The sequence below is a fragment of the Microcaecilia unicolor genome, chromosome 13 (genome assembly GCF_901765095.1).
Source record: "Microcaecilia unicolor chromosome 13, aMicUni1.1, whole genome shotgun sequence".
Classification (NCBI taxonomy): Eukaryota; Metazoa; Chordata; class Amphibia; order Gymnophiona; family Siphonopidae; genus Microcaecilia; species Microcaecilia unicolor.
The window spans coordinates 65,981,439-66,269,796 of NC_044043.1; the positions used below are offsets into that span (position 1 = coordinate 65,981,439).

A 288,358-nucleotide genomic window follows, 5' to 3' on the forward strand; every position below is an offset into this window, starting at 1 on the left:
CTCCAGCATGAATCATTTTTCCAAGCACTTGTCATGTTCACAGTCTATTCTTAGGAAACTGAACAGAAAGTGTGGGGGAATGTTCCCTAAGAGAGGAAGCAGCACCAGGCCTACACACCCTTCCACAGACTAACAGAATGATTTTAAATTTCAAGCTTTCCATCATATAACAGGAAGAATCCTGATTTTAAACAACTGTAATCCATTCTAATCCCCAAATCAGCAGCTCTGAAACATAAGTGCATAAGTGAAGACAGCTCAAGGATTAAACCAGTGCATTTGGAATAGCCACTGTAGCTCACTCATGAAAGCACACTCCAACTCAGTTAGTGGGGGCTTTGCAAGGGACTAATCCAAATGCCAACTGCACTGATGAGCAAAATCTTTCCAGTACTACCAAAATCAAATCAAGTCTATCTTACAGACATGAGGTTCTAAGGACACTTCAACAAAACCCAGAGATCACCCAGTACCCCACTTCCCCTACCCATAAATCCATTCCTCACCACTGGTTTTATGAACCTGCTACCTAGACGCTCCAGCCACCTATCAGTAGTCATTTTTGAAAAAAAAAACAAAGTTTAAAAGGGCCAAATCCATGTTCCTAAAAATAAACATTTTTTTTAAGTACAGCCCAAGACGGTAACATGTAAGGATATGCATACACTTAGCCCCCATTTAATTTCTTTAAGACATTTATACCCCACATTATCCCAAGTTATACTCATGTCAATGTGGCTAACAACTGAGATTAAGTAGGCAATAATAAGTGTACAACAATCATCTTACAATACAGTCAATATTTGAAGTATAGACAAATAAGAGAAGATACAGCATTCATAAGTGACATGCAATATAACATACAAGTTAATTAATCCTGGAATTCTTAAATCATTGATAAGAAACTGTGAAAAGAAATGTTTTTAACATCTTACAAAACTGCGAGTAATTATATGATGTCTAGTAGATTTCAGGAGAGAGCTCCACACATTTAGTGCCCTGATAAGTGAAATATGCTGAAAGAACTGATTTGTAAACAACATTTTTATAATTTGGAAAGCAGAGTTTTAGGTAATCCCTGGCTCCAAGGAAAGTGTTATGCAGAGGAAATTCAACAAGATGGTGCATGTAATCTGAGGCCAAGCCATGTAAAATTTGGAAAATGAAAACATAGAGCTTGAAGGTGACCCTAGATTTGATGGGGAGCAAATGCAACTTAATTAATAAAGGCAAGACTCTTTCAAAGCGTGAGACTCTATAAATAAATCCGGCCACTGTAGTTTGTGCTGTTTGGAGTCTCCACAGAACAGGCAACATGAACATGGAAAGGACACATCCAGCTGAAACAGCAGCTAAGAAAGCAATGAAAGCCCCACCAGCTTCTCTTCCAAATTTAAAAACAAAAAGAAAGAAAGAGCATAAACATCACAAACCCATCACAATTAACCAGATCCCTTTGTATACAAGTGCAAAAAACAGAGAAGTTGATGCGGTGTGGACAACAGACTTGTTTACTTACCTTGGCTACCACATGTGGCTAATGAACAAAACCAAATCTTGTCTATCACAATGGAACAAAAACCTCTGTTGACCAAATTAGTCAACACAAAGCTATATGTGTATTAATAATCTGCTTATGTAGCTTAAGGGGGGGGGGGGGGGGAGAAGACCTCAGAGCTTATCAAGCCTTTAAGCACACTGGTAGTATGTACAGGCATCAAGGATCATTTAAAAAATAACTCCTTAATTCCCTAGTTTCTATTCTTTACTAAATATGTCATTTGTATATCTGTTACTTTCTGTGTAAATTAATGTGAAGACCACTGTCTATTTTAGTTAACTGAAGCGTGGGTTAACCCCTGTCAAAAGCCTTTGCCTCACTCATCACAAAGGAGCCCATTTACTAAGTTGCGGTAAATAGGGCCCTGCGCTAGTGGTGGCAGACATTTTCGCTGCAACAGGTAAAAATAGCCAAAAATTAAATAGCCGTGCAGTAAGTTACATAAGTACAGTGTTGACATATTGGGACAGACTGAAGGTCTATCAAGCCCAGTATCCTGTTACTAACAATGGCCAATCCAGGTCACAAGTACCTGGCAAGATCCCAAAACAGTACAATACATTTTATGCTGCTTATCCCAGAAATAAGCAGTGGATTTTCCTAAATCCATTTTAATAATGGCTTATGGACTTTTCTTTTAGGAAGCTGTCCAAACTTTTTTTAAACCCTGCTAAGCTAACTGCTTTTATTACATTCTCTGGCAATGAATTCCAGAGTTTAATTACACGTTGAATGAAGAAATATTTCTTTGAATTGTTTTAAATTTACTACTGGCTTCATTGCATGCCCCCTAGCCCTAGTATTTCTGGAAAAGTAAACAAGTGATTCACATCTACCCGTTCCACTATACTCAGCATTTTATATACCTCTATCCTATCTCCCCTCAGCCGTCTTTTCTCCAAGCTGAAGAGCCCAAGCCATTAAAGCTTTTCTTCATAGGGAAGTTGTCCCATCCCCTTTATCATTTTCATTGCCCTTTTCAGGTGGGAGCACTTATTGCCACCCACTAAGGTGGAAGTAAGGGCTCCCACGCTAACCTGGCAGTAACCGGGCAGGGCGCAATGCTGCCCGATTACCGCCGGGTAATCCCCTGTGGAAATATTTTTTTAGTGTTTCCACTAGCACCGGAAATGGCACATGCTGGGGCAGAACTACTGCTGGCACCTGTGTTGGACAAGCGGTAGTTCCAGGTTGCCGCACAGCAACCCTTTAATTAAAGGGCTCCTTAGTTTCTTCAGAGGTACTACCTCTGTGGATATACAAAAACACAGATATAGTTTTCATTGATATATCTCTGTTTCTGTATTGGTCTAGTATCAAGCATCAGGCTATGGTGACTTTCACGGCACACCTCATCAAGTCTAACAACAGATGACGTTGAGAAACACTAAATGAAAAGTGAACTGGACATGTTGTTTAAGGAAAAATATTGGTGGTCAAGTAACACAGCTACACAGGAAGGAAGAATGCTAATCTATCCCTCCAGAGATAAAATACTATGGTTGGGGTGGGCAAGGATTTTCTTTCCCAACTCTGCAAAACTGGCTACAATCACATAGTGTGTTTCACCGTTCCATGGACCATCATGTTGAGAGCACCTTCAAGGCAGTGTACCCTCATTGACACTAACTGTGGTTCCCTCCCCTCTCCCCAGGCTTTCTGCTAGCAATCTCCTGAAGAACTGCTCAGTTCTCTGCTTCAGGACTGTGGAGCTCTCAGTGAGTCCAAATTATACAGCATACAAACTTCCACACTATTCTGGCAAGACTGTGCAAACAGTGAAGAAGTTCTGATATCAAACGGACCAAGATTAACAAGAGGCACATGATGTTGGAAAAAAAGAGAACAGCTATCCCAGAGGCAGTGCTTATGGTAACACTCTGTGAAAGATCAGAGGCATTAGAAAAATGGAGGAGACAACCCTTGGAGGGACTGGGAACAAGACAATGGCAGCTGACTGGGAGGAGTGGCTGGTGGGATAGAGTTGGGGGGGGGGGGGGGGAGAGTGTATATTGGAGAAGAGAGCGTTAGGGAAAATCTGGGTTGAGAAAGACAAGTGGAGGAGTGGCCTAGTGGTTAGGGTGGTGGACTTTGGTCCTGAGGAACTGAGTTCGATTCCCACTTCAGGCACAGGCAGCTCATTGTGACTCTGGGCAAGTCACTTAACCCTCCATTACCCCATGTAAGCCGCATTGAGCCTGCCATGAGTGGGAAAACGCGGAGTACAAATGTCACCAAAAAAAAAAAAAAAAGCTGGGCTGATGGTGAGTGTCCAGAGAATCAAACTTTGTTTTATTTACTCATATTGCCCTGAGTGCACCCAAGCAGCTGGACTGCTTACATCATTGAAGAGGGACACCTCCCCTCCCCTTATCACTCAGGGCTCCAGGCACCATCCACTTTATCCAGCACTGGTCCTGGCTCTCATATTCAAGTCTTCTTGCCAATGTTGCCCCTACTTCAAAAATAATAAAGAACACTGCTCTAGGGAGACAGAAGAACAGTCTTGATGGGGCTCGGACCACTTCAACCTAACCATCAATGTGCTTTTGCACCAAGTACAGTCCAGTCCCTTATCCTGAGACAGTGCTGTGTTGGTCAGCTGCAGAATATTACCCTATGTTTTTGCCATACCCTTTCTCCCTTCTGTGTTAAATTCATTGTAAGTAAATTTTTCAGTTCCTTTTGTGTTCTCCTCTTGTCATCAATCTGCTCTACACTAGCCATGTATTGTGTATTTCTCCTTCCTTTTTTTTTTTTTTTTTTTTTTTTACTGTAAACCACTTAACACTTACTTTTATGGTTTTCTGTATATCAAGAAAAGAATTTGAAAGATAACAGAAAACGGGCAGACTGCAGAGTTTATACCTGAACATATAACAGAGCTGGAATAATGCAAAACCAGTGCTCACAGCTCCAGGGAGGGATTTTGATCACTGAATGAGAAAGATCACTAAATGGTCAGTTAGGGTCTATGATTTTAAGGATCCAAACGGAGCCAAGCAACATGGTCTCCTTGACTAGGATTATCTAAGTACTTTGGAGGAAGGAAGTAAAATAAGAACTAAAAAATCCCTGAATAGTATGACTATAAGTTTTCTGTGAGAAATGGCTTCTGAGAGATAAGGAATGCTTAGATTTCTCCAGAGATAAAACCATGAACTGGAATTATTAGAATTGGGGGACAGCTTGATAAAACTCACCAATGGAGAAACCAAGTCTACCAAAAAATGAAAAGACTATTTTCCTGTCTGCCTTAGCAAAGATGACAGACGATTGACTAAAGATCTACTTCCAACCAGCACTATCAATATACTGGAAATCAACATATAAAGTTGGATGATCTAGGTTCTTGATCCCTGTCAACTGGCGTGCAAAGAAATAGTGGGGCCATTTTACTTAGGCGTGTCTTAAAGTGGCCTGTGCTGGTGTAGGCGTGTGTTTTGGACGCATGCAGGTCATTTTTTCACCGCGTCTGGAAAAAAGGCTTTTTTTTTGTGGCAGAAAATGGATGTGCGGCAAAATTAAAACCAGTGGTCATCCATTTTCAGCCTGAGACCTTACCACCACCCATTGGCGGTAAGGTTTCACGCGCTAACCAGATGGTAAGCAGCCAGCACACGTAAACTGACAATTACTGCTGGGAAAGCGCCATATGGTAGAAAATAGAAAATATTTTCCACCACGTGTTTTGGACATGCGTCACAAATGGAATTACCACTCAGGGCATGCAGTAGCCAGGCGGTAGTTCCAATTTGGAGCAAGTTGGACATGCATAAGTGCTTACACACCTTAGTAAAAAGGCCCTAGTGTGTTTTAAGGAGTAGCCTAGTGGTTAGTGCAGTGGACTTTGATCCTGGGGAACTGAGTTCAACTCCCACTGCAGCTCCTTGTGACTCTGGGCAAGTCACTTAACCCTCCATTGCCCCTGGTACAAAATAAGTACCTGAATATATGTAAACCGCTTTGAATGTATTTGCAAAAACCTCAGAAAGGCGGTATATCAAGTCCCATTTCCCCTTCCCTTTAAGCCTTTAAAATGTATTGGCTATTTCCCTGTTTTAATTATGTCTGAACTGTATTTCTCCTATTTGACCAGCAGATGGTGCATGTTTATGCTTAAAGCTATTACAGGGACCTGAATGTTCTTTTTCTTTAGAACAAGCAGGAAGCAAGCAAGCAGCAATATATTTTCAAATCTTGTTTACTGGGCTCTGGTTGTCCAAGGAGCTCATTTCCTTTAGAGTGTACTGATTTTGCCTTCAGTCTTAGCCTGGAAGAAGAGGGAGACAGATCTCTTTGCTAAGGCTCTGTGAACAATTATATGTCCTGATCTTCCCAGGTACTCTTTAGAGAGTATATACTACTACTACTACTTAACATAGATGTTTTTATTTCGTTTTCTAATTGATCCATTTTTCAGTTACTTGCTACTGTTTGCTATCTGCACATGTTTGTTCAGTGATCAATTTTTATGAGAATAAACAAAATTCTTCGCTCTGTTTGTCTGGACTGATAAAGAATCCTGGTGGTTTGTGTGTTGGGTCTGTAAGTGCTCTCTGGGAACTGTGGGACCACTGGGAGTGTGGCCCCAGTAACTTAGAAATCACTGGGGATAATTTGAGAGCAGGAGACTCGCCCAAAGGTGATTGTGACCCAGTTGGTGGGAGGAGTATACTAGTGCAGAGCACAAGCGGCAGGTGCAGGCAGAACTGAGCTGTGCTGGGGATAGACTCTCTGTGGCCATGGGGTAACCCCAGGCGGGTGGCTAGGCATTTTGTGACAATCAAAGAATTAATCATCTAACTGATAGTTCATCTCCTCTTCAACTGGAAGGAATATCGGGAACAGCATTTGGCTCGATCCCTATATTAACCTCGACAGTGTCTGTGATTAATTCTTTACTAAGAACTAACACTTGTTACGTAGTCATAGAGCAATTGATAGATTATGCTGATAATTCTTTTAGAAGTTTCTAAGATATTTATTACACTGACCTTTATTGAAGCAATTCTGTCCACCTCAACCACTTTACAACCTAATGCGAATGAGTTGGCAGACTATTTTCATACTAAAGTTAATAATATTAGATTTTCTCTCACCTCCATGTCTATCTCTTCCAATCCAGATGTAAATTTGTTTAACAATTGTATTGATATTCCAGAAGATAGGCTTTCGAGTCAATTTGGGTCTGTTAAAGCAGAACCAGTGGTGTGGAGGAGTGGCCTAATGGTTAGTGCAGTGCACTTTGATCCTGGCATCTTGGGTTTGATTCCCACTGCAGCTCCTTGTGACCTTGGGCAAGTAACTTAACCCCCTATTGCCTCAGGTACAAAAATCAAGATTGTGAGTCCTCTAGGGACAGAGAAAGTACCTGCTTATTACATGTGACTAGCTGTTAAGCCCGTTTAAACGGGCAAGATTTTTGTTTGGCAAAATTCCTCTGTCCCTGCCCTCTCTCCTCCCCTCCATCCATGTGCATCTCCTTCCTGTCTTCCCTCTCCTCCATCCATGTCCAGCATTTCACCTGCCCTCCCCTCCATCCATCTATGTCCATTAGCTCTCCTCTCTCCCCTGTCCTCCCCACCCATGGCCAGCGATTCTATTTTACCCCATGTCCTCCCCTCTCGTTCTTACCCCCTGTCCTCCCCTGTCATTCACATCCAGTTATTTTCCTCTATCCCCTTCCCTCTCCTCTGTCCCCTCCCCTCCATCCATGTGCATCTTCCTGTCTTCCCTCACCTCCATTCCCAGCATTTCTCCTTCCCTCACCTGCATCCATGTCCAGCATTTCTCCTGCCCCCTCCCGAGGTCGCCGCTGGCCCCCCTCCACCTGTGCCAGGTGCTCTCCTCTCCTCTGCATTGAGCTTACAGCGCCTCACCTCCGAAACCGCAGCAGGCAGATCGCCTCCCATTGGCCTTCCTTCCCTGCCTGTGTCCCGCCCTCGTGTGACATAACGTCGACGAGGGCGGGACACAGGCAGGGAAGGAAGGCCGATGGGAGGCGATCTGCCTGCTGAGGTTTCGGCACTGTAAGTTCAATGGAGAGGAGAGGGCCTGGCCCGGGTGGAGGGGGAGCGGTGGCGACCTCGGGGGGGGGGGAGTGGTAGTGACCTCGGCAGTTCCCTCCCTCCCCTTCCGTGTTCCAGGTCCACTCCTCAGCGCAGCGTTTCTTTCCCTCTCTGTTCCGTCCTCTGACATCATCACGTCTTGACGCGGGGGCGGGACAGAGAGGGAAGCCTCTACTGCGCATTTGAGGGTGAGTCGGTCACTTGCCATTTATATGTTTGATTGTCCTCCACCTTGAACTTGATGGTTAAGCAGATTAAAAATTTCAGAATTAAATTAAATGCAAAAAAAATCTTACTCTTTGGACATTTGTCTATCTTATTTGCCCATCAAGTCTAATCTATTGGATAACTTGTTTTGTAGATGCTGTGTTTGAGCAAGTAATCTATCCAGAAGATTTGTCGCATATTGTTTACACCTCCATCCTTAAATTAATTGAGGCTAATTCTTCTAAAATTGAAAATTATAGGCCTGTTGCCAGTACTTCATGGATAGCCAAACTCCTTGAATTTCTGGTTAATATTCAGCTTACTATACAGATTCTCCTCCTTATCCGTCCTCCCTATCAGATCCCTTGACTCCCACTGCCTGATTATCCCTTCCCCCACATTGCACATTGGGAATCCACAAGGTACTCAGCTTTTTTCTTTCTTGCACCTTTTCTTTAGCTTCGCTCGGAACTGTATTTTCTACATTTAAAACTTGATTGAAAACTCTTTTCAAGCTTTCCTTCAACCATGTCTGAAAGTATATCCCTTGCCATCAGCCACTGTTCTGTGAGTGTATTTAATACCTTCCCCCATTTCCTTACTCTGTGTGATTGTTTCTTTTCTATACTGAAATGTTGTTTCTTTTCTAGAGAAACTCTATTTACATTGTTTTATTGTAAAATGCTTAGGCCTACATGCCAGAAAAAGCGGTATATCAAATTTACCAATAAATATAAACAAACATTCAAATGCTTTACAACTCAACCCACTTGGTTTAAGGTTACAATATAGTACAGAAACCTTGTTACTGGAATTGATCTCCAGAAATTAGGCCATTGTTAATAAGGGGAACAACTTATACTTTAGAATTTGACATATCCACTGCATTTGATGCAGTGGACCATTCTAAGTTTTATTAACATATAGCTGGATAAGAGGGGGGGAAATAAGGCCACAGAAGCCTTTGCAGAGATTAACACTAAAATATCTCAGCAGATTAGGCTGAACATTTCTTTCACTGGTCATAAAACAACCTCCCAGACCCATTTGAGTGAAGGAGTGGCCTAATGGCTAGTACAGTGGGTTTTGATTCTGGAACCTGGGTTCGATTCCTACTGTAGTTCCTTATGACCTTGGGCAAATCCATTGTCCCTAGAGGGCTCACAATCTAAGGGGCCCTTTTACTAAGCCGCGAATTTTGAACTACCACCCGGCTACCATGTGACCCTGGTGGTAATTTCATTTTGTATGCTTGACCAGTATGCATCCAGTACACTGCGCTAATGAGGCAATAATAGGCACTGTACGCACACTGACGATTATTGCCCGGTTAACATGTGAGACCTACTGCTAAGTCAATGGGTGGCGGTAAAGTATCAGCCCAAAATGGACACATGCCAATTTTCATTTTGCTGCACGTCCATTTTCAGCTAAAAAAAAAAAAAAGGCTCTTTTTTGCAGGTGCGCTGAAAAATGGACCTGCGCATGCCAATATATGTGTCTACACTAGCGCAGCCCACTTTTCGGCGCACCTGCAAAAATGGACCCCTAAGTTTTGGGGTTTTTTTGTTGTACCTGGGGCAGAGAAACTACCTGCATATAATATGTACAGCGCTGTGGACGTTCTAGTAGCGCTATAGAAATAATTGATAGTAGTACTAGTAGTTTTATACAGAATGAGTGAGTTGGGTGTCTATGGTAGATTCCTGAACTGGTTTGGGGAATTTTAGGAAAGAGAACAGTATTTCAGAATTATAATGCTGTCCCACTGAGGTGTCCACCAAGGCTTGCCACTTTCGCCTCTATTGTTTAATATTTATTTAAGAACTTTGGGAGCTGACTTATTTGGGTTGGGTGCCTGTATTTTCTCATATGCTTAGATATTTTTCTTCTTTGTCCTGCTTTAGATACATTTGAAGATACATTAACATCTTTAAAGCAAATTATTGCTAAAACAGATTTGTGAGCCCAGAAAATTTTCTTAACGTTAAACAAGCTCAAGACAAAGACAGTCTGCTTTGATGAATATGAACTCCTTCCTGTTAAGGATTTTACACTGGCTTCCAGTGAGAATTTGAAATTTGATGAAAAATCTACAATTCTTGGAGTCTTAATTGATTCTAATCTAACTTTTGAACCTCAAATTAGTGCTCTGGTGAAAAAAAATCTTCTTTAGACTAAGAGTTGAGGGCAATTCAATTAGTGTTGAGTCCTCTGGGTTTCAGGAGAATTGCTCAGACTATACTGCTTCTATATACTGTAACTCGCTATACTGTGGACCTTCGGATAAATCATGAAGGAGGCTGCAATTATTGCAGAATACTGTTGCTAGACTTATTTTTGATCTGGAAAGATTGAGGGAGCTTCCCCAAATAGAGCAAGACAAACATTTAAAGTGGCATGCCTTATTGTTAAGACGTAATATGGCCTGACCTCTGAGAAACTGGTATATAGTTTGAATATTCCAAGATCTTTACATCTACTCGGCTGACTCATCGTATATTCATGATGAGAAATGTTCATCATAACATCTCTTAGAGCTTACTTTTGTCTATCAGAGTATGTCAATTTGGAATCAGCTACCTCTGTGGAGGAGTAGCCTAGTGGTTAGAGCAGTGGACTTTGATCCTGGGGAACTGAGTTCAATTCTCACTGCAGCTCCTTGTGACTCTGGGCAAGTCACTTAACCCTCCATTGCCCCTGGTACAAAATAAGTACCTGAATATATGTAAACCGCTTTGACTGTAGTTGCAAAAACCTCAGAAAGGCGGTATATCAAGTCCCATTTCCCGTTCCCTCTTCAAATAAGGCAAATTGATTCATATTCTCTGTTCAGTAAGGCCTTGAAAACTCATCTATTTGAAGCTGAAACTTGTTGATTTTAATTACTGACTTGTATGAACTCTTAATTGTTGTGTTATGTTATATTCCCCTCAACACCTTTACATAGGCTCAGAGTGGATTACAATATAAGATAAAACCAGTCAAAAAGGCTGGGAGCTTACAATATCAAGAAAAATAACTGCACAATATCTAATTAGAAAGTACGTACCTTCTAAATACATTTGTTTTCAACATGTCATGAAAAAAAAAGTAATATGGTTGGCATTTCACCAACATAGGTAAAGAATTCCAAATTTGAGATGGCTGGTAAGAGAATAAAGCTTTAAAATATTTCTTAAAACGGAATCCTTTGAGAGAGGAAGCAGATATAATTAGGTTATTGCGAATATCATACTTTAAAGAATGTATATTAATCAGGGAAAACATGTAACTTGGTACCAATACCTACCAATATTTTATAAACTAGACAGCAAAGCTTATAGAAAAAACTCTAGCCTATATCGGTAGCCAATGGAACCTTTCATAACATATAGAAACTCTATTAAATTTGTTCAAACCACATATAAGATGAATTGCAGTATTCTGAATTATTCTAAGCCGCCTCGTTAAATATTTTTGTACTGCCGAGATATATAATATTACAATAGTCAAATTTTGTAAGAATTAATGCTTGTACTAACAATTGAAAAGACTCTAAGGTAAAATATTTTCGAATCTTTCTTAAATTAGTCATCATCCAACAGCATTTTTTAACAAGACTATTCACCTGGGATTCCCAACACATATTATGGTCTAATCAATTCTTAAGATTTCAAAGAGTTTTCTAATTTATAGGTTAGACCATTCAATATTAAAGAAGATGGCTTTCATGAAATGTCTTGAACTTAGTTTTCTCACTATTAAGTTTGAGCTGATTTTCAAACATCCATGTTGATATCGTAACCATGCATTTTTCAATTTGTGGAATTACCATTATAACATCTGAATCTATTGAAATCAGTATAGTGATATCATCTGCATATATAGACTCTACAGCCCGCAGCTTGTAGTTGATAACCAAATTATGCCATAAGTACACTGAACAAGACCGGGGACAAAGGGACCCCCACGAGTTGCATTCCATCTTTCAATAATTCTCCCTCCGTTTTACTGCATAAGATCTTGTTACCACAAATCCTCTGAACAATTTCCAAACATTCCCTATTATACCTATGTTACTCAAAATATTTAATAAGGTATGATCCACAAGATCAAATGCACTTGATAAATCAAGCTGCATTATAAGTGCTTTTTTACCCACTCAACAGGGTATAAATATCAGACACTAATATGCATAGTAGTGTGTCTGTACTAAAATTAGATTGAAAACCCAACTATGGAATGCATTACCAAAAGCCGTGAAAACAACCTATGATCACCTAAACTTCCGGAAATCATTAAAAGCTAACCTGTTCAAAAAGGCATACCCCACCGACCCAACTTAATGCCTGTACCCTGCAACACACAAAACCAAAGCTCGTAATGGATACATAATAACTCTTCCTCTCTACGATTCCCTAATGTGTCTGTTACATATGAACCTTATTCTACCACAACATTACTGTATTTGTTCATAAGAGAATTGGCGAACGCCTCTACGGTACTATGTAAGCCACACTGAGCCTGCAAATAGGTGGGAAAATGTGGGATACAAATGTAACAAATAAATAATGTAATATATTAATATTTGTCCCAAGGATAGTGTTAACTGAATGGTAACTATACTTTCCATAAGCTTAATAAAGAACCAGATACAAACAACTGGTCTATAATTATTAATTAATGCTCGAGATTCTGATTTCTTTTAATGATGGAAAAGGAAAAGAACCTTGTGATAACAAAGTTGAAAGCCACTCATAAATCTTAAGCTTAAATTGTAAAGAAGCCGTTTTCATATAACCCGAAGGGCAAGAGTCCAACTGACAATGAGATCTAGCAAGTTTGTAGATGAGTTGGTTTGTATCTTTCCAACTAAATAAAAAATCATTCCAAATCATATCCACCAGGATCCCATCAGCATTAAAGTTAAAATTCAGAAACTCCACTAAGTTGCTACTAGTAAATTGTGATCTGACATTTAATATATTTTCCCTAAAAACTGAGCCAATTGATCTACCGAAGGAACATGATCAGAAGGTGTAGTATTCACTTGTTCAACATCAAATAGGCATGAACTATTTTAAAAAGTTGTTAGTACTTATGTTGTCATGACCAATTAATTTTGAAAAGTACATTTTCTTAGTTTGAGTTAAAGTCCTTTTGTATAAATTTACTGCTTGCCTCCATGTAGTTCTATCGGCAATTGGCCCTGTTTTTTTCCATTCTCTTTCCAATCTTCTACAACTTTTCTTTAAAGATAAAAGTTCCAAATTAAACCATTTTTGCATTTCTACAAATAGATTTCTTTTTGGTCTGCTGAGGAGCTATATCATGTAAATATTCTTACTCACTGTGTTCCAAATTAATTAACCCATCTAATTTGATTTGGTCATTTTATAGTACTTATCTACTCTCTCCCAAAAAAGCTTAGTATCAACTTTACCCCTAGTCACATAGTATAATGTGTTTTTAACATGGAGATTATTTTGCGGACTCTTTTTAGCACCAGTGCACCATCTTAAATGTAAAATCCAATAAGTAATGGTCCAATTTTAAAGACGGTGACCTATCTCAATGCCAAGCTATTAAATACATTTGTAGTATAAGCTATCATATCCAATTGATGACCCTTAACTTGTGTAAGTTGAGATGGAGGTAATATTATTATATGTATTTTCCAGATGTAGATTTATATCACCAAGTAGAATGGTTTTAAGTACAGTATTGGTTTAACCAGCAACAAAATCATAAAACTCATTGTGAGACTGCTGCCATTTTCCAGGAAGATTATACAGCAATAAACATGTTAAAGAGTCATTCAATGCAGAATCCTCAGTCCTACGCCAGAAGAAATAAAGAAATCCAGAAGAGATACCTTAATATTAGAATTATACAATAATCCCAAGCTGCCTCCTTTTTTTTTTAATACTTTTCTTGAGACAGACAAAAATTTATAGCCGGTGGGCAAATCTCATTCAATAATGGATCGTCATCTGACTTCAGCCTGATTAAATTGGAATAAATGAAGATTTAACATAAAGTTCACAAACTATCCTTTTTAAAAATCTCTCACTATTTTGCAATGAATTTGGCTTGTGTTTATATCTACTAGATTTCTTCCAATGACCTGTTACTACTTCAATACTATGTTGCACATAGTCCTCACATTTTAATAGATATCTCATCAAACGACAATTAAGGTGAACAGAAGGGAATGAAGTACTTGTATATGAAAATAAGGTGACATCAATTGCAAATACAGAGCTATATAAAAGCCCTATAAGAAGTCAAAATATAAAAAGAGACTAAGTACCCATCCTAAATTAAAATTAAAAACCTTAAAAGATTACTATAAAATTAAGTACAATATGCATGTAGAGTGCATGCAAAGGGACAAGTTGTGCCCCTTTGGCTCGCCCCTTCAGTGCAATGCCTTTGGAGTCGGCATCTCTAAATGCTCTGGGCAGGTGATGTCATCTGATGATGCCCTCCAGTCTTGGACATCAGCTCTTCCCACATGCTGCATGAGCAACTCAATATACTGTCAAAAAAGCACACTTTGCAAGTGCTTAAAACAGCTCTGATACTTGCACAAGTCTTGATGTTCCTTGCCTCAGAAGTCGGCGTCTCTAAATGCTGTGGATGGGTGATGTCAGCTGATGATGCCCTCCAGTCTTGAACGTTAGCTCCTCCTACTTGCTGCATGAGCAGCTCAAGAAATTAAAAGTCAAAAAAGCACACTTTGTAGGCTTAAAATAGCTCTGTAGTGATGTTCCATAACTCAGGAGTTGCTGTCTCTAAATGTCATTAAATGTTATTCTCCTTCACTAGAGGACTTCTTTATTATGTCATCCACATTGAACCTTTGGGATAATTGCAGAATAGAAGAACAGAAATAGAATAGAACAGAAGCAAAGAAGAGTAGACATCCATAGTGCTTCTTGAGTCAAAGGCTTTCATAAACTCAAAAGAAACCATGTGGAGAGTTTTATGTTGGTCCTGACATTTTTACTGTAGTAAAGATCATATTAGTTCTGCTTCTGATGACATAAAACCATACTGATATTTCAAGAAGACCTCTTTACCAAACAGAAAGAAGACAGTGCAGGAGGGTTCCTGCATACATCTTTCCTATCATAAGCAACAAGGCAAGTTCTTTAAAAATTTCCACAGTCATAGTAGACTCCTTTTTTTTTTTTTAAGACAAGCACGATCATGGATCCCTGAAGTCAATAGAGACTGGTCATTCCAGATCTTCAAGATGGCAAGGAGATATAATGTTGATTTAATTTGCTAACCGCTTTGCATTCATTGAAAGACAGTATATCAAGTACTAAATAAACAAACATATGTCTCCCTCTACTTGAAGATTTCAGCCAAGATTCCATTAGCTCCAGGTGCTCCGTTCTTCACCTGCTTGCTGGCCTTCTTCATCTAGTCAATGGATAGAGGGATTCCAAATATAGGTCTCATTATCCTTTCCCATTTGTTAATCTGTCTTACACAAAGATCTGTTTTCTTCCCAATGTTTCCTTCCCCTGCTGCTCACAATTCCTCTGTACCCATCAGATCTTGAATTCTTTATGGTAATAGTGCTCAGAAAGTCCTCTCTCAAAATCATCCCTCCTGAATTCCAGGGCCATAAACCTAACATGCTAAGATTACGCAATACTGAACAACGTGACATGATGTTCCTTTACTATGATATCTGTGACCTACTCAAGACAACAAAAAAAATCAAAAAGGAAGACAACAAAATTTAACCTGGAAAAAAAAAAGCAATATCCTTTGTATCTGATGTTCTATAGCTGGACAAGAATAACTAGGAAAGCTGAATGAACTAAAGTGACAAGGTGGTGGCTGTAGCCAGAGGATGCTAGGCTGCATAGAGAGAGAGATAACCAGCTGAAGAAAAGAGGTATTAATGCCCTTATACAAGTCACTGGTGATGCCCCACTTGGTATTGTGTTCAGTTTTGGAGGCCTTATCTAGCTAAGGACATAGAAAGACCTGAAGTAATCCAGACACAAATGACAAAAATGGTGTTGAGTTTGACCCAAAAGACATATGAGAAGAGACTTGAGGATCTGAACATGTATACCCTAGAGAAAAGGAGGAATAGGGACAATATGATACAGACATTTAAATTCTTAAAAGATATTAACATAGAAATCTCTTTGAAGCAGCAGAACTAGAGAATGTGAATTGAGACTACAGAGTGGTAGATTTGGAGTAACATCAGAAAGTACTTTTTCACGGAGAGAGTGGTGGATGCCTGGAATGCCCTCCCAGGGGAGGTGGTGTAGATGTAAATGGTGACTGAATTCAAAAATGCATGTGACAAACACAAAGGATTCTTATATGGAAAAAGGATGGAATGAAAAACAAAACAAAACTTCATGTTACTTAGACAGTAATGCCAGTAGTTGTTAAAGAAGACTAGTGCTGGGTGGATTTCTAAGGTCTGTGTCCCAAATATTTATTTATTTATTTGTTACATTTGTACCCCACATTTTCCCACCAATGGCAAATATGGCAAAACTGGGCAGACTTCTACAGCATGTGTCCTAATTATGGAAAAACAGATTTGGATAGGCTACAGTGGGCTTTGACAGCAACTCCAGTGGTTGGGAAGGCCAGTGCCAGCAGACTTCTACAATTTGTGACCCAAGAATAGCAAGGACAGATCAAGAACAAAGAATAAAGTATGTGTATTTTATATCAAGAATAAAGTATGCTTATTTTATATCATATTCATATCATATATGAGTGTAACTCGGAGGAGGAGGGGAAAACACCTTAAAGGTGATAGAAACTAGCATGTCAGTTTACAACATTTTTTTTGGATTCCTGATTTAATCAGGTATTGACAATGAACTGTGAATATGCTGCAACCAAAATTATAAAACCACTCTTCCATTGTGTCAAACATAACTGATTGATACTGTAGCATGGTGTTAACTGCCCTATTTGTGATGCCAGAATTTGATCATGAAGGAATGTAACCTACACAGAGTGGCAGGTGCAGATTGGATGGATAATGCAGGTCTTTATCTGCCAATATATACTATGTTACAACTTTGTGTCTCAGATGGATAATGGAGGAAGTTCAGTTCTAGGCTGCCTGGCGAGTACATGGATAGGGGGGTTCCCAGGGCTATCTGAGGTGTACATTGGGGGTGGGGAGTGGAATTGATCCTCTATTACTGACTAGGGGAGGGGGGTCAGTTCCCCTCCTACCAGCTGTTTAGGGTATATATTGATGGGGGGGGGGGGTTGTCTGGGGTTTATATTAATGGGTGGGGTCAGTTCCTCCTCAGATGTTTACAAGTATATTGATCTGGGGGTCTGTACAGTCTATATATTAAGACGTATACTGATTGAAGAGAAGGTGAGGGCTATTGATGGGGAGGGGGAACTGGGGTCCGTCTCAATTGGCTGTTCATATGTATATTGTTGGGGGGGGGGGAGTCAGTGCAGCTCCCCCCCCCGTCTGTCTGGGCATATTCTGATAATCAACTCCCCTCCCTTAGGCTATAGTAGTTACATACTAATTACAGGCGGGGTGGGGGAGGGGGGGATCGGTTCTCCAAGGGCTGTTTAGGTACATGCTGCCCGGGGGTTGGATCCGCCCTTTAAGCTGTCCGGGTCTACACTGCTGGGGAATCAGTTTTCCTCCTCAGGTTATCTGGGTATATATTGAGGAGGGGGAGTCATCATCCCCTCGGCCATCTAAGTGTATTGATGGGCTCCGCCCGCTACGGACAAACCTCGTCTCCCAGACAGCAGAAAACAAAGAGGCCCCACCCCGAGCGCTGTCTAAATAGAGCTCCACTGCTGTGTTACTAAGTGACTGTCGCTTCTTACCTTGCTCCGGACACAGGGCGCGGACGGAAGGGCGGACAGGCCGCAGTCAGCCGGTCACTGTCATCCCCGCCATGAGCGACTGGAAACACAGACGCCCACTCCGGGGAACGGGGGCCCGGACATGGACCCCCACCAAATACACAGGAAGAGCAGGAGAAGGAGGGGGAACAGGCACCACCAGAAACCGCACCGGCAGACACTCAACTCCGCTCCCTCTGCGGTTCCCCTCACCCCACGCGCGTCACTGCATCCTATGACCGACGCCGACACCCTCCAATCACGGCAAAGAGACCCAGCGAGGATCCAATCACAAGCACCCATGCGGCAGCGGGGCGGAACTTGGACTGCGAGAAGCGACCGGGGTTTTGATGTCCTGAAGTTGCGGAGGGAGGGATGTGGCCGAGTGCCCCCTGGCGTCCACAAGACGGTGCGGCACCGCAGCATCAGCACCGCCAGCATCCTCCTAGGCCCCACCGTCCCTGTAATACATGCTAGGAGCCAAGCCAATTTCATGAGCGTATTCTCTTTCCCAAGCTCAAAGACCTCTGGATTTCAGTTGTGCTCGGGTTATGCCCTTTATGTTTTATTCATAGCTCATTGCTGTCTCTTCTTCTCTTTCCTGTGTTCCTGCCCAGTTCTTCCATCTTTTCAAAACCACATACCGAGTAAGGGATGGGACTGTTGATAATATGGAAAGAAAGTAAGGGATGGGATTTCGATTATGTATTTTGGGATGGGGAAATATTTAATATTATCTACTTTGTATGTCTATGCTTCCACACCCCCCCCCCCCCCCCCCATCTCTATGTCACTTGACCATTGTCTCACTTAGTCTTTCTTTCACCCGTTGCTGTCTCTCCCACAATAGTCTTCTGCCCTAAACAATTTTTCCTCAAATTACAATCTCTTCTTCATCACTCAACTGAAAATCATTTCTCCCCTCTCTACTTCTTCAACTTGCTACAATACTCATGGTGAACTTGTCCTTGCTTCTGCTATATGTATTATTTTCCTTCCGGTGGGAGGAGAAGCGTAAGTCAAAGGGAGAAAATAAGAATAGCCATACTGGGTCAGACCAATGGTCAATCTAGCCCAGTATCCTGCTTCCAACAGTGGCCAATCCAAATCACAAGTACCTAGCAGAAACTCAATTAGTAGGAACATTCCATGCTACCAATCCCGGGGCAAGCAGTGACTTACCCCATGTCCATCTCAATAACAGACTATGGACTTTTCCTCCTTGAACTTCTCCAAACCTTTTTTTAACTCAGATACACTAACCATTGTCACCACAACCTCCAGCAGTGAGTTCCAGAGCTTAACTATTCTTTGAGTGACAAAATATTTCCTCCTATTTGTTTTAAAAGTATTTCAATTTAATTTAATTGAGTGTCCCCTAGTCTTTGTACTTCTTGAAAGAGTGAAAATTTGATTTAACTTCTACCCATTCTACACCACTCAGGATTTTATAGACCTCAATCATATCCCCCTTCAGCTGTCTCTTTTACAGACTGAAGAGCCCTAACCGTTATAGCCTTTCCTCACATGGGAGGAGTCAGTGCCATAGCAAGGGCGGCTGACACCTGGGGCAGTTCGCCGCTGTGCACCCCCCCCCCCCCCGGTGCAGCACGGTGCACCCCCCCTCGGTGCACGCATGCACCCCCCCCCCCCCCCCCCCGAGTGTATTCTTACCAAAGGGGACGGGCAGGAGGGCCGCTCCACCCCGAGTGCACGTCGCTGGGAGCTGCATCGGCTCCGCCTGTTCCCGCTCTCTGTGCCCCAGAACAGGAAGTAACCTGCTCCGGGGCAGAGAGAGCAGGGAACCAGCGGAGCCGACACCCCCCCCCCCCCCCCAGCGGCGTGCACCCGGGGCAGACTGCCCCACCTTCCTACGCCACTGGGAGGAGTTCCATCCCCTTTATCATGTTGCGCACTCTTTTTCTAACCTTTTCTAATTCTGCTTTAATTTTTTTGAGATACGGTAAAGAGAACTTAATGCAATACTCAAGGTGAGGTCGCACCATGGAGAGACTGGGAGAGAGCAGCATTCAGAGTCCCAAGCACTACTGCTCCCATCCCCCTTCAGATATTTCCATTAATACGTGAATTGGACCAATTAAGACACCCGAGCTACTGCAAGAACAGAGGACACAGCTTGAACTTAAGAAATAAAACACTAGGGGACATCAGTTTTTCCATTGAGACAGTATGCTCTCTTTCATCATGTCCAATTCTGATCACCTGAAATTAGACAGATCATCATCTCTCTTTTCCTCATTCCCATACATGCCTAGTTAATAAGTATTTAGGAACATGTTCTGCAGAAACTTGCTCAAACTTACAAAAAAATAAATCAATGCTCTTCATTTTGACTGCATTCTCCAGCAACAAATTCCATGACTTATTGTGCATTGATAGAAAGGATACTTTCTCAAATCCAGTACCTGGTACTATTTGAAAGGGAAAGTATCTGTTCCCTATACACTTGTTTCGTTCCACTCATCATTTTATAGTTCTCTCAAATCTCCTTCTCCATGGTGAGGAGTCTATTTTCAGGGTCTAAGTTCAGTCTACTGGTTCCTGTTGCTATAGAACTGAAAAGGAACCAAACACAGTCAGCACAGCACAGCCAATGACATGAGAAACCACCTTGTTTTGGTTGATCAGCTATAAGGCTAACAAACCATTGAGAAATAGTATAGAGGTTAGTGCAGCAGGCTGAGAACTACTGAAGCCATAGTTCAACTCACTTTAACTTCCATTAAAGAAGGTGAGAACTTAAGCCCTCTGGGAAACGGAAAATACCTATTGTATTTGAATACAAGTCACCTTGAACTACAAAAGAAAATATGAGGTAAAAATTTATTTTATTTTTATTACATTTGTACCCCACACTTTCCCACTCATAAAACAAGCGGAGACACAGTCAAAGAGCTAGGTGCTGAGTTTGAGACTCACAAAGCTCGCTGAGGGTAAATTCCTCAACTATAAGTTACACTTTAATAGTGGTATTATATCAGCATTTAAGTTAAAAGATAGATGCCAATAACATGATTATTCAGAGCACCATTTGCAGTACTTCATTGTCCTAAGGGTCTAACTTGCTAGGAATGTATTATTGATGCATTGAGAATTTTATTATTGAAAAACATTTCTAATTCGCCATTCACTGGGAGGATTAAAATACATGAAATAACAACATACAAATTAATAGCCCAATCTCTACAACCCTTCTCCCTCAAAAATCCTTAGTGCTTCTGCCACTGTAGCGTGGTGGCAGTGGAATGAGAGAGAGGAGAAGCAGGAAAACAGGCACTAGAGAAGGAGACATGCTGTACTATGGGAGGTGGGGAGAGGTAATTGTCCAGATATGTTGGCATTTGATATTGTAAGCCATAATATCTTGCTGTCTTGGTTTCAGATGATAGATGTGTGTGTGTGGAGGGGGGCGAGTCATCCAGTGGGTCACCTCATTCTTCTCATATAAGACCCAATTAGTTTAATGGGATAAGGGATGGTCTTTGCCCTGAACCCCCAGATCTGGGGTTCCATAAGGCTTGGTATTATCTCCTTTGCTCTTAAATATCTATGTAGTGACTATAGTGGAAATGGTCACGATCATTGGGGGTGGACCTTTCAGCAGTTGCCTCCACTAAAAAAAAAAAAGTTGCATAAGTTTTAAACATATTCTAAAAATTTGTTTTATAAAGCTTTGCTCATACAAACATGTGTCAAGGATTTCTTATATTGGATGTATTATGTTTTTATTCTTAAAATACCCCCCCCCCCCCCCAAGCCCAACATGGGCTTACTGCTCACTTTTTCAGGACTATCTCTGGACCAATGCAGCTGCCGGTGGTAGTTTCGCCCTGAGTGTGAGCCATTTCTGGGGGAAAAAGAAAACTCCCAGAAATGGTAGCACAGTGGTAACTCAGTGTTAATCGGGAACCGCTGTGCGCTGCCCAGTTACTGCTGGGTTAGAGCTGGAGTCCTTATCGCCACCTCAATGGATCACAGTAAGGGCTCCCCACCACCTGGCCACACAGTGAGTGTTATCTCACTGCATGGCCATTCTTTTGTGTGTTATACTGGCTGCAGGAAAAACAGCCCCGACCACCAGCACAGGGTCCTTTTTCCTGCAGCTTGATAAAATGACCCCATAATTTTTTTTTATGTTAAAGCTATTTCTAGATGCAAAATGTTATTACAAAAGCATATTAAAAAAAAAAAAAAAAAAAAAAAAAGAAAGAAAGGTTGCATCCAGCATGCAAAAACGACAAAAAAATGTTGACTGCATCTGCTGTGATTTTCACCTATATACTTCTGGTTCAGAACAAAGTATCCAACAGTGCCCAACCCAGGTCACAAGATAAGATTCCAACAGATTTTATGCTGCTTATTCTAGAAATAAGCAGTGGATTTTTCCAAGTCCATTTTGGATTATGATATGGTGGCATTCGCTATTTTAATAGCAGTTGTGAGTTATGGTATTAAGTATTCTGTATGCCTCAATATTGTGTTGTACTCTGTTCTCAGTAAATATTATTACACTAAATTTTGGCTTATGGACTTTTCTTTTAGGAATTTATCCAACCCTTTTTTAAAACCCTGCTAAGTGCTTTTACCACACTCTCTGGCAATGAATTTCAGAGTTTAACTACACATTGAGTGAAGCAATATTTTCTCCAAGTAGTTTTAAATTTACTACATAGCTTCATTGTTGTAGTCCATCTTCCCTCTCTCTCTCCATCCTCATACTCTTGCAGCCCAACATCGTCCCTCTCTCTCCTTTACTCCACCCCCACCCTTAGAGCCCATATTCTCTCTCTCTCCTCCCCTACTCTTGTAACCAAACATCTTCCCCCTCTTCCCTCCAAACATCTGTAGCCTATCATCTCCCTGTATCTTCATTCCCTACCCCAACAGTGCAGCTTCCCTCCATTCTAGCCAAAAATGTAGCTTCTGCCTTTCTTTCTTTTCTTCCCCCAAAGTCAGCATCTCCCTCTCTATCCCTTTCTTCTTCTGTCCCCATTAATCAGCATATCCTGTTTCCCACTTCATATCTAGAATACCACTGTCTCTTCTCCCCCCCCCCCCCTTGTCCTCATTATGCCCTCTCCTCCGTGAACAGCATTTCCAGTGTAGTTCAGAGTACTAGGTCAAAGTACTTAAGAAAATGCAAAAATAAATGTAAAATTTAATAGTTAAGTAAAAGTACGATCTGGGGTGGCCCAACCATTAGAAAATAATGGAAAGGAAGCCCTGGAAACAGAGTTAAGAGAACTGATAGAGAGCAGCATAATCAAAAACTGGGACCAACATGATCAGAAAAACAAAGTCACCAGACAACAAAGGTAGAAAAAAATCATTTTATTTTAATTGCAGTGTTCAGAATATGTCCAATTTGAGAATTTACATCTGCTGTCATATTAAAAAATCAAGTTATTTTTTTTCTCCTATACTGGTATAATAATTTCAATGATGCCTGTTTATATGCACATGGCTGGCATAAGGGGCGTGGCTAATATGGGTGTGGCTATCATAGGGGCACAGCCATAGGTGGTGACCCTGCCCATGAGTACTGGTACCTTTTTCCTACTAAAAAAGCACTGCTAATTAGATATGTTTCACATCCCCAACTACTTTGAATTTATTAATCTTTTTCATTTTGTTTCTAATCAGACATGATTTGAGTCTTTGACTAGTTTATGAATAATTATTCAATTGAGTTGTTAGAATTGTAATTATTTCTCCAAAGACAAGCAGGCCAATATTCTCACTGATGGGTGACGTCACGTCGGCCCGGAGGACTTTCCAGCAAAGTCCATGACAAAACTAAAAATGTCCCCCGTCGCGCGGGCGGATGCAGTGCGCATGCGCGCGTCCACTTTCCCGCCCGCCGAGCGGGCACATTCCTCAGTTTTTTCTTCTCCGCGTCTGAGGTGACACGGAGCTCGACTGTTCGTCTTCGTGTTCCTCCTGTGCCCGGAGGTGAAGAAAGAAGAAAAAAGCGAAGTATCCTTTTTTTGTTATCTTAGATTGTTTTCGTTTATTAAGTTTCCTTTATTTTAGTCTGCGATTTTATTTAAATCGCTCGGTCGGGTATTTTTCCCGTCTTTTTCTTTTGTTTTTCTGTGTCATCTTTTTCTAGACACAATCGCGTCTTTTGATTTGGCAGGGACAATTTTTCCCGAGATGTCAACGAAGACGCCCAGCGGCTTCAAGCCTTGTGCCCGCTGCCATCGGGCCATCTCTGGCACTGATACACACTCGTGGTGTATTCAGTGCCTTGGGCCGGATCATCGCTCGGAGAGTTGTAAATTGTGTCTCGCCATGAAGAAGCGGACACTCCTCTCTCGAGACGCCCAGAGAGAAAAGATTTTTGGGCCCGGTGCTTCGGCGTCGGCGCCATCGACGTCGTCTAAGTCGGCGCCCTCCAAACCGGCGCCGGGCAAGTCGGTGCCGGTGAAGTCGGTGCCGTCGAGGATGATGTCTTCGAGGCCGGCGTCGTCGAGGTCGACGTCGAAGGAGGCGTCGGCACCGGGAGACAGGGGACAGGCTGCCATTAGACCCATGCACGCTGGGAGCAGTGATGCATCGAGTGGGTCTCCACCCGCCTCGGCGCCTCCTGCTGTGCAGGCCCCCCGGGACCGTCCTGCGTCGGACCCGGCCCCGAGGAGACGTGTGGATTCCACGTCCTCCTCTCCGGTGCCGAGGAGTCTCGATGACATGCGTCGGGCGAAGGCCAAGAAGCATCGTCGTCGATCTCCTTCGAGACACGGCGCCGGGAGCTCCGGGTCATCGATACACTCGATACCCGAGAAGCGTCGGTGCCGAGAGGATCGCTCTCCCTCTATTACTGAGGTTCCGACGCGTGGGGTCGCTGGCAGCCGAGTCCCCACTCCCCAACCTCAGCAGACTTTGCCTCCGACACCTCAACCGACCCCGCAGCCTTTTCCGACACCAGCTCTGGATGAGAGTATGCAGGCCATGTTCCCATTTTTCATGAACATGATGCAGCAGTGGTAGTCGGCATCGAGGTTGTCGGTGCCGACGGCGTCGACGGGGCCGGTGTCGATGCTTTCAGAGGCACCGGTGCCGACGACGTCGAAGGTGTCGACATTGCCGATGCCGGATGTTCCTGCATCAGGCCTTCAGCCTGTGGTGAGGTCTGTCTCACCGGTGCCGTCTCCGGTGCCAGTGTCTTTGGCTTCCCGAGTTGACTCTCCCGAGGCATCGGAGCAGGAAGCTTCCCCGGAGCCTCAGGGACCATCAACTTCTCGGCACCATCATAGAGGCCATCAAGCCTCTTCGTCGAGACGGGCTCAGATTCGGGCGGCTCTGTCTGAGCTTTTAGCCCCATCTGATGATACCTCATCCGAGGATGATGAAGGAGTGCATGGGGAGTTCTCTGGCGAGGATTCTCAAGGCATTCCATCTGACTCCACTCCCTCGCCACAAAGGCAGCTGTCTCCTCCCGAGAGCTTGTCTTTTCCATCTTTTGTTCGGGAGATGTCTGAGGCCATCCCCTTCCCCGTGGAAATTGTGGACGAGCCCAGAGCCAAAATGCTTGAGGTTCTGGACTATCCATCTCCACCTTCATCTTCTGCCACAGTTCCTTTTCATGAGACTCTTAAGGAACTTATGCTGAGGAACTGGGAGAAGCCTTTTTCTAGTCCAACCGTCCCTAAAAAAGTCGAGTCCCAATATCGGATCCACGGGGAACCCAGTCTCATGCAGACCCAATTGCCTCATGATTCAGCGGTGGTGGATTCTGCCCTCAGAAGAGCCAAGAGTTCCAGGAATTTCTCCTCGGCGCCCCCGGGGCGAGAATTTGCAACTCTGGACTCTTTTGGGAGGAAGGCGTATCAGGCTGGTCTGCTCGCTTCCAAAATCCAGTCTTACCAACTCTTCACGAGTGTGCATTTACGGAACTCTGTGAGGCAACTTGAGAGTTTAGTAGATACACTCCCTGAGGAGAAAGCTGAACCCTTTCGCCAAGTGATCAGGCAGCAGAAGGCGTGTCGCAAGTTCCTGTCCAGGGGCATTTTTGACACTTGCGATGTGACATCTCGCTTTTCCGCTCAAGGTATAGCGATGCGCAGGCTCTCATGGCTGCGTGCCTCTAACCTGGAGGAACGAACTCAGCGGAAGATAGCAGATATCCCATGCCGGGGGATCACCTTTTTGGAGAGAAGGTTGAAGAGATGATTGATCATCTCTACCAGCGTGATAACGCTATGGACTCTCTCTCCCGCCGGGCACCTTCTGCAACCACTTCCACGGCTAGGAAGGTTTTTAAGGGGAAAAGAAGTGCTCCCTACGCTTCTAGAAATCGTAGGTACACTCCTTATTCCCGTCAGCCGGTTCAGGCTCGACCCCAGCCCGCTCGCTCTCGTCAGCAGCGGGCACCGAAGCAGCCCCCTGCAGCTCCCCAGCAAAAACCAGGGACGGGTTTTTGACTGGCTCCAGCAGAGCATAGCCGAAGTCAAAGTGCTTGTACCGAACGATCTGCCGGTCGGAGGGAGGTTAAAATTTTTTCACCAAAGGTGGCCTCTCTTAACCTCCGATCGGTGGGTTCTTCAAATAGTCCGGTGCGGGTACACCCTCAATTTGATTTCCAAACCTCCAAATTGCCCACCAAGAGCTCAATTTTTCAGCTCCTGCCACAGGCAGGTACTTGCAGAGGAACTCTCCGCCCTTCTCAGCGCCAATGCGGTCGAGCCCGTACCACCAGGGCAAGAAGGGCTGGGATTCTATTCCAAGTACTTCCTTGTGGAAAAGAAAACAGGGGGGATGCGTCCCATCCTAGACCTAAGGGCCCTGAACAAATATCTGGTCAAAGAAAAGTTCAGGATGCTTTCCCTGGGCACTCTTCTTCCCATGATTCAGAAAAACGATTGGCTATGCTCTCTGGACTTGAAGGATGCTTACACTCACATATCGATACTTCCAGCCCACAGGAAGTATCTTCGATTTCGGCTGGGATCACAGCACTTTCAGTACTGTGTTTTGCCTTTTGGCTTGGCGTCTGCACCCAGGGTTTTTACAAAGTGCCTGGCAGTTGTGGCAGCGTCGCTACGCAGACTGGGAGTGCATGTGTTCCCTTATCTGGACGATTGGCTGGTGAAGAACACCTCCCCGCAAGAAACTTTGCAGTCCATGCGGATGACTATTCAGGTGCTAGAGATGCTGGGCTTTGTCATCAATTACCCCAAGTCCCATCTCGTCCCAGTTCAACAATTGGAATTCATAGGAGCTCTGTTGTGCACACAGACAGCTTGTGCTTATCTCCCAGGACCCAGAGCAGACAGACTTCTGTCTCTGGTTTCCAAAGTACAAGCATCTCAGCAGATCACAGCTCGGCAGATGTTGAGATTGCTTGGCCACATGGCCTCCACAGTTCATGTGACACCCATGGCACGTCTACACATGAGATCGGCTCAATGGACCCTAGCTTCTCAGTGGTTTCAGGCCACAGGGAATCTAGAGGATGTTGTCCGGCTGTCCACCAATTTTCGCAATTCCCTCACTTGGTGGACCATTCGATGCAATCTGGTCTTGGGGCGCCCATTCCAAATTCCTCAGCCTCAAAAAGTGCTGACGACAGATGCATCCCTCCTCGGGTGGGGAGCGCATGTAGATGGGCTTCACACTCAAGGAGCTTGGTCTCTTCAGGAGAAGCATCTCCAGATCAATCTCCTGGAATTGCGAGCGATCTGGAACGCTCTGAGGGCCTTCAGAGATCGGCTAGCCAACAAAATTGTTCTCATTCAGACAGACAATCAAGTGGCAATGTATTATACCAACAAGCAAGGTGGGACCGGATCTCGTCCTCTGTGCCAGGAGGCCGTGCAGATGTGGCTATGGGCCTATCAAAACGGAATGTTTCTCCAAGCCACTTATCTAGCCGGTGTAAACAACGGTCTGGCCGACAGGCTGAGCAGAGTTATGCGGCCTCACGAGTGGTCCTTGAACATGACTATTGCCAAAAAGATCTTTCGAGTTTGGGGAACTCCATCGATAGATCTTTTTGCTTCCCAGGACACTCACAAGGTTCCTCAATTCTGTTCCAGACTCCAGGCCCACGGCAGACTAGCGTCGGATGCCTTCCTCCTTTTTTGGGGGACAGGAATCCTGTATGCTTATCCTCCCATCCCTTTAGTGGGGAAGACTCTCCTGAAACTCAAGCAGGACCACGGAACCATGATTCTGATAGCGCCTTTTTGGCCCCGCCAGATATGGTTTCCCCTTCTTCTGGAACTTTCGTCAGAAGAGCCTTGGAGATTGGACTGTTTTCCGACCCTCATTACTCAGAACGAGGGGGCGCTTCTGCATCCCAACCTCCGGTCTCTAGCTCTCACGGCCTGGATGTTGCGAGCATAGAGGTTGCCTCCTTTGGTCTCTCTGAGGGTGTCTCCAGAGTTCTGTTTGCTTCCAGGAAAGATTCCACCCATAAGTGTTACTCTTTTAAATGGAGGAGGTTTGCCGTCTGGTGTGACAGCAACGGTCTAGATCCTTTCTCTTGTCCTGCACAGACCTTGCTTGAATACCTTCTGCATTTATCCGAGTCTGGTCTTAAGACTAACTCGGTCAAGGTTCATCTTAGCGCAATCAGTGCTTATCATTCACATATTGATGGCTTGCCGATTTCTGGACAGCCTTTAGTCATGCGTTTCATGAGAGGTTTGTTTTTGTCAAAGCCCCCTATCAAACCTCCTCCAGTGCCATGGGATCTCAATGTCGTTCTCACCCAGCTGATGACAACTCCTTTTGAGCCACTGGATTCCTGTCATCTGAAGTACTTGACCTTGAAGGTCATTTTCTTGGTGGCTGTTACTTCAGCTCGTAGGGTCAGTGAGCTTCAAGCCCTGGTAGTTCATACACCATTCCTTGTCTTTCATCATGACAGAGTAGTCCTCCGCACGCACCCAAAGTTTCTACCGAAGGTGGTGTCGGAGTTCCATCTGAACCAGTCAATTGTCTTGCCAACATTTTTTCCCCCTCCTCACATGAGCCCGGGCGAAAGCAAGTTGCACACTTTGGACTGTAAAAGAGCACTGGCCTGTTACGTGGAGCGGACGCGCCCCTTCAGAAAGTCCGCCCATCTGTTTGTTTCTTTTAATCCCAACAAGAGGGGAGTTGCTGTCGGAAAACGCACCATCTCTAATTGGCTAGCAGATTGCATTTCCTTCTCTTACGCCCAAGCCGGGCTGACTTTGGACGGTCATGTCACGGCTCATAATGTTAGAGCCATGGCGGCGTCACTGGCTCATCTAAAGTCAGCCACCATAGAAGAGATTTGCAAAGCTGCGACGTGGGCTTCGATCCACACATTCACATCACATTACTGCCTTCAGCAGCATAGCCGACGCGACAGTCGGTTTGGGCAGTCGGTGCTGCAGAGTCTGTTTGGGGTTTAGAATCCAACTCCACCCCCCTAGGCCCATTTTATTCTGTTCCAGGCTGCACTCTCAGTTAGTTGAATTTGGTTTCAGGTCAATTTTGTTTTTGTCCTCGCCGTTGCGGGACCCAATTGACCATTCTTTGTTGTGTTGAGTGAGCCTGGGGGAGAATATTGGCCTGCTTGTCTTTGGAGAAAGAGTAGTTACTCACCTGTAACAGGTGTTCTCCGAAGACAGCAGGCAATATATTCTCACAACCCTCCCACCTCCCCTTTGGAGTTGTATTCCTCTAATTCTTGTAATTAACTGAGGAATGTGCCCGCGCGGCGGGCGGGAAAGTGGACGCGCGCATGCGCACTGCATCCACCCGCGCGACGGGGGACATTTTTAGTTTTGTCATGGACTTTGCTGGAAAGTCCTCCGGGCCGACGTGACGTCACCCATCAGTGAGAATATATTGCCTGCTGTCTTCGGAGAACACCTGTTACAGGTGAGTAACTACTCTTTATTAGATGTACCATATTAATTTAGTTCAGTTTTTATGATTTAAATTATGTATTTGTTAATAGCCTCTGCCCAACGCAGCTCTTGCATGGGTGAAACACGGCCATGTCAGGCTTATAGGTTTTTAAACTGAAAGTTACGGTGAATAAACAATTTTATGGACTTTCCTTGGTGATCTCTTTGTTCGCTTCATTGTGGGGAAAGAACATACAACCCCCCCCCCCCCCCCCCCTCACACAGATGGGGGAGCTTACTATTGAGGTGGGCTGCAGGATGCTACAGAGAGGGTTGCTAGTGCAGGAGATGGAGGAGTGCCATATGGGAGGGGGGGGGGGGGATTTGATCACAGCCTGTTGTAGGGGGGAGGCCCCTGACATAGCAATTTACAGCTGCCCCACAGCAGGCACATAGATGTGCTTTAGAAAAGATATAGATTCCCTGTATGAAATAGGGAAATGCATTTCTTTATTTTAGGCCCACACAGACCACTTCCTCTCCCTGCCCTCCCAACACTCCCCACCCCTTTGCCATTTGTACATAATGAGCTTCCCCTCATCAGAATGGTCCCCAGTTTTAGATAGTATTTAAACTTCTCAGCCTCTCCACACTAAAATTTAAAAGTTGCCATTTAGATGTAGGCTTCTAAAATAACTAACTCAATACATTTTATTTTGTTTGCTCGAATGTATTATTTTATGAATGTAGAGTTGTAGCCCATTTAGAATTTTCTAGTGTATGGGCTAGAAATTGTTTAAACAAAATAAGAATAAATCTGTACAACTGGACAAAAATATTGCAATTTGGCATCTAGTCCTAAACTAGAACAGAAAAACCTGCAAGATTCACAAGGATGAAGCTTTTTCTGTTCTAGTTTAGGACTAGATGCCAAATTGCAAAACTGGAAAGGATAGGGATTATAGTCTTATTAACCCTTTCTAATCTGTATTATTTTGTATATGTTATCTGCTTTGAGCTGCTTGTGTAATAAGAGTGGAATATCAAAAATAATAACTGAAATCACATTTATTCTGGCAAAAATTAGTCCTGCTACACAAACGTTCTGTGAAAACACAAATCTGAGATATTCCCAATGAACAGTTCACTCTAAAGACACCAGTACAACACAATCACAAAGATTAGCTCATGTAGCCATGACTACAGTATTCCTTTTTGCATGTTAATTTATTTTTTTTTATTCCATATAAATAGCAGATATAGAATCATAAATTTTATAAACGACAAACTGCAAATGTTAACAACTGTGTGGAATTTTGGTATAAAAAAAAAATTAAAACTGTTTTAAAATGCAGGGTTGAGATTTGGATTGTTTGTTCCTAAGAAAGTTCAATTTATCATGGTCACTATGACCTGTATCACAGTGCAGATAACAGCTTCATTATAGATAAGTGCTGTGTCTTATTCTAGAAGGTTTCCTTGGATTTCTTTTTCTTGCAGATGGATAGTGAAAAGGTTCTTTCAGGACTCTTCTGTATTCAATTACTTGTACGTGTTGCTTCCATCACTCCTTATGATATGAGTTTCTCATGCAGAGAATAAATATCTAATTCATGTTTTATACCTATTAGACATGTTATTTCTCTGGCTTGAATTCTGCTAGCATCTGTATTATGTATAACACAAGTTTTGGATTTATTTTTAAAAAGTATTGGTACTAGTACAGCTTTAGAATCTCTTAAGTTCGTTTCTCTACTCTATGGTTTCTTTTACAAAGTCGCACTACCGATTCTCGGTGCAGCAAATGAGAGGAAGGCAATTAAATTCCTATGGACTTCCTCATTTGCCGCACGGGAATCACTAGCACGGCTTTGTAAAAGAAGCCCTATATGCACAACTTTGTGTATACATTTGCTAACAGAACTTGGTGTACATGTTATAAATACATGCCTACGTGCTGTTCTTGCCCATTCTTCCAACCCTCCTCCCAAAACAACTGCACACATATTATGAGCTTGATTTTATAACAAGATGCCTTTGTGGAAATATAAAATGCACTCAAAACTAGCTCAAATAGCACACAAACATTCATGTACAAATTTACATATAATCCCAAAAGTATAAATGTGTATATACACTGTTGTAATTTATGAAATAAGTGCAAACTCTGCCCCTGCTCCAGAGGCATAATTTGGATGGAAACAACAGTGCACCATCTTGGCAATGCACATATTTTGCACAGTTTGATAAAAGCTCTTCTCCATATGTAAAACCAGTTTACAAGCTTGCATAAAAGGGAAATGGGACTTGATATACCGCCTTTCTGAGGTTTTTATAACTACATTCAAAGTGGTTTACATATATTCAGGTACTTATTTTGTATCAGGGGCAATGGAAGGTTAAGTGACTTGCCCAGAGTCACAAGGACATGCTGTTTTCTCAGCACCTAACTTTATGTCCACAGAAAGCAGAAAACCATACAATTCCTACACAACACAAAAAGAAGCAGAAAACACAGTGGGAATGACCAAATGTAAAAAAAAACCTGATGATCCAAGATCTTCCAACATAAAAACATTTATTGTTTAACACCTTATGATATAAAATGTGTGAAAGATATGGACTCGACACAAGCTGTGTTTTGGCACAATTGCCTTCGTCAGGAGTCCAGTCATCAACCAATGAAGGTGATAAAGCCAAGGAGGACAGCTATGAAAGCAATCTTCTGCTATATCACAAAAGTGTTTAGGAGTAATGAATCTCTCTAGCGGCTGTGGAAGTGAGCCTCTGGGAGGCTGTCTTGCAGTGCTGCGGGTAATTTGGTTGATTGGTTGATCATTGGATTCCTGCCAAAGGCATTGGGCTGAAACACGGCCTGTGTCGAGTTCATACCTTTCAACCATTGTACATCATAAGGTGTATAACAATAAAAGTTTTCATCTTGGAATATCTTGAAGAATCAGTTTTCTCATTGTGTTTTCTGCCACCTATTTTTATGCACATATATTCCTAACTAATTGTATAAGTGTCTTCTTAGGTGTGTAAAATGCTGTTCTACATGCTCAAATTCCTTACTAAATGATTCCCTGAGAGGGAACTCTTCTGAACAATGTATCTGGATGAAAAGTCTGAATTTTTACCTAGAGATTTTCCCTTAATGTTTACACTACTACTACTACTATTTACTACTATTTAGCATTTCTATAGCGCTACAAGGCGTACGCAGCGCTGCACAAACATAGAAGAAAGTCAGTCCCTGCTCAAAGAGCTTACAATCTAATAGACAAAAAAATAAAGTAAGCAAATCAAATCAATTAATGTGAACGTGAAGGAAGAGAGGAGGGTAGGTGGAGGCGAGTGGTTATAAGTGGTTACGAGTCAAAAGCAATGTTAAAGAGGTGGGCTTTCAGTCTAGATTTAAAGATGGCCAAGGATGGGGCAAGACGTAGGGGCTCAGGAAGTTTATTCCAGGCGTAGGGTGCAGCGAGACAGAAGGCGCGAAGTCTTGAGTTGGCAGTAGTGGAGAAGGGAATACATGCATGTACTTTCCTTGGGAACTGCTTAGATTACCTACACATTTACATCTGGTTTTTTTTTTCTGCATGCACTTTTTCTATGAAAAATATCACACGTAATTTTATATGATAGCTTTCCCTGCCCTTAACCCTGTTCCCAATGTCTCCTCTTCTCTGCCCTTAACCCTGTTCCTAAAGACTCCTCCACTGAATATAAATAAAAAGAAAAATATGCATGCTGTCCCATAATAAACATACTTTACCTGCAAACACAGTGAACATTTTTTTAAAGTCTGCGTAAATGATTTTTGAAAGTTGCCCTCCACAAGTACACAAAGTCTAGATGATATCTTGAATATTATAGGCATGTGCTGATAAGACGTGAAACTACTTTTCTGTCTTCATTGTATGCCATGCTTCTGGCTTTGTAACTTTCTTGTACAATGTTTGCCTTCTTGTGAACAGCCAGATGTAATGCAGCTAAATGATGCAGAAAAAGACCACAGTTCTCCAGTCTGCTCAATTATTCCTGTTCGCACTGAGGATATATTCCACCTGCCAGCCCTAGAGTGCAATTATCTGCAATATTTCTTCTTATACAGGACAGTCTTATTGTCTTTCTTCTTAGAACATCATCATCTTGAGTAAATGAGCATACAAGACCCCCACTTAATTCCCTCTAGCACACACCTTTCCCATGTTTATATACAAACCTCTATAATAATCTAAGTGGACAATATTAGTATGGATGTTGCCCAACACTCAGTTTCCTAGATCCCCTGCAAAGTCTGTCAGATAAACTCAGCTACATGACTGCCTGCATTCCCACTAGGCCTTCAAGCCTATTAGACAGGCCCAGCTGTTAACTGATTCTAGCCACCTGGATGTCTATGTTACCACAATAACTTTTAACATTTCATAATAACCCCTTTGGACTGCAAAAGTTTTCCTGTGGGTCAATTTTTACAATTGAAGTGCATCTGTACTACCCAGCAGGAATTTATTAATCAATCTAAGTTCATGAAAGTGTTTCATGGAAAATGGGTAACCACTGACAGTTGTAAATAGGGCACATAAAAGAGCTATGCTTGTTAATAGGGAATTATAGTTGGGATATTCTGAATTTAAAAGTAAGCCTGATAGGTATGTGTTTTACCATATTCCCCTGAAGCTTTTAAGATTAAAAGCATTATCCCCCGGATTCTATGAAGTTGTAAGTCCAAATTTCTGATTAGAATGCAAATTTGGGTGCATAAGTTCTAGAACAGTGCCAGTGGTCAGCCTATTGTTAAATTAGGTGCCAGTTGGCTCTAATACCACCTAAGGGCTATTGGTATTTAACTGGTGCTTACTGGCATTAATTTATAGTTACACACATAACTGCATACAGCTGAGTTTCAAGCATCTGTGAAGACAAAGTGGCTGACTCTCCCACACTTTTTTTCTGCAGCCACGTGGGACTAGCGAGAAGAAGCGGTCACCCCCATCAAGCCCTGATGCTCCCCGGGTTCCAACCCCAAGGTTGAAGCTACTGAAGCTTTTAGAGACCGACCTGCTCCTCCTCGTTAACCATGTAGGAACATGTGCTGTTTCTGCATTCTCTACACTGGGAGTAACATTTTGCATGCTCCGTAGATGCCTCCATATGTCCCCCACATTTTCCAGCTGCAGCTGCCTGATTGGGTTCAACTGCCATAGTAATGTGATATGCTGTACAAACTAGTTTTTCTCTCTGGTGCCACGACCTGAACTACATCTGTCTACTGGTAGCTTCTTCAAGCTAAGTTACCTGATGCGAAGGCAGGGGGAGCAGAGAAGCAAAAGAGTCACTGAGGGAATGTTCCTTTCATCACCGCTGTTTGCAGCTTAAAGCAAATCTGCCCCTTCTTGTAGTTGCACAGCTCCCAGTGCCAACCTACCCATAAGCCACTATCCTAGGGGTCTGCTACTTGAGTTGCTCCTGTCACAAGACTGCCTGGTAGTGCAAGTTAGAACAAGCGGCTTATAGAACTCTCTCCTGCTGTTGACTTTCTTGGGTGTCTGGTACTGGTGTTAAATCCTGGCAACTGCAACCAATAAGAGGACATGGAGCGGGGGGGGGGGGGGGGGGGAGGGGGTGTGTGCAGGGAGAGGGAACTCAAACCTGGTGTTCTCTACCTGTATATGGGCAGGACCTGAACACCTTGAGGTGTAGTAGTAGTAGGTTTTTCCCAGGTGCAGCTCATCCTTGGCAGGACCTAGGATCCCCTCCACTAGCCCCAGCTCAATTGGGTGACCAGTTCTCTAACTGAGCCCAGAAGCTCCTTCACCACACCAGCCCTCTGGTGCAAAGAATGCCTATCACCATCTGCTGGAGACATACAGAGAGCTGGTGCTGCATGATACCTCATAAAGCAGAGCTTGCAGCTCTTAAGTCTATCTCCACATGCTGGCTAAGGGGTCTAATCCATGCGTTCTGGACTGGTCTGATGGACAAAACGGAAATACATGTTGCTAGGTTGTGCTTTCTGCTTTCTCCACTTTTGATAACTAAGCATCCTCTGGGTTTATCCCATGCCCTCTCAAACATAATTATTGTTTTAGCCGCCCAATTCCTTCTGTGGTAGACTTTCTAAGGGAAGAAGCTGCTAGCAGTGTTAGGATACAGTGAGTGTGGACTACCAATGGGGTGGAATATATCCTTATACAAAAACAGAGGCTTTATGAGACAAAGCACTCCCAGGGTGGGCTGTAGATAGGAGGAGTTTTGAGTTACTCAATAGACAGGAGGTCCAACTGACACTCCATTTCAGCAGTGCTGATAATATTCCATTGCTGTTTTGGAAATTCAGCTGCTTATTAAGTTGGGACTATACTATACTGTATGTTTTCTTCAGCATAATGACATAACCCCCACCCCCACCCCCAGTGCTTGAGAAGTTAAAATTTTGCCGTTTCTGTGAGCAGATTCTCAATAAATAAAGTTTCTTTTTCATCTACTGTGCACCTTTGCTCTTTCTAGTCTAAAAGCTGGTGATTTAGATCTCATACCAAGGGGTGACTTGTCACATGGTACTACTGTTTATACCTGTAGGCTATTGATCCCAATGTGAAAAGCAGCCCACTCCCATTCCCCTGCCATCAGATCAAAGACTCAGCACAGGCAGCTTCTGAAATCTTTATCACCATTTATTGTAGTTGAAGAGTCTGGAACTAAACAGAGGACACGATCAGCAAGGAAAAAAAGAAAACAAAAACAAAAAACCCCAACCATTTTTACAGGCTTAATTTTTTAAAACACTGTCCTGGTTTCAGATCCTTAAAAGGACAATTTAGCAATTTAGAATTCAAGTATCCCAAGTAATACAAAACAATTCACTTTTTTTTTTATTATATATATTTTTTAAAAGGCTCCTTCCTAGATTTCATGTACCTGCACTTTGGTAAGGCCAAGCCATGTATTGAATATATTATTCCGTGAACAGCAGCCACATATGGACACATCAATCATAGCTCAGAGCATGGCACCAAAAACTATGACAGGGTTTAAAAAAAAAAAAAAAGGGCATCCAATCTGCACAAGACCTAACTTTCCACCAACACCCCCACAGCCCTGGGCCTGCACTTATAACCAGCTCCAGTTTAGACGCTTCACTAAAATACTGGGCCAACAAGATTCTGTGTAGTGAACTTAGACAGGACGTTATAGACGTTCTCAGTCACTGGTAAAAGCAGTTTGCTTTTCATCCTTGTGTTAATACCACATTAAATTAAAAAAAAAAAAAAATCCACTAAAGGACTATGTACATATGGGGGCTACACACCCCTGCCTGGAGTCACTCTTGGTTACAGACACTATCAGATCACAGAATGCAGGCTCAGTTCTGTATTTGTAACTGGAGGTAGGGATGCAGAGGACTGGGGTAGGTGGCTATTCTTAAAACTCATACGTCCATCATTAAAATACAATTAGGTGCAAAAGTCCAATAGTTGACTGTGTGAGACAAACAGAAAATAAGGAGCTGAGAGTCCCCAGGAATTAGCGCTGTTCTCCGCTGTGCAAGAAGGGGAGGACCTGCTGCTCCGAGTTGTCTATCTTCAGAGGAAGAGATGACTGTCAAACCTGCACCCCTTCTCACCTGTACCTCAACCAGCTAAGCGGCGGAGCATATACACCCCTCTAATCTGTTCACTGACCTTCATAGCACCTGCTTCCCTTCTAAATTCATCTTCCAACTTTTTGAGTTAATATTTAAATATGTACACATCAGCATTGTGTCCTCTGTCCTATCTCCAAGTTTACAGCCCCAACGCATGTTTGACTCCTGCAGCCTTCTGGCCATTGCAAACCTCACATGTCTTGCCTGCCCCTTGACTATGCTGGTAGAAGACCATTACTGGTCACTGTTGTGCTTGTCCCTCATCCAGGCATGGATCCTTTCCTTAAGTTCAGGTACTGAGGACAAAAGACAAATATTATAAAATGTCACAAATAAAAAAAACCAAACAAACATACTTATTACAGAAATATAATGCAAAGGTACAATATATCAGAATAGAAAGCTGGTGCAGAGAATTTCTAATTTATAGTATCAGCAAACACACTATAAGCAACAGTACATTCTTTACCCCCACATACTGTCCCGCCACAGAATGGACACTACCTGAACAGCAGCAGGACAAGCTTTCCTCACACACACACATGCACAAAACCCCAGAGCAGCAGTGCAAACCTCTTTCAAATAAACACATACATACATATAGCCCCACCACAGAACAGATGAATCTTCCCTCATGCAGTGCACCCATTCTGCTGACCTGGCATATTGCAAAGGTGGTAGCATTACCTGGCTCCAGCATACTTTCAGTGAGGGTCTGTCGGTTGAAGGGGTCTGTAGATGAGTTCAGCAGGTGCCGTAGGATAATGGAACGATCCATAATAGTTCCAGATGGAAGCCTCACAGGGTCAGACATCAGTGTGTCCATCAATGGATCTGAAAAAGATAGTTTGCCATAAAAGCAAGGGAAGATGCTGGGGAAGTGTAACTGGGAGTTTCCATAGCTTTTTGGCTTTGCTCTTTTAGTAACTTGCCTCTGAACTCATCAGGCGCATCACTGTAATCCATATCTGCCCGTGCATTCTTTGCTACTATTTCCTCCACCTTCTCAGCTAGTAGCTGGAACTTTTCTATCGCTATTGTAGACTTAATACCTGCTTTGCGCATCTTAGAAATAACTTCCTCAAAGAGCTCTTTGCTGTACGAGCGCTGCAAAGAAAAAGCAGAAGACACAGATAGGCCATCTGAACTCCAAATGATAATTTCTTCAGTGCTTGTAGGCTGGGAGATGTTATACTACCAAGTTTTAGGATCACATGGTACGTCTTCAGAAGACATTCTGAACAAAGAAGCTGTCAAGGGCCTTCCCATGCATCAAAGAGCACTGCAAACAGATGGTTCATGCTACCAATATAGCACAGTCACAAAGCAGAGTGAACAGAACATGGCCTCCACAGCCCTGTGTAGGGTGGAAAGACACCACAGGTATCTGCCAGCACACCCTGAGCTCTCATGAGATTAAGGGGGCAAATTTCAAAAAGGGATTTCAACAGGTAAAATGGGCATTTACTTGTGGAAAAGTCACTTATACCAGGAGTAGGCAATTCCGATCCTCAAGAGCCCCAGGCAGGCCAGGTTTTTCAAGATATCCACAATGAATATGCAGGAGATAGATATGCATACCAAGAAGGCAGTGCATGCAAATCTCTCTCCTGCTTATTAATTGTGGATATCCTGAAAACCTGTCCTACCTAGGGCTCTTGAGGAACAGAATTGCCTGCACCTGCCTTATAATATTCTCCTTGGCCCTCCACAATGAAGAGAGGCAGCACTGGGGCAGGGCTGAACGGGACTAAAGAAGCCCAGGGGTTTTAATTTGAAACCCACACCCCTGCTTTTCACTGCTTTAGTCTGCATAAGTTGCACCAGCAAAGGATCTAGGTTAAACATTCTCCATGGTACTGACACTCTGGTGGATTTTTTACATATTTAAATATATTTTATTGATGTCACCAAACAGAACACAAAACAGTCAAAACATTGTCATAAGCTACGGTATCACACAATATACAGGCCCATCCGTGTGACAATACAATGCTATATAACCCCCACCCCCCCCCCCCCCCCCACACACACCAATCCCATCATCCCTAGTATACCTCACTCAGTGATGGATTTTTTTTAAAGAGAAATTTTGCAGCAAGATTCCCTTTGAAAATCAGCAGCTTACGGGCCCATAAGCTGTTCATCTGGTAGCATAGTCAGGAACTTTTTACAGGGGGTGCGTCTTCCTCCTAGCCCCCTTCGCCACTCCCACCCCCACTTTAAAATCCTCTCAGCATCTTTCATCATGACTTCTACCTCCTAGTATCATCCATTGTCCTTTCCTCAATGTTTTTAGTAACACTATTTGCTGTTCTCACCTAGATGTAAACCGCACTGAACCCCGGAAAGGAGATATCAGTGGTATACAAGAATTGATCTGAATTGAACTGAATCCAGCAGCGACACTCATAGGTTGCCTGTGGCCTTTGACTGCCGCTGATGGCTGAAGACAGAGGATTTTAAGGGGGGGGGGCAGGTCTGACAGGGGGTGTGTACACCATGACGCATCTACCCTAAATACGCCATTGTGCTCATCCATGGATGTGAGCAACAGGGTGGAGCAACAGACATGGGTGAAGCCTTGGGGTACTGGGGTCCCCTGTTTGGGCTCCTGCCCCTTCCAAAATTACAGCACCCAAGCCACCCTCTCCCCTCCCCCTCGTGCTGCTTCAGGAATGAAGAAGTCAGCGGCGGCATACTTCCAGTTGCCAACACCAGCACACTCTGAGTACGAGCAGGTCATCCCAGTGTCAGTGGGTGGATGCATGCTGCCGACAGAGCAGGATACAGAGGGGGAGGGGCGGCTCTGGCAGCAGGTCATTTTGGCTGGTGGGGCTTCAGCATCCCCACCAGAAAAGAAATTATTAACGTGAGGTGGAGGGGGAGAGAAGGAACGTATGGCCTCCTAGTCCACGTCTGGGCCCCCCCCCCCCCAAAAAATATAAATGGACTGCTTGCTATGCCCCTGTTGCTCACAGCCATTGAGAATTACTCTTCTTAAGCCTGTTTCCAGGATTCTGGAGCCAAGTCTCAGAACATAGGCTAATATGGAGGGTATTCTCTTGTCACTTTAAAAATTTTAACTTACTTTTCTCACCTCTTTATTTCAATGTACTTTTCTCTATACTATGTTACTATTAAGAGGGCAAACCGTTGGGATCTCTGTGTCTATTGTTATGTCAGTATTTTGTTATATTAGATTTTACTTTTTTTTTTTTAATATATCAATTTTTATTGATAACACTTGAACACAATACATCAAATAATTCGAACAATACATAGGAGGTGTCATCAAGCTTATAATTTTTCTCCCTCTTCCCCCAACTCCCCCCCCCCCCTCTCTATCCCCACCCTCAACTCTTTCCCACTACCGGTTCTGTTAACAGTTCAATATCTTGCTTCTCGCAACGGGTGTCAGAGTGTCCCAAAACGGGAGCCAGACTTTACAGAACTGGTCTCCTTTTTTTCGAGGCTAAGTCTCCACTTTTTTCTTTTCTAGCATGCAGCATTGCATCATGGCTCCTCGCCATTGCGGTGTTCCAGGTGGGTCTGGTTGTAGCCACAATTGTAGTATGGTACGTTTGCCCATCAAGACTACTCTTTTCAAGAACTCTTTAAGTCCCTCTGGTGACTTGCCACGAATCCTATAGACATCAAATAGCTGTCCTGGCGTTGGTTGCCAGTGTATGTTCCACATTTGCGATACTTGTTGTCCCAGTTTTATCCAGAAGGGGGGTCACTTTTGACCAATACCAAAACATATGCCCTAAAGAGGCTCCCATTAGATTTTACTTTTAAGATTTATATGCTTGCTAGTGTGAATACTGATTAAGTGAATGAATAAATAAATAAATAAATACTTTGAAAATAATGGCTTGTTTCTACAAGACACGATGAGGGAACACCAACAAGGTATATCTGATTCGGTTTGTTTTGTAGCTGGTGTAATCATGAAGATTAGACATTTGTTTTATTGTACAAGGTAACTGCTTATTCTTTGTGATGTCAGCATGTGCTTTATTGTGCTGTACTGTTTAAATCTTCCAAAAAGGAATGTAAGCAAAAAAAAAAGTGACCCACCTGGTCATCAGCGATGGCCTTTGCAAAGCGAGCACAGTCTAAGTGCAAGTAAATGTCTGTCAATTGATCCAAAAGCTTCTTTGGTTCAAACCCATATTTTTCAGGGTTCTCCACTTTCAGGTCACGGCATTTGGGTCCACATAACTGCTGAAGGTTAAAGTTTAGCATCGCAGCTAAGCGGGGTCCAAGCTCCTAAAGAAACACAGGAAAGAAGAGAAACCATCTCATTCAAAAAGAGATCTGTGCCTGCTCTGCTGCTCACTGCCCCACATGCATCTGTAGAAGCTTTTTCTGAAGAAAGGATTGCAAGACTACAGAAACAGTCATCCAATCTCCATTTCACTCTAGGAGTTTAGCCAGATCTCACAATCCCAGGTATGCTGAGTATGCACAACAGACACAGGAACCTCACAAGTCGTCCCTAGCAGCGGGCAATCCACATGTATCATCTTCCTAATCTCAGTAACGGCATCAGAAACACATCAGATACTATGGGGACACCTTACAAAAAAGTTGAAAAGTGCATCTTATTTTATGCCTGTTTTAATAAAGGCACAATACCTGTACATATGCCTTTATCAAAAAGGCTCCTACCATAATCCCCAATGATGTACAAATGTTCCCACACAAAGTTACACCTGCTCCAAGCCAGATGCTATTTTCTGTGCACACACGTGTTTTATAAATTATGTAGATACTTCACTTCTCCATGGACAGCTTGTATAATTCAGCCACACAAGTGGGTTACGTTACTGGGTGATAGCGCAGAACCAAAGAAGATTCCAAGCAAGGAAGTTTCTAGAAAAGCCTTAAATCGCATGTGTGAGAGTTCCCACCTGCTGTAACCAATACTGTACTTCATACTCCTCAGTTTCTTTTTTTTACCGCGGTATGGTTAGGACTGTGAGAGGTATTCCTCTCCTCAGTTCACGTATATTTAATAATTTTCTATCATTTTTCTTTTACTATTTTTTAACAATTTGACTAGGCTCAACTAGTTTTCAACATGCTTAGCCAAAATACCCCCCCCCCCCCCCCCCAAAAAAAAAAAATGTTCCACAAGAAATGTACACAGTGCAAAGGGCCCTCACACCTTGTTGGAGACTACCCAGCTCGCAATCAAATGTCTCCGAGAGCCTGAAAGATAAAAAGAGAATTTTCGGCAAAGTCTGCTATTAAGCCCTCTTAATAGAAAGGTGCTGAGCAGACAGGAGATAGTAGTAAGGTACTGCAACTCTCTTCCCATTCTTCAGCTGGCTCAGGCTCCTCCTCTTCAGCAGGATGCTGCTGCCTCTACACAAATCAGGGCACAACAAGGAACATGACTCTGCCCATGATTTGAAGGCGCAGAAAGAATTTCCACCATGGTGCCAACATCATTAAATGGCATAGAAGGGAATCTCCCCCTACAACCTCAGCACAGAACAAGCAAGTCATTTGCATCAAATATGGGCCGAGGAAGCTTGTTGCTTAAATGGTATCTCCCCCTCCTAGAGGGCGCTGAAATTTTGAGATCTATGACGAGATGCTCATGGATTTGAACTGGCAGTCTCTGTGCTGGTTCTCAGCAGGCTGCTGTAAAGATTGCACTACTCTTTCACACTTTCATAATTAAAAAAACAACAACAATATTTCTATTGCTGGGGAGTGACAGGGGTGAAGGGCTGGGACAGTTGTCTAACTCTTCACTGTTCTGTATGGAAGGAGAGTTAGTTCTCCTTTGCACTGAAGGTAGCACCGCTGATTTTCTGACTGCTCTTCTAGCAGCTGTGCTTTCTGCCCCAAATGTTTTCTTCTCAGTTTAGAGGTGTAAAGTACCAGACCTTCATCTCCCATTCACTATCCTTAGAACAGCTCCTGAATAAAATTTCTCAACCGAGGATATATCATATTTAAAATTCTTGCAAGAGAATGCAAAGGATTTAAATTTAGCCTCTCAACCCAAGACTGATCCTAGGGCAAAACATATTGGTGTTCTCCAATATCTGGATGCACCTAAGGAAACTACACTTCCTTTACATTAAGTCCTATTAGAGTAATATCAGCAGATTTGGGCTACACTATATACAGTGGGGGAAATAAGTATTTGATCCCTTGCTGATTTTGTAAGTTTGCCCACTGACAAAGACATGAGCAGCCCATAATTGAAGGGTAGGTTATTGGTAACAGTGAGAGATAGCACATCACAAATTAAATCCGGGAAAATCACATTGTGGAAAGTATATGAATTTATTTGCATTCTGCAGAGGGAAATAAGTATTTAATCCCTCTGGCAAACAAGACCTAATACTGGTGGCAAAACCCTTGTTGGCAAGCACAGCGGTCAGACGTCTTCTGTAGTTGATGATGAGGTTTGCACACATGTCAGGAGGAATTTTGGTCCACTCCTCTTTGCAGATCATCTCTAAATCATTAAGAGTTCTGGGCTGTCGCTTGGCAACTCGCAGCTTCAGCTCCCTCCATAAGTTTTCAATGGGATTAAGGTCTGGTGACTGGCTAGGCCACTCCATGACCCTAATGTGCTTCTTCCTGAGCCACTCCTTTGTTGCCTTGGCTGTATGTTTTGGGTCATTGTCGTGCTGGAAGACCCAGCCATGACCCATTTTTAAGGCCCTGGCGGAGGGAAGGAGGTTGTCACTCAGAATTGTACGGTACATGGCCCCATCCATTCTCCCATGATGCGGTGAAGTAGTCCTATGCCCTTAGCAGAGAAACACCCCCAAAACATAACATTTCCACCTCCATGCTTGACAGTGGGGACGGTGTTCTTTGGGTCATAGGCAGCATTTCTCTTCCTCCAAACACGGCGAGTTGAGTTCATGCCAAAGAGCTCAATTTTTGTCTCATCTGACCACAGCACCTTCTCCCAATCACTCTCGGCATCATCCAGGTGTTCACTGGCAACTTCAGACGGGCCGTCACATGTGCCTTCCGGAGCAGGGGGACCTTGCGGGCACTGCAGGATTGCAATCCGTTATGTCGTAATGTGTTACCAATGGTTTTCGTGGTGACAGTGGTCCCAGCTGCCTTGAGATCATTGACAAGTTCCCCCCTTGTAGTTGTAGGCTGATTTCTAACCTTCCTCATGATCAAGGATACCCCACGAGGTGAGATTTTGCGTGGAGCCCCAGATCTTTGTCGATGACAGTCATTTTGTACTTCTTCCATTTTCTTACTATGGCACCAACAGTTGTCTCCTTCTCGCCCAGCGTCTTATGATGGTTTTGTAGCCCATTCCAGCCTTGTGCAGGTGTATGATCTTGTCCCTGACATCCTTAGACAGCGCCTTGCTCTTGGCCATTTTGTAGAGGTTAGAGTCTGACTGATTCACTGAGTCTGTGGACAGGTTGTCTTTTCATACAGGTGACCATTGCCGACAGCTGTCTGTCATGCAGGTAACGAGTTGATTTGGAGCATCTACCTGGTCTGTAGGGGCCAGATCTCTTACTGGTTGGTGGGGGATCAAATACTTATTTCCCTCTGCAGAATGCAAATAAATTCATATACTTTCCCACAATGTGATTTTCCGGATTTAATTTGTGATGTGCTATCTCTCACTGTTACCAATAACCTACCCTTCAATTATGGGCTGCTCATGTCTTTGTCAGTGGGCAAACTTACAAAATCAGCAAGGGATCAAATACTTATTTCCCCCACTGTACATCTAGGACATGAGAATAAGCATATTAGGGCAGACCGATGGTCCTAGGGCAGAACGATGGTCCATCTACCCAGTATCCTGCTTTAACAGTGACCAATCCAGATCACCAGTGCCTGGCAGCATCCCACATAGTAGCAACATTCCATTCTACCATTCTCAGGGACAGCAGTGACTTTCCCCATAGAAGACTATGGATGACATACAAGGTGCATTCATCAATGGAGGTTGAATTAGCCTTATTCAAACAGAGGGCATCTGCAATCTTTTCATGGACATTGTCACACAATGTGGCGGCTTTAAACCAAGCCACTCATCTTGCAGAAATAGCTACCCCCCCCCCCCCCCCCCCCCCCAACTCCTGCTTCATACATGTCATAGTCTGCACATATCATGGTTTTAGAACAGTCTTCAAAATCCTGTAGAATTAAGTTAATGATTTAGCAGTGTTTTTAATCATGGCTTCTACCATTGACTAGAATCTTGTACATGTATTGCATCACATAGAAGTTAAAAGCATTGAAATGTGACCACTCAATATAGTGTTTTATCAAATCTTCCTCCAAATCAAATCCAAACATAAACAGATGGTTGCCAGGTGCACAGTTTGGATGCGTCTAACGCATATGGGCAGGATATCTAGCCAAAAGGCTAAACAAATATTACACTTTAAGGAGTGGAGGAGTAACCTAATGGTTAGTGCAGTGGCCTGAGAACCTGGGGAACTAGGTTCAATTGCCACTGCAGCTCCTTGCGACTCTGGGCAAGTCACTTAACCCTCCATTGCCCCAGGTACAAAATAAGTACTTGTATATAATATGTAAACCACTTTGATTGTAACCACAGAAAGGTGGTATATCAAATCCCACCCTCTTTCCCCTTATTAAAGAAAACAAATAATCTGACTGCACTTGAGAACAATGATATTGATCATTGCTGCATTTCCTCCAACAAACAATATTTTTTTTTTTTTAAAGATCCTATTACAATTATGACTACTGACTCAATTTTCTCTCCCTACCTTCTCTCAAACTCATCCCGTTACAATTATGGCTACCGCCTCAATTTTCTCTCCCTATCTTCTCTCAAACTCATCCCGTTACAATTATGGCTACCGCCTCAATTTTCTCTCCCTATCTTCTCTCAAACTCTTTGACCTTTAAGATCCTTATATCTCAGTTGCCTACTTTAAAGGAGGAGATCACCATACTTCTTGAGCCTCAGACAATAGAAGAAATTCCTCAATCATTCAACAACTCAAGATTTATTCAAAATGCTTCCTTATACCAAAAACTCAGGGCAATTACGACCTTTTCGGTCCCTTCCTCACCTCAACCAATTATTTGCAAACAAAAGTTCTCCAAAAATTCTTCAACCACCATCTTATCATTTATTCCCAAAAACAGTTGGTTACCATTGATGGACATCAGGGGTACCTACCTCCACTAACATTCACATGGAGGAGGGAGACATTTTCATTGCAGAATTGCGTACCTGTAATGGATGATCTCTGTGGACAGCTAGATATTTCAGCCACACAATCCCTCCCTCCCAACCTCGAGTTGAATTGTGCTAAGGTATGAACTGAGAAGTTTCCTGTACAGTAGAAGATATAGAATTGGTTACAATGGGTGAGAATTCCCATGCATGTGTTAGAGACTTCGCTGCTTGGAATCCTCTCTGGATCTGCGCCGAAACCCAGTGACATAACTCACTTGTCTGGCTGAAATATCCAGCTAGAACGCTTGCATGTATGCAACTCTATTACCTCTGCCCCTGATCCACTCAAACTATATTCCCAGAAACAGCTACATGAGGCCCATGTAAAAGAGTATATGTTCTTGTCAGCACACACACACTTGTATGTGTGTATACACCTGTGCAAACAGCTATTTTCTACATGTAAAACATGCTTCACAAGTGGAGAATGCTTTAAAATATTACTATCCCATGTATGAATCACAGTGCAGACAGGTGTACATCTGATTACTGAACTAGATCTTTTTACTCAAAAAATGAGAAAACAGGTTTTATAAGTGATCCAGTAGCAAGATGTCACCTGTCCTCAATGTCAGAAAGTCATCAATTCCCTGTTCTTTTCAGCAGCTACATAGTGAGTCCTAATACAAGGAGAAAGAATGAAAGCATCTGCCACTTACCGGTCTCAAAAATGGCTTCTGAACCTGTTTTGTGAGTATGTGAAACATGTCAACAGTCTCTGTGGCCAGAGCGAGATAGGAGCGAGAAACACGCTCATCCTGAGCCAGCTGCGACTGTTGGGCCTGCTGCTGCTCCTGAAAAACAACAAAGTAGAAAATCTAGGCCAAGACCAAGTGCTGATGTCTATAGGGTCATGAATAGAACTGTGTATTTGTGATCTTACATGCATGAGTAAGGGAGAGGCCTCCTGGCATGCAAACAGAGCAAAAAAATAAACCTGCAGACACTATACATGTTTTGCAAGTAGAGGACATAACCCGCCTCAATGTGTGTGTGTGTGTGTGTACCCCCATGAAAAAAAAAATACTTTGAAAACTGTTCTGTTGGGGGGGGGGGGGGGGGGCAAGGAGGAGGGGTTGCTATGCATGCAGCATAACATGTGTTTATTTAAAATACTTATAGGTTGCAGAGGAATTGAGTACGGGAGTTTGGAAATCTATATTTAGGAAGTACAGAAGGCGTCAATATCCATTGTGATAGGGAAAATGTTTGTAACGTTGTCTCTCTACCCCTACCAGACTGAAGGCAACGCACCCTGCTAGTGCTAATGATTTATGCTGGCAATGTGAAAAAGAGAGAAGAAAATTTTATCACATTTGGTGGACTTGTGATAAGATGCAAAACTTTTCGGGAAGGGTGGTTCAACAAATGACACTTGGGCTGGGGAGCTTAATACAAAGGAACCCTAAATAATGTCTACTGGGAATGGGGGTTACAAAAGGGCAGAAGTGGCAGCATAGGCTGAAATGTATGTATTTGCACCAGCTAATGTAAGACTGACTGGTCACTGAAAGCAGGTTTCAGGACTATCTTACGAGACTGGATTTGCGACCTGAAGGACTGTGGTGGGAACTGGAGCGACTTACTAACATACACAGAAGTCACTATGATCCATGGCTGAGGAATATACCCATATGAACATTATTATTGGGGTAGGGAGGGGATGTGAGGAACTAATGGATTTGAGCGCACCTTGAAGGAACAACAGAATGCAATGCCAGAATGGATCCTGGATTTTATTGCATTATTCTAGTGTTATTTACTGCTGTAACAGCCACTGTTGGGTTATTTCTGTGATTTCTTGTTAGTCTTGTTTATGTCCATTGTATTTATGATTTATACTTTAGTGTAATCATATCTTTTCAGTAACTCGGCAGTTCAAATATAATCCAATATTTTTACATTTATATTTATTCATTTTGATAAACCACAGTTAAAGCATCAAAGAGGTTCACAAGTCAACTACTCAATATTAAAGCTCTCCCACCGGTTGCCTTCTCAGGTGCCGTGGAGGACTTGCAGCTCATCTGCATATCCTCGGAGCCTTCGCCGGAGTGACTCCCAGGTCCGTTCCGATCCACTCAGGGCCTCTACTCAAGGTGCCGCGCGCCGTTAGGCGCGCGAAAGCTTTCCTTCTAATAAGTTCTGGGAGAAGAGGATATTTCTCTGGTAAGTGAACAAATTTTGCTTGTGCTTTCGGAACTTGAAGATTGGGGTTTTAAAGGAGGAACTGTAAGTTAGTGATAGGCTGATATCCTTAATACTTTAGCAAGTTTTAAATTACGGAAAAACTCAAAAAACACTAAGATGGAGTCAGCAGTCCAGCAGCGAGAGGGGTGCTATCCAGTCTTTTGCATTGAGTGTCACATGTATGATTATCTCCCAATTGGTGAGGTGTCATATGTGTGTGCCCGATGCAAAGAGCTCCTAGCTCTCAGAGAACGTGTACGTTCTCTTGAGGCTAGAGTAGCAGACTGATGGAGCTGAGGGAGACATAGAGGAGACCTACAGGGATGTTGTAGAGAAGTCCCACCTCCAGTCAGGTAGCCCCTGTGGTACCTTGGAGGATGGAGGTCTCCTAGAAGGAGAGCATCACCCTGGTGAAGTAGGAAATACTCCTGTAGCCAGGACCTGCCCACCAGGGGATGTATTATCCCTTTCGCACCGAGGATATATCTCCAAATGTTGCCCGGGAGGGAAAGGTTTAGGACAGCTGTTGTACTGGGTGATTCGATCATTAGGCATATAGATAGCTGGGTGGCTGGTGGACGTGAGGATCGCCTGGTGACTTGCCTGCCTGGTGCGAAGGTGGCGGACCTCACGCGTCACCTAGATAGGATTTTATATAGTGCTGGGGAGGAGACGGCTGTCTTGGTACATGTGGGTACTAATGACATAGGAAAATGTGGGAGAGAGGTTCTGGAAGCAAATTTAGGCTCTTAGGTAGAAAGCTGAAATCCAGATCCTCCAGGGTAGCATTTCTGAAATGCTACCTGTGCCACGCGCAGGGCCCAAGAGACAGGCAGAGCTCCAGAGTCTCAATGCATGGATGAGACGATGGTGCAGGGAGGAGGGCTTTAGATTTGTTAGGAACTGGGCAACATTCTGGGAAGGGGGAGCCTATTCCGAAAGGATGGGCTCCATCTTAACCAGAGTGGGACCAGGCTGCTGGCATCGGTGTTTAAGAAGGAGATAGAGCAGCTTTTAAACTAGAAATGGGGGGAAGGCGACAGTCGCTCAAAAGAGCATGGTTCGGGATAAGGTATCTTTCAAAGATATCACCATAACAGGGAAGATAGAGTATCCTGATAGTGAGGTTGCAAAAGAGATTGTAGTAGATCGTGTATCTTTAATAACAATAAAAATCAGACAAAGATTGCCAATTAATACTGTCAAGTACTAAGCATGATGTACTTAGGAACAACAAAACATAGTTTGAAATGTCTATATGCGAATGCCAGGAGCCTAAGAAATAAGATGGGGGAGTTGGAATATATTGCACTAAATGAAAAATTAGATATAATAGGCATCTCTGAGACCTGGTGGAAGGAGGATAACCAGTGGGACACTGTCATACCGGGGTACAAATTATATCGTAGTGATAGGGTGAATCGGATCTGGTGGAGGGGTTAGCATTGTAATTAACGAGAGCCTTGAATCAAAGATTGACACATTCTGCAGGAAACACAAACACTCCTTGGAATCACTGTGGATTGAAATTCCCTGTGCAAAGGGGAAAAGGATAGTGATAGGAGTGTACTACCGTCCGCCTGGCCAGGACGAACAGACGGATGCGGAAATGTTAAAGGAAATCAGGGACGCAAACAAACTGGGCAACACAATAATAATGGGGGATTTCAATTACCCGCATATAGGACTGGGTTAATGTAACATCTGTACACGCAAGGACATAAGATTCTTGATGAAATCAAGGACAGCTTCATGGAAACAGCTAGTTCAGGAGCCGACAAGAGAAGGAAAAATACTAGACTTAGTCCTTAGTGGTGCTCATGATCTAGTGCGGGGGGTAACGATACGAGGGCCGCTTGATAACAGTGATCATAATATGATCGGTTTTGATATTGGCATTGAAGGAAGTGAAACTAGGAAATCAAGTACACTAGCGTTTAACTATAGAAAAGGTGATTACGACAAAATGAGAAAAATGGTGAAAAAAAGACTGAAAGGAGCAGCTCGCAGAGTAAAAAACTTGCATCAGGCGTGGATGCTGTTTAAAAACACCATCCTGGAGGTTCAGGACAAATATATTCCACGTATTAGAAAAAGGGAAAAAAGACTAAACGTCAGCCGGCGTGGCTAAACAGTAAGATAAAGGAAATCATTAGAGCCAAAAAACAATCCTTCAGAAAGTGGAGAAGAGAACCAACTGAAAGTAACAGGATAGATCATAAGGAATGCCAAGCCAAATGCAAAGCGGAGATAAGGAGGGCAAAAAAGGACTTTGAGAAGAAATTAGCGTTGGAAGCAAAAATACATAGTAAAAATTTTTTTAGATACATTAAAAGCAGGAAACCGGCCAAAGAGTCGGTTGGGCCGCTGGACGAAAATGGTGTTAAAGGGGCGATCAAGGAGGACCAAGCCGTAGCGGAGACATAAATGAATTCTTGCTTCGGTCTTCACCGAGGAGGATTTTGGGGGGGACACCGGTGCCGGAAAGAACTATTGAGCGGGGGGAGTCGGAGAAACTAAACAAATTCTCTGTAACCATGGAGGATGATTTAAGGGTCAGTTCAGCAAGCTGAAGAGTAGTAAATCACGGGACCTGATGGTATTCATCCCAGAGTATTAATAGAACTAAAAATGACCTTGCGGAGTACTGTTAGAAATATGCAATCTGTCCCTAAAATCGAGTGTAGTACCGGAAGACTGGAGGGTAGCCAATGTTACTCGATTTTTAAGAAGGGTTCCAGAGGAGATCCGGGGAAATTATAGACCGGTGAGTCTGAAGGCGGTGCCGGGCCAGATGGTTGGAGGCTATTATTAAGAATAAATTGCAGAGCATATACAAAAACATGGACTGATGAGACAAAGTCAGCACGGATTAGTGAAGGGAAGTCTTGCCTCACCAATCTAATGCATTTTTTTGAGGGGGTAAGCAAACATGTGGACAATGGGGAGCCGGTTGATATTGTATATCTGGATTTCAGAAGGCGTTTGACAAAGTGCCGCACGAAAGACTCCTGAAGAAATTGCAGAGTCATGGAATCGGAGGTAGGGTATTATTATGGATTAAGAACTGGTTGAAAGATAGGAAGCAGAGAGTAGGAATTGCGTGGCCAGTATTCTCAGTGAGGAGGGTAGTTAGTGGGGTCCCCGCAGGGGTCTGTGCTGGGTCCGTTGCTGTTTTAATGTATTTATAATGACCTAGAGATGGGAATAACTAGTGAGGTAATTAAATTCGCCGATGACACAAAATTATTCAGGGTCGTCAAGTCGCAGGAGGAATGTGAACGATTACAGGAGGACCTTGCGAGACTGGGAGAATGGGCGTGCAAGTGGCAGATGAAGTTCAATGTTGACAAGTGCAAAGTGATGCATGTGGGTAAGAGGAACCCGAATTATAGCTACGTCTTGCAAGGTTCCGCGTTAGGAGTTACGGATCAAGAAAGGGATCTGGGTGTCGTCGGCGATGATACGCTGAAACCTTCTGCTCAGTGTGCTGCTGCGGCTAGGAAAGCGAATAGAATGTTGGGTGTTATTAGGAATGGTATGGAGTCCCAGGTGTGCGGATGTTATAATGCCGTTGTATCGCTCCATGGTGCGACCGCACCTGGAGTATTGTGTTCAGTACTGGTCCTCCGTATCTCAACAAAGATATGTAGAATTGGAAAAGGTACAGCGAAGGGCGACGAAAATGATAGTGGGGATGGGACGGACTTTCCTATGAAGAGAGGCTGAGAAGGCTAGGGCTTTTCAGCTTGGAGAAGAGACGGCTGAGGGGAGATATGATAGAAGTGTAATAAAATAATGAGTGGAATGGATCGGGTGGATGTGAAGCGACTGTTCACGCTATCCAAAAATACTAGGACTAGAGGGCATGAGTTGAAGCTACAGTGTGGTAAATTTAAAACGAATCGGAGAAAATGTTTCTTCACCCACGTGTAATTAGACTCTGGAATTCGTTGCCGGAGAACGTGGTACGGGCGGTTAGCTTGACGGAGTTTAAAAAGGGGTTAGATAGATCCTAAAGGACAAGTCCATAGACCGCTATTAATGGACTTGGAAAAATTTCCGCATTTTTAGGTATAACTTGTCTGGAATGTTTTTACGTTTGGGGAGCGTGCCAGGTGCCCTTGACCTGGATTGGCCACTGTCGGTGACAGGATGCTGGGCTAGATGGACCTTTGGTCTTTCCCAGTATGGCACTACTTATGTACTTATGTACTTAAATAAGAAAAGAATGTCATTAAAATGGATAGGACAGAGGAAAAGAAAACAAACATAAGCTAAGAAACTAACATTAATGTAGCCCAAGTGAATAAATTACACCACTCTGATGTTGTGGGAGTTTCAGGGTGCCTGCCATCGCTCTGAACACCAGAAGTCCCTTTTGAGTGTCTGGGACCCTCATGTTCTGAATATCTTTCGGGATAAGAGATAGATACTATCACAGCTTCAGAGAGTGAGAAATGGGAGGGGGGTTATGGGGGCTTGAGATCATAAGAACACAGACTTCGAACCAAATATAACTTGATTCTGTTGTCTGATGTTTTTTTTTTTTTTTTTTTTTTTTGGGGGGGGGGGGGGGAGTGAGGTTGTGGGAAGGGGTTTATATGTTTCAATTTGAACTACTGCTCTGTTTGTTTGATGTACCTGTTCCATTATTCCTAATAAAAGTTAATAATAATGTAGCCCAAGCAACTTGATTCTCCCTGCCCCCATCCCTATCCCCATGGTGTCATGAACAAGGGAAAGCTACAGTGTTTTTAATGCTGACTTAAATCTTATGTAGGAGGGCTCTGCTCTCAATGAGCAAAGAAGAAAATTCCAGAGATAAGAGGAATATTAAAAGAACACACACCGCCCAGTGGACTACAGGCAGGAATGCACAACTGAAGGGAGTCACCGACCAAGAAAGGGATCTCGGCATTGTTGTTGATGATACGTTGAAACCCTGTAATCAGTGTGCTGCGGCGGCTAAGAGAGCAAATAGAATGTTAGGTATTATTAGGAAAGGAATGGAAAACAAAAGCGAGGACATTATAATGCCTTTGTAGTGGTCCTTGGTGCGACCGCACCTCGAATATTGTGTTCAACTCTGGTCACCACATCTCAAAAAAGATAAAGTAGAATTAGAAAAGGTACAGAGAAGAGTGACAAAAATGATAAAGGAGATAGGATGACTTCCCTATGAGGAAAGGCTGAGGCGTCTAGGCTCTTCAGCTTGGAGAAAAGATGGCTGAGGGGAGATATGATAGAGGTCTATAAAATAATGAATGGAGTGGAATGAGTAGACATGAATTGTTCGTTTACCCTTTCCAAAAATACTAGGACTAGGGGGCTTGCGATGAAGTTATAAAGTAGTAAATCTAATACGAATTGGAGAAATGTTTTCTTCACTCAACGTGTAATTAAACTCTGGAATTCGTTGCCAGAGAATGTGTAACGGGCAGTTAGCTTAGCGGGGTTTAAAAAATGTCTCGATGGCTTCCTAAAGAAAAAGTCCATAGACCATTATTAAATTGACTTGGGGGAAATCCACTGCTTATTTCTGGGATAAGCAGCATAAAACATATTGAACTTTTTGGGGATCTTGCCAGGTATTTGTGACCTAGATTGGCCACTGTTGGAAACAAGATGCTGGGCTTCATGGACCTTTGGTCTGTCCCGGTATGGCAATACTTATGTAGATGAAAATCATACAGAGAGCATACAGCACGAGCTGGAGCACACAAAAGGATAGCAGAAAACAAATACTGTGGAATACAGTATTATAATAATATAAGATTTTGGTTCTTGCACATAAAGTGATCTAAAATTGTACAGGTAATCAGTAGCTCTGACAGAACAGTGAAGTAAGATGATCGCATCTCTTAGCACAACAAAAGACGATGAATAGCATTGTTCTGGACTGTTTTGTAAATATGTAGTTTCTGATGCAGTAAGTCCAGAATGGGCTATATTTCAATAACCTAAATGGCAAAGCAACCATTGTGTGAATAAAGGTGTATCGGGATGAATCATCAGAACAAGAATGAAGACTGCAAAATTGCTGACTACAAAAACAACCTTACAGTCAAAAATTGCATTGAAAAAGACAATTGATATCTATTATGACACCAAGATACCAAAAGGATTCCACTAATACAACTAGAACGCCATTAAGAAGGGGAATGATGGAAGGACATGAAGGGCGGCCGGTAATCTGTGCAGCCACTAATTTATTTGGATTAAGAACCAAGTGGCAGGATTCCAACCAATTAACGACAGAATCAAGGTAATATTGAAGAGGGAGCAAGTCAGGGGAACTAGAATTTGTTCACGCAATAAGTAGGATATCATCTGCATTAAAAAAAAAAAAAGTGCCTTTACTACATTGATGTTCTGGTTTCTGAATTGTGCTGGTTGTGTGGCTCCCCTTTCAAGCAATTGTTCTGGGCTTCCTATTGGACTTCTGTTCCCTGTGCAACGATACAGCCCTGCCACATCCAGAAGGTTGATGCAAAATCTCTGTAGTGTTTTGACAGTTTGTTCCATTCATATAGCCCAACAAAACAAACACTCACTCTCCCCAGGCTGGATCTTGTCTTTTTCTCAGACAAAGATGCGAGCTCTAATAGCAAATGAGATTGAGACCACTCCCATGTACACAGCAAAAATATGTGCGGGGAAAAATGGGGGGATATACCCTGCAAACTGCACAAATGCAAGTGGGAAGAAGGGCAGGTTGACATGGACACAGCAAAGGGGGTGGGGGTCGGAGGAAGGTACTGTGGTCATCCTGCTTAGGGTTCAGAGCACAGGTGTTGGGGTTTGGAGAGCGGCAGCTAACTAACCTGGGGTAACTGGTCCCAGTGTGCCTTGTTCTTCATCTCTTCCTGCATTTCATGGATCCGCTTCAGAGATTCCAGACTCTCATCAAGCAGAAATGTGGTGTCATTGATTAGCATATTAATGTACCGGACAAACTGCTTCCCGGAGCTGAAAGAGGCAGAACTCATTAACAATGATGTAATAACTTGATCTACATTAGTGGTGTAAATGAAAGGGGAGGGGCTCAGTAACAGTGGAAGGCCCTGAATTATGGGGTCTTGCTATTTCTCAGTAATACTGAGGAACAGCTTAATTTCTCTTTAATAATCCCAATCATACAACAGAAAACAGAGCCTCTCACTCACTTGAATTCCTCCATGAATGTACCATGATGTGCTATGTTCTGCCAGAGGCTTTTAAAAATAGTGCTTATGTGATAGCGAATTGTAAATTTATCATAGAACTCGCTGGTGGCTCCAGTGTGCTCCACATCTGTGAAGAGATAAGAAAGTAGGTAGTAAATACTTTATAGAGAGAAAGGTCATATAGTAGTAGCCTGATCCAGGAGTATGTACAGTACTTCTGTCTTCCTGACTACCAGTGGAAGTATGCAAGCCTAAAAAACTATTCAGAGGATTCTGTAGAAGGCACATTTACAAATGCATTAGGATAGATCAATAACAAATGGAGCAAGTATAAAAAAAAGTAAGGATTATGGAATTCTCTCCAATCTGTGTGCATACTTCTCTGCAACTGTGGTAAAATATGGTCTTACCTGTTATTTTCTCTCCTTTATTCCTGCTAGACAAGTGGATTGTGCCACCCACCCCTGCCACTCAGCAGATGGAGGACTTCAGTGACAATGTCACCAGTATAAGGAGTGGTGCAGCCTTGGAACTTGTAAGTATGCTATTGCCAAAGCTGAAGTTAAACAGAATAAAGAACCCCTAACAGCTAGATTGAGTAAAGATCAATGTGCAGTTGTCATCCAATTTGATCTTTCTTGTGCTTTCGACTTAGTCAACCATGCCTTAATGCTATGGATACTAGACCAACAACTGAGCATACAGAAGAAAGTATTAAGTTGAGTCCATGGCTTCCTTCCAATCATTATTATTCAGTAAGAAGGATGGATTTCATTCTGTGGGGTGCCTCAGGGGCTTCCCTCTTTCTTCCATACTTTAATATCCTTATGCAATCATTAGATGGGGTCTTAGTTCAGGTAATCTTTTCATATGCGTCAATGATATCACTGCTCTTTTGCCTGTACTTGAGTCCTGGTTGGACACTATAAGGGCATTTTCAATACAACATCTAAGTCTAACTTTGGACGTTTTTGCAAAAAAACGTCCAAAATCTGAATAGGAAAGGTCATTTTTAAAAAAGAAAAAAGTCTATCTTTTGTTTTTGAAAATAGGTTTGTTATTGGACGTTTTGGTTTTTTTTTGGTCTATTTTCCAAACAAAAAAACGTCCAACTGCAAAACACACAAAATCAAGCCATTGGGATGTAGGAGACATCACTCTATAATATCGGAATAGGTAGAATACTAAATCCACAATAATCCAAAAGCAATTCTACAATTAACTTTGAGTGTTCAAGAGTAGATGGAAATCAATATGAAAAAAAAGTGGAGAAAAAAAGACCTCAGTGAAAAACCGGACACACCTCTTGTAAAGGACACACCTTTTAAATAGAGAGGGAACTCTTAATCATTAGTCTTTAAAAAAAAACTCCACTTCATTTACTTTTCATATTCATAATGCCATCTCACCCTTAAAAACACTCATTCAGGGCGGACACGCAAAGCTTCATATCAAAAAAGTCCAAAACTTTAATATTACTTATCTTGGACGGTGATCATTTCCATCTGTGAAACTTCACAAAATATTTTCTTTTGCTTCTCTTTATCTTGTCTTTTAATAATTCCCAACAGGGAAACCCTGTTTCGCCACTGTCTGGCTGCTTCAGGGGAAAATATGTTTATTCAGCACCTCCAAGAGCAATTGACTCGCCAGCATACTGTCCCTCTGGCTTCTACATAGAAATGGCGTCGGCATCTAGTTGAACTTCCAGATTAAATACGTAGCGTGTGACGTCATTCCGTACCCATGACGTATATTCACAGGAACGCTTTCCATTCGATAGATATATTTAGACCTTTCGGTATAACAGTTTGTAATGTGAAAATCCACCTCTGCTCCTTTCTTCTCAACACATTTCTGATGTCTCCTCTTCTCTCCGTAACTTTAACCTGCTCGATTACCATGCATTTCAATTCGGAAAAATCATGCTGCTTATCTACACAATGAGTTACCATAGGTTCATGCACTTTATTTGACTGTATGCAATGTCTATGTTCAATCAGTCTAGTCTTCAATGCCGTGACGACACAAGCTACGTATTTAATCTGGAAGTTTCAACTAAGATGCCGACCGCCATTTCTATGTAGAAGCTAGAGGACAGTATGCTGGCGAGTCAATTGCTCTTGGAGGTGTTGAATAAACATATTTTCCCCTGAAGCAGCCGGAAAGTGGCGAAACAGGGTTTCCCTGTTGGGAATTATTAAAAGACAAGATAAAGATAAAGAGAAGCAAAAGAAAATATTTTGTGAAGTTTCACAGATGGAAATGATCACCGTCCAAGATAAGTAATATTAAAGTTTTGGACTTTTTTGATATGAAGCATTGCGTGTCCGCCCTGAATGAGTGTTTTTAAGGGTGAGATGGCATTATGAATATGAAAGTAAATGAAGTGGAGTTTTTTTTAAAAGACTAATGATTAAGAGGTTCCCTCTCTATTTAAAAGGTGTGTCCTTTACAAAGAGGTGTATCCGGTTTTCACTGAGGTTTTTTTTCTCCACTTTTTTTTCAATTGATTTCCATCTACTCTTGAACACTCAAAGTTAATTGTAGAATTGCTTTTGGATTATTGTGGATGTAGGAGACATCCCAGGAAAGCAATAGGGCTCCTTTTTTGTGCCTTATTCGTTATAAAAACAGGTCTAGCTCAAAACGTCTTAGTTATAGTCCTGGATGTTTTTGTTTTGTTCCAAGTGTTAGGAACACCCAGATCTCTCCCTTAACACACCACTGACACACCCCTTTGTGATTTAAACACACTTCTGATGGACTCCATAAAAAATGTCTAGAAATTGGTTATGAAAATACCAATTTGGACATTTTTGTGAGAAAAACGTCCAAATGCAGAGCCCATGTGTCTCTTATTCAAACTTGTATGAGATGAAGGAGGAAGTGACATCACCCGCAGGAATGGCTGCTTAAGCAGTTAGATCAGTGCCATCCCAGAGCTTATCTAGCAATACCTCAGCTGTCCATCAATTTAGAGGCACAAAAGAGAACCATATGTCAGGAGTATTATACTTCAAAGAGGTGATGGAGTATTAAACATCGCAGTCATCCCTGGCAGAGTTTGGGTCACAGATAACTGCAAGGGAGTAATTGGTGCAAGTCTGAACAACCAGCCTTCAAAAATATGCCACACACAGACATACCACCAAAGAAGTAGAGCGGTGTACCTAGACCATAACCGAGTGTCTATCATGCTAGTAGAATACCCCCTCCAAGTTAAGCGTGCCCCCTCAAGAGCCAAGCCGTAAGACAAAGTGAAGCTGGGACTGGCATTGCTACCGGCCCCTGAACCAGCAGACCAGATCACTATCTTCAGACACACTAGGTCACCTTACCACAGCCTCTAAGGCCAATCCAGCACCACCCCGCCACCACCGTACCTATGAAGTCAATTCCTCTGAATGACTCTTTCCCACACCGAGTACTACATACCAATTTGAAGGTTAATTAATTTTGTAAAATGTCAGTTTACCTTCTTATCTCAAGAGACTTAGCATTTTGTGCACAGTCTGTTGGATATTTATCAAACGCAACTGGAATATTATGCAACACCACTGGTGTTCCAAAAGCCATCATCTACGGATAGCCTTTTCAAGGGGTAAAAATTTAAAAGATTTATTATGTCCAGCAGATTTACCTTCTATGGACATGGGAATTTCTGGAATGAAAGGACATTTCAAATGTGGACAGTGTAATACATGCAGTATCACTGAGGAATGTTCTGAATTTATTATCCCTTTGATTCAAAGAAATATATTTTGACATCTATGACTTCTTGTGAGGTCAAGCAATTAGTCTAGGTAATAAGATGTCCCTGTAATAAACTGTATGTGTGGGAAGACCACAAGGCAGTTCCACACCAGATGACTGAACCAAGTCCTGTAGACACAAGGCACAAAATAGGGTGACCGTTAGTAAGCACACTGCATGAAAGCTGGGCATGTTTTTGGAGACTTGTGCTGTTTTGTGTTAGAGCAAGTTGTGACAAGACCCCACTGAGAAGCAGCCAATCCCCGAACTACGATCTCCAGAAGCCCTTGCAAGAAGGAGAGAGGAGGGTAGCCCAAAAGGGTGGAACTGATTTCCAACCCCAGCAGGGGGAGCAGTGGCTCAGTACCAGGTGAGCCAGTTACTCCCTTCCCCACTAGAGGGAGAAGGGGAGGGGAAGCTCAGTCCCTTGGCTGCATAGCCAGTATATAATTCCCCCCAGCTGTAAGAGAAAGGGGAGAGATTTACCACCAGGAGGGAGGAAACTGATTGAGAGAGAGACTCCATGGAGTATCACTCTCGCTTAGACTACTGCAACTTGCTTTCTCACAGGTCTTCCGCTCAGCCATCTCTCTCCTCTTCAATCTGTTCAAAAACTCTGCCGCATGACTAATATATCGCCAAAAGTCATTGTGCCCCATATCGGCCCTCTCCTGAAATCGCTTCACTGGCTCCCTATCCGTTTCCGTATACAATTCAAGCTCCTCTTATTGACCTATGTGCATTCAACTCTGCAGCCCTCACTACCTCTCCACCCTCACCTCTCCCTACACACCTTCCCTAGAACTTTATTCACTAGGCAAATCTCTCCTAGTTGCACCTTCTCCTCCATCGATAACTCCAGACTCCGCTCCTTCTATCTCGCCGCACCTTATGCCTGGAATAGGCTTCCTGAGCCATTACGTCTAGCTCCATCCCTGGCTGCCTTCAAATCCGGGCTAAAGGCCTACCTGTTTGATGCTGCTTTTGACTCCTGACTTGTCACTTTTATCTTATCCTTGTGTCCTTCTGTCTGTCCTTCCCTTATCCTATTGATCCTGTCTGTTTGTCCTGATTTTCGATTGTAAGCTCTTTTGAGCAGAGGACTATCTTTCTTCATGTTCAATTGTAAAGCGCTGCGTACGACTGGTAGCGCTATAGTGATTTAATCAGTAGTAGTAGTATTGTGGAGGATGGAAAGGGTCTGCCAATGGAGCTTCCCCTGGAGGGAAGAGTAAGCTGCCAGGAGTGTGAGACTATAAATGTAGCCCTGTCCAGCACATGAAGGCAGTGTTGAGAGGCCACAGGGGCTGTGGTGCTGTGAGGTAGGAGGAAAACTGCCAGCCCTGCTCAGTACAGGGTCCTCCTGGGTGCTGTGACGAGGACAGGTGAATTAAGCATTGGTTCCTCTTTGATGAAACTGATGTGAAAGTTTGGGACTATTGGGATATAGAGAAAAGCAGGCTGAACTTGGACTGAGCCCTTCTGAGGGAGAGGGGGAGGTAGTGCAAAGGAAGAGGGGCTGAACTGTTAAGGAACTGAATGTTTGCTGGTATTTGGACCCAGCCTGAACCCTTTTTGTGAACTGCATTTCGATTTGAGAATGGAACTGGAATTGAGAATAAGCACTTTGGTCCTAAGTCCAAATGGCAGTCTGGTTCTTTATTGGAAACCTGTGAGTCTAACAGGGCTGCCGGCACCACCCAGAGCGGAGGGAAGTGGATCCCTTTACAAAGTACAACCCTCTATGGCAGGTGTGGTAACCTGGATTGGCTATAAACACAGAGAGAGCAACGGTGGAGCCACCAATTACAAGTCATTGACCCCAAAGGTTTAAATACCTTCCTTGAGTGGAAAGTGTTTTGTGATCTGCCAGTTGTCTTTTCTTTTTTGTATGAAAAAGTTTTTCAAATTATTCTAATGAGCCATGATCAATGATGATTGGCTGTCGAGGGTGTGGCGTCCTAGTAAGCTTGGGCGCCATCTTTAAATTGCCATGCCAAGAAAATGCCAATCTAACAAGACAGGTATGGTTTATGCTAGGTTCTGGCCATTTTTAAAACTCCTGTGGACTCACAATGTATTTTGTATTTTTCAGATGGCATGTGGGAACAAGAAGATAGCAGTGTGGTTCCCTTGAAAAAGCTGGAGGACAAAACGGGTCCCCATTGGGAGCACTGCATTGAGCTAAGTGTTAGATATTCTAGTTCCTAATAAAAAGGTTCTGATGTTATATTAAATGCAAAATTAAAAATCAAAAAGCTTGAATAAGGAGGTTTTTCTGACCTATGATTAGAAGACTTCCCATTGAGTGCTAATATGGTCTGTGCTTTTGCACTGAGCACTTCTGAGGTCTTTTCCGCCAAGAAACTTTAAGCCTATTGTGGATGTACTACAGAGTATAAAAATGATTAAGAACAGTTTGGAGTTAGGATTCTTACGCATCTGTGCAACAGGTTTTGTATGAAGAGATATTTACTGTATACAAACATATATTATAATTTCAATATTTTATGGACATTAGCCTGGTACATGTTTAAGTTATAGATTCATCTGATATGCATTTTTGGATTTGGTTAGAACCTCTTTTGCCGTAGTGGAGAAGTAAACAGTAACGGAATTCAAACATGCATGGGACATACATAAAGGAATCCTGTGCAGAAGGAATGGATCCTCAGAAGCTTAGCCGAAATTGGGTGGTGAGCCGGTGGGGGGAAGAGGCCAGTGGTGTGCTGGAGCAGGCTCTCACAGGCTCTCGAGAACCGTTTGTTAAGTTCTTAAGAATTTGGGAGCCGGTTCTCCATGGCTACTTTAACAAATGGATCCCAAAATGTGGGCTTGGGCCCCTCCTGAATTCTCTTTTACTTTGCTGGCGAGAGAGAGCCCCCTGTTAACAATTTACCAGCACACCCCTGGGAAGAGGGGTTGGTGGTGGGGAGGCGAAGATAGTGGTGGGCAGACTTATACGGTCTGTGCCAGATCCGGTGGTGGGAGGCGGGGAATAGTGGTGGACTTATACGGTCTGTGCCAGAGCCGGTGGTGGGAGGCGGGGCGGGTGGTTGGGAGGGGGGATGCTGGCCAGACTTATACGGTCTGTGCCCTGAAAAAGACAGGTACAAATCAGGTAAGGTATACACAAGTTTATCTTGTTGGGCGACTGGATGGACCGTGCAGGACTTTTTCTGCCGTCATCTACTAGGTTACTATGTAAGTATTGAGTCACTGCCATTATATTGGTTCTTTTTTTTTTAAGTTTTTGTTTTAAATTTCACAACGGTGCAATGCTGTTTACATCATATGTGCTTTTATGATGTTTATACAGCTGAGTATGTTTGCATAAATTGACTTGCTGGTTAACAGGTAGGGCAGCATCTTTTGGACATAATCCACTACTCATCTTCATTATACTCAAATTCATGTTTCATAGTTTCTGGTTTTCATTTCTATTATTTCTTTAGATTTTACATTCACTGGGTATCTCTGCAAGTTTCTTTTATCATATCCTTTGACTATCACATACTATTTTAAACCTTGATTTTTTAATTCCCACTTCTTCACACACTCCACAGGTTTTATTGTTTTCTGTATAATATTTTATTTATTCAGATGTATTACAATATGCCACTCAGTTCATGTCTTGTTTTATTTATGAGGACCCGACGAAGGCCTGCATGCTGAAACATGACCATTGTCGAGTTTATCTTGAAAGCACCCCTGCATGCTGCATTTGAAGAATAAAATTTGTCATTGGCCTCCTTGGGACTTGCTCATGGTGTCTTCCACTCTTGGGTTGGCTTCTTCCCACAAGAACCCACAGAGGGAACACATACAGCCTGAGAAAGGCCACTGTTGTATCACAGCATCTATGCCTTCTGTCTTATAATCCTTCCTGCAACTGAAGAGCCAGGGAATTTGTGCAGTACGAAGCCATGAGGTTCATAATGGACACACCCCAATTGTTCACAATGAGGTTGAAAGCCTTTTGCTCCAGGCGCCATTTTCCCTAGATCTAGCATGTATATACTCAGAAATCTTGCCTAGATATTTTTAATGCCCGATACATGAACAGCAGACAAATCCTCCAAATGACTCTCCACCCAGACCAGGAGTAATGGTGACTCTTGGTCCCCCCTCCCCTTGTCAACTGACATACACTACCTCTGTGACATTGTCTGAGAGGACCCAAACGGCCTTGCCTTGAAGCAGAGCCTGGAAGGAAAGAAGAACCAAAACCACCCTCATCTCCAGGCAGCTCATTAACCCTGAGCATCTTCCATTGACCAGCAGCCCTATGACACATGGCCCAAATAGTAGGCTCCCCAGCCCTGAAGACGACATCTCTTGTTACCACCACCAATGAGGTGGGTCCAAATACCTGCCCCCTGAGAGGCGACAAGGCTTACAATCACCAAACAAGGCTGCGCCGTGAACTGCCCCCCAAGAGGAATCCGCAAATCCAGGGACTAAGTCTGCAGTGACCACCTTGAAAGAAGGGCTTGCTGTACAGGCCTCATGTGGGTCCTGGCCCACAGCACCACTTCCAGGGTTGCAGCCATGGAACCCAAAACCTGAAGAAAATCCCTGGCCTGGGGACAGCGGCCTCTGAGTAAAGCTCAAATCTGAGCCTGTAACTTCTGCATCTGGGTGTTGGAAAGAAACACCCACCCCACTGCAGTGTCAAAACAGACTCCCAAATACTCCAAGCTCTGAGACAGACTCAGCTGACTCTTGACTAGGTCAACTACCCAGCCCAAGGACTACAACATCTGAACCACCTAAGCTGTGGCCTTCCTGCTCTCTTGGAAGGACTCATATGTGGGATCTGGCGACAAGTGCTTCATTGGTTTAAAATGCTCAAAGGTAGAAAAAGGTATGGACTAGATGGACCATGCAGGTCTTTTTCTGCCGTCATCTACTATGTTACTATGGTATATTATTTGAATTATTAACTGGAATATGTTAGTTTTGGGAAACGTGGATTACAGATGTCTTATTTTGTTCAGTACAATAGGCAATGCATTTCTGTCTTTATTTCTCCAGTGTTGTGTACTACATGCTAAGACTGATTTCTAATTTATTTATTTGTGACATTTATATCCCACCATTATCCCAAACAAGTTTGAGTTCAATGTGGCTTACAATAAACAGAATAGGATACATAACAAGAATATGCATAAGAAAGTAATTTTTTGTAAGAATCCAATTTTACACTACATCATAAACATACTGGATAGCTATGGATGTTTAACATTTAGAAAATCTATTATGAATGAGAAATGAAGCAAAGAGAAAGTTAATAGTAAACAGAGTAGTAACCAAGTAAGGTAATAATTAACTGCTTGAGATATGGTTGTTCTTTGTGAGGGTTTGTTTGAATAGGAATGATTTGAGGATTTTGTGGAATCTAGTATATTCCTGTATATTTCTTATTTTGGGTGGTAAGGAGTTCAACCATTTGGTTCCTAGGTAAGTGAAGTCTGCAGATTGAACAGTTTTGTAGATCACTTTTTTTGGGAGGTGTAGTCTGAGATAGTCTTGGGAATTCCAGTTCAATTTTTGTCTTCATTTTTCTATTTCTGATTTGTGATCTCATGTTCTATGTTTGGTGAGGGTCTGTCTAAGTTTTGCATATAGTTTCTGTGTGGAACACTATAGCAGCCCATTTGTTCTGTTTTTTTTTTTTTTTTTGGGGGGGGGGGGGGTTAACCAGCGGTAGGTCAATTGGTGTTCTAGGGCACAGTATAATATTTGTAGTGTTGCCTGTTCACAGGTAGGGTTTATGCTATTTGAACAAGGAGATTGTACAGCAGCTTTGCTACAAGTATGTTGTGTTAGTGTTTTTTTTTTTTTTTCAGGTTCTGTATTGCTTCTGAATGTCCCTGATAATGGAGAGATTTACGTTATTGCTCATATGACATGAGAATCAGAATATTTTTTGTATGGTGGACTTCCATGTAGAAATGTGCTAGTTCTGATCCACATCTGCTATAGGGGGGAGATAGGGTTTTATGGATGTAGAGCACAATTACATTTAAATTATAAGAACTGCTATACTATGTCAGACCAAAGGTCCATAAGAATCACGTCTGCAGAGTGTCACATATGTGAGCATTGTCAGTCAAGTGTATGCTGACTGAAAAAAGTCTGGGAACCGCTGTGCTAACAGTATCCTTTTTAGCTGCTCTGAAGGCATTTTTTCTTAACTCTAACTTTCAGTGAATAGATAGTACACATACTGAACTCAATGTATAATTAAAGACAGAAGGTAATAAAACTGCACCTACAAGTGTTGAGGGTGGGGGGGGGGTGGGGGGGGGGGGGGGGGGGGGAGAGAGATGCTGGGCTACAATACCAGTTGCATAAAGCCATCTATGAAACAGTACTGTCCTCTCTATGCCCAATTATCTACTCCATATCTTATCATTTTTACCTCAAAAGGTATATGTTATTTTTTTCTGCTAAGGCTAGCTCATAATTTGCATCTTCCAAACTGTGATACTGGGGGTTGTTCCCCACAAAGAATTATTTTATGCCTAGCAGTATGAATGTAATGATTAGCTAATGCTTTATTATTACCAAAATATTAGCATATTTCCAGTACCCCAACAAGCATAGCATTGGTCCCAAAGTCAAACCTGTATCTACATGGCTTCAATTTCCCACTCTGAGGTCCAAAAATTGGCTACCCAGGGACAAATCCACCACATATATAAATAGCTCCCAGGTTAGCCACAGCCCTGCCCAGATAGCACTGACACCCCTATAGAAAACTGCATGTAATATAATCTATATGTGCAACACAGCAGCCTTACCAATAGTGCCACCCTTTTACAACATAAGAAAGTGGAATGGGCCGCCTGCCAAATCACCTACTGATCCATCTCACCCCGGGAAATCTGAAAGTCCTTATTCCATTTAGCAATAAATTTTACTAATTTCTCCTCCCTACCATCTCAGTTGACTAACTGTAAGGAAAATAATGATTAAGGAATGTATCACTAAGATGAGCTTCTTAGAAGTTGGGTTCCAAAGACTCCACTCATCTTTTTTAAACCTTATGAGCACTTGTCTAATCTGTAAGTAGTGAGTTTCAACCTCGACACCACACTCCCTCCAAGCAACTGCTTAATGCATATTATCTTTGTCCCGTTCCAAAATTTTCACACATATTGTAAACCATGCTCCTGCAAGACTTCTATCTCTGGTAAGAAAGTACAAATATGAAATTTTTGGATTCTTAGCAAGAGGAGATATAGGAACAAATTCTGTTTGCTATGTTCCAAATTGTAAGATGGCAATTTTTAAGCAGGCCAATTTACCCAGATAAATCATTATTCACCTGTGTAAATGGCTTTGAAATTAGTTTTCTATAAGCAGCAGCTTGAGAGTTTGAGATTGCCAAAGCCTATTACAGTCTCACAGTAGCTCCTGAGTCACATGTGCTCATATTACCAGAGTCTGGCAATGCAGCTGGTTCAGATACCAAACCTTACCTGTATAAAATTTCATCAGAGAAGGGACCAGGAGCTTGGTGGAAAGTGGATGATTCTCAATCATTTCGAAGAATTTCTGTGTGCGGGGTTGAATGGCAGGATTTGTTACAAACATGACCTCCACCAGCTTGGCCACTAGGTAAGGGTTTCGGATGTAGTTTTGATTACATAGCAGCACCACCAAGAAGGTGACAATGTCTTGCGTACAAGGCTCAAAGAGAACCTGAGGAGAATATCTGAGGGAAAGGTGAAGAGTGTCAGTTGAGCTTCGAAAAGTGAGGGATTCCAAGGATATATATGGTGACACAGCCAACATTAATGTCTGCATCCTAGCAACAACAAAAAAAAACCCTTAAGAATTAGTTTGGTGACTAAAAATGTATGGTAATAACAAGTGGTCATAGTGTCACCTACTGATAAAAGCTGTTGGCCGCATGATAAAATTTGGTGCACATGTTAATGTCTTTTCCTTGGGTCCAATCAAACCAGTCCAGAACATATGAGTTATGTCCCTCAGCCAGCACATGGAGACAGAGACCTGTGAGCTCTAACCCTGTAAGAGACACCTCAGTTTTCTAGTATTCCTTTAATTAAAAAAAAACGTTGATCAAAAACTCTTTCATAAAGACAGAAGGGGAAAATCCAAAGACCTTAACTAGAGGAATGAACACTCAAGAGATCCCGTGCAATAATTTCAGTTTCTCCTTTCCCTCCAGGGTTAAAGACAGAGCCTCTTCCAACTCGAGAATTTACTTCTGGTGCATCCCACTCTGCCAAATGAGAGCTTAGATTGCACCAGGAGGCCTTGGTGGATGTAAAGATACTCTCCAGAACAGGATCCCATACAGTCTCCAGCTCCTCTGCAATACTTGATGCTTCCAGTACATGAAAAATCATGCCCAGAGATCTTTCCGCTGGAAGAGAGAGACAACTTTCACCAACCAGGAGCTCGCCATCCAGGAGGGTTCTCTATTGAAGACTCTTTGCCAACTAAACTGGCCATACTCCAGTGGTTGGAAACCATCCACCTAATATGATAAGTGCACTTCCCAGTCCTCCCTCCCTCCCATTCTTTGCTTGAGAGAGCACTTCTGAAAAATCAAGGCTGCTCCATGACCCCTGAACCTGACAAATGATCCTGTGCTTGATAAAGCAAAAGGGATTTCAGTAGAAGCAGAATGAATTTGGGAGAAAAACCATTGGCCTACTCTTTTGAGGTAGATGTAACTTTTGCCTCCTAAAAAAGGTTCTGCAGAGACTGTACCTGAATTAAAGAACTAAATCCCACAGCTTTGGGTAACAGTGGAGACAGCAGCCCCCTGCTTCAACAAAACATCGTCTGCCCAATGAATCTTCCTCCTGGACTGAACTGAGAAGAATGAGCCAGTCTCTCTCCATAATAGGAGTTATACTGCCTGGAGGAGCTGCTGCAGTGGCAGCCCATCACAAGCACTGGTAGGCTGTTTTCATCAGTACCTCATCTCACTGCTCCTTAATTTGTTTCTGCTTTAAAAACACAGCCAGCCACCACAGCCTGCACTGAAGCCTGCAATGTACCAGTGTGATCCAACTGCTCTTAATGCTCCTGGTATGAACTGGATCAGGAAGGGGGGGGCGGACAGCAGAAATACTTTTGTAGTCTTTTGACAGAACTATTGCGTTCTGCTACCAAGATGTGAGATGTGTTGTGCTGCTTCCAATGCAAACAGTACAAGAGGGTGGTCAGAAGCAGTATTTGGCTACAATTCAAAATAGCACCACCCCCTTCAAACACAGCAGTGCAGCGCTCCAGGCCACAGAAAGACCACCTGCTATGACAGCCATTCAAATGCTTTGTTCCTGGAATGAAATCAGCACTGAGGGGGAAGACCACCTTGAACTGCCAGGAAGCTCCATCCTGTAGATACTTTCTCAGTACCCTGAAAAAACAAAGTTACTCACCTGTAGCAGATGTTGTCACAGTTGGGTGACATCATCCGACAGTCTGGTCCGGACACTGACTAGCAAGAAGATGGTACAAGTTTCTAGCAGTGTCCCACCGCTCATGCACTGCTGTCTTCCATTTGATGTGTGAGCACGAGTCCCTCAGTCAGGTAATATAGCTAAAGAATTCAACTCCAGGGGGAGGTTGGAGGGTTTGTAAAAATACTTGGTCTGTCGTCCTCAAAGAACACCTGATACAGGTAACACCGCTTTCTCTGAGGACAAGCAGGCCAGTTGGGAATCCCTAAATACCAGGCTCACCGAAAACAATAATGCTAGGACAATAAGGACTCGAAACGTTGAGGCTTTGAAGTCAATCCACCTGAAAACTACATTCGAGTCGTGGAGGTGCAGCCTGGAACAGAATAAATCTGGACCTAAGGGGTGGAGCTGGATTCTAGACACCAAACAAATTTTGCAGAACTGTCTAACCGAACCAGCTGTCACATTGGGTTTCCTGCTCAAGGCAGTAATGAGATGCAGATCTCCATCTATTAAGGCTGGCCTCAAGTGGGCTATCGATGTTGCCATGGCTTCGACCATTAGGAGCCTAGATACGGCTCTCTAGAGTCAGTCCAGTCTGGACGTAAGTAAGGGAGAAGCAACCTGCTAGCGGCTAGCCAATTAGAAATTGTGTGTGTTACTGACGGCTATCCCCATCCAGTTTGGGTGGACTGTCTATGGGCTTTAGTCTGCTCCAGACAGAAGGCTAAAACTCAATTGCAATCTAAGGTATGCAGTACACTTTCGCTAGAATGGGCGTGTGGTTTTGGGAAAAATGTTGGTAGAACAAATGACTGATTAAGATGGAACTCCAATACTACTTTAGGAAGGAACTTAGGGTGTGTGCAGAGAACTACAATACTGTTATGAAACTTAGTGTACGGTAGAACCGCTATTAGGGCCTGAAGCTCACTGATTCTGCTAGCTGAAGTGACCAACACATAAAACACAACTTTCCAGGCACTTCAGGCACAGGCAGCTCCTTGTGACTCTGGGCAAGTCATTTAACCCTCCATTGCCCCAGGTACAAATAAGTACCTGTATATGTAAGCCGCATTGAGCCTGCCATGAGTAGGAAAGCGCAGGGTACAAATGTAACAAAAATAGATACTTCAGATGACAGGAATCAAGTGACTCAAAAGGAGATTTCATCATTTGGGTGAGGACAACACTGAGATTCCATGACATGGTGGGAGGTCTGATGCAGAGTTTTGTCAACAGCAAACCTCTCATGAAGCGAACAACTAGAGGCTGTACAGAGATGGGCTTACCTCCCACACGTTGATAAGCACCAATTGTAGCAAGATGAATCCTTAGAGGGTTGGTTTTTAAACCAGACTGAGAGAGGTGTGTAGGGCAAGTGAGGGGATCTAAGGTCTTGACCTTAAACCAGACAGCAAACCTTCTCCACTTAAAAAAAAAAAAAAAAAAAAAAAGAGTGACACTTCTTAGCGGAGTCTTTTCTGGAAGCCTGCAAGATGCAAGAGACACCCTCATACAAACCTAAGGACCCGAATTCTACACTCTCACATCCAAACCATGAGGGCCAGGGATTGGAGGCTGGGATTCAGAAGGGATCCTTCCTACTGCGTGATGAGAGTTAGAAAAGAGTCCAATCACCACACATCTTTGGAGGATAACTCCAGAAGAAGAGGGAACCAGATATGCCTCAGCCCATAAGGTACAATTAGGATCATAGTTCCATGGTCTTGTCTGAGTTTCAGCAAAGTCTTCTCTACGAGAGGTACTGGAGGATACGCACATAGAGACCCTCCCCCTAATAAAGGAGAAACGCATCTAATGATAGCTTGCCATGTGATCTGAGCCTGAACAGAACTGGGGGATTTTGTTAAGTGAGTGGCAAAAAGATCCACAGAGGGAATGTCCCACTCTCAGAAGTTCTTGCAGGCTACGCTCATGTGGAGACCCCACTCATGTGGTTGCAAAACTCTATTGTCTGTCCACCAAGCTGCCTGCCAGGTATGTGGTTCAAAGGACCATTCCATGAAGGAGGGCCCACTGCGTCCTGACACAAGGGGTAAGATCCTGTACTCCCCTGCTTGTTTACATAAACAAGCATCCTAGCTGTCCGTTTGAATGAGAATAATGTGGTGGGGTAGCTATCTCTAAAAGACTTTAGAGTTCAAGGAAATTGATATGGTAAATCTTTCCTTAGCAGACCAAGTTCCTTGGTGTGAAGCCCAACCAGTTGAGATCCCCATCCCAAATTGGATGCATTCATTGTTAAGCCTTCTTAGGCAAAGAAATTGGAATGGCAGTCCCATAGTCAAATTCATCCCAACTGTCTACTAGAAAAGAGCATGAGTCAACTCTGGAGGAATCTGGTTGACATCTGCTAGGTTCCAGTCACCTGAGACCATGGGGAAGCTAGAGTCCACTGGACCTCTTCCAAACAGAGACGTGCACGGAAGTGACATGTACTGTCGAGGCCGTGTGGCCCATTAATCTCAACATTTATCCATTTCTTGATTTTATTGATATTATGTATGTTTTTGATTATTACCCACTTTGGGTTAAAGCTGGATACAAATTTAAAAATAAATAAATAAATAAAATAAATAAATTTGTCGATCTGTGACCTGCTAGCTGCTTTGGAACTGCAAGGTGAGATAGAGCTCTGTGCCCTGGGTTAAGGAAGAAAAGCTCAAGCCAGCAAAGTATCTATAGCAGGGCTCCTATGTACTCTAATCGCTGACCCGGAAGTAGGTGGGACTTGGGGTAGTTTATCATGAAAATAGCAGCTCTAACACCCGAAACACTTAGGTGCATTGACTCCATCACTCCCTCCTGTGATGTGTTCTTGACCAACCAATCGTCCAGATAAGGAATCACAAACTCCCAGTCTGCGTAAATACACTGCTACTACCACTAGACACTTGCTGAACAGCCTGGGAGCTGATGCAAAGCCAAATGGCAGAACGCAGTACTGGTAGGGGTATTTCCCTATTTGAAATCTGAGATATTTCCTGTGACTAGGAAGTATCAAACTGTGGGTATAGGCAACCTTTAAGTCCAGAAAACATAGCTAATCTTGTTCCTGAATCATGGGGAGAAGGGTGCCCAGGGAAATCATCTTGAACTTTTATTTGACCAGGAATTTGTTCAGGGCCCTTAAGTCTAGATGAGACGAAATCCTCTTGTTTTCTTGGGCACAAGGGAGTAACTGGAATAGAATCCCTTCCTTTCTTCCCCTGGTGGCAAGGGTTCAACCGCATTGGCCTATACAAGAGCAGAGATTTCTTCTACAAACTACCTGCTTATGCCGAGTGCTGATGAAAGATGTTCTCAATGATCAATCTGGTGATCTCTGACACCAATGTAGTGCGTAACCAAGATGGACTATATGAAGAACCCACCAGTCAGAGGTTATAAGGGGCCACCTTTGATTGAAAAATCTTAGCCTCCTCCCTACCAGTAGGCCATCCAGCATGGTTACTTGTACTGCGGATATGCTCTCCTGGAGCCAGTCAAAAGCTTGTCCCGTTTCGACTAGGGAGCCTACTGGGGCTTCTGTGGTCGGGACTGATGAGGTCAAGAATGCTGGGCATGTGGGGTCCTGGGCAAAGTGAAAAGGCAGCACAAACCTATGCTTTTGAGAGCAGTAGGGTCGCCGTCTAGGTCTGCTCATAAACCTCCTAGAAGAGACTGCAGCTGGAGGCTGCCAAGGAGGGGCTGGATGGTATCAGTATGTTTCTTGATGAGGTCAGTGACCTCCTCCACTCTGCCCCCCCCCCCCCCAAAAAAAAGTCTGTCTCCTCAGCAAGGTAAGCATTCCAACCTCTCCTGAACTGCTGGTTCCAGGTCAGCGACGTTGAGTCATGAGAGTCTGACACATCCCTACATCCATGGCAGGGAGTCTGAACGCAATATCAAATGAATCGTAAGCGCCTCTAGCCAGATATTTCCTGCACTCCAGCTGCTTTTTGGCCAACTGGCGAAACTCTGTGGCATGCTCCTGAGGGAGAGAACCCGCAAGACTTAGCATATTGTTTATCAAAGATTTCAAGTAAAGGCTCATACAGAGCTGGTAGGACTGGATGTGGGCAATAAGCATTGAGGCCTGAAAAGTCTTCCTCCCAAATGAGTCTAGTGTCTGAGCCTCTCTACCTGGGGGAGCCAGGATTCAATCACCAAAGGGCAGCTGGGCCCTCTCAAATCTGGGAGCCTTCTGGATAAGATACTGCATATCCACCTTCTTTAGTGCGACCTGCACTGAGAGAAGAGATTCCCAGTTCTTAATCAGTGCAACTTTAAGGATAGGGTGCAATGGTCCACTGCGACCCCTTCCTTAGGAGCTGACTCAGTCCAGAACAGTTAACATCTTACCCTGGGCTCCTCCTTGGTCTCCAACTTAAATGGGATAGCCAAAGCCATCTCCTTAATAAAACCAGTGAAAGAGACCCTCAGGTGGAGACTTACGTCTCGAGGTGGGAAGGGACCAAAAGGTATCCCATAAGACTCCTGTTCTGAGAAGTTATGAGGGTCTTCTTCTGAGTCCCACGAGCAGTCCCAATCAGATTCCTCTTCGTACTCAGATCAGACTGAGTGTGTGCCTTCCCAAGATCAGTGGAACTATGACCATGTCCCGAAGACTGCCGAGGTGCAGTCCTGCCCTCAGACTCTGGGGAAACTCCCCCAACATCTAGTGCAGTGCTGTATGTGTCAATGCACACGTAGAGGATCTCTCTACAGGCACGGATGGAGCTTCGGGATTAATGTGGAGCTGATTTGCATTCGACACAAGCACCCTTGATGCCTGAAAAGATTGCAACTGCAGTATCTGTGCCAGCTCCACCCCCCCCCCCCCCCCCCCAAGTATGGCTCAGTACCACTCACCGAAGGAAGGCATCGGCAAAGGTACAGGAGGCAGGCTGAGATGTTGGTTCCGAAATGGAAGCAGGAATCTGGCTGCTCGGAGACTTGTGCATCAGCACCTCTATTAAAGGGAGGAAGCACTCTTCCTGGTGCCAGTGCTTCTTGGGTACTGGCGATGGCGATGCCCCAGAGCTCCCAGCACTGTGTGAAGAGGATGAATGCTTATGCTTCTTGGGCTTCAGCATCGCGGTCCTTCAGTGCCAAGGACTATGTTGAACTTGTATGCACCCCTTGGTGTCAGGTCCGATGCTGACTGGTCCCAGTGCCTACTTCATCGAGGTGGAAACTTCCTCGATGCCGGTGCACTTCCAGTGGTTATTGAAGTCTTAGCAGCCACCAAGATCGATGCTTCTGGTGCCGATATTGATAGATCGTCCTTCAAGGAGCCAAAAAGTCTCTTCCGTTGGATCCGACGTGTGCTCTGTATCCTCAGCTGCATTTTAAACAGAGAGAAAAAGTGTTAGGGTCATGGTTAGGTTCAAAGCATCCGATGCACCAAGAGTCCGGGTCTGTTACCGAATCATCTGATTACATTGGGTGCACTATTTGAAGTCACTGGGGGTCTTCTTGGACTCAAGAAAAGAACCGTTGTCAAGGTCAAACTAGAGAAACACAGCTGGCAGCCTGCCTGTTCACAGTTAGCAAAATCACCTAGCAGCCAACTGGAAACGTACTGCTGTCCCTTTTGATGATCAAGTGTTACAGAGACTGGACTATGTTTATCGGATGTCTCAGCTGCTGGCCATCCATCAAGGGCATATATTGCAATTTCACAAAGTGTGGGATGCATACAAGGCCTGGAGAGGATACCATAGGGATACTGGCCTTTGAAGTGCTATGCTGTGGACTATTATTAATCGTTTGATGAATAGTGTGGTTTGATGTTATTGATGAGGGGGTTTGGAAGGGGTGGCTAGAGAAGGATAGGGTTCTTTGATGTTAGGATTGCGGTTTATCTAAGCTGTGTTTTCTGGAAACTCATAAGTACATAAGTATTGCCATACTGGGAAAGACCAAAGGTCCATCGAGCCCAGCATCCTGTTTCCAACAGTGCCCAATCCAGGTCACAAATACCTGGCAAGATCCCAAAAATGTACAAAACATTTTATACTGCTTATCCCAGAAATAGTGGATTTTCCCCAAGTCCCTTTAATAACAGTCTATGGACTTTTCCTTTAGGAAGCCGTCCAAACCTTTTTTAAACTCCGCTAAACTAACCGTCTTTTCCACATTCTCTGGCAACGAATTCCAGAGTTTAATTATACGTGAAAAAATATTTTCTCTGATTCGTTTTAAATTTACTATATTGTAGCTTCATCGCATGCCCCCTAGTCCTAGTATTTTTGGAAAGAGTGAACAGACGCTTCACATCTACCCGTTCAACTCCACTCATTATTTTATAGACCTCTATCATATCTCCCCTCAGCCGCCTTTTCTCCAAGCTGAAGAGTCCTAGCCGCTTTAGCCTTTCCTCATAGGGAAGTCATCCCATCCCACTGAGAAAAAAAAAAAAAAAGAACAGCAGTCAAATTAAATTCCTCAATTTTGACTAAGAAAAGGGGCAGAGCGCAAATCAAGGTCAGTGTTCAGGAATAAAATAGGCCTATCGAGCTACAAAAAAAGAAAACAACTGAAGGGCCAAAAACACTAAGAGGGAAAATAACAAAAAGTGAAATTAAAGACAAAAATACGGAATGAGGGAAAAATACCCACATGGGAAGGCACTGCAAAAGTACAGAAAAAAGACCACAAAGACATGTCCTCCCAGCACCACAAAAAAATTAAGACTGAGGGACTCATGCTAGCACATCGAGCGGGAAGGCACCATCGCATGTGTGGTGAGATACTGCTAGAAACTTCTACAATCTATTCGCTAGTCAGCATCTGCACCAAGCTATGTTGGATAACGTCACCCAACTGTTAGAATACAACTGGTCTGCTTGTCCTTGGAGAAATTCAGTTTTGTTTTGTTTTTAACATGAAGAGGGGCGTACTCAACCTCAGTCAGGGGAGAAGGCCCGGACTCCTCCAGGTATAGCCCAAGATGCAGCACTCCCTGACAAGACTCTGGATAGCCCTCCAACTGTCTAACCTCAATCAGGTGACCAGCTCTCCAACTGGGCCAAGGAGCTGTGACACCAGATCAGCCTTCAGCTACATGGAATACTCATTATCATCTGCTACAGGCAGAATACTGGAGAGCTGAGAACTATATATGTCTCCTATAGGGCAGAGCTCACAGCTCTTTGGTCTCCATCTTCTGGCTGGACTAGTGTGGTAGACAAAACGTTTTCTACAGAGAGGGATGCAGCATCACCCTGGGCCCTTCTCTGTAGGGCATGCAAAGAGAGAAAACTGCTTTAATAAATGAATAGGTAAAACAAAAAGAAATTTCTACAACTTGTAAACTGAATTTTGTATAACTTTGTACTGAATGAAGCCAAATTTGAAAACCTTACTATTTTTTAAATTCTGCTTTATTATTGGGAGAGTAGGTCATCCTATTCCAAGTCCCAAAATGTGTCTCACTTGCCACCATAGAATTTATGAATTAGTGATGGTTACGTGGCCCCCAACTGAAAACTGGTGATAGGATCGGTTTTATTCTCACCAATGCACATATTGGGTCTTTAGTGAAGAACTCAAGATTAGAGGCCCTTCTCTCTTGTCAGAAACAGACGACTATTTTCTTTCCTCTTACATGCACAATATGTGGCATAGAGCTCACTAATACTTACTGTACAATAAAAAATAAAAACTCAGCTACATCTTCTACATAAAACTCTGGCAATGATGCAAACATTTTCGGGACATCCAAGCTTAAAGGTAGCGTGATACTGCAAAGAAACAAAAAGAACAATCAGCATATGCCTAAAAAGCCAAGTAAGCCTCTGTCCCCCTGAACAACCCCTCTAAAACTTCCCCAAAAGTCCAGTGTCTTAATTAGTTGCTTCACACAATGATCTATATCTAGATTGCAAAAGGAACTAAATTACAATCATCAAATGTAACAAATCTGGTTTTGCCTCTGCAAAATCTTAAACGAGATAAAAGCAGGCAGCACACGTTAAACCGACTACCCAAAAGTCAGGCAGCATATGCACTACCAGACATAACAATCGCACTGTGTTGCAACAGAATATGCTGGGGGGGGGGGGGGGGGGGGGGGGTAACGTTCCGTAACCCATGCAAGTGCAAAGTCTATGGGTAGAAAAATACCACCTAAACTGACAACTGCAATATCTACAGGTAAGCCATGTACTTGAAAATACACATGTAGATTTGAAAGCCCATCTCTACCATGTAACTTGTTCATTGTTGTTACAAGTAAAAGCTACAACATGCCTGGCTGGCCAGAGACATCAAAAGAAAGCCCCAATATTCTACACCCAATAGCACATGTATCTGGAATTGTCCTGGTGATGGTATACTTGTGCACTGCTGAGTCTGTACACTCAGAGGAGCTAAGGCCCAAGGTGGTAGCTGTAAAGAGTCTGGTGTTTGACAGAAGTTTCCACAGGATGAACTGCAAAGAGACTGGTGAATCAGCAAACATATGTCTTTTAACTTCTTTATATCCTGGTCTCAATTTAGGACACAACCTTGTACTGGCCCAATTATGAAATTCTGGAGGCATGTCAATCTCTGCATGGTTCACTGGATAACTATTCCCAGACATTTTTTGTGACTCAGTAGCCTCCAAAGTTCTACTGTATGTCACCAGCCTCATTTTCATAGGTGATGGGTTCGATCTCTCAAAAAAAAAAAAAAAAGCAAAGATAGCATATATGCCCTATCAATTCCCCTAAAAACATGTAGTGTATGCATATTCTGATGATCTCGTCCAAATCTAGGCAACATATGCATTAGTGATTCCCCATCCCCAAAGCAGGCCACCCTATTAAAATCTTAAAAATAAGGCAATGTGCAGTACAGGGATGGGTATCCAAAACATTGTGTGTCATTTTTTTTGCTGGGTTTATTTTGGTTCTGAAACAAATGTTCTCAAAAGTGTGCACTATGTGCAAAGGGGACAAACTCTTTTTAAACAGTGCTCACAATGTGAAAGGCAGCGCACTCTTCCCAATAGTGCAACATGTGCGATGGTTCGCCCATGCAGGCACCATCAGGAAGAGAGTGTACATTCTATAAGAAGAATGTGCACTATTATCAGCAAATAACATTTTGTTGCAAACAGCTACCCATCCCTAGTGCATTCTGACAAGTACCCCCCAAAAAACAGGATGTATGTATGCATCCTAGATATGCTGAACACACTCAAAGTCAGGCTGCAATCTGAGTAAAAAGCAGATGGTACTCCCCAAAATAAGGCCATACACATTCAACTAATCTCCTGAAAGGAGGCCTAAGAGTCCACAAAAACAGGTTATTTGCACTGCCACGACAGGCCTGCATACAGCACCCATACTACTGAACACTCACTTAGGGAAGCAGGGGTCAAGGATGTGAAGGATCAGCTGGATCACCATGCCATAGAAATTAAGGCACCGCCTCAGAAAATTCTCATCTAACAAGCCAGCATCAGCACAGGCTTTGCAGCGCACTAACTTCTGCAAGAAGAGGAAAACAAACATTTTACAGAAGGATCAAATATTGTCAGATGGGAAAAACACAAGATGAAATACATATGGAGAAATTAGGTCTTACCTGATAATTTTCTTTCCATTAGTCACAGTAAAATAGTAGATGACGGCAGATAAAGACCTTTATGGTCCATCCAGTCTGCACAACAAGATAAACTCATTACATATGGTATGATGTGATAATTGATATGTATACCTGGTGTTGAGCTGTACTTGCCATTTTCAGAGCACACACTGCATGGCAATGTCCTTGTTCTAAATTTCTGAAGCTGTCGAAGCCCCTGAAAAGCTCCACTGCAGCCCATCCAAATCTATTCAGCCACGATCAGGGCATAGACCGTAAAAGTCTTGCCCAGCACTGGCTTTGCTTCCAACTAGCGGTGTTGCTACCCAATCTCCACTAAGCTTCTTTGGATCCATTCCTTCCAAACAGGATTCCTTTGTGTTTATCCCAGCATTTTTAAATTCCATTACAGTCCACCATCTCCCACGGAAGGGCATTTCAGGTACCTACCACTCTCTAAGAAAAAAATACTTCCTGACATTATTCCTGAGTCAGCCCCATTTCAACCTCAATTCATGTCCTCTAGTTCTACCACCCTTCCATCTCTGGAAAATGATTTTCTGTGGATTTATACCTTTCAAATATTTGAACATCATATCACCCCAGTTTCTCCTTTCCTCCAGGGTATAAATGTTCAGGTCAGCAAGTCTCTGCTCATACGTCTTGCTATGCAAACCCCATACCATTTTTATCACTTTTCTCTGAACCGCTTCAAATCCTTTTACATCCTTAGCAAGATACATCCACCAAAACTGAACACAATACTCCAAGTGGGGCCTCACCAATGACTTGTACAGGGGTACTAACATCTCCTACTGGCTATACCCCTCTCTATGCAGCCTAGCATCTTTCTGGCCACAGCCATAGTCTTGTTGCATTGTTTTGTCACCATGAGATCCTCGGACACCATCACCCCCCAGGTCCCTCTCCTAAGCCGAGCTTACCAATCTCTCCCCACTTATCTCGTACATCTCGTTTGAATTTCTGCACCCCAAGTGCATCACTCTGCAATTTGCTTTAAATTTTTAACTGCTGGACCCTTGACCATTCTCCCATTTGGAGATCTCTTCTCATGGTTTTTATTCCCTCCAGGTTGTCCACTCTATTGGCTACCTTTCTATCATCCACAAAAAGACAAACTTTTCCTTCTAACCCTTCAACAGTGTCTCTCACAAATATATTAAACAGAATTGGCCCCAGCACAGACCTCTGAGGCACTCCATTACTCACTTTCCTTTCCTCTGAGCAGATTCCATTTACCACCACCTCTGTTGCCTGTCAGTCAACCAGTTTCCAATCCAGTTCACCACTTTGGGTCCTAACTTCAGCCCTCTCAGCTTATCCATCAGACTTCTGTAAGGGACAATGTCAAAGGCTTTTCTGAAATCCAATACATCTAGTGCATGTCCTTCATCCAGTTATTTCATCACTCAGTCAAAGAAGTCTATCAAATTCATTTGGCAGCATTTTCCTTTGGTAAGGCCATGTTGCCTCAGATCCTGCAACCCGTTGGATTCTAGAAAGTCAACTATCCTTTACTTCAGCAGCGACTCCATCATTTTTCCTACCACTAATGTGAGCCTTAACAGCCTATAGTTTCCTACTTCTTTCCAGTCTCTGCTTTTGTGAACAGGGACCACATAAGCTAGTCTCCAATCCCATGGAATTTTTCCGGTCTCTAAAGATATATTGAATAAATCCTTAAGAGGTTCCACCAGGATTTCTCCCTCAGTACCCTGGGATGAATCTCATCCTGCCCCCTTAGCTTTGTTCACTTTCAGATTTTCAAACTGTTTATAAATGCTTTCTTCCATGAACAGCATAATATCCACTCCATTCCCAGATATTACCTCTGTAGCAGCCCGCAGTCCTTCTCCAGGATTTTCTTCCATGAATACCGAAGAGAAGTATTTGTTTAGCACATTCACTTTATCCTCATCATTCTCTACATAGCTACAATCAGCATCTTTCAGTCTTACAATTCCATTCCTATCTTTTCTCCTTTCACCAATACATATGAAAAAGGTTATCACCTCTCTTTGCATCTTTAGCCATTTTTTCTTCAGTCTGTGCTTTCACTAGCTGTATTTCCCTCTTTGCTTATTTGAGTTTAATCTAGTAATCTTTTCCATGATCCTCTCATTGCGTTCTTCTGCATTTCTTGAACAAAGGCTCTGTTGCCCTTATTTTTTTCAGCCACTTCTTTGGAGAACCATATGGGCTTCCTGTTTCTCTTGTTTTTGTTTACTTTCCTTAAAAGATCAGTTGCCATATTTATAGCAGTTTTCAGCTTGTACCACTATGTTTGCACTTCTGCAATGCCTACCCGTGCCATCAGCTCCCTCCTCAGGTATTACTCCATTTTACCAAGATCAGTACGTCTGAAATCCAATACTTTTATACGTCTGCACTCCGCTTTTGCTCTTCTATCAAGCCATATTGTGTGATGATCACTATTACCTATGTGGGCATACCCACACGGACATTGGAAACACTTCCTCCATTTGTAAGCACTAGATCCAGTGTTGACCCTTCCCTTTTGGGTTCCATCACCATTTGTCTGAGCAAGGCACTATGACAGGCATCCACAATCGTTCTACTTCTTTCCAATTCTACCGAAAGAATGTTCCAATCCACATCAGGCAAGTTGAAATCTCCCAAACATAGTGCCTCCCCTTTCATACCAAGCTTATGAATAGCTTCTATCAGCTCCTTGTCCAGCTTATTCATTTGTGCTGGTGATCTGTAGATAACAACCATGTGGATACAGGTTCCATCTTCTCTTTCCAGGACGATCCAGCATCTTCCTTTCCCCCAGGTTCCCCGCATTTCAGCCACTCTATTGTTTTTCACATACAATGCCACTCCTCCACCTCTTCAGCCCTCCTTATCCTTCCTAAAATGATTGTATCCTGGTATGGTCGCATCCCATTCATAGGGATCATTGAACCATATCTCTGTAATAGCAACAATATCCAAGATTTCCTCAAACATCAGGGCTTGCAAATATTGAAGCTTTTTACTTAGACTATGAGCATTTGTGCTCACTGCTTTCCATATGTTCTGAGTTTGGATGGTTTTCTTTATTTACATGACCTTTGCCACTGCCATCATGTTTTTTTCTGGGGGTGACCGAGTTCCCTCATTTCTTTTGGTCACCCCACCCTCTAGTTTAAATATATAGAAACATAGTGTCTGAATTTGTCCCCAAGGATCCTTTTTCCTGTCACAGAAAGATGTAGCCTATCATTACTGCGTATTATTTTTCTACATACTACCCTCTATCCTCCTATATACCTAAAACTTTCCTCTTTACTCCAAGCTTAGAGCTACTTATTGAATTCCTCTGTTTTATGTAATCTTTCCTCTCTCTTCCCACATTTAGGAATTACTTCAGAAAATGCTGCAGTCCAAACCAAAGACTTGAGTCCCTCCCCAAGCTTCTGGAATGCTCTCTGTGCTCTAAACTTGCTACTGCTAGCAGGTCAATTGTCCCCACATGGATTACAACATGAGTATTACAATACTTACTCTCCTCTCGGATCACGTTCAGTATTTGGTTGGTACCTCTGGTGGCTGAGGATCCTGGAAAGCATTTCACTAAGTTGGGTCCTCTGAACTGTGTTCATCAGTTAATGCTTCTGATGATGGAGACAATAAGGTTCTGGAATAGTCCTTCACACTATCCATCAATCAGCAAGTGGACGTAGAGAACTGAAAACTGGCATGAGACAGCTTTCTCTTGTCATCCAGTCCAGTTCCTCAGTATTTATGTAGACAAGCAGTAAGGAGAAATTCAGAACACACACAACAATCTTAAAACAACTCGTTAACCAAACACTAAACAGAAAAGCCAACATGTTGCACCTCTCTCCTCTGGACAACCTGCAGAGAACAAACAGATATGCAGGAAGCACCATGCAAGGTGAAAGTTGGTATCTGACCCATTACTATGCACCAACTAAAACATCTCAGAAACCTCGGGCAGGCCTCTGGAATAGTGGGAAGGACTAATGGAAAGAAAATTATCAGGTAAGACCTAATTTCTCCTTCCATTAGCTTCCCTGCAGTAGGTGGGATCCTGGTGCCATCAACCTGAGGAAGAAAGCCCCAAAACTGGCTTTTGAGTGCGCTGCAAAGTCCACCCTGTAGTGCTTGGCAAAGGTATGCAGTATCAACCACACTGCCACCCTGCAAATATCCGGAGACAGCAAGGTAATCTCCACCCAGGATGTCGCCGTACACCTCCTAGAATGAGCCCACAAGGCCTTAAGGAGCCTGCTTCCCAGCAGGCAAATAAGCTGGTGTGATAGTCTCCTTCAGCCATCTAGCAACTGTGGGCTTGGAGCAATGAGGCCAAGCCTCTGTTTACCAAAATGGTCTGTCCAAGCTGCAAACTCATTCATGACTTTCAGATATCTAATGAGGATTCTACGCACATTGAGAAGCTTCTAGAAAGTATACTGAGCCTCCTCGTCCTCTCTGTGAAAGGACGGAAGCTCCATAGATCGGTTGAGATGAAATGCAGATATCACTTTCGGAAGAAAGGAAGGAACCATGTGCAGGGAGAGACCCCTGCCTCAAAAAGCAGAGAAAGGGATCCTGACAAGACAGCTTGAAATTCCAAAACCCTACATGCCAAAGCAACAGCCACATAGAACACTGTGTTTAGCGTAAGATCTTTCAAGGAAGCCTTCTAGAGTTGCTCAAATGGAGACTTCTAAAGAGCCCAAAGGACTAAATTAAGGTTCCACCCTGAACACGGAATACAAAAAGGAGGCCTTAAGTGGCTCACTCCCAAGAATCGAACAATATCCGGGTGAGCTGCAAAATATGCCTTCTGTTGCTGGCCTCTGACAGTCCATTATCTGCTGAAAACCATGGCTGGAAAGTTCCTATCCTCCCGGGTACAAGGGGTACCTCCACATTCACAGACCCAGCGATGTGAGCTGCCAACAAGCTGAGAAGATTGTTCTCTGCCCAACTCATGAGGGATGCACTTCCACTGCCACTGTTGTCACCACTTCCCATTGTGCTATCAGAAAGGGTGCTTTGACGGTCAAATTCCTGGGTGACAACCACCATTGCATACTCAGTCCCAAGGAAGATGAAGTTCCTACTTCTGTGACACCGAACACCAGCGGCTGAGAAAAGACTTCTGTAATGGCTGCATATGAGACCTTGCCCATGGCACCACTTCCATTGCTGCTGTCATGGACCCCAGAACCTAGACATAGTCATGGACCCTGGGCTTGCCTTGACTGAGGAGAAGACGAATCTGTTGAACCAGCTTCAACTTCCTGTGTTCCGTGAAGAAGATCCTTTCGCTTGCTGTGTTGAATAGAACGCCCAGATACGCCAGCATTTGCGAAGGAGTTAGATTGCTCTTCTTGAAACTGATCATCCAACCCAACGACTGCAACAGATGGACAAGTTTGTTGCCACCATGCTGTCCGAATAGGATGGCACATGAATGAGCAAGTCGACGAGATACAGGTGAACACAGATTCCTTGGTAAACATTCTTAGTGCTGTGGCAAGACCGAAGGGCAACACCTTGAACTGGAAGTGACGGTCTAGAACTGTAAAATGCTTGACTTCTAATGTGGCAGCCATATGGGTATATGCAAGTACACCTCCTTGAGATCGAGGGTGGTGAGAAATTCTCCAGCATGAACCGAGGCTATGTCTGCTCTTAGTCTTTCCTTGTGAAAGTGGGACACTCTGAGGCAGCAGTTTAGACCTTTGAGATGTAAGATTGGATGAAAGGGAAAAGGAAATGGAACTTAATATACCGCCTTTATGAGGATTTTGCAATTACATTCAAAGTGGTTTACATATATTCAGGTACTTATTTTGTACCAGGGGCAAGGTGTCTTCCTTCTTTGGAACAATGAAGTAGATGGAGTATCTCCCTTGTTTGTGTTCAGCCTAAGGAACTGGAACAATGGCCTGAAGCAACAGCAAGGAATTTTCAGTAGACTGAACCTAGACCACCTTGGTTCCCTTTCAAAAAGGAGGATACAAGAAGAAAGGAGCAACCAGGCAGGAAAACTTCCAACTTGTAACTTTCTATAAGAATATTCAGAACCCACTGGTCCTGACATGATTTTGGCCCACTCCTCCTGAAACACTTGAAGATGTCCATCTACCAAAGGAAGAAAAGAATGGACCCCAACAGATTTTCTCTACCTTAAGCCTTGATAGGGTTGACTGCTGTCTCGAGGCCTTTGATTGTAATTTCTCTTCTACTGTTAAAACTTAAAAAGAGGAAAATTTCTTCGGTAACTCAATTGGTGATTTGTTGTTTACCTGTTTTGCCAATATGTTTGTGGTTTCTTTTTCTGTTGTGTTATTTTTTTATGTTTCAACAATTTTTTATTGATGAGATCACATGGTATACAATTCCATCTCAGGCAATATAAATCGTATAACAGCGAAGTCTAGTACACATTACTAAATCTGAAACGTCTATCATCAATGTTTTCCAAACTTTACTCCCCTATCCCTTCCTTCTTGTCTTCTCCTATATTTATAATGTGTACATGTATAATTACTGTGCAGTTGCATAACTATTAACAATAAACTTTTATATGAAATGCCAATATTTATAACTCATGTTTTACTCAGTGTATTATCCCAACAATATTTACTGGTGGGTCCTCTTAATGTGCTCCTTCAAAGGATTGTTCTCCTATCTAATAATACACATGTCTCTCTATTATGCATTGAACATTACCCTTCCCACTCCTATACCCCCCTCCCCCCCAACCTCCCTCCTCCTCTACTCGCATAAAATGTTCTCTACACATCATGGTTAGTTACCTCTACCTCTGCACATGCTATTACTACCAGAGTGTAAAATATTGGTCTTGCTTCTTTTGGCACTGTGCTCCTCTTATAATAGGGGCAGATTATTGAGCACTGCGCTTCTCGCTTTATGTGAGATACTGTGTAAATATCTGTTCCAAATTGAAATAAAGGCTTTTCTTGTCTTTGGGGTGCCGCATGCCACTCTAGCCTCCCATAACATCAACTCATGAAATGTATTCCTCCAAAACCAGATGGTGGGTGGTTCCTCTTGCATACAATGCCTCAGTATACATTTTTCCCTACTGCGTATGCCTTACCCAGTAATAGATCCATGTTCTTGTCTGATAGCTCATAGGCCCCCTTTTGTTTAATAACACCCCTCTCCACGAGGGAATTAGTCTGTGGCCTATGAGAGTCTCAAGGTAATTATGGATCCTTTTCCAGAATATTTTCACTTTGATACAACTCCAAAATGCATGCAGAAGTGTATTTCTCCCTCGTCTACACTTTACACACTGAGCATCCGGTGCACAGCCCGCTCTTGCTGCCTGTGTTTGTGCCATGTATCTCCTATGTAATATCCTATACTGGCTCTCCTGTAGCTCTGCCCCGCTAACTTGCCTGGGGATATCTTTTATCAATTTTGCAAAATTTACTCCCTTCAATTTATATCCCAGGTCTTTGCTCCAAGCCTCTATGAGTGCTCCATAGTTTCAGGGCAGACAGAGCGACAGCAGGGCCCGGTACAAACTAGATATGGAAACGTGACCATGTGCATCCCCTTTTAAGAATCCTCTGAGTTTTTGTCCTAATTTTGTGCCCAATGCCTCTTGATCTAAGCTGTACCAATAGTGATGTAATTGTCTGTATGTAAAGTGATCTTTGTTAGTTAGAGAAAGACTGCGCTCTAGGTCTTGAAATGTATACAAACCTCCTTCCTCATTTACTATGTGTTCCATTAGGCTGATTCCCATGTCTGCCCATCTCTTAATTAACCTGGCCTCCAGTCCAGGTGGAAAATCTCCATTCCCCCGGAGCGGAAGCTGATCGCTAATATTTGGGTTTTGATTCCAAACTGTCATAAGAAAGAGCCAGACCTGTCTTAAAGGTTGTAACAGAATACTTTTCTTACATGTTGGCGGTAAACTTTGTGATTGGGCCTGTATTAGAAAGTTTACATGCCAAGGGCGATATAGTGCCTGTTCCCAACTGACTGGAGTAAATTGTTCTGTATTAAGTATCCAGTCCCGAAGGTGCCTCAGTAGACATGCTTGATTGTATCGTCGAAGATTTGGGAGACCCAAACCTCCCTGCTCCCAGTTATCATATAGATATTCTAATCGCATCTTTGATTTCCCCCCCCCCCCCCCCCCCCATAAGAATTTCCTTCATATGCTATTTAATTTCCATACATCTCTTCGTAATAAGTGTATTGGCATAACTTGTAAAATGTAAAGCCATCTTGGAAATATTATCATTTTAAATAAGTTGATTCTGCCCATCAATGACAAAGGCAGATGGTTCCATTGCTCCAAGGAGGAACCTCTATCCCGTAACAGCTTCTCTATATTTAGTTGGTATAATTTATCTACATCCATGGACAGTCTCACTCCTAAATAACGAAAAGACTCATCTGCCCATTTTAATGGCACCCTTTCTAGCCAATTCCCCTCTTGCCACTCCTGTCTTTGTAATGCTTCAGACTTCTCTAAATTTAATTTGAAGCTGGAAAAATCTCCATACTCTACCATACATTCCAAAAGAGCAGGCAGTGAGGTGTTGGGTTGGGTCACATGAACTAGCAAGTCATCGGCAAAAGCTGCAATTTTGAAAATATTATCGCCTATTTTTACCCCCTGTATTTCTGGTGTCCGCTGAATATCTCTAATCAGGGGGTCTGATGTTAAAATGAATAATAAAGGCGATAGTGGGCATCCTTGCCTGGTGCCACGAAATATAGAGAAGGGGTGAGATAGTATACCATTGGCCCATAGCTGTGCTTGTGGTTGATAGTAAAGCGCCCGAATCGCCTCTTGAAAGAACCCATTTATCCCATAGGCTTCTAGTGTCCCAAACAAAAAGTCCCAGACCACTCTATCAAAAGCCTTATTGGCATCAAAACTGACTAGCACCGATGGGATGTCTTGATTTGACACGGCCTCTAATGTTGTAAGTATCCTTCGTACATTTTTCGTAATATTTCTACCCTGTACAAATCCTACCTGAGATTCCTCTATTATATCCGGCAGTATCCTAGAGAGTCGATTCGCTAAAACCTTGGCATATAGCTTAGCTTCATAATTGAGCAACGAAATCGGTCTATATGATTCTGGTTTCATTACATCTCTTCCCGGCTTTGGTAGTACTATGATCTGCGCCAGGCGTAGTGATGCCGGCATTTGTTGCTCCCGTGCTAGAACATTAAACATTTCTGTCAAAGGTGGCACCACTTCTTCCCTCATCATTTTATAAAACTCCCCCCTGTAACCACCTGGGCCCGGGGCCTTTCCCAAGGGACTCTGCTGTATTGCCCATGACACTTCTCCTTCTGTAATGGGAGCATTTAACTTAGCCAAGCTCCTCTGGTCCACTCGCCTTACGTCTTGGCCACTGAAGTACATCTCACTATCTAGCGGGGGCGGATTCAGTTCTGAATATAGGTGTTTATAAAATTCGAGCAGGACTTTATTAATTTGGGCATCCTCACTCACTAGTGTCCCATCAGCGGAATACAGGGCAGCTATTTTAGACGGCCTTGTCTGGGTTTTGACAATTTTGCTTTCTGTTGTGTTATTTTTAGCCTCAATAAAGACCTCCTGTGACCTCAAAATTGCTTAATTGCAAGCAGCTACTTTCCCTTCTGAAATTGTTGCAGCTAGCACGACTTTAGGGTAGGTTGCTATTTAAACTGTATTTAGGATACTATGAGGCATATTTTCAAAGCACTTTGGGAGGCTAAGTTCCATATGTTTCTATGGAACTTTGGGAGGCTAAGTGCTTTGAAAATAAGCCTCTTTGGGGCTCATTTTCAAAGCACTTAGCCTTCCAAAGTTCCACAGAAACCTATGAAACTTTGGAAGGCTAAGTGCGTTGAAAATATGCCTCTTTGTGCTCCGCTGACTTTGAATATAATACTTTTCTTCATTTAATTTGTCCTGTAAATTGTGAAATGGATCTCTCTGAATAAAGGACTAGTGAAGGATGGAAGTTATATTTATAAAAGTTTTAATTATAAATGTTAGAATAATTTCCTTCAGTATATTTAATGTACTTCAACTTCTTTGCTGTAGCAAGTTTTACTGCTTGTGATTTATTAATATATAAAGGTTGGGGGGGTATAGTCTTTTAGGGGAGGGAAGGGATACGAGGAGTGGGAGTGGGGGGTTAAGGGGGGGGGAAGGGGTTTTCTTTTGAAAAGCAACGATGATGTCTGAGTCTGATGGTATTTAGGGTTATTTTGTAAGCTTAAACCAGCTGTTCTATTAATGACAATCATCAATCAAACGGAAGAAATGTTAAAGATCTGGGGGTGGGAAGGAGAAAATGCAAATCCTTGATGATAATGCAGAAGATTTGTATCGAGGTGTACAAAATTAGGAGTTACTCAAATGTTTCTAATAGAATGGTTAAGTCTTTGTTTATTCTGTTGATCATCAATAAAAATAATTGAAACACAAAAATTTTCAATATAAATTATACAAAAATAAACAAAAGCACTTCCTATTACATTAAAAACAAGAAGAAAAAAAAAAAAAAAAGAGTGGACCAGCCTCGAATAACTGAGAAGCTCAGGAGGCATTGGGCGCTCTAGCTGAGAGGACTTCCTGCCTGCACGAAAGGAAGATTGGCTTGCCTGAAAGCTGGACTTCTGACCATATTGCCAACTACTAAGCCGGTACTGTCTGCTGTCTTGAAATCAAGAGTGCGAGCCCCCTGAAGACGGACAACCAGAGGCTTTCAACTTATCCTCTGGCAATGGCTGTGACTTAGTTTCCCCCAGTTCTTTCACCAAGTTACTAATATCTTCGCCAAATAGCCACTTGCCTCCACAGGGCAGTTTAACTATACATGACTTTGATGCTGCATCTGCTGCCCAATGCCGCAACCAGAGTTGCCAATGTGCTGTGACAGCTAAAGACATACTATGTGCCATGACCCGTAACGTGTCAAATAAGATCTGCCAAGTAGGCCAACCCCACTTCCAGCTGGACGTTATGGCACCCATCTTGTGTTGCAGACTGCTGATGCCTCTTCAGGCATGCTCTTGCCACTTGTTTGCTTGTGAACTCCACCTGGCTCTTACTTCCTGTCCCTGAATGAAGCCAAAGGAATGAATAACTCACAAATTACTAGAAAATGGCAAAAGCTTTTTGGAGCAGAGTCACGGCCTTCGCTTAACCTCAGCAAAATGACACCTGACTGACTCTGCTTGCTAAGCACTTAAGCATTAAGTCATAGGTTAATAGGTCAACACTTTTACATCATAGATCATAAGATACAAGCTATGGATAATATTCTGCTATCAACAGCAAGTCATTGGAGAATCAGGGCAAAGTTCAACAACAACTTCAACAATTCAAGTAAAGTCTATGTCCATTATAAGATTTATGAGAATGAGGCACTCTGCTTTGAGCTGGCCTACATTATTTCTGCATGGAGAGATCCAGGGGTATGTAAGTTAAGGGTGTATATTATTCTCAGTTCCCTGTCATGCTAGACAATGTCCAGCCTCTGGACAGAACATTCATTAACAAACAGGATTAGACTTGTCAGATGGCTGAGGGGGTATATGACTGAGGTCTATAAAATCCCAAGTGGTGTAGAATGGGTAAAAGTGAATCAATTTTTCACTCTTTCAAAAAGCACAAAAAGACCACTAGGTGCAAAAAAAATAGGAGTAAATATTTTTTCACTCAAAGAATAGTTAAGCTCTGGAACTCATGGCCGGAGGATGTGGTAACAGCGGTTAGCGTATCTAGGTTTAAAAAAGGTTTGGACATGTTCCTGGAGGAAAAGTTCATAATCTGTTATTGAGACGGACATAGGGAATCAACTGCTGCTTGCCTCGGGATTAGCAGCATGGAATGTTGCTAATTGGGTTTCTGCCTGGTACTTGTGACCTGGATTGGCCACTGTTGAAAGCAGGATACTGGGCTAGACGGTCCATTGGTCTGACCCAGTATTGCTATTCTTTTGTTCAGAAAGAAAAGCATTTGTTTGACAAGAAAATCAATTGTTTACTTTTTAATTTTATTTTCCATTCTACCGTTAAACTCTTAATACTCCCTTCTGGACTGGGGGGGGGGGGGGGTAACATTCTCATAAATATTCTCAATATCATCACCATGAACAAGCTGCACACTGTGGCTTGAAGGCCTGAAGAGGCAACTTCAAAGGCTTGTTTTAACGAGCATTCCAGCTTCCTACCATATAGGTCCTTTTAGGACAATGCCCCCTTCCACCAGCAAGATGGTTGTCTTAGTTACCACCGTAACAAGGGAGTCCACCCTGGAATGCTGCAATTTACCTTTCTCCTCTGGAACCAACAAAGTCATGGCTCTCAGCCCTGCGTCCGTCAAGACTCACTCTGCTGTAATCAGGCGCTGAATGTCTGGATGCATCAGGAAGACCTCAGAAGGACCTCTAAGCCCTCCCACCAAATGATCGACAAAGATGGAACTCCTGACACCGAAGCAGAAGGCTCTTCAATGGAAAGCACTGCTAATGCCTGAGAAATAAAAGTACCGAGTTCTTCTTTATGAAACAACCTCAGTACTTTCGGAGATCTCCCTACTCTAACAGCTCTTTCAATGATGGCTCCTCTGAACAAACTGAGGTCATATCATTTAAGGAGGGAGAAGCCGAGATCTGCCCACTTCTGGAGGTCTAAATGAGATCTCTTAGGAGTCAGAGGGGCAGCAAGGCAAGAAACTGAAGCACCTTGCAGTAACTCTGACTGCCCCTGCTTCAGTAAATAAGCCTAGCATAAGAGCAATATAAACTCTGGAGGAAACAAAAATCCCAATGCAACTGAATGCTCTGTCAGGCCCCGAGACTGTAAAATGGTGGCTGTACTCTGAGTGGACAGACGCTGTTCCTCACTGTCAGTCGATTATGACAAAATGGCCCCCATTCCCGCATTCTCCTGCATCAGACTGTGCACTGGTCCTGCCAGAAAGCCTGAAGTCCCTAGCATATTCAGATACTGTGCCAAATCTGAAGACGTACTGCCGCCAACCATTTCCTCTGCATCCCACGGGATTCCTGGCTTGCACGTACTACAATGCCCCGATGACGGCAGGTGAGTCCAACAACAGGAACACAGCTTAATTACCTCCACAGGAGTCACCATTCACCCTGTCACAAGCACAGCACAATGCGGTCCCAAGTGATGAGTCAGGATCATTCCCCAGCACCAATCAGAACTTGCAGCATTCCAAATGGTTCCGAGTCAAACTTTAGTTGGGCTTACCACTCCCGGCTGCTCCCCCCAAACTCACAGTTTCCACAAGTCTTACCACAGATGAGAAAGGCTCAGGAGTGATACCCTGTCCCATACTCTCCAGTAAGCCTCATTCCTTCCCTGTTTTTTTTTTTTTTTTTTTTTAAGGTTATTGTGCTAGAAAAGGAGAGCTCCACAGGAAATAGGGGAGAGGTGAAGGGAGGAAAGAAGTAAATTTGCAGGGCACCACAGACAGAGATCTGAAGACCTCCAGATATGACTGCAGACTCAAGTCACCCGCAAAGCTCAACTGAGGACCAGTTGACTAATCGGACCAGGAGCAAATCACTCAGAACCAAAGGCTGAAAAGTGTGTTAATCCACCAGTTGGAGAGAGAAAATACTGAGTAGCTGGATTGGATATCCAGAGAGATGAGTCTCAGCTCAGTGTTCAGTTATCTCCACCTGCTGGTTGATGGACACAACTAGCCCTCAGTTCTGGAATAGTGGGAAGCTGCATAAAAGAGAAAGAAGTTTCTAACAGATGTACCTGTTGAGCCCAACACTCCACTCCTTCCAGAGTATGAAAAATTTGAGATAATGGATGTACAAAGTGCTATAACCCACAGATGCCAGTTCAGCAAAGAATTAACCAAACTAAAAATCATGAGCATACTGTACAGTGGTAAGGATATGGGGCAGTACACAGCCTGGTAGGAAAGGAGAAGTGGCAAAGTTACGGTGTGCCAGTGTCACTCCTGGAGCTGAAGCGCTCTTCCAGTCCGTTTTACAAAAAAAGTGGAGGAGGTTACAAAAGAAAGTAAATCTAAAACACATGTCTCAGTTAACTGCATGTGCTGGAAAAAATGGGTCCCTACAGTACCTTCAGCTGGGTTTTGCACCGTTTCAACATCTCTCGATGTCTGGTCGCCAGGGGTGAATCTTTCCATTGACTTTCATTGTTCTTCAGTTCTTCCACAGTCCTATAAAACATGGGAAACCATAGCCAATGGGAGCACTGACAACACATCATCAAATGGTAACACAAAGCATATATGTAAACTGAAGCTAAATAGAAAGCAAAACGTTAATGTATTCCTACAGCAACTGAAGCTGAGGAACATTTTTAAATGTTCTGGGGTGGTTTGGCTAGGAAGCAGGTAGAAGGGTCTCTCCCAAACATACTGTTTGAGGCCCCACAGGGTTTCACCTGTTCAATTCTCGGATAGCACGCAATCTGCGGATGTAACGTCGACAGCTAGGCAAGATGGCAAGATGGTGTGCGTGCAATGTGAGGAAAAAGCATTCTGTAGGAAACTTTGGCTCAGAGAAAAGACTGGGATCCCCACCTAGAAACAAAGAAGACAGAACTTCACTGTACCAACTTCAAGCCAAGCCATAGAAGTAAATTCTCATGCACCCTATCTGTTCTATTTGTTATCACAGACTCACAGGTGAATGAGGGCTCCATGAACGTGAAGTAGGATTTAATTTAATGTATAATTTTATACAGTATGTGCACAGTTGTCCAAACTAGTGTATATACAGATAAAATGAATCAGAAAGCACAATAAGCAAAATATAGGGAATCATATTCAGAAATATAATCACAGATGACATGCATAAATTTTCTGCATTATAAAATTCTGCCCAAAGTAATCACAATTTTTAAAAAGGCAAATGTTAATGAATTTCTGGTTCTTCTAAAATCTATAAAAAAGTATAAGTGACCTTAATTTACAGAAGATAACTACATCTAAAAAAAAAAACCAAACCAAATAGCAAGTTCTGAACTAAGATCACTGCAGAGTCTCAGTGCAGATACAGAAATCTCTAACCCTAATATAGGCACAACAAAGGTGATGCACAGAAGGGGCATTTGAAAAACCCTCTTCTTGGGACTGCAGTTCATGTAACAGTAAGTACCCCAAGTATACCTAATATCATTGTCAATATTCTAAATTTAATCCTGTTCAATACCAGTAGATAATGAAGGCCACACAACAGCTGTGTAAATCCTCTCCTGCATAGTGTTCCCAGAATATTCACACCAGCAGGTCCTGAACCTGCTGTAAGATGAGACTCATGAACAAGGCATTGCAACAGTTAACCTGGGAAACCATCAGCGAGACAACCATCAACCCAAAAGCTTCCAATTCCAAAAATGGATAAAACAGCCAAACAAAACATAGTTTCCTGTATGTCACTAGCAGGCATATTTTCAAAGCACTTAGCCTTCCAAAGTTCCATTGGTTTCTATGGAACTTTGGAAGGCTAAGTGCTTTGAAAATATGCCTCTAGGCTACCTGATAAGTTTGTGTTCCATAATGTGGCGTTATGTGTTATTCTCAACTTTGTTACTTCCACAAATGGGCAACACGGGGGTAATTCTGAAAAGAGGGCACCAACATTTGGGTGCCAAAAACACATATAAATGCCAATATTCTGGCTATGTGCTATTCTACAAAACAATGACTAACTGCAATGGCACTTAGTTTGAAGGTGGACGGAGCACAGGAAGCGCACACAGTTCTCTGTGTAAATTATAAGAATACTATAATTTGTACTGCATGTTTGTGGGGATTTTTAAAGCAACCTAGGCACGAGCACTTATATGAGTTCTACGGCTGATGTAAGTAGTCATGACTAAAATATATGTGAGTATTTGTTCTGTTATGCTTGCAGTCTATAAAAGGAGAGTAGAATACCATCCAAATAGGCACTCCTTTACAGAACTACCCTCTATACCATCGCCAACTAGGCATATTGGTCACTCTTAAAGAGCCAAATCTAATTTTTTGAGTGTTTAATTTCAGTTTGCCAGACGCCAGACAAACTGATCCTTCCTGCAGACGTAGGCTAATTATAATGTTGATTAAATGTTTTTAATCGACGAATTGTAAGCCACATTGAGCCTGCAAAGAGGTGGGATAATGTGGGATACAAATGCAATAAATAATAATAATTATTATTATTAAGGAGAAATTAGACCTTACCTGCTAATTTGCTTTCCTTTAATCCCTCCGGACCGGCCCAGGATTGGACTGATGGGTTGTGCTCGCCTTCCAGCAGGTTGGAGACTGAGAAAAAACTCTGACTCTAGCGAGCCAATAGGAGCCCTGGTCATGTGACCCTAGCCTCAGTATTTGAATAACAAAGCAGAAAGAAGAAGAACAATACATTCTGTGCTCCAAGGAATTCTAGCAACCAGGGAGCACTATTGAGAACGTGCTCTAATAAAGGCTCACCGACAACTCTCACCAGAGCAGCGGTATGGCCTCACTGTAATGGCTCACCACGTACCCTTACCAGAGCAGCGGTATGGCCTCACTGTAATGGCTCACCACATACCCTTACCAGAGCAGCGGTATGGCCTTATCTTAATGGCAACCCTTACGAGAGTATCGGTATGGCCTAACTGAAATGGCTCACCGACTACCCTCACCAGAGCAGCGGTATGGCCTCACTGTAATGGCTCACCACGTACCCTTACCAGAGCAGCGGTATGGCCTCACTGTAATGGCTCACCACGTACCCTAACCAGAGCAGCGGTATGGCCTCACTGTAATGGCTCACCACATACCCTTACCAGAGCAGCGGTATGGCCATAACAGAAGATCAATGTTTTTTGTTTTTTTTTTAATATTTGTCTAACTAGCAAAAAACAGCTCTGCAAACAAATAAATAGAACATGGAAACACAGACAGAAAACTGGAACAGGGAGGGGCCTGGGCCGGTCCGGAGGGATTAAAGGAAAGCAAATTAGCAGGTAAGGTCTAATTTCTCCTTCCTTAGCATCCCTCCGGACCGGCCCAGGATTGGACTGATGGGACGTAACAAAGCAGTAGTTCTACGGGTGGGACCCCAGCAAGACCGCAGTGAATACCCGCGATGCAAAGACCGCCTCCTGCCAACAATGAACATCAAGTCTGTAATATCTAGAAAAAGAATGGAGAGAGGACCAAGTCGCCGCCTTACAAATCTCTGCAGGAGGCACCAAGGAATACTCCGCGCACGACGCTGCCTGCGCTCTAGTAGAATGAGCATTAATAGCCTCTGGGACTGCCTTGCCTGCCAAGAGGTAGGCTGAAGCTATTATCTCTTTAATCCACCTAGATAACGTAGGCTTAGAAGCTGACAAACTCTTACGGTGCTGTCCAAACTCTGGGTTTTCTGACAAACTCTTACGGTGACCAGCAAAAAGCAAAAGACAATCCGAGCGGCGAAAAACCTCAGTGACTGCGAGATATCGTTTAAGCACTCTCTTACCATCCAAAGTATGCAATTTCTTCTGCTCGTGCGTACCTGAGACCAATCCCAGAACAGGAAGAAAACCGACTGGGACAGATGAAACCGAGAGAGAACCTTAGGCAAAAAAGAAGGAACCGGACGAAGGACCACTCGCTCTTTAGAAAACTGTAGAAATGGAGACCTGCAGGAAAAAACTTGCAACTCCAAAACTCTCCTAGCGGATGCAATATCCACCAAAAAACACTGTCTTTAGGGTTAAGTCTGTCCCAACATGGAAAGAACGATCTGACCGGTGGCCGAAGAAGGCTAACTCCTTTTAAGACACGGGCGACCTCGGGAAGACTGCCACTGACTTACCCCGAATCCGACCTCTGAAACTGGATAGAGCTGCCGTCTGCATTTTAAGTGAAGAAAGAGACAGACCTTCATCAAATCCTCGCTGCAGAAAAACATCTGAGCCACGGAAACTTGAAAAGGAGCAATCCCAGCGTCTGCACACCAAGACTGAAAAATTCTCCAGGGGTGAAAATAGTTGAGAGAGGTGGAGCGACGACGAGACCGAAGCATGGTGGAAATAAAAAAAAAACCCTGTGAGCTAAACGGGCTCGTTGAAGAATCAAGTTGTAAGACAAAATCGAGCCGGGGAAAGCTGGGCCTTGAATCAGCAAGGACTTGTATAGCAGAAGTCGAAGAGAAGACATCACCTTCAGCCGCTGCAGACTCGCGTATCAAGAGCGTCAAGGCTAATCTGGGAGAACCAGAATTACTGGCTTCCCATGTTCCTCTATCTTCTGAAGGAGACAACCTAATAGAGGCTACGGAGGAAGCGCAAGTCTGTAAACGAACAGATGGAAAACTGGAGCCAATGACGTACTAGCAACTAAAACGCTCGATTGCTGAGAGCCCATTCACATGGATCGAGCGTGCGACGACTGGGAAAGTCCGCTTGAATATTGTCAACTTCTGCTATATGCGAGGCTGATATGGCAGTGAGATGAGCTTCTGCCCATACCAGGAAACTCTCCGCCTCTTGCCACCAGAGATGGCACCTTGTTACCCTCTGCCGATTGATATAGGCTACTGCTGAGGCATTGTCAAGAACCACCAGCTTTATAAGCGGCAGAAAGGCAAAAGAGCAGAATACTACGCCAGTAAAGAAGATACACTTGAAGAAAGAAAGAGGACATGGATATAATCAATCTGCAGTTGCATGGTAGACCATGCAAAATGGGGGAAAGAATACTTTTCCCTTCCCAAAACCAAATTGAGATTGTCTTGTAACAAGGTGATATCCACTGTGAAATTGGCAGTCTAATCAGAATTATGCTGGGGCCCAATTTAGTGAACCCCCTTCCCCTAGTGCTCTTCCCAGGCCACCAAGCCACTGGGTACCATTCACTGTTAAATTGTCAGTCCAACCAGAGTTATGCTGGGGCCCAATTTAGTGAACCCTCTTCCCCTAGTGCTCTTCCCAGGCCACCAAGCCACTGGGTACCTCTTACATTTATCCCACGTAATAGAGAAATAATGAGTTGCCAACTAAACATTGCTAAAAATCTAGGCCTGAATTGCAGTTTTCATATGAATTGCTATTTGTTTACAAGATTTCAAATATTAAATTTTTATAGCTGAGATTTAACAAGTTCTAAATCTTTAACCTGCATATCTGTGTGGAAAATTGGCTTCAAAATTGGTTAAATGTGAGGGTTCCATAAGGGATGGGCAGACTCCTCTTAATGTTCTCATAGCACCTACATCTCCTTAACCTTCTTGCGCTGTGCGCATTGCCCTGAAAAGTTATACTTGTAGTAGCAAGGTCAGGGAAACCAAATGTATGATGATCCACAATGCTTACACTTAATATAGTAGAAGTAACATTTTCAGAATGTCTCAAATTTTGTGGAGGCATAGGGCATTTTAAGTAGAACACTTATAAATGCTACAGGTTTACTAGTTTTTTGGATCATTCTTGCCTGGAAATAAGTAGGCTAAAATATAATGCAGCTGACTAGAATGTCTTGTACCAGAGTACTTTTTTTTTTTTTTTGTCGGTCAGCATGCGGAGTTGAAGAGATGTGCAGAATTGTACAAGAAAACTGCTTTTAATTTTCATAGATCTAGAAGCCTGGTTGCATAGACAACATTAAGGTACAGTTACACTGCTCAACAAAATCCCTTTGAGTATTTCGATCTGAAAATTAGTACAGAATTTCCCTCAACTGCCTCTACCAGATTCAAGGATACTTTTTCTGTTTGAATAAACAGAATTATGAGTAACTTCTGATGAGGGGAGGGGAACAAAAGATGGCTTAAGCTTGAAGTCAAGTTGGAAATGTGCCAACAAATGAAGCATTGTGTACAGCCAGTGAATTGCCCAAAAGATGTGTTCATTTGGTTTGCATCGAGCGGTTTATGAAAAGCAGTTTCTGTATTTTCTTTGCATTCAAAGAACTATGAATATGTAAAAAGAGTAGACTAGTATTACCGTTAAGACATTGTAAATAGCTGTTGGAAGTAGCAGTGCTACTCTCTCTTCTGTTCCTAAAGCTTTCCTGTGGGAATGTACAGTAAAATAATAAACTGGGGGGGGGGGGGGGGGGGGGGGGAGGGGGCTGGAGGAGGAGAATGGGAGTTGTGAGCTTTTGTTAAGATGCATTGAAAAGAAAACAATAAACTCCCCCCTCCTTCCTTGACCAAGTTGTACCGTAGCTTTAAGTTTATAGGAAAAATTAGAAGATTGACACACAGGAGAGAAAAATTGTCCAAAATTTTTTTTTTTTTTTTTGCCTTAGACTAGTCTACATGTACAGATCTCCATTATTCTAAAATGACTCTCTTCACTACTTTGGTGGGCATGGACCTGTGAAGTTCCAACAGAAAAAACATTTTTGTACCAGCTTTGTCCCAGTGGTGCTTTAAAATTATGTGACTAGTGTAAAAAAAAACATACAGCATGAAAGGTTTAAAGAGCTATGTCAATTTACGCAGGACTTTCCTGCAAAAAGAAAGCATTTCTTGTAGAAAAACTGCTGAATGTAAAGCCATGCAAAGTATATGGCTTGATGGAAAAAGTAATATTTTGTTTAACAATTCTTTAAGCAAGCACAAAGGTGCTTTAACCTATGCTCTAAGTATAGGTGAATAGACATGTTTGGAGCTACTATGGCGCTTATGTTGGACGTCTGAAAATGGGTATTTAGAGATCCACATTGCCCAAACGGCCAGATAACAATTCTATGAAGCCCGAATGGAAAGAGAGACAGCCTAGGAGTATTTTGGGCAGGACTAGGGAAGAGGGGAAAAAAAAAATGGATTTCTATCTGTGATAACAGGAAGGCCTGGTACATCCGGAGGACAAACACAGGGGAAAAAAACCCCTGCCTGAGTGACTCCGGAGCGCACCAGAGCTCCTGAATCAGGTTCGTCTGGACTTGCAGCCTTATCTACAGCAGAGAGAGCACCCGACTGAAAAAACGGAGGGTGATTGAAAATGGCCGCCGTTCGCGCCACTTTCGCTGTCCCCGAGAGCGCGCCTGACACCTCCGCAACAAGCGGAGTAAAGTGGGACAGCGAAACAGACGGACCGCGACGGCGAGGAACCCGAGACTGACAACCGAGTGCCCGAAGTCGAAGGTAAAACAGAAGTGGACGGTACTCCCGGCGTGGAACAAAATTTACACGCGCAAGAAGAAAAACCCCTGACACTGGCAAACAGTACACTGTTTCAACTTTTCCGACATGGCGAGCACGCGCCTACGCGGTTCGCGCCTAAAACCCTTTAATCTTACATAAGTAGTGCCATACTGGGAAAGACCAAAGGTCCATCTAGCCCAGCATCCTGTCACCGACAGTGGCCAATCCAGGTCAAGGGCACCTGGCACGCTCCCCAAACGTAAAAACATTCCAGACAAGTTGTACCTAAAAATGAGGAATTTTTCCAGTCCATTTAATAGCGGTCTATGGACTTGTCCTTTAGGAATCTATCTAACCCCTTTTTAAACTCCGTCAAGCTAACCGCCCGTACCACGTTCTCCGGCAATGAATTCCAGAGTCTAATTACACGTTGGGTGAAGAAAAATTTTCTCCGATTCGTTTTAAATTTACCACATTGTAGCTTCAACTCATGCCCTCTAGTCCTAGTATTTTTGGATAGCGTGAACAGTCGCTTCACATCCACCCGATCCATTCCACTCATTATTTTATACACTTCTATCATATCTCCCCTCAGCCGTCTCTTCTCCAAGCTGAAAAGCCCTAGCCTTCTCAGCCTCTCTTCATAGGAAAGTCGTCCCATCCCCACTATCATTTTCGTCGCCCTTCGCTGTACCTTTTCCAATTCTACTATATCTTTTTTGAGATACGGAGACCAGTACTGAACACAATACTCCAGGTGCGGTCGCACCATGGAGCGATACAACGGCATTATAACATCCGCACACCTGGACTCCATACCCTTCTTAATAACACCCAACATTCTATTCGCTTTCCTAGCCGCAGCAGCACACTGAGCAGAAGGTTTCAGCGTATCATCGACGACGACACCCAGATCCCTTTCTTGATCCGTAACTCCTAACGCGGAACCTTGCAAGACGTAGCTATAATTCGGGTTCCTCTTACCCACATGCATCACTTTGCACTTGTCAACATTGAACTTCATCTGCCACTTGCACGCCCATTCTCCCAGTCTCGCAAGGTCCTCCTGTAATCGTTCACATTCCTCCTGCGACTTGACGACCCTGAATAATTTTGTGTCATCGGCGAATTTAATTACCTCACTAGTTATTCCCATCTCTAGGTCATTTATAAATACATTAAAAAGCAACGGACCCAGCACAGACCCCTGCGGGACCCCACTAACTACCCTCCTCCACTGAGAATACTGGCCACGCAATCCTACTCTCTGCTTCCTATCTTTCAACCAGTTCTTAATCCATAATAATACCCTACCTCCGATTCCATGACTCTGCAATTTCTTCAGGAGTCTTTCGTGCGGCACTTTGTCAAACGCCTTCTGAAAATCCAGATATACAATATCAACCGGCTCCCCATTGTCCACATGTTTGCTTACCCCCTCAAAAAAATGCATTAGATTGGTGAGGCAAGACTTCCCTTCACTAAATCCGTGCTGACTTTGTCTCATCAGTCCATGTTTTTGTATATGCTCTGCAATTTTATTCTTAATAATAGCCTCCACCATCTTGCCCGGCACCGACGTCAGACTCACCGGTCTATAATTTCCCGGATCTCCTCTGGAACCCTTCTTAAAAATCGGAGTAACATTGGCTACCCTCCAGTCTTCCGGTATTACACTCGATTTTAGGGACAGATTGCATATTTCTAACAGTAGCTCCGCAAGTTCATTTTTTAGTTCTATTAATACTCTGGGATGAATACCATCAGGTCCCGGTGATTTACTACTCTTCAGCTTGCTGAACTGACCCATTACATCCTCCAAGGTTACAGAGAATTTGTTTAGTTTCTCCGATTCCCCCGCTTCAAATATTCTTTCCGGCACCGGTGTCCCCCCCAAATCCTCCTCGGTGAAGACCGAAGCAAAGAATTCGTTTAATTTCTCCGCTACGGCTTTGTCCTCCTTGATCGCCCCTTTAACACCATTTTCGTCCAGCGGCCCAACCGACTCTTTGGCCGGTTTCCTGCTTTTAATGTATCTAAAAAAGTTTTTACTATGTATTTTTGCTTCCAACGCTAATTTCTTCTCAAAGTCCTTTTTTGCCCTCCTTATCTCCGCTTTGCATTTGGCTTGGCATTCCTTATGATCTATCCTGTTACTTTCAGTTGGTTCTCTTCTCCACTTTCTGAAGGATTGTTTTTTGGCTCTAATGATTTCCTTTATCTTACTGTTTAGCCACGCCGGCTGACGTTTAGTCTTTTTTCCCTTTTTTCTAATACGTGGAATATATTTGTCCTGAACCTCCAGGATGGCGTTTTTAAACAGCATCCACGCCTGATGCAAGTTTTTTACTCTGCGAGCTGCTCCTTTCAGTCTTTTTTTCACCATTTTTCTCATTTTGTCGTAATCACCTTTTCTATAGTTAAACGCTAGCGTACTTGATTTCCTAGTTTCACTTCCTTCAATGCCAATATCAAAACCGATCATATTATGATCACTGTTATCAAGCGGCCCTCGTATCGTTACCCCCTGCACTAGATCATGAGCACCACTAAGGACTAAGTCTAGTATTTTTCCTTCTCTTGTCGGCTCCTGAACTAGCTGTTCCATGAAGCTGTCCTTGATTTCATCAAGAAATCTTATGTCCCTTGCGTGTACAGATGTTACATTACCCCAGTCTATATGCGGGTAATTGAAATCCCCCATTATTATTGTGTTGCCCAGTTTGTTTGCGTCCCTGATTTCCTTTAACATTTCCGCATCCGTCTGTTCGTCCTGGCCAGGCGGACGGTAGTACACTCCTATCACTATCCTTTTCCCCTTTGCACATGGAATTTCAATCCACAGTGATTCCAAGGAGTGTTTTGCTTCCTGCAGAATTTTCAATCTATTTGATTCAAGGCTCTCGTTAATATACAATGCTACCCCTCCACCAATCCGATTCACCCTATCACTACGATATAATTTGTACCCCGGTATGACAGTGTCCCACTGGTTATCCTCCTTCCACCAGGTCTCAGAGATGCCTATTATATCTAATTTTTCATTTAGTGCAATATATTCTAACTCCCCCATCTTATTTCTTAGGCTCCTGGCATTCGCATATAGACATTTCAAACTATGTTTGTTGTTCCTAAGTACATCATGCTTAGTACTTGACAGTATTAATTGGCAATCTTTTGTCTGATTTTTATTGTTATTTAAAGATACCCGATCTACTACAATCTCTTTTGCAACCTCACTATCAGGATACTCTATCTTCCCTGTTATGGTGATATCTTTGAAAGATACCTTATCCCGAACCATGCTCTTTTGAGCGACACAAAGCTCAGCTCCGCTCCGCTGACCAAACCAGCGCTAGGGAATAATGCCCCACTGAAAACGGAAAGTAAGGAGATGAAAAATCAAAACCTTTGCTTTTTTTTTTTTTTTTTTTGCTGAGCAGCTACACAACATGGACACCCCACACAATAAACAGAGCCGCCTGCTCGTTAAAACAATGGGGAAACAGTGCTTAACTTTTGTAATTTTAAGCTGGCTGCCTCTCCCAAAGGTAAAGCCTCTTTGCTAACCAAAAGAGGAACCCTTCCCTTAGCAAATTGAAGAATAGGAGGGAGGTGGGGAGGAAAAGGGGGAGTGACCCGGGGCACCCGAGTATACACCCCTGAGGCTGAGCTAATAAGCTGACAAAACACTAACAAGCCTCATAAGAATTCCTGTGGCACAGAAAAAGATAGAATAAAAGAATACTAAAAGAATTATAAATCTAGAAAGAGAGACTAATGGGCTCACTTCCTACCTGCTGGGAGACTGAGAAAATACTGAGGCTAGGGTCACATGACCAGGGCTCCTATTGGCTCGCTAGAGTCAGAGTTTTTTCTCAGTCTCCAACCTGCTGGAAGGCGAGCACAACCCATCAGTCCAATCCTGGGCCGGTCCGGAGGGATGCTAAGGAATTATTGGTTGTTTTATTAGATAATCTATTTGTAACCTAGGTCTCCTTTTTCCCCTCATCCCCCCTTTAATTTCTGTTGCTACTCTATTTTAATTGTAAACTGCCTAGCTGTTGTGATTTGCAGTATATCTGGGCTTCCTATCCCACTATAAACCATACAATTCTACTGCTTTGTCACGCTCTTATCTGCCACCCATTTCTTTGTCTCTCATCCACCCAGCTCTCCTTGTTTCTCACCTAACCATCCCTTTTCCTGTGAAACTGTCATTGGAATGCCTCTATGTTTCACTTATAACACTGATATTTGTCAACATTTGCTTATTTGAAAGCTAATCAAAAGCTGTATTAAGTTAGTCCAATAAAAAAGGTATCATATTTTATTTTCTCTGTTTTGATTTATTTCTATTACCAGTATATTAAATAAACTTGAACTGTGAACTATTTGTTCTACCACCATTCCCAAATCCAAACAATGCTTTCAGCTGAATATTATTTGCATTAACAATGCCCTATAAATTCCATGTTTCCTTAATAGTTTGCCCAAAGGGCCTAAAAACACATTAAATAATAAGGGAAAATAGGAAAGAATCCTATAAGACACTGCATCAAAGAGCAGCACTGTGATTTCTTTCTTCCAGACATGATATAATCCATTTTGTCACTCACGCACTGGCTCTTAATAGCAGAACGCAAGTAAAAATGTTAACAATCCTTGTAGTTGTTTGTGTGTTTTGTATGGAGACTCCTGATAACACGCCTTGTACTGGGGGCAGTGACGTTCCTAGGGTGGCTGACACCCGGGGCGGATTGCCAATGCGACCCCCCCCCCCCCCCCCCCGGGTGCATTTTTATCTGCAGGGGGGATGCCGCACGCCTGTCAGCTTTGCTCGTTCCATGCTCCCTCTGCCCCGGAACAGGAAGTAACCTGTTCCGGAGCAGAGGGAGCAAGGAATGAATGGAGCCGACAGGCGCGCGGCACCCCCCCCCCCCCCCCCAGCGGCGTGCACCCGGGACGGACCACACCCACCGCCCCCCCCCCCTTGGTACGTCACTGACTGGGGGGGGGGGGGGGGAAGAGAGAGGAGAAATCACAATCGGGCACAATTACAGAGAACATCTTACAACATACTATGGAAGAAAATATCTCAGACAAAACAAGAAATACAGCCATGATCTTTAGAGCATTCACAATGATCTTTTGACAGAATATGCCCTGTATCAGAGTAAACTCTGCCATTCATGAAGAGGAACAGAAGAATGACTGAATACTGCCTGCTGCACTCACTCAGCTCAGCCACCCAGCTAACCACATCTTCCATCATGGCCTTCACTCTTGTCTCATCGTTGGGAACAGTGATGCGACATTTGGGATGGAATATGTACATGGGGTCAACAGTCTCCAGCTTGATCTTGGAGCTCAGTTGCTGCAGTACCCACAGAAAGTTGAGCATGAATCCATCTGTTGACACTAGTCGATCATCCGTCTGTGAAGGACCAATACCAAGAGAACAAGTGGGGGGGAAAGTTACAAAAGGGGAAAATTCAGCAGCAGGATATCTGTTTAAAGATAACTAGATAAGGTATCTGGTCTTTAATCACATATCCAATATTAAGTCGGTGTTCCTGGATAAAGAAACATGATCTGATTATCTTTACTCCTGCTTTTTCAGCAATTTAATCAGCTTAAATTAACCTGATACAACTGAGTAGCAGTGCCACCCAGTTAAAGCCATGTCCCCAGCCCTGAATTTTGAAAACAGAGGATTTGAATATCCACCCCAAGCCATGCAAGGATGCACCAGAATTTAAAGAGAAGAACTGATTACAGCCAATCATTCAACAGGAAACCAGGAAGCCTAAACCACGTACATGCATAAATTGTAGCATTTTTACAACTTTTTTTAGTTTTGTCTTTAATACAACATAAAGGATATAAAGCTGTCATAATGGGCTTTTGGTTTTTTGGAAAAGCTTTATACATTTTATGATGACCACTGATCAGGCTGCAGTGAATTTCAATAAAACACATTCCAACATAGTTGGTTTTCACAAGAAGGCTAATTCTGATTGGTCCACTTTAACGAAAGATCACAATTCTGGAGAGACAAGGATTAAACCATGACTTGAATGAAGCTAAAAAAGGAATTAGTTAAGATACATGCCTCATTTTCACCCGAGTTATGCAGGTACAGAAAAACAGGAGAGTTTGCCCAAGGTCATGCAGTCTCAGATGCAGTAGGGAGTCTTGAACTTATATACCAGGGCGTCTCCTGAATCTTAGTTTAAATTTTCAGAATGCTCTTAAGCATGTTTAAAGGACAAAATAGAAGATTTACTAAGCAGGAAGCATGAGGCAAAATTAGGTACCGTGGACCTTTGACTAGACAGCCCTTGGTCCTCCTCTTCTCACAAGAGATTCCTCTTAGGAAAGCAAGAGGGTCCCAATGTGATTTTTGGTACAAGTATGTAAGCAGAACACAAACATGGTGCCGAGACAGTGTACCTACTAAGCAATATCATAGCTTCCATTTATATGGAGCTACCCTTACCTGTAGCTGTGCTTTCTTCATGTTGGCATTGATGACAGCTGCCATGTAGCCGAGAGCTGCCTCTCGGGTTTCACCATTTAGTAGAACATTGTGCAGAATCTTGAACTGATCTTGCTAGAAATTATAAACAGGCCTGTATCAGTAAGAGGATGGAATGTAAGAGCTGCTGAGAGAAGCACAGTGACCACAATTTCCCACCACATTACCAGCAGCACATTTTTAAAGATACCCCTAGGCAGTGGATGCGGTGGATGACAGCAACTTTTTAATTTATTTCTAGACAAGTTTGATCTTTATTTTACACTTTTTTTATCATGATCTCAGCTCCACAATGAGGCTGACGTCTGCTGTTTCCTCCAATATCATATTAATAAGCCCACCATACTAGAGAAATGCCCACAGAAGCCCAGCCGCCTTGGCCACAAGACTGCAGGGTCCAGTACAGAAACATGTTGGAATGCAAAAGGCTAGTCAAATAGGGTATAATGGCAGCAAGAGGAGCCATTGCAGGGATTTGGGAACAAGTGAAAACTCTGATGCTACACAAAAATGGAGAGACTATTTGGAGTTCATAGCTAGAATGACAGATTTAGTAGAGATATTGAGGAATGTCAAAACTGGATAATTATTGGCAGAGAATGGGGTAATGAGGAGTTACGGGGGGGAATGAGTAAAAGTAGGATACGGGGGAAGGGAGGATGTTTTGCGTTATTATGAAATGCCATGATTATTTTGGTTCTGGTTAAAAATGTCAATAAAGAATTCAACATAAAAATAAAAAAGAAACATGTTGGAATGCATTTGATCAGGCATTACATTCACTTCAAGCCAGAAAAGAGGTCAATAGACACACACAAGAAACACAAGGAAGGTCTTCAAAATATGTTCCTAGTTTAAGCTAAATAATTTATTTTTTTTGCTTATCTCTAGAGCACCTACCCGGGCTGATTCCAGGTAATGCTGCAAGGACTGGCTAACAACTCGGGTGTTTTCTAGAGTAATAGCTGGCCCAGAAAAATATTTTTCCACTACTTTAGTCTGAAAATAGAAAGAAAGTGATGTGAGCCTAAGTCCTTCTCTGTCACTTATAACATCGAGGGAAGGTGTTGTAACTTACATCATCTTCTGCAAAGACAGAGAGGCTGAAGAAAGCCCCTAGGTAAGACAATCGCTGCAGCTCCCGGCCAGTGGCAGGGCTTAAAGGTTTAGGTAACCATGAGGGCAAAGACGCAAGCTGTAAAACACCGACAGAAAAAGGGAAACTGTTTTATCCATTTACTTAAGTCTCTCTCCCTCCGACTCCTTCCTAACAGCCAACACCCTAAAATCAAGATGTCAGTACAGTTCCAATATATTCCCTAATATCCAATAACAGTGCCAAGTTCAGGATTATGTAATATTTAGCCTGGTTACAAATCAAAATTTCGAGTTAGTGCAGTTTGAGTAATTAGCCATTACCAGAGTTCTGACAACCTCCAATGGCTCTGCAACAGAAGCAGAGGTGAATGGCTCTGTAACTTATACAATGCTACCAGTTGCAGTGTTTTTCTGCAGTGTAGGAGGAGGACTTACCAAAGAGCACACAGGATGTGTTTTCCCAAACTTGATTTCACATAGCTCACCCAAAGCCTGCAAAGAAAAGCAACACAGATCAGCATCCCTAGCCCAAAATACTTTCCCTACTAGTTGAGGTAGAGAGAGTTCAGATGCTGATTTGAGCCCAGTTACAACCAAATGCTTATTCCAGGAGACCCCATGAAACCAAAAGGGTCCAACAGGACAATAATTTTCTTTGTTATTACAATTAAATAGCAGAAATTGTTTCCTTGTTCTCAGCTGCACAAGAATGTCCCAGACTGAGGCAAGGAGTGAGAAAGGGGAGTAAATGAAGTCTTTGTGTGCCAGACAGGCAGTCCTTTGTGCACAACATCTTAAAAGGGACTCATCTCGGCCTCCACCATCACTATCTAACACTGCTGGGAGGAAAGGCAGACCACCAAGCTACCTTTATCAGAAGAGTGTGCTTGGAAGACCCAGCCTCAGAAAGAAAGCGTCACTGCAAATTTATCACTGAGCCAGATTTATAGACTAGGTAATCACACCCTAATCTTGGTATCTGATATATTTGGGAGTAGCTTACTTCCTCAAGAAGAATGTGAAATGAGGGAACTGGTGCCCCCAAAATCACAAATCAAACCTTAAAGAAAACTAGCATCAGATCCCAATCTTGCATAAAGCTAATTTCTCCATTAGGAAATTATGCCATTTTAATGTTCATAGTAACCCAAAAGAATTGGGCCAAGATGATTCTTACCATAAGAGGATATTTGAAGTTGTCACTATCGAGAGAGCACTCTTTGGCAGCCAGAGCTAGTCCCTCTACTATGGGGATAAAAATCTAGAAGAAAAAAATATGTCATCAGTAAGACAAACCACTTTGTATTCCCTTGCTTTCATATGACAAACAGACTTCCCCTTTCCCTGTCTCAGTATTTCAAGTCATGCTTTTCTGAAGCTAAATTAATCTAACACATATAGCTGTGGTATTTAAAAAACAAAACCACCACCACTATAAAGTTCTCTCTATAGCCTTATGATTGGTGCTCACTCATAAAGGAGTACCTTGGAACCTCAGAGATCTAAAGTCACCCAGGGTTTGTGGAAATCAAAACCAGCCAATTCTAAGTACATAAGTAATGCCACACTGGGAAAAGACCAAGGGTCCATCGAGCCCAGCATCCTGTACATGACAGCGGCCAATCCAAGCCAAGGGCACCTGGCGAGCTTCCCAAACGTACAAACATTCTATACATGTTATTCCTGGAATTGTGGATTTTTCCCAAGTCCATTTAGTAGCGGTTTATGAACTTGTCCTTTAGGAAACCGTCCAACCCCTTTTTAAACTCTGCCAAGCTAACCGCCTTCACCACGTTCTCCAGCAACAAATTCCAGAGTTTAATTACGCGTTGGGTGAAGAAAACTTTTCTCCGATTTGTTTTAAATTTACTACACTGTAGTTTCATCGCATGCCCCCTAGTCCTAGTATTTTTGGAAAGCGTGAACAGATGCTTCACATCTACCTGTTCCACTCCACTCATTATTTTATATACCTCTATCATGTCTCCCCTCAGCCGTCTCTTCTCCAAGCTGAAAAGCGCTAGCCTCCTTAGTCTTTCTTCATAGGGAAGTCGTCCCATCCCCGCTATCATTTTAGTCGCCCTTCGCTGCACCTTTTCCAGTTCCACTATCTCTTTCTTGAGATGCGGCGACCAGAATTGAACACAATACTCAAGGTGCGGTAGCACCATGGAGCGATATAATGGCATTATAACATCCTCACACCTGTTTTCCATACCTTTCCTAATAATACCCATCATTCTATTCGCTTTTCAAGCCGCAGCAGCACACTGAGCAGAAGGTTTCAGTGTATTATTGACGACGACACCCAGATCCCTTTCTTGGTCCGTAACTCCTAAAGTGGAACCTTGCATGACATAGCTATAATTCGGGTTCTTTTTTCCCACATGCATCACCTTGCACTTGCTCACATTAAATGTCATTTGCCATCTAGTTGCCCAGTCTCCCAGTCTTGTAAGGTCCTTCTGTAATTTTTCACAATCCTGTTGTGAGTTAACGACTTTGAATAACTTTGCAGCTCATGCTGTTGTGAGGAAAAACAGACATGACCAAGGACAAATTATTTTCTTTCTGTTAAGTCTGAGCAGTAAAATGCCTTAGGCTACCATCTCCTAATGGGATCCCGGCCCTGGATAGCCATATTGACAAAACTGGAGGTTTCGTTTTTGATTTTGTTCCTTAAAACTTAGCTAGTTTTTATTCCTATTTTCCTATCAGAGGTACAAAATAATTGGATTAACAGAATGTCTATTAACAGTAATCCTACATACCATTACAAGACGGATAAAGATACTATCATTCTTTGCAGTCAACATATTATACACTATCAAAAGGTCACCAAAACTAGTTGTGTCAATCTTCTGGCCATTTTATTCAATGATTGCTATCTGAGGACAGTGTACACATAGTAGTCTTACATATTTCCTATAGTAAACTGACTGGGTTAGAGACTGGTTGAGCGGAACCAGTGGTAAATGGAATTCATTCTGAGGAAAAGGATGTTATCAGAGGTGTGCTGCAAGGATCAGTTCTTGGTCCAGTTCTTTTTAACATTTTTGTAAGCAAAATTAAGTTTTCCTTCATTACGGATGATACCAAAACCTGCAATAGGACAGACACCCCAAATGGTGTGGACAGCATCAGATGGGATCTAGCAAAGCTCAGTTTAAATTCTGACATCTAAGATTGAATGCTAACAAATGCAGGATATGCATTTGGGATGCAAAAACCCAAAGGAGTGGTACAGCATAGGGAGTGAAGTAATTCTGTGCACAAAAGAAGAGCAAGACTTAGGGGTGATATCATATCTGATGATCTTAAGGTGGCCAAACAGGTACAAAAGACAATGGTAAAAGTCAAAATGATGCTTGGATGCATCAGGAGAGAAATGGCCTGCAGGAAGAAGGAGGTGGTAAGTCTTTAGTGAAACCCCATCTAGAGTATTGTATAAAATTCTGGACACCAAACCTTCAAAAAGATATAAATGAGATGAAGTCAGTCCAGAGGACAGCTACTGAAATGGTGGACTTTGACCTAAAAACCTTAGACATTTAAACAAACAAACAAAAAAAGGTGGAAGAAGGAAGATATGATTAAGACTTTTAAGTATCTCCTTTAAACAAATGCAAAGGAAGCAAGTCTCTTTCAACTGAAAAGGATTATGTTTATTTTGATTTTAATTGATTGTCAACTCATGGCAGAAACAAATCTCAGCGACTTACAAAATTATAAGAGAAACAGGAAAGAAATGCCACTTGAAATAGGACAGGTCAAAAATCACTTGAAAGGAATGCTACAGCATACTACATTATATAAAATGTACACTAAGAAAAGAAAAAATATTATACCTGAGATGCCTAGAAGGGGGGGAGGGGGGTTGTTGATTTATATATGAGAAAGTTCTGCGATAAATATGTTCAGCTATGTGGGAGTTATGTGAAGAAAAAGTTAATAAAAAGAATTATAAAAAAAAAAAAGAAAAGAAAAAATATTAAAGGTGAAAGGGAAAAGACTCAGGAATAATTTAAGAAAATACTTCTCTACAGAAAGGGTAGTAGATGCATGAACAGCCTTGTGGTAGAGGTGGTAGAGATGAGGACTGTATCTGAAGTCAAGAGAGCATGGGACAAGCACATGGGATCTCTAAGGGAGAAGAAAGGACAGTAGATGATATGGATGGGCAAACTAGACAGGCCATGCTAACTTTAGCTGCTGTCATTTTTAAAACCTACTCTCCACTGCAAAAACGAACTCTCCCATTGCATGTTTCACCACCCAACAAACTTACCAAAATTAAAACAAATAGCCCCCAGAACTGCCCATCATGCAAACTGCTCCCAACCCTACAATACTACCCCCTCTGCACACAGGTTCCAACCCCATAATTATCCTCCATAACTGTTCCAACCTCCAAAACTACCCACTCCCCATAAACTGCCACATTGCACAAAAAAAACAAAACAACCAACCTACGCTAGCTCCCTCTAAACTGTTCACGATCCTAAAAATCCATCCATTCACAACTACCCCACCACCCTGCAAACTGCCCTCACCCCCAAAATGTAGCTCCCCACAACTACCCCAACACAAACAACCACACACAATGCACGCACATGCAGTGCAAAGAGGTTGAAAAGAATTCCACAAGCTATGCTCTGCATACTTTCCCCACTTGTTTTGAATGTCCAGTTTCTTGCTAGTACAGTTCTCTAACACTAGAAAATGTCCCAGCTGCTGGAATGATTCTACCTGAAACAGTGTTTACTCAAATTATTCTATTAACCAGATACAAGCATTCCCAAATCACAACCCATTATATCATCAGAAATATAGCCCCTCACCTGCTTAAACACTTCTTCATCCTGATGGGTCGTTCTAACGAGCTCTTGGATGAACCCAAATGGAAGGTTCCTGCAGAGCATATAAGGTACTAGGAGAGACTGCTGTTGAACCGACCTGTGTGCACAGAGAAAACAGTGTAATCCATGTTAAAGAGCATGGGTGTCTATGCAAAGTCTGTAAATGTACTATTACAGTAAGGGTGGACTGTATCATGAATAGAGTATGCTCTCCTGTACAAGCTGCAGGATGATAGGAAATCCTACTATTCAAACAACGGGCCAATAGAGCACATCACTGCAACTCAGGCACTTATCCATGTGCCACCTCTCAATGATTCACAGGACAGAGTATATCTGCTCACAGAGAAAGAAAGTGTCCCAAACCTGCTGAACATACATCTTAAACTTCCCAAGTAATGAGGGTGCACTGGCCATGGTTTCTTGCTACAGAATGGCAGTTTCCATCCATACTACTCATCTTTTCCCCTTTACAGCTCTACCCCAAAGGCCAAGCAGAATTATTTATCTCCTACCCCCAACCTTTAATGAAACACAAGCCATGTCAACCTTCCTAAATATCTCAAAAGCCATTGCCACTGAAGTGCACATGTGGACTGAAATCCCTGCATGCCATCCTTTCCTCCCTCTCTCTCCAGATCTGTCATATCAAATGAAAAACCATAAATCATCTAAATACACACAGATTTCTTGAAAACATTCTGTCAGAAAGACTTACCTGGGCTGGGTGAGAGCACCCTGTAACACCAGAGCAGCATGGGAAATGCACTGAGACCGGATGTTGCTCAGAAGTTGGCTAACAGCTGGCTGGCTGCACATCTAATGAAGTTGAGAAAGCAAAATACTTTTAACACAGACCTCAAGGAGAAAAAAAGCAAACCAATAAGAACATATGAATACGTGGCTAAGATTTGTGTGAGAGTTCAAGAAAAGAAACAAAGCAAGAGCACCAAAATATGCTCAGTGTCTTGTGACTTATGTAACAGCAGCCCTGTGTATGAAGAGACTGCTTGATTAATGCTACACATCTCTAAAGACTGATCACTGAGGCTGCGCAGAACTCCATGCAAAGTTTCCCTACTGTAAAATGCTCTCACAAATTAGCCCCCTCCCCAAAGCTCCTAGTCAGACAACCTGCCCACCCCGCTCAGACAGACCCCAGCAACTAGTCTAATGCATCCTCACCTCTTCTATTCCCAGAAGACACCCTCACAAAATAAGCCTCCACATTCCTCCTCTTCCCCTCCCTTCCTACCATCTAGTTTCTTCTCAGCTCCTTCCTGCCCACTATAAGACCCCCTCACATCCCCTTCTTCCTCCTCTCCCTCCCCGCCACTATTCCCTCACATTCCTCCTCTCCAACAAACTCTCCACCACAAGATTCATAGTAGTGTCTGTCAAATGTAATAACATATCATACAGCTTATAACAACTTACAAACATACTGTTACAAAATGCATCCTCAATATCTACATAAAGTAAAGCACCCCCTCCCCTGCACATTCCCTTCCTTTCCTCCTCTCCCTATTGCGCTCTTTACCTTTGGTGCTTTTCTTTCTTCTATGCCCACCCTGTCAAAGCACTCGCTGAGGTAGTTGAGCATTTCAGTTTCTTTGCAGGTCTCAATGGTGAACCTGTCACTGCAGGGATCACAGGCACTGGTCCCACCGGTCACACTTGAGCTTTAAAGGAAAAAAAACAGATCAAAATTATCCTAAGTTCAAAGCCCTGCCAAAGTGCCTCTTTACTGCAGGACAGATGATAACAATTCTTGCCCATTGTTCACCCTATCACAGTACTATGTAGCTATAAACTGTACATGGAAAACATATGATGGGGCCCTGGAAGAACTACAGAACACACGAAATAGACTAAAACCTCATATATAGCATGATAACTTACTGCCTCTAAACTTTAATAAATAGAGAAGAAAGTAACCTTCCAAACCAGTTAATACAAAGGCTTCTCCAATGGGACCAGAAAGTTCATCATATGTGGAAACAGTTTGCCTATCTGAGATACCCCAGGACTTTTTTTTTTGGGTTTTTTTTTGTTACATTTGTACCCCGCGCTTTCCCACTCATGGCAGGCTTAATGCGGCTTACATGGGGCAATGGAGGGTTAAGTGACTTGCCCAGAGTCACAAGGAGCTGCCTGTGCCTGAAGTGGGAATTGAACTCAGTTCCTGAGTTCCCCAGGACCAAAGTCCACCACCCTAACCACTAGGCCACTCCTCCACTCTATGAAGAATCACAGCACCCTGTCTCAACCATCTGGAAGAAATAGCTTTCATGGGTACATATCCCTCCACCCCAGCTGCAGGAAACATAAAACAGGCCAGACCTATGGCATCACCAAATATAAGGAAGCATGCTGTGCAGTCCCCTAAACTTCCACAAATTAATCCCCATTCAAATACAGTAGTTAAATGCCATGTAAAAATAATTCTGGAAGAAATCATCAGCAAACATTTATTTATCTGCAAAAAAATGTGCAGAAAGTTTACTTGGCATGCAAACAGATTCAAGCAATAGCCTTATCTGAGGCTAACTGGCGTTCCAAAAGCTTCTCTCAATGATGTGGTTGGTCTCAGTATATACACTAAAGACAGATTTCTACCTAACAGGTTCACAGTCGCTTCATTCAAAACCTCACTACCTAGGAAAGCAAAAAAAAAACTGAGCTTAAGACACGGGCATACAGAGGGCCTCATATAATTAATGATCTGGCACTATTCCAGTGTGTACTTCTGCAGTGAAGCTTATCATTAGTACATTTGTTTACAACTCTTGCTTGTGTAGGAACTTTTTCAGGGAGTATAATGTGCATAGAGTTGTCCTGCCCCCACCTAAACACATCCTTGGCAATACCCCCTCTAAAAGTTACACAACAGACGTATTTTCAGCTTCGCTGAGGGACGGCACTTTGCAGACAGCCAGTTTGAGCACGGCAATCATTATTTACCTTGTAAGTGGCTTTTAATATGTCTTTTCCTGTCACTGATTATCTGTCATTTTTTTTGTTACATTTGTACCCTGCGCTTTCCCACTCATGGCAGGGTCAATGCAGCTTACATGGGGCAATGGAGGGTTAAGTGACTTGCCCAGAGTCACAAGGAGCTGCCTGTGCCTGAAGTGGGAATTGAACTCAGTTCCTCAGTTCCCCAGGACCAAAGTCCACCACCCTAACCACTAGGCCACTCCTCCACTGTTGCTACTATTTGAGATTCTACATGAAATGTTGCTATTCCACTAGCAACATTCCATGTAGAAGTCGGCCCTTGCAGATCACCAATGTGGTCGCGCAGGCTTCTGCTTCTGTGAGTCTAACATCCTGCACGTACGTGCAGGACATCAGACTCACAGAAACAGAAGCCTGCGCACCCTTCTACATGGAATGTTGCTAGTGGAATAGCAACATTCCATGTAGAATCTCCAATAGTAGCAACATTCCATGTAGAATCTCCAATAGTATCTATTTTATTTTTGTTACATTTGTACCCCGCGGTTTCCCACTCATGGCAGGCTCAATGCGGCTTACATGGGGCAATGGAGGGTTAAGTGACTTGCCCAGAGTCACAAGGAGCTGCCTGTGCCTGAAGTGGGAATCAAACTCAGTTCCTCAGGACCAAAGTCCACCACCCTAACCACTAGGCCACTCCTCCACTGTTGCTACTATTTGAGATTCTACATGGATCACCAATGTGGCCGCGCAGGCTTCTGCTTCTGTGAGTGTGACGTCCCGCACGTACATGCGGGACGTCAGACTCACAGAAACAGAAGCCTGCACAGCCTTCTACATGGAATGTTCTAGTGGAATAGCAACATTCCATGTAGAATCTCCAATAGTAGCAACATTCCATGTAGAATCTCCAATAGTATCTATTTTATTTTTGTTACAGTTGTACCCTGCGCTTTCCCACTCATGGCAGGCTCAATGCGGCTTACATGGGGTAATGGAGGGTTAGGTGACTTGCCCAGAGTCACAAGGAGCTGCCTGTGCCTGAAGTGGGAATCGAACTCAGTTCCTCAGGACCAAAGTCCACCACCCTAACCACTAGGCCACTCCTCCACTCTTGCATCTTTTGCTGGGTTCTGTATATAGTATATATATTAACATTGCTGAATGTCCCACAATATGGCATCTTCATTCCATAGTGCCTTTCCACTTCTCTCCCTAATACATCAGCAATGAATGGCAGCAACCTAGAAGCCATCTGTGTTCTTTAGATATACATCAGCAGCCAGCAAGCTGCTACTGTATCACAAGTTTGTAAACTTTTTGCCTACAAAAATCTTTGTCCTCAAAATAAAGAGTCCATCACCATATCCCTTCAAACCATTTTTTTTTTAAATTTGTACCCCGCGCTTTCCCACTCATGGCAGGCTCAATGCAGCTTAGGTACTTATTTGTACCTGGGGCAATGGAGGGTTAAGTGACTTGCCCAGAGTGACGAGGAGCTGCCTGTGCCTGCAGTGGGACTCAAACCCAGTTCTCCAGGACCAAAGTCCACCACTCTAACCACTAGGCCACTCCTCCACTGGACACTTGGTGACTGCACATGTATACTTAGATGGTGATGTAGCGAACCATACATCCCAACTCCAGGGTAAAGGTCATGAATTTCATATACCACCCCTCTGTAGTACAACCAAAGCGGTTTGCATATTACATATAGGTACCTTCTGTCTCCCTAATGGGTTTACATTCTAAGTTTTGTACCTGGAGCAACAGAGGGTTAAGTGACTTGCCCAGAGTTACAAGAACCTGCAGTGGGAATTGAACCTGGTTCCCCTGGTTCTCAGTCCACTGCGCTAACCATTAGGCTACTCCTCAACTGCCTAAAACTGAGTTCCAGGGAGAGCTTTCTGGCTGCCCACACGATGTCACAATTCCCCTCACTAATGAACAAGTGTGCACAGCATACACTGTAATGGCAAAAAGTAATTCTTGTATACATGCAAAATTAGACAACTCTAAATACCTAGTATTGCTAATGCTCCTAAAGTAGAGAGAACACTATGGAGGAGTATCTAAATGTTTAACTAACTAAAGCCTCAACTGCCCTGGGATATTGGCTCAAAGGCAAACCAAAAAACTGTAGTGGGAAACAACTCCTATTATATTGGGAGAAAAACCCACTACAGAAAAAACTGTTGCCTGGATAAAACTGCAATAACAAGTGTAAGTTATATTCAACTCTAGTCAACAAATACTTAAAATGTAAACATACGTTTCTAGGCCTGGAGCTTTTCCAAAATAAAACGTAATCACTTATCTGAAGAACTACTCATCGGTGCTTGTTTACTTCTTTAATGCACATTCATGAGAACTCAGACTTCAAACGCCAGCTTGGGACTTTAAGCAGGCTGCCGTGTGAAGTCTGAGTTCTCATGGATGTGCTTTAAAAAAGTAAACAAACACCGATGAGTAGTTCTTCAGATAAGTGATTACGTTTTATTCTGGCAGAGCTCCAGCTCTAGAAACGTATGTTTACATTTTAAGTATTTGTTGACTAAAGTTGAGTATATCTAACACTTGGTTTTGGAGTTTTATCCAGTCAACATTTTTTTCTGTAGTGGTTTTTTTTCTCCCAATATAATAGGAGTTGTTTCCCACTACAGTTTTTTGGTTTGCCTTTGAGCCAAATGAGAAGAAGTCCTATGGGGTTATGTGTAGTAAAACTCTAAGACCTATCCGAGGGCAGCTGAGGCTCTAGTTATTTAAAAATCAGATATTCCTCCACAGCATTTGTTCTCTCACCTTGGAGCAAATTAGCAATATTAGTATTTAGAGAAAAAGTAATTCTTTACATTTCAAAATTGTTTTGGCTTTAAAAATTCTTTCTGAACCTAGACTATTTCACAGAGCACAGGAATTAATTAGATTCTCTCCCCCCCCCCCCCCCCCCCCCCCACTTTTCAACTCTCTCCTAAGAACCCTGAACAATTAGTGTCTTAAGTAGCCGAGAACCCAAATTACTCTGGCATGCTACGTGTACCTGCACCCAAACTGCACACATGGAAAATCCTCTTCTGAGCCTTCCTCATCACTGCTGTCCCCAGAGACATCGGAAAGGGGCAGGAAGAGGAGGGTGAAAGGGTTCTCGGACATACTAGCACTACAAAAGCAAAAGGGCATCAGGAAGCAAAGAGAAAAACAAAAATAGAAACAAGAGCTAAGGAGCAAAATGCCACACCAGGACTGCAAAAGATTTCTCATCACTCAGCGACATTCCAACAAACACATGCCAGGCCAAAGTAGCACCCAACACACCACCTCCAGTGTTAACAAATAATCACAGTAGGTCTGTGGTTCCAGATATGTACAGACACTGCACCCACACAGCAAATCCCACCAAGTGTCACCCAAGAACAAGGGACTGAATTCTCCAAGGCTGTGCCAGTAAACAAGAGAAACATATCCCGGCTTCCATACATGCACCAAGCTTCTGGCTTGGTTAGTGACCGATGCATAAGCACATAAGCATCGCCATGCTGGGACAGACCAAGGGTCCATCGAGCCCAGCACCCTATCACCGACAGTGGCCAAAAGAACAAGCAATTTGTCCTGCCCATCCTAGAAATACTGTATTATTCCCTCGTCCATTCAATAACATTCTATGGCTTTTTCCTCCAGGAAGCCGTCCAACCCTTTTTTGAAGTCCACTAATTTAACCGCCTTAACCGGCAGCGAATTCCAAAGTTTAACTAAGCGTTGAGTGCAGAAACATTTCCTCTGATTCGTTTTAAATTTACCACACTGCAGCTTCATCGCATGTCCCCTTGTCCTAGTATTTTTGGAAAATGTAAACAGACGCTCCACACCGACCCGTTCCATTCCACTCATTATCTTATAGACCTCTATCATATATCTCCCCTCAGCCACCTTTTCTCCAAGCTGAAGAGCCCCAGCCTCTTCAGCCTATCCTGATAGGGAAGTCGTCCCATCTCCTGTATCATCTTTGTGGCCCTTCTCTGCACCTTTTCCAATTCCACTATGTCTTTTTTGAGGTGCGGCGACCAGAATTGAACACAGTAGTGCCCAAATTGAAAGGGGTGGGTACCAAGTAAACTTGGGGCAGATGCCAATTGATTTGGTAAAGAATACACAAAAGAGTAGTCCAGACCAAATCAGCTTATTATGAAAGAATGCTTATATAAACACTGTGCATCAGCATTTTCAGCACCTGAACCAAACAAAATGGTGTGTCTACAACAGATCAAGCCACCAAACTGAACCATGGAAGCTTAGTACTAACAAGCTGAGTAAAATTCTGTCAGTCTGTGTTCCAGCCCCAACAGGAGCAGATGGAGTAAGAGCAGCAGTACCCTGCCAGTTTGACAGTCTTTCTCAATCTACAATCAAACACCTGGTATATTCTACAACTGTGAGAACATTAGTCCCCAAAAACACACAACTCCTCACACAAAATTTAGAGCTCTATAATACAAGCAGGTTGCCTTTGGATTTAATTCTCACCTTTCCAAACCTGTGCTCAAGACAAATTACAATTTAGGTAGAATTAGTAGGCTCCAGCCCAAACGGGCATGTTTACTAAGCCGCGCGGCAATGCCGACATAGCCCATTCAAAGTGAATAGGCTGTGTCAGCATTAGCACACAGCAGCTGCTAGCGAGGCTTAATAAATAGGGGGGTAAAGTTTGGAAGATGAAGTAACTTGCTTGAGATCAGAAGAAGTAGTAGAATTTAAACTCCGACTTTTCTGGTTCTCCGTCTACTGCTCTATCCACCCGGCCACTCCTTCAAGCCAGTGATATTAGAGGCTGGTTTAGTGTAATCTGCAGCAAATACATGCATGTTACCAAGTCCAAAACACTACACTGTAAGTAACTGATGTCAAAAAGTGAGTAGTCCCCTTCCCCCAAACACATGCACCACATCTTTACAATACCTAGAGGGAATCCTGCTTAGCAAAGAGAGGCGCCCATTCAATGCAGTAGGTGAAGAAGAAAACAAAGGAAGTCCAATGCTGGAGGGTCTCTGGTTGGCAGAATTGGTTGGCATTACTTGAGGGCTGGCAGGCTGTAACTGTGGACCTGGTGCACTGGGTGGCATGGAGGTGTTGGTGGACCTGGGGCTGTGGGAGGTTGGAAAGCTGCCATGGTGAGTGAGTGTATATGGATGGTATCTGGGTGATGAGGGCTGGGCTGAACCGACATGAGAACTGACAGAAAGAGGAGGAGGAGGGGAGGTGGACGTTTCAGGACTGGATGATAGGGAGAAAGATGGACTTGGTATGGGCATACCACTCAAAAGACCAATCGCAGGAACTGGACTAATCCCATACAGACTAGATTAGTTAAGAGAGAAAAAGAAAATAAAAGAACAAAATATGAAAGATAAAATTCACAAATTCTCACACTTAGAGAACAAGATCTTTATCATATCTCCTGATATCACTAACTGTGTATGGCAGTACACATTTTATTTTGTATGTTTCCCATTTTTGATATTGTGTATGTTGGACTGAAAACTGCAACAGATTGGTTTCTGCATTATGTAAGTTTATATAATTAACACCTGCTATAATGGAACAACAGGGAAGGAAACAGATTTAGCTCACCCATTTTTCAGTTGCAGCTCAGGGTGAGTTATATTCAGGTACAGTAGATATTTTTCTGTCTAGGGGGGAGGGAGGGTTACAATCTAAATTTGTATCTGTGGCAAAAGAGGATTAAGTGACTTGCCCAAGATCACAAGGAGCCACAGTGATGTTTAAACTGAGCTTCCCTGGTTCTCAGTCCATTGCTCTCACCATTAGGACCCCCCACCCTCACCACAAAATATAGGACTTTACCCCTGGATGCCTTCTCTCTCCACCCACACTATAGAATCAGATCCCCCTGAAATACAACCAAGTAGACCACCAGTTGAGAGTAATTGTTCTTAGATACATGTTCACGATACTTGAGGCTTCTTTGGCTCACCTCGTCACCTTGTAAGGTATCAAGTCTGTCCTAGTTGAGGAAGTTCACCATTTCTCCAATCTTCCCCCAACACACCCAAACACCACAAAAGTGGCAAAAGAGGACTTGCCTGGATAGAGAGCTGGCACCAAATGAGCCCACATTACAAAGCATGGGACTTGTGCCCAGGCTGGAAGCAGGGTTCAGTGTCAGACTTCGGTCACCTGATCGCACAGTTGCTGCAATTGGCTGAGATGTTGCTGTCAGGCTGGAAAAGGGGTTTTCATCTCTTGACTGGGTGGACATCATCAGAACCTCCATTAAAATTTGGCTGATCAGGTCCTTAAAACTAGAGAAGACTGTCAACAGAGAAAGTAACATTTTTATCTCCTTTCTATCAAGCTACATGCAATTCATTAGCAGTCTGGAGATCTCACGGAGTTCTATTGGCCCAGTAACATTCTTCCAGCAGTTGGAAAGGAAGCTACAGGAACTTCTCTGAAATGGTGCTGAGGAATATTGCTTTCAATTATTTCTGCCATCTTGTTAGGTTTTAAAGATATGTCACTTTCCTATACTTCCTTTCATCTGGATGATTAAGAGTGGCATCAAGTGATGAGAACAGGTCAGGAAAACAAAGACAGAATATTGAAATGGAACAAAGACTGGGACTAGCTAATCACTTACCATTTTTGGGGTTTTGCTTGAATTGTACAGAGAGCGAAGAAAGGAAGATGACATCTCTATCTCTGTCCTTCCAAGAGACTCGAAATATCTTACAGACCAGCTGCAGAGCCTGCTCCTCCGACACTTCAGATCCTGAGGCAGGCTCCTTAGGAGAAGAGAAGATGCTACAAGTTATGTATAGAGTACAGAATCTATCCCCTTATATACAATATTGCTTTCTTGTTCCCAAAGGAAGTCTGCACTTTGGCTAGTAAGACATTCTGACCATACAGGGGCTGCAGGGAAAACTCTCAACCAATTTCACATCTGTCAACACACACAAAAATCATTCACCATTTTCTCAGTTCAAAGAGCCAGGTTTACCTTTAAAATTTAAAGTATGTTTTAACTAGGAGATGTGAGAACATTTCCAAATACCTGATTTCCTTTTTTTGGAAAAGAAAAATATATGGACATATGGTAAAAGAAACAAAAAGGGACTGAATTAAAGAGAAGTTTGAAACTTGTGAGCAGTAGCACCAGTCAAAAAGGCTTCAACCCTGGCTACTGTCCATTTATGCATATTTCATGTATATGAATGGAATTATGGTGGTACATAAAAAATATACAAATGGGGAAGGGAGTGACATCATTTGGCATCTGGCTACTTGAACTCATAGCTCCATGGCAAGTATAGATAGCCTGTTAAATTAAAGCTGTCCTTAACCCCCCCCCCCCCACTCCAAATAGAGTGGTAATCAGAGGTCAAGTACCTTTGAAGATTTCCAGAAGGCAAGAATGTCAGTTCAGAAGAAAACAGGAGATTCTACACTGAGTGCCAGCGAAAAAAAAGCCAAATGGTGCCATGCCATGTGGTGAGGAACTGTACACAGCAAGAGGAGGAGATGGAATCCAAGTGAGTGTGTATTATGTGGGGGTGTAGTAGGGATGTGGAGGATAGCGCCTACACTACAATGGGCATAGAGTACCTGCTGGGTGAATTAAAAGCAGAAATTGGATCAGTTAAAAAGATAAAAATCACTGTGGCTGAAAGAAGAGTGAATTTGGCAGAGATGGGAACTTTGATGGATATGGTACAGCATCGGGTGAGCTCGGCAGGAGGCAGCTATAGTAGATGTCCAAAACGAGCTGGAGGAGATGTGAAGTATGAACAAAGAGTGGTGTTAAAGAACTGGAAACTAAGGTGGAGGATGTGGAGAACAGATCCAGCATTAGGATCTATTAGGCTCAATGCGGCTTACATGGGGCAATGGAGGGTTAAGTGACTTGCCCAGAGTCACAAGGAGCTGCCTGTGCCTGAAGTGGGAATCGAACTCAGTTCCTCAGTTCCCCAGGACCAAAGTCCACCACCCTAACCACTAGGCCACTCCTCCACTCCAATTGTATTTAAATGTAGTCAAACAGATGTAAATTAGGTCACTTGCTATTCCCTCCCAATGCTCAGAGAACAACACACAAACAAACCCTGCCTTTACCTCTGGAAACCTAACACCAGCTCAGAGATGGTGTTGGAAGAGAGGATTTCTAATTTTTTCAGCTAAAAATCTGACGGTTTTATTTCAGAAGTGGAAGGAAGCCCATGCAATCCTCTAAAGTGAAAAACAAACGTGTGCGGGTTTGAACACACTCAAAAGTGAAAGCACACATTAGCACTTGTTTTCCTGCACTTAAATATAAGCCTTTCAAATGAAAAAAAAAAAAATTTGAAAAGCTTAAGGCGTAGAGGAATGGCACTAATGTGTGCTTTTTTCCTAGTTTCCCTGGGCATGCACAAGAGCTGTGCTTACCACAAAATTCTTCTGTGCATGCACCAGACATGTTCTTCCCCCTACCTTTGGTCTCATAGCGCACATAGCATTGGAGCTGAGCATTGGGACCTAAGTTTTGGCATTGTTCCCGTGGTTATGGACCAGGCACTGTTCCTTATAGCATTGGAGCTCTGAGCATCGGCCCATGAGCGCAGGAGTCAGGGGTTTTTATGTATTTTTTAAATTTTTGTTATAAAGTATTTTAGGGTTTTGAATTAAAATCAGGCATCAAATCTAAATAAAGTAGCATGGGAACACATTTACATAAAGACAGACAGACAGACATGATGATCTAAGCTAAAAAGCAGAAAAAGCACTCTTGTCAGTTTGAAATAGCGTATCTTTTGTACATGGAGCTAATTTCCTACAAGTTCTGTATGCAGACAAATCCATGGAAATAAAACATGCCAAACAAAAGTACGCAAACAGACTTTTTATCCAATCCTGAAAGAGGTTAAAGCAAAAGTTCCATATTATTTTGCCTTAAAGTGCTTGCATAATTTTCCTGCTGACTTTTCCCTTCCAGAAATCACAAGTGATTAAATCTTTAAACAAAAGACATACTGTTTCAGAATTGGGTGAGCAAAGTGCCTTACAGAATTTTGTGCTTCTCACCTCCATGGGAGCTTACATTTAGCTGAACCTGTGGATAAGATTTATCTATTAAAGGCTTAAAAGAGCCACAGAGCATTTCCATTCGAAGAGTAACTCATGTCTAGATCTCTTGTTCTCATTAGCCCACTGAAAGATGTCTTAATCCAGTAAGACAGGACGCTCTGCCCATCATGTGACTCCAACGTTTCCACTTATATAAAGAGATGCAGAGCTTTTGGTTTGCAGAGAAGAACCATGTAAAGTCCTGTATTTCCTTCATTTTGCATAAAATCAATACTTCCTCTCACTCTCACACTGAAACAATCAACCATCCCCATTTCCTTTAAATGATCAAGAACAGGACACTAACATACTACTCTACCATTTCTACAGCCCTTGTATCTGTACACCACACTGTACATTTACACTAAAGTAAAATTCCAGTGGCTTCCAGTGTCGTGAAGACACAAATATTGTATCATAACAGATGACTGTAAATAAAGATGGGCTACTTGCTCCAGTTTACCCAACTATCCCTGTCTGCTCTACACTTGCTAATTTAGATAAGTGCTCTTTAGATCTTATGATCCTAGTTGCTGAGACTGCTAAAATGAAAAGTGATGATATGCTTAATTGCTACAGACATATTACGAAATACAGACAAGGATTTTAATTTTGTTTTATATAATATAAACAAACGTTTGATTTTTGTAAAGAGATCAGAACTGTAAAAAGAGACAAACATTTAAGGGATGAATTATTATAAGAAGGGCAGCATCTACCCTTGGGCTAAAGCTACTATTTGGGTTTCTGCAAGGTCCTTGTGACCTGGATTGGCCACTATTGGAAACAGGATACTAGCCTAGATGGACCACTGGTCTGACCCAGTATGGCTATTCTTATGTAGCAACAGAAAGCAAGAGTGGGAGATGGATCCAGACACTCCAAACAAACACCTTAATGATGACTCCACATGGGACTAGTTTGCCAGTAACGCATGTCTTCAAGAATTAAACTTTTCTTCAAAGAACGGTCTTTTCCAAGACCTTTTTTAGCCAGTTGTTGAAGGTTAACCCATGCACAATATTTTTAAGAGACTCCTGAGGAAGGCATGCTGGTGCCAAACCATGGTGCCACATTCAGTCATCACTAAGAATCTACTATAATAAAACTCACCCTCAACGTTCTGAGGACACTGACGCCAGTGAAGCCAAGCCCTAACTTCCTTCAAAAAGGTTTGAAGGTTCGTGGTGGTGAAGCCACCAAAATCGCTCCGGGCCCCGCCCTCAAAGGCGGAGCAATGGCAGAACAACAAAGGGATTGGCAGGCAGGCAGGCAGGGAGGGAGGCGGGGGTAGGAAATCGCTCCGGGCCCCGCCCTCGCGTCAAACGTCATGACGTTGGGGGCGGAGCAATGGCAGAACAACGAAGGGTTGGCCAGGGAGGGGGTTGGCGACGAAAACCTTGCTAGCGCCCATTTCATTTGCTCTGAAACGGGCCTCTTTTACTAGTCATCAATAAATGTTTTATTTTCACATGTGGTATTAAGGGGAAAGATGATAACAGGGAGCTAGAGAAATTTTGTATTTACAAGTCCAAATCGACAAATGTAAGAGGTACTAGATGGTCACTAAAAATTCACTTGATAGGGATGCCCATTTGGCTGCTAGAGTAGCTTTAAATATGAAAATTCAAGAGAACATGATGCAGTTCTACAAATATTATAAATATAGATTCTATAGATATGGCAATCGCACAGGTAAATTACTTGCCCGACTGGTTCACCTTTATTTGTTACATTTGTATCCCACATTTTCACACCTATTTGCAGGCTCAATGTGGCTTACATAGTACCGTAAGGCGTTCACCAATTCCGGTATGAACAAATACAAAGTGATGCTGTGGTAGAATAAAGTTCATGTGTAACAGACACATTAGGGAATTGTAGGGAGGAAGAGTTATGTCCATTACAAGCTTTCGTTTCGTTGTGTTGCTGGGTTCAGGCATTTAAGTTGGATCGGTGGGGTATGCCTTTTTGAACAGGTTAGTTTTTAGTGATTTCTGGAAGTTTAGGTGGTCATACGTTGCTTTCACAGCATTTGGTAATGCATTCCATAGTTGTGTGCTTATATAGGAAAAGTTGGATGCATAAGTTGATTTGTATTTGAGTCCTTTGCAGCTTGGGTAGTGGAGATTTAGGTATGTTCGTGTTGATCCTGTTGTGTTTCTGGTTGGTAGGTCTATGAGGTCTGTCATGTATCCTGTGGCTTCGCCGTAGATAATTTTATGAACCAGGGTGCAGATTTTGAAAGCAATATGTTCTTTGATTGGGAGCCAGTGCAGTTTTTCTCGGAGGGGTTTGGTGCTTTCAAATTGCATTTTTCCAAATATAAGCCTGGCTGCCGTGTTTTGAGCAGTTTGAAGTTCCTTTATGATTTATTCTTCCCACATTGAGTGGAACATTTTCTTTGTTGTAGATTTTACTTGGCTCTCTAGTGTGAGGTTATGGTAGATTGTAACGCCAAGAATTTTCAGGCTGTCTGAGATAGGGAGGGTGTAATCTGGGGTGTTTATGTTAGTGGGTTTGTTCATGTTGTTATGGGATGAGAGGATTAGACAATGTGTTTTTTTCTGTGTTGAGTTTTAGTTGAAATGCATTCACCTATGAGTTCATGATGTTTAAGCTGAGTTTGATTTCGTTGGTGATTTCTGTCAGATCATGTTTCTAAGGGATACATACTGTGACATCGTCTGCATAGATGAAAGGGTTAAGACCTTGTTTGGATAAGGACTTGGCTAGTGGGGTCAGCATTAGGTTGAAAAGGATCGGTGATAGTGGTGATCCTTGAGGTACTCCACAGTCTGTTTTCTATGGTGATGACATGTTTGAGTTTGATTTCACTTGATATGTTCTAGTGGTTAGGAAACCCTTGATCCAACTAAGTATACTTCCACCAATCCCGAAGTAATCTAGGAGTCTTAGTAGTATTTTATGGTTTACCATGTCGAACGCACTAGACATGTCGAATTGGAGGAGAAGTATGCTTTTACCTGTTGCTATTTCCTGTTTGAATTTGGCTAGGAGAGTAATTAGTACTGTTTCAGTGCTGTGGATGGGGCGAAATCCTGATTGTGATTCATGTAATATTGAGAATTTGTTTATATAATCAGTAAGTTGTTTGGTTACCATGCTTTCCATCAGTTTTACTACCAGTGGGATGGATGCTACTGGGCGGTAATTAGTGATTTTGTTTGTTTTTTTCTTGGTATCTTTTGGTATTGGGGTGAGTAGGATGTTGCCATTTTCCTTAGGGAAGAGCGGATTTTATTAGGTAGCTAGGGCAGGTATCCAATTTACAGTGATTATTGGAGAACCTATTAATCGCCTGGGTAACTGTTTCAGCGGTGAGGAGAGCGAAGTTTGACCAGGTTCGGTCTGCTGGGTATTCACCAAAGTTTGGGTCCAGACCATCGATGAAGTTTTCGATATCGGTGGTGTTCTGGAGTAGCGTGTTGCGTAGGTTTGCAATTTTTTTCCTTGAAGTATTTAGCAAGATTGTTTGCAGATGGGATGTCTGTATTGGTTGTGGTGACCAAGGTGATGTCTAGTAATTTGTTTATGAGTTGGTATAATTTCTTCGTGTCTTTGTAGTCTGGCCCTATTTTGGTTTTGTAGTATGACCTTTTGGTTTGTCTTATTATGTATTTGTATTTTCTTTGTATTTGTTTCCATGCGTTGAGTGTGTGTACATCTTTTATTTTTTTCCATGCTCGTTCGAGTTTCCTGGATTGTGTTTTTATTTTTTTCAGTTCTTCGTTGAACCATGGTATCGAGTTATGCCTATGTGAGGTTCTTGTTATTTCGTCTAGAATGCTTCTGCATATTTTATCCCATTCTGAGAAGTAGTATATAGAGTCCGTTTGTGCTGACCATTCGTTATTGTATATCTGTTGCCAGAATGTTTCCGCGTCTATTTGGCCTCTTGTGTTGTAGGTTGTGTGTTCTTGTATACGGTATGAATTCTTTTTCCGCCATTGTAGGGAGAGGTTTAGTTTGTAGTGGTCTGATCATGGTGTGTCTGTCCATTTAGTTTCTGTTATTATTAGGTTCTGGTCTATGGACAGTTTGTGTGAGATGAGGTCAAGTGTGTGCCCTTTGATATGGGTTGCTTGCATGTGTGGCCATTTAAGATCCCATAAGTGGAGGAATTCCTTGCATTTTCGTGCGTTGGTAGAGTTTGGGTCTTCTAGGTGAAGGTAAATGTCTCCTAATACTAGTATATTTGAGTTGGTTACACAAGTGTTTGATATGAAATCCATGAAGTCTGACTGGCTTTCGTTCCAATTACCAACATTCCCCAAGCACAAGCTCTTCTAATCATTGAAAATACATTGAAGGGTAGAACGACACTTCGTGGAGTAACAATCATTTAATTTTGACTTTTGCAAAAATAGTTCTAAACAAAAACTATTTTCGCTTTGAGGATACCTACTATCAACAAATTAAAGGTACGGCAATGTGTTACTCTGTAACTCTGTATGTCTAAGTGCTTTGAAAATATGCCTCCATGTCTGTGTGTTTGAAAGCAGAAGCAAGACTCTCAGCCTGCTTTTCTGCTATCACTGATTTTTGCGATTTTGTTGTGTTCAACACTGTGGTTTATTCAGCAAGTCACTAACGAAGGACTAAAATAATGTTTCACTCTATACACACTGTACGAAAGGGAAATCGCAAGCAACATGCTTCCCGCAAGACTTTGGCCCACTCCTCTCAAAGCTCCTGAAGATGTCCTCTCACCAGAGGAAGAGAAGTGTGGAACAGCCTCGCATCATTGTGAAGCTCTGGAGGATTTGGGCACTCTAGCTGATTGACGACCTCCTGTCCACATAAAAGGAAGACTGGTGCGCCTGAAAGCTGGACTTCTGACCATATTACTGACGACCAGGCCGGTAACATCTGCTGTCTCAAAACTGAGAGCCCCCTGAAGATGGACGACTAGAAGCTTAAGGCTTACCCGCTGGCAACTGCTGTGGCTCAGTTTTCCCCAGTTCTTTCACCAAGTTACTGAGATCTTTTCCAAATAGCCACTTTCCCTGAAAAGTCAGTTTAACTAGATGTGACTTTGATGCTGCATCCCCTACCCAATGCCACAACCAGAGTTGCTGACATGCTGTGACAGCCAAAACATACTGCAGGCCGTAATATGTCAAACAGCATTCACCAAGTAGGCAAACCCCGCTTCAAGCTGAGTGTTTGGCGCCTGTCTTGTGTTGCTGACTACTGATGCCACTTCAGGCATGCTCTTGCCATGAATGAGCTCCACACTTATCGGTTGAAGGCCCCAAAGAGGCCACTTCAGCGGTTTGTCTCAGCAAGCCTTCTAGCTTCCTATCCTACGGGTCGTTTAGGGCAATGTCCCCTTCTACAGTCATCGCCGTAACCAGGGAACTCACCCTGAGAAGCTGCAATTTATTTGTCTCCTCCAGCTCTAACTGGTAGAGGTAAGTCTTGACTCTTTCTACTCTCAGCCCTGTGTCTGGAGATAGAAACTACTGAGGAGCTGGACTGGATGCCAAGAGAGATATGTCTCAGCTCATAGAACTGAAAACTATCTCCATCTGCTGGCTGATGGACACAACTATCCCACAGGTTCTGGAATAGTGGAAAGATATGTAATGGAGATGGGGGGAATTTGAGGTGAGAAAGGGATGGGATTGGATATAGGTTTTAAGTTTGTATAGCAAAAATGTTGCTATACTATGCATATTTGGATTAGGCATGTTGTTCTGAAAATGGCTGTTTATAGCTATTCTGCACGGCTTTAGATTCTTAATTTGAAAATTTTCAATTTGTATTCTGTATCTTTTATCTTTTCGTTACTTTTTATTCTGTAATTTTTTTAGGGATGCATTTTGATTAAAATCATGATTAATGGTATGTTCCCCAGCAACACTGCAATTTCTTGCGACTCTGGTCAATGGAGTGTTATGTAACTTTTCAAGAGTCACAAGGAGCTACAGTGTGGGGGGGAGGGAACAAAAAAAACTCTTTAATTGTGTGTTGCCCAAAGTTACAAGGAACTGTGGGGGAGGAGGGGGTAACAATAAACCAACAACATACCTTTAATCACGCGATTAATCACGATTAAAATTTTGAACGAAATGCAAACCTAATTTGGATATTTTCGCTGCTATTTTCTTGTTGGAATTCTGTATGTTCACATGTACAAAAATCAATAAAAAAAAAGTATTTATTTAAATAAAACCTATCCCTACTTCAGGAAGCAAATGAAAACCTGGCACTTCTCTCAAGCCTTTAATAAATATGGTACTATCCATTCAATATCTGGACTAGCCTCCCACACTCCATATACCTAAGACTACTAGTTCCACATACCTTACTCAACTACAAGAAAAGGCTAAAGAAACTAGGGCTTTTCAGCTTGGAGAAGAGACGGTTGAGGGGGGATATGATAGAGGTCTACAAAATACAGAGTACAATGGAATGGGTAGACATTAATTTTACCAGATACTTGCACCTGGGCTGGACAATCTTGGAAACAAGATATTGGGCTTGATGGACTGTCAGTCTCTCCCAGTACGACATGCTTATGTTTTTATCCTATGGTATTGGGACACACCACAAACATTAAGGCTATATTTTGTATAGTCAGTTTTAAAACAAAAAGGTGAAGATCTCTTAAAACAAACTCTAGTCCTGTCTATATCTCAATGTAGGAAGCAGATCCCAATAACCTGTAGTACAGAGCAGGACCTGTGACAGTAGCATCTACACACCTTACATTCTCACCAACCTTGTCAGATAGGCTCCGTTTTTCTTTGCGATCGCTCTCTTCAACTTCCATATTTTCAATCCCCGAGTCCACATCCACCTGAGACAGGCTGAAAGCAAAAGCACAAGAACACAATGCATGATCCATGAGCTCTAATCACACTTTATACCTGATATTAAGATGTCAACTTTTGTCAAGTCGATTCTCAAGATTACTTATTGCCAAATATGAGCCCAGATCTGTACATGAGGGCTCCAGTGTGACTCCAGGCAATTCAATCCTAGCATTCAGATGGCAGCTTTAGTTATTCACGCACACACCACAAACAATGGTGACGAACTGAGAGGGAAGCAGTCAAATCTAAAGTCCATGTAATAAATTTGCTTTATTTGATTATTCAGTGAATTATCTCATCCAATGGTTCAAGTGATAAATACGACACGACTTTGTTGTGGCGAGTGTGCCTGTATGAGGGGTCTAGAACCTGTATTGGTACAATATTTATGTATTCTCAATGTACTGCCTGAATACTTGCATGTGTTCCTGCTTCATGTGATAAAGGCAATTGTAGCATTTGAATCACATGAAGCAGGAACGCATGATTGAGCTGTTGGAAGTGTTCAGACAGTACACTGAGAATACATAAATAAATCCTATACAGGTTCTGGACCCCTCACACAGACACAGTTGCCAAAACAGAGCCGTGTCAGGTCACTGTATTCATTACTTGAATCTAGAGGAAAGGAGCGATGGGGTAATATAAAACAGACATTCAAATATTTGAAAGGTATTAATATACAAACAAACCTTTTTCAGAGACAGGAAGGCAGCAGAACTACAAGACATGAACTGAGATTGCAGGGGGGCCAACTCAGGAATAATATCAGGAAGTACTTTTTCACAGAGAGAGAGGTAGACTCCTGGAATGCCCTCCCGTGGCAGGTAGTGGAGATGAAAAAGGTAACGAAATTTTAAAAGGCACGGGATAAACACAAAGGAATTCTGTATGGAAAGAGCATGGAACAAAGCAAACTTATTAGTACTTGGATGGCAACTCCAGTAATTTGGAAATAAAGTCAGTGCCGGGCAGACTTCTATGGTCTGTGCCCCGATCATGAATGGACAGATCTGGATGGGCTACAGTGGGGCTTCGATGGCAGCTCCAGTAATTGTGAAATAAGGCCAGTGCTGGGCAGACTTCCTCAGTCTGTGCCCCAAAAATGGAAAGAACAAATCAAGATCATGTATGCATATGTATTATCTGCTGGCATCTATGTTACCAGATAATCAAATAAAGCAAATTTATAACACATGGGCTCTATATTCACTGCTTCCCTCTCAAGTTGTCAGTGTTCTTTATGGTGTTTGTCTATCTATGGAGTCTGATCCTCTTCTTTTTGCACTTCAACTTTAGCTATATAACAACATGTGGGGATTATTTCAGACCAGTAAAATGCAAGGCAGAATTTTGGATTGTCTTATTTTAGCCTGACAATTCCCCCCTATTACTCTGGGCCTCTACTGGGCTATGATATCATGAGCTTCCTTTCCACCATGGATGGGTAAAAACACAATTTGGAAGGAAATTCGAGACATGAAAACTCTGACTGCTGAAAGAGTTTCTTGGAGGCCCTGTACTATCACTATGTGGATGAAAAGATGACTACAGTGTCAGAACAGGTTGACATCTGGAATGAACACTTAGCAATAGCCTTAGAAAAAACAGTCCTACAAAAAGGTGGTCTTACACTCTATGTGCAAACACTACCTGTGATTCTCCCCGGAACTACGGATCCTTAAGCATCAAGGACATAAACTGGAAAGAAAACGGCAGTGCACTGCCAGGTCTTAATAGTAGCCAAAAAATAAATATTTCTCTCAATGTATTTGACAGGCTGTACGTTCAACCAAGCAACTATTTAAAAAGAAATGTGGTCTACTGCAACCCCCTTGACGGAACCAACCTTTCCAGTCACAACTGACCTACAATGATTTTGCCATACTTTGCCAACAAAATGAAAAGGTCTCCATCAGGATCTATAGGTTGCGCTATCAAACCTCCCATGAGCCAACGAGAACACCCTTGAACCCTGGGCTTTCAGCCTGCTTCTCTAAATATTTTGCTTCTCCTCCACTGCAGGGCTTGGAGATGTAAAACTGAGGTTGTCCACCTTATATCTTTTCATTTCACAAGAGCTCTCATGTCAAATGTGACTTTTTAATACTTTACTGTATGTGAATATGAATTCTCTGCCTTTACAATCCCTTTCTTTTCAGTTGACTGTGAACCCATTGCACTTCCTTTAAGACTAATTTGGGTGGCTAAAGCAGAGAGTTTCAAGAGGAGGAAAAGCATTCTGCACCTTTTTTCACAAGCCACGCTGTCAATATCCATGCTCTGGGAGCGGGAGAGAGACTGAGATTGTGTCTCCAGACTATTGGACGGTGAGCTGCTGAGAGAGCTGACACCTTCACTGCTCTGGCTTCGATGGGCACCTCCTATATGAAAGCAACAAACCATCAGTTACTGCTCAGGAACTCTCTTTACAGAATTAAAAAGGTTAAAAAGAGCAGATCTGTTAGAATTACATATTGCGCAGGAACAAATAGCTATAACATTTACAAAACTACCCCCCTGGAGAGAGTCTCACTTCAAACTTATCCCCACAACCATTACCACATCCCCTCCCCCATCCCTATAACCTTCAGCTATTGAAGATCAATGGCAGGATCTTTCTAATTATTCACTCAGTGTTTGCATAAGTGTGTTATGGCAACCTTGGCCACACTGATTCTTTACAGAAAGTTACAATTAGAAATCTGCACATTTTCTAGAGATCCCTTGTCCCTAGCACAGTGCATATTTTGTTAATGAGAAGTAATCATATACTTAGTATAGAAAGTGTTGTACTGTTGCTAAGAGCTCCATAGTGATGGAAAGATCTAGAGAATCCTCATAATCAAAAAGGAGAGAGAGGGGAAATTCTAAGACTTCACCGATGGAGGATTCTACAGGGAGGAGACTCCTTAGACACTGGAGAGGAATGAATATTGCCATCCTATAAGAAGACTGTTTCTAATCATAAGCTTGTTCATAAGGGATGAAAGGAGCTGCACAGTTAAATAGGATGGTAAAAAGAGGGCTGGGCTGCCTGATTATGGCTATGTTGGGTTAGTATAATGGTAAGAAGTCTCTTGAATGTTTATGTTGTTGTGACAATGTTCTTAATTGTTTATACTTCAACAGATTATAAGTTTTTACAAAAACATGTTTATGTTATCAGAGTATGGTTCACAATGTTTGGTGAATCTATTTATAATGGCAGTGCACCTCAATGTACCTACCAAATGAAGATGTAAGCAAGTGCTTAGTCTGGAAGTCTGGTATACGAGAGCATGGCGTATCTATGCATCAGAGAAGTTGATAGCAAAGATATGGATGAGGTATTCTTCACTCAAGGAGATATGAGCCCCCTTTGAGCAGTATATAGGTCAGACCAAAAGGTCCATCTAGTCTAGTATCCTGTTTCTAGCAGTGGCCAATCCAGGTCACAAGTATCTGCTACTGACACCCAGGATAAAGCAGTGGCTCCCCCCCCCCCCCCCCCCCCCCCACAACATCTACCTTAATAATGGTTTATGGACTTTACCTCCAATAATTTGTCCAACCTCTTTTTTTTTTTTTTTTTTTAACACAGCTACATTAACTGCTTTTACCACTTCTTCTGGCAATGAGATTCAGAGCTTAACTATGTGTTGAGTGGAACACCATTTTCTCCAATTTTATTTTACATGTACTACTATGTAACTTCATGGAGTGTCTCCTAGTCTTTGTATTGTTTTTGAAGAGTAAACAAATCAATTCACATTTACCCATTCCATTACACTCAGGATTTTGTAGACTTCTATTATATCTCCCCCTCAGCCATCGCTCTTTATGCTGAAGAACCCTAACCTCTTTAACCACTCTCATATGAAAGGAGTTCCATCCCCTTAATCCATCCTTCTTTCTAGCTCACTTTCATTTTTGGTGTGTCATAGCTGGGTGGTATATGTCCTGATGAAAGTATGGCACCAGAGTATGGCAAGGTGAGTCAGATCAAGGATCTCTGAGCCCAGTATCCCTCAATGGATCTGAAGAGTCCAATTAGGGAGTTGCCTCCAGCTGACAAATACCTGGCAGATCCCAAAACGTAGGTCAAATTTCTTATAGCTCATTTCTGTGTCAAGTTTTTTTATTGAAATTTTTAAAATGACAGCATAACAGAGACAAGTTTACAGAATGCAGAGCAATGCATTTGTATTGAAGTTAAAGTTTCTTGACATTTATAACAACAAACAGAAACAGAATTATACAAAGTGAGCCATTGCGCAAGACTATGTCAATGAAAATATGGATAAAAGAGGCTTCAAAGTAACTTCATTTGAAAGATTACAAAGTAACTTGTAGACAGGGGTAATAGCCTTTGAGAAGACTGTAAGAATTATACCTACCATTCAGAAGGCCTTTTTTGTGAACTGCCATATCTTTATGAACGGGGAAAGGAATAAGTGTTCTCTCTGGTCCCCTTTTGACCCAGATCCTCCTTTCCCACCCCATATCTCGAATACTGAATAGGGGGCCAAATATCCTCTCTCTAATTTAACCCATTGTACAGAGGGATGTTCTATATAGTGCTCCTGCATAGCCATCAGTGCTGCTGCTTGATAATCTCTCTTTAGGTCGGGAAAACCCAACCCTCCCTTCATTTTATCTCCCTGAAGTCATGCCAGACTTATCTTTGGCTTCTTCTCAAGCCACAAAGTCTCTTAACATCTTATCCCAAACTTTAAACTGCTAGACCAGTCTAGACTATGGGATTTATCAGAGCTGTCATCCCACAGAGCAGGAGGGAAGATACAACACCTTCTAAGACTGTGTTACAAAAGGCACTGTTCTACCTAGCTCAAACATCAAGCTTCTCATGTTTGACAAAAGAAAGCAGGGAAAATTATATTGCAGCTCTGCAAATGCCTTCCAGGGCAACTGTCCTGCTTCAGCCTAGGATGCCCTCTGTGACCTGACAGAATGAACCCTAAAGGCCCTAGAAAGCCTGTGTCCCTTGTGAGGACCATAAAAGAGGACAAAAAAGATCCAACATTCAAAAGGATTACTGATTTCCAAACAGTGGAAAAGTGCTCTGTGAACATTCAACTTATGGACTGCCTGTGGACAGTCCCACCACCAGGTAGAGAAACCAAAACATCAGAAGAGAAAGACAAACTAGGGTCCATGCAAGAGTGCACCTACAGCTCCAAAATCCTTATAGCCAAACAGATGACCACAAGGAAAACCACTTTGAGTGAGATCTTTCACAAAGGCCCACCAAAGTGGTTCAAAGGAGGGCAAGGCAATGACAGACAACACCAAACTGAGCTTCCATAGTGGCACCCCCCCCCCCCTTGGGGATCAAATCAACTTACCCCCTGTAAAAAAATAGATAAGTTGCAACAGAGGCCCTACCAACTTTGCCTCTGAGTGAACTAAGCACCAGACAGAGATCCAGACCACCCCATAAGAATGATGAGTGGAAATTCTGCCTTCAGGGGGCCACCCCACAGCTAGAGCAGCAAGTCTCAAACACCCTGATGAAGGCCAGGGAGGTGGAGGATCCCCATGTTTTCAGCAGCATGGCAATGACTGAGGAAGAAAACCCCTTCAGGCACTGCCTTTCAAGGGCCAAACTGTAAACCAGAAAGGGACCGGCCCTTCGAAAAGAAGATCCGGTCCTCTCACAAAGAGGACTGAAGAGGAGCCAAATCAAGTCATTGTACCAAGGATGGCGAGATCAATCTCACGAGATCAGAATGACCAGAAAACAGGTGCTTTGCAATCCTGTAAATCACTCAATTTATCAGGAGCTGAGGGCTCAGGCTACCCCCAGGCATCTAGCCCCACCAACCCAGACTCTCTCATATGGCTGTAGAGCCTAGGGAATTTGGAATTCTAGCAAATCGTCAATAAGTTGAACACAAATTCCCAAGTATTCCAACATCAGGCAGAAGGCTGCCAGATTAAGCAGCTGAGAAAGTCCACCTCGCTACATGGGCTACCAAGAGTGCCAATAGGAAAATTCCACCAATGTCATAGCTTGTCCAACTCCAGGGAGACCTCTGCACTCCTGGTGGCTCCCCGTTTGTTGAAATAAACTGTAACCATACCATTGTTAGACAACACATGCATCTCTTGATTCTGAATTATAAGAGGGAAGTGACCTCCTCCTGATAATTTATGAACCACTCAGCCTCCTGGGTTGACTGATGTCCCTGAGCCACTCTGTCCAAACTGTGGACTCCTCTAAAGACTCGCATCTGTAATGACCACAATCCAATCCACCAGGTCCAAAGAAAAAAAAAAAAAAAAAAAGAGTGTTGAATTCACCATCATTCTAGGTGACTCCAGATTGATGCTGGCAAGGGGAGCCAAACATCAAACAGTGAGACTACGGGGACCAACAGGACAGCAGAGCATGCTGCAGAGGCAGCATGTAATCTCTTGCACACAGAAAAACCTCAAGGGTTGCTGCCATAGATAGGACCAACTGCATGCAGATCTTCTTGGAGCTGGGAGTAAAGCTTGCTCGCTTGGACTTGGAGAAGGAAGAATTACCCCAAAGCGGGTATCAAATCATACCCTCAGATTCTTGAGGACCTAAACTGGTTCCAAGTGGCTCTTGGTAAAGTTTAATCAGCCAGCCGAGGTTCTGAAAGAAGATCACCTGAGCAGTTGTTCTCTTGACACTCTACTCCAAATTGGCCCAAACCAGCCATTTGTTGCGATAGGGATGTACTTCAATCACTTCCTTGCAAAGGAACTCTGCAGCCATGACTTTTTACAGTGGTAAAGATCAAAGATGCTGTGGCCTGGTCAACAGGAGCACTCCGACAAGGTAACCGAACAAAAAGTCTCCATCCAGAAATGCAGAACCCTCAAGGAAGCATTGAACCCTTTGAGAAACAGAACTGGCTGAAAAGTCCCGTCATATGGTCCCTATCTAATCTCCTGTGGTGGCACTGGCTCGATGGCTCCCACAGCAAGTAGACAACGCAAGGTCTCCCTTATCACAGTAACATAGTAGATGATGGCAGATAAAGACCTGTACAGTCCATCCAGTCTGCCCAATCATGGGCTGCTTTGGTCCTGCTCTGCAAGGGACAACATAATGGCATCTGAAAAGGGTCCTACAAATTTGAGTGTGCAATCCAACCAAACCACCTCTGGGATCCGTTGATCAAAGGTAATAATGGTCCACACCTGTTGAAACAGGCAAAGCCTGCCTCCCACCAGTTCCACAAAGGTGGGGCCCCACTGAATCTCATTGGAACCCCTTGGCCCCTTTGGCAGGGATGATGCAGAGGAAAGAGCCAAGACGGTAACCAAAACCTTTTTTTTTTCTACTTTAGCTAAAACAGAATCTGCGGCTAAAATTCATTGCTTGCTTTAGCCAACTAAGCCATGGTGCCATAGAACGAGGGCCACTTATCAACAGGCTCAAACGGGGAGTGCTGAAGCACCTGAAGGACCAGAAAAAGAACTCAGTCCAGAAGGAGCAGCTAAAGAAGACTCCTGCAAGCAGCCCTGAAAGCAAGCCAGGACCCCCACTGGACCTACAGCACTAGCCCCATGAATTTCCCTCCTGCCAAAAAGCCAGAAAGTGGCCATAGAGGATGCAACAGCAACCCAAAACCTCACAGCAAGCCAGACTTAAAAACACACTCTGGCAGACGCCGATGAGGAAGAGTGTAGTTAGACTCTGGAACTCGTTGCCGGAGAATGTAGTGACAGCAGCTGGCCTTATGGAATTTAAAGGAGGTTTGGACAGATTCCTGAGGGAAAAGTCCATTGAACATTATTATTTTTTTTTTTTGGGGGGGGGGGGGGGGGGGGGTGGGGGTTGCCGGGTTCTTGAAGCCTGGATTGGCCGCTGTCGGAGACAGGTTGCTGGGCTTGATGGACCCTTGGTCTTTTCCCAGTATGGTGGTGCTTATGTACTTATGTACTTAAGAGTGCTTCCCGACCCAAAGCAGGGAAGCCACCACTAAAAGTGAATAACCTTTCTTCCTCAGCCGGGCCCTCTCTAGGGCCAGGCTGCAGGACCAACGGAAAGGGGGGAGGGAACCTCCATGGCCACTAGGCCCCGACAGAAAGACCTCGACACTGATGAAATCACAATAGCGCCCTAACCAGGAGCATCACGAGATCTGCATACATCGGAAGACATGGCCAGGCTGGAGACCAGGATCACCCTGCCCCAAAGGTCTGCCACTCTCCCCCACAGCCGGCCTAAAATCAGCATGGGGGAAGGCATATGGAGGTCTCTCGCTCAGACACAACCATCGCAGGGCAAATAGATCCTTAGAGTCCTATGCCCGGCGGTGGCTGAAACACCAAAGAACCGAGACATAGGACTAGGCCACCAGCTGAAAACGGTTCGACCAACCGCTCCCTCTGCTGGAAACCAGAACATACCGACTGAGCAAGTCTGTCTCCATATTGAGGGACCTCGCAAACCAGCTGAAGGCACAACCGAAGTCTCACTGCCCCGTCCATTAACAAGCTGGACTCCTCCGCCAGCAGACTGCTAGGAGTCCCCCCTGTGAGGCGAAAAAAGGCAACCGCCGCAGGCAAGACCGAAAGGCCCAAACGGCGGCATTCCCAATAGTGGGGCAAAGGCCTCCAGAGCTCAGCTCACTGCACGCAGCTCCAGAGGATAAAGGGCCAATACCCTCCTTGGAGACCAAGAGCCCTGCACCAAGGAACTCCAGCAAAGGGCACTCCCCAGCCCGAGAAGCTGGTATCCATAGACACCACCTCCCAAAGCAGGCTCGAGGAGGACCTTCCCAGGGTCAACGACTGGGGAAGCAGCAACCCCCCTCATGCACTGATTGACAGCCAGAGAGCAAAAGAGCCAGATGCCACCGCTCTCTGAAACCTGAGACCAGCGGCTGAACAGGGCCCCCTAAAGCGGCCGCATGAGAGAAGAAGGAACCCCTTCCATGGCCGCTGCCATAGATCTAAGGACCTGCATGAAATACCAGGCCTGTGGCTGGTGACAAAGCAGGAGCGAGAAGCTTGGAAGCTAACTTAAAGCGCTGTCCCTCTGAAGAAACACAAGCTCAACGGGAATAAAAGTTGGCGAGCTGGCTCCAGCCTGCTCCTGCTGAAATTAAACACCCAAACCAGACAAAAAACTGAGGGTGAACCAGCGCTGAAGGGGTCTCTACTCAGGTTAGGCAAGAAGAGACCCGGAGCCACCCAGGTACAGAACACAAAAACCTGTGTCTCCGCAGAAAGACCGCCACTATGAGCATGACCTCAAAAAGGGTCCTCGGGTCTGACGGAACCAACTGGCAGGGTCCAGAACAGGAATGAACTGCCAAGACAGCCCATAGCGGGAAAGCGAAGTATGCCTCCCTGAGATCTAGAGCGGAGAGAAACTTTCTTTCCCAAACGGAGGCGATCAGAGACCTCAGGGCCGCCAACCGAAAATGGATACCTGTGGATCCCTTGAGATCCAGAATGGGTTGCATTGTTCCCGTTTTCCTGGGAACCCCCAAAAAGGATGGAGTACCGACCCAAACAGCGTTCGGCTGGAAGGACAGGAACAATGGCCCAAAAGGATAGCAGCACCACCACTGCCAAGGAGACTGCAAGAAGAGACGGGCTACCAGAGGAGAGAACGCCAGCCAGACGCCAGCACCCCGAAAATCCAGCACCTAAACTCAGGAGAAGGTAGTCCACACATTCCAAAATGCCCGAAAGTGGCTCCATGGCCCAGATGGACCAGCCAGCCAGGCCACCCAAGAATGGCCTGGAGACACCAGCCACTCACCCCGAGTGCCCTGCTGGTTCCTGGTTCCCTGTCCCTTGGAAGGGAGAATGCCAGGCTTGAAACCGAGCCCTCTGGCCAAAATTCTGAGGACCAGACTTACCCTTAGTGCTGACACGAAACCGGGCACTTGCCGAGCCCACAGGGCAGTCCAAGAATGAGGAACGTCCCCTGGCAAACGCTGGAGCCCGACTCACCAAGCTCCTGAACCAAATCGCTGAGGGTGTACCCAAAGAGAAAGGTGCCCCAAAGTGGAAACCTGACCACGCAGGCAGGCAGAACTGGCAGCTTGTGGTGAATGCCAAAGACATACCCTAGGTCGAAGCCCGAAGAATGTCATACACAGCATCCACCAGACAGGCAAAACGTACCTCCAACCAGGTAGCTCGAGGACTACTACAAGAAAATACAAGCTCTAGCTCTAATACTTTCACAGTAGCTCATATATAATTATATTTTTTGTTAAAGAGAAAAGCCCTCAGAAACCCATGACACTCAGTCTTAGGTTTAAAACACTGTTACTTAGTTTGTAACGTTGTATGCAGTGTTTAGTTTCTATCCATAGGGCAAAAACTCTTACATGTGCTTTTGAAGCACTGGATTGGCAATGGCAAAGTGCTGCTAGACTAAATGTGCTCGAATGAAACTTCATTTAAAGAAGCAATTGTGAGTAGCTCGAGGACTACCCCAGGAAACAGACTGCTGCTGCCACTGCAAACAGGCCCATGCCGCAGCCCCTCGACCCAAGACAGCCCGCAGCGGGAACGACAAAGGGCTACCAATAGAAGCCTGCAGCTCCTAATGCAAACACCTCCAAGGCGGGCTACAAGGTCTGATTCAACTTCCCATCTCCCAGATTCCGCAAGGCAATGCCGCCAGCAACCAGGAAGGGAAAATTCAAGATGAACTGCAATCACCGAGTCCAAAGTAGGGAACAGAGCTTCTCCTTCTCCCTGCACTAGAGAAAAGAAGTGGGCCATGGTTCTCCCAACCTGCAGGCCTGAGTCAAGTGCACTGTACATTGAGGTAAACAAGCCCCTGAGGCCCTAGGCAAGGCTAGCCGCCCGATTCTCCTCCAGAGAACCCCAAGGGTTTCGCTATGAGAAGCGCTGCTAGCGCCACCGAAAACAGGGAGCCGAACTCCCCCCGCTGAAACAGACCGAGCACCCAAGGGTTATCCCCCTCCCCCAGAGGGAGCTCACCCTCCACCAAGGGCTCTGACAGAGGAGACCCCATAGAGCAGCCCAACCGCAGCAAAACAAAATGAAGACTCCACGTGTTATCTGCGGCGAACTCCTGGGAGCTGGCGGGGAAAACCCTGTCCCCTGTCCCCCAGGAGAAGCTAGGGCTGCTGGAGAAGGGACTACTTGCACCAACCCAAAGTCTGGCAGAGCAGGAGAACAAGCCCAGACCGGCAGGCTCTGACTCAGGGGGGCCCTCCCCGAAGAGATCCCCACTGCTACAGCTGTCTGCACAGGCTGTTGTGCCGGCAGAGAACAAAATGGCTGCCATTCCCGCCTCCCTCTGAGGCGAAGCGCCGAGACAATGCACTGGGGACCAGAGCTGCAAGAAATGCATTGCTGCGGCTGAGGGCGCTCTGTGTGCGTGAGCCCCGACTCAACCCCTCCATTCGGAAACCGGACTGCACACTGTGCAGCAGCCCGAGGAGGAACCCTGCCCGCTGCGAGATGGGCAGCTCTTCGCACTCACAGCGGGGGGTTGTCATGAATGAAGATTGTCACAGCACGGGAAAGCATGTGTCTTTCTTGTGCTCTCTTTTTTTTTTTTAAACCGGAGCGCAGCACAACTCAACCATAAAGCTCTTTTTTTTTTTTTTTTTGTAAGCACAGACACAAATCGCTCCCAAGGATGTCCTGAGGCCCAAAGCACTGCACAGAACACCCTACCCCGGGTCCATGCTCCCAGGGGACACAGCCACCCCCGTCACGGCAGGGCACAGCACCACTGGCCCGCCAAACTCACTGCGCTGCCTGCACTGTTCCTTATCTTCTGAAGCAGATTGGTTGCTGATCAGGCTACCATAAGAATGCAGAACACTTCAGGGGGGAAAACACGACAGGGACCCAGCACCACCAGGTATGTCTGCCCACTATGCTCAACCGGGAACCAGTTGACCAACTGGACCAGGAGCAAGGCCTCAGATTCAGAGACAGAGGAAGTCTATCCATCCACCTGCTGGAGATAGAAGATACTGAGGAATGAGCTGCTAGCAGGGTGCTATGTAGAGGTGCTCAGTTCTGTATTCTCTATTTCTACCTGCTGGTCGATGGACATAACTACCCACTTGTCGTGGAATAGTGGGAATGAACGTAATGGAAGAAAATTTTGTCTGTTGATACTGTGCCTCAGAATTTTTTGATACATGAAACATTGACATTACACATTGGATTACTACAGATAACATGGTAAAACATTACCTCCTAAAATATTCAACCTCACAATGCATCCTAGACCCTTGCCCTAGTCATCTCATGAAGGAAGCTCCTAATATATTCATTAATCTGCTCCAGCAGCAAATCTCCTTCCTACTAAGTTCACGGCACTTTCCCTGAAAATAAAGGATCTATTATCCTAACTCTTATACAAAAAAAAAAAAAAAAAAATTCAATCACCATAACTGATGTAACAAACTACAGATTAGTAGCCTCCATTCCTTTAATGACAAAGGTGATGGAAGGTATAGTTGCAGAACAAATTATGGACTACCTTTCACATTTCTCCCTACTACACAAATCCCAATCAGGTTTTAGACCATACTATAGCACAGAGACTGTCCTTACTACTCTGGTATCTAATTTCAGGAAAGAAATTAGCATAGGGTCCAAGAACTTAATAATTCAGTTCAATATGTCTAGCACATTCAATGCCGCAGATCATAGTATCTTGTTAAACATACTAAACAAGTTTGGCATATGTGGCACAGTCCGCAAATGATTCCAAGGATTCCTGAAATCAAAGGGAACTTTATCCCCCACCTTGGTCACCGGACTATGAGTAAAAACAGAGAGAGCGAGAGAGTAACAATGTTACTATATATCTATATCTAGCTCCATCCTTCAAAAAGAACATCAAAGATATCTTACAAAAGGCAAAATGTGTCTTAAATTTGATGGAAACCTGGGCCTCAGAATTCAAACTAAAATTAAATAAAGACAAAACTAAATTCACGATCATTACCAATCTATTTGACCAAACCAACTACAACAGTTTCACAACAGACAACGCTTAATTACCCATTGACAATAATCTGAAAATTCTAGGAATAATTAGAGACAAATATTTAACATTTGAGTTTCAAGTTTCCTCAGTAATCACAAAATCTTTCAGGTCACTTTGGAAACTCAAAAGGATCAGACCTTATTTCTCATCAGAAACATTCAAATTATCATTAACCTTATCCCAATTTGATTATTGTAATGTCAAATATGCCAGCTGTAAGGAGTACCTGTTGGAAAAAAACCCCAAATGGCTCAAAACACTGCAGCTTGGTTCATATACAAAATCTCTCATTTTTAAAGTGCCACACCTTTATTAATCAAGTTACACTGGCTTCCCATCAAAGCGAGAATCAACTTCAAATTATGTGCCTTTATCTTTCAAATCTTAAAATGACACAGCTCCAGACAAAGTAACATAGTAGATGACGGCAGAAAAAGACCTGCACGGTCCATCCAGTCCGCCCAACAAGATACACAAAAAGTAGCACATATGAGTTTATCTGCCATTTTCAGGGCACAGACCACAGAAATCTGCCCAGCACTAGCCCCGCCTCCCACCACCGTCTCTGTCACCTAAACTCGGCTAAGTTTCTGAGGATCCATTCCTTCTGAACAGGATTCCTTTATATTTATCCCATGCATGTTTAAATTCCATTACCGTTACCATTAATAAACTTACCTCAAAGAAACGCTAAATATGAGGCAAGAGACTCTCTCAGACTTTATCTCCCAAATTGCAAAAAAAGTGGTCTACAAAACAGTTAACTCTGCAGACTTCACATACCTAGGAACCAAATGGTGGAACTCCTTACCACCCAAAATAAGAAGCATACAGGAATAAACCAAAGTCCGCAAAATCCTTAAATCATTCCTCTTCAAGCAAACCCATACAAAGAGCCACCGTAACTCAAGCAACTAATTCTGACATTTCTACCCCGCATTTTCGCAAGGAAGCTCAGGTTCACTGCGGCTTACATAACAAATTAAGAAGAAGCATTACAAGACAATTAATATTAATACATGAATACAACTATTTAAAAAATTCTTATATGAAAACTAATAAAAATATATATTTTTTTATTTGCATGAAGTCTTTATTAACATGTTAGACATATAATAAGAAACACAAAGCCACATGGGCCATACAACACGCTCCATCTCTGCGTAATACACACCATTATACATCATTCTTAACCTTCCACATGTAACAATATAAAACTTCAAAACTTTATAAACTTTATTTTAGTTTTCTGGTTCCCCCCCCCCCCCCCGGCATCACACCCCCCTGCTTCTCTAAGGCCCCATCAAGACTCTTTTTTTTTTTTTTTTTAATTTATAGAAGTCTTTATTAAGTATTGTTAACACATAAAGCATATGCAGTTCCATACAATACTATTTTGGACAAAGTATATTATAACTAACAGGAACTACTAAACAAACAAGACATCGGGTACATTGTACGTGTCAGCTCTATATCTACTATCAACTTGACTTCAAAGATTTTTTGGTTTTTACAGGTTACTTCCCGCCCCCCCCCCCCCCCGATCCCAAACCCACCCAACTTTTCTCATGTCCCCCCCTAAACCCGCCCCATCAAGACTCTTAATGCTGTTTCCCCTTGCACTACTTACTCTATGCATTGAGGATGAAAGGTTCCTAGATCGAGTGCCACTTATTCTTCTGGTTACGACGCTCCGCTAGGAGCCTCTCTATTTCACAAACATGCCTCAGCTTATTAAGCCATCTCACTGTTGGAGGAGTCGAGGGCTTCTTCCAACAGGATGCTACTACCACCCTAGCTGCACTCGTGGCATACCGCATCAATGCCTGCTGGGCCGATGAAAAGCCCGCAACTTTTGCAGAAAAAAGAAAAAGGGTGGGGCTCCAGGGGACCGAGCCACCCAGCCACTTCTGTAGCCTACTGTAAATCGATTTCCAAAAAGCCTGCATCTTCACACATGCCCACCAAACATGCCCCATGGTGCCCCTAACACCGCAACCCCTCCAGACAAGCCAGACAATGCAGAATATATGCGCTGAAGGTGCTCAGGCGTCAGATACCATTGAAAGAGCACTTTCACTGCATTTTCCTTAAAGGGTACATGAGAGGACACCTTCGCTGTTGCCCGTTCCATCTTCTCCCACTCAGCCTCCTCCAGATCTATGCCTAGCTACTTCTGCCAACTCCTCCTATGAAGAGTGTAGTGCGGGGCCTGCAAATTAGTAATACTATATAGGCGGGATATTAATCCACTTGTCATTGCAGGCCCCTCACAAACCTCCTCCAGGGATGACTTTTCCTGGGTTACCACCTCCCGAACAGTCCTTGTTTTAAGAAAATGTGACAGCTGAAGAAAAGCAAAATCATCTCCCCCCACTATTGGGAATTTCCTAACCACGGCAGGGAAGGGCAACAAAGAATCCCCATCAAACATTTGGCCCCACATTCTCAAACCTTCACCATACCATCTATTAAATGCTTCCCTCTCATTCCCAGGATAAAATAAGTGGTTAAAAGCTATAGGTGATAAACGTGATAACACGCACCTCCTTTTAGGAAATAGACTGTCCCAATAATAAAGAGTGACATGTATGGAAGGGCACAGACCCTCCCCGACTGACCTAAGCAAACTCGGAAGCCACATAAGTGCTCCCAGAGGTCTCTGGCCTGCAGAATACTGTTCCAAATGCACCCACTGTCTATCGGGATAATCCTGAAACCATTCAATGGCTGCACACGCTTGGGCCGCTCTATAGTACCAGTTCAGGTTGGGAACACCCAGTCCTCCCCTCCTCCGATCCTGATAAAAAGATATGACCGCGATAGTCGCAGATGTTTCCCTGCACTCGATCTGCAGCCCCTCCTTACCTCTCTACCCTCATCTCCCCTTACGTTCCTACCCATAACCTCCGCTCTCAAGACAAATCCCTCCACTCAGTACCCTTCTCTACCACCGCCAACTCCAGGCTCTGCCCTTTCTGCCTCGCCTCACCCCATGCTTGGAATAAACTCCCTGAGCCCATACGCCAGGCCCTCTCCCTGCCCATTTTCAAATCCTTGCTCAAAGCCCACCTCTTCAATATCGCCTTCGGCACCTAACCACTACACCTCTATTCAGGAAATCTTGACTGCCCCAACTTGACATTTCGTCCTTTAGATTGTAAGCTCCTTCGAGCAGGGACTGTCCTTCTTTGTTAAACTGTACAGCGCTGCGTAACCCTAGTAGCGCTCTAGAAATGTTAAGTAGTAGTAGTACATCTTTACAATGGCTATTCTGCCAAACCAGGAAAACTCCAAGTCCCCCCACCTATCCAGATCAGCTGAGATTTGGCCTCAGATTTCACCATGTTCACTTTGAATCCTGACACTGCCAAATACTCACTGATAACACACAAGAGACTGGGAAAAGTAACCAGAGGACGAGTAACGAACAACAACACATCGTCTGCAAAAAGAGCCATTTTATGCTCACTCCCCGCTATATTAACTTCAGTGATGTTCGGGTTTGATCGCATCCTGGAAGCAAAAGGCTCTATAGCCATAGAAAATAGTAGTGGAGACAAGGGGCAACCCTGTAGTGCCTCTATGCAGAGTAAACATGCCAGCGTTGCCCCCATTAACTCTCACACACACTTTAGGTGAGTCGTAGAAAGATTGGATTCAACCGCAGAACTAAGGGCCTAACCCGAAGGTCTCCAACACCTTATACGTATATGGTCAATGGACCCTATCGAAGGCCTTTTCGGCATCCAGGCTAAGAAAACACAAGAGCCACTGTTCTTTCTTAGCCAAATGCATTAAGTCAACTACGTGCCTTGTGTTATCCATTGCATTTCTATAGGAAACAAAGCCAACTTGATCAGGATGGATAATTGCTGGAAGTAACGGCGCCAAGCGGTTGGCCAGCACTTTAGCTAATATTTTTACATCAGCATTTAAGACTGAGATAGGGCGATATGAGCCGCATTCCATGTGGTCTTTGTCTGGCTTAGGCAATATGACAATCCACGCCTCTAGCATGGAGGGTGGCAAGAACGCACCCTCCCAACCTGGTTGAACAGATCCGCCAACAGTGGAGCCAGTTCAGGGGCAAATTTCTTACAATAGACTCTGAGGCAGGATTAACCTCCTGCGCATACAGGGCTTGATAAAATTCCCCAAAACGCCTGTGTATACACTCTGATGTTAGTAGCATACCCCCTTACCATCACGAACACTGGTTACCGCATAGCAAGGAGGCGACCAGCTTAGTTAGTAAACTCAAAAGAGATGTTTTAGTTCTTGATTGCAACAAACTTAGATGCTCCGAGTAAATAGAGTCCAACTGGAGTCTCAACCCACGCAACTCTTCCAGAACTACAGGTGACCCACCCGCCTTATGTTGCGCCTCCAGATACCGAATTTTCTCCAAAAAACTTGCCAGTTGAACCCAGCCAGCAAGCAGGCGAAGGCTCGCAATTTGTAGGAAGTAGCCTCTCGAGACTGCCTTCATGGCGTCCCAGACTATGCTAAGGGGAGGCCCCGAGTCGATATTAAGCTCCAGACACTCTTTCAATACTTTCCTACAGCCCTCCACCACCTCAGTCTCCTGAAGCACACTCGTGTTGTGTCCACTTCTTATTCTTAACCTCTGCCCGAATAGATGGCAGAGATACCCAAACTGGGGCATGGTCCGATATTGTCATACTGCCCATTCCTGCTATCGGACCCCTCTCAACCAACGCAATGTCAAGAAAAATGTAATCAATACGGGAGTACGAGTCGTGCACTGGGGAGTAATATGTGTAATCTCGCTCCCTTGCATGATGCAACCTCCACACATCCAACACCCCCATAGAATAAGCTAGTGATCCCAAAGCTGTTGACTCCTTGTTTTCCATTTGACGACGGCTCCAGACCGATCTAGGGCCGGATTCATTACTGCATTGAAGTCGCCCCCCAAAATCAAGGAGCCCTGTGTAAAGGTAGCAAGGGCATTTTTCACCTTAATGTAAAAGGAGAAATTAGACCTTACCTGCTAATTTGCTTTCCTTTAATCCCTCCGGACCGGCCCAGGATTGGACTGATGGGTTGTGCTCGCCTACCAGCAGGTGGAGACTGAGAAAAAAACTCTGACTCTAGAGAGCCAATAAGAGCCCTGGTCATGTGACCCTAGCCTCAGTATTTGAATAACAAAGCAGAAAGGAAAAGAAGAACCTATATTCTGTGCCATGAGGAATCCAAGCAGCCAGGAAGCACCAGATAAACGTGCTTACAACTACGGCTTAGCCGTGACAGAGGGCTCACCAACAACTCGTTTCAGAGCTGAGGTATGGCCAATTATGTACAGATTTTTGTACTTGTTTAAATTGTTCAACTTGCATAACATAAAACTATGAAATTCTTGAAACTGTTCAACTTGCATAACATAATGAAGTATATAACCATTTAACTTGGAGAACAGTATGCAAATCCTTTAACTGTCTAACTTGCAGAACAGCTCTGAAGACGACAGCTGAATATCTGTACACAGCAATGTAGAATGAAAAATAGCACACGGGAGGGGCCTGGGCCGGTCCGGAGGGATTAAAGGAAAGCAAATTAGCAGGTAAGGTCTAATTTCTCCTTCCTTAGCATCCCTCCGGACCGGCCCAGGATTGGACTGATGGGACGTAACAAAGCAGTAGTCCTACGGGAGGGACCCCAGCAAACCCGCTGTGAGCACTCGGGATGCAAAGACCGCCTCTTGACGACACTGAACATCAAGTCTGTAATGCTTAGAGAAGGAATGAAGAGAAGACCAAGTCGCCGCCTTACAGATCTCCTCTGGAGGCACCAAGGAGCACTCCGCCCATGAGGCTGCCTGCCCTCGTGTTGAATGAGCCTTAAGCGCCTCAGGAACCGTTTTGCCTGCTAAAAGATAAGCAGACGCTATCATCTCCTTAATCCAACGAGATAAAGTGGGCTTAGAAGCTGACAAGCCCTTGCGGTGCCCAGCGAAAAGGAGAAAAAGATGGTCCGAGCGACGGAAATCGTCCGTAACTGCGATATATCGTTTAAGAACTCTCTTAACATCCAGAGTACGCAAGTTCTGCTGCTCCCTCGTGCCTGAGGCCGATCCTAGCACAGGAAGGAAAACCGACTGGGACATATGAAACCGAGACACGACCTTGGGTAAAAAAGAAGGAACAGGTCGAAGTACCACTCGCTCTTTAGAAAATTGCAGAAACGGAGATCTACAGGAAAAGGCTTGCAACTCTGAGACTCTCCTGGCTGATGCAATAGCCACCAAAAACACTGTCTTAAGCGTCAAATCCTTCAGAGAACACGCTAGTAACGGCTCAAAAGGCGGCTTCGTTAGAGCCGAAAGGACCAGATTAAGGTCCCAAGATGGAAAGATTGGCCTGACCGAAGGACGAAGAAGACTAACTCCCTTCAAAAACTGGGCCACCTCGGGAATACTGGCCAAAGACTTACCACGAATCCTTCCTCTGAAACAGGACAGAGCTGCCGTCTGCACTCTTAGAGAAGAAAGCGAAAGTCCTTTATCAAAGCCTCGCTGCAGAAAATCTAACATCTGAGGTACTGACGCACGAAAAGGAACAATGCCAGCATCTGTACACCAAGCCTCAAAAATTCTCCAGGTGCGAACATAGCTCAGAGAGGTGGAACGCCGACGAGAGCGAAGCATAGTGGAAATTACTGGAGCTGAGAAACCCTTCTTAGCTAAGCGGGCCCGTTCAAGAGCCAGGCCGTAAGACAAAATCGAGCCGGGTCTGGATGAGGAACAGGCCCTTGTACCAGCAAGGTCTTGTGCACTGGAAGTCGGAGAGGAGTCGCCCCCAACAGACGTTGCAGATCCGCATACCAAGGACGCCGAGGCCAGTCCGGCGCTACCAACACTACCGGCTCCCCGTGTTCCTCGATCCTCTGCAGGAGACGACCTATTAGTGGCCATGGAGGAAACGCATAAAGAAGACCGGAGGGCCACCTCTGCAAGAGGGCGTCGACCCCTTCCGCTTTTGCATCTCTTCGGCGACTGAAGAAGCGAGGAGCTTTGGAATTGAGACTTGAGGCGAAAAGATCTAAAACTGGAAGACCCCAGTGGAGTACTATCAACTGAAACGCCTGATCGCTGAGAGCCCATTCCCCTGGATCGAGAGTGTGACGACTGAGAAAGTCTGCCTGGACGTTGTCCACTCCTGCTACATGGGAAGCTGAGAGGTTTGTGAGGTGCAACTCTGCCCAGGCGAGAAGACTTTCCGCTTCTCGACACAGCAGACGGCACCTCGTTCCTCCCTGGCGGTTGATGTAAGCCACCGCTGAGGCGTTGTCCGAGAGCACTTGTACTGCTTTGCCCACCAGGAGAAACTTGAAGTGCTGAAGAGCCAACCGAATCGCCCTGGTCTCCAAAAAATTGATGGACTGAGCTGCTTCCAGCGGAGACCAGAGACCCTGGGTCCACTGACTTAGGCAATGAGCCCCCCAGCCTCGGAGACTGGCATCTGTCGTCAACGGAATCCACCGAGGAGACTCCAATGGCATCCCTACTGTGAGATTCTGCATCTTTAACCACCAAAATAGCGAGACGCGTTCCCGGTTGCGCAGAGGCAACTTTTTCAGAAGCGAATCCGTTTGCGCCGACCACCGAGACAGAAGAGACCACTGAAGAGACCTCATGTGAGCTCTGGCCCAAGGCACTACCTCTATCGTGGCTGCCATGGATCCGAGAACCTGAAGATAATCCCGAGCACAAGGGACCTTGTGATGTATCAAATTCAGAATCTGCGACCGGAGCTTCAGAATCCTGTCCTGCGGAAGCAAAACTTGACCCCTCGCCGTATCGAAGATAACTCCCAGATACTCGAGAGACTGCGAGGGAGCCAAACTGCTCTTGGATAGATTCACCACCCAACCTAGGGACTGTAAGAACGCTACCACTCGTTCCGTGACCTGGCAACTTTCTTGATAAGATTTCGCCCTTATCAACCAGTCGTCCAAGTAAGGATGGACGAGATGTGAAGCGACTGTTCACGCTATCCAAAAATACTAGGACTAGAGGGCATGAGTTGAAGCTACAGTGTGGTAAATTTAAAACGAATCGGAGAAAATTTTTCTTCACCCAACGTGTAATTAAACTCTGGAATTCGTTGCCGGAGAACGTGGTACGGGCGGTTAGCTTGACGGAGTTTTAAAAGGGGTTAGATAGATTCCTAAAGGACAAGTCCATAGACCGCTATTAAATGGACTTGGAAAAATTCCGCATTTTTAGGTATAACTTGTCTGGAATGTTTTTACGTTTGGGGAGCGTGCCAGGTGCCCTTGACCTGGCTTGGCCACTGTCGGTGACAGGATGCTGGGCTAGATGGACCTTTGGTCTTTCCCAGTATGGCACTACTTATGTACTTATGTACTTATGTAATGCCCTCTTTCCGGAGGGCCGCTGCCACCACCACCATAATCTTGGTAAATGTGCGCGGTGCTGTCGCAAGACTGAAAGGCAGTGCTCGAAACTGGAAATGATGACCTAGAACCGCAAATCGCAAGAACTTGTGGTGAGCCGGGCGAATGGGAACATGCAAATACGCCTCTGTAAGATCTAATGCAGTGAGATATTCCCCTTTGCGCACTGCTACTATTACTGACCGAAGAGTCTCCATACGAAAACCTGTAACCTTGAGCGCCCGGTTGACAGCTTTGAGGTCTAGAATAGGACGAAAGGAATCTTCTTTCTTTGGGACCACGAAATAAATGGAATAACGACCCCGCTTGCGCTCCGCCGGCGGGACAGGGCAAATGGCCTGAAGGTCCAAGAGCCTCTGTAGAGTCTCCCGAATCGCCTCCGCCTTGAGACGAGAGCGACAGGGAGACTCCAGAAAGGCGTCTGAAATGGGCCTTGCGAATTCTAAGGCATAACCGTCTCGAATAACTTCCAAGACCCATTGATCCGAAGTAATTTGGGCCCACCTCTGATAAAACTGAGCCAGCCGAGCTCCAACGGGAATCAGAGGAGAGCCCTTCGCACCTTCATTGGGAAGCCCGAGAAGGGGAGCGAAAACTCGCAGCTGAGAATCTACCTCCTCTGCGGAAACCGCGAAAGGACTGAGTCCTGTTGAAAAAACGAGGTTTCTGAGTCTGAGGACCCCTATCAGATTGAAATCTACGGAAAGAACGCATGCGACCACGACCAAAGAAAGCCCCGCGACTAGACTGCCGAGGTCTATCCTCCGGAAGACGCGGGACCTTAGAATCCCCCAGGGACTGAACCAACTTATCCAACTCTTCACCAAATAAAAAGGAGCCTCTAAAAGGGAATTTACTTAATTTAGACTTGGACGCTCCATCCGCCGACCAACCTTTCAACCAAAGAGAGCGACGGGCAGCGACCCCCAAGGCCAAGGACTTAGAAGAAGCCCTCAACAGATCATACAGAGCATCAGCTAAAAACACAGAGCCCGTCTCAATCTTAGCCACTTCCACATCAATGGCTCCTAAATCATCAGAAGAGCGGTCCAAAACTCTTTCCGCCCAACGAAAACAAGCTCTGGCCACCAGAGAACCACAAATAGCCGCTTGAACCGCCAGAGAAGAAACATGAAAACTATTCTTAAGAAGAGTGTCAAGTCTCCTGTCCTGAGCATCGCGCAAAGCGGTTCCGCCATCCACTGGAACCGTGTTGCGCTTGGTAACAGCCGAGACCACAGCATCTACCACCGGAAGCTTAAGTAAGGCTCTATCAGCCTCTGGCAGAGGATAAAGAAACTGCATCGATTTAGAGGGGCGAAAGGCCGCATCCGGGACTTCCCATTGAGGTTTAATAACCTCCCAAATATCTTGATGCATAGGGAAAGTTTTTGTGGAGGCTCTGGAACCCTTAACCAAAATATCCACCTTTCGGACCCCTGAGTCAGGAAGGGGATCCTCAAAATTCAAAGTAGAGGATACCATAGAAATGAGATCCTGCAAATCCTCTCTATGGAACACTCTAGCCACCGCAGGTTCCTCCCCCTGAGCCAAAGGTACAGCGTCTGGATCTAAAGAAGAATCTTCCCAAGAATTGTCCACTAATTCCTCTTCCTCCTCTAAAAGGGGCATATCATGATCCTGATTTGAAAGAGATTCCAATTGCATGTCCCAAACCCTAGGTCTCTTGGGAGGGAGGGTAGTAGTGACAGGCTCTTGTGACACTGCTGTACCAGAATTGCCCCTCTGCATTAAAAACGCCTGATACATCTGTAGAACAAACTCAGGAGGAAACCCCCCTGCCTGAGAGCTGGCAGCCTGTAAAATAACTCCCGATTCTGTATCAGCTAAGGTCGCAGAGCTGCGCAAAGCAGACGGACCCCCTGCAGGAAGAACCGGAGCTGGGCTCAAAATGGCCGCCGTTCGCGCCAAAACTCCAGCGCTACCCCCCGAATCTGAGGCCTCCACTGTCGACGCTAACACCGTCGCGGGAGAAGAAGAGCCAACCGCCAAAACGGACCCCGTAGTCGACGGAGGGAGAGGGGCAGAAGAAACATCAATCGCCGTGCAGTATTTACAAGCGCCTGAGGCATTAACGCCTCGCCGCTGACATACAGCGCACCTCTTCAACTTCTCCGACATTTCGGAGGGAAAACCCGTGCACGCGCCTACGCGGTTCGTGCAATTTCACGGAGAGGTATTGCTAAATAAATAAATAACGAATTCCCCGAAATAAAAGTATAAACGGCACTGCTAAAGCAAAAAAAACAGCACTACTCTGAAAGAGGGCTGAAACACAATGCTGCAGCTTTACTTTGCAGGCTTCCTTTTTTTTTTTTTTTTTTTTTACACAGCTGAATCACAGCCAACAAGACATTCCCCTGTAATCAAACGGAGCTGTCTGCTCATTCAGTCAGTGGGGCAAGTTCTCTCGATTTTTTTTTTTTTTTTACAACCTGGCTGCCTCTCCCAAAGGCAAAACACCTTTCCTCAGAAAGGGTGGCCCTTCCCTTCCTTTAATAATTTTGAGAGAACATTAGGGAGATGGGGAGGATTGGGGGAGGGACCCGGAAACATCCGAGTGTGACACCCCAGAGGCTGACAACAGCAGAGAAAAGCACCAAAAAGCCTCTAATAAACTTCCCCAGGCACAGAAATAAATGATAGAGAAAAAAACCAGAATACCAATCTAAATAGATATAAATCCTATAAAGAGAGACTAATGGGCTCGCTTCCTACCTGCTGGGAGACTGAGAAAATACTGGGGCTAGGGTCACATGACCAGGGCTCTTATTGGCTCTCTAGAGTCAGAGTTTTTTTCTCAGTCTCCACCTGCTAGTAGGCGAGCACAACCCATCAGTCCAATCCTGGGCCGGTCCGGAGGGATGCTAAGGAAGGCCCCTTGTTGGTCATTTGGAGCGTATATTAAAGCCAAGGTCAGATCTACTTGATCCAGAACAATATGCAAGAACAGAAACCTCCCTCCAGGGTCTCATTTAATCTGCACTATTTGGGCCGCTACCGATGCATGAAACAACACTGCCACTCCGCGTTTTTTCGAACCTTCAACAGAGGAGGCAAAGATAATTTTTGGGTAACTAGGGTGGGAGAGGTATTTTTCATGCACCCGGCAAAGGTGTGTCTCCTGCACCAGAACTATATGCGGCTTTAAATGCAGTAACTCCTTAAAAAACTTCTGCTGTTTCTGAGGCATGTTTAAGCCCTTAACATTATATAACATAATCTTTAAGTCAGCACTCATATCTGGTTAGCTATACAGAGTAATCCTATGACTTGCAAGATGAGCCAAGCCACTGCATTGAGATGAGCCTCATATTCCAAACAAAGTTCCAGTACCAACCCCCCCACCCAACCCTGACCCAGAACCCCTCCCTATCCCCAACACGAACACCAACCAGAGGATACAGATCCCCTAAGTGGGAAATGAGGAAGCAACCCACCAGTATCCAGACAACCCAGCCCCACAACCCTCCTGCCGCCCCATGTCCCCCCCCCCTCACTATCATCAGCATCATATCTCCCCAGCCCCTTACTATAAGTCACCCCACCACAATGCACTCATCCATAATCCACTCGTTCCCTTCTGCTCCCCCACCCTCCCCTCACTACATGCCACTGCACCCCTCGGCACTCCACTCCCCACTCTTCCCATTCAACCACATTACATATACCCAAGTATGCCTTAGGGCTATAAGTACCAAACTGAGCTCTAAGCTTAGAAAAACACTTGTAAAGCCCTCCCAACAGAACGTCGTTTACCACAGTTTTGTCCATGGACTCTCTGACCGTCCACACAGGCAGTACGACTTGAACTAACAGTTTACTTGAGTCTTCCTCAGGTTTACTCAGGTCTCCTCCGCCACAACTCTTGTGTTTGAGTTGCTCCGCTTAGCTGAATCAGGGACCCGCTGCCATCTTTGTAACTTTGCTTTAGTGGCTGGCACCAGTGCCCCCGGGGGCACAAATTCGAGGCCACCAGCCCCGCTGCGTGAAGGGATTCCCAGGCCTCTATCAGTGACTGAACTCTGTGCTTGGTTCCCTTCAGTGTATAGTTCAATGAAAAAGGGAAGCCCCATCGGTATGGTATGCGCTCTTTAAGCAATATATCCAATGCCGGCCTCATCTGGCGTCTCTGTTGCAAAGTGTATTGCGAGAGATCCTGATAGACAGATATTTTGGCTCCGCCTTACTCTAGGTCCTGTGCTTTCCTGGCCCGGGTGAGTATCAGCTCTTTGACCTCATATTTATGGAATCGGGTGATAATATCCTGCGGTCTGTTATCCTGCCGCTGGCCAAGTGCTCTATGCGTCCTGTCCAGATCGATTGCCACCGCTTCCTCCTCGGGGCCAAGTAGGGCTGTGCACAAGATTTTCACAATCTACGGGACGTCCTCAGTCTCCCTGCCTTCAGGAACCCCCCGAAACCCGAGGTTGTTCCTTCTGCCTCTGTTCTCTAAGTTGTCGAGCTTATATGCCAAGTCCACATTTTTCTTTTCCAGCGCTTGGATTTTTACCTCATGCGAGCGCAGAGATTCAGCGTGCTCGTCTAGCTTTAGCTCTGCGTCCTCCACCCTGCCCCCCACTCCCCAAGGTCTGTGCTCAACACTTCCATGCGGTCAAGAATCTCCTCCTTCGATACCTTAATATTGTCCTGGATTTTGGATAGGAGCTGGCGGAGCTCGGCGGAGATACCTTTTTTAGTGGGGGGCTGCACTGATTCCACCAGAGATAGAGCGGAGTCCGAGTCGGACGGTGAGGCTCGCGCCAAGGACTCGTAGCATTTCGAGGCCCTGCTGGTCCCGCCGGCCGCTCCGTGTCTTTGTTACGCGCTGTATTCACTTTGCTTATGCTTGCTGGTAATTCAGAGAGCAAAGTCACCACTTTTCGATCCCGCTAAAGCACCGATGACCGCCAACTATAGCTTTTTACAAGCTTGGGGAGCGGGAGCTCAAGAGCTAGGCTGCTATTTTGGACGATGACGTCATTTCCTCTCACTAATAAAAATATTTTATGCTAAATTAGTACACTGCAGTGTCAGTTTTGCCTTTCTGAAAACAGCAACAGGTAACATTACAGCAAATGAGAAACCATTTCAAATAATTTGAAACAAAAAAAAGGATAAAATCATGCTCCACAGACAACCCTACTACAAACCTGAAGCTCCAATGGGGGATGTAGCAGGGGTCATGGTATGAACATTTAGACCAAGACTGTTAGATGGACCTGGAGCCGGTGCTGCTGCAGGGGGTCCAGGTGGCGTTTCTCTTTGTGGCGATGTAAGTGGGGTGGTAGGTTGTGAAGATGGTCCACCTCCAAGCCGAGCAAGACGTCGTCGTCGAATCTACACAAGAAAATTACAGAAGATTGGGAGGAAAGAATGAATCAGAACTTGTATGTTAGAAAATCTAACCCTTAAAGTTTTTCCTAAAAGGTGCTATTGCGTTACTACGCACTAACATACAGAGAAACAGGCATTATTTATCACAGGTCCCATATTATGTAATGGGACCTATTTAGTACTGTGGTAGTACAAATCAGTAAATGTAGCCGTAAATCAGCTCCCAAAAAGACTTACATTACTAAATCAGTGTTATAGTGAGAAAAGTGCTGAGTAAACTTAGAGCTACCTCATCACTTTAACGTTCTCAGCATTTAGTCGGCCTGGTGCATACTTTTTCCAGGAGGAGTTGGGTTGCAGAAAACAAATGTTTTCTGAAACTAACCTTAAACATTTGTGACTAGCTGTTGAACACTGAACTCAACAAATTCATCAGAAATTAAAAGATAACAGAGATACACCACACAGTGTTTCTCAAACTACTGCAATTTCACAGATTCTGCCTGATTTTTTTACCTTACCATCAACAGTTTCAACTGAATAAGGCTTCAGAGGGCAATTTTGTAACAGGGCAGCATATGTGCCATTGTAACACAGCCTACCCAATATATCCCAGACAAAGTTATACTTGCTCCGAGGCATAAGTAACTTTGTGAGTGTATGTGCTGATACAAATTGGCACATAATTAAAGCTATCAATCTTCAAAGCACTCCATACCCAAGTATACTTTTTTCATCTCATTTTATTATATACCATTTGTGTATGCTAAAGCAACATTGAAATACAATCCCAAAACCTTATATCTCAGCACTCCTTCCATCCGCTACAATTCATTCAACATCAGAACACTGCTAACCTCAGTCCAATCAACTATGCAGGATCCACATTGTTCACCGCTGTGGTTTTTTCAAAACTCCACAGCACACCCCCGTAGGTCTTATGCTGTAGCAATGTCCACAATGTCAATGTGAAATAGATGACACCATAATCATATCAGTTACAGTACAAGCTCTTCCATTCCACAGTTCAAAGACTGTATGTAAGTTGGCAACTTCGCTGTTTCTGACTGGATGATGGCTACTGAGATAAGGATAAACGTTCATTCACCAACACATTCTTAACCACCGCTGGTCCTCAATGCGAGACCGCATTTCGGAATGACCTTCCTCAGGAGAACCAAATGTCCCGTTCTGTGAAATACAAATGTAAACGTCGCTTTCTCGCATACACACATACATCAACTTTCAACAATATATCCTTCTGTTTATAATATTCAACATTCTACTTACAGCTGCACGCCCACGGGATTCGTGTCCCTGTCAGGGATACCGGATATGATGTCAAAACGTAAACGCACGCTACTATAAGCCCACTTTAAATATGCCCTAACCACTCTCCCTAAACCTGACGTCAACCACCTTACAACCATTCAACTTCCAAGTTTAAGCCCCTAGGGGCTATGGTATCCCACTGGAATACGTAACGTTGCTCTAAATTGAACGAGTACTGACATCTCCCCCCCCCCCCCCCCCCCCCCCGGTGTGGAGGTGCAACTTGTATTAGAACCAAACATCTAAGATCATCAATATTATGCTTGTTAGTTATCCAATGTGAAACCAATGGATTATCTTTTTTGGGGGGTTCTCCGGTTACTAACATGCTCTGCCAGTCTGTTTTTTAATTTTCTTTTAGTATGACCAATATAATACTTTAGGCAAGGGCATATAATACAATATACTACCCTCTCGCTATCACAAGTAGTGACAGACTGGAGAAAAAAATCCCGATTTGTCCCCGGTATTTTAATTCTCCTTGTAGTAACCGCATATTTACAATATACGCACCTACCACACGGGGAGTGCTGACCCTCATATCTAAGGGATGTGGATTTTTTTAATAGGTCAACCAAATTAGCCTTGCGGCGATAAGCAACCGGTTGCTTATCGCCGCAAGGCTAATTTGGGTTTACCACTTGCATGCAGGGACTTTTAGTTCTGATTTCCCCAATACATTCCCTAGCAAGGCTACAAGTCCCAGCATGCACTGGGTAAACCCAGGACTGGATCAGCCCTGAAAATCTGGATCCAGTTGGCAGCCTTACATATAATCCAGCCATCCTCTATCCCTGGGAGCATCTATGTGTATATCACGCAAAAGCTGGTGCTACGTAGCTACCTGTATGCACATATACCTCCCAGCAACTTTATATGTGCCTACTTAAACATGTAAAAATACTGTTCTATACATTAAAGTCTTTTATAAAATTAGCTCATGTGTAGGTTTGGAAATCTCATTTGTTCCTGCATTGTCGGTTTTGGCGTCTTTCAAATGAGTTTCCAGAACATTTGTCTTTAAGACTAAGGTGCTTCCCGACAATGGATGATTGATATCCCTGGAAACAAATACCAATATTAGACCCTTGACACAGGTGTTTCTTACCAAAACACAGACCATGTTGGGTCTGACCAATAAAGTAAAGCTGAGACGCCCCTAACTTGAAGGCTCCTTGTTCTATTTTGCTAATTATTTTATAAAATATCACAATCGTAGAAAACCTTCACCATAAAATATGCGCATACATGACAACTCCTCTTCTGCTCAGTGAAACTACACTCCCAGAACACATATGCACAGTCCACAATAGAACATGGGTGTACGTTTTATATGCACATACTCCCATGAAATTTTATAAAATTGTGCAAAGCATGCCTTACATGTGGAAAAAAGCTTTATAAAATTACCCCTTATGAGATAAGTTAATTATGTACCTGTGCACCCAAACTCTGCCCATGAGCATGTCCACCAGCAAAGCATGCACCATCAAATCACAATGTATACTTTTTCGACAGCTGATATCCTCTTACAGACTATGTACATACATAAATGACTAGAAAACTAACATTTATGCACCTTCTTGCCACCTACAACTCGCGGGCTCCTTAGAGAATTATCCAATAAATGTATAAGTCAATTGTATTAAAGCAGAAGTTATTTCTTCCTTCTGAGCTACATTAAGATCTTACCAAAAATTCAGCCCTTTGTATAGCAGATTAACAAAGGATTCACCCACCCACCAAATGTAACAAAAGTGACACCCTATGAGTCACAAGCTTTGGACATTACACAACTTGTCTCTTAAAATATTTCTTACATAGTTTTTGTTTTAATTTGATGTCTCACCTCTATCCATGCCAGTTACAAACCCAAAACAAACACACACACCTTACAGCAACGTAAAAAAGTACCCCACCTCCATTTTTCCTATTACACATGTGTCGCACTGAATGGTTTCCAATCTTTAAACAAAATGAACCTGAGTAAATACATAACACGGCTTTTAAATTACAATGCATTTGCTATACGCGAGGGTATGGTTAAAAAAAAAATCTTCATAAACCGCATTGTTCCTATGGGAAATACGGGGTTAGGTACCTGGCAAGTTCTGATTCCACAAAAACAAGAAAAGTGAAGCGTTGTGAGTGGACTGATTGGCAAAGAGATCCACCAAGGGGGTGCCCCATGCTCGGAAGATCTCACGGGCAACATCCATGCTGAGGGACCACTCATGCGGTTGCATGACCCTGATCAGTCTGTCGGCCAGGCTGTTGAATTTTTCCGCCAGGTAAGTGGCCTTGAGGAGTATCCCACGCTGGTACATAAGTACATAAGTAGTGCCATACTGGGAAAGACCAAAGGTCCATCTAGCCCAGCATCCTGTCACCGACAGTGGCCAATCCAGGTCAAGGGCACCTGGCACGCTCCCCAAACGTAAAAACATTCCAGACAAGTTATACCTAAAAATGCGGAATTTTTCCAAGTCCATTTAATAGCGGTCTATGGACTTGTCCTTTAGGAATCTATCTAACCCCTTTTTAAACTCCGTCAAGCTAACCGCCCGTACCACGTTCTCCGGCAATGAATTCCAGAGTCTAATTACACGTTGGGTGAAGAAATATTTTCTCCGATTCGTTTTAAATTTACCACACTGTAGCTTCAACTCATGCCCTCTAGTCCTAGTATTTTTGGATAGCGTGAACAGTCGCTTCACATCCACCCGATCCATTCCACTCATTATTTTATACACTTCTATCATATCTCCCCTCAGCCGTCTCTTCTCCAAGCTGAAAAGCCCTAGCCTTCTCAGCCTCTCTTCATAGGAAAGTCGTCCCATCCCCACTATCATTTTCGTCGCCCTTCGCTGTACCTTTTCCAATTCTACTATATCTTTTTTGAGATACGGAGACCAGTACTGAACACAATACTCCAGGTGCGGTCGCACCATGGAGCGATACAACGGCATTATAACATCCGCACACCTGGACTCCATACCCTTCCTAATAACACCCAACATTCTATTCGCTTTCCTAGCCGCAGCAGCACACTGAGCAGAAGGTTTCAGCGTATCATCGACGACGACACCCAGATCCCTTTCTTGATCCGTAACTCCTAACGCGGAACCTTGCAAGACGTAGCTATAATTCGGGTTCCTCTTACCCACATGCATCACTTTGCACTTGTCAACATTGAACTTCATCTGCCACTTGCACGCCCATTCTCCCAGTCTCGCAAGGTCCTCCTGTAATCGTTCACATTCCTCCTGCGACTTGACGACCCTGAATAATTTTGTGTCATCGGCGAATTTAATTACCTCACTAGTTATTCCCATCTCTAGGTCATTTATAAATACATTAAAAAGCAACGGACCCAGCACAGACCCCTGCGGGACCCCACTAACTACCCTCCTCCACTGAGAATACTGGCCACGCAATCCTACTCTCTGCTTCCTATCTTTCAACCAGTTCTTAATCCATAATAATACCCTACCTCCGATTCCATGACTCTGCAATTTCTTCACCCAATGTCACATCCGGACAGCCACCTGATACAAAAGGTGTGATCTAGTGCCCCCCTGCTTGTTTGTGTAGTACATGGCAACCTGATTGTCAGTTTGAATGAGTTCAATTTGGTTGTTTAACTGATGCCAGAAAGTCTTTAGAGCTTTCCAGATCACCTGGAGCTCCAGAAGATTGATTTGGAGAACTTTCCTGAGCTGACCAAGTACCTTGAGTATGAAGCCAGTCTAAATGAGCTCCCCACCCTAGGTAGAATGCATCCGTCATCAGCACTTTTGTGGGCTGTGGAATTTGGAATGGGAGTCCCAGAGTCATACTGGATCAAACTGTCCACCAGAGTAGGGACTGAACCAGCTCTGGCGGAATCCGGATGACATCCTATAGGTTCCTCGCGGCCTGATACCACTGAGAAACTAGGGTCCAGTGGGTAGTTATCACGTAAATACATGACATGGGTGTCACATGAATAGTAGAGGCCATGCGGCACAACCTCAACATATGCCAAGTTGTGAACTTCCGAGCGCTCAGACATGAGGGACACAAGGGCACCTGCCTGCGCCACAGGGAGAAAAGCCTAAGCCAGCTGAGTGTCCAGCAGGGCTCCAATGAACTCCAGTCGCTGGACAGGGGACCAGATGGGACTTGGGGGTAGTTTAAAACAAACCCAAGTAGCTCTCCCCAACACACAAATAGTCCTCCATATGGACCCCTGAGACCTGTCTCGCAACATGCTTTTCACCAGCCAGTTGTCGAGATAGGGGTACACATGGACTTCCAGTCTGCAAAGGACGCTGCAACTACTGCAAGACACTTGCTGAAACCACTGGGAATCTGACACGAGGCCAAACGGCAACACTCAATACTGGAAGTGACGTGTCCCCAGCCAAAACTGAAGATACTTCCTGTGAGCTGAAGTATCAGGATACGAGTAGCATCCTTTAAAGTCCAGAGAGCATAGACAATTGTTTTCCTGAAGCTTGGGAAGAAGGGTGCCCAGGGAATCCATCCTAACTTCTCTTTGACTACAAATTCATTCAGGCCCCTTAGGTCTAGGATGGGATGCATCCCCCGCTTTCTTTTGCACAAGGAAGTATCTGGAATAGAATCCCTTCCCTTCTTCCCCTGGTGGAACGGGTTCAACCGCACGGGCATTGAGAAGGGCAGAGAGTTCCTCAGCAAGTACCTGCTTGTGCTGAGAGCTGAAGTGAAGTGCTCTCGGTGGGAAAGCTGGTAGTCTCTGAAGCCAATGCAGAACCCACCGGTCAAAAGTTACAAGAAGCCACCTTTCTTGGTAAAAATTCAGCCCCCCCCAATCCCTCCAACCGGCAAGTCACTTTTACTGTGGCTATACTCTGCTGGAGACAGTCAAAAGCTCGCCCCCTGCTTTGATTGGGAAGCTGTCTGGGCCTTAGGCGGACACTGTTGATGAGAACAAGCGAGCTGCGGCTGAGCTTGCAGAGGCTGGGAAGAAGAGGTGTACCTATGTCTCTGTGAGCACTCCTCAACTTGCCAAAAAACCTCCAAGAGGAGGTGGCATGTGCAGGAGGCTCCAAGGAAGAGAGAAAAATCAATGGTATCAGTATGCTTCTTGATAAGGTCAGTGACCTCCTCCAACTTCTCTCCAAAAAGATTATTCCTCCCGGCACATGGCATCCACCAATCTCTGCTGGATCCAAGTCAGAGACAAACAGCCATGAGATTCTACACATCATATATTCTGGACAGAGATTCTAGAAGCTACATTAAAAAAAAATTTTTTAAGTGTCGTAGGTACCCCTGGCCAAGAATTTACAACATGCATTCTGCTGCTTGACCAGCTGGTGAACAGATTTGGCCTGCTCTGGGGGGAGAGAGTCTACTAAATCAGACATACTGTGCACCAAAGACTGTAAGTACAGGCTCATGTAGAGTTGGTACGATTACATACGGGAGATGAGCATGGAGACCTGATACATCTTCTGCCCAAAGAAACCAATGTTCTAGCTTCTCTGCCAGGGGGCACCGAAGCATAATCCCTAGAACTCCTGGCCCTTTTGAGTGAGGATTACACGACCAGGGAATGATGAGGCAACTGGGGCCTATCAAACCCAGGGGGAAGACTAAATCCAGTACATGGTGCCAATTTTCTTGGGGAGGAGAGGTAGAGACAGGGGGGACTGCTAGTTCTTCACTTGAATGTCCCCTAAGATCTCGTGAAGTGGGACCGTCACAGCCTCTCTAAGAGGAGAGTCTAGTCTAGGACCTCGAACATCTTAGCCCTGGGCTCATCCTCCACTTCCAAAGGAACTGGAACGGCAGAAGTCATCTCCTTTACAACAGAAGGGGAAGGAAAGGCCCTTAGGTGGAGACTTCATTTCCTTTGGAGGGGAGGGATCAGATAAGATGCCATAGGACTCCTCCTACGAGAAGTACTGCGGATCCTCTTCTGAGTCCCATGAGCGCTCCTCATCGATGTCAGCCAAGATTTCCTCATAGGAGGGCTGCGACCAAGCCCGCCTTGATGTAGAGGTACCATGACCCCAAGAGGGGCATCGAGTTGTCTGCTTTGGCCTTGACTCCAGCGAAGCTTCCTACACAGATGTCAAGGGCGTGCCAACATAGGTGGCAATCGACACCGAGACTGCAAGCAGCATCGGCGTCTGAGACCTCACTGCAGGTGGCCATGCAGGACTATAGCAAGAGGCATGACTGGCGCAAGCACCCTAGATGCCAATGCACTCTGCCAGAACCCCACCAAAAGCTCAGAAAGCAAGGCCTGAAGGCGCTCATCAAGGGCTGACATCGGGAAAGGTTGAGGTGCCAGTGTAGAAGCAGGCTGCTGAATCTGTGGGGTTGAAGCTGGTGCCTGGTCCTGGCTGTGTGGAGACCCATGCATCAGCATCTCCTGTACACAGGGGAAGTGGTCCTCCCGGTGTGTCCACAACATGTCTTATTAAAACTCTCCAACAACACCGGTTCTCAATACTCTGTGTACATCTGAAGTGTTTAATCAGCAGCAAATTTGTGTATGAATGAGTTACATACTCAACCAAGTGAATCTTTCCTCCACAGAGTACAAGTCAATTTGCTGAAGCACATTCTCTCCCCTTAAATAAGTCATATCAATTGTGGAGGATGCCAAATGGGATTTCCATCTCCATGCAATCATTACCCTTGTTACAAGTAACAAGTGAGCAATTAACTTACTATCTCCCAGGTGGTCTTTTTCCCACTCTCCCAATACAATATAGCAATAAGTTGAAATTCACAATTTTCTCCAGTGCCAGCCATGTCTTGTAATAAATAGCTCTCAGAACACCTCAATTTCCCCACATTCCCACCACACATGAAAGAATGTACCCACATTCCCATAACCTTTACAACACAAAGAACTGGTACTACCTCCAACCTTAAATAGAGCCATGGTAGTGGTATACATTTGCAGACAAGCAAACTTCTCCACGCCAACCCCTTTCAGATCTTGACACTTAGGGTGAAATTCTGCTGCAGAAATGGGAAGCAAGTCAGCAATCTTCAACAATGGAGACAAACTCCCCAATGATGAACTAGATTTTTGCATTAACTTCCAAATCACTTTTATTGGTATTAAGAAAGGGTGATATGTGTCAGGTTCTCAGGTTCAGAGCCCGCGGGACTGGGCTCTGGAGCAAACGTGAGCCCTTGGGCTGCTGACGAGGAGCGACAGCAGCAGGCAAAACCCACCAACCAACACTGGGTAAGCACAACGGCAGGGATTGCAGGCACTGCCCAGCGAACCGGAACACCTGGACTGGAATCCCCCGGACTGGAGGACACAGGACTGGAACACTGGACTGCAATCCCCCGGACTGGAACACACACCGGACCGGAACACACTGGACTGGAGCACACCAGACTGGAACACCCTGGACTGGTCCCCCGGACTGGAGGACACAGGACCGGAACACGGGACTGGAGCACACTGGACTGGTCCAACAGCTTCACCTGTACTTAGCTACTAAGCCCCCCAAGAGTTGAGCTCCTGGGTTCGAGTAGCCGACAGGACTTACTGGATACCGGATGACATAGGGACCAGGACTGGAAACAGAAGTGCTCCTAACCCTAAACTGATCTACGTGCTCCCAAGCCCTAAACCAGCAGGAGTGTTCCTAACAGTAAACTGACAAAAGGACTTCCTAAGCCCTATACTAAACAGGAGCTCCTAATCCCTGCTCAAGAAAGGGACTTCCTCAGCCCTTGGCTAACAGAGCAGGGAACTAAACACAAAGCTAACACAGGTGCTACTAAGCACCAAGCTACAAGCAGAGCTTTACACTAATAAGCTAAACACAGAACTAACCAGCTACCTAAGCACTGCTCTAGCAAGCTAGATACAACTAACAAGGTGCTTCCTAAGCACTACTCTGGCAAGCAACCAGAAGAGCTCCTAGCACTAAAAGGGAAGACAGGGGAGCCACAAGGAAAAAGCAGTGAAGCTAACACATAAGCCAAAAGTGATTCTAAATCACCAAACACCAACAGCAAAGACTGCAATGCTCCCAATAGCACAAACACCAGAAGTACTTCTAACAGCAAACTCTGCAGTGTTCCTAACAACATCAAACCCTGAAGTACTTCTATCAGCAACAGAGCTTCCAAAGCCCTACACATAGCAATGCTTCCAATAGCACAAACACCAGAAGTACTTCTAACAGCAAACTCTGCAGTGTTCCTAACAACACCAAACCCTGAAGTACTTCTATTAGCAACAGAGCTTTCAAAGCCCTACACATAGCAATGCTTCCAAAACCAAGAGGGAAAAGCAGGGGAACCATAAGGGAAAAACAGGAAAGCTAAACACACAGTCACCAGTGCACACTGCACTAACACTAACCTGGACCTTAGCAAAAGCAAGCAGGGAAACTAGACACGTCAGAAGTGCACACTGCACCACCCTACCTACAGCAAACACCACTGTTGCAAAGGCCCTGAAGGAAACAAGACCACTTCCTTATCAAGGCCCTCCCTGATGATGTCACACTCCCTAGACCTAGGCAAAAGCACACTGACCCAGAGAGGCCCAACCCACACTAATGCAAAACCGTGAAACACTTGAAGCCAGTACACCCAAAGAGAGTTAGAGCAACTCAGACTACACCCACAGCTGCAGTGAAGAGACAATTAGCCCCATGCTGCTGGAAGCTGCCAGCACAGAGAGACAGAGCCAGCTCAGAAAGGAAAGAGAAAAGAAACAGAAGCCAGCTAAGAAGCTGACCCTCAGGAAAGAGGTAAGTTTGAGAGGGGTTCAGACCCAATCATAACAATATGTCAATCTTACACCCTACACTTTCAAAGTTCTCTGGGGTCATCCACTCAAAAACTGAGTAGAGGGAGAGCACCCCCTTTTCTATTTGTACCCACTGGGCCCCCGCAAGTCTGTCATAATATTAACAAGCCCTCAAAACAGCAGCTTGATGGTATCAAATTTGGATATCCCACAGTACTCTGCTCTTTCTGATGGCAGAGCCTCCCCCCCATTGACGTACTTTCTTCCTCTCACTCACTCAAATTAATCTTTGCAGATTCTTTTCCCCATTTGCAAAAGTACTTAGCGGGAATATGTATAAGCAGTTGTAAAAAGGGATAAATAATTTTAGGCAACACTGTCGCTTTATCTTTATTTCTGTGATCTTACCCATCCAACTTAAAAGTAAGAAGGATTTCTTGACTAATCTTCTACATAAGAGTTCTACAGTTTTAAATCAAATGAATCTGTGGGATTCCTGGAAACCTTAACCTCCAAATGTCATAGGAACCTATCTGCCCATCTAAATGATGGCATCCCTTATCTGCAAGATCCACAGCCATCGCCTCAGTCTTCCCTAGGTTGAAAACAGAGTACACTGAGTACAATCTTCTCCATTCTAACAAGCAGGAGACAGACTTGACATTTATTTTTATGAAGGACCCCGCCATCTTCATATAAAAGAATTTTATAGGTTTCTCCAAGTTGAATCTCACCATCTTAATAGTGTCATTCTGCTTCATCCATCTATGACCAGTACAAACAGTATGGGGCACTGGGAACAACCTTGTCATTTTTCCCTGTGTGATACAAATTCTTCAAACATACACCCACTGACCAAACTTTTCACCTGACTATAGTGCAACAAACCACTAAATAAATATTCTCCACAAATTCAGATGATTTAACATTGTAAACAGAAATTGCCACTCTATTTGAAAGCCATTTCTGCATCTAAAACCATACAGAAGGATGACTCATTTTTCACGTTCTAACACATCAAATAAATTCACTGCTTGTCTCACATTAGCTGGCATTTGACCACCCATGATGAATCCTATTTGATCTGGGTGTATGATCTTAGGGAACAATGCTTCAATCTGACATACTAAGACCTTACAAAAAAAATGAAGTTAGTATTGCTTTTAAGCAAGATAATGGGTATCACATACTCCCTGCTGTTTCCCCTCATTATGAATCACCACAATATTAGCTTGATACCTACAGTCTGGAAGATGAGAGCTCTCCAATGTAATATTAAATACCTTAGTCAACACTGGAAGGGGTAATATACAACAGGAAAGACAACCTCCCTATGGACTTCTTCAGGAAGAGAGCGCTGCACGGGGACAGAAATGTTACCCATTCCCACCTGTCCCTGATGGAATCTTAGATGTCCCCACAAATCCCTACTGGAATCTTACCCGTAACCACCCATCCCCACAAGAATTTAATGGTACATTAAAAAAAAATTCTGGTCGGAGATCTCTGTCTCTCTCTGGATTCGAGCAGCAGCACTGCAGGCAAGGAACGAACGGAAGTTGGAACCTGGAACATTCTGGTGCGCACATGTAGGACTTGTCTCTGATTCACTAGAACTGTGTGCTGAGAGGTCGCCATATGCACATGCCAGTAGGTCAGGTGACATCTGATGTTCGTGCCTGTGTTAGAGCTGAGGTCTGCGCATCAGCCCGGGAGCAGAGAGGATTAACAGTAACATAGTAAGTGATGGCAGATAAAGACCTGAATGGTCCATCCAGTCTGTCCAATAGTCCAACATTATCATGATTAAATGAACAATGAAATTGATATTATATACTTGATTATGGTCTTTCTTTGGCGTTTCTGGGACATAGACCATAGATGTCCACTACAGCCTATTCATCTTCTCATCTGCAGGACACAGACCATAAAAGTCTATCCAGCACTGTCCTCATGTCCTAGCCACTGAAGTTGCTATCTAAGCCCTTTCTAGCCCATCCTAAACCATATCGCCATATATGAGACACAGACTATATAAGTCTGCCAGGTATCTGCCCTAGTTATCACAGCCAGAGCCGCCATCTAAGTATCACTCGACATATCCACACACATGCAGTCATTTAAGTTTAGGTTGTTAATAACTTCCATTTTCTAATTTGAAATCTTCTGGGTTCATCCTATGCCTTTTTGAATTCTGTCACCATTTGTATCTCTACCACCTCCTTAATAGAAGACTTTGCACTTTCCGCACCTGTTCTGTTAAAGCAAGGAGGAGGAGACAGCATTCAAAAGAACTTGGTACTCGGTAGGTGAGAGGCTGACGCAGATGTAGCTTCCACTTCCACGGGAACCCCACAAAACTGCTTCCATTCCTGGGTTCTGCGGGATCCCTGCAAACCCCGTGCAGGTCTCTATTCAGGAAGCACTTAATAGCTAATTCCACCTGTCCCTCTTCTCATGGACATTTTATATACTCTTCATCCTCCTCCTCTATCTTGACAATATTAGTTGGGGTCAAATAGGTAGGAATATTCTACAGGTCTCCTAAGCCCTCTGAGCAATATAGCTCTTTATAAAAGCTTCTCAATTCCTGATATATTTCTTCATTACAGCATAATCATAAAGGAGGGCAGGAGCATATCTCCTTCACTTCTCTGGAGCTACTACTTTTCCTCAGCTGCCAAGCAATCAGTTTCCTGGCTCCATTAACATTTTCTAAGAAATTACACTTAGTTTTCCTGCTCAGGACTATAGTCTTCACCTCTATCAATTCTCTCTTAGCCCTAATTACTAAAAGTCTCCTATACACTCTTAATGAGCATGTTTCCTTATAAGTCTTCTAGAGAGTGGCAAATTCTCCCTGCAACCTATTCAGTTTGTTCTCCTCTTCTTTTTCCTAAATAGCCACTCACTTAGGCCTTACCCACATACTGTACTATGGGGCATGGGCTGTCCACATTATCATTCCATTCTAGATATTGTTTCCAGGCTAACAGAAGTTGTTCCCCCCCCCCCCCCCAACCTCTCCGCACTGAAGTAAGCCTTTCATCCCTTAACAGGTCAAAGGGAACTTTGTACTTTTACCCTCTCCCAGTCATCGCAGACTTTGTACTTTTACAACATCTGAGCTCATTACCTTCCCTTCCGAAACCTACCATGGCATTGCAGAGTACAATTCAAGCCCTTTTTTATCCTGTTACTCTTAATAACCCTATCCAAACTTTCAAGCCACTGTCTAAAGAAAGATCCTTTTGGACTATTTGGGGCACATACATTAATAAATAATATTTCATCCTGGTCTATATGTCCTATTATCCAGATCATATTATCAACTTTGTTTGTTCTTACCCACCTAATACAGGACAAAATGACCAATTTATTGACCAGAATCAGAGCCAATCTTTTTTAAACAGAAGCAATATAATCTATTTTAATTTCTGATATTCATCCCGGAATATATATACATCTCAGCAGAGCAATATCCTAGTCCTTGTTAAAAGAAGCCAGCCCTTTTGGATTTCAAAAAAACAAGTGAAACGAAAACCACCCCAAAAGGTTATTAGAGAGATAATTGATAGATGCTGAGGGAAGAACAGGGAGCTAATTTGCATACTTGAAGACCTCTAACAATTTGCTTTTTTACCTTATTCCTTCCTTAAGGACGTGACAGCTGGAAAGTTCTAAAGATTAAAGGTACTGTTGTTGCTCAAGGAAGAAGTAGTATGCATCTTTATGAAAGTGAACTTTAATGTGTTTTATGGTTCACCTTGAGTAAGAATGAATCTCAAAATATAGACTGCTGTTGCTGAAAAAGAAATGCTTAGGTGAATTATCTTTGATTCTGTTATCGGAGACAAGTTCTCTCTACTTCTTAAGATATAAACGTTATAAAAATATATAAACAAATAAATGAGAAAGGATTTCATTTTGTCCAGGTAAGAATAAAATGTTCAAACAATCCTTCTTTTTTTTACTGACCAAGGTTAAGCAGAGGGTCTGAGTGCTCCTCCATAACAATGTATACAAAGTACGTGAAGATAATCTATGCAGCTTCATCTCAGAAGGTTGAGCCAGTACCATTCTGATATACTGAGGTATGAACATAGTACGTCAGCAGCAGAAGACAGAAAACTAAAAGAACAGCACACTTGTCAGCTGTTTAAAAAAATCAAAACCTCAAAAATACAGAGACTCAAGAAGACAGGACAGTTAAGCAATTACACAAGTTGAAGAAAGTACTGCAAAAATATCAATATAAGAGAATGTATATTTTGAATACAGTTAGCACTTTAATAGCAGGTAACTGAGGTCATATCCTTCCAATAAAATCTTGCTTTATAACAAAGCAATTATGCTTTTGAAGAAATATTTTATATTATCACAAATGTATGGCTTATAGGGATTAAAATACATAGACCATGGAGGAGAACTTTGCTTATCATAAATAAAAACATGTACAGAAAGAAAAGGAACAAAAACAGACCCTGTGATACTATGTTGTGTCACATTTATATACTGCTTTCCTTAAACAAATTTCACTCTAAAGTGCTTCCTGTGTACCTTCAGAGAAAAAAAAATGCATTGATACTATAAAGTTAAACTTCCACTGCCAAGATCACTGGCATGTTGGATGGTAGTAGAGAACACATGTACAGTGATTTTTATAATCATCCGACAGCCAATTATACTTTAAAAGTTTCATGTTAACCAGTTTTCTGAAAGGAGTGGGTTAATACGCAGTATGCCCTTTACATGGAATTGTCTCATTAAAAATAATCCTCTTTATGACATATGCACACCTGGTCCTGCTCATCTCTCAGAGATCCAGCATTTAGAAGAAAATTATCTAAAATATAGAACAGTGATTCACCCCCAGGATGCTTCTGAATGAATTTGAATAATTCTCATATGCAATTATCCTGCTTGACACCATCATTACAGCTCTAATTTATGTCATTTTGTTTCACAACTCAGTTATAGCAGCACCACCAATTAAGTTTAGATGAACAAGCACATCCTGCTCTAGAATAAGATCTTTACAACTGGGATTGAAAGTAGCAAGTTCTACAAAATTCTGAGAATGATATATTATGACATACATAAAACATCATCATAAGAATGTTCCTTTACTAACCACTTAAAAATATATACATATAAACATAGAAAATTAAGGCAGATAAAAGATCATATGGCCTATCCAGCCTGCCTGTCCATACCATCTATTATCCCCTCCTCTCCCTTACAGTTCCTATGTACGCGTCCCAAGTTCTCTCTACTTCAGATCAGCCATATAATGAAATATTTAAGTAACAAAATGATCAAAGAAGCTGTAAGATGGGCTTGTCCAAGTTCTGTCATCAAGAGCTGCAAACCTGCCAGGTTTTAGGATATCCCTAACCAACATGTATTGTTAAATACAAATCTCTTATCTGAGTATCCCTCTTCCACTCCAGTTACAATACAAAATATCAGCTATCATAAGTAATGCCACACTGGGAAAAGACCATCGAGCCCAGCATCCTATCCACGACAGCGGCCAATCCAGGCCAAGGGCACCTGGCAAGCTTCCCAAACGTACAAACATTCTGTACATGTTATTCCTAGAATCGTGGATTTTTCCCAAGTCCATTTAGTAGCGTTTTATGGACTTGTCCTTTAGGAAACCGTCTAACCCCCTTTTAAACTCTGCCAAGCTAACCGCCTTCACCACGTTCTCCAGCAACGAATTCCAGAGTTTAATTACGCGTTGGGTGAAGAAAAGTTTTCTCCGATTTGTTTTAAATTTACTACACTGTAGTTTCATCGCATGTCCCCTAGTCCTAGTATTTTTGGAAAGCGTGAACAGACGCTTCACATCCACCTGTTCCACTCATTATTTTATATACCTCTATCATGTCTCCCCTCAGCCGTCTCTTCTCCAAGCTGAAAAGCCCTAGCCTCCTTAGTCTTTCTTCATAGGGAAGTCGTCCCATCCCCGCTATCATTTTAGTCGCCCTTCGCTGCACCTTTTCCTGTTCCATTATATCTTTCTTGAGATGCAGCGCCCAGAATTGAACACAATACTCAAGGTGCGGTCGCATCATGGAGCGATATAACAGCATTTTAACATCCTCACACCTGTTTTCCATACCCTTTCCTAATAATACCCAACATTCTATTCCCTTTCCTAGCCGCAGCAGCACACTGTGCAGAAGGTTTCAGTGTATTATCGACGACGACACCCAGATCCCTTTCTTGGTCCGTAACTCCTAACGTGGAACCTTGCATGACGTAGCTATAATTCGGGTTCTTTTTTCCCACATGCATCACCTTGCACTTGCTCACATTAAACGTCATCTGCCATCTAGCTGCCCAGTCTCCCAGTCTCGTAAGGTCCTTCTGTAATTTTTCACAATCCTGTCGCGAGTTAATGACTTTGAATAACTTTGTGTCATCAGCAAATTTAATTACCTCGCTAGTTACTCCCATCTCTACTTCGCACTTTATCTTATCAATCACCTAATTAATATTAACCCAACACTCTGATAAAATGGTATAATTGAGAAATTTTCAATAAAGGATCCGTTGGAATTATTTAATAAAATGTGGGGTAGTTACTTGATAGCTAATGAATACGTTTGAGAGAAGTCTACATACAATGGAGATAGCAGGCATGCAAATCTCTCATATGCATAGGGAATCTCTGAAAACCTGACCTGGAAAAACGTGCAGTAAGGTGATAAAATTGGACAGCTCACTGACCTAATTACCAGATCAGCATACCAAATCAATCATCTTTTCTCCAAATTCTTGATCCCAGTTTCAATCATTCCATGAAGCAGTGATCTCTGTTTTAAGCTCAGGGACCTGCAGTTCACTGACTTTCTTCCCCCAATACACATCTTATCGTGAAGCATACTGCTGGCACCGCCTCTGAAACAGCTATTTTGTTTTCCTCTGGCAGTTTGTGACTGTCTGTGCATTTGAGCCACATGGAGATCAAAACGCTTATGCTATTCTTGAGATTGTGTGAACAGTGCAGGAGTTCAGACACTACATGGCTCAAAAATCACCAAGAGCCATTTAGCACCAGAAGAAAACAAAATGGCTATTCCAGAGGTGCTACTGGCAGCAAGCCTCTGGGGAACATTGAGAGGGGATCAACTGGAAAACCCAATTTACAAAGCTACGGGTGGGGACCAGACAATGGACACTGACCAGTGAGTCTTCAACCTGTTCAAAATTCAGCTATACGCATTCTAACACACTCATGGAAAAAAAAATCAATCGTGTCACACCCCTACTCCACAATGAGCACTGGCTCCCCATCACCTATTGCATTACTTATAAGATTATACTCATGACTTTCAAAGTCAGGTCAGCCTCTTTATCTACCCAGTCTGTTAATTTCCTACCAGCCATCTAGCAATTTTTGTTCCACCAATCTCAACTTATTAAATGTCCCATCTTTTTGACGCATCCGTTTTGACAATATTCAGGCACAAATTTTTAGTGGAAATGGCCCTACATTTTGGAATTCACTACCTTTACACCTTCAGCTGGAACGTACTCTTGAAAAATTAAAACTGGATCAAAAACCTTCTTATTCAAGGATGCTTTTGGGTCAGAGTTTGCTGAGCTTTCTGAGCCACCACTGGAGCCGGATCGAATGGGTGCTGTAGGCCAAGTCTGCCCCCCCCCCCCCTCTTCTCTCAATCCTATAATTATTGTAGTTCCTTTTACTGTTGTATTTATTACACTAAACTATTGTAAACCACTCAGAAAGCATACTTATGGGTGTCATACATCAAAATAAAAACTTTAAACAACTTAAGACTAATTCAGATGGACTTAAACATAGAAAATATTGGCCAACAAAACTCTACATAGCTTATCCAATCTACCCAGTGACAGCAACTACACAGCTCTACAATCGCCATCTCTCCTTCAATGCTTTGACTATGCTTTCTTTAACTGTAATAACATCCTTCTTTCTTCCTCCTCCATTAGGTGGCTTTTCCATACCTCCACTATACTTTCTGTAAAGAAATATTTCCTTTGGATTTCTCCCGAGTCTGCCCTCTTCCTCCATCATCCTATGGCCTCTTGTTCCAGAACCTCCTTTCCACTAAAAAGGCCTTCACTCTTATGTATTTATAATTTCCTGTTCCCGACTATCCTCTACAGTATATGTGTTTCAATCTTTAAGTCTGTTGACTATTTTATTTGAAAGCCATCTTTATTAACGTACTAGTAAAACATGCCCGTTTCTGGCGCAAATGAAACGGGCACTAGCACGGTTTTCCTCCCGAACCCCCCCTCCCTACTCACCTCTTCGGCGTTGTGAAGGCACTGACCGCCATTGTTGCGGACCTCGGCACGCTACCTTCAATCTGCTGAGTCGCTGGTTGTGAAGCCACTGACACCATTGCTCCGCCCTCGACATTATCACGTTTGACGCAAGGGCGGGGCCCCAACACAGTGATTTCGGTGGCTTCACCACCACGAACCCTTCGAACCGGAAGGAAGTGCCCGGAGGCCCTGACAGTGACGTCAGTGTCCTCAGAACGTTGAGGGTGAGTTTTATTATATAGGACTAGTAAAAAAGGCCCGTTTCTGTGAGAAATGAAACGGGCGCTAGCAAGGTTTTCCTCAGAGTGTATGTTTGAGAAAGAGTGTGTGCGAGAGATGGTGTGTGTGTGTCACAGAGAGAATGAGAGAGAGAGAAAAAGAGTGTGTCAATGTTTGTGTGTGAGAGAGAGTGTGTGTGATGAAACAGGTGGTAGCAAGTGTGTGTGTTTGTGAGAGAGAGAAAGAGAGAGAATGTGGGAATGAGAGTGTGTGCTAGGGTGCCCCCTCCCCCAAGGTGGCCCCCTTCCCTCCCTCTTCTCTGCCTGCCAGATGCAAGTGTGTGTTTGTGACAGACAGAGAGAGTTAGTATGTGCGAGTGTGTTTGTAAGAGACAGTGTGTTTGTGAGAGAGAGAGTGGGTGTGTGTGTGGGGGAATGAGAGTGCGTGCCAGTGCCTGCGTGCCTGGCAGCCTGCCTGCCAAGGGCTTCAATCCCTCTGCCTGTCTCCCCACCTCCTACTCCTCCTGCACCATTCCCTGCCTGCTAGCACTGATGATTCCCTGCATGCCTGCCTGCGTGGCTGCCAAGGGGCCTCCCCTCCTCTGCCCACCTCATAGTGCTTGCCTGGCTGCCAAGGGGCCTCCCCCCCTCTGCCTCTATCCTCACCTCGTAGTGGTCCTGCACCCCTCCGTGGTACTTGATCGCCGTTATTCGCGACTCATCCGCCGGCCTGCTAGCACGGAGCAGTTTTACCTCCTGGTCATCCGGCGTTCCGTTGGTTTGTTTTGTGGAGGGTGGCAGCTTGGGGATTGTGGCAGTGTCGGCAGGTGTATGTACGATAGGGTCTGGAGGGCGCAGGACGGCAGCGTCGGTCATCAGCTGTTTTGCGGAGGGCGGAGGACGGCAACGTCAGGAGGGCGCGAGGGCGTGACTGACAGAGATGGACAGATGCTCAGTCGAGAGGCTTCACCACCACGAACGCCACGAACCCTTCACGGAAGTCGATGGAGCTGGAGTGGCTTCATTAGAACGTTGGGCTCGCGAATTATGTCCGGAAGGGGCGTGGCTAAGGACGGGTGTATGAGTGAGAGTGAGAGGTGCTGACAGGCTACAACACTACAGGGCTTCACTGTTTCCCTGCCACACTGTGAGCTTCAGTGAGCTTCAGAACTGAAGGTGAGCTTGAGCTTTATTATATTAGATAATGTGATACCACGTAACAGTCGCTATGCAGCATAATTTTACAATAATATGCCCAGGCACCTTAATTATATTAACATAAATCAAGTTTTTTTTCAACCCCCCCCCCCCCCCCCCCCCCCCACAAAAAAAAACTTCCTCCCTCCTTCTACCCATAATCAAACTTTTAATGCATTAAAGAGAATACTACAAAGTTGTGCCATTAAGGTGCCTTGAAAAGGCTCCCAAACAGTCAGAAATCACTTTATAGCTTCTCCCCCACTTTTATTACAGTTATTCGTTTCATTCACAATAGATCGTGCATATAATTTCTCCATAAGGAAAGTGTGGGAGACTCTGGCTGTATCCAGACCACTAAGAACCACTATTTTAGCGATAAAACTTTTTTTTTTAACTAACAATTCCTGTTCAGAGGTCTCCATTTCCAAACCATCAGTTAAGTCCAATAAACACAATTCCAACATCTTAGAGACTTTTTACCCTAGCATAAGCTCTAGATGTACCCATATCTCATTCCAATACTGTTTTATCCTTGTACACTCTTACATACAAGGGCTAGATTCGTGCTCAGCAGTGTTCTATAAAGGGCACTCTGGGCTAAATGCATTCAGGAGCCCAACTATGGGTGTGAGGACTTACACCAACTGAAACCTAATGTTAATCCTGGCAAGCAACGGGCACGCTGCCCCCAAATTCTACTAACACTGTGCATAATTCTTCGAGACATCCCTGCTCCCCCCATGCCCCTCCCACAACTCCTTTTGAATTGCACACAAGAGAATTTGAGTGCGGATCCTTATAGAATCTCATGTACCCAGATTCATGTGCAAATACAAATTAAAGCCAAATAATTGATTGTTAACAGTTCATTAACTAATTTTTTTGCACACGGATCTCAGGATCATATGCCATTTACCTAGTCTGGGGGATATTGTATAAAAGTACCTTCTGAGCTATCGCACTTTAAGCACACTTGTTACATTTTAAAATTCTTCTAAAACTCACTTTCCCCCCCCCCCCCCCCCCCCTTTGCTTTTGGTGTTGCTCCCTAAGGTGGTTTGGGTCTGACACCAGGTCACCTCTTGCAGTGACATTTGCTTGTTCCTTACCCTACAGTATGCTTGTGACTGTTGATTGATAAGCACATAAGCACCGCCATACTGGGAAAAGACCAAGGGTCCATCAAGCCCAGCATCCTGTCTCTGACAGCGGCCAATCCAGGCTTCAAGAACCTGGCAACCCCCCCCCCCCCCCCCCAAAAAAAAAAAAAAAATTTTAATAATTTTCAATTGACTTTTCCTTCGGGAATCTGTCCAAACCCCCCTTAAACTCCGTAAAGCCAGCCGCTGCCACCACATTCTCCAGCAACGAGTTCCAGAGTCCAACTACACGCTGAGTAAAGAAAAAAACTCTCTCCTATTTGTTTTTTTCCTGTCTGCAATTGGAGTTCCTTTCCGTTTTCACAACTTTTGTTTCAATTTTGTAAAACCTCGTTTTAGAAGTGGCGGTATATTAAGCTACCAATAAACATAAACATGCAGTTCCCTGATATCTGCAGCCTTATCTTGCTGTCATTTAAGATGCATATACAATCCTTGTAATACTTTATAATGTACCTCACAGAGTTGCACACTTTACAACAGAGTGTTCCTTCCTCTGATCCCTTCTCGAAATTCTGTCTTTGTGTATTTCTCTCTTGTCTCTTGGACCCATTTTTATACTGTATGGTGAAATAGGGAGGATATTCTGCAGTGTATGTCATGCCAGTAATAACATCCTATCAGGTTATTTTTTTTTTCATCAGATATTTACCGGGGCCATGGTTTACCAAATACAGATGATTTCAATTCCCCTTTGTATTTGTTTTGTTAATCCTTGGACATAGTAGAAAACTCGCAAATAACAATAGCTATCACCACTTCCCAGCCCATAGTGTGTTTTAAATAAATCAAAAGGAGACACCACAGAGGTATCTTCTTCCAATAACTGTTATATCCTCATAAGCCCCATGCCCCACCACTGATAAAAACCCTATGTCTTCCATCCCTGGGGTAAAGGTTCCATTGCCTACTACAGGAACACTGGGGAATAATTAAGTGACAGACCATATCATTTATGCATCGCTTCCACGCCCATCTGAGTGATGATATTAAGGGATTACTCCATATCTTTGATGATGGTTCTGTCCCTTTGACATACACTATATACACTAAATAATAGGGCTTAGCTAGTTATTGTTCCAGTGTAAGATTACAATATACACTGGTCTCCCCCACCCAGTCTCTTGCCTGTCTGAGTAACATTTTAGCTCTTCATAGCCAAAAGACCTAGGCCTGCTTCATCCTTGGGGACCTGCAGTAAGATGGCTTTCACGCAGGCTTCCCCCGCCCAAAAAACTATATATATATATATATACACGCAAGAAGCCAATTCTACTTCTACTTCTTGATCTCTCTACCTTCAAAGAGGTGGGCAGATTTTGCAGAAGATGTGGCCATTTAAGCAGGTAGATCATTTTAACCAGTTACAGTGGGGGAAATAAGTATTTGATCCCTTGCTGATTTTGTAAGTTTGCCCACTGACAAAGACATGAGCAGCCCATAATTGAAGGGTAGGTTATTGGTAACAGTGAGAGATAGCACATCACAAATTAAATCCGGAAAATCACATTGTGGAAAGTATATGAATTTATTTGCATTCTGCAGAGGGAAATAAGTATTTGATCCCCCACCAACCAGTAAGAGATCTGGCCCCTACAGACCAGGTAGATGCTCCAAATCAACTCGTTACCTGCATGACAGACAGCTGTCGGCAATGGTCACCTGTATGAAAGACACCTGTCCACAGACTCAGTGAATCAGTCAGACTCTAACCTCTACAAAATGGCCAAGAGCAAGGAGCTGTCTAAGGATGTCAGGGACAAGATCATACACCTGCACAAGGCTGGAATGGGCTACAAAACCATCAGTAAGACGCTGGGCGAGAAGGAGACAACTGTTGGTGCCATAGTAAGAAAATGGAAGAAGTACAAAATGACTGTCAATCAACAAAGATCTGGGGCTCCACGCAAAATCTCACCTCGTGGGGTATCCTTGATCATGAGGAAGGTTAGAAATCAGCCTACAACTACAAGGGGGGAACTTGTCAATGATCTCAAGGCAGCTGGGACCACTGTCACCACGAAAACCATTGGTAACACATTACGACATAACGGATTGCAATCCTGCAGTGCCCGCAAGGTCCCCCTGCTCCGGAAGGCACATGTGACGGCCCGTCTGAAGTTTGCCAGTGAACACCTGGATGATGCCGAGAGTGATTGGGAGAAGGTGCTGTGGTCAGATGAGACAAAAATTGAGCTCTTTGGCATGAACTCAACTCGCCGTGTTTGGAGGAAGAGAAATGCTGCCTATGACCCAAAGAACACCGTCCCCACTGTCAAGCATGGAGGTGGAAATGTTATGTTTTGGGGGTGTTTCTCTGCTAAGGGCACAGGACTACTTCACCGCATCAATGGGAGAATGGATGGGGCCATGTACCGTACAATTCTGAGTGACAACCTCCTTCCCTCCGCCAGGGCCTTAAAAATGGGTCGTGGCTGGGTCTTCCAGCACGACAATGACCCAAAACATACAGCCAAGGCAACAAAGGAGTGGCTCAGGAAGAAGCACATTAGGGTCATGGAGTGGCCTAGCCAGTCACCAGACCTTAATCCCATTGAAAACTTATGGAGGGAGCTGAAGCTGCGAGTTGCCAAGCGACAGCCCAGAACTCTTAATGATTTAGAGATGATCTGCAAAGAGGAGTGGACCAAAATTCCTCCTGACATGTGTGCAAACCTCATCATCAACTACAGAAGACGTCTGACCGCTGTGCTTGCCAACAAGGGTTTTGCCACCAAGTATTAGGTCTTGTTTGCCAGAGGGATTAAATACTTATTTCCCTCTGCAGAATGCAAATAAATTCATATACTTTCCACAATGTGATTTTCCGGATTTAATTTGTGATGTGCTATCTCTCACTGTTACCAATAACCTACCCTTCAATTATGGGCTGCTCATGTCTTTGTCAGTGGGCAAACTTACAAAATCAGCAAGGGATCAAATACTTATTTCCCCCACTGTATATCCTGACCATTACAGATAATGGCAAGTCTTTCCAATCCTTCAATTGTTTCTACAATTCTAGCAAAAAAACATGTAAATATTCAGTTGATACAATTTCTGAATATGGCTGGGCAGAATAATGTCTAAATATTTTAAACCAACCTTGTGCCCATTGGATGCCTAGCCATTCTGTCCAGGCACTGAGGTAGATGACTTCCCCAGATTTATTTGTAAATCCATGAAACTACCAAATTATTGGGTGTGAAGTAAAACACACAGCAGGTTCACCTGGGGGTACATCAAAAGTACCAAAAGATCATCTGCATAGAGAGCTGCTTTAATTTCATATTACCCAATCATTATGCCTCTGACTTCCTGATTTTGTAGTATTTTCTGGGTCAGAAGTTCTATACATAATACAAAAAGGATAGGTGGTAAGGGAGGCATCCTTGTCATGTACCAAGATCCAGAATAAAAGCAGCAGATATTATCCTATTAGTCATTACTTGGGCTCAGGGTACTTATTTTTATAAGTACATAAGTAAAGCCACACTGGGAAAAGACCAAGGGTCCATTGAGCCCAGCATCCTATCCACAACAGCGGCCAATTCAGGCCAAGGGCACCTGGCAAGCTTCCCAAACGTACAAACATTCTGTACATGTTATTCCTAGAATTGTGGATTTTTCTCAAGTCCATTTAGTAGCGGTTTATGGACTTGTCCTTTAGGAAACCGTCTAACCCCTTTTTAAACTCTGCTAAGCTAACCGCCTTCACCACATTCTCTGGCAACGAACTCCAGAGTTTAATTATGCGTTAGGTGAAGAAAAATTTTCTCCGATTTGTTTTAAATTTACTACACTGTAGTTTCATCGCATGCCTCCAGTCCTAGTATTTTTGGAAAGTGTGAACAGACGCTTCACATCCACCTGTTCTACTCCACTCATTATTTTATATACCTCTATCATGTCTCCCCTCAGCCATCTCTTCTCCAAGCTGAAAAGCTCTAGCCTCCTTAGTCTTTCTTCATAGGGAAGTCGTCCCATCCCCGCTATCATTTTAGTCGCCCTTCACTGCACCTTTTCCAATTCTACTATATCTTTCTTGAAATGCGGCGACCAGAATTGAACACAATACTCAAGGTGCGGTCGCACCATGGAGCAATACAACAGCACTATAACATCCTCACACCTGTTTTCCATACCTTTCCTAATAATACCCAACATTCTATTCCCTTTCCTAGCTGCAGCAGCACACTGTGCAGAAGGTTTCAGTGTATTATCGACGACGACACCCAGATCCCTTTCTTGGTCCGTAACTCCTAACGTGGAACCTTGCATGACGTAGCTATAATTCGGGTTCTTTTTTCCCACATGCATCACCTTGCACTTGCTCACATTAAACGTCATCTGCCATTTAGCCGCTCAGTCTCCCAGTCTCGTAAGGTCCCTCTGTAATTTTTCACAATCCTGTCACGAGTTTACGACTTTGAATAACTTTGTGTCATCAGCAAATTTAATTACCTCGCTAGTTACTCCTATCTCTAAATCATTTATAAATATATTAAAAAGCAGCAGTCCTAGCACAGACCCCTGATGAACCCCACTAACTACCCTTCTCCATTGTGAATACTGCCCATTTAACCCCACTCTCTGTTTCCTATCCTTCAACCAGTTTTTAATCCACAATAGGACATTTCCTCCTATCCCATGACCCTCCAATTTCCTCTGTAGCCTTTCATGAGGTACCTTGTCAAATGCCTTTTGAAAATCCATAGTAACATAGTAGATGACGGCAGAAAAAGACCTGCATGGTCCATCCAGTCTGCCCAACAAGATAAACTCATATGTGTATACCTTACCTTGATTTGTACCTGCCTTTTTCAGGGCACAGACCGTACAAGTCTGCCCAGCAGTATTTCCCGCCTCCCAACCACCAGTCCTGCCTCCCATCACCGGCTCTGGGGCAGACCGTATAAGTCTGCCCTCCACTATCCTCGCCTCCCAACCACCAACCTCTCTTCCCCCACCTGCTCCGCCACCCAATTTTGGCTAAGCTTCTGAGGATCCATTCCTACTGCACAGGATTCCTTTATGCATATCCCACGCATGTTTGAATTCCGTTACCGTTTTCATCTCCACCACCTCCCGCGGGAGGGCATTCCAAGCATCCACCACCCTCTCCATGAAAAAATACTTCCTGACATCGTTCCTGAATCTGCCCCCCTTCAATCTCATTTCATGTCCTCTCGTTCTACTGCTTTCCCATCTCCGGAAAAGATTTTTTTGCGGATTAATACCTTTCAAGTATTTGAACGTCTGTATCATATCACCCCTGTTCCTCCTTTCCTCCAGGGTATACATGTTCAGGTCAGCAAGTCTCTGCTCATATGTCTTGGAATGCAAATCCCATACCATTCTCGTAGCTTTTCTCTGCACCGCTTCCATTTTTTTAAAATCCTTCGCAAGGTACGGCCTCCAAAACTGAACACAATACTCCAGGTGGGGCCTCACCAACGACTTGTACAGGGGCATCAACACTTCTTTTCTTCTGCTGATCACACCTCTCTCTATACAGCCTAGCAACCTTCTCGCTACGGCCACCGCCTTGTCACACTGTTTCATCGCCTTCAGATCCTCGGATACTATCACCCCAAGATCCCTCTCCCCCTCAGTACCTATCAGACTCCCCCGCCTAACACATAAGTCTCTCGTGGGTTTCTACTCCCTAAATGCATCACTTTGCATTTCTTCGCATTGAATTTTAATTGCCAAACCTTAGACCATTCTTCTAGCTTCCCTTTTCATGCTTTCCACTCCCTCCCGGGTGTCCACTCTGTTGCAAATCTTAGTATCATCCGCAAATAGGCAAACTGTACCTTCTAACCCTTTGGCAATGTCACTCACAAATATATTGAACAGAATCGGCCCCAGCACCGATCCCTGAGGCACTCCACTACTCACCTTTCCCTCCTCCGAGCGAACTCCATTTACCACCACCCTCTGTCGTCTGTCCGTCACCCAGTTCCTAATCCAGTTCACCACTTCGGGACCTATCTTCAGCCCATCGAGTTTATTTAAGAGCCTCCTGTGGGGAACCGTGTCAAAAGCTTTGCTAAAATCTAAGTAGATTATGTCTATAGCACGTCGATGATTCAATTCTCCAGTTACCCAATCAAAGAATTCAATGAGATTCGTTTGGCACAATTTCCCTCTGGTAAAACCATGTTGTCTCGGATCTTGCAACTTATTGGCTTCTAGGAAATTCACTATCCCTTCCTTCAGCATGGCTTCCATTACTTTTCCAATAACCGAAGTGAGGCTTACCGGCCTGTAGTTTCCAGCTTCTTCCCTATCACAACTTATGTGAAGAGGGACCACCTCCGCCGTTCTCCAGTCCCTCGGAACCTCTCCCGTCTCCAAGGATTTATTAAACAAATCTTTAAGAGGACCCGCCAGAACCTCTCTGAGCTCCCTCAATATTCTAGGGTGGATCCCGTCCGGTCCCATGGCTTTGTCCACCTTTAGCTTTCCAAGTTGTTGATACACACTCTCTTCCATGAACGGTGCTGTATCCATTTCATTCTCAGGTGTACTTTTGCCAGTCCCTCGCAGTTCTTCTCCAGGATTTTCTTCAGTGAAAACCGAACAAAAGTATCTATTTAGTAAATTGGCTTTTTCTTCATCATTAACTACATAGCGGTTCGCTGTATCTTTTAGTCTCACAATTCCCTTTTTAGTCCTTCTTCTTTCACTAATATACCTGAAGAAATTTTTGTCGCTCCTCCTTACATTTCTAGCCATTTGTTCTTCCGCTTGCGCCTTCACCAGACGTACCTCTCTCTTGGCTTCTTTCAGTTTCATCCGGTATTCCTCCCCGTGTTCCTCTTCTTGAGATTTTCTATATTTTGGAACGCTAACTCTTTAGCCTTTATTTTCTCAGCCAGATACATAATATCAACCGGCTTCCCTTTGTCCACGTTTGTTTACTCCTTCAAAGAACTGAAGAAAATTGGTCAGGCAAGATTTCCCCACACAAAGTATATATATACGCCTAGATCTAAGCAATTTACAATTTCACTACAGGTACTGGCACTGTCCCTAATGGGCTCACAATCTAAGTAGTACTTGAGGCAATGGAGGACTAAATGACTTACCCAGGGTCACATGGAAACAAAGGGAACTGAACCTGGCTCCCTAGGATCTCAACCCACTACCATACTGTATATAATGTCTCTATCCATTTAAGGAGTGCCCCTTCAAAAACAAAATTTGCATAAAACCCACCAAATATAATCACAAGACAAGGATTCAAAAGCTTTACCAATATCAAGGCTTACCAGACTGTCTGCTATTTTAGTAGCTGCCCTCTGGACCAACGCCATCTGAGACAGATGGAGAAAACTGTGTAATGAAAAGAGAGGAGGGATGTCTCTCTTTTCTGGGAAGGGAATGGAATATGATGAAGGAGGCAAGTAGAACTGGGTCTGAGGCATGACAGAGTGTTTATCTGGAGCAGCAAACTTTTCTATTAGTTTAGTTACAAACATTTTAAATGAGTCTGAACAGATTATGCTGACAATTACTGGAAGAGACCCCTTTTAGTCCCACTGTCAAAGACATGAGTGCTTTGGCCAGTGATTGTTTCAACACATAGCGAAGAGGATTTCATGCCAAACAGGTCCTCGCTTGAAACATAGTAAAGATTACTGCTATTTAACAGAGATCTGATGGCTGAAGTTAGTACCAACCAAGGACCATAGTAAACTCAGTCTTTTAACCTGTCTTGACTGATAATCAGTACTTTTGTAACTGAGTAATAAGATACTGGTCTATATCTAAAAAGTTTTTTGAATAATGGTGCTGTATGAGAGCAATAATATTATTGCTTCTTAAGTGGAACATCTTAAAATTGGGAACATTAAAAGTTGCCAATTAGCTCTTCTCTCTTTTTTTTAATAAATCCTGCCACATTCATAGATATGCAATTTTGATGCTACTAGTGATTTCCCTAACACAACAGAATCACAATTTCCTGCAGAATTGGAAGAAACTAGGACTGATCTGCCTGACAAGATGGAGCCAAACTGAGTATGACACTAAAGGTACTCACGTTCAACAGAAAGCAGACAACACTAAATTTCACCAGTTTAATTCCTGAACACTACTACGATCTGCCTACTAAACAAAACATGAGTATCAAAAGAGAACATAACGCCCAAACTCACAAGTTTCGATCGTCTGCTAATTCAAACTATTTAATGTATGTGTCAAGGGAGACACCCCTGCTCTTCGGGAAAAAACCAAAGTCCTCTGTGTCTGGGGGAAATCTAAACAGTGATCCTGGCCGGAGTTTCTCACCTCGTCAGCGCTCAGCTCCTCCATTCTTTTCCTTTTAATGGTGACACAAATCGGTGGGCCGCCCGCGGGAACTAGAAACCCGCCCAACGGGCACGCTGCGAAAACAGGCTGAGAACCTAGCAGAACCGAGCCGCGGAGGCCTGCAAGAGAAACAGGTCTCTCCGCCACACTCACTATTATTCATCAAAACAACAGCGCCGCCATCTTGCGGGCACGTCACGTGACCTCGTAAGCGTGAGCCGGCGCGACGCCAAATAGCCAATAGGAGCGCCCCGTGTTCCTATTCCCTCAGCTAACCAATAGGGACCTAACAGAAGGGACGGAGGAAGTAACAGGAGTGCGGAAAAAGGGCAGCAGTAAAAACTGGACTCTGGGAGTGAGTGGAGCTGTATGTAAGCAAGCAAAGTCCATAGAAGACTCTGGTTCGGGCTGTGGTAAACTGCATTCCAATCCCTCTATTGGTGATCACAGAAGACTAGAGATGAACAATAAGACAAGTTCAGACACTAGTTTTTAGATTGAATGGTCCTGTCGATGCCCAGCTGTGGTTACTTTAATGCAGGCCATAAAGTATTTTCAGATTCCTGCCTTATTCTCTCAATAGAAGACCAAGACTTGTGCAAGGTGTTAAGGTATCGCTTGGGCTTGCGTCTCTTACTACACAAATGTTATGACACTATTAGATTCATATCACAAGGTTATCTGATTGGTCAGGCTGAGACCTCAGCTGTTGCATATTGGATTTCGGAATACTCATAGAGATCCTTTTACTAAATTAGTGTGCATTAAGTGCCATGCAGCCCATAAGTATGCAATAGGCTGTGCAGCATTTAGCGCACCTTAGTAAAAGACCCCATAGTGAACTCAGCAACATAAATCTACTAAATATTGATATATTCATAAATTAAAATGGCAGTATTAAGACTGGAGGGAAAAGACCTCAGTAACCACTAGTAGTAGTAGTAGCTTCGGTGGTGTGGTTCAATTATAGTCATTAGTCAAACACCCCTCCGAAGGGACACCACCTTGTAGTGGTGGAGGGGCTTCTGTGTTTCAATGACTCAGAGGGCTATGCTGAAGGGTTACCCATATCAGACAGTCCTCTGATGAGAAACCAGACAAACAGTGTCCCAAACCGGGAGAGTGGTAAGATGGTGACCTGAAGTCCGTATGTCCAGCGGGCCAGCTGCCCTCTGAAGTTTTGTTTTCTTTATGTAAATTCCCTCTCTGCAATTGCACTTTCCTTAACTAAGAGGAAGGGAACAACCGGCGGTCAGCTGCTGATGGCCAGCATTTTGTCCCCTGAGCAGCAAGTGTGGGACCGCTGCGCTTCGCACTGCCCACAGATGAAAGGGTTGGTAAGTCCTTTGATTAGCGCCGGTGAAGGAGTGTCGACGCTCTTGGACCTGGAAAAATAACTCCATCGCTCCCGAATTATTCAACCACCATGTCCAAAGGAGTGGAGGAGTGAGTTAGAGGCATATGCTGAAACGGAGGACGTTTACAGCAGAACCCAAATCGGCGGAACCACTCCTAAACACCGCAAGAGAAATCACCTTGGAGTTTTTGGCTTCTGTGGAGGTTACATTGAATGCCATCTGGAAGGCGCTTCGGGACCTGACGGCGGTAGTAAATAACTTTGTTTCAGATATAATCTTATTGGAGAGTTACATGGACAATTTGACTGAACCCTTTGAGAGTGAAAAATTGATATAATAAATAAAGTTCTACACATGCAAGAAGTGGTTATGATCCTGAAAATGATGATGGACCAGAAACTTTGAATGATAAGGTGGATGTTATTGTGGATGATTAATGTCGAGATTATTGTTTTTCCCAGCGTTCCAGATATGACTCCTAAAGTTTTCCTCAGAAATATTTCCTTAATTATTACTTCGAAAGGAGTGAAGCCTGTGAAAACTGGGATTCCTTTAATCAGTGGGATTTGAATTAGAGACTTAAGTGTATGTATTGTTAAATAATTTCTGTTTTTTAAAAAAGAGAGAATGTAATCAGATGTATTATTTCTAACTAAAATCTGGACAATAAGTATGTTCTCAATGAAATGAATTGACTATACACAGTATTGGAGTGGAGTGGAGGAGTGGCCTAGTGGTTAGGGTGGTGGACTTTGGTCCTGGGGAACTGAGCCCACTTCAGGCACAGGCAGCTCCTTGTGACTCTGAGCAAGTCACTTAACCCTCCATTGCCCCATGTAAGCCACATTGAGCTGCCATGAGTGGGAAAGCACGGGGTACAAATGTAACAAAAAAATAAATTTGGTCTTGAAGAAGCCAACCAGATGATCAATGTGGAATAATGAATAAGATGAGTAATATCTGGGGATAATCAGGTTAATACCATGTTTTCTTTTTTATGTTTATTGTTTAATTGAGCTCCTTGTCTTATCTCACTCTCCCTATTTTTCTTTACTTTGTGGTCTAAGAAAGAGAAAGATTGTATATAATCCATATATCTAGTTGGGATTGTTTTCTTCTTGTCTTGTATTAATGTGCAGTCATCTCTGTATTATTGTTTGCAAGTGACCCTTGTAAAATGAAAAATTATAAATGATTTTAAAAAAAAAGTCATAGAAAGCAAACACTCTATTCTTTTAGCAAAAAGTGCATAAACCCTTCATTGTGTTTAAAAAGAAAATCAAAACATATAATTTATCTTACATTTTTACCTGACTCCGATCCACTCAGGGCCTCTGCTCTAGGTGCCACGCGCCAGGGCATTTTTCTCTTTACATTAATTTTTCTCCCAGTTACTACTTATGGCTCCAGTACACTTTTTCTTCTTGGTACTGTCCCTTCCTAATCTGTTTCTCCATCTGAAACCACTGTACACTGCAGGAACACATTGTCCACCCTCTGTATTCATCATCTCACCATCTCTTTTTTTCCTCTTCCTTTTTCTCAGCTCTCAGCTCTCAACTCCTTCCATTCATCCATCTCCTTTCTATCTTCATCGCTGTTGTCATACCTCTCCTACTCTTCTCCGTACTCTCTTGCTCCTTCTCCTGCTCTCCGCTGGGGACATTAATCCCAATCCTGGTCCGCCACATCAGCTCTCATCCTATTCGTGCAGGTCACACCGTGATATCTCCAATCTAATTTCTGTTCTTCTCCTCCCCCCTTCTTCCCTGCATTTCTCTTGCGCTCTGTGGAATGCCCGCTCTGTCTGTAACAAACTTTCCTACTTATATTACGTTTTCCTTGTTATTGTAATGTAATGCTTGAGGGTAAACAGTTTCAATTTGTAGACCCAAAACAGTTAAAAGAATTTCTAGATGCTAGAGTGGAATTGAATGTTGTGTGCCCTCCCTAAATGCAGGCTGGGGTCTGAACCAGAGGTTGCAACCATTAGTTCGTAATTACTGCTATATGTTTTATTTTTAAATTCTAAATTCTTGGATTCCAAATTTCCTAAACTTGTGCACAGAAAGGCTGTTAATGATATTTCTCTTTATTTTTTATTTTTGCCTTTTGTATAAATGCCGATTGCATATTCACGTATTGTGATGATATATGGAAATATATGAATAAAGAAATTAAAAAAAAAAAAAAAAAAAACTTTCCTACATCCGTGACCTCCCCTGTCTCATCAGCTCGTAACCTTGGGGTCATCTTCGACTCCTCCCTTTCCTTCTCTGCATATATTCAGCAGACTGCTAAAACCTGTCGTTTCTTTCTCTATAATATCACCAAAATTCGCCCTTTCCTTTCTGAGCACACTACCATAACCCTCATCCACACTCTTATCACCTCTCGCTTAGACTATTGCAACTTGCTTCTCACAGGTCTCCCACTTAGCCATCTCTCTCCTCTTCAATCTGTTCAAAATTCTGCTGCACGACTAATATTCCGCCAGTGTCGTTTTGCTCATATTAGCCCTCTTCTCAAGTCACTTCACTGGCTTCCTATCCATTTCCGCATACAGTTCAAACTCCTCTTATTGACTTATAAGTGCATTCACTCTGCAGCTCCTCAGTACCTCTCCACTCTCATTTCTCCCTACATTCCTCCCCGGGAACGTTCACTGGGTAAATCTCTCTTATCTGTACCCTTCTCCTCCACTGCTAACTCCAGACTCCGTTCCTTTTATTTTGCTGCACCATATGCCTGGAATAGACTTCCTGAGCCGGTACGTCAAGCTCCATCTCTGGCCGTCTTCAAATCTAAGGTAAAAGCCCACATTTTTTATGCTGCTTTTAACTCCTAACCCTTATTCACTTGTTCAGAACCCTTATTTTATCATCCTTACTTGAATATTCCCTTATTTATTTATTGTTGACTTATATCCCACATTTTCCCACTCATGCAGGCACAATGTGGCTTACAAACATTAAATAAAATACAGAATAGGAAAACTTAGAAGAATATACAAGGAGTATGCAGGGGGAGAAGCATCTAACAGGGTGAACTAGCAGGGTAGGAGCCAGGGAGGGTGTATCAAGCAGCGGTATAAAGTGAGGAGTAGGTCTTGGCAAAGAAGTAGGTCTTCAACAACTTCTTGAAGAGGGCATGGTCCGCTTGAGTTTTAAGGTGTTGCGGGAGAGAATTCCAGTGCTTAGGACTCCAATAGCAGAAAGATGAGGTGAAGATCCTCTTGTACTTGACACCCTTACAGTTTGGGAAGTGAAGGTGGAGGAAGAAACGAGCAGCAGGGTTGGCATTCCTGGGCGGGAGGTCGATCAAGGGGTGCATATACTCCGGGGCAAACCCATAGATAATTTTAAGGGTCAAGGAGCAGAGTTTAAAGGCAATGCGCTCCTGAACAGGCAGCCAGTGTAATTTGAACCGTAAGGGTTCGGCATGTGCAAAGCGTTGCTCTCTCAGGATGAGTCTCACAGCAGTGTTCTGAACTGTTTGGAACTTTTTCAACAGAGAGGCCTGGCAGCCCGCGTAAATTCCGCTGCAATAGTCCAAGTGGGAGAGGACAAGCCAGTGGACAAGTGTGCGGAACAAATCTCTAGGAAGGAAGTATCTGATACGCCGAAGCCTCCACATGGCGTGAAACATTTTTTTGGTGACCAAGTGCACATGATTGTCCAGTTGGAGGTGTGTGTCCAGTTGCACTCCTAAAAGCCGCAGGCTTGTGGCAATCGGAAGGACAGAGCCCAATACTGGGAGCACCGTGTCAGTTACTGGAGTGTGGATGGACGAGAGGATGAGACACTGTGTTTTGTCCTTGTTTAATTTACCTCTTGTTTGTCCTGTTTGTCTGTCCTAATTAGATTGTAAGCTCTGTCGAGCAAGGACTGTCTCTTCATGTTCAAGAATACAGCGCTGCGTATGTCTAGTAGCACTTTAGAAATTATAAGTAGTAGTAGTAGTAGACAGAAGTCTTTGTTTTGCTTTAGATTAACATCCATTAACAAACATTGCAGTTCTTCTTCCAGTTTAAAACAAAACAAAACCTCCATAAACATAAAATCCTAATGAATACTATCAACTTACTTGATGCACCAAGGCTACAACTTAACCAACCGTTGTCTATTCTGCCAGTACAGCAATACCAACAGCCCATTCAAAGTGAATGGGCTGTGTTGGCATTAGAGCGCGGCTTAGTAGACGGGGGAGGGGGGGGAGTAATTTTTTAATGACAAAAAAAAGCCTATACATGTGCTCTGTAAAATAATTGTGAGCAGTTGCTGCAACCAAAAATACTGCAACATGATGGTAGTTTTCTGACTTACGTTATACAATATCCCTCTAACATTCAAGCTATCTTAATCTTGGAGTGTTCCTTCTGTTCATCTTTGTTTTGAAAACTAAGACGTAAGAATAACTTGGACAAATGATTGTAATTTAAAATATATTTTATGCCCATCTGAGAAATTTCTTGTTTTGGAGGGATTCCTGCTAGTTGGTGCATTTTAAATATGGACCAGTACAGTGCTGCAGTCCCGTGTGTTCCGGTCCAGTGCGGATCAGTCCGGTGTCCTCCATTCCAGGGGATTCCAGTCCATGTGTTTGGGTTCACTGGGCGGTGCCTGCAGTCCTTGCCAGTGCCGGTGTGCTTGCCCAGTGGTGGTTGGTGGGTTTTGCCTGCTGCTGTTGCTTCTCGTCAGCAGCCCAAGGGCTCACATTTGCTCCAGAGCCCGGCCCGTGGGCTCTGAACCTGAGAACCTGACAGCCTAGACTCCAGTTTTGTCATGTTTCTTCATGTTCCTGCATGCCTTCTTTCATTGTGATTCTTGATTTGGACCATTGCAAGGGTGAGGGCTGTTTAAACATATCCTTTGAATACAGAGTAGGACTAATAAAACTTGCTGTTAACTAACCCAGTGTCTGCACTCCTTCTGTTTTCCTCCAGTGGCCACTTATGTGACATTCTAGACAATTTCACCAAAAAATATCAGAACACTGTCTCTCTGTGTCAGGTGTTCAGCGCTGCGTGCGTCTGGTAGCGCTATACAAATGTTAATAATAATAATAATGTTTGAATAAGAGAAGAAAAAAGGCACCACTCCTTGCCAATTGTTTGACCCACCAACATAGTTTTGAACTTGTGACATTTTTGGTCAACAGATTACCTAGATCTATTAGAGGAAGAGATAAAGGGAAAGTTAATTCAGTTACAACACGGGAGGATTTTTAGCTTACAAAGTATTAAACCAAATAGGTTGAATTCAAATATACAGTAGAAAGAAACAAGATAACTGATTAATACCATGTACTTGGATTTTCAGAAGGTTATTTGATACAGTCTGAGAGGCTCCTTAGAAAATTATTCACGGGATAGGAGGTGATAACTGGTAGAAGAAAATAGAGTAGAGCTAAATTATCAGGTGTGTTCAGGGTGGAGCAGGGGCGGAGTCATGTTTACACATGCTGGGCCAATCTATAAATGGTGCCTAAGTTAGGTACTAATTCTGCACCCAAATTTTGGCTTGGAAACGCATTCCAGTGGATACAAGGCACCAAAATGGGTCTGAAACAGCAGATAGGTGCAGAAATACAGTTACACGCCCAGTTATAGGAGAGCACCTGAGTGTATCCATGCGCAACTGCAATGGGGGCATTCTCATGGGAGGGGCTTGGGCGGAATAGAAGCATTCCAAAAAATTGCACACAGTATTATAGAATACCGCAAATGTGCACCCAATTTGCATGCCAGGATTGTAAGTCCTTGCACCCAAAGTTGGGTGCAGAATTCAGTGCCCGCTATTCTATAAAGAGTGCTTATCCCAGAGTGCCCTTTATAAAATAGCACTGGGTGACAAATTTTTGACACCCAGGCCCCGTGACCCTTTACCATGAATCAAAACAACACTTAGCAGTGCTTAGACAGCAACTCCAGTTATTGGGCAGAGTTCTATGGTCTGTGCCCTGATTATGATTAAACAGGTTTGGATGAGCTGGAGTGGCTTTGACGGCAACTCCAGTAGTTGAGGAGTAAGACCAGTGTTGGGCAGACTTCTATGGTCTATACCCTGAAAATGGCAAGGACAGATCAAGATCAAGCATGCATATGTTGTGTAGCATTATATGTATGCTATGAATTTATTTTGTTGGGAGACTGGATGGACCATGCAGGTCCTTAGCTGCTGTCATCTACAGTGTTGCTGTGTTACTATGCGCTGTTCTCATCCCTACTACCTCTCACAGAACAACATTCCAGGCATCTATTATCTTCTCCATGAAAAAGTATCTTCTGATGTTGCTTTTCAGTTTCCCGTCTTGCAGTTTCATTACATGCCCTCTACTTCTATAACTTCTCTGTTTTTGGAAAGGTTTGTTTATTTATAAATTGTCAAAAGTACAAAGAACAGCCATTGACTTTGTAATTGTAGAATTAGCAAACAGAGTTTCACAAGGTAAAACATGCATTAAACAGATTAAATTACTGTAAATTAAAGTATAGCTTTAAAGTATTTAAAAGCCTGTATCATATCTCCCCTCTCCTCCAGGGTATACATATTCAAGTCTTCAGGTATCTTCTTATTGTCTTATAGTGGAGACTCTATACCATGTTGTTCACCTTCCTCTGAACTGCTTTAAGTCTTTTTTACAATCTCCAAAACTGAACACAGTACTCCAAGTACAGTCTCACCAATGACTTGTACAGGGGCATTATCACCTCCTTTCTGCTGGATTTGGCCACTGCCATATCACATTGCTTTTCACCACCTTGAGATCCTCAGACTTTATCACCCCAAGGTCCCTCATCTCAGTTTCTCATCTCCTATTTCATATAGCTCCTTTGGGTTTCTGCATCCCCAAAACATCACATCTTAACTGCTATGCATTTGCTCACACATCTAATTTTGTAGATCACTTTTCATGCTTTCCACTCCCTCCAAGGTGCCTACTCTGTTGCCAATATTCATGTTATCCACAAAAAGGCATAATTTTCCTTCTAACCCTTTGGTGACATTGCTCACAAATTTATTGAACAGAATCTGCACCAGGCCAGATCCATGAGGCACTCTGCTACTCACCTTGCTTTCTCTTGAGTGGATTCCTTTTACCACAACCTTCTATTGCCCATCAGTCAACCAGTTTTTGAATGAGTTAGCCACTTTGAATCCTGTCCTGAAGCTGTTCAATTTATTAATGAACCTTCTGTGAGGTACAGTATCAAATACTTTGCTGAAATCAAAGTAGACAGCATCTAGTGCATATCCTCAATTAAGTTCTTTTGTCAAAGAAATCATGCTACGGTCTACCTTTGGTAAAGCCATAGTGCCATGGATCTTGCATCCCACTGGATTGTAGAAAGTTCACTATCTTTTCTTTCATCAGCATTTCCATGATCTTTCCCACCTGTAGTTTCTCATATTCTCTGTTCCAGCTTAGGGGAAAAGGGACCACGTCAGCCTTTCTTCAGTGCTGCGGAACATCCCCCATTTCTAAGGATCTATTAAACCTTTTTTTTTTTTTTAGAGAACCTACCACTACCTCTCTATTCTCTCCCAGTATTCTGGGATGTATCTCATTGAGTCCCATTACTTTGTCCACTTTCAGTTATGCAAGCAGTACATAAACAGTATTTTCAATGAGCAGGTGACTACGGATGTAGTCCCTATGTGAACTGGTCACTGTTGGAAACAGGATACTGGGTTAGAAGGACCCTTGGTCTGACCATGGAATTCTATAGAGAGCACCTAGAAAGAAAGGTGTAAATCAGCCTATCCTTTTCTAGGCTGACTGACCAAAAGTAGTTGTACTTCCACTCCCAATATAATTGACTCAACAGCAATAAAGTAACACAATTATTAAAAGTCATAAGGGACAATATGTATATGTATATAACACTACTAAGCGGCCCTCTTACTAAAGGTTAGTATGTGCTAAGTGCTACAAGGCCCATTTTATACCTATGGGCATCTTGGCATTTAGCATGCACTAATTCCAAAAGTGTACACTAAGCTTTAGTAAAAGAGCCCCCAAAAGAGTTAAATATATGAAACAAAATTAAATTATAAAGAAAATTAAAAATATTTACAAAATTAAGTAATATTTATTAGCAAAGTTACAATGTTTGGAAAATAGTCAACCATCGATAGACAAGAGGTTAAAAATGTTAAACTGTCTCATGCCTATATCCTATTTTGAGTCCTTTTACAAAGGTGCGCGCTAATGGATTTTGGATTTAGCTTGTGCTAATGTTTAGCACAGACTAAGGTTAAGAAGCTCATAGGAATAAAATGGGCTTCTTAGCATCCCTTTATGAGTAATTTTACAGCTTATTTTTTTAATTTATTTAGATTTTGCTCACACCTTTTTCAGTAGCAGCTCAAGGTGAGTTACATTCAGGTACTCTGGATATTTCTCTGTCCCAGGAGGGCTCACAATCTAAGTTTGTACCTGAGGCAATGGAGGGTTAAGTGACTTGCCCAAGATCACAAGGAGCAGCAATGGGATTTGAACCGGCCACGTTTGGATTGCAAGGCCAGTGCTCTAACCACAAGGCCACTCCTCCACTCCCTGTAATCTTTCTCTTTTTGATGGATTTTCAAGCTTTTTGTTGGCTTTAACATTAAGGGCCTCTTTTACCAAACTGCACTAGCGATTCCTGCGTGGCAATGCCAACAAAGCCTATTGAAAGTGAATGGGCTTTGTCGGCATTACCATGCCTAGAATCACTAGCATGGTTTGGTAAGAGGCCCTCAAGCAATTAAAAAAATCTTTCAGCAGTCATTAAAGTCATGTTCTTTAATACAGAAGTTGTCAGTTACTAGCATATGCTCTTAAGCTTCACGAGAATAGACACGGGCCATATTGCAAAACAGTGACCTGTGAGACTGAGATAACAGAACCTTCTCCTTCAGGTTACAGGTTTGTTTTCAACGCCTGAAAAACACATCAGCTGTGAACAACCATTATAGTATGTTCAAGTGGTTTTGTCAAACCTCCTCTATTTACCTTCTCTCTAAACAGAGATTCTAAACCGGTCCAATTCCAGTATCTCATGCTCTCCTCCACTGATCAGAAAGGCTAAAGAGTTGGTGTTCCAGAAATATAGAAAATCTCAAGAAGAGGAACACGGGGAGGAATACCGGATGAAACTGAAAGAAGCCAAGAGAGAGGTTCGTCTGGCAAAGGCGCAAGCGGAATAACAAATGGCTAGAAATGTAAGGAGGGGCGACAAAAATTTCTTCAGGTATATTAGTGACTAAAAAGGGAATTGTGAGACTAAAAGATACAGCGGAACGCTATGTAGATAATGATGAAGAAAAAGCCAATTTGCTAAATAGATACTTTTGTTCTGTTTTCACTGAAGAAAATCCTGGAGAAGGACCACAAGGGACTGGTAAAAGTACACCTGAGAATGGAGTGGATAGAGCACCGTTCACGGAAGAGAATGTGTATTAACAACTTGGAAAGCTAAAGGTGGACAAAGCTATGGGACCGGACGGGATCCACCCCAGAATATTGAGGGAGCTCAGAGAGCTTCTGGCTGGTCCTCTTAAAGATTTCTTTCTTTGACTATTTTAAGTTTTATCTAGTATTCACGTGTTCCTTTATGAGCATCTGTATTTTATATACTATACCTTTTTTTGTCTTGATTTTTAAAGCCACTTCAATGTTGAACCATATCAGTTTCCTTTACTCATTTTTATTTACATTCGTCAGTAGCCCTTTTTACAGCCCCTTTCAGTTTAGGCCATTGTTTTTTCCGCTTCCCTTATTTCCTGCCACTTGCAATGATATGAGGAAGAGGATGGGATTTAATATACTTCCGTTCTGTGGTTACAATCAAAGCAGTTTTATATCATATACAAGTACCTGTTTTGTACCTGAGGTAATGGAGGGTTAAGTGACTCGGCCAGTCACAGTGGTGGACTCATCTGATTTTTGATGTTCCCATAGGAGCCTTCAAATGCCATCTTGAATATTGTTGTGATTCTCGTAACCATCACCACCTCTAAGAGACTATTCCATGCACTCCCCCACCCTTTCATTATGCACTTTAAGAATATAACACCAGAGCCATTTTGCCCATGGGTGCCCAAACTAAAACTAACTCCAATCACCGACATGAAGGAGCTAGTTATTTCAGCAAGACATATTTGCATATTACTGTTGTAGTGTGCTCTTGTTTTTGCTGCAGCACAAACTTTTTAATGCCACAAAAATTTGTGCACTTACTTTATTGCCGCAGGAGGCAAATAATTTATAGCACGTCTTTAGCACACTGTATGCTAAAACAGTGCAACACTAATACAACACCTGCTACATCAAGGCTAATATGGGAGGAATAAGATGCACAAGATAGATGAGACTTGGGAAGGGATTAGTACCCAAGCTGGAAATGGGGGACTGTAACATGTATGAAAAGGGGGGGGGGGGGGGAGAGAGGGATAGAAGGCCACAAAGGAATGAGGTAGAAGTGGGAAATGGAAGAATTAGGAAAGTGAAAGTAGCAAATGGAAAACGGTGAAAAGAGGGAGACTGAAGACTAGAATGGGTGAAAACAAGGAATAAAATCTTATTCTAGAGCATGGAGTCTCAACCCAGTCCTCAGGACAGGCCTACGCACACAGCTTTTCAGGTTACCCACAATGAACATGCCTGAGAAATTTGAATGCACTACCTCTAGTATATGCATTTTAAATATCATGCATATTCATTTCAGTATCCTAAAAACCTGACTGGGTTGAGAAACCCTGTTCTAGATAGATGAGAGAATCTAAAAAAAAAAAAAAAAGATTAAACTGAAGGATCAATATCAGAGATATAGGAGAGAAAAGGGCATGGAGAGAAGACATAGAAAGGAGAGCCTGGTACAGAAGAAAATCAACGCAACAAGAAAACCCAAAATGACCAGTACAAAAATTTAAATGTTTAGCGTCAGTTGTTAGAGAACAAAATGTCAGCATTGAAAAGGTGTATTTATTTGTATTCTGTTTAGTACAAGAGAAAATGCATGTCTGTTTCTTTTTCTTCTGTGTTCCACTGCTCAGTCTGGTTTTTTTAGTTTTCCATTTCATGTTTTTTTTTTTTTTCCAGTTTATAGACTTGTTCTTTAGTAGGTGATGGTCCATTTTCTGTAATTAAGGCCAAGGATTTTGTCAATACTTAGGAGCCCTTTTACTAAGCTATGTGGCTAGCACAGGTTTTACCACGCTAACCTGTAACACAAATTGAAAACAGCCAGTGTGGCAAAGTTTAACAGATTGCATAGGACTGACAATGGCAGAGCAGAGGTGTGGCCATGGTGATAGCTAGCATACGGGTTGATACCATGCACTAGCTATCACAACTGCAGCTAAGCTTACCACCACTTCAAGAGGAGACAGTAAGTGCAGCTGTGCTACTGGCCACAAAGGAAAAATGGCAGAGGAGCACTGCCCCTCGTCATCCTCCATATCTCATGCTATCAGTCTAGACACTACACTAGTCCTCCCAGAAATCTACCCATCCCTACACCTAGTCAGCTCCCCACCCAGGTTGGTACCGTCGTCTAAATGGTGCCTCTCCTCCTACTGGTAGCCTTGGGGAGGGGGATCCAAGCTTGAGATGGGGCAGTAGATTATGATATGGGGAATTAGGTCATGTGTAGAGAGGACAGATGCGGTGGAGGCACCATTGAAATAATTTTACACTAGGCCCACTGCACATTGGATATGGCGCTTGATAATACACAGGCACCTGCACTGTCTGACAAAATTTGTAACACTGTCTGCCTTGTACAGTAAGTACCAAGGCAGATGCTGGGCATAAACTCCTGCATTTACCACAAAGCCTTGCCCATGTCAAAAGTAAAAATGAACACGCTGCAATTGCAAAATGGACCACACTTCAGTAAAAGGGCCCCTTGGACTTTGGATATTAAATTGGTGGCTTATTCTCTTTTCATAAATGGAGGTGTACTACTCAAAAGAATATTTACAAGGTTGGTGTTGCAGAGGTAGGGTTGGTGCAGTCCAAATTCTTGGTATAGTACACAGTAGAGTGTCTGGCTGTCTTGGATCTCACAGTGAAATGAGAATAGGTTGCTTGGACAGACTTGATGGGTTTTATTCAAATTCCGCTTTTTTTTTTTTTCCTTATGTTGAGAAGAGGCAGGAAGACATCCTATTTCTACCCACAACCACCACCTGTTATGGGGCTTTTAGTTGTAGAAGGACTATTCCTTATGCATGAACAATATTACTTTATTAGACTAACAGCCAGCACATCCACACATCTGTATCTTTTGAAAAGACATGATTAGGCTAACAGCAACTAAATTTCAATCAGTAAAGGGTGTGATATCTGTTCACTTGTGTACTGGCAGGAAGCTTAAATTCCACTGATATATGGAAGGGTTATAGATTTAGTTTCAGCCTGCTATGAGGCGGGCCTAAATAGAGGCTGTGGGCATGATACTATGCCAATAGCATAGAGCAGAGGAAATATGAAGAAGATTTCAGCTTTTGGGTTAAGGGGGGGGGGTGTCTCTGCTAGCAGAAAGTTTAGCCCTCCTGCTTCAATATTAGAGGGAAATTTAAAAAGCAGCAAGAGAGGTTAGTGCCTTGACTTGGACTGATTGATGGGGGGGGGGGGCCTTATACTTCCTTTCTTCACTATTCCTCTTCTCACAGAGGATTGAGGTTAGAATGGGGTAACGACCATGCCCTGGGCAACTTAATACAGACTCTTACACCCACTCCTCCCTGTACAGCTGGCTATATAGCCTTACCTAGGAAGGGATACAGATACACACAGGTAACTATTAAACCCAGATACAGGTAGTAGGTGGCTAGTATCAAGGTTTACTAAGGAGTTAGGTTGTAAAGACTATAAAGATCTAGCAAAGCTACGTCAATACAGAATACAGGCTACACATTTGAACTATAAGCCACCAGTAACAATACAAACTATAGTAGAGAGCTTTGGCTCCGCTAGCTTCCCCATTGGAGCTCTCCTACTAGATAACAGAACTCCCCCCCCCCCCCCCCCCGAAGGTGCAGGAAGCAGATTATTGGTGTCAAAGAAGCAGCAAACCCACAGAAGGCAAGATGGCTACATAGATCTAGACAAAAGGGAAGCTGCTCCTCAGGATGTGTCCGACAGAATAGCCCCCACCTTTGTCTATAACCAATATGAAAATTTTACCTACCCCACCCCATCCAAGGAAAAAAACAACTCCTCCAACTCCTAGAGGAATATCTAATATATGTCCCTGAACCCATTAAGACTAAACAGCAAGTTCTTGGTGTTAAGACAGACCCTAAGAATCCACGCCATACCAGAAGTGCTTTTTGTCTCAAGTTCCATTTTACCCTATGACTCCCAACACATTCAAATTAAATTTATTGCACCAATACCAAAAAGAAGATGCCGCCAAGCCTTACCAAATAAGCTTAGCCTCCCTCCCCTGAATACCATAGGCCTCAGTCTTGCTAAGGATAACTCCTTTTCAAGTGTAAGGAATGCAGCACCACAAAAGTTTTCCCCCAAAAAAGAATGAACAAGCTTTAAAAAAAAAAAAAAAAAAAAATCTTAATAGGAGCATGACCCCCACATGGCATGATTATTCTTTGTGCTCTGACATTTAGTGCAGGTAGCAGTGGGAAGCTAGCCTGCTCTATAAAATCTGTCTCTGAAAACTATATGCCCTGTGAATACAGCACTGACATTCCTGTAATGCAGCTCAATAATTTACAGAAAGAGACCTTTCACCCTATAACCCAACATCCAGGTATCCACCATGTGGCCAGTCAGCTCACCCTCTTCCAGGGAGGGGTCTTGTGGCAGCAGCTGCCTGGGAGGACCTGCAAGGCACTGTGGCAAATTTTGGCTGCAGATTTAGTCACCTTGTGTACTTTAGGTTTTAAGGTGATTTAAATTTGTAGTTTAGATGTATGTTTTGGAGATGTACATTGTGGTGATTGTTGGAGTTTAACTTTTACCTTCATGTTAATTTTTTATGTTTTAAAATGTTTAGACTGTTGGACCTCTGATAAACATTAGACAACTGTGTCAGGACATTAATAAATCTGGTTGTGGTTGTGCATGTTTCCATTCCTTGCTTGTCTGGCACTCAGCTTTTTTTTTTTTTTTTTAACCATAGCCCAGAGCAGGCTAATTATTTTATTGCCACACCTAGCAGAATAGTAGCAATGCTCTACTGCTGTTTATCCTAGGCAGAGAAACAGCTGAACAGTGAATCATAATGCCATCACTGGGGAAGGGAAGCATAGTCTTCAGTGTAGGAGTTCCCTATCTCCTAATGGCCATACAGAATATGAAAAACACACAACTAGTATATACACTATAGTTACTAAGAGTGTTTATTGGTAAGAGCAAATAGATTTTTGGACCAAGTTTGTGATTCATTCAACAGAAAGAAAAGCATCTCACTTACAAAGTGTATACAAAGTAGCAAATGCAATCTTGCTGAAAGAGAATGGCCTGGTAAATAACTTGCAAAACCAAGTTTACTGGCAGATTTCAGAACAGTTACCACAGCCTCTGACTAAAAGTAGCAGAGAGGAGCATCAGGTCATGTGTCTTCTGGAGACTGTTGAGGCCAGGCCTTATACTTTCTTATAAACCTGTTTACACAGCTGATCCTCACAGCGCAGCTCCTGAGGACAAGAAAGCATATTTTACAACTATTATCCAGAACAAAATAGAAGAACCACTACTAAAATGGACTAGGAGTAGAAGCTGGAAAGTGAACATTGCCCAGCCACAACACATTTCAAGCCTCTTCATTTCAATTGATACCTGCTCTTTGTTTCACAATACAATAAAAATGCATTAAACAGTTCAATAAAGCCATTAAAAAAAAAGACATACTACCTCCAGCCTTCTTCACACTCCACATCCACCTATTTCAGCCACTGTCACTAGCACTGACTGAGTTTACAATTGTTGCTGCACAGGTAATGAGAATTGACCTGTCTAGCCTTAGTACCTGGCAGATGACACTTGGCACAGGCTACTACTACTATTTAGCATTTCTATAGCGCTACAAGGCGTACGCAGCGCTGCACAAACATAGAAGAAAGACAGTCCCTGCTCAAAGAGCTTCACACTTAATCCTTGTGCACTATTTCCCACCCTCACCTCAAGCTATTCCATCTGTCCCTCATATTTCTTCTGATCATGGGTCATTAAAATTGGAGTGTTCTTGATACTACCTTGGTGAGATGTTGCCCACCAGTCTTCAGGGCAATTTACAGCTTACATCCCAACACAAGAAAGCACATTGGAAGTGTTTCATCACATCCTTCATAGGCACTCCATCCTCTTAGAGGGAGAAGGGATCACATCTACTGATCATGTGCTACCATAGCCCTCTTACCCCCTCCTCCCAGGAACTGCTCAAGATGTGTAACCCCTCCAACCTCCAAAAAGGTTCAGTTACCAAAGGCAAAGGGGAACAGATGTCTAGGGACATGTAAGAGGTCCAATATAGAAAAACAAAATCCCAAAAGGTCTTCCCAGGGATACGACAATTTTATCTTGTATGTTTCCTCCTACCCTTTCTTGGGGTCACATTGAGTTGAGCGAGGTGGGAGGAGGAACCAAGAAAGATTACCAGATGCAGCTCATCACCCTGGACCCAGTGAGTCCAGCTTCTGTTTTTCTTCTCTCCTTTCTGCACACAGACAAGTCTGTTATTGTCCCAGGTAACCAAACTCTACAAGACAAAAAAAAAAAAGTCACCCTAATCAACATGTATGAAGATATGATACCTCTAATGAAGATGTATGAAGGAGATTGCCAGCAGACCAGGTTCAGGATATGGCAGTCTCTTCCAGCCCTCAAGAGGCACAGAGAGCTAGATCAAAACTAGCGCTATTCTGAATAGCGCCATAAGAATACCACTGGAACAGTGCAGAATGCCACCCTAATGCCCAAAGCTAATGAGATGCAAATAAAGGCACACTCATAGCTTTGAGCTTTAGAAAGTTTGGTGGGAGGATTGTGCTTGGTGCATGTGCAGAAGAGATCAGCAGTAAGCTCAGCTCGTGTGTATGCACCTAGTAAAAGCTGAATGTGAAGCACACAGCTTCTGTTTTCTGCAGCCTGAATAAGCTTTTTAAAAATTTTCTGGATGCAAGTAACAAGACACCAATGGTTTTTTTTTTGTTTTTTTTTAAGAGCATGGCCACTTTAAATGTAGACATAGGACAAGAATGCCGATGTGTGCTTCATGTTCGGGTCTACTGTTTCTCACAACCAGTACTCAAGGGCTTGCACGTGCTTCCTTCTGCTTCCAAAAGCAATCAAAACTGGTAGATTTTAATTGTTTTTGGAAGCAGTGGACTTTGGTCCTGGAGAACTGGGTTCGATTCCCACTGCAGGCACAGGCAGCTCCTTGTGACTCTGGGCAAGTCACTTAACCCTCCATTGCCCCAGGTACAAATAAGTACCTGTATAACCTGCTACTATGAGTGGGAAAGCCCTGGGTACAAATGTAACAAAAATACAGAACCATAAGAGAAACATGAGAATCATGGGAAATCCTCTCTTCCAACACCCTAACGCCTACTCAGACCTGACCTTTTTAAAGCAGTAAGACACCTTTGTTTCAGGTGCTCTTTTCCTATGATTGGGGAGAATACAAAATGACCTAATTTAAATTAGCTTGACTACATTTGCATGCCAGACTCCTCTGATCATTCTGCACTGGTAAATGCGGTCACTAGTACAGCGCTAATATTCACTGGTGCCTGCATTTACTTTTGATTACAGGCACCTAGATGCCTGAGAATTTCTGCTATAAGGCTGAGCAACAGTCAGCTGGACAGAACCCCACAAAGTTTAACAACTGGTATTCGTTCCCCACACAAGATTGCTTAGCGGCTACATGAAGTAAAGGGTTTGGGAGGTGGGGGAGTTACCAGGAGTTTCCTATTATCCAAGCCCTTTGTGTCTTCTTCAAACTCTTCTCCCACTTTGAACTCTACAAAGTAGTTCCGGAAAGTGCTGAGAGTTCGGATGGAAAACTTATCTCCCTGTTGCTCGATCACCTTCTGTGGCGTCAGCATTTTTGCTACTTTACGAGTCATGAAGTCAATATCTGGGCAAGGGGTTAAAAAAAATTAAGCCTTAAAAAATATATATATAGGACATGCCCCTATGCAGCAACTCCTAAAGTATTACAAAATGAGTTAACACACACACACACGAGGCAGAAGAGAAAAAATGAAAGCGTGTGGCAAAGGAAAAGATAAAGGCGGAAAGAATAACTTCAATATCGTACAAAGACAGGAGCTTCTTCAAATTTCTATATAACAGTGCTTTCAGCTAAAGGTGTATGAACGGGTGTATATACTCCTTTTTTACAAACAGACACTCCCTGTATCCAGAGCACCTGCCTTACCTTAAGTATCCTTTTCCTCGTAAGCACCGAGATGATGACAGCTTAAACCAGGTGCTCCTCCGTGTGACCACCAGAGGTCACTACGCAGAGGGCTGATAGTAAATTTAGCAGATATATACATCTTGTAAGGCTAATCAGTCCGTCCGCTTATTAGGCTGGTTCGAGACTGGTTCTAAAGTGAATAGAGAGCTAGCTTTCGATATCACAATAATTACATTTATTGCTTCTAACAAGAGAGTTGGCTTTCGATATCACAACATTTATAAAGTTTTGACCATTAAGAATTAATAATAAAGATTTCTCCACTCCAGAGAAGTTTCTGAAGCTGTAGGCAGATTTTGTTGAACAAATATACAAAATCAGAAGTCTTGATGATAAGTGCCTCGGGTTTATCAAGAAACCGGCAACCACACGTCGGAATCTACTCAGTAATTGGAACCAATAATGCACAGCCGGAATCTTATCATTTACAACCAATCTTTCGGGTCAGCTCTTACCGAGACTCTTCATGTAATTGTCGAAATTCTCACTGCTCACCAAGTTCCACGCGCCACTGAAATCCACAAGAGCCATAACTAACACCAGCCACCTACAAAGATTACACAGTATACAAGCCGCTGCTTAAATTCGCCCCTAAAACCAAATTAAATACCCCGCACGAGGGGCGGGGCCTGTCCTAGACCAAGGGGGGGGGGGGGGGTTGGTCACCGCAATCCCCTTAAGAGTCGACTGATACTGGAACAGAAGTGGGTGAAATTAGATCCTGCCTTTGCCACTGTTTGGAAAACAGGACACTGGGCTAGAAGCATTGGTCTGACTCAGTATGGCTACTCTTATGTTGTTATGACACTGTGTAAGGAAGAACACTGGTATGGGGGTTGGGGGGAGGGAAGTGGCATAGTCTGATACAAGCCAGAGGTGAAGGAGTCAGGGTTGTAGGTTACAGTTCATAGCTTGAAATGCTTTATGGAGCAAATGTTACTGTAAATGAGTCACTGCTCCCACCTCTCACCCTGATTTTTTTTTTTTAATTATTTATTTCTGAATGGAGGTTTGTCCCACATCCTGCTGTGTCTGTAAGAGAAAGAGATCCCCTCCCTGTAAAGCTACAGGATATGGAGACCCAACAGCCCAGAGCTGGTAGGGAAAAGGTCACTTTAGGGTTGCCAACACCTTCTTTTTTTTTTTCTCACTCACAGTCTGTAGATTATACTGACATCCTTTTTTAAACTATATTGCAGTGAACGTGGGCTAACATAGCACTACACTACTTTAATCTCTTTTACAGACAAACATCTTGCCACCACCATTTCAAAGCACTCATGGCCTTACTATTCTAAAATTAATCCATTCATATGTTAAACAGTCTTTGGGGCTATGAGGAAAGGCTAAAGAGGTTAGGGCTCTTCAGCTTGGAAAAGAGAGGAGTAAGAGGAGATATGATTGAGGTCTACAAAATCCTGAGTGGTGTAGAACAAGTACAAGTAAATCCATTTTTTTACTCATTCCAAAAGTACAAAGACGGACACTCGAGGAAATTACATGGAAATACGTTTAAAACAAATAGGAGGAAATATTTTTTTCACTCAACAAATACTTAAGTTCTGGAACTCTTTGCCGGAGGATGTGGTAACAGCAGTTAGTGTATCTGGCTTTAAAAAAGGTTTGGACAAATTCCTGGAGGAAAAGTCCATTATCTGCTATTGAGACAGACATGGGAAGCAACTGCTTGCCCTGGGATTTGTAGTATGGAGTGTTGCCATGGTTTGGGTTTCTGCCAGGTGCTTGTGGCCTGGCTTGGCCACTGTTTGGAAAGAAGGATACTGGGCTGAACGGACCATTCATCTGACCCATTAAAGCTACTCATGTTTCAGTCACAGGATTGCTGCAATAGGTTTCTCCTGGCCAGTGGAATCTCATGTTCACAAAATATTGTGACGTCAAGCAAGATTTCACCGAGGGCCTCCCATAGTGGCAGGGGGCACACCCTATGCTCCAAAGCCCTAGGACATAAAGCTGTTTAGGAGTTGGCCGGATAGTGCGGATATTCAGCAGAACTAACTACTTATGTGCCACTGAATATCCCCGGATAGCCCTGGCCATTTATAAATCACTTTGAATATCTACCCCTTTATTTTCGTTGTAAAAAGATCTTATAACCTGCAGTTGCCATTCAGGTTCAAAGCAGCTAACAATAAGAGCAACTAGTCAGTAACTAGGAATTACATTGAAATAAAAATTATTATAAAGTCAGCACAACAACAATTAAAAGACATCAACTAAAATTACATCAGCTACCCTAAGATCATTACAGGCCTAATACATATTTTCTAAATATAAAAAATGTTCAATAGTTTTCTAAAACAAAGATAATCTGTAGTTCCCCAAATAGATAAAGGAAGAGCATCCAGATTAGTGCTGCCTGAAAGGGTAATGAATTGCCTAACATTTTATGAGATTATATGGATGGGTCGGTTCTTTTTTTAACATTTTTATAAGCGATGTTGCTGAAGGGCTGTCTGGTAAGGTTTGCCTCTTTGCAGATGATATCAAAATCTGCAATAGGGTAGACACCCCTGATGGATAACATAAGGAAGGATTTAGCGAAGCTAGAGGAATGGTTTGGAATTTGTCAGCTGAAATTTAATGCTAAAAAATGCAGGGTCATGTGTTTGGGCTGCAAAAACCCGAGGGAACTGAACAGGTTAGATGGTATAGAACTTTTGTGCATGAAAGAGGAGCAGGACTTGGGTGTGATCATATTTGGTGATCTTAAGTTGACCAAACATGTAGAAAAGGCAATGGTGAAAGCTAGAAGGGCGTTTGGGTGCATAGGGAGAGGAATGGCCAGTAAGAAAAAGGAGGTGATGCCCCTATATAAGACTCTGAGACCTCATTTAGAATATTGTGTACAATTCTGGAGACCGCAATTTCAAAAAGATATAAACAGGATGGAGCTGATCTGGAGGGTGGCTATTAAAATGGTCAGTGGTCTTGGTCATAAAGCGTACGGGCAGTGGTGTGCTGGAGCCGGCTCGCTCCGGCTCGCAAGATCCGGTTGTTAAATTTTGGCCGGACTTGCGAGCCGGTTGTTGGAAAGGGCGAGCCGGCTCTCCCTCCCTCCGCCCTCCGGATCCGGTCCCTCACCGATCCTACCTTGACTATCGAATTCTTCGGGGCAGGCAGTGTTGCCTGCCCGCTGCTATCGCTGACTTTCCTCCGCCGCCTGTTTGCTCTTTAAAAATGGCCACCGAGACTTCCAGAGGCGGCCTTGCGAGACTTCTGTAAGTCTCGGCGGCCATTTTGAAGCGCGATCGGGCGGAGGAAAGTTTGATGTTGCAAAAAAATCCAAACATTTTCTCTGACTCTAGGTTGTTGACAGAGGACAGGAACTAAGTTTGTCTGTCGTTTTTTTCTCTCACTTGCTTACTAAAGATAATTTTCCTTCCCATCGTTGTCTCTGAAATTATGGTACACAATACACTTCTAAATTATTCAGACCTCATTGGGACTTTCCTGAAGCTGCAAGGGAGGAAGCAGGAGAATTTGCGGAACAAGTCGGGAGGGGGTGGCAGGGGAGAGAAGGGAGCTGCTGGCCATGGGTGGATGGAGGGCAGGGGAGAGAAGGGTCGCTGGCCATGGGTGAATGGAGGGCAGGGGGAGAGGAGGGGAGAGAGAATAAATGCTGGACATAGATGGAGGGGAGGGAAGAGTGAGGAAGGAGATAAGATAAGGGAAAAGGAAGAAAGGAGAAAAACTGCACATGGATGAAGAAAATAGGCAGAAGCTGAGGACCAGAAATGAAGAAGAAAGGAGGAAAGTAAAAGAAATAAATGGAAAGGAAGCCCTGGAAACAGAGTTAGGAGGACAGATAGCAGCAGAATTGGATACTGGGCCAGCATGATCAGAAAAACAGTCACCAGACAACAAAGGTAGAAAAAATCATTTTATTTTCATTATAGTGTTTGGAATATGTTCACTTTGAGAATCAGGTGCTCAACATTAAAAGTTTATATTTATTTACTTTTTATGGCATTTTATCCCACATTAAGGTAAAATTAGGTTTCATACCTGATAATTTTCTTTCCATTAATCATAGCTGATCAATCCATAGACTGGTGGGTTGTGTCCATCTACCAGCAGGTGGAGATAGAGAGCAAACTTTGCCTCCCTATATGTGGTCATGTGCTGCCGGAAACTCCTCAGTATGTCGATATCAAAGCTCCATCCGCAGGACTCAGCACTTAGAGAATTACACCCACGAAGGGACACTCTGCCCAGCTCACCACCGCCGAAATGGGGGAGGGGAATTAACCCAGCTCATCCCCACACAAGTGGGGGAGGGGAATCCGTCCAGCTCATCCCCGCGGAGCGGGGGAGGGACACCACACCCGCCGATGCGGGGGGATCTGGCTTATCCTGCAACCGCAACCGCGGGAGGAGCTGACTGACCCTAACACCGCCGAAGCGGGAAGGGTACAAAGCTGCCCTACAGCCGCACGAAGCAGGAGGGAGTGCTGGCAGAATTTAAATCTCAATCCAGCCCCGTAAAACGGAGGGGAGAGGAATGCAGCAGCTCACTGTAACACAAACTCGTCTCAACTCTTGAAGAATCCAAGTGAAAAAACTTGAACACGAAGTCTTTCTGAAGTAACTGAAGACTAAACTTGAACCTGAAATGCAACCAGAATAAAAAACAGTACAGATATCTGGGAGGGGCTATGGATTGATCAGCTATGATTAATGGAAAGAAAATTATCAGGTATGAAACCTAATTTTACCTTCCATTTCATCATGCTGATCAATCCATAGACTGGTGGGATGTACCGAAGCAGTACTCACCCAGGGCGGGACATAGCAATCCCTGATCGCAACACTGAAGCTCCAAACCGGGCCTCCGCCCGAGCAGCCACAGTCAAGCGGTAATGTCTGGAGAAGGTATGGGCCGACGCCCAAGTTGCCGCCTTGCAAATCTCTTCCAAGGAGACGGACCCGGCCTCTGCCATCGAGGCCGCCTGAGCTCTAGTGGAGTGAGCCTTCAGCTGGATAGGCGGCACCTTCCCCGCGGCCACATAAGCCGCTGCAATGGCTTCCTTGACCCATCTTGCCACTGTAGGCTTAGTAGCCTGCAGACCCTTACGAGGACCTGCAAACAGGACAAACAGATGATCCGATTTCCGGAAATCATTGGTCACTTCCAAGTATCTGATGATGACCCGTCTCACATCCAGATATTTGAGAGCAGAATACTCTTCTGGGTAGTCCTCCCTACGAAAGGAAGGGAGACAGAGCTGCTGACTCACATGGAAGCGAGAAACAATCTTGGGCAGGAAGGAAGGCACTGTGCGAATAGTCACTCCTGCCTCAGTGAACTGCAGAAAAGGCTCTCGACAAGAGAGTGCCTGGAGCTCGGAAACTCTTCTGGCTGAAGTGATAGCCACCAAAAAGACTGCTTTCAACGTCAGGTCTTTCAGAGATGCCCTCGACAAGGGTTCAAAAGGCGGCTTTTGCAAGGCTCTTAGCACCAGGTTGAGATTCCACACAGGCACCACTGAGTGCAGAGGAGGGCGCAGGTGATTAACTCCCTTGAGGAACCGCACCACATCTGGCTGCGAAGCCAGGGAAGCACCCTTCAGGCGGCCCCTGAAGCAAGCCAGGGCCGCTACCTGGACTTTCAGGGAACTGAGCGACAGGCCTTTCTCCAGACCTTCTTGCAGGAACGCCAGCACTGAAGAAATTGGAGCAGTAAATGGAGAAAGTGAACCTGCTTCACACCACGCTGCAAAGGTACGCCAAACCCTGGCGTAAGCAGAAGAAGTAGAGCGCTTCCTCGCTCTCAGCAGAGTGGTGATGACCTTGTCTGAGAAGCCCTTCTTCCTCAGACTCTGCCGCTCAATAGCCAGGCCGTAAGACCAAAGGGGGAGGGATCCTCCATCACCACGGGACCCTGATGTAACAGGCCCTGCTCCACTGGCAGTCGCAGAGGTTCGTCCACTGAGAGCCTGATCAAGTCCGCATACCAGGGACGTCTGGGCCAATCCGGACCCACCAGGATTATCCGGCCCGGATGCTTTGCCACCCGGTCTAGCACCCTGCCCAACATGGGCCAGGGCGGGAACACATAGAGAAGCTCTTGTGTCGGCCACTGTTGGAGAAGAGCATCTACTCCCAGGGATCGAGGGTCCCGTCCTCTGCTGAAAAAGCGCGGCACTTGGCAATTGGCCGATGACGCCATCAGATCTAGGCTCGGCTGGCCCCAGCGCTTCGTGATGCCCAAGAACGCCTGAGCAGATAGCTGCCACTCTCCGGGCTCCAAGGTATGGCGACTGAGAAAGTCCGCCTTGACATTCAAGACTCCGGCAATGTGGGCCGCTGACAGCTGTTCCAGGTTCGCTTCCGCCCACTGGCATAGATTCATGGCCTCCTTGGCTAGAGGGGCGCTCTTGGTACCTCCCTGGCGGTTGACATAGGCCACAGCCGTGGCATTGTCCGACAGGACCCGTACTGGCTTCAACGCCAGTACCGGGATGAACTCCAAAAGCGCCAACCGAATGGCTCTGAGTTCCAGGAGGTTGATAGACCACTTTGCCTCTGCAGGAGACCAGAGCCCCTGCGCTGTCCTTCCCAAGCAGTGGGCTCCCCAGCCCGACAAAGAGGCGTCCGTCGTGACGACAATCCACTCCGGGGTCACCAGAGGCATTCCTGCAGACAACTTGTCTGTCTGCGTCCACCAGCTCAGCGCCTTGCGCACTGCTGGGTCCAAGGGAAGGCGCACAGCATAATCCTCCGACATCGGAGTCCAGCGCTGCAGCAGAGAGTGTTGTAGTGGTCTCATATGAGCCCTGGCCCAGGGCACTACTTCCATCGTGGCCGTCATAGAGCCCAACAGCTGCACATAGTCCCAAGCCCGAAGAGGAGAGGCTACTAGGAACTGGTCCACCTGAGCCTGAAGCTTGACAATCCGATTGTCTGGCAGGAACACTCTGCCCACTTGGGTGTCGAATCGAACTCCCAGATACTCCAGGGACTGAGTTGGGCGCAGCTGGCTTTTCTCCCAGTTGATGATCCACCCCAGGGAGCTCAAAAGAGCAACCACCCGGTTCACAGCTTTCCCGCACTCTACATAAGAGGGGGCTCGGATCAACCAGTCGTCCAGATAAGGATGGACTTGTACTCCTTCCTTCCTCAGGAAGGCCGCGATGACCACCATTACTTTGGAGAAGGTTCGCGGAGCAGTAGCCAACCCGAACGGGAGGGCTCTGAACTGGAAGTGTCAGCCCAGTACTGCAAAACGCAGAAAGCGTTGATGAGGAGGCCAGATGGGAATATGCAAGTACGCTTCCTTGATGTCCAAGGATGCCAGGTACTCCCCTGCCTTCACTGCCGCTATAACAGAGCGGAGAGTCTCCATGCGAAAGTGCCGAACTTTCAAGGCCCGATTGACCCCTTTGAGGTCGAGGATAGGCCGTACAGAACCTCCTTTCTTTGGCACCACAAAGTAAATGGAGTAACGTCCCTTCCCAAGCTGATTTTTTGGCACCGGAACGACCGCACCCAGGCGGATCAGATTGTTCAAGGTCTGCTGCACTGCCACAGCTTTGACCGGAGACTTGCAGGGAGAGAGAACGAACCCGTCTCTTAAGGGTCGGCAGAACTCTAGCTTGTAGCCGTCTCTGATGACTTCCAGCACCCAAGCGTCTGAAGTTATTGTGGTCCACTCGCCCAGAAACGAGGACAGCCGTCCTCCAATCTGCACTGGGGCGTGGACCAAGGCCCCGTCATTGGGTACGAGACCCTGGGGGAGGACCGGAGGGAGCACCTCCGGGACGGCGGTCTCTGCGAAAGGAATGCTGCTTGGGGAAGAAGTTTCTCTTGAAGGAAGAGGAGGCAGAATAGCCCGACCTGCCCGGGCGGTACCGACGGGCTTCCTGAAACCGTCCTCTGGAGGTACCGGGGCGAGTACTAGCCCGAGCCCTGACCTCTGGTAACTTCTTGCCCTTAGATGTGCCGAGATCGGTCACGATTTTGTCCAGCTCGACCCCAAAGAGCAGCTTGCCTTTAAAAGGCAACTTAGCCAGGCGGGACTTAGAGGCGTGGTCCGCAGACCAATGTTTCAGCCAAAGCCAGCGCCGCGCAGAGACTGTCTGAGCCATGCCTTTAGCTGAGGCTCTCAAGACATCATACAGCAAGTCTGCCAAATAGGCTAAGCCCGATTCCAGGGCCGGCCAATCAGCCCTCAAGGAAAGATCCGAGGGGGAAGCCCGCTGCACCATAGTCAGGCATGCCCTGGCCACATAGGAGCCGCAAATTGAGGCCTGCAAATTTAAAGCAGCCGCCTCAATGGACGACCTTAAAGCCGCCTCCAATCTTCTGTCTTGGGCGTCCTTTAGGGCCGTGCCACCTTCCACTGGCAACGCCGTTTTCTTAGTCACCGCAGTGATTAAAGAATCCACGGTAGGCCACAGAAAGGCCTCACGTTCGCCTTCAGGCAAAGGATATAGGCGGGACATAGCCCTAGCCACTTTAAGGCTCGCTTCCGGGACATCCCATTGAGCCGAAATTAAGGTGTGCATGGCATCATGCACGTGGAAGGTTCTGGGCGGGCGTTTCGTCCCCAGCATAATGGCAGAGCCAACAGGGGCTGAGGGAGAGACGTCCTCCGGAGAGGAAATCTTCAAAATGCCCATGGCCTGCACTATCAGGTTGGGCAACTTCTCTGAGCTAAAGAGCCGCGCTGCAGAGGGGTCATCCGCTCCATCCGAGCGGGGATCCGTCTCCTCCAAGGAATCCGCAAAGGACCATTGGGAGAACTCAGATACGCTGCCCTCATCTACATCGGAGGAGACAAAGTCCTCCACGGCCTGGGAATCAACCCGAGGGCGTTTACTTCTGTGAACCTCAACCTCTTTACCAGACGAGGGAGTAGGGGCAGCGTTTTGCATAAGGAAGGCCTGATGCAGCAGCAAAATAAACTCGGGGGAGAAACCCCCCAGACTGTGCACTTCCGCAGCCTGGGCAACAGCCCTAGACGCACTCTCAACCGGCGCTCGCAAGAGCGGGGGAGAAACATGCTGCGCATCCAAAATGGCGTCCGGCGCGACACTCCACGAAGGAGCCGCGCGGGAAGAGCGGCGCTTAACTTTAGCCGCTTTGGTGCCGTCGCCCAAATTAAGGGCGTTCATGGCATTAATGTCTCCAACGTCAAGGGTGGCCCAAGAAGAAGCCGTCCGAGCCGCGTGGCCGGCCAAGATGGCGGAGGCGAGGAGCGGGGGATGGGCGTTTATGGCGGGAAAAAACGCCACGCCGGATGAAGGACCGGGACATTCATCGGCCACGAAACTGTCACCCAACAAGGGCGAATCAGGCTTTAAGACCCCCGCATCCCCTCTAGAAGCGCTCAAGCGATCCGGGGAGCGACTCCTTACGCCCTCGCCCTCCGACGCCATAAGCCACGTGGAGATAAATCGGGGATCCCCTGCCCGCTATAAAAAGGTAAAAATTACCTGCTTTCCGCTCCGAGCTGTAACGACCTGGTGTCCCAGTGAGTAGCTGCAATGAACGTTTAAATAAACGTCGAAATAAACGCCTTTAAAGACGTTCAAAAATTTTTTTTTTTTTTTTTTTTTAACGGAGCCAGCGGGAGAGGGGAGAAAAGGAGGGACCTGGCACCACCAGGTTTGCACTTGCTCAAAAGAGCCCTCAACCCCAGGCACTCAACAAAACCTAAAAATTAGGCTTGGAGGCCTAGCCAGAGCTGCTGCTGTGTGTGACCACCACCTGCTGAGATAGAGAACATACTGAGGAGTTTCCGGCAGCACATGACCACATATAGGGAGGCAAAGTTTGCTCTCTATCTCCACCTGCTGGTAGATGGACACAACCCACCAGTCTATGGATTGATCAGCATGATGAAATGGAAACATGAATTAGATTGGAACCTGGGATCATTTAATTTTTTTTTTCCTGGAGAGAGTAATGCATTGCCCCCCCCCCCCCCCACTGGCTATAGCCAGCTCTGCAATTTTGGGGGGCGCAGAGTTGGACGGGGGGGGGGGGGGCGCAGAGGTGGACGGGGGGGGGGGGGGCGCAGTGGTGGACCGGGGAGAGAGCCTGTTGTTAAAAATTTACCAGCACACCACTGCGTACGAGGACAAAGACCTCAATATCTAGAAGAAAGGCAGGACATGGCAGATATGATACAGACATTCAAATACATATGCAGCATAAATGCACAGGAGGCAAGTCTCTTCAATTGAAAAGAAGCTCTGGACAGGGCTGCTGAAAGACAAAGCTGGGTCCGGGGCAAACAATCTTCAGGGCCATGCTAGCACTGCCCCCTCCCACAGCAACGAATGAGAGAGCGTACTCTGCAGGCTATAGGTCCTTCTTTCTGCTGTGTCCCGCCTCCTGTGAAGTAAGGCATAGGCAGGATGCAGCAGGAAGAAGGACCTGAGGCTGGCCAATAGTCTTTTTTTGAGTGGAGGAGTAGCCTAGTGGTTAGTGCAGTGGACTTTGATCCTGGGGAACTGAGTTCAATTCCCACTGCAGCTCCTTGTTACTCTGGGCAAATCATTTAACCCTCCATTGCCCCTGGTACAAAATAAGTAGCTGAATATATGTAAACCACTTTGAATGTAGTTGCAAAAACCTCAGAAAGGCAGTATATCAAGTTCCTTTTGTCTTTTTTGATCGCTGGCACCGGGCCTGGGGAATCTTGCCCCCCTGCCCCTCCTCTTGATGGCCATGGCTCTGGCACGAGGGGCCATAGGATGAAGGTGAAAGGGGATAGAAGTAACCTGAGGAAATACTTCTTCATGGAATGGGTGGTGAATTAGTTGAACACTCTGCCAGTGGAATTGATGGATGCGAAAACAGTATCTGAATTCAAGAGAGCTAGGGGCAAGTACATAGGATCTCTACGGGAGTTGTAGGGAGAGTAGATGGCATGGATAGGCAGACTGGATAAGCCATATGGTATTTATCTGCCTACATTTTTCTGTGTTCTATACTAGTCAACATAATCTATAAACATGTTACAACCAACACATTTATAAAATCATCACAGATATGCAAGTGTATCACATAAAATAACTTTTTAAAAGGCAAGATTGATATTTGTATTTAGTTGCTTTCCTTTTTTTTTTGTAATTTACTGTGGTATCTAGTGACTGAACCATGCAGTTTGTTATTGGTTGCTGTATTTTTTTTTTTGTAATTTGGATTTTGCTTACACCATTTTCAGTAGTAGCTCAAGGTGAGTTACATTCAGGTACACCGGGTATGGTGTATGGTGGAGAAGCACAGTAATACCTATTGTCTTGGGATGGTGACACCCTATAGTTAAACTGTAAAATCTATCCTTTGAAATCTGTTGACAGTGCTACCCAATTGTCTGATATAAAATCACACTGGGTTAAATTTTATTATTCCTTCCAAGTTCCAAACCAACAGAATATTTTGGTACCAGTCCCTTTGAATTGCCCCTCTACTCTACCCTTGAGTCATATTCTGCATGTTTTCCACACTTGTTCTTTTTATTATATAGTCTGCCTGGTGTTTTGAGTGAAGGGAGCCCCCCTGTTCCCTAACTGGATCACTGAGGGGGCTAGCAGGCAGGCAGACATCACAAGAACCATGCATGCAGCTTTAATAGTGTGTCCACAGAACCATAGGCATAGGCTTGAGCCTAGCCACTGCTGCCTAGCGACGTAAGCCCTGCTGTTCAAGGCCATTGTTAGATGCATATTTTCAAAGCACTTAGACTTACAAAGTTCCTTAGTAGCCTATGGAACTTTGTAAATTTAAGTGAAAATAAGCTCCATACTAAGGTCTAGGGCAGAAACTTAGCATAGTAAAAGATGGTAGATAAAGACCTGTATGGTGGCTGCGAGGGGCGTTTCAAGATGGCGGATGTTGCCTGTTAGCATGAATCGAGGCTCTCTGGATTTTTTTTCCTTTTCTATCTTAAACATAATAGTTTTCTCTGAAAGATGCCTCATACAAAAAGGAAAGGGGTGGTAAAAAGCTTACCATCCGTGGCAGGAACCACCCAGTTAGTCCAGTCGACCCTTGATAGTTTTGCTACAAGCACGCCACGCCACGGGACAAGGAGGCGAGGAGCCCTGCTGTGGGAGCGTCTGGAGGAGTAACAACTGGGGCTAGTAACAACTCTTTCCTCTCCAGATCTTAACCCTCCTCTGTGTCCTGCAAGCACAAGAGGTGAGGCAGAGTTTTCAGAAGCCTCCGAAGGGGGGGCTGAGGAATCCTCGAGGGACGGACAGAGCCTTGCCAGAGAAGCCTGCAGATGACTTACAGCAGGAGCTATTAGCTCCCACAGAGGTAACCCTAGGAAGCATTTGGATAATGTTACAGCATTTGAATAAGACAATTACAAAAGCTGCTTCAGACACTGCCTCTTTGGTGATTAAAGTTGATCTTTTGTCTGACTCTGTAGAAAAAATCAAGCAAGATACTGATAGCCAGAAAATACTTTTCCAACAAGAATTAAGTTCATTAAAAACTACAACTGAGTGCCTGATTAAGGATAAAGTTATTATCCATAACAAAATCGATCAGCTTGAAAACTTTAACAGGCGGCTCAATTTGCGAATATTGAATTTTCCTAAAATGGTAGAACTGAGTGCTCTTGAATTGTTTAAAAAATATTTGTCTGATATTCTCAATTACTCCTCTGACCATATTCCCCCAATAAACAAAATCTACTATCTTCCAATACCGCAAAAAAGGAGAGAGGAGGAAAAGAGAAAACCAGAGAATCAAATGCAACAAGCTTCCGGATTACAAAATTTGACTGCATTCCTAGAGCAATCCCAACCGAAATCCACACTCGCTCTACGTTGTTGGTTTCTTTAGTCTTTGAGCAAGACTTGAACTCAATAATGAAGTTATATTTTAAAAATGCTTTAAAAGGATTCTTGGGCGCACGAATCTGGATTTACCTGGATGTTACAAGAGCAACTCAGGAAAAACGGAGAATGTTTCTTGCATTAAGAGAAGATACTAAAGCACTGGGGGCCAGTTTTTTTACTGGCATACCCATGCAAATGTATGATAAGATATGTGGGTAACAAATATGTTGTCTATGAACCGGATCAGCTGAAAAGCTTTATTGCTTTAAAGAAAATTACCAAATTGACTTTTGGGACCAGTGTTGAGTAAAGTAATTGTAAAATAGCCCGTGGTTTGGGTCCAGGCCTTACTGCTATTATGAACAAATATGATATATGTTCTCCTCAACTTTACTGACCTCCCCCTCTAAATTAGTGGTCTAAGAAAAGAGGAATATTTACTTTAGAATATTTTGTTATTTCAGATAATATCTCTGTGTTTCTTGTACAAGATATATCTTGTGAATAAGGTTTGAAATATTATAAAAAAAAAAAAAGACCTGTATGGTGAATCCAGTCTGCCCAACAAGATAAAGTATCACATACCATGTAAAATTAGTTTATATGTTGAGTTTGATTGTCCTTGCCGTTTTCAGGGCACTGACCATAGAAGTCTGCCCAGCACTCTTCTACTTCTGAAGCTAACGTCAAAGCCCCTTAAAATTTACACTCCAGCCCATCCATATCTATTCAGTCATGATCAGGGCGTAGATCGTAGAAGTCTGCTCAGCACTGGTTTTGCTTCCCAGTTACCAGTGTTGCCACCCAATCTCCGTTAAGATTCCGTGGATCCACTCCTTGTAAACAGGATTCCTTTGTTTATCCCACACATTTGAATTCCAATACCATTTTCATTTCCACCACCTCTCGCGGGAGGGTACTCCATGTATCCACCACCCTTTCCGTGAAAAAATACTTCCTGAAATTACTCCTGAGTCTGCCCCCCTTCAACCTCAATTCATGTCCTCTAGTTCTACCGCCTTCCCGTCTCCGGAAAAGGTTTGTTTGCGGATTAATACCTTTCAAATATTTGAACGTCTGTATCATGTCACCCGTTTCTCCTTTCCTCCAAGGTATACACATTCAGGTCGGCAAGTCTTTCCTCGTACGGTTTAGCAAGATACGGCCTCCAAAACTGAACACAATACTCCAAGTGGAGCCTCACCAATGACTTGTAGAGGGGCATCAACACCTCCTTTCTTCTGATGGTTATACCCCTCTTTATGCAGCCTAGCATCCTTCTGGCCACGGTCGGCGCCTTCCCATATTGTTTCTTCACCTTCATATCCTCTGACACCAACACCCCAAGGTCTCTCTCCTGAGTTGAGCTTACAAATCTCTCCCCTCCTATTCAGTATCTCTGTTTTGGGTTTCTGATCCCCAAGTGAATCACTCTGCACTTCTTGGCATTCAATTTTAACTGCAAGACCCTCAACCATTCTTCTAATGTTTGGAGATTCCTTCTTATTGTTTCTACTCCCTCCAAGGTATCTATTCTATTGGCTATCTTCGTGCCATCTGCAAAAAGGCAAACCTTTCCTTCCAACCCTTCAGCAATATCTCCCACAAATATATTAAACAGAATCAGCCCCGGCACCGACCCCTGAGGAACTTCACTGCTCACCTTCCTTTCCTCCGAGCGGATTCCATTTACCACCATCCTCTGCCACCTGTCGGTCAGCCAGTTTCCTATCCAGTTCACCACTTTTGGTCCTAAGTTCAGCCCTTTCAGCTTATTCACCAGTCTTCTGCGGGGGACCGTATCAAAGGCTTTGCTGAAATCCAAGTAGATTACATCTAGCGCATGTCTTTCATCCAGTTCTTTGGTCACCCAGTCAAAGAAGTAAATAAGATTTGTTTGGCAGGAGTTTCCTTTGGTAAAGCCATGCTGCTTCAGGTCCTGTAACCTGTTGGCTTCTACTGGGGAGGAAATCCCAAGTCCAATCTGAAGGCTAGGAGGCATATTTTCAAAGCACTTTGGGAGGCTAAGTTCCATAGGTTTCTGTGGAACTTTGGGAGGCTAAGTGCTTTGAAAATGAGCCTCTAGGTCACCTTCAGCTTTCAGATGGTTTGAGAACCTCCTGTGGCATGGGGACTAAGACAATTGCTCTGCTTGCATCTCACACATCAATGCTGGCCCTGGCATTGCCTGTGCCAGTGTTAGCAGTCAGATGTTAACCGATGTCTTCACTGCCAAGATTGACCTGTATACTTTGTTTCATAGTTCTTCTGTTATTTGGATATTTCCAGGGAGTTCCAAGCCTCTCTCTTGTGGGGTGCATTCTCCCCCATGTAAGAGCCAGAAACCTTAGTACTACTAGCTCATATGAAAAGTTCTTCAAATCTACTGGCCACTTTTCCTGTGTGGTTAATAATAATAGCTGCTGGAAGCACACTCTATATGCCATAAACATGCATGATTAACATCTCCCTTAAGGAATATGTGTTGCCCTCAAAATTATGGATATCCTGAAAACCTGACTGGCTGAGATTCCTCCAGGACCAGGTTTGGGAATCACTGTTTTAGTGTCTTATCCCATCATCTTATCGGCCTTCTAGGTATACTTATTCTTTGAATTTAAATCTTCCATTGTCTGGTAAGATTTGGTATAAACATTTTTATGATAGCTCCTTTAGTTGTTTAGCAGTTAAGTTATGGAATTTAATTCCAGCTCAACTTCAAGGTATTACAGATTATTTTCTGTTTAGGAAAACTCTGAAAACTTTTTTTATTTGAGAAATATCTTGATATATGAGATCTTAATTATACTGAATTTTTATTGTAACCTGCTATGACTCCTATTTGGAATTTTGTGGGATATAAAAGCTGGGAATAGAATGGAAGAATTCTTATAATGAAAATATTTTGCCTGTCTGGAGACTGCACTTGGGAAAAGTTAACATTTACCACTAACCTAAAGTTAACTAACCCTCCCTATTTACTAAGCCGTGCCACTTTGAATGGGCATGTGTTGGCATTGCCACATGGCTTAGTAAACAGGGGGGGGGGGGGAGGGGAGAGAGTTTGCTGTTAAAGCCAGAGGCTGTAATCTGAACGCTAGAGAGATCTAGTAAATATTATGGAACCCAGAGATTAATTTGTGTAAGTACCAAAATAAATGGTTATGTAAAACTGTAGAAAGTTGTTAAGAAGCCTATCGAGAAGGGAGAAGCCACCCATTTAAACTACTCCCTTAAATCTGTAAATAAAGTATGTTGATAGTACATCAGTGTTCTGCTCATTCATCGTAAAGGTGTCAGTGCTGAATTTCTGGCCCAAAGAGCTAACCCAGAAAGGACCTTTCATCACAGTACCCAGAATCTAAAAACCTAGGGAAAGCCAAAATGACCTTAGGTTGGCCCAAGATACCAAAAATACAAGAGAAGGAATGAGATCTTGAGCATAAAACCTTTATTTGTCTTTTTACAGCACTAGAGCATCTGAGAAATGACCATCATTCTTTATCCTTTCCTTTCCATGAGTACTGTCACTGCAAGATGGAAGGAAAGGAAGTGCCGGTGTTGAGATTTTGCAAGGGTGCCAGGATGACATCGGCATTGCGTTCCTCGCTTGCCCGGCTATAAAGAGAGTGCCTTTCGATATAATCCAGGACAGAGGATGGTAACAGGTAGCGCACACTCTGGCCTCTGCGCAGTGCCCGCCGGATCTTGGTGGCAGAAATGTCATTCTGTATCCACTCGTTCACCAATATAATGCTCTTTCTGAATTGCCATAGAACATCTGACTCGTAGATGAACTTCTGTGCATCACTGCCAGCTCTACTTATGCACACCAGGCCATAGTCTGATAAAATTTCTGCAACATCCTCTTTCTTCCAGAGATTGGGGACATCAAAGGACTCCAGCAGATCTGCTCCACAAAGAAACTTCAGCAAAGGTCTCGCTGCTGAGAGACAAACTCAGTTAAGTATCTTTCAGTCACTTTATACAATTGCTAACTGTGGGTCTGATTTTATAACAGGACACCTAAGTGAGAATCTATTTATGAAGGCAACATAGGTACCTATGTGCCTTTATAAAACAGGCACCCAGAACTAATCCCGGTAGCAAATAATGCTGATTTACACATTTACACTTGTTCCAAAGCTGATGTAAATGTGTATATGTTCTCTACTGTTGTATACTGGTATTTTATAAACTATGTAAGTACACTGCAACTCCTCCTCTCTTCTACTTAATCTAAGCCTCCAGGAACATCTACTTGCAGATTCTGTACAAGTGGGCATATACTTCTGTGCACACTGGGGTAAATATTCAGGCCATAGTGGTCAGCATTTTCTAAATGCTGACAGCTGGGGCTAATGTAGGTGTCCCGGCCGATATTCAGCTAGGGCTTGCATAAAGACAATTATGCAGGCCCTGGCTGAATATCGGCCAGGACCCCACAACTATTTAAAGGCTCTATGGAGCCCTGAGAGCCACCCCTTCCCTTCCCCCTCCCCACTGCAATGTATAACACCCCTGCCTCTGGTCTTGGTAGCCCCCCCCCTGGTTATACCATAGCTCTCAGGTGATTCAGCAGGGTCGATGGGGGCAACAACAAAGCCCCCTTACTCCTGCCCTCTGTGGCTGCCTGTAGAAAATGACAGCCACAATCTCTTCTGGCAGCTCATTGTACTTCTGTAGTACCATGACAGGTTGTGGCAGACATTTTCCTCAAGCAGCTGCAAGGGGGCTTTTCTCCTGCCCCCATCAACCCCACTGGATCACCAGGGAGCTATGGTAGGCCCCTGGGGTGGGGGGGGGGGGGGCGCAGGCTTGGAGAGGGAGAAAGGAAGGAGGGAGGCATATGCGGGGGCACTGTAGAGCCTTTAAATAGTTATGAGGGCCCTGGCCAATATTCAGTGCCAGGGCCCATATAGCTAAGCAGGTTAACTTAGGACACCTTTTGAGCCGCTCTAAATTCACCCACTTAGCTAGGCAGGTCCTGGTACCGAGTATTGCCGGTACCTGCATAACACCTGGATCCTCACCAACGCCACCCTCAGTACCAACTCTGACCTGAACATTTTTTTCTTGGGCTGGTCAGAGCCAATATTCAGCGGCACTGCCCAGTTAAGTGCCATTGAATGTCGGTAGTCAGGTGGCCCCAATCAATTTAAGCAGGCAGGAGCCTCTCCTGCCCACTTAAATCGCTTTGAATATCGTCCAGATATCCTTTTTAGATGCAAGTCATTGCCCAATTTTATAAAATTCAGACTTTATGTGCAGAAAAAGATTTATGAAATGACTGCCTTTGTGTGTTAACATAAGAGAGACTACACAAGAGCCAGTACTCACAACCACACTACTAGTCCAGTCTGCCTAGTTATACCTAGGTACAAGATAAAGGTATTCCCTGTATGCAAGTACCTACTCATGAATGACTTATGGGGGCCACCAATTGCCTGACGGTTTCTTGGCAATTATTGGGGTTGTTTGCCATCATCTTCCTCAGTCATCTTTACTACCCCCCCACCCCCACCCCCCAAAGCTAATGCTGGGTACTCATTTACTGAGTGAAAGTTGATAGATGGCGGAGTTGTCCAGAGGCCAGCTATCTGACAGAAATCTCAGGATGGGATTTAAACTCAGTGTGTGGGTGAAGTAGGCAAGCAACCTACTGACTGCACAGTGAGGCCTCAGTTATAACTGCCCCCCCCCCTTAAGAAACAAAAACAGAGTGCTGGTTTTAGGTTTGAGCTTTGGCAAGTAGGAGCAAACCCCAAGCCTCTCCTTGCCATGGGGATGATGTTCCCTGCCCTACTTCCGAGAGAGAGCGAGTCCCCCATTCTTTGGATTGTCCAGATTTTTTTTTTTTAATCTCTCACTCCTTTTCCATAGTAACCCAAACCAAGCTACCTTCACGTACATCATGTATTTCCATGCCTTCAAACTAACCTCCCCTTTTACAAAGCTGAGCTAGTGGCAGCAGGTGTGGTAATGCCGACACAGCCCTTCAAAGTGAATGGGCTGTGTCGGCTTTGCTGCGCGGATTTGTAAAAATAAAAAAAAAAAGAGGGGGGGGGGGTAAGTTGTACCTGAGGCAATGGAGGGCTAAGTGACTTGTCCAGTGTCATAAGGAGTGGCAGCAAGATTTGAACTATGGTTTCCCTGGTTCGACCCCTGCTCTGAAGAACAGATTTAAAGATTTAAGAGAACCTGGTATCAGAGTTTTCCCTCCAGAATTTTAAGGTCATAAGTAAATAACAAGGACCATTAATCTAGAGACATTTTGCACTTTTCCCTTTCCTCCTTCAATGAGGAATCCAGATGGAGGAGATGTAGTCTGCAAAGAACACTGCCTATGAACAGTAGACCGATACCTGCATTTGAAATTCTGCTTGCAGTTCTTTTAGCCTGTTCACTGTTGTACGTATCTAGTGTTGCTAGGGAAATCAAAATGACAGAAGTGAGAGTCAGTCTGCACTTTCCCTATCCTCCTCCCCAAGGAATCCAGATGAAGGAGATGTAGTCTGCAAAGAATATTGTCTTTGAACAGTAGACTGATACCTGCATCTGCAGTTCTGCTCGCAGTTCTTTTAGCCTGTTCACAGTTATACGTGTCTAGTGTTGCTAGGGAAATCAAAATGACAGAAGTGATAGCACCACAGAGCAGAGAAGCACATGGGACAATTTCAGGTCTTTTGCTGGGGGAATGGAGAAGAGTCAACTGAACTTGTAAAATAAGACTAGGCTCTAACCTAGCGAGGAACAGAAATGACACTGTCACTATATTTATCACTTATAACACCTAAAAATTATCAGGTTGGTGGTTCCCCTCCCCTCCCCACAAACATCCTGCTAGACTATGGAATGCTTTGAAGTCCCCATACACATCTCCTACCCACCCTGCTAGACCATTTGCTTATTTCTGATCTGATGACGAAGGGCAACCTTCGAAAGCTAATCAAGAAATGTATTAAGTTATGTCCAATAAAAAAGGTATCATCTTATTTTCTTTTCCATGTTTTAATTTTGTTTGATTTCTATTGATTACCTTTAAGAGTGGACTAACACGGCTAACACACCTCTTTACAGGTTGATACTGAAACCTGGTGGTCACTATATTTTTTTAAATGCCAACTTATGCAGCTAAAAAAAACCCTGTATATTCAATGCTGCTACACAGGCAAGCAGCAATGCTAGATATATGTAGAATACAGTGAGCACCAGCAACTAAACATATAGCAGTGATATTCAACTACTATACATATAGTTAGATATTATCACCCATACTCTGCCCAGGCACTATAAAGGATAGCGCCAAAGCAGTTACAGCCATTTTTGATCGGCACTATTCTTACATTGTCTTGGAAAATCAGTGGCTGGAAGAGTTACGGACTGAAACCAAAGCACAGGATGGAAAAACAGAAGTTCTTATGTTAAAATGCAACCCAATGATCAAATACAAGGAAAAGGCAGGTCAGAGAGAGAGTAGAATATATGTAATACTATAAAGATAGGCAGAGATCAGACAATCTACAACAGAATTAAAAAACAAAAATCTAGTGAAAGTCAAAGTGACTTTTCACTGACCCAAAATATATTTACTGAGTCCACATAAAGTAAGGAAAGAATCAGACCTTGAACATAAATGAGTCAACACTGAAAAAAATTGCTGACTGAGGGGTTTAAATGTCAGTCATGATGTTTAAATAATTCATATGTATTCAGTGCTGCTATACATGCAACCAGCAGCAGTAAATTAATGTATGAGTATTAGCCTACATGTATAGTGACAATATTCAGTCTCCATCCATATAGTTAAATGGTTTAATCTAAGAAAGCCTTTTTGCTGAATATACAACCTGGATAGCACCAGCACAGTCTGTAAGAATGTCTGCAGATGCTATGAATTTATAGATAGTGTATTTATACATTTGGCAGTCACTGTTAAACATATAAGTGCTTTAGAATATTGGGATAAACATAAAGGAATCCTGCTCAGAAGGAAGGGATCCCCAGAAGCTTAGCCAGTGGTGGGAGGCAGGGCAGACTTATACGGTCTGTGCCAAAGCCGGTGGTGGGAGGCGGGGATAGTGCTGGGCAGACTTATACGGTCTGTGCCCTGAAAAAGACAGGTACAAATCAAGGTAAGGTATACACAAAAAATGGCACATGCGAGTTATCTTGTTGGGCAGACTGGGTGGACCGTGCAGGTCTTTTTCTGCCGTCATCTACTATGTTACTATGAGGCATATTTTCAAAGCACTTTGGGAGGCTAAGTTCCATAGGTTTCTATGGAACTTTGGGAGGCTAAGTGCTTTGAAAATGAGCCTGCATGTGACCCAAAAATCTCCATTCCTCTTTTTACATGACTGCCACATGTAACTGCAAATTGCAGCATTGGATAGACCAAGAAGTGGTGATCACACTTAGTCCCTGTCTTCTCCCACAGCAAAGTTAATGCAAGATGAAAACAAAAAAAGAAAAGAAAGAGCTGGTGTCTGATTGCTGTAGCAGCACCAGGATGAGGTTGATACTGAGCTCCCTGCAGTATAGTGCCTATCTCTCAATGCACTCTGACACAGCAGGTAGCAATAGGTAGTGCACACTCTGACCCCTATGGAGGGCTCACCAAATCTTGGTGGCTGAGATGTCATTCTGGATCCAAGGTTCTTTCTGTGTCACCACAACACATCTGACTCATAGATGAACTTCTATACATTGACGCAAGCTCTGCTTATGTATTTCAGGCCAGAGTCTCACACAATCTCCTCTACCTTCCAGAGAACAGGGTTGCCAAAGGACTCCAGCACATCTGCCCCACAGAGCAGCTTCAACAAGGGGCACCCTGGAGAGAGATAAGCTCAGTTCTGGCCCACTCTGGCCACTCCATGCAACTCCCAATTGTGAATGTCTATATACAAGAATGACTGCACAAGTATTGGTACTCATGATCATGTCAGCAATAAGCAAGGGTATATCTCAGCTGCTGATCATAGAATGTGACCAGGTGATCCTGACCAGTTGGGTTTTCAAGACATCCACAATGAATATGCATTAGAGAGATTTGTATACCAAGAAGGATTTCCTGGGACCTGTGAACTCAACAGGCTAAAGCCAGGAGACTTGCAGCAGAGCCATGGAGGCTGCCTAGCTGCAACCAAAGCTCCCTGAAATAAGACCACAAGAGGGCGAGGCAGAAGCCTGATTTCCCCCTACCTCTCAGAGTAGCCCACTGGGCCATCAAGAGGTGTGTCTTAGCAATGGCAGTATATAAGGAAGTCCAGCCAGATACACCCCTTGCTGGTTGTGTTTTTCAGGGGGCCTGACCTGCATGCACTGCTACCTCTGCTCCTAGTGCTGCTTCAATGCAAGTTCCTCCCTATTTGCTTCATTCTTATTTCTCTCTCTACCCTTGTTTTTTTTTTTTTTTTTGGTTACATTTGTACCCCGCGCTTTCCCACTCATGGCAGGCTCAATGCGGCTTAGGTACTTATTTGTACCTGGGGCAATGGAGGGTTAAGTGACTTGCCCAGAGTCACAAGGAGCTGCCTGTGCCTGCAGTGGGAATTGAACCCAGTTCCCCAGGACCAAAGTCCACCACACTAACCACTAGGCCACTCCTCCACTGTCTCATGCCCGATTCCTGCACCAAGGTTGGTTCCTGCTCTAAGTGATTCCTGTTCCTTGCCTATTCCTGCTCAACTTGCCTGCAAGTGCCACCTGGGATTTTTTAGTCCTCACTAGCACACCAGTTCTAACTTGGGTGTGGAACTTAGCTCCGCCTGCTCACTGGTACACCTAGTCTTCAAATCCTTACTCAAAGCCCACCTCTTCAATGTCGCTTTCGACACCTAACCATTATACCCCTATTCAAGAAATCTAGACTGCCCCAAATTGATTGACTGCACATTTTTGTCCTTTAGATTGTAAGCTCCTTTGAGCAGGGACTGTCCTTCTTTGTGAAATTGTACAGCGCTGCATAACCCTAGTAGCACTTTAGAAATGTTAAGTAGTAGTAGTCTACTAGGTCCATTAAGAGGCAAGTCTTCTGGCAGGATGCAGACACAATGGTGAAGGAATGGGGCAGAGGGGCAAATGCAGCCCATTTATCAGCCCTTTGTGACAGCTTATGAAAGTCTTCTATAGCTCGATTTAAACAGCTACAGGTTTGCATGTTGACCTATTTAAGAGTATCTTTTTTAAATTTAATTTCTGGAGGTATTTATTAATGATTAAAACAACAACTTCTTTGAAGAAATGTAAACAAATAAATCATCAAGCTAATACATGCAAATGCTATTACTACCCTACCTTACCCACTGTATATAACCAAAGGTACAATTCACAGTAAGGTGATATAAGATACCTCAAACAATTTGAACAGCTTTCATATTTATAACCATTTCTTCCCCTAAAGAAAGAACCCTAGCCCCAACCCTAAAGGGCAGGTTATGTTTAAATGTAACTTTCTCCAGAGGCATATTTGTTAAGCAGTTTATATGGACAATATTGGACAAAAGTGTAGATGTTAATGACATTTAGTCAGAAAGGGTTACCAAATCTTCTCTGTTCAGAAGAACATCTATGTTCTGCAGTCAATTGCTCTATTTAAGAATATCTTTTGTAAGTTCTATAGCAGTGGTTCCCCAACCTGGTCCTAGAGGCACCCCAGCCAGCCAGGTTTTCAGGATATCCACAATGAATATTCATGAGAGAGATCTGCATGCACTGTCTCCACCTCATGAATATTAATTCTGGATATCCTGAAAACCAGACTGGCTGGGGTTCCTCCAGGATCAGGTTTGGGAACCACTGCTCTATAGTGAGATTATCTACAGGGGTAAATATGCATTGGCTCATTTTTTGTCTTATATGTATCTTAGGATGGGTGGGTAGAGGAATTTATGACCATTTGTCATCATTTAGACTTATTCCAATTATAATTAGTGATAACAGAAAACCTAGATACAATTTTGTTCCCCTACCTTTTCTAGGTTTAGGCAATAAAGTGCTCGATTGTTCGGCTTCTAAGCCAAATGATAATGATGTTGTACTAGACAATAGACCTATGAAAAATAGAAGATATAAAACTTTCAGTAAATAAACATAATTTAAGCTTACTCTAATTCCAATCAGGCAGGCTATTACATCAACTCCTCTTGCTCATATCTTCCAATTTCCTGTCACAGCATCAGTGCTATAGTTTTATGATATAGTAGTAGGTATAGTTTTCTTAACTGAAATATAGTTGCAATCAATTGATGGCCTCCTGTTCTTGGAGATTTGCCCTCTGGACTATAGAATTCTTCTCCAACCTCAAGAAGGGGGAAGGGGAGGAGGTATTTTTCTGATCTATAAAGACTTTTTAAGTGTGATGAGAATAAACTCATTTTTAAGTCCTTGCTGAGAAATGATTGCCTGTAGTATTTCAGATAAAATATCAAACATATAAACGGCGAGTGACCGTACTCACTCGCAAATGCGCAGTAGAGACCTTCTCTGCCCCGCCCCCACGTCAATACGTGATGACGGGGGGCGGAACACAGAGGGTCTGTACTGCGCATTGCTGAGGGAGGGACACCGCCGTCTAACGCTCCCCCCACCCGAGTCGCCGCCGCCACCCACCTTCTACCAGGTCGGGCCCTCGCTCCACTATTGAAACAGCGAGGGTCTGGGAACGCAGCACTGAGCTCTGCTGAGCTGCCGACATCGCCCTTCCTTCTTCTTCTCTGCCTCTGTCCCGCCCTCGACGACGTTACGTCACACGAGGGCGGGACAGGCAGCTGCAGGCAGAGAAGAAGAACGAAGGCCGACATCGGCAGCTCAGCAGAGCTCAGTGCTGCGTTCCCGGACCCTCGCTGTTTCAATAGCGGAGCGAGGGCCCGGCCGGGTGGAAGGTGGGTGGTGACGGCTCGGTGGTGGGGGCGCGAACTCGGAGGGGGAGGGGCAGCGGCGAACTCGGCGGTGGGGGCGGGCCTTTCAACCCCCCCTTCCTATAATAGCCTGTTTTTACGGGCTCAAAGTCTAGTTAAGTAATAAGCTAGGTTGTGTCATCATTTATCAACCACCCAGTAACTGGACAAAATACACAAACACTTTTATATGATTTTATTTCTCAATATGTTATACAGTTCCAAAACTGTCTAGTATTGAGTGAGGACTGTGATGTAAGGGTCATCTAGCAATTATTATGCAATTCTGACATCTGATTTTGATTTAGAGGATCACCTCCTGTTAATCTCTATGCTAGGTGACGTTGGAATTAATGGCAATGTGCTTAGGTAGTTTGATGGCTTTTTGTCAAGTAGGATTTATAGAACAATATCATGGACAGGGCGTATTGATGCAATCAAAATGATGTTGCTCCCTAAACTATTATATCTATTTCTGGATCTCCCGATCCCAATTCCTCAGTTTTTTTTTCCAACTTAACCGCAAGTTGTTTGCTTACATATGGCGGAAGCATCCACCTCGGTTGCGCCGAGCCATGATGTACCAGACACATGACAGAGGAGGTATGGGAGTTCCCAATTTCTATTTGTACTATCAAGCAGACCAGTTGAAAGTATTAGCTGACTGGACCATGACCACTACTAAGAAGTGGCTACACTGGGAGCGAGCTTGGGTGGGGACTAGATCCTTGGGAGATGTTATGTGGCTACCGGGGAGTGATCTACTGGCCATAATTAGGAAAGTCCCGCTGGGGGTGGGTCACCTGCTATCAACATGGTATCGTATACGGAAACAATTTTTCCCTGAGCGGAAATATTACCTGCAGACAGCTATCCGGAGGGCCCCGGGTTTTCTGTTGGGCTCCTCAGAACCGGTATATGAGCGGTGGGCCATGGTGGGTCTGTATAATCTGGGTCAGGTTTGGGTTAATGGGAGGATTCTTAGCTTTGAAGAACTCCAAGAGGAATATGGTTTGAGGGAAAGTGACCTCCTTTATTATAGCTGCTTAAGAAACTATATCCACAGACGAGCACCGGAGGAACTGGGCCTAACTGAAACAGCGTTAGAGAAGGCCCTACGGGTTGGGGGGGGGGGGGGGGGCAAAAGAAGTGTATCTCGTTTACTCTACTGCTCTACACTAACCCCCAATCATATTAAGTTGAAAGATGGGAGGTAGCATTACAGTGCACATACCCAAGGGGAACCTGGTCAAGGGGATATAGATTCTTGCTTAAACCATCTTTAGCTCAAAATATGGTAGAAAATGGTTTTAAGATGCTATACTGGTGGTACTACACCCCTGATAGACTATAGCAAATGTACTCCAAGGTATCTGCAGATTGCTGGCGTAACTGCGGTTCTCGGGGCTCCTTCTTACATATATGGTGGGAGTGCCCGCTGGCCCAGACCTACTGGAAACAAGTGCTCCGGATGGTTCAGCAAGCGTTAAAACAACATTATCCATGTAAAGTGGAATATTGCTTATTACACTTTAAACCTCCAGAGGTATGTGTCTCTCACCATAGACTTGCAACTCAGTTTTTTGCTGCTGCAATGCTGTCACTGGCAAGGGCCTGGAAACAACAGACTCTACCTCCAATGCAACTTATACTGCGTAAGGTGGACTAACTATACCAAATATCGAAACTTACTGCAATGAGAACAGGCCGCTTGGGGACTTTTCAAAAGATTTGGCAGCCCTAAGAACTAGTTGATTCAGTGTATTAGCCTCTGTATGAGGGTATAGTTTTTCTTAGCTTTGTTTTGTATGGCATTACAGAATTTTCAATAAATGCAACTTTAAAACTTAGATTTTCTAGAGTGAAAATGTGTGATACAATCTCAGAACCATGGAATCTCTTAGTTGTGGTGTTCTACAAGGATTACCAGTCTTGCCGATGCTTTTTAATATTTTAATGAGATTTTTTGATAAAGGCTTAGCTGAAATGGGTGTAAAATGTTGGTTACGCTGATGACATAACCCTTTTAATTCCATTAACATCTTCAATAACTGATAGTTCATCTATTACCCAGAAATGTTTTGTTATGGCAAAAGGCTGGGTAACTCACTATTGTTTAAATTAAATAGACAGAAAACTAAGGACCTCTTATCAAGCCACACTAGTGGCTCCCGTGCAGCAATGCTGACGAAGCCCATTTCAAAGGAATGGGCGTTGTTGGCAGTACCCCACCCTGATAAAAGAGGCCCTAAATTAAGTAGCCGTTTGACCTCCACAAGGCTCTGTCTCTGCTTTTGCAGACTGGGTGTAAAAATCCTGAAAAATAAATATAGATCTTGTGATGCTCGTAATACAGTTATTTCTTCACTCTAGCCACCTCAGAGTATTTTGTTTGTCCCTGAAATTGTACAATTATAACATGATTCCCCCTAGTTTATTATTGGACCCAGGCACGGGAACAAGTGCATGGTGTGTACAATCAAGCTCAATGTGATTCCCTTTGGCCTCTAGGCCCAACACACTCAGCAGCCATCTTGCCAAGAATTATACTGTGTTGCTGCTGCCTTCAGTTTTCTCTGGGAGACCAAAAATGTGGAGACTGAGAACCAATCCCAATGCAGCAATATCCTCTTGCCATTCTTCAAGAGCCTTGTAACATCTTTTGAGACGGTCAATTTTTTCCCCCATAAAATGTAAGTACATCCTCTAAACTACTGACTTGCCCCTCAGTTCCTTCCAAGTGCTCTAATTATTCTTTGATGCACAAGACCAACTCCACAACCTTGTCGATAATAATTTCTAGCTTAGTCTATATTTTTAGTAAGTTTATCAGGGAATCAATTAGGGTCTTGCTGCAAGGAGCTTGAGTCCCTTTCTTATGCTGTGTGTTCTACTGCCTCCTTGCTGCTTAATGAGGACTCTTCCAATGGGTTGTCTGTGGCCTATTCTCAGCTGTGGCAGTTCCCTCCCCAACACACACTTTCTGTGCCTTGTCTACCCATAATTTGGGAATTAAACACTTGACAGCTCCTTTAGACATTATCTAATCTGCTTGACTAGTCAAGCTGCTCTCAGAAATCAATAAAAATAGCAAGGATTGTCCAGAGCACATCTGTTCCTGCTAGTGCATCACATGACTCTCTCCTCTATTGCATTTGATTGAAAAAGTAAATGAATCTCTAATTCCAAATGTGAAAGGTGCAGGTAAAGGGTTGATGATGAGCAGGGTCCTTTGTTCGGAGGGGCAGCCCTGCAAAATGCAGGTTAAAGTTTTTAATACCCATGTGTCTGTACTATTTCCTGCCATGTTTTCACAGAAAACTGAAGCATCCCTTTGTGTTTTTGTGAGAGGGCCTGGGAGGTATGCTGCTTCCTTTCTCATTGTCAAGGTCTAGGGTCTTATTGCTAGACAGACGTTTCTTTGGTTGCAGGCACATACAAGGCTGATAGTGCCTGCAGTTACACATTGCTAGGAGATGCTGTGTCAGACACCGATGCCTGTAAGGCAAGGGTATCACTCATCTAGTTGCTGAGTTGTTGTCCACTGGTTGTGCAGTTATTTTATGGTCATATTTTGGCCTTTGATAAGTTAAAACTGTAATATTCATTTTCTCCCCAAATAAATTGTCTCCAATACACAAAGCATTGTAGATTCTTTGAGCTCCGAAGCTCTGAACCACACTGCTTTCCTTGTCTCTATGACTACGGCTGCTGCACAGGAGGCAGTGTTGTAAGAATCATATGCGGAGCATATAAGGTGATACTGCAATTCATGTATCTCCTAGATAAGATGGCTGAGGGCTGCAACTGTCTGTGTCAGATGGTCCTTGACCTCCTTAATGTATTGCATTAATGCACAGTGGTAGTGCAATATCTGTAACTGGGACACAGTGATTCACAATGAGTCAGCACTGAGCTGTTATATATCTTCCTGCTCACTGTGTCTAGGATCTTTGGCTCCTTTCCTGGAGGGATATACTGTAGACCATTATTAAATTGACTTGGGGAAAATCCACTGCATATTTCTGGGAAAAGCAGCATAAAATGTATTGAACATTTTTGGGATCTTGTCAGGTATTTGTGACCTGGATTGGCCACTGGTGGAAACAGGATGCTGGGCTTGATGGACCTTTGGTCTGTCCCAGTGTGGCAATACTTATGTACTTTAATTTTCTTTAATGCAGTCTCAGACACTGCTGACTGAAGTGGCAGCTGAGGGTGCATATGCCCCAGAGCTGCTTGAACTTTGTATTTCAAATCCAGTTTTTTTAGATACTGCTCCTGTAGACAAAGGCGCCTGCTATATTTGGAGTTGTAGATCCTGGAACATCTCATGAATGGATACGGAAAGGGTTTCTTTTGGTGCATTTATGCACTGCATTATTGAATTAAAGTCCTGCAAATTTAGTGGTGCTCCAGAAGTGATAGACATTTAACTAATTTTTGAAGGAATTTGGATACAATATTGCTGAAGGGCTATCTGGTAAGGTGTCACAAAAATGCCTAGCACCTGCCTGGGGTTAACCCTTTGGCCACCTGGAGGGTCTGCCCTCAGCACTGCTCAGGCCTGCCTGCACCTGGGCATGTGCTCTATACTAGCACCCTCCACCCCTCTGACTGGATCCCACTTGCCTCTGCACGAGTCTCCTACTCAAGTTACTCCCTGGTGATTTCTCGGTTACTGGGGCCACACTCTCAGGGGTCCCACGGTTATTGGTTAGTACCCACAGACCTAACACACAAACCACCAGTGTGAAGAAACAGTGTGTTTTAAGCCTGTAAAATGTATTGCATATTTTCCTGCACTGATTATGTTCTGAAGTGTATTTCTCCTATTTGGCTAGCAGGTGGTGTCTCTTTGCTGTAAAGCTGTTATAGGGAACTGAATGTTCTTTTTCTTTAACACAAGCAGGAAGCGAGCAGCAGTATACTTTAAAATCTTGTTGACTGGGCTCTGATTGGTCCAGGAGCTCATTTCATTTAGAGTGTACTGATTTTGCCTTCAGTCTTAGCCTGGAAGGAGACATCTCTTTGCTAAGGCTCTGTGAACAATTATGCGTCCTGATCTTCCCAGATACTGTTTAGACAGTATATAGATGTTTAGCTAGTTTTCTAATTGATCCATTTTTCAGTTACTTGTTACTGTTTGTTATTTGTACATTTTTGTTCAGTGTCCATTTTTTGAGAATAAACAAAATTGTTTGTTTGCTCTGCTTGTCTGGACTGATAACGAATCCTGGTGGTTTGTGTGATGGGTTAGTGAGTGCTTTCTAGGAACTGTGGGACAACTGGGAGTGTGGTCCCAGTAACCTAGAAATCACTGGGGATAATTTGAGAGAAGACTCGCCCAGAGGCGGTTGTGACCCAGTCAGTGGGAGGAGGGTACTAGCGTAGAGTACAAGTGGCAGGTGTAGACAGACCTGAGCTGTGCTGAGGATAGACCCTCTAAGTGGCCTTGTGGTAACCCCAGGTGGGTGGCTAAGCATTTCATGACAACCAGGATTCTTAGTCAGTCCAGGTCAACAGAGTCAATAAACTAACAAGGATTATTGTCACAGAATTAGACCCATATAAAACGGAAGGAAAAGTAACAGGCAATAACAGGTAACTGAACAAGGATCAATATTAAAACTATTTAAACAATTTGTCACTACCTGGGTAGCACCTGGGAAGCTTTAGGAAATTAACTGCTCACAAGCCTTGAACAGGGTCTCAGGACAGAGATGTTTACCTCTGTGCTCCCATACCGAGACTAAAAATTACCTCACAGGTGGGAATAAACGGTCACTTCTGTAACAGTTTTACAAAAAAAAAAAAAAAAAAAGACAGTCACCATCTGCTGGCCAAAGAAGGGAAATACACTGGGGAAAAAATCTGTCATACATTCACATAAGAAGTCACAGACATAAGTCCCCTGTTTCATCATATAAGGTTTGCCTCTTTGCAGATGATACCAAAATCTGCAATAGGGTAGATACCCTTGATGAAATGGATAACATGAGGAAGGACTTAGTGTAAGCTAGAGGAATGTCTGGAATTTAGCAGCTTAGATTTAATGCTAAAAAATCCAGGGTAATGCATTTGGGCTGCAAAAACCTGAGAGAATGATACAGTTTAGGGGGTGAAGAACTTTTGTGCACAAGAGAGGAGCAGGACTGGAGTGTGATCATATGTTATAACCTTAAAGTGGTCAAACAGGTAGAAAAAGCAACAGCAAAAGCTAGAAGGAGCTTGGGTGTATAGGGAGAGGAATGGCCAGTGGTGATGATGCCCCTTTATAAAACTCTGGTGAGACCTTAGAATATTGTGTACAATTCTGGAGACCGCACCTTCAAAAAGATATAAACAGGATGGAGTCAGTCCAGAGGGTGGCTAATAAAATGGTCAGAGGTCTTCATCATAAAGCGTATGGAGTCAGACTTAAAGATCTCAATATATATTCTTTGGAAGAAAGGCGGGAGAGGGGAGATATGATAGAGACATTTAAATACCTGTGCCGTATAGATGCACAGGAGGCGAGTCTCTTTCAACTGAAAGGAAGCTCTGGAATGAGGGGGGCATAGGATGAAGGTGAAAGACTCAGAAGGTGGATAGACTCAGAAGGTAACCTGTGGAAATACTTCCTCATGGAAAGGGTGGCAAATTCATGGAACAGCTTCTCGGTGGAAGTGGTGGAGACGAAACCAGTATCTGAATTCAAGAGAGCTTGGGACAAGTACATAGGATCTCTAAGGAAGAGCAGATGGCATGGATGGGCAGACTGGATAGGCCATAAGGAGTAACCTAGTGGTTAGTGCAGTGGACTTTGATCCTGGGGAACTGAGTTCGATTCCCACTGCAGCTCCTTCTGACTCTGGGCAAGACACTTAACCCTCCATTGCCCCTGGTACAAAATAAGTACCTGAATATATGTAAACCGCTTTGAATGTAGTTGCAAAAACCTCAGAAAGGCGGTATATCAAGTCCCATTTCCCTTTACATTTTTTCTATGTTTATGTTTTTTTTTCTAGGAGGTCTCCTCCATTTGAGGCTGTCCCAGTCCTGCTGGCTCTTCCTCTTCCTATGCTAGTTAGAGTGTCGGGTTTTTTTTTTTTCTATTTCCTTTGGTTCTAGGGAGTTGACTTTCTTCCCCGGTTCTCATCAAGTGATAGAAGCTCTTGAAGAAAGGGAGCTGGTGATATCCACCCTGTACGGAAGAGATTTTGGTGATTCCCATAGTGATGTGACATATGGGCTTGCTAAGAAAGGCATACTGCATTTCATTCTAGGCTGCTTTGGTTGTACCACATAAAGGCAGTGTATCAAATCCATGACCCTTTACCCTTTTAGAGTAGGGAATGTAGAGGTTGCTGTACAAGCTCCAACATGTTTTGGGAAAAGTTCTGCATGAATTGGACTAGTACAGTGGTGATAGTTTTCCCCAGATTAGAATTGTGAACCATCTGCTGCTGTTTACTACTACTACTACTACTACTATTTAGCATTTCTATAGCGCTACAAGGCATACGCAGCGCTGCACAAACATAGAAGAAAGACAGTCCCTGCTCAAAGAGCTTACAATCTAATAGACAAAAAATAAATAAAGTAAGCAAATCAAATCAATTAATGTGAACGGGAAGGAAGAGAGGAGGGTAGGTGGAGGCGAGTGGTTACAAGTGGTTACGAGTCAAAAGCAATGTTAAAGAGGTGGGCTTTCAGTCTAGATTTAAAGGTGGCCAAGGATGGGGCAAGACGCAGGGGCTCAGGAAGTTTATTCCAGGCGTAAGGTGCAGCGAGACAGAAGGCGCGAAGTCTGGAGTTGGCAGTAGTGGAGAAGGGAACAGATAAGAAGGATTTATCCATGGAGCGGAGTGCACGGGAAGGGGTGTAGGGAAGGACGAGTGTGGAGAGATACTGGGGAGCAGCAGAGTGAATACATTTATAGGTTAGTAGAAGAAGTTTGAACAGGATGCGAAAACGGATAGGGAGCCAGTGAAGGGTCTTGAGGAGAGGGGTAGTATGAGTAAAGCGACCCTGGCGGAAGATGAGACGGGCAGCAGAGTTTTGAACCGACTGGAGAGGGGAGAGGTGACTAAGTGGGAGGCCAGCAAGAAGCAGATTGCAGTAGTCTAAACGAGAGGTGACAAGGGTGTGGATGAGGATTTTGGTAGAGTGCTCGGAAAGAGAGGGGCGGATTTTACGGATGTTGTAAAGAAAGAAACGACAGGTCTTGGCGGTCTGCTGGATATGAGCAGAGAAGGAGAGAGAAGAGTCAAAGATGACCCCAAGGTTTCGAGCTGAGGAGACAGGGAGAATGAGAGAGCCATCAACAGAAATAGAAAACGGGGGGAGCGGGGAGGTGGGTTTGGGGGGGAAAATGAGAAGCTCGGTTTTGGTCATATTTGGTCATATTTGAAGGTCATGTTTGAAGGATTTCTTATCCTCAGACATAGAGCACTGGGAAACAAATCAACCCACTATAATGACCACTCCCCCTGCTCAATCACAGGATCACCAAAGCAAACTATGTGCTTCTCAGTTGGCTGGGTTCAACTGCATCATTACCAATTGCAAATGTGACAATTCAAAAATGTGAAAAAAGGATTCCCTTTCTTTAAGATCCCATTTATCTGGATGCACCGCAATCTAATGTCCATAAATTGAATTGTAAGCATCAATCAGCACTATCCATATCCAACCAAAAAAGCCAACAGACAACCAACATCTGTGTGCTATTAGTTTTTTGGTTGGATATGGACAGTGCTTACCGATGTTTATAATTCACTCACCTTTTCTAGTCCATTATATTTTTCCAATTCCAGAGGTCGCCGGACTACTAAATGGGTCACCTTGGATGTTGGTTCCAGCTTCCACCTCACTTGCTCCTGAACGCCTGTACAAGCAGCAATGGCTTTTCCCTAGTCTCTCCCATTGACAGCCTTCACTTAGTACTGGCATTTTCAATCCTGGGGATCTGTACGTAGATCCGCCATTAGATTTTTATATGCTACTTACTACAAAAGACTAGGAGGCATATTTTCAAAGCACTTAGACTTACAAAGTTACATAGAAACCTATGGAACTTTGTAAGTCTAAGTGCTTTGAAAATAAGCCCCTATATGTCTCCATCACTGATATTGCAGTTATGGTTGGCCCATTCAGAGTCAGCGCCAGTGCAATCAGGAAGCACCAGCAGTATTTAATTTTGTTCCTTCCTCAGGCGCCTGATAAGATCTGCATACTTTCTCCTCTTCCATAATGTAATGAGGGACAGGTCAACATGTATCTGTATTTGGCCTTTCCACATTACCTCACATCTTCAGGCTGCTTGGTAAATTTGTTGATAGAATCTGTGGTCTGAAAGGTAAGCCACTAAGTCTCTGGGTTGATTTTGATGGAACTTGCCTAAAGCTTTGTGTGCCCTTTCAACTTTGTTGTTAATGAGATTCACAGTCTCATGCTCAGAACCCATACTGTTTGCAAATATATTCTAGACCTACAATCTTGCCTCCTTATATTCTGCCGTTCTGGACCACCCCCCCCCCCCCCCCCAAAAAAAAAAAAAAAAAAAAAAATTGTAAAATACAATGGCAAATCCTCATTCAATGATTTTCAACCAAGTGCTCAGGACACATCCATCTAGTCTGGTTTTCAGGACATCCAGAATGAGTAAGTTTGAATAAAGAAAGAATATGCATAAGCTAGATCTGCATACCAAGAAAACAGATTTGCAGGCGCTCACTCATGCATGTTTATTGTGGATATCCTAAAAACCTAACTGATGGCTGTGCCCTGAGGACTGGATTGAGAAGCACTGTTCTACCTCATCTTCATAATTCATGCATGCTGTCTCAAATTCATTCATTCGCTGAACACAACCAATGAATGTCAGTCTCTTAGTCTTTGCTCCTTCTGCCCAATGGTCGATCTCCAAGAAGTCTAAGCTCTGAGATCATATTCTGAAGGTCCTCTTTAATAGTATCCTTTCTTCCTTTCTTTATTGCATTTCTATCCCACATTTTCCCACCTGTGGCAGGTTCAATGTGGCTTACATGGAACAATGGGGCGGTTACAATGTAGCTTATGGGGTTAGCAATTCAATAGAAACAGTGAGCGTCTGTAGAGGTCTCTCACTGGAGTACTGAATTAGGTTAAGACCTTAGTGGATTCCGTGCAGATTACATGCTTTGTGGTTAGGGGTAGGGCGTGAGTCGCATAAGATCATAGAAGTTGAAATAGGGTTCAAGCTTGGGTTTGAGCCTTTTCCATTCTGTCCAGTTTGCGGTTAGGTCCGATTGGTTCCCTAGAAAGTTATTTAGGTCGACGGGGATGTGTTTTTTTGAATAGGTGGGCCTTTAGGTGCTTTCATAAGTTTTAGGTAGTTGTCTTTCAGTTTTAGGTCTTTGTGGGGTTTGTTCCAGGTTTTGGTGCTGTTATAGGAAACTCTAGTTGCAAGAGTCTATTTAAGTTCCTTGACCACTGTTTAAGCTGATCTCAAGAGAAAGGCACATGTGACCCACTCTGACTCTGGTTACCTTCCTTTTAGAGCATGTGGGCGCCACCATACTTTCTCTTGGTTTGTACTGGCTCCCAAGATTTTCTAAGGTCCGTGATTTTCTTCTTCACAGTCACATCTTTGGATCACAATTGTGATGGATTGCCACCTCTACTCGAGCAGTATAGCAGGTTTATTGGTGTTGACAATTTGGAGCTCTACGCCTACACCAAAAATAGCTCAATGATGTCACTGAAAGTCAATGTCCAAAAATTTCTGATCGGTCCCTAGTGGCTTATATATCTGGGTCTCTGACATGGTAGGTTTTGATAAATAGTTTGCTGCTATTTTATTTTTAAATAATATTTCTTCTGGCGAGCTGAAAATGTGCATTCAGCATGTTGTGCAGATTGATAGGACTGAGGTAAGAAGCTTACAGATAGAGATGGTACCATTTGGGAAAAGCCACTGCTTATTTAAGCTTCCAAGTTTCTAAGTTTAGAGCGGTTAATCAAACCTAAATAGAGTAATCTTTCAGAGCGGTTTACAAATAAAAATAATTATAAAAGTAATAAAAACTCAGAAAGGAAAAAGGAAATACAATAAAAAAAATTGGACAGGAAAGGATAAGCCTGGATAGGTACTGGTTGTCATTGCACCCCTATATGCCTACACTATGAGACATTGAATAGTGACATAAAAGGATCAAGGGTTAAAAGCATCATGAAATAAGAATATTTTAAGAATATTTTTCAAGAGAAGACTCAAGGCTTATAGGAGGGGGAAATGCATTCCAAAGAGAGTAAAAGCAGGGTGTAAGCAGCATGCAATCTATCTACTTCTTGGGATCCTACCACATATTTGTAACCTGGATTAGACACTGTTGTGGGGGAAAGAAAAAAAGACACTGGGCTTGATGAAAGTTTGATCTGACCCCCAGTATGGCAGTTCTTATGTAGATATGCTATAAGAGATCTCCTCAGCACATCTACTTTAGAAATCTTTACAGATTTTTGAGGAAAGATTACATATGTTCTGTATTCTGAATTCTAGAAAACAGTGTAATTAGAAAGCCTGACAGATCCTCCCCGCTGTCCAACAGAATGATAATGTATTTACTTTTACTTTCTGGTCTGTTCATGCTGTCTCTGTGGCTTCTTCTCCTCTTCCTTTTCTGCTTGCTGGTGTCAGAGAAGTCTGAATCTTTTTTAAAAGACTCAGTTAAGGCGATAATGTCTTGGTGGTGTCTGTGAATGGGAGAAACTAAAGAATTACTGCACAGGATTCATTTCCCACATTTCAGACTCTCTCAGAAACAAGAATTTTCTATTCTAAAGCCCTGCTTCCCTCTCTCCCTCCATCCCTAGTATCTGCTTCATTCATCCAGAAGCAATGGTAATTTCAGATTCTAGAGTAACAGCTGCTAGTAGCTTCAGCAAATCTTGCATTTCTTTTACACCCTCTGCCCACCAACCTGAATCCATTCCTTTAACTGGAGACCTCTGTATGGTAGTAGACAGAAGCAGGGCTGTGAATAGGTCTTCTAACAAAACACTTGTACATGAGGAAGTACACAGAAGGTATTTATTGAAACAACAGCTAGACCTGACATGGGACAGTGTCGGCATAATTGCCTGTTTCAGGGGTCTAAGAAAAAAAAATTCCAATTTTATATCATGGAATTATAATAAATAAATACAACATAAAACAATTAGTAATACATTGGGACAAGACTATATGGCATACTTAAAAACATAATACCAAAAAACATACACATTAAGGTTTGATACCACAAAGAGTTAAAAAGTGCAATGAGATAAGGAATGATGAGCATCATATATATATATATATATATATATATATATATATATATATATATATATATATATACACATACGTACATGTGTACAAAGAATATATATGTATAAGTGTATACATAAGTGCCCTTGGCCTGGATTGGCCGCTGTCGTGGATAGGATGCTGGGCTCGATAGACCCTTGGTCTTTTCCCAGTGTGGCATTACTTATGTACTTATGTATTTATATATATGTATATATGTTGTATTTATTAAAGATTGTTTCTTGTTTCCATTATTATTATTATTCCTGCTTTTTTTTTTTTTTTTTATAAAAGAGCTCTGTTGATCACACTGCTCCTTCCTTTGGCATTCACTGACGTAGTGGCATAAGGTTCTCTGCTTTTGCGGGGTTCCTATTTTTTATTTATTATTATTTTATTTTTATTTATGGCATTTATACCCCGCTCTTTCCCGCTCGGTAGCAGGCTCATTGCGGCTTACAGGATATGGTACAGAGTATCATAGAGATAGCACAAAGTAAGGTACAGGTACACAGAGTATGGTACGAAGTGTAACAGAGATGATCCAGTTGTAAGGATAGTACAATTGGGAGAGAAGTGGGGGAGAGGATTGGCGTATGGGTAGTGTGGTTAAGTTCGAGAATTAAGTTGGGTTATTTGGGTAAGCTTGTCTGAAGAGGTAAGTTTTCAGCAGCTTTCGGAAGGGCAGGTGTTCATTGGTTGTTCGGCTGTGTCGAGGTATTGCGTTCCAGAGTTGGCTACCTATAATGGAGAAGTTGGATGCATAGTCGGTTTTGTATTTGAGGTTTTTGCAATTGGGAAGATGGAGATTAAGGTAAGTACGAGAAGATTTGGACCCGTTCCTGGCTGGAAGATCAATCAAGTTGTTCATCTAGCTTGGAGATTCGCCACGGAGGATCTTGTGGATCATTGTGTGGGCTTTGAAGTTTATGCGTTCCTTGATAGGGAGCCAGTGAAGTTTTGCATGAAGTGGTGTTGCACTTTCAAATTGTGGTTTGCCAAAGATGAGTCTGGCTGCTGTGTTTTGGGCGGTTTGGAGCTTTTTCATGATTTAGGCTTTGCAGCCGATGAAGATACTGTTGCAGTAGTCGGCATGGGTGAGTACAGTGGATTGTACTAGATTGCGGAAAGTTTTCTGTGGGAGGAATGGTTTTACTCTTTTCAGTACCCACATCATGTTGAACATCTTCTTCGTCGTGGCTTTTGCATGAGTTTCTAAAGTTAGGTGTTTGTCTAAATAACTTCTAGAATTTTTAGATTGTCAGATATTGGGATTGTAACGTCTGGGGTGTTCAGGGTAGTTGGGAGCAGAGTGGCATGTTGTGATGAGAGGATCAGGCATTGAGTCTTTTCTTTGTTCATTTTCATCTTGAAAGTGTTGGCCCAGGATGATAGGATGTTCATGGCAGAGGTTATTTTCTCCGAGATTTCAGTAAGGCTGGATTGGAAAGGGATTAATATTGTGACATCATCAGCGTAGATGAAAGGGTTAAGGTCGGATTTGGATAGGGATTTGGCCAGAGGAATCATCATAAGGTTGAAGAGGATCGGGGATAGAGGTGAGCCTTGGGGGACTCCGCATTTTGATGACCACGCAGGCGATATTGATGAGGTTGATTTGACCTGATATGATCTGGTGGTGATCAAACTTTTTATCCACTTAATGATGTTTCCGCCAATCCCTAGTTTATCCAGTAATTTTGTGAGAATAGTATGGTCTACCATGTCGAATGCACTAGATAGGTCGAACTGCAGAAGAAGTATTTTGTTGCCAATTGAAATTTCCTGTTTGAACCTGGATATACGGGGTGAGCAGTACTGTTTCTGTGCTGTGTGCAAGTCGGAAACCTGATTGAGATTCATGTAAAATAGAGAATTTTTGAGTGAATTCTTTGAGTTGGGAGGTCACTTTATTTTCCATGAGTTTGATTAGAAGAGGGATGGAGGCCACAGGTCGATAGTTAGTGATGCCATCCACAGGTTTCTTGTGGTTTTTCGGTATTGGTGTAAGTAGGATGTTGCCTTGTTCAGAGGGGAAGGAGCCTTGATGAAGTAGGAAATTTAAGTGGGTGGTGAGTTCTGTAATGAATCGTTCTGGGGCATTTTTCATAAGATAATTGGGGCATGGGTCCAGGTGGCAGTGAGACTTGGAAAGTTTGGATAGTGCTGAGGAGATTTCCGTAGTACTGAGGGGGGTGAAGTTTGTCCAGTAGCGATCTGCCGGGATCTCTTCAGAGTCGGGATCTAGTTCATCAAGGAAATTGTCAATATTGGTATCATCATAGGGAATTGTGTTGCACAGGTTAGTAATTTTAACATTGAAGTATTTGGCCAACTGGTCGGCAGATGGGCAGTTTGAGGGTGAAGTTGTTACTGGGTTCGTGTTAAGAAGATTCTTCATGATTTTGTATTGTTTCTTTATGATTTTGTATTGTTTTTTTATGTCCTCCTCTCTCGTATTTATTATGACTGCATGTTATAAAATTAGAATTTTTTTTCGTAGACCCCTGAGGCAGACAATTATGCCGAAACAGGGTCCTGTGTCAGATCCTAGGTGTTGTTTCAATAAATACTTTTCATGTACTCGCTCATGCATGAGTGTTTTGTTGGAAGACCTATTCACAGCCCCACAGTGGTTATCGTAGTAGTTTGTCTGTTCCACTCTGGACTCTGTATGGTCACATCAATGTGCATTGCCTACTGTCCCTCAATGACAACCACGCAGGACGGTCTGTTTCAGGCACAACTCCCACTTGCCCCACTCCCTTAGTACCTCAGAACACGGATGGTCTCTACCCATGTCTTCTGCTGGCATTCCCAGGTATCCACGTCCACCCAGCTGGAGTCCTCTGTGGCAAGCTGTGCCATAGTAACACGATGCTGGGATTCGATCAATCCCTTTTTCATATACCCGTCGCCCACAGGAGAAATGATGCCTTTTATTACTCTGTACTTTCCTATCACCAACAAATAGGACAGCAGAACTGAAATCAGAACTATGGGTGCAGTTCCAAATATTAAATCTACTGAAAAGCAATTCTTTAACTAGATTATTTTAAAGGGCTAGTCCAAGGGTATACAATGCCTTAGACAAATCTTATAACACTCTACTAAAGCCAGGATATAAGAAACCTGTTTCAAACTCAATTAGACAAAATTGCCACAAACTGTATAATTGATAGAATATAATTCTATATATGTTATGTTGTTTAGAGGGTGCTCTAAACAACATATCATATCAAACATATAAACGGCGAGGGGCCGTATTCACTCGCAAATGTGCAGTAGACTTCCCTCTCTGTCCCGCTCCCGCGTCAATACGTGATGACGGGGGGGGGGGGGGCGGGACAGAGAGGGAAACTGCGTGAAGAGGAGGGAACCACCAAGGTCGCCACCGCTCCCCCTCCCCCCCGAGGTCGCCGCCACTGGTACCCCCCCTGGAGTCGCTGCCACCGCCGCCACCCGGCCTGTCTCTTCGCTATTCAACTTACATCTCCGGAGCAAGCAGATCAGCTGAGCTGCCGTTGGCCTTCCTTCCCTGCCTGTGTCCCGCCCTTGCCGACGTTACGTCACACGAGGGTGGGACACAGGCAGGGAAGGAAGGCCAACGGCAGCTCAGCTGATCTGCCTGCTCCGGAGATGTAAGTTGAATAGCGAAGAGACGGGTCGGCGTCGACTCGGGGGGGGAGGGGGTACCGGCAGCGGCGACCTCGGGGGGGAGGGGCAGCGGCAACCCAATAGCCCGTTTTAATGGGCTCAACGGCTAGTAGAATTATATTCTATCAATTATACAGTTTCTGGCAATTTTGTGTAATTCAGTTCGAAACAGGTTTCTTATATCCTGGTTTTAGTAGAGTGTTATACAGTGAAACCTCGGTTTTCGTTGACTTCGGATTTTGCCGTTTTCGTTTTTTGTCGAATTTGTTTGCAAAAATTTTGTCTCTGTTTTCATCTGTTGCCTTGGATTTCGTCGGCGTGCCCACATCATTATACCCAGCTCCCTCTAATTTACGTGATCACTACAGCAGCGGAGAAGTGCTATTGGAACCATCAGACTCGCATTCTACCACCACATTGGCATAATATCTTAAGCCATAAAAATATTAAGGGTGGGCATGTAATCTTCATTGATTCCGTTATGCAATTTTATATATTTTTTATATGCTTTTCCCACTCTATACAGTGAAACCTCGGTTTTCACTGATTATTTTCGGACGGATTATCGACGAAAACTGAGGTTTTACTGTACTTAATTTATTTACCAGTGATAAACGGATACTTATTATTGATTAGACAAATCTTAGCCATGCATACATACCACTACCATCCTCCAGTGGGGAGGGGGCCTCAAGGCCCTAACACCCCCCCAACCCCCCCATAGTTCAGCATCTCCCATTCCTCTCCCTACTACTCCACAGGTTGCCAGCATCTCTTTTTCTCGTATCCAGCATCCTATCTTTCTTTCCCACTCTCTCTCATTCCCTGCTATTTTCAGCATTCCCTCCTCCCCTTTCTGGACCAGAGTACAAGGCAACAGCTAAATGAAGCTCAGTGCAGGCCCACGCTCAAGCACTGCTGCATCGGGATGAAGCAGAACTTCAGCATAGAACATGAAAGGTCAGTTCTGAAAGGCCTGCCACTGTATTGAGAGAAGTTAACTTTTACACAGTCGGGGGGGGGTGGGGGGGGGGGGGAAGAGGAGTTATCAACATTGTCTATAATTTAAGATGTATTATCTTACCACAGGTCCCATTTTCTGCAATGAGACTTAGTTATTAACAACTGGGATTATCAGTAAAATAATATGTCTTAACGATAGCCTACATTGATAATTCTCCTCCCCCCCCCCCCCAATTAAAAAAAAGAAATGTCTTTAGATATCAAAATCATTGCTATATGTAATAAAAGTGAGCCAAGTATAGAACAATCAAGACATTAAGACAACACTGATGAGGGTGGCTCTTAGACATTGGTGGAATGAGGCATTATAACATCACAGTATCAGCTCTGGTTACCAGGAACTAAAACTCTTTAAGAGGGGAAGCTATCCATGTTGGCTAATGTTAAGGTGTGTTATTTTACCACTAACTCGTGCTATTTTAGCACAGGTTCCATTTTATGCAATGAGACCTAGATACTAATAACTACATTTTAACGGGAGCCCATATTGATAACTATGTCCCTTAGAGCCTTACCCTTATAGCGGCTGATTTTCTAAGTCATTCCCTGTGTAATATTGTTTTTCCTGCGGACATTGTCTACACTTAAGCATAGAAAGACTAATTCTATAAGAGGGCACCAAAATGTAGGTACTAGGAACAAGTGTAAATGACCTGACTACCAGTATGTATGCATGTAAATGCCAACATTCGTTATATGCTATTCTATAATCTAGTGCCCAAATGAAATGGTGCATACTTTGCAGGCGAGTATATACATGGGGAAAATTTGGCAGAGTATGGGTGGGGGCATGGGGAGTACATTTATGTGTGTAGATTATAGAATAATTGACATGTGGTCTTTTGCAATTTAGGTGCAATTATTTATACCAGCTCTATGACTGGTGTAAGTGATTATGCCTAAATATATACACGTGTATGTTTCCTATAATATTAGTATTCTAAAAAGGAAACTAGGCACCTACTTTCCATTTCAGAATAGATTGGAACCTATGAGCCCCTTTATAGAATTTCCCTCATAGACTCTGGTTATGTTGCCTTGTTTAAGCCTATTCTGGTAGGCACCTATTTTTCTTTACAAAATATTACCACAAACGACCAAAAATGCACATACATTAAGGTGCAATCACTTACACCAACCCTATAGCTGCTGTAAACGCCTGCACCTAGACATTAGCACACACATGCATAAATGATACAATTCTATAATTTACATGTGCATTTGTGCACTATACCCACACAGACACCCACAGGCAAAGTATACACCATCATATCATGATGTGTACTTTTACGCTTATATAAGAAGTCATTCATGCACCTTCCTGCTGCCTAAAACTAGAAGGCTCCTTATATAATTGCTCCCATAGTGTCATGACACAAGAAACTTCACCCAAAGTGAGAACAAACATTCTTAGGAAGGGGATGGGGAGGAGAAGGGACTTGCACTTATGTGCATACCTTTGAACTGTCAAAAAGTACGTGCCGTTTGTTTCTAAGAAACACTACCAGCACAAAAGTAGTAAATGTAGATATGTGCAGGTGGTTTTCCTGAGATATTGTTTAAAATGCGAATATTTACATAAAAAATACTTATGGGCTTCACATCGATCTAGACAGCAAGAAAATTACTCCCAGAAAGGGCAATGTTCACAGCCATATACATAGGCAAACAGTGATTTCAAGATATTAGTTTTAACACATCAGACTTTTTACTCTGGCATCCCACAATTCTTGTTTAAATTCCTTACTCACCAGCATGTTCCTTGCACTCTTCTAACCAGTATTTGCTTACTGTTCCTAGTCATTTACATGTCCATTCTCATCATACTAGATCCACCTACTTTTCTGTTGTTGCATCTACCCACTGGAATTCTGTGCCCAGTGATTTTCGAGTCGAACTCTCACTACAAAATTTAAAATTTTGTAGTCTTAAAAACATACTTTTTAAATAAGGCCTTTATGGTCACGTGAGATGGATTTAGTGATTTCATGTTATTATTCAGATTACTCTTGTTTGTGGGCTTTGGGATGTGTGCTAGTTATGATTTGATTTTCCTCACTTCCTCCAGGTTTGCTCTTTTTGGGTTAATTGTATTCCCTTGTACCCCTTTTCCTTATTAGGTTGAATTCTAACCTAGTGTCACATCCTTCGCTCCCTCTGGCTGCTCCTCTGCGGGAAGCAAGGGCTGGGAGGAAGGACCCTCAGCCAGAGAGGACTTACCCGACGGTTCCCCGGATGGACGCCTGTCTCGAGTGCAGTCGGGCCCGAGCCGGTGTCCCTTGCGGCGATGGCCGGCCATTCTGAGGCCGCCCTGTCCGGGGCCGGGGGGCCCGTAGGCCGGCGATCGCGGCTTCCGGGCTGTCGGTCGCCAGCTGTGGAGTCCGCGCTTGCACCAGCAGGGAAGATGCCGCCGAGACGCGATGGCCGGCGTTTTCTCCACGTTCGGGCGTGGGAACCCGAAGCTCCGCCTCAGAGGAACCAGATTGGGATGCCGGTACTGTAGTCCCGCCTGGGAGGCCGGACGGAACCAACCAGAGGGATTTCTTCAGTAGCCGAGTTCCGATTGGCCGGCCATGTCGGCTGGGGCTGGGCGGTTGAATGCTGACAGTATTTAAGGAGCAGGACTGGAACAGGACGTTGCTTCAGGTTCTGTTTCCCCGAGGCCAGTCTTCGTGTGTTCCTGTTCTCTGTGCGTTCCCTTGCTCTCCTAGTTTGACCTTTGGACTGTTACTGGACAACTCTGATAGCTGCCTGCCCTGATTTGTTGCCTGTTTTTGGACGACTCTGATAGCCGCCTGCCTTGACCTGTTGCCTGTTTCTGGACTTCTCTGATTTTCCACCTGTCCTCCCTGCTCCCGGTGCTGGGTCAGTCCGTCAATCCCGTGGTTCCCGAAGTCCCGTTGGCCGCCTGCAGCTGGGGGCTCAACCCCCCAGTGAACGGCGGTCGCCGCGGGTGAAGACTTGGGGTTGCACGGCTGTCCTCTGAGGTCCTTCGGGACCTAAGGGCTCACCCTCTTCCCAGACAAGACACCTAGCTTCCTTTTGTGTTTTTCCCTTGCCTATTTTTGCTTAGGCCCCATTATATTTTTATTGTTGTAAACCACTTAGATTATTTAATATACCACATATCAAACAAAGTTTAACCTTGAAAACTGTCTCTTCTCAATTCACCTGCAGTTATTTTTTCAGAATATGTTTACGTTCATACAGATTGAGGGGAGACATTTCTGAAAGCATGTTTTGGGCAGAACTGGAGAACAACATACATCCATTGTATTTTTGAGTTCATGCATGTTATTTTCCAGAGAAATTTTACCCTCCGAAAAAGTAGGTACAAAGAAAGTCTGTGGATGCTCCATACCCATGGTAATTTTCTTAGGAAAAGTATGTATCCTCCCAAAGCAGTTTACAAAAAAGACAAATCTAAAACCCTATCACCGCTTACCACTCACCCCATGCATATCCAACATTATGAAACCCTACAACAATTACTACAAAAAGATTTACAACAACCCTCCCCCCCCAATAAAAAAAACAAGTATAACACTCAACCATTCCATGCAACCTCATCTGAACATCATTTGCTCCCAAAACCAGCACCAATCTCTGGTCATATCCTACATCAAACCACCTACTACTAACCCTCCTATAAAGGCTCCTGATCAACTCTAGATCCATTTAGAAACCCCTCCATTATCAGCTGCCTACCCTACAAAAACTAATCAGCAAGTACTTTTGCTCTGAAAATTAGATTTAAGGCCTGTGATCTAGCCAGACATCTGAAAAGACTTATGCAACCCAGATATTGTCATCATACTATCAGGGTCCACTGAAAAAATTTCCCTCAATTGGACTCCAATTTTTGTTGATCCTTATTTCTAGTGTTAAGAGAGTGCAAGTTGTAAGTAAGCAAATTGGGCACCCCTATAAACTTGCAACTGGGGGGGATCTGTAAATGGCATCAATGACCCATCTACATGCAAAAAGTGTTCTACAAGGAAATACCCTACTCTCTCCCACTGAAAACAAATGACTCCAATGACTCCATCCAACCCAGGGTTAAAAGTTGCATTACCCCAAATTGCCATCTGAGAAGTACATTCTGGATGCCCACCCCACACCTTCATTTTTTTGGAATAGTGTTTTTTTTTCTCCTGTTTGAAGTTTTGGTTTCTACTGTTCCTTTTCTGGGTTTGAGTTGAAACCAGAGATAGTGTTGCCCTTTAATGGGGGCTTATCAGAGGACTCTGACGCTCTCCCCTGGGCAGTGGAGGTTTTGTTTTTAAACTTTGGAAATTATAATTTGGCATAGTGTCCTCCCAGCTGACTTTAGCAAAACAAGTTTAGATTTATTGGCGATTCTTTTTGATGTTTTGCTACCCAATATTAATTAATTAAATTAAATTATATCATATATATGAAATATACTTTAATAGTTAAAAGCTGAAATTCAATTATGTTTTTTTACAAGTCCGTTTTGGGAAGGGGTGGTGTTGGGGTGATAATTGCTCAGTTTAATTATCAAATTATCCAGGGAGCAAGGGATCTGCACATTAACTGAAGGGCGCAAAAACCTGAAGACTCGATTAGGGGATCCAGTACTCTTGCCCCAGCCTCGCCTATACTTAGTGCCCTTCTGGCTACTTCTGCATTATTTAGTCACACATTACACACCCATGCTGGTGCCTTCTTACCTGTTGCATGCAGATGATCTCTGGCCAGTTCAAATAACCTGAGGTGATTGTTGGTGATGGGATTGAAGGAGCCACAGGCCAGCAGTACGACATCTTTTATGTCATCAGATTTCTCCATGGTGACCCCCTGAAGCCACAAGCCCAGCTTCAATACTGCTGGGTCACTGCTGCTGGCTACAGGATGGGAAACAGAGAGAAGGCCAGTGAGGTTTAATCCAGTCTTATGGGTAAAAAGGAAGTAGCCTCTGCTGCAATAAAGCATGTGATCTTGAAAAAATAATAAACAGGGCATTGGAATCTAACAGTCAGCCCCACCCTATACCAAGCCTTCAGCTGAGCAATATCACAGAAAAAGGAAAGCAAACCAGAAAAAGTTCTATAAAGCAATACCAGACATAGGAGGGGTAATTGTACAGCAGGATGCTTATGTGAAAGGTTCAAAAAGGCACTTATTTTATGAAGCTTCTTATGTGCCTTTATTACATAGCCTCCAGAACTAACCTCAGAAGTGCAAAAATGCTCTCCCAGAAATTTACACCTGTTATAAAAAGGTATAAATATGTGCATATATTCTACAGGCCTAATTTTACATGAGAAGTCCTAAAAGACACCTATTTGATAAAGGCAACATAGGAGATGTGGGTAATTCTTAAGGTAGGCACTAACTATACTACTACTTATCATTTCTATAGCGCTACTAGACATACGCAGCGCTGTACACTTGAACATGAAGAGACAGTCCCTGCTCAACAGAGCTTACAATCTAAGTAGGACAAACAAGAGATAAGGGAATATTAAAGTAAGGATGATAAAATAAGGGTTCTGAACAAGTGAATAAGGGTTAGGAGTTAAAAGCAGCATCAAAAAGGTGGGCTTTTATTTTAGATTTGTAACGGCCAGAGATGGAGCTTGACGTTCTGGCTCAGGAAGTCTATTCCAGGCATATGGTGCAGCAAGATAAAAGGAATGGAGTCTGGAGTTAGCGGTGGAGGAGAAGGGTGCAGATAAGAGAGATTTACTCAGTGCCAGTTATTTGGGTAAATGTTTAGAATACTAGCATATACATGCACACATACCAAAAATGAACCTAAGCACTATTCTGTGACTACGTGCATGTCTTTGATAGCCCACAATTGAAGGTATGTACACATGAGCATGATCGGGGCACACACTTACACAACACTGTAAGTTATGCACATATCACAAGAAATTTACACCAGCTCTATGGCTGGTGAAAGTATTAATGTCTAAGTGCATATGTGGGCTAAGCTAATTTCTACTTTCCTTAAAAAAATATGCCCCTATTTATAGGCACACTGTATAGAATTGCCTACTATTTATTTATTAGATTTTGCTCACACCTTTTTCAATAGTAGCTCAAGGTGAGTTACATTCAGGTACTCTGGATATTTCTCTGTCCCAGGAGGGCTCACAATCTAAGTTTGTACCTGAGGCAATGGAGGGTTAAGTGACTTGCCCAAGATCAATCACAAGGAGCAGCAGTGGGATTTGAACCGGCCACCTCTGGATTGCAAGACCGGTGGTTTAACCACTTGGCCACTCCTCCACTCCTATGTTCCTTTATGAAATAAGCACCAAGAATCAGCCCTAATATTGCACAAATGCCAATGCACACATTTACACCGGCTCCAAAACAGCTGTAAGTACATATGTGCACTAGTATAGTTTATAAAATACAGAGATACATTGCAACTGTTTATTGCATATATTTACATTATTGTAAATCTCCTCATTGCCCTTGGGGAAAAATAGAATAAAAGAAAAGAGAAATACATAAATAAATCTCTGCTTCTGCTTTGCCCAAACTACTCCCTACGAATGTCTACAAGCCATGCACGTATAAATATGCACCATTTGTTAGCACATGTGAGACTGTCTCCTGGGAAAAGGTGACAAATTAACAGATCGAAGACATTGAGAATGGTCAATTTTTCGTGTCATGGGTCCATAAGCAGTCTGAAGGGAGGAACTGAGAGAGAACTGTGGACAGGGCTAAAAGGGGAGGAAGAGATGATAGATGGGGAAATGGGGAGAGAAGCCGAATTAAGGGAGGGCAGTGGAGGGAGAGATGTTGGACTCAAAGGGATAGAGAGAAAGATAATGGACCTGGGATGCAGAAAGGAAGGAAAAGAGAGGTGTTGGGGGGGGGGGGGGGTGGAAGAGAGATAATGAACCTGGGGTGGTGGGGTAGTTGAAGCCCCACCACCCAAAGAAATCCGCTGCCTGAGTCACCCCCTTCCTCCTCATACTGCCTCAGGAACGAGGAAGTCAGTGACATGCCTCCCAGCCACCGACACCTGCACTCCTCAAATTCGTGCATGAACGGAGCATGCTCGGGGTGTGGCGGCTGGAGGCACCCCATTTATTTCATCACTCCTGAGAAAGTACAAGTAGGAAGGGGGCTGATCTGGCAGTAGAGTTTTTCAACTGGTGGGGCTTCAGCATTCCCACCAGCAAAGGTATTGGAAGGGGAGAAAATGTGTGCAGCCCCCCATGGACTGCTGGCCATGACCCACCTTTAATCAAATGTGATTAAAAATTCTAATCAAAATGCAGCCCTATTACAAATTGTTTGCTCTAACAGAATTTATTAAAACCTTTTTTTATTTTATTTTGTTTCTGGTGACTTTAGTCACCTTTTCCCAGAGAAGGTCACATATATGCACACACACAGCGAGGCAGCTTTACACATGGATAAAAACATCTTTATAAATTAACCCCTAGCTGTGTATATTGCAGCTCTTCCCCTTCTCTATCCAAATTAAATTCCTGGGAACACCTATGTACAGCACATGTATAATTGCGTGTACTTATAAAATTGTTCAGTTGAATATGCATGTGTAATAGCCCTTTTCTGTGTTAAAACATGCCTTATGTGCAGATAATCTTCATAAAATTATCTTAGTGTAAGCACAAAGGTGCCCGGACGAGGAAAGCCTAAATGTGGGGGCACATAGTGATGAGAGCCAAGAACAAATGTAGTCTGAGGGGTGAGACAAAGGAGGTGTGGGGGATTGAGACAGGGACTGTTCAGGAAGGCCAAAAAGTCCAGTGCGTGAAGTTATTCTGAGACACCAAGCCATGGCTAGGGAGTTCCTGTAGTTAACGACTGAAAATGGTTTTGTTTTCCTATGTTACAAGTGGATCGGATGATTTCCACATATTGCTACACAATAATGCAAGCTTGGAACTTGATAAGAGTTGTGTAAATTTAGAGGAGGATCAGGGCAAGGAAGTGGGCTATTTCCATGGCCTGTGAACAATCATTAATGCCTCAGGAAATCTTAGGGTAAAAGCAGAAAGCTCATAGCTTTTCTTCCGTGCTTTTTGTACTGCTGTTTTTTTCTGAGAGATAGGAGCACTGCTTGGAAGGTAAAAAGGTGTCCCCAAGTACATACCAAGCCCTAAATCACATGAGGAAATTAACTGAAATGCAGCCCTATTTAAAAGTGAATTGCCTGATTAAAGGTATGTTATTTAATGTTTTCCTCACTGCAGCGCCTTGTGATTCTGGACAAGTAAATTAACCCTCTATTGCCCAGAGTCACAAGGCGCTGCAGTGAGGGGAAATTTATATATATATCAATTAATCACGATTACAAATTTTAATCAAAATGCAGCCCTAAAAAAATTAAAGAATAAAAAGTAATGAAAAGATAAGAAATACAAAATACCAATTGACAAATTAAAGAATCCAAAAAATGCAGAATAGCTATAAACAGCCTTACAGTTGTCACAGCCTAGTTCAGAAAAAAGCAAGACTGTTGGTGCCACTGCAAACAGGCTCGGTCAACAAAAGAGCTGCAAACCGAGGCTTGAAGCCCCAAAGCGGCCACCTCAAAGGTTTGTTTCAAAGCCTGCTCCAGCTTCCGATCCTGCAGAGTAATGCCACCTTCCACCAGCAAGGTAGTCTTTTTGGTGACAGCCATAACCAAGGAATCCACTTTCAGCAAACCAAACTTCTCATTTTCTTCTGGCACCAGTGGATAAAGGTGGGCATGGCTCTCTCGACCTTGAGGCTGGCGTCCGGCACACTCCACTCTGCAGAGATGAGATCCTGAATATCCGGATGCATGGGAAATGCCTTAGAGGGCCCCTGAGACCCTTCATAAGGCCTCCAGACTGACCTTCCACCGTAGCCCCTGAAGGTTTTTCTATGAGGAGCGCCCTCAGTGCCTCCAAAATGAGAGACCCCAGTTCGTCCCTGTGAAAAAGGCAGAACACCCGAGGGTCATCTCTCTTCCCCGGAGGGGGCTCTCCCTCCTCCAAAGACTCCACAAGTGACAGCCCTTCAGAAGAGACCACCTCTGAATGGGGGGGAGGGGCCTCTGAGACCGTCTCAACGGGATCATCAGGCCTCTCCATTCGATTCCTCTTGGTTTCTGGATAGGACCCCCCCAGGTCCAGACAGCAGCAGTAACTGTGAGTCAGCCGGAGCAACATTCCCCTGCTTCATCAGGTAGGCCTGGTGGAGCTGGAGGACAAACTCAGGGGAAAACGGTAGAACCTGGCCCAAGGCCTCCCCCTGAAGCCCCTTGCCACCATTGCAGCTGCCACATTCAAAATGGCTGCCCCTCCTGCCTCCTGCAGTGAGGAAAGAGCAGGCTGCACCCCGGGAGACCCAATGCTGCGCAGAAGACGCCACAACTCAAGTTCATGGTGGCCATCGGCATGACCGGCCCTGCACACCGTGCAAGGGCCCGACAATGAGCACCAGCCCCACAAGAGGAGCAGTGCTTCACACTTTCCGTGAGTGCAGGTGTTTGTGGCCAAGGTGGAGAAGTGTGCTCTACCAGCCAAAGAAGGGCTCTAAAGGGACTCCTTCTCCCTTTACTGCAGGAACGCCGGATAACACCTCCGCGCTCCCATTCAGAAGACGCCTCACTGATACCACTCCTGAAGTGAATTTTTTTTTTTTTTTTAAGAGTGAACAAGCTCCAAAGGCGGAAGAAACGGGAGCAGAGATCACAACAGGCAGCCTACATGACAGGGACCCAGCACCACCAGGTATGTCTGCATCAGCACTGACTGCTACGTTCAAACTGGGGCCCACCTAACCAGCCGGACCAGGAGTACAGGACCCAGGACGAGAGACAGAGCAACATGTCCAACCACCTGTTGAAGACACAAGATACTGAGGAATTGAGCCAGTAGCAGGAAGCTATGTACTAGGGCTAAATTCTGTATTCTCTATCTCCACCTGCTGGTCAGTGGACATGACTACCCACTCAACCTGGAGTAGTGGGAAGTAACGTAATGGAAATAAGGATCACCTGCAACTTGTTATATGGCTAACTTATTACTTAAGCAAACTAATGTTTATATGACATGGACATCAGGATGTAATGGAAAAAAAATGATGGAAATCCTTTCTAGACTGGTACAATCAAGATTCTACCTGAAAATTCTGATCACAATTAGAAACAAGGAAACAGCTCGAATTAGAGACTTTATATAGAACAGGTGGGACAGCATTTTCTAACACTGACTCTATTAGATTTCTACTGCCGAGTGGTATTTTTGCTTTGTAACTTGATGTTTGTCGATCTGGAATGTGTTACATATTTTATCTTACTTTACTTTTGATTAGGGGGGATGGGGGAAACAGGGGACTTGTTTGGGATAATGTGGGATATAAATGTCACAAATAATAAATAAAATCAATTTTCTTTGCTATATGAAACTATAACGCATTACCACCCTATCCCCAATTCCGAATATGAACTCTTTATACTTGACTGTTTAATCTACTATGCCAATCATGATCTCTAATGTAATACCACTTGTATCACTCACTCCGGAAATGGCAATCGCCATGACGGAAACAATGTAAGCCACATTGAGCCTGCAAATAGGTGGGAAAATGTGGGATACAAATGCAGCAAATAATTAAATAAATAGACCCTATCCTTAACCTAGTTTATTAAGCTAACCCTAACCCAATATTAAAATGTTTTTCTTAAGAGCTAATTTTATTTTTACATATTGTCTTTAGTGCTCTTGTTACTCATCATTAACACACAAATGGCAATTAAATACTTAACACATTAAGGGCCCTGTTTACTAAGCCGCATTGTAGTGTGCTAGCGTTTTTTAGCGCACGCTAATGCTAGTGACACACATAAGTACATAAGTATTGCCATACTGGGAAAGACTAAAGGTCCATCAAGCCCAGCATCCTGTTTCCAACAGTTGTCAATCCAGGTCACAAATACCTGGCAAGATCCCAAAAAGTACAAACATTTTATACACACTCCTTCTACTCCTCACTAATTGAGGTTTCACTTGACAGCAAAACACACCCACACTTTTTTTCAATTTGGGCAAGATGTGACCTCAAGACTCATGGAAGCTATCTCCATTCCCTTTGTAATATTAATTTTCTCCACTCAATTATATACACAAATAATTCTGCCCTGCTAAAGGGCGATATGGTGGGGTCCTTCTTCCCTCTCCTTTACCTTTTCCATAACTCTGTAATCAGTTTAAAACTAGATCAGTGCAGTCCCCACAGGCGTCAGTCTGTACTCCACTCTCACAGAAAGCGAGAGCCAAGGTCATTCTGGGGTGTGGAGGCTGCCACCACCAGTTTTAAAATAAATTCCTTTCATCAGGCCAGTGAACAAAGTGAAGAAAAACTGTGTAGCTGCACTGGTGTATGGAATGAGGTTGTCTGCATATGTTCATGATGTTACAGGTTACCTTATATCACCTGTAACTTCCAGGCTTACACAAGTAAGCCTTATGCCTTGCCGACTCTGTACTCAATTTTTCTAAAGGTGATGTCAGATGAATTTCTTTTGAAGATCAGATGGGTAGGGTGAGTGGTGTCCAGTGGGGAAACTTGCTTTGATAGTGGGCTTTGGCGTGGGGGGAGGAGGGACAGTAAATTTCATTTTGACAACCAGTTTCCCTGTAAAGTTTACTATGGCAAATTCTCAGTATGCCGCTGACCAGCCAGGTAACTAGCTAGATTTTAGTCAGCTAAGACTAATTTTCAACCACTAAACTAGTCAGTAACCCATATCTAAAAATTTACCTAAATTATTTAGCTAGTCAGTAGCTTTTAATTTATATGCTGGCATTTATAGTCCCGCTTAACCTTTAAGTTCAGGCAGAGTATAAACCATTGGAAACTATATTGTACAGTAGAACATTGTAACATTCATACATAGAACAAACAGGTGTACACATTAAACAGTATAAAGGCAATTTAAGAAACAAAGTGCGTGTGTTTTCAGACAGAGTAAAAGCAATCGAGAAGGGAACAGGAATCACAAGGGTTAAGAAGTTGTATTCATAATCGTATAAGACCTAAACCTTGAAGTGGCTCCTGTGAATGTGGATGAGGGTGTTTGTCATTACTACTGACACTGATGTCTAACTAGTCCTGGGGGTCATGGGATTGCTCTCATTGATCTATCTATCTTGTGGTCACCTTGTCTTGATCTGTTCTGGTTGTCATTGTAGGTGTTCTTGGGTCTTTTCCTGGGATTTGCTGTTTTTCTATGGCTTATTGGCATCCCAGAGTGTTTTTGAAAAGTCATGTCTTAAAAAGTCAACGGAAGTTTACATAATCTGACGATTTAGAAATGCCCATCATTTACTATATGTTACTATGAATATGTTACTATTTGTATTAACTTAACAATTTATAACCCACCATTTCAAGGACAAAGCTTGCACCTGTTGTAAGCTGCTTTGATTATACTACAGAAAGGTGGTAACTTTGTAAGTTTATTGTGCTTTGAAAATGAGCACCCAAATGCATTATCCTTACCTCCATGGCGAGAAACAACAACATATCCACAACATAATTAAATAAACAAAATTAAAATACAATTACAAAAGTAGTCTAAAATACAATAAAAGGTTACCATTGCAAGAGTATCTATTTAAGAATAAGTAGCACAAGATGCTTGGAGCAATGTACAATGGGTACTTTAGGAGTACCTGAAGAAGCATACTAGGAGTGGAATACACTGGGCATTTATAGGACTATTAGAGCAATGTACAATGAGTATATATGGGTTAACAAGAATGAAGTAGATGGGTATTATAAGAGTACTTGAAGAAATGAACAAGGGGTAGTACAGAAGTAGTCTACAAGTATTATGGGTACAGGAGCAATGTACAATGGGTATTAAAAAGGGTACTTGGACCAGTATTCCCACAAGCAGTGTCAATAATCTTGACAACTCTGCACTAAGTCACTTGTGGTATCAGGGGGATGATAACAGTCAGCACAGACCCCCCCCCACCACACACACACTAGACAATGTACCTACTCATTCACAAATTACTGGTTAACCAGCTTCTCCATCCATGTGGATATTACCTACCCTAGGGTCATTTAGCCATCACAGTGCTACAGTTACTGGGCTGGAGGTGGAAGAGACTCACCGGGACTCCAGAGACCCTCTCAGGCCCAGCTACTGGCTACTATCCCGTCCATTTTCCCAAAACAGGATAGAGCTGGTGCTATCACCTCCTCCCACATCATTAAACAGGACAGAGACAAACCTGCTGCTGTCTCCCAAATATTCACTCAGTGCCTGGCACTCCATCACCAAGATCAGAGAACCCTAAAAACACAACAGTGATCAAAGTAAGTTGGAGTAGTGGCCAGAGCTGGTGGATGTCATCTTTGACAGTGAACTCAAGTTCAAGCATCAAACTGATGTGGTGGTTTGATCATTTTTCTTGCACTATCATCTTCATTCAGTCCGCACTCTTCTGCTAGCCATTGTCATCACCTGTCTTGATTACTGTAACTCACTCTATGCTGGTCTCCCTTTTCTTTCTACCAAATGTCTCCAACTTGCTTAGTTCACTACCATTAAACCTCTTCACCATGCAAATCGCTTTGATCATGTTACCCCTCTTTTGCTTTCGGAACACTGGCTTCCTATCTCTTTTTGGATCAAGTTTGAAATTCTTGTTTTGGTTTTCAAAGGTCACACGCTGTCGGCTACGGCCTACATCAATAATCTCTTGATCCTTTACACTCCCAATCGCTCGCTCTGCTCCTCTAGAAAAATCTGCTAGCTCTTCCCCCTCTCTACTCTCTAACTTACACTTCTGCCGTCATCTACTATGTTACTCCAATCGCTCGTTCTGCTTCTCTACTAAAAACCTGCTAGTTCCCCCTCTCTATCTCACAAGCTCCCATGAAATAGCCTTCAGCTACCTAGGTCCAAAATACTGGAACTCTCTCTCCTCTCAGAACCGTATCCTCTCTTTGTTGTGTATTCATTATCTGATTTGTTGGCAATGTTGCTTGAATTGTTTTTAATGTGATATTAACATGTCTATTTTGCTGTCAAATATTATATATTTTTTTAAAAAGGAATATATACACAAAATTTTGGAAAGCATCAGCCTTTTGAAATTAGTCTATTGAGGCCTCCTTTGTCATTGGTGTGGTGAGTTATTTTTTCTATAATAATAATATATATATATATACACACACATATATATTTTTATATGTGTATATTTTAATTTTTTGGCTTAGACACACTTTCTCTCTTTTTTTGATCTAAGTTTATTTGCATGTGTGTTCTTACTATTAAATGAAATATATATATTTTTATATGAAAAATCTTTAAACAAACAATTTACATTTGCCTTATTTCTTTGTTGAGTGGGTACAAGTTCAAAATACATAATATTTTATTTTATGTATGAATCTAGATCTTTTATCTATTTTTATTTATATTCTTGGTTCCTAAGTGTTTTTATTTATATATATTTTTTGATTGTTTATTGTAATATGTTTAATGCAGACCCCCGAAACACGGCCAGTGTCGGGTCTCTCTTCAATCAAAGTTCACTATTAAAGGATTTTTTTAATGAAAAAACTGTGTTCCCTTTTGTTTTTAAAGGCCCTTTGTGCTGTTTTTTTGCTTGGTCTTCTTTTTTTTTTGTACTTGGTTCCCTCTCTTTGTTACATTATAGTGAACTGCATAGATGCCATTGATAAATAAAAGTATATCAAGTCTATGAATAAATAAATAAAATAGTGAGTGTTTGGGCATCTGTAATAGGAAGGAGAATGTGTCTGTTATAATCAGAGCATGAGTGCCTATGTTAGTGTTTGGGTGTGGGTATGTGTAGTGAGAGTGAACAGCTAAACGCACTGTGATTGGCTCAGAGACTTCCAGGTCTCTCAGCTGAGTGAAGCACGGCCAAAACGGAAGTTTTTATTATTTGGCCAAAATGGAAGGCTATTTTTGTGATGCACGATTTCAACTGCACTCTCCGATATCAGTGGATTGAAAAACGGGGAGGTGAGCGGCACGGCGTCTTCGGGCGGTGTATATGACATACGTTTTTGACAATTTTTCGATCTAGCGCAGCCCCAATGAGAGGTACAACCTCTCGTTAAATTTTCCGCCGATTTCCACCGTTAAGGCAATCGGAAAAGGTTAGTGCATCTCATTACAATAGGGTTTCTGCACAATTTGCTCATCTGCATTCCGTTTTCATTAGCTGCTACCGCCGTCGGAAAATGGCCTTTAGTGCATGCCACGGTTTAAAACTTGTTCGTTAAAGGCTTGTTTAAGGCTCGTTTAGTTTAGTGCATCTTGCCCTCAGTCCTCTCATAATTGCAGCTGCAGGCCCCTATCCTCTACCTCATATCTCTGGATTAGACTCTCACCTACTTCCCTCATTTGTATCTGCAGGATCAGTGTCTCTCGCCTCATTGCATCTAATAGATCAGACCTGCAGTTGTACTGGATTTGCTGGTTCATTTTTCACAGGTTGCTGACATAGGTCCTTCTTAGAAACCTATGCATGTTCCGTCAGAACTATGCTCTTCTTTGGTCCTCGAGCATCATAGCTGACTAGGGTTTCAAGACATCCACGTTAAATACCAGGGCTGACTTAACTACTGGACCAGGTGAGGCTCTGACCCAGGGCACCGGCAATTAAGGGTGCCAAAATACCAAGCCTCTGACCGCACCTGGTCTACATGTTAAGCCTTTTCTCCTCCCCCCCCCCCCCCCAGTCTAGTCTCCCTTTCTTTCTTCCCCTGCCTGCAGGTCTGGTATTGCTCCCTCATGGTCCTGTAAACTTTACATTGGTAACAGGTGGCAGCAGCAGCAACAACGCCACAGGCTGCCTTTGGTTAGCCCCGGTTCTTCCCTCTGCTGCAATTCCTGTGGACTTGACGCAGCAGAAAGAAGACCTAGGGGCTGGCCAAATTTAACTTGTCATGCTGCTGCTACCAACTAACGCAAACTTTATGGTACATGGGAGAGTGAGAACGGTGAGGGAGCAGTGCCAGACCCACAGGGCGGTGGGAAGAGATGCTGGACATGGTATGTGTGTGTGTGGGGGGGGGGGGGGGGGGGCGCTAAAGCAAGTTGGCTCAGGGTGGCATTAGTCCTTGTACCACCCTGCTGAATATGCATAATACGTACCTGCCTGTACTGCAAGCAAATGCATCTATGCACATTCAGTATGGTATCCTGAAAACCCAATCAGCTTCCAGCACTCAAGGACCAGTTGCCCATCACTGCTGTAAAGCATGAGGCATATTTTTATCTAGATGCATCCATCTCTCAGGTGCAGTATGTGCTGCATGACAAGTGTGGGCCCAGTATCTTGCATTGGGGGGGGGTGGGGGAGGAAAACGGGCTATATGAGGGTGGCGGCATCAGAATTTTACTTGGGAGCTGATGTGAAGCACTAGGTACTGTGTATGCTAAGCTCTGGGTTGAGACCGAGGTGTCTTACCTGGGTAGCAGGGTGGACTGTCATTCTTTGGTGTCTTGAGAAGAGTGAGATCATGCCTGTCCCATCATTTGTTTCCTGTTGTCGAGGAGATGAAGATCTGATAAGACAGACTTGGGATACTACAACTTGAATACAGGGATCATGTGGCATTATGTCAACTCTAAGTAGGCTGTGTCTTGTAACTACAGCTAACACAGGGAGCTGAATGAGTTGTGCTACATGGCAATCCCATAGCACAAACAGCTCTCCTCAGGGGCTGGGAAAGGAAGAGTCACTGATCACAGGACAAAACCTCAGGATCATCGCTCTGGCCCAATGGACATAACTACAGGGATCACTGCTCCTCTAGTGTGGAAATTGAAGAGATCGTAACTCCATCCAAGGGGACAAATTCCCAGTGATCACATCTCCATCCATCTACATCAAAACACAACAGCATACTTATGAGGCTGAGGTGCTCCACACAGGAAGATCTTGTCAGAGAGGACTTAATTCAGCCTAGGAAAACACTTTGCCATGAGAGTGGTAGCAAGTATACTATTCTCCCCCCAACACCTGACAGGCTAGTTGGAAGAAGAAAGCACAAACTTCTATAGAACTGAATAAAGTGCTTCACCAGTATGTATCTCTCATCACTACTGGAGTCAGTCCTCTTGGTAGCTTTCCATTCATTATAGAAGGCATCTGTATTAAATGCTTTGGCCATGGGTAGTGTCGTGTATCCCTATGTTGTAAATCTAGAATTAATTTTCAGAAGCCTTAACTATTAAAATATTAAACATGTTATCCAATACTGGGATAACACATACCTTAAAGTGCTCAGAAGGCAACTAGAGCGCACTGAGAAGATGTTGTTTTTAAAGCAATAAAATATCAATTACGGTGAAGCTCAAGATAGTTATTTGAACAAGGGCAATACTAGATATGGCAGTAAACTGGAGACCAAGACATGAAGTGTGAAGAAGGCCTGCACAGCCGTTAGCTAACATGCAGAGAGACTCCTTCCTATCTGCATGGACAAAAGCATATGAACTAATATTACTTTCTACAGAATGCTCTAGACAGCTCAGGCACTCATACAAAAGGGAGGGGGAGAACTAATGCTTGAATATCCTCCCAGAGACAAAAGCAGTAATGGAATTTAAAAAGGCATAAAGTAGACAAACAAGTTCTAGTAATGGCAAGAGAATGGAAATCACAGCCGTGAAATAACATAACATATTCATACTTCAAAAATTAGAAGCAGGTAACCTGAATGGAGCAACAGTTACAATCCTAAACAAAGGCACAAGAAGAGATTAACTGCATGGAGCGACAGGTACAACTATAACCACCTTGGGCTATTTTGATCAGTATTTGCCATCACCTTCTACATTACTATGCTACTTGCAGTCTTTGCTTCCAGCTGTGCACAACAGCTGTTTCCTTCACTCATCATATCTAGAATAGTATGTTTCCAGCACACAGGGTATGAAAGTTCAAGGAGTTTCCTCAAAATTTGAGTATTTTAAGGTTCCTTCTTTTTACAGGAAAGAACCACCGTGACTGTACTTCTGTCTATGCTGCTCTCTGCGGCCAGCATACTCACACCCACTGCAGGTGAGTAGGACAGACATTCTCCCTTCCCATCGCATCCAGTAGTTAAACAGAAAGTTGCTGTATCTCTACATAATAAAAGGTGCTTTTGTAACAGCATTGGAAAAGAGGCTTCTGTTTGTCCACAGAGCAGGTACAGTACTGCCAATGAGTAGCAAAAGCTCCCTTCGTGCAACAATGAACAAACACAGTTGACGGACAGACGCCAGAGGTGGTGGTTAATGGAATTCGCTCGGATGAGGGAAAGGTGAGTAGTGGAGTGCCTCAGAGATCTGTGCTGGGGCAGATTCTGTTCAATATATTTTGTGAGTGGACATTGCCGAAGGGTTATAAGGTAAAGTTGGCCTTTTTGCGGATGCTACTAAGATTTGTAACAGAGTGGACACCCAGGAGGGAGTGGAAAACATGAAAAAGGATCTGCAGAAGCTAGAAGAATGGTCTAGGTTTGGCAATTAAAATTCAATGCGAAGAAATGCAAAGTGATGGACTAGGGAGTAGAAATCCATGGGAGACGTGTGTGTTAGACGGTTGAGAGTCTGATATGTACAGATGGGGAGAGGGATCTTGGGGTGATAGTATGGAAAAATTAGGTTCTTACCTTGGTAATTTCTTTCCTTTAGTCACAGCAGATGAATCCATTACGAAAGGGTTGTGTCCACCTACCATCAGGGGAGATAGAGAACACTGAAACCATAGTGCCTCCTGGACGGCTAGCTCCATCTGCCTCTCAGTATTTGAAGCTTCCAAAGCAGTGTTAAACCGCAAAGTAGCATAACATGAACTTTCCTCACAGCGAACGAACGCCCCAGAACAGGAGCCATAACACAAAGGAGGGACGAACTCAACCTCCTGTAGTAGAACAGAAATCCTGAAGACTGTTTTCCAACTTCTCTCAATGAGGGAACATGTCTGCAGGAAAAACTGAACACAAAACAGAGTCAATCAGGGAGGGATCATGGATTCATCTGCTGTGACTAAAGGAAAGAAAATTACCAAGGTAAGAACCTAATTTTCCCTTCCTTGTCATCAGCAGCAGATAAATCCATTACGAATGGGATGTATCAAAGCAATCTCTAGATAGGGCAGGAACAAGCCACACCATGCACAAGCACTTGTGTTCCAAAAAGCGCATCCCTCCTGGCAGCCACATCCAGCCTGTAATGATGGGCAAAAGAGAGCCTAGAAGCTCAAGTAGCTGCACTACATATCTCTTGAAGAGAGAGTGCTCCTGTCTCAGCCCAAGAGGAGGAAATCGCTCTTGTGGAATGTGCCTTAAAGGTGTCAGGCGGAGGCCGGCCAGATAGCAGATATGCAGAAAAAATGGCTTCCTTAAGCCAACGGGCTATAGTGGTTTTAGACGCTGGAGACCCTCTGCGGGGATCTGAAAACAATACAAAAAGGTGATCAGAGGTCCTGAAAGCATTTGACATCTGCAGATACTTCAACAGAGCCCTGCGCATATCCAGAAGGTGCAACTGCCCAAAAGATTCCGGAAACTCCTCCCTAGTAAAGGAGGGCAGAAAAATAGGCTGGTTTAGGTGAAACGCTGAAACCACCTTAGGCAGGAAGCAAGGCACAGTACGTACTGTAACTCCGGACTCTGAGAATTACAGAAATGGGTCTCGACAGGACAGCGCTTGGAGCTCAGACACCCATCTCGCCGATGTAATGGCCACCAAAAAGACTGTCTTTAGAGTCACATCCTTCTCCGAAGCTCGCCTCAGCGCTCGAAGGGCGAACACTGAAGAGCCTTTAATACTAGCCCCAGGTTCCAAGCCGGACAAGGTGCCTGCATAGGAGGACGGAGCCGAAGCACCCCTCTCAGAAACCGTGCAATGTCTGGATGCGCAGCTAAGGAGAGGCCAGCGACCTTCCCTCGAAAGCATGCCAATGCTGCCACTTGCACCCGCAGGGAATTATAGGCCAAGCCTTTTTGTACACCATCCTGCAAAAAGTCAAGAATCGGTGAGACAGAAGCCCGCATGGGTGTGATCATCTTTGGAACACACCAAGCCTCAAACTGGTGCCACATTCGGGCATACGCAACGGAAGTGGACCGCTTGCGGGCCTGCAAGAGAGTGGAGATGACCTTGTTAGAATAGCCCTGGTCTCTCAATTGCGCCCTCTCAATAGCCATGCCGTAAGACCAAAGCGGCAGGGATCCTCCATGGTTACCGGGCCCTGCGTCAACAGGTTCGGTACCAGAGGCAAAGGAAGAGAAGCCTCCACCAGCATCCGCCGGAGGTCCGCATACCAGGGCCCCCTGGGCCAATCCGGGGCAATGACAATCACCACTCCCTGGTGCAGCCGAATTCGGAGTACTCGCCCTATCAAGGGCCAAAGTGGGAACACATATAGGAGGCCCAGAGGCCAGGGTTGAACCAAGGCATCCAACCACGCCGAGCGAGGATCTCTCCGTCTGCTGTAAAAGCATAGGACTTTGGCATTTGTGCTTGACGCCATCAGATCCGCTACGGGCATTCCCCGTTTGGCACAGAGTTGAAGGAACACTTCGTCTGCCAACTCCCACTCCGCTGGGTCGATGTGGTGTCTGCTTAGATAATCGGCTTGCACGTTGCTCTGACCTGCAATGTGAGCTGCTGACAGGAACTGTAGATGCAGCTCGGCCCAGTGTCAAATCTGATCGGCCTGCGCGGCCAGTGCTCTGCACTGCGTTCCGCCTTGACGATTTATGTAGGCCACTGCCGTCACATTGTCTGACAGCACTCTGACAGCCAATCCCTCCAAGGTCGATTGAAAGGCCAGCAACGCCTGGAAAATTGCTTTTAACTCCAAGCGACTGATGGACCACTTCGATTCTTCGAGTGTCCACAGGCCCTGGGCATGCCTCTCCTGGCAATGAGCTCCCCAGCCCTTCAGGCTGGCATTGGTTACCACCAGGCACCAGTCAGGGAGCACTAACGGCATTCCTCGCCGCAGCTTGCTGTCTGAGAGCCACCACTCCATGCTGAGTCGGGCCGCAGGGAGCCAACTGAGTCTGCACTGATAATTCTGGGAAATGGGAGACCAACGTTGTAGCAGGGAACACTGCAGCGGTCTCATGTGCGCTCTCGCCCAAGGCACCACTTCTAGGGTGGCCGTCATCGACCCCAAGAGCTGGACAATGTCCCAAGCTCGCGGGCGAGGCATCCTCAGGAGCAGACGGACCTGGGTCTGAAGCTTGCACCTCCTTTGCTCGGGTAAAATAACCAACCCCGAGGCCGTGTCGAACCGCACCCCCAAATACTCTAGAGATTGAGAGGGGGTCAGGTGACTTTTGGGTATATTGATGACCCAGCCCAGAGATTGCAGTACTGAGACCACTCTGGCTGTTACATTTTATTTTTTTTGTTACATTTGTACCCCGCGCTTTCCCACTCATGGCAGGCTCATGCGGCTTACATATACAGGTACTTATTTGTACCTGGGCAATGGAGGGTTAAGTGACTTGCCCAGAGTCACAAGGAGCTGCCTGTGCCTGAAGTGGAATCAAACTCAGTTCCCCAGGACCAGAGTCCACCACCCTAACCACTAGGCCACTCCACTCCGACTCTCTTCTGCACATGACGACTCTCTTCTGCAGAGTCCGCTCTGATGAGCCAGTTGTCAAGGTATGGGTGAACCCGGATACCCTCTCCGCCTGAGAAGGCAGCTACTACCACCATTACCTTGGAAAAGGTTCGGGGAGCTGTGGCGAGGCCAAAAGGCAAGGCCACTCCTTTTTTCTCCTCCCCCCCTTTTTTTTGTTATAGGTAGGGTTGTTCCTGCTGTTCCATGCAGGTTCGCCCCCACCCTTTGCTTTTTTGAGAGATATAACTACTCTGCACAAATTAGCCCCCCCTTCTATAAATATATTAAGGTAAAAATCATTTTAAGTTTGCTTTGATTAGGAGTGCTCTACATTTTTTATTCCAATCTCTTGCCATATAGTTATCTTCTAGGTTTATCCCAAGCCTTTTTAAATTCTGTCACCAATTCCCCACCACCACCTCCTCCTCCTCCTCCTTCAGAAAAGCACCCCAGACATCCACCCTTTCTGTGAAAAAGTATTTCTTGATGAAGCTGCAAGCAGGGAAACTTAAAAGCATATTTTATGTTCTCTAGTCTCCTCTTTTTAATATTCAAAATTAACGTGATGGTTCTAACAGGCCAGTGGCATCTCTGGCAGCATGAGCTATGTTTAAATATAACAACAGTTTAACACACTGCTACTCTGCAGAACTGAAACAAATGGAAAACCGTCTCCAGCCAAAAAGATTTAGAAGCCATCAAAAATGTGTTAACTTGTAACGACTTTTTTCTGTTTTATTTTTGCTCTTCATCTTTCTTTGTCCTCCTGCTCTTCCTACTTCCCTTGTTTTCACTCCCTCAGCTGTCCATATCTAAGTGACAGAAGACTGGTTCTCTGTGTTTATGTCACTTCTCATTGGGCCCACATAAATCCCTGCCTGACCTTCCACTCAGATTTGTTTTTTTTTAAACCTCACTAGTGCAAAGGAAATGAATTACAATATGTTCCTTTTACCCTCACATATTTTGCTTTAGATTTCTCCTAACACATTCTATTAACTATTTCATGCACTTTAGGAGACTTGTTTTGATATTAATGCACCTTAGTGAAATAGCCACTTATCTTGCAGAGCTGGGGTGGTGTGTGCTGCAACTTCTTTTTGTGGAGCTTCATATGTCATAAATCCCCCTCAAAACAGTCATTGGTTGCCAACACCGTGCAGATACCAACCAGGCAGTCGAAAACTACTACTATTTCTTTTCCTTCTGTTTCTTTGCATTACCTCCCTTGGCCTTGGTAACTACTTCAGGTTTCTTCTCATTTTATAATGTGATCAATGCTCATTCTTTTGCTCCTCCACTCATTTACAGTTAAGCCTTTGTGAATGCAGGACCTTTCAGGATCTTGAAAGCACAGGCACTGTTGAGACTATTTGTTTTCTGCTTTGATTTTGGATAAGACTGAGAAATACAGCAGGGTGCATACAATTCTACAGGAAACACATTTAGAGCAACAGAAACCGGAAATAAAACTACTTCAGTAGCTCATCCTTTTACCAAAAGGGCATGAGAAAGATTATCAAGAGACAACCAAACTCCAACTGAACAGCCAGATCTTCAAGCAGCCACCTTTCCTCTTTAGCTGGATGCCAAGAGCGTTCACATGATTTTATGAACTCTGATCAGAATTAGGTTTCATTAAGGGTTAAGTTTTACTGTATATAAGGAACTCTCTAAAGGAAGACTGATTAAACAATATAGAGGTGGAGAAGAACTGCAAGTGTCATGAATAATTTTCTATTACAATGACTGTAATAACCTTTGAATAAAAAGTTCACTTGCTAATATACATATATTGGGAAGGTTGCCAGGTGCCCTTGGCCTGGATTGGCCGCTGTCGTGGACAGGATGCTGGGCTCGATGGACCCTTGGTCTTTTCCCAGTGTGGCATTACTTATGTACTTATATGAGTCGCACATGACGTACCATTATAAGTGCGTGTAAAAGACTGTCAGAAGCGCAGCCTCATTTCCGTTTAAAAAATAAACGTAGTCTGAAAGCCAAACATTGAGTGCTAAAAAATGCATTAAAAATCCCACCACTGTATTACCTATAAACTTACTAATGTGCTGCTTTAAGTGACAATATGCTATTATTTGCAAAAGAATAACCTTTGTCCTGGATTATAAGTGAAAGAAGGGATCACATGTTGAAACATTCCAGCAGAATAAGGGTTTTTTTAAGGAAATCGACACAAGCAATGTTTCTCACAGAGGTGGACAGCACTGGCTAGAGCACTATATTTATTAAGCGATTTCTAGACCACCTATAAACTAGGTGGTTTCCAATTAAGAACATACATAATAAAAACATCAAAATATAAATTCAATATACAAAACAATAAAAATAACAGATCTCTTCATAACATCACATGACTATACTGTAATAGAGATAGTACAGTGGATTTTATAAACCTTCAAAGACCACGCATATCAAACTAATGATTCCTGTTCAATTACAGTGTCAAAATGTTTTTTTACAAAAAAATCTTTTATTCATTAATTAGTACTAGTTGTCCTCTATACTTCTGCTTAGCCACCAAAGATAGGGAAAACTCAAGAAAAGGCAATATACATTAAAATGACCCCCTCCCCCCCAAATCAAGGCACCATTCTTAGCCAAAAGCTACACACTTCAATTTATATTGGAATTCTATATGTACCATAGGAGCCAACTTTTCAAAATGATTGGGGGTGCTGAAATTTTTATTTTTATAGGCAGTGCGTCTCTCCACCCCCCCCCCCCCATCTTAAAATTCTGTCTACTGCAGTCTTCACCTGGGCAGTGGCAGCGCCACTCATAGGCTGCCTGCAACCTGCACGAGGACTTCTTCCCTGAACAGTCCCACCCCTCAGTCCCCCTGTACTGTGCAAATATAATGAGATGCAAATTTCAAAAACTGATATATTTCAATCACTATACTATAGGTTAACAAATACAAATAAAACAAAAAATGGAAAATATATCATTTTAGTGGACTAAATACATTTTTCAATTAGCTTTCAAAGGCCAAAACCTCTTTCCTCAGGTCAGGACAGTATATTGCTGTTATGGTATTCTGTTCTGACACAAGAAAGGAGGGTTTGGTCTCCAAACATTAGTCAAAAATGTATTAAAATTAGTCCAGTAAAGATATCACCCTACTTCCATTTTTAGTATTTATTAAACACAGCTACCTACCACACTACTTTATCCTAAACTAAAAATAAAATTCATTTTTTCCTACCTTTGTGGTCTGGCTGTTTACTGTTTCTAATTGTGTTGGTCCCAGTCTCTTGTTTCTTCTTTCCTCAATCTTTAACTTTCCCCCCTTTCCATCCAGCGTCTACCCCCTCTCTCCCCCCTTTCCTTCCAGCATCTGCCCCCTCTTTTCCCCCCTTTCCATCCAGCATCTGCCCCCTCTCTCTCCCTTTCCATCCAGCATCTGCCCCCTCTCTTCCCTCTGTTCATCCAGCGTCTATTTTCTCCATCCATGTGTAGTTTTATCCTCTTTTCCCTTTCCCTCATCTCTGTCAGTATGCATCTCCTTCCTCTTTCTTCACTCCCCTCCATCCATATGCAACTCCTTCCTCTCTTTTCCCTCTCCTCCATCCATGTCCACCATTTTTCCTCTCTCTCCGCCCCTCCATCCACGTTCATCTCCCTCTCTTCCTTCCCCTCAATCCATGTCCAGCATTTTTCCTCTCTCCCCTCCATCCATGTGCATCTCCTCCTGTCTTCCCTCCCCTCCATCCATGTCCAGCATTTCTCCTCTCTCCCCGCCATCCATGTGCATTTCCTCCTGTCCTCCTTTCCCTCCCTCCATGTCCAGCATTTCTCCTCTCCCCTCCACCTGCATCTACTTCCTGTCTTTCCTCCACTCCATGTCCAGCATTTCTCCTCTCTCCCTTCCCCTCCGTCCATGTGCATCTCCTTCCTGTCTTTCCTCTCCTCCATGTCCAGCATTTCTCCTGCCCTCCCCTGCATCCATGTACAGCAACTCTCCTCTCTCCCCTGCCCTCTCCCCCCATCCATATCCAGTAATTCTCCTCTCTCCCCTGCCCTCCCATCCATACTACTACTACTACTTATCATTTCTATAGCGCTACAAGGCATACACAGCGCTGTACACCATACACAAAAAGACAGTCTCTGATCAAAGAGCATACAATCTAGAACCAGATGCATCCATCATTCTGTGTTCACAGCAGTGTGGCACAGGTGAAGAGTAACCATACCACACATTTATACAGAACCCTGTCTGATTTTGCAGGGCACTTTCTCCACATACCATGTTCCAAGACATAAAGCAGCACTGAGGCTCTGTGAGGAGCAATAAATTCTGTGCTTTTTATTCTACATTTCATCCTTTTCTCATTTGAGATTGTATTTCAAAGGAAACACTGTGTATATTTACTATTATGGATAGTTCCCTGGTGCAACCACCATTCTTCAAATTATGCTCAGAATACAATGTATAGTCTACTACACAAAGCTCAGGAGCAGCTGGTTCCAATAGTAAACGAATAAGACTTAACATACCACTCCTATTAAAAGTGCAGTACAAAGACACTAACTCTGCCCAGATCCTTGTTAATGTCTGCCCAAACTTCTGAACAGGCTACTTCTTTTCAAAATGCAAAGTGATTTTTCTACATTCTCTGGCTACAAGCACCATAAACTCTTCTTTAGCATTTCAATTAAAATTTTAAAACAGAGAACAAAAAATGTTTTCTTGCCATTGCACAAATCTCCTTTTGGTTTCTCATCAGTTTTGTGTCACAGCAGTTTAAGGTTCAAATGACATTTGACCTTTCTAAACATTTGTAACAGCAGCCAGAGATAAAACAGAGCACCATTTAATCGGGGAAACACTCAGTGCTTGCAGTCTGTTTGAGGGGTGTAGGCAGGAGTTCAAGGAAAGTACAGCAATATGTAATGAAGACAAGGCAGGAGAAATTTATTATAAACTTTAAGACAAATAATATTCAAATCTGAGTTAATGTAAAACTCAAACAAGGAGACAGAGGTTTAGAACCATGGCCATTAACTGAAAAGAAAAAAAAAAATAACCCTAAACATGAGCCCTTAGGACACAGTGAGCTTTCAAAGACACACTTTTTCACGAAATAAGAGGACAACACAAATTAAACTTTTTTCTACCTCCTGTTAGTTTAAAATTTGTTACTTTGATTTACCTGACTGAACGGCAGTGAAAGCAGAGCAGAGTAGGCTGGCCTCTTCAGTCTTCTCCTTCCCTCTCCCAGCATCCCGCCCTTGCGTAAACAGGAAATGAGGGCGGGATGCTGAGAGAGGAAAGGAGAAGACTGAAGAGGCCAGCCTACTCTGCTTTCACTGCCGTTCAGACAGGTAAAATCAGTTTTAAGCACTAGCTGAGCTGCAGGAAAGCAAGGAGGGCAGGTTTCAAAATATTGGGGGTGCTCGAGCACCCACAGCACCCACAGAGTCGGCACCTAAATTATGCACCGATCAGGAGTCCAGTCCCCAGGTATTGCCATAGTGCATGGATGCAAGAGTTCACGACTTGAATGCCATAAACAGGTCAGGTTTTCAGGATATCCCTACTGAATATACATGCGATAGGTTTGCATACAATGGAGGTAGTATCCATACAAATCTCTCTCATGCATAGTTACTAGAGTACCCTGAAAACCTGGCCTGTTTGTGGCACTTGAGGCCTGACCTTCTGCATCCCTGCCACAGTGTGATGACACATTTTTCTCTCCTTTCCTCTAGAGGCTTTGAGTGCTGGCTCTATTGCAGTTTCCCAAGTCGGATCTTGCCAGTCAGTTTTTCAGGATATCCACAATGAATATGCATGAGACTGATTTGCATATACTGCTACCATTATATGTAAATCTCTTTCATGCATACTCATTGTGGATAATCTGACTGGCAAGGGGGTACTCTAGGACTGACTTAGGAAACACTGTTCTACTGCATCTCTAGTCAAGGAGCAGAAGCCACGTCTAGAATGAAACCTAGGACTCCTGCATAGCATCAAAGTTATGGAACCAGACCTACACTAATGCACTGAATAATATATCAAACCTATTGCAGAAAACTGCTGGTAAGAGGAGGACCTGGGAGGTAAAGCAGACAGCCCCTACAGCTACAAGTTAAGTGGTCACCTTTGATTTCTAAATCAAGTCTTCCAAGCCATAGGTCAGCTAGAGATGAGGTTGCTGCAAAGGGGTTACCTCCAGTCATCAATAAGTGTGATAGTTGGTAGCCAGATTTAGATATGGGGTTCCAGAAGACACTCTGGTGAATGGCTCCCAACCTTAGATCAGAAAGTCAAGAAAAATGCTCTATTCAAAATATGGAAACAGCTCCCAGGTAAGTACAAATAAAGACTCATACTGGTGGGATCTCTGACCTTGCTCCAAATGAGCTGGAAGAGAAGGGAGACATTAATGGACCAAAAAGAAACAAATAAGCATGTCCATTACTGTGAATCTGGAACCAAACAAACTCCTCTGTCTTCTATTTTCAGAAATGCCAAGTCTCATTCATTTGAAGGCGCTCTCACTCACATTCTTCGAGTTCCTTCTCTCAGTTATTAGCGCCGCAGTGCCAGCACACTGATCCTAACCACTGCTTCCATAACAGCAAAACCAGATGGCCCTACCAGTAAGAAGAAATCTGAAAGCATCTTCCTGACTGCTTTGCCTCCTATTGTCCCATTCCTTTTCTGTGCACCTACAAGTGTGCGTGCTGTGAAACATATACCATACTTTTAGCCATTGAATGGAGGGCTATTTTCAGCTCAGAGAATTTACCTGGGTAACTACTCAGTTACCTGAGCAAATTCCTTTGAAAATTGTCCTCGTATTGCCTCCACTATTGTTTACATCCTTACAGAGGTACCAATGAAAATCAATCATCTTTTTATGTTGTTTCTTTTGTTTGCAAAGCAATACAACACTTAATCAGAACTAGGTAAAACTCAAACCCTCCAGATCCTGCCTATTCTACCTTAAAAGCCAGAGGAGCTTCCAGGGAAGAACTCAGGAAGCCCTTTTACTCATCAGGCTGTCATCTATAGTAGGATCCTGTTTCTGCTCCACAGCTCCAGAGGCTGTCAGCAGTAGGACATCCAGTTTTGTTCTGGTGATTGTGCAAACGAATCATGATTTCCAATTGTGTTTGCACAGCCAACAGAAGTGAACACTGGTGGGCAAACAATGCACAAAGGGGTTCAGCACCTGAATTAACTCCTGCGGTAGATATCAGCACACAGCAGATTAAAATGCATGCAGAGGTTGCTAGCAACTAACCTGCAGCAATGTAGAGATGTTTCCAAAGGAACATAATGCGAGAAATTCACCATATCTCACGTGGCGAAAAAGGAAGAGCACTACTGACCAGAACCCCCTACCCCCCCCCCCAACATAGCTTTCTGCACCAGCCTCCTTTATCTAGTAGTCTAGAGGTCCCCTCCCTCCATCCCTGAACTTAATCCACCCCCCAATCAAAAAGTCCCTATATACTAGTGGCCCCTCTGTCCCCCCCCAATGTGATCCCTGCCCCACCCCCGACTTAAAACCAAAAAAACCTGGTAATCTAGTGGCTCCCTCCCCACACCATTAAAAAGAATTCCCTGGTGTCCTCCGAGCAGGAGCAATGCCCACTCAGTCCAGCCTCAGCCCTGCCATTTTGAAAAATGATTGTGCCTGACACCGCGCTTTGCATCCTGGGATGCAAGTGAGATCAATCTGCCAAATAAGGGAATTTTCCTGTTAGGATCCTGGTGGATCCAATTCTTCTAGTGGGAATGGCACCTTGAACTGGATGGATCTAACCCTTCTGGTAGGAATGGAACCTGGATCTGGGAGGATCTAGCCTTTATTTTTATCTATCAAACAGCAGCTTTGCATACATATTTGGTGAAGCTTTAAAACCTGTACATATAAATAACAATTGCATTCCGAACCTTAGCACAATTACTCAATGATGCTGCTACGTTACTCCTTGCTTTTTCAGTGATTCATTTAAAGTAACGCCTTTCTTGGTGTCATTTCTTAGTACTCCCAGAACACCCCTGCTTAGCCTTAGAAATACATGGGGGAGATACTGGTATAAGCCTGTAGAGTGCTGCACAGGAGTGGAGATGCACCCAGGTCCTGCAGGGTCCCCGCGGAAATGCATAGCAATCTGAGCTTTGCCTTTCCTCCCCCAAGCCAAAGGATGCCCTCCCAGCAAATACCTCAAGCCACCCTGGTGGTCTAGAGGATTCTTCAGGCCAGGAAAGATCCTCAGTCTTTCCTGCCCGCTACCGCGGACCCCTCTTGCTGTTGCATAGCTTTTTTAAAATGGATGCAGCTGGAAGTCTTGGCCAACCATTTAAAAAAAGAAACAAGTAAAAGTGGGATGTTTTTATGTTTGTTGCTACGATTCCTGGGACCCGCCACGAGTTTATTTATTTATTTTATTTATTTTGTTGCATTTGTATCCCACCTCTTTGCAGGCTCAAAGTGGCTTACAATACATCATGAGTAGTGGAAGAGTGTTAGTAGTATAAGCATTTAGTATTGCATGATCTTGGTTAGTATGATGATAAAAACAAAATAGTAGTATACAAGCAGTTCAACTCAAAAGGTCTTTTTTAAGACCACCTTTGTATACAGCCAATCATATTTTGCCTGGTTCGTTACACGGACCCATCGTGCTTTAGGCATTTGAGAGTCTTACACGTCACGCTACAGTGGCAGACTCCTGATGCAGGCCTGTGGGCCGAAACACAACAGTTGTGTCTTTTCAGCAATAAAGAAGTTTTTAAGACATTGTCTCCAGGATTTGTATTTCCTTGGTCAAAACATCCCACTTTTACTTGTTTCTTTGTGTTTTCCCGTGGGGCGTTCGAGTTCTCCGCTTTGTTGCGGATTTTTCTGAACCATTTAAAAAAAGCAAATGCTACAGGTAAGTATATTCGCTTTCCCTGAGGACAAGCAGGCTGCTTGTTCTCACACGTGGGGTATCCCTAGCAACCACGCTCACTCAAAACAATGAACATTGGTCAATTGGGCCTCGCAACGGCGAGGACATAACTGAGATTGACCTGAAACCATAAACAACTAACTGAGAGTGCAGCCTGAAACAGAACAAAAATGGGTCTGGGGGGGTGGAGTTGGATTCTAAACCCCAGATTCTGCAGCACTGACTGCCCAAATCGACTGTCGCGTCGGTTATCCTGCTGAAAGCAGTAGTGAGATGTGAGTGTGTGGACTGATGACCATGTTGCAGCCTTGCAAATTTCTTCAATGGAGGCTGACGCAGCCATGGCTCTAACATTATGAGCCTTGACATGGCCCTCTAGAGTCAGCCCAGCTTGGGCATAAGTAAAGGAAATGCAATCTGCTAGCCAACTGGAGATTGTGCGTTTCCGATGGCGACTCCCCTCCTGTTGGGATCAAAGAAACAAATAACTAGGCGACTGTCTGAAGGGCTTCGTCCACTCCACGTAAAAAAGTCAATGCTCTCTTGCAGTCCAAGGTATGCAAACTGCTTTCGCTAGGGCAGGTATGAGGCTGGGGAAAGAAAGTTGGCAAGACAATTGACTGGTTCAGATGGAACTCTGATATCACCTTCGGCAGGAACTTAAGGTTGTGATGAAACTTGATATAAGGTGCATGCACTACCAAGGCCTGAAGCTCACTGACCCTACGAGCTGAAGTAACAGCCACCAAGAAAACGACCTTCCAGGTCAAGTACTTCAGATGGCAGGAATTCAGTAGCTCAAAAGGAGCTTTCATCAGCTGGGTGAGAATGACATTGAGATCCCATGATAATGGTGGAGGTTTGACTGGGGGCTTTGACAAACCTCTCATGAAGCGAACAACTAAAGGCTGTCCAGAGATAGGCTTACCCTTTACACAGCAATGATAAGCACTAATCGCACTCTTACGGAGTTGGTCTTGAAACTGACAAGTGTAGAAGGTATTCAAGCAGGGTCTGTGTAGGACAAGAAAGAGGATCTAGGGCCTTGCTGTCACACCAGATGGCAAACCTCCTCCATTTGAAAGAGTAACACCTCTTCGTGGAACCTTTCCTGGAAGCAAGCAAGACTCGGGAGACACCCTCTGAAAGACCCAAGGAGGCGAATACTAAGCTCTCAACATCCAGGCCGTGAGAGCCAGAGACTGGAGGTTTGGGATGCAGAAGCGACCCTCGTTCTGGGTGATGAGGGTTGGAAAACAGTCCAATCTCCACGGTTCCTCGGAGAACAACTCCCAGAACAAGAGGGAACCAAATCTGGCGCGGCCAGAAGGGCGCAATCAGAATCATGGTTCCGCAGTCTTATTTGAGTTTCAGCAAACTCTTCCCTACAAGAGGTATGGGAGGATACGCATACAGGAGGCCCGTCCCCCAAATGAAGGAAAAGGCATCTGACGCTAGTCTGTCATGGGCTTGAAGCTTGGAACAGAACTGAGGGACCTTGTGATTGATCTGAGTGGCAAAAAGATCCACTGAGGAGGTGCCCCACGCTCGGAAGATCACGCGGGCTACACCCATGTTCAGTGACCACTCGTGAGTTTGCATTATCCTGCTCAACCTGTCGGCCAGACTGTTGTTTACGCCTGCCAGATAAATGGCTTGGAGAAGCATGCCATGATGGCGTGCCCAAAGCCACATCTGGACAGCTTCCTGACACAGAGGGCGAGATCCAGTGTCCCCCTGCTTGTTGGTATAATACATGGCAACCTTGAGTGTGAAGTCCATCTACATAAGCTCCCCACCCCAGGAGGGAAGCATCCATTGTCAGCACTTTTTGTGGCTGAGGAATTTGGAATGGACGTCCCAAGGTCAAATTGGATCGAATTGTCCACCAATGCAGAGAATTTCGAAAGTCAGTGGACAGTTGAATTACATCCTCTAGTCTCCCCGCAGCTTGATACCACTGGGAAGCTTGGGTCCATTGAGCTCATCTCATGTGTAGGCGTGCCATGGGAGTCACATGAACTGTGGAGGCCATGTGCCCCAGAAGTCTCAACATCTGCCAAGCCATGATCTGTTGAGACGTTCGAACTATGGACACCAGGGACAGAAGGTTGTCTGCCCTTGCCTCGGGAAGATAAGCTCGAGCTGTCTTTGTGTTCAACGGAGCTCCAATGAATTCCAACTTTTGAACTGGGATGAGATGGGACTTGGACTAATTGATCACGAACCCCAGTAGTTCTAGCACTTGAATAGTCATTCGCATGGACTGTAGAGCGTCTGCCTTCGAGGTGCTCTTCACCAGCCAATTGTCGAGATAAGGGAACACATGCACTCCCAATCTGCATAGCAACGCTGCGACTACCGCTAGGCACTTTGTGAACACTGGGCGCAGACGGCAGACCAAAGGAGTTCCCAGCCTAGCCAATCGTTTTCTTGAATCATGGGAAGAAGGGTGCCCAGGGAAACCATCCTGAACTTTTCTCGGAGAAGAAATTTGTTCAGGGCCCTCAGGTCTAGGATGGGACGCATCCCCCCCTGTCTTTTTCCGCACAAGGAAGTACCTGGAATAGAATTCCAGCCCTTCTTCCCCTGGTGAAACGGGTTCGACTGCTTGGGCCTTCAGAAGGGTGGAGAGTTCCTCTGCAAGTACCTGTTTGTGCTGGGAACTGTAAGAATGAGCTCCCGGTGGGCAATTTGGAGGTTTGGATTTCAGATTGAGGGCATATCCTGACCGGACAATGTTGAAGGACCCACCGGTCGGAGGTTATTAGAGGCCACCTTTGGTGAAAAAATATCAACCTCCCCCCAACCAGCAAGTCGTGCCGGTATGGACACTTTTTCAGAGGCTATGCTTACTGGAGCCAGTCAAAAGCCCATTCCCTGTTTTTGCTGGGGAGCAGCATGGGCCTTAGACGCACGCTGTTGACGAGAACAAGCGTGCTGGGGCTGAGCCTGAGAAGGCTGTCGAGAAGCAGGAGTGTACCTACGCCTAGGATAGGAATAGGGAGCACTGCTCTTCTGTCCTGGATGGAAATCCCGTGAGCCCTTGGGTCCTTCTGGAGGGCGGAGGTGAAGGTGACCGCAGCCCTCCAAAGGACAGCCGAACAACCCCTAGACTTCACCCGCGGCGACCGCCGTTCACCGAGAGTTGAGCTCCCAGCTGCAGGTGGCCCAACGGGACTTCCGGAACCGCAGGGGTTGGCCGACCGGCCAGACGGAGGGAGGACTGGGATCAGGCAGCGGACAAGGAGCAGTCGAGGACAAGCCAGGGTCAGGCAGCAGACAAGGAGTAGTCGAGGACAAGCCGAGGTCAGGTCAGGTCAGGCAGTAGACAAGGAGTAGTCTTCCCGAGATACGTCGTCCGCACCCTGGTACAGTCAATGATAATAAGCCATCTGGATTACTGCAACGCACTATATGCGGCTGCAAAGAACAGACTATCAAAAAACTCCAAACAGCCCAGAACACTGCCGCCAGACTCATATTTGGAAAAACTAAATATGAAAGTGCAACACCCCTAAGAGAGAAACTGCACTAGCTCCCACTTAAAGAACACATTGCGTTCAAGATATGTACAATTGTACACAAAATTATTGACGCAGATGCCCCGATCTACATGCTGAACCTAGTGGACCTACCTCCCAGAAACGCCACAAGAACATCCTGCAAATTTCTCAATTTGAACTTCCCCAGCTGTAAAGGACTAAAATACAAGCTGATGCATGCCACTACCTTCTTCTACACAAGCACGCAGATATGGAATGCTCTACCCACAGACCTGAAATCAATTGTCGAAACAAATAACTTTCGCAAATCTCTGAACACGTACTTCTTCAACAAGGCCTACAACGAGAGCCAATAGCTTCACTAATTCACTTTCCCAACCCAACCAGTTAGGAAAATCCACTTCTACTATCACCCACCTAATCATATCCTCTTTCTTCCCTACTTAATCTCTACTCGCTACTAACTGTATCTGATATTCTGTAATGACAATGTCATAAGAAAACTATGTAAGCCACATTGAGCCTGCAAATAGGTGGGATAATGTGGGATACAAATGCAATAAATAATAATAAATAATAGTCGTGGACAAGCCGAGGTCAGGTCAGGCAGAGATCAGAACAGGTCACGCAAGCAGCAGTGTAGTCTGGGAACTACGTACAACAGCACTGTCCTTAGAAAACAAGAAGCCGAAGCAAGGAGGAAGAGGAATGCTGTCCTTAAATAACCCTTGCAATCAGGGATCCGATTGTCAGCTGAGGCAGGCGGGAACTACCGGGATCGTCATAGGAGTGGTGGCTGTGGGATCCTCTCACCGGAGCCAGGAGGCGGAGTCCGGCTGCACTCAGCCACTCAGAAGATAGAATGGTGAAGCATCGCCTTCCGAGTACCCGGAAACGAAGACTGCTAGCTAACGCCGGCGCCATCTTCTCTGTCACTGTGGCGCTGCCCTAATGGCCGGCGATCGGGGCAGACTTCCAGAGTGGCTGGTGATCGGAGCAGCACTTCTCGGAAGGCTGGCGATGGGCAGTGGTACCGGAATGGCCGGCGACCCGCGGCCCTGGTCAAAATGGCCGCCCAACGGCCCGAGGACCTGCGCTCACACCCCGCAGCGTCACTCCGGCGAGCGGCCGCGGGAACGGCGCCACTAAGGTGAAGGACGTGACATCTTCCCCCCAAAATACCTCCTAGATGAGGATGTAGTAGCAGAAGATGCCCAGTGGGAGAGAGAATCCATAGCATCATTATGCTTCTTGATCTGATCAACAAGATCCTCTACTTTTTCACCAAAAAGGTTGTCCCCCCTAGCAAGGAACATCTGCTATTCGCTGCTGGACCGAATGATCCAGGTCAGAGACATGCAGCCATGAGAGTCTACACATCAATATACCTTGAGCAGCGATCCTGGATGCTACATCAGGAATTTTTGGCACGCCTTCTGCTGCCTGACCACCTGGCGAAAAGGCTCGGCTTGCTCCGGAGAGAGTGTATCAACCAAGCTAGACAGTTGCCTTATTGAGTTCCGCAAGTAAATGCTTGTGAAGAGCTGGTATGATTGGATCTTGGCAGCGAGCATAGTGGCCTGATACGTCTTCTTCCCAAAAGAATCAAGAGTCCTAGCTTCTCTGCCAGGGGGCACCGAAGAATAGTCTCTAGTACTCCTGGCTCTGTTGAGGGTGGAATCCATCACTATAGAATTGTGGGGTAACTGAGACCTCATCAATCCAGGTTCACCATGGATCCGGTATTGGATCTCAGCTTTCTTGGGAACCACAGGGCCAGACAGAGGGGCCGACCAGTTTCGCGAGGAATTCCTTCAGTACCTTATGCAGAGGGACTGTCACAGCCTCTTTAGGTGGAGAAGAATAGTCCAGGACTTCGAGTATCTCAGTCCTGGGCTCATCCTCAACCTCCACAGGGAAGGGAATAGCCATAGTCATTTCCCCGCAAAAAAGGAAAAGGAAAGACTCTCCGGTGGAGACAGTCTCCTCTCTGATGGAGGGGAAGGTTCAGAGAGAATCCCATATAACTCATCGGAAGAAAAGTATCTGGGATCTTCCTCTGACTCCCACGAACGCTCCTGCTCTGTATCAGATAAGACCTCTCTTAAGGTACTCCGACACTGGACCTGCCTTGACGTCGAGGAACAAAGTCTTCGATGGCAATGTCGAGAGGCCGATGCCCGCTCGGACTGCGGCGAAGCTTCCTCCACCAATGTTGAAGGGGAATCGACCTAGGTGGCTGCTGATGCCTATGTAAGACCTGCCAATCCAAGACCTTGTAAGACCTGCCAATCCAAATGAAACAGCTTTAGGCTTGTTGCACCTTTAGTGTACACTCTGGTGGATCCTCTTCCACTTCTATCCCTCTACCAATCGGTGTACCTCAAGGTTCTGTTCTCGGTCCTCTCCTGTTCTCCATCTACACTTCTTCCCTTGGCTCTCTGATATCATCCCATGGTTTTCAATACCATCTCTATGCTGATGACTCCCAAATTTACCTCTCTACCCCTGAAATCTCAACCAGCATCCAGACCAAGGTTTCAGCCTGCCTATCTGATATCGCTGCCTGGATGTCCCAATGTCATCTAAAACTTAACATGGCCAAAACCGAGCTTCTCATCTTTCCCCCTAAACCTACCTCTCCTCCCCCCCCCCCCCCCTTCTCTATTTCTGTGGATGACACTCTCATTCTCCCTGTCTCATCAGCTCGAAACCTTGGGGTCATCTTTGACTCCTCTCTCTCCTTCTCTGTCGTTTCTTTCTCTATAACATTAGCAAAAATCCATCCCTTCATCTCTGAGCACTCTGCCAGAACCCTTATCCACACTCTTTTTTTTTTTTTTGTACCCCGCGCTTTCCCACTCATGGCAGGCTCAATGCGGCTTAGGTACTTATTTGTACCCGGGGCAATGGAGGGTTAAGTGTCTTGCCTAGAGTCACAAGGAGCTGCCTGTGCCTGCAGTGGGAATTGAACCCAGTTTTCCAGGACCAAAGTCCACCACTCTAACCACTAGGCCATTCCTCTACTCCTTATCACACTCTTATCACCTCTCGTTTTCATTATTGTAACCTGCTTCTCACCGGCCTCCCTCTCAGCCATCTCTCTCCTCTTCAATCAGTCCAAAACTCTGCTGCACGATTCATTTTCTACCAAAGTCGCTATGCACACATTAGCCCCCTCCTTAAGTCACTTCACTGGCTCCCTATCCGTTTCCGAATTAAGTTCAAGCTTCTCTTATTGACCTATAAGTGTATTCACTCTGCTGCTCCCCAGTACCTCTCCACTCTCATCTCTCCCTACGCCCCCCCCCTTGGGTACTCCGTTCTGTAGATAAATCTCTCTTATCCGTCCCCTTCTCCTCTACTGCTAATTCTAGACTCCGTTCCTTTTGTCTTGCTGCACCTCACACCTGGAATAGGCTTCCAGAGCCTGTGCATCTAGCCCCGTCTTTTGCCATTTCAAGTCCAAACTTAAAGCCACCTCTTTACCACTGCTTTGACTCTTAACCATAGAAATCAAACAAAATAAAACATGGAAAGAAAATAAGATGATACCTTTTTTATTGGACATAACTTAATACATTTCTTGATTAGCTTCGAAGGTTGCCCTTCTTCCTCAGATCTGAGGAAGAAGGGCAACCTTCGAAAGCTAATCAAGAAATGTATTAAGTTATGTCCAATAAAAAAGGTATCATCTTATTTTCTTTTCCATGTTTTATTTTGTTTGATTTCTATTGATAACCTTAAGAGTGGACTAACACGGCTACCACACTCCTAGACTCTTAACCACAAATCCACAATTCCAGGAATAACATGTATAGAATGTTTGTACGTTTGGGAAGCTCGCCAGGTGCCCTTGGCCTGGATTGGCCACTGTCGTGGACAGGATGCTGGCCTCGATGGACCCTTGAGTCTTTTCCCAGTATGGCATTACTTATGTACGTATGTACTAATCTCTACTCACTTGCTCTGTCCTTTACCCTCACCTATTTATTCCCTTACCCTTAATTGTTCTGTTTACCTGTCTTATCTAGATTGTAAGCTCTTTGAGCAGGGACTGTCTTTTGTGTATGGTGTACAGCGCTGCGTATGCCTTGTAGCGCTATAGAAATGTTAAATAGTAGTAGTAGAAATAGGAGGATCCCGGAAGAATAATCCTCAGCGTTAAATACATCAGCTGTCTTCTTCTAAAAAACATTTATTTTGGAGGATATATGCAAAATGTCAACATGTAAACGACTGGGCAAAGAAAAAAATTACTTTTAAAGGTTTTAAATCGAATCCGTTAGGATCCCGAGGATCCTGGTGTATCCGTCTTTTACCTTTTGCCTTCGAGGCTCAAGTTTACTATCAAATGCACTCTAACGGTGGTTAACCAGGACATGAAAGCTAGGATAACATAAGGCGGCGAACGTTTCCTACCTAAAGCTGTGGCTTTATGTTACATTCCCAACAAAATGTATTAGTCTCACAAAGTATCAGAGATGGAAGCATTACCATCACAGCGTTTATAAAATGATACGATCACTATTAATTTACTGAACATTTTAAGCGAGTATATCCGCTTTCTAACCTTCCTTATTGCAAGTCAGCTCTATAATACCACATTTCGCCAGAACTAAAACCCACACTTACCCTGCACTGCTGCCACAGTTCCCTCCCAGTCCCTACAACACCACAAAACATCGAGCTAATCCCAGGGAGGCGGGGGGTGGGCGTTGCTTTGTGATTGGACAGAGTTAACGAGATCGTGCTCTGTGGGCTAGTCCAACGGCAGGGTGTCTGAAAGGCCGAACCGTGATTGGACATGGAATGTGAAAGTGTCGTCTCGACCGGACGGAAGTTGTCGTAGGTTTGCGCGGATACGGAGGTAGGCGGGGTCACGGGGGGGAGCTTGGGGGTCCCGGCCCGGGAGAGTTGCTATGCTAACCTAACCTCCCTAAAGAACGGAAACAAAGCACGTAGGAGAATCTGATTAAAATTAGAGCTGCAATGGTGAAGTTAGCCAGCACTGTTCTTCCGACTCTTTGTGGTTGTGAGAGAATTATGTGCTCTGCCCGTGGAGGGTGGGGAACGCGCTGCATTAGTGGTGAAAGGCTTTTGCTAGAAATTTGATGTTTTATCAGTAGTCCATTTCTAATATTGTACGTATTATGAGTCGGAGTGGCCACTCTCACTCTACATATAAACATAAGTGCCACGCTGGATCAAATTGATGGCCAATTAACAGGGCCCACCCAATCATTAGGCAAGATGAAGTGGTCGCCTAGAGTAGTAGGCATCAGGGGGACTGCAAAGACCAACTACAGTGAAGGCACAGCAACAGCCCTATTCATTTGGATTTTTTCTCTCACACCTTTCAGTAGAGCTACTACTGAAAAAGGGTGTGAGAAAATCCAATTGAACAAACAGTCCTGACAGCCATACAGATTCAAAGGAACTGTTGGCCTGTACTTTCAAGCAAAGAGTGCGAATTTTTAAATAGTCTTTTATCTAGCTAAATAGCTTTTCAACATTGACTTTACTAGATATATGCTAAAATAAAGTTTAATATTTAAATGTGTGAGGTACAATTATGCAATTTGATTGTTGAATTTATCAAAATCTGAGGATGATGCCTAGGAACAGTGAAGTAAATTGGGGGGGGGGGGGGGTGTTAAAGAGTAGCCTAGTGACCTTGCACCAGCCTTGTCCATAAAGCCTAACACCCTAACCCAATAGTGGTCAGGCTGGATCATCAGGAGTTCCCTTAAGATCTGAAAATCTGTTCCTCTTCATCCTTCCCAGCTAACATATCTAGCTATTAGTTAATGGACCCTACTTTTAAAAGTATGCCCAAACCTTATTTAAACTTAGCTGTATTATTAGTCTTGAACACATTTTCTGGCAGCGTATTTCATAGTTTAATTATGTGTCCTGATTACTAATCTCTCTGCAGACTCATCTGTTGGTAAAAAGGAATCATCATGTTAGACGATGGAAAGGGAAATGGGACTTGATATACCGCCTTTCTGTGGTATTTTTTTCAACTACATTCAAAGCAATTTATATATATTCAAGTACTTATTTTGTACCTGGGGCAATGGAGGGTTAAGTGACTTGCCCAGAGACACAAGGAACTGCAGTGGGAATTGAACCCAGTTCCCCAGGATCAAAGTCCGCTGCACTAACCACTAAGGGGATGTTACTGTAATTATACGCACTGACACAGTTTGGTGATACAGCTTTACTAAAATGCAGAATGTGGTTACTGTTTTCTTTCCTTCTGTCAAGAAATGGCTTCCAGGGGAAAGACAGAGACCAGTAAACTGAAGCAGAACTTGGAGGAACAGCTGGACAGACTGATGCAACAACTCCAAGATTTGGAGGCATGCAGGTAAGAGGCTAAGGTGTTTCCGGTTGCACCGTTCAACTTTTTCTTTCCCATGGTTTGCAATTTAAGATTTCAGGTATCCTGTGCCTTGTTAAGTGCATG

General features: G+C 43.8%; 4 protein-coding genes across 6 annotated transcripts in view; 1 reads left to right on the forward strand and 3 right to left on the reverse strand.

Annotated features, from left to right (window-relative positions):
- Positions 1–17,921, reverse strand: part of LOC115482563 (6-phosphogluconate dehydrogenase, decarboxylating) — a 419,310-nt gene extending 401,389 nt beyond the window's left edge. For both annotated transcript variants that reach the window (XM_030222452.1, XM_030222450.1), the window contains exon 1: positions 17,689–17,921. The gene's annotated coding sequence lies outside the window, so the exon portion shown is untranslated. The remainder of the gene's footprint in view (positions 1–17,688) is intronic.
- An 18,298-nt stretch (positions 17,922–36,219) lies between these two features.
- Positions 36,220–187,475, reverse strand: UBE4B (ubiquitination factor E4B). 2 transcript variants are annotated; one of them, XM_030222448.1, is made up of 29 exons: positions 187,267–187,475; positions 157,774–157,960; positions 133,412–133,547; positions 131,070–131,157; positions 121,854–121,998; positions 121,297–121,525; positions 120,152–120,550; positions 118,239–118,358; positions 113,778–113,919; positions 112,956–113,056; positions 112,220–112,334; positions 108,556–108,639; positions 107,814–107,870; positions 107,359–107,475; positions 107,181–107,279; positions 106,242–106,355; positions 104,978–105,176; positions 93,066–93,204; positions 92,739–92,838; positions 78,378–78,505; positions 76,673–76,771; positions 67,053–67,288; positions 55,807–55,933; positions 55,465–55,609; positions 47,107–47,241; positions 41,290–41,481; positions 38,139–38,313; positions 37,894–38,040; positions 36,220–37,502 (listed from the first exon to the last, which is right to left on the reverse strand). In XM_030222448.1, the coding sequence occupies exons 1-29, from the start codon at positions 187,288–187,290 to the stop codon at positions 37,441–37,443; spliced, it is 4,041 nt and encodes a 1,346-aa protein (XP_030078308.1). In that variant the 5' UTR covers positions 187,291–187,475; the 3' UTR covers positions 36,220–37,440. The 2 variants fall into 2 exon arrangements, with proteins under 2 accessions (XP_030078308.1, XP_030078309.1); XM_030222449.1 differs by lacking the exons at positions 118,239–118,358; positions 120,152–120,550 and having other exon boundaries at positions 36,222–37,502.
- A 15,509-nt stretch (positions 187,476–202,984) lies between these two features.
- NMNAT1 (nicotinamide nucleotide adenylyltransferase 1) lies at positions 202,985–252,682 on the reverse strand. Its single transcript, XM_030222142.1, has 11 exons — positions 252,509–252,682; positions 245,908–246,091; positions 242,415–242,542; positions 229,895–229,975; positions 225,471–225,533; positions 225,284–225,346; positions 222,450–222,864; positions 206,547–206,671; positions 205,568–205,746; positions 204,259–204,360; positions 202,985–203,299 (listed from the first exon to the last, which is right to left on the reverse strand). The coding sequence occupies exons 1-11, from the start codon at positions 252,624–252,626 to the stop codon at positions 203,249–203,251; spliced, it is 1,509 nt and encodes a 502-aa protein (XP_030078002.1). The 5' UTR covers positions 252,627–252,682; the 3' UTR covers positions 202,985–203,248.
- A 34,880-nt stretch (positions 252,683–287,562) lies between these two features.
- LZIC (leucine zipper and CTNNBIP1 domain containing) overlaps positions 287,563–288,358 on the forward strand; it is a 4,362-nt gene continuing 3,566 nt past the window's right edge. Inside the window, 2 exon segments of the mRNA XM_030186222.1 lie at positions 287,563–287,899; positions 288,157–288,259. Coding sequence (XP_030042082.1) covers positions 287,860–287,899; positions 288,157–288,259 — 143 coding nt within the window. The 5' untranslated portion in view covers positions 287,563–287,859.

Bases quoted from the DNA above. Each gene is read 5' to 3' on its own strand.
- UBE4B (XM_030222448.1), bottom strand. From the start codon at position 187,290: ATGGAGGAGCTGAGCGCTGACGAG. The intron at 78,506-92,738 runs GTACTGTAGGGA...CTCTTCTTGCAG, and splicing joins GGTGCAAAACCCAGCTGAAG to AAGTTAGTGCGCTGCAAAGC. The intron at 76,772-78,377 runs GTGAGTGTTCAG...GTTTCTTTGCAG, and splicing joins CTTGACCCCTGCTTCCCTAA to TATCACGCTACCTTTAAGCT.
- NMNAT1 (XM_030222142.1), bottom strand. From the start codon at position 252,626: ATGGAGAAATCTGATGACATAAAAGATGTCGTACTGCTGGCCTGTGGC. The intron at 246,092-252,508 runs GTAAGAAGGCAC...TGTTGGTGATAG, and splicing joins AGATCATCTGCATGCAACAG to GAAAGTACAGAGTAATAAAA. The intron at 205,747-206,546 runs GTAAGAGCTGAC...CCCCTTGCCCAG, and splicing joins CAATTACATGAAGAGTCTCG to ATATTGACTTCATGACTCGT.